The sequence below is a fragment of the Puma concolor genome, chromosome B1 (genome assembly GCF_028749965.1).
Source record: "Puma concolor isolate L17-30 chromosome B1, mPumCon1.1.hap2, whole genome shotgun sequence".
Taxonomy (NCBI): Eukaryota; Metazoa; Chordata; class Mammalia; order Carnivora; family Felidae; genus Puma; species Puma concolor.
The window spans coordinates 197,517,982-197,806,339 of NC_141670.1; the positions used below are offsets into that span (position 1 = coordinate 197,517,982).

A 288,358-nucleotide genomic window follows, 5' to 3' on the forward strand; every position below is an offset into this window, starting at 1 on the left:
GTAACAGCTGAGCTGCTTTTATGTTTCCAGAAGCTTAATAGAGTCTGGGGGAGGAAGGAAGAGGTTGGAAAAAGGGAATTGCTTTGAGCGGCTGATTGCAAATGCACAGATCAGAAAAACAGGAAGGACAGCTGGGGAGGCATGATCTCAGCCCAGACATGGCACGTGGGGGGTACCAGGAGGACAAGCCCTCAGTGGCATGAAGGGACAGTGGGAATGAAACGGTGTCTGCTCCCTTGTTTCTTATTCTGAGGTCTCGAGTTGGCTTAGAAAGACGAAGGTCAAGTGTGTAGTTTCCTTTGATCCGCCCACATCAGCTCTAAATGCGCTCATCATTTCTGCCTGCACAGTACTGAGTGGATTTGTCTAGAATAGTATTGGCTTATGATGCTGAATCCACTCGACAAACATATGTTTAAGATCCACCATGGTGGGTCCGTATGCAGAAGTCAGGGATGGGGTCAGGATGTGAGCCTCAAACAGTCATGTTCAAAAGCCAGCACCTGGAACACCAACAGTGCATATGAAGAGTGGTAATTCCCAGGGACCTGGGGCAGGTTATCTCAGGCCGTCGTTGGTAAAACGGAGGTAATAACAAAACCTACTTCATAGAGCTGTCGAGAGGATTAAGGTGAGGTAATATATGTAAAGTGCTTAGAAGAGTGCTAGGCACATAATCAGGGCTGCATTGGTGGAGAAAACAGACAATCAAATAATCACCAAGAAAATGGATAATTAGAGAAACTGATGTGTGTTATGAAAGAAAGGCATGCAGGTAAATGAGACCCGGATGAATCCAGGAGAGGGAGACTCAAAGGTTATTTAAAAGTGGTGACATTGGGGGGCGCCTGGGTAGCGCAGTCGGCTAAGCGTCCGACTTCAGCCAGGTCACGATCTCGCGGTCCGGGAGTTCGAGCCCCGCGTCAGGCTCTGGGCTGATGGCTCAGAGCCTGGAGCCTGTTTCCGATTCTGTGTCTCCCTCTCTCTCTGCCCCTCCCCCATTCATGCTCTGTTTCTCTCTGTCCCAAAAATAAATAAACGTTGGGAAAAAAAATTAAAAAAAAAAAAAAAGTGGTGACATTGGAAGGGAGAGAGCCAGTCGAGCGAGACTTTACTGGAAGGAGAGGAAGGATTTGGGAGAGCACTCCAAGCTCTTCCAAAACAATCCACCTTCCAGTAGATCCACGATTGGCAACCTTTTTCAGCAGAGGGCCAGACCACATGGCCATGAAGTCTCTGTTGCAAATACTCAACTCTGGTGACAGGAAATATGGATTGCCAACCCCTTCACTGAACTGTAAGCCTTCCCAGGCCACCGACCACATCATCCTTTGGGGCAGCAGTCTCTGAAACTTACAAGGTGCTCAGCAGATGCTTGTTGAAGGAATAAAGTAAACAAGAAATGCTACAAGTATCTACTCAAGAGAACACCCTTCACCTTAGGATTCTGTTAGGTATCTAGAGGGATCAAGATATAATATAACTCAAATCCCACTTATTAGAGGATGCTTTCCCTGGTAAATCCACCCTGAAGTGCTCATTTTTAAGTTAATCTTCTCTTTAAGGGCCCCATCTCCAAATACAGTCACATTCTAAGGTGCTAGAGGTAAAGGCTTTAACATATGAACTTGATGGGAACACATTTCAGCCCATAACAGACAGAGAAAGCACCTGGGGTTACAAAGGGTGTATCACTGCCTAGCTTTGGGTCCAAGACTCTGATGAAAGCCCATGCTCTTCGGCAGGACAGCTCACTGGTCCAGTCCGTGGGTGCTCCCAATAGGGACTCCACCCCTCCATCCTTGGCACCCTATACCCCTCTATGCAGTTCTTCCTGAGACGTCGCCCCAAGCTCTAATTGCTACTCCACCACTGCTCTCCCTAGGCCTCGTTGCAGAAGCTCCTGCTGGGCTAATCTCCCAGAGTGTTCTGTGGTAGAACTGGGTATGCCTTTTCTGTGCTTATGCTCTCCTTCTGGGGGGAAAAAAAAAATCAGGTCCTCCGGGGAACAGATAGCTCATCTAATTGTCTCAGCAACATCACGCCTAGAGAACAGCCCCTTGGAGCCTTTCAAACAACTCACACAGAAGGTCTCATATTTGCATTCCAGACCCAGGCTTTTTATGTTTTTCCTCTGTCACTTCTGAGTCATGTGTCTGCTGCTGTGCTCAGTCTCCTTTTCCCATATCTTAGAGCAGCAAACGGTTCCTCCAGGTGTCCCTTAGCTCAAGATGAGATGACACTACTCCAGAAACGTATGTCAGGATGTTCCTTTCTTTTCCAACCCTGTGGCCTCTGATTTCATTAGACCTTCCTCTTTGGGTGACTTCCAGCTGACCTCTCCCACAGTCTCCTCCCATCCAACCCACCATTCCCTCTGGTCATCAGAATAATTGGTTTACAACTCAAATCTCTCCATGTGATTCCCACATCTGATAGTGCTCACTTCCCCAGGTAGTTGAGGAAGTGAGGATTATTACCTCCCTACCTGGACCCACCCCGTCCCTCACAGCTCACTCCCACACCCGCCGTCAGGAACTTCTCACATCATTGCTCCACCCTAGGTTTGCTCAACTCCAGTCTTGCTTCCCTTGCTTCCCTAGCTCGTGATGCTTCTGCTTATCTCCTTAACAGCCTTGAACCCAGTTTGGCATCATCTCTCAAGGAGGCCTTCCCTGGCCCCTCCCATAGCAGGTTAGGTCCTGTCTGCTGCCATGACCCCTTATTCATATCTCTATCATTTAGTCACTAGAGTCAATCATATTTCCCTGTTGTGTATCCATCTTCATGATAACATCATGAGCTTCTCAAGAACAGAAGCTGGAAGAGTCACTGTTAAAGTCCCAGTGCTCAGGAGAATCACTTAACCAAAGCAGCCGACGCTGAACTGAGCTCCTGGGTTTGCAGCCCTCACCCCACGTCTCCGGCCCACAAACACAGGGGACACTGGGCTGGACGCCATCACGCCTTCTCAACAGTCTTCCCACCAAGTTTGCAAGGAACCTGGCAATAGTCCCAAATCCTTCCTCATTTGTCATATCTTTTGGCTCAGGAGCACAAATGCAAATCAGGTCTTAGGAACAACTCAAGGTAGTTCATCATTCCCCAAGGTAAGCGTGTAAATTAAGCTCAACTAATGTCTCTGGATTTTGCCAACCGTGGAATTATGTTGAAAAGACAGAGAAGGACATGCAACACTCTCTTCTTGCAATTGGCCTCCCTTGACAGTTGGTACGGATTCTGGAGAAGCCCCACACCTCAGTCTACCTTTTACCCAGACATCACCTCTATTTCCTGAGCTTCGGCTTGGACTCCCCTGAGAAATGAGGTGGAAATTTGTGACCCAAATGCACTTTGGATGGAGGCCTTGTTCTCTCCCTGTTTGTGAAACTCTGAGCTCTAAGAAGGAAAGTCGCCCTTTTAGACAGAAATGTACTATTAAAATTCGCCTCTGTTGAACATGTCTACATTATGACCATAAAAGAGTGAGGTCTCCCTTTTGCAGCCAGTGCAACGTAGTTACCCTGATATTCCAGCTTCCCCTTGCCTCCCTGGGAAGGTGATTTTCTTACACAGGTAATATGGGCTTTGAAATTAGAGAACGTATGTTGCTTCTCAAGCAGCTGTGCAGATGAGATTTGCTTCTTTGGAAGCCAGAAAAGTCCCCAAATACCTGCAGCCAAGGCATCACCAGAGAAGGTTCTTGCTATAGACTAAATGTTTGTGTCCCCCCCCAAATTCGTACGCTGAAATCCTAACCCCCGGTATTTGGAGGTGGGGCCTTTGGGAGGAGGTCAGGTCCTGAGGGTAGACCCCTCATGAATAAGATTGGTGCCTTATAAAGGGACCCCAGAGAACTCTGTCTACATCCCCCCATGTGAGGATTCGACATGAAGTTGGCAGTCTGCAACCTCGAAAAGGGCCCTCATCAGAACCTGCCCAGGCCGACGCCTTGATCTCAGGCTTGCAGCCTCCACAACGGTGAGAAATAAACCTCTGTTGTACTTTTCTTACAGCATCCTGAGCTGACTTAGACAGGTCTGGATGCCCGAGGTTCTCCGGGCTGTCTAGAGACTCAGGGAACTGCCTGATCACCTCAGGTGTCTGGGCACGCGTGGAGTGGCAAAGTCACCTCATCACCTATGGCACCAGCTCTCCAGCCTACAAGCCGTCTTGCACTCCAGTCGTGTCGGAGCCAGGAGATGGGTCTGCCTTCAGGGCACAGCTGTGACATCCATTCGGCCTGGGGCAAGTCACTTTCTTCCCCTGGGCTTTATCTTCCTCACCTCTAAATGGCAAGGTGTAGACTCAATGCCAGCCAGCACTTTCATTAGAGGGAGGTTGCGGGCGAGTACGGTATCACAGACTTGTCTGAGCATCAGAGAAAACCATACACTCAAGAAATGCCCATTCTGCGGGGCGCCCGGGTGGCTCCGTCGGTTGAGCATCCGACTTCGGCTCAGGTCATGATCTCACAGTCTGTGGGTTCAAGCCCCGTGTCAGGCTGTGTGCTGACAGCTCAGGGCCTGGAGCCTGCTTCCGATCCTGTGTCTCCCTCCCTCTCTGCCTCTCCCCACTCTCACTTTGTCTCACTCTGTCTCTCAAAAATAAATAAATGTAAAAAGAAATGCCCATCCTGCGGGCCGTACCACTGGGGAACAGATTTCCTAAACCTAGACATCAGTCCCATGGCTACCCCTGGGATCCTGGCACAGCATCCCCATCTGGCAGGAAAACTCGCTGGCCCTAAGGAGAAGGGCGAGATTGCAGAGTTAAGCAATAACAACAATTAACAAAACGCTGGGAAAGCTGCAACACAAGCCCATGTTTCAAAAGTCTCTTGATTTCTGAGCAGAACGATGGGCTTTCATTTGCGTTCAATTTCCAAATATGTTCCCCAGTATCAATTCTGAGTGACTTGATGGATAGTGATCTTCCCAGTGTCTGCCCATCCTTCTCCGTAGCTCGTTGTAACGTCCTGTCTGCTCTCCAGCAGCCCCTCCCTGCTCCAGCTTCTATAGTGCAGGGGTGGGGGGCAGCTGTGGAAGGTGCAGGACAGGCAGACCTGGCCCATTTCCTCCTAAGCTCTCCAGACCTCACCGTCACCCACCTTCCCGTCTCCCCATCTCCACTGCCATTCAATGTCTGCTAAGCAGGTATTATCTCATTCTTAAAACTTACTCATCTTACTTATTTCTTACCTCTGTCTGTCAGAAACATATTGGGAGTGACTTTAAAGATTTGAGAAAATTCTAAATATATTCTGAGCATAGAAAAGCAAACTCAAGATTAAGAAAGATGGAGAAGGGAAACATTTGAACCACGAGTGCCAAAAATGTTGCTTTAAGTATGTGTCAGATTTGGCTTTGCGATTCTTTGCAGTCAGGACACGAAAGAAAATCTAACATCGTCCTCTTTATAAGAAAGATAGAAATGAACAAATTCCTCCTGGGACAAAATTATATGTTTTTTTAGCCTGCTACTAAATTCTAAAAGAGATTTCTCATGTGAGCCCTTTGGAAAACACATAGCATAATAGGCATCGTTGTTGGAATATTAACAATTACATGCACACACATTTCCTGGACTTGTATCGAGCGCCTGACAAGCTGCTGGTTTCCAGGGATCCAAAGTGAAAAGGGGTTCCTGGCCTCCATGAGATTCATGAGTGAGAAGGATTGGAAACTGACCAATTCTAGAACAGTAAGTGCAGAGGAGGGAGGGGAAGAGTCCACAGAGGATAGTACATTTCATCCAGTCATTCAGTCATTCACAAAATACATGCTGACCTCCCAGCATGGGCCAAACTTTGCTCAAAGCCCTTAGGATGCATCAGTGAAGAAGATGGACAAAACCCTTGCCCTCTGGGAATTTACCTTATGGTGTGGGAGACAGACATAAAACAACAAACGTGCGTGTATCCATGAGATCAATGATGAAAAATCAAGATAAAGCAAAGAGAGAGAGAGGAAAAAAGACCAAAACTGCTATTTTAACAATGATGATCAGATAATTCCTCCAAGGGGAATATTTGAGCAGAGGCTTAAAATGAAGTGAGGGGCAAGGCATGTAAATATCTGAGGCATGACTGTTCCAGGCAAAAAGATCAGAAATCACAAATCCTGTGATGGGCTGAGTTGTGTCCCCCCGTCTCATATATTGAAGTCCTGGCCCCCAGTATATCAGAATGCGACTGTGCTTGGAGACAGGGTCTTTAAAGAAGTAATGAAGTTGGGGCACCTGGATAGCTCAGTTGGTTAAGCATCTGACTTTGATTCAGGTCACAATCTCATGTCTTGTGAGTTCAAGCCCCAGATCAGGCTCTGTGCTGACAGCTCAGAGCCTGGAGCCTGCTTCAGATTCTGTCTCCCTCTCTCTCTCTCTGCCCCTCCCCCCATCCGTGCTCTGTCTCTCTGTCTCTCTCTCTCTCTCTCAAAAATAAATAAACATTAAAAAAAAAAAGTAATGAAGTTAAAATGAAATCATTAAGTTGGGCCTTATCCAATATGACTGGTGTCCTTATAACAGAGATTAGGGCATGAACACAGAGGACAGATCCAGTGAGGACACAAGGGGAAGAGGCCATCTGCAAGCCAAGGAAAGAGGTGTCCGAAGAAATCAGCCCTGTGACACTTTGATCCTGGACTCCTAGCTTCCAGGACAATACATTTCTGTTGTTTTACCTGCCCATCTGTGGCACTTTGTTCTGACAGCCCCCGGGGACCAGACTGGCCTGCTGTGGGGATTTATTTGGCATTTTTCTAAGTTGATATATTTTGAGAAAGAGAGAGAGAATGAACGGGGAAGGATCAGAGAGACAGGGAGAGAGAATCCCAAGCAAACTCCACACTGTCAGCGCAGAGCCTTATGTGGCTCGATCTCGTGAACCATAAGATCGTGACCTGAGCTGAAGTCGAGAATCAGAGATTCAACTGACTGAGCCACCCAGATGCTCCTTACTTGCATTTTTAATGAAGAGCTTGGTCTGCACAAAAATCAGGCAGTTTTTGAGGGCCTAAGCCACGACTTGCCCTTGTCTTTCTTCTCTTCCACCTAGTTCAGGTCCACGCCAGCCGCTCAGAAATACTGACTGACGGGTGAATGACCGAATGAAGGAATGACACAAGGATCCCAGGCCACTCGCCATTTCTCCATACCACCTTGACGTTTGCCAAAGTTCCAAATGTTTGTTGTCTTCTCTGGCCGCCCCTCCTCTCGTGCTTTATTTGGAGCCCTCCAGCCACGGACGTATAGCGCAGAGGCGCTCCTTCCAGAAGGAGACCATGCAGTCTCACGGTGCAGATAAACAATGCGTCCTGGAGTTGTTCCCAGTACTTACTTGCCAGACCTTCCTCGGTCCTCCACAGCTGCGAGATAAAGGGGCCCCACCACCACGATGGTAAGGAACTCGCTCAAGGACACAGAACACAAACAACAGAGCTCAGAATCGTGAAGCAGCGTGTCCGCCTCCAAAGATCCATTGGGTCCACACCCGCACGTACACTCACGCTCTCCCTCACCCCCACGCTGAGAACAAAGTTTCAGCTGAACAAAGACCGTGCTGCCTGCATTCGGGCATCCGGCAGCTGGCAGGTGGAGGGCAGGTCCACAGAGGGCAGAGGGCAAGGCTAGGATCAGGCAGCCAAGACTCCAGCCCAAGTGCCTCCTGCTTCCAGAATAAGACGATGGACAAGTGACTTCAGTCCTCTGGATCTTTGCTTTCTTTCTTTTTTTTTAAGTTTATTTTTTATATATTTATTTTGAGAGAGAGAGAAAAACAAACAAACAAACAAACAAACACGTGAGTAGGGGGAGGGAATCCTAAGCAGTCGCTGCATGGTCACAGCAGAGCCTGACTCCAGACTCGAGTTCACTAACCGTGAGATCGAGACCTGAGCCAAAGTCAGATGCTTGACCGACTGAGTAACCCAGGTGCCCCTTTAGAACCTTTGTGTTCTAATCTGGAAATGGGACCTGCAATACCTGCTTTAACCTTACAGTCAGATGGTGCTGACCAGCTAACGCGGTGCACACGCGACCGCTTTGCTCCTCACGAGGCAGCCCCTAGCTAGACACGGGGGTCCCCTTGTTGCTTACCTGACACTGTGCTCGGCCACTGGTTAAAAGACCCCGCTCCCTCCTGCAAGGATCCGTCTCACCGAGGGACAAATCGGAGCCTGTTTGGAAGGTCCTTCTGCTACTGAACCGGTTTGTCTCTATCACCCATACACCTGTCCTCTTGGTTTTTCTTTTTTTGTGTTTGGACAAAATTAGCCGTGTTGCCTTCAGGGTATCCACCGCAGCCTTTCCGCGCTAGTTTTCTCACGTGTAAAAGGAGTGTTTGCTGAGGCGTCCTCCAAGTGTCCTATCAGCTCTGAAAGTCTGCAGATCTACAGACAGAGAAAGAAAGGGGAAAAGTTACCTTCGAGTGACATGGCTGTCCCAGTCTTGCGTCCAACATTAATCAGGATGGTCAGCGGTGCCAGTGGCCTCCGGGGCTGAGAGGCAGTTTCATTATCTGTCAGTGGACAGTGGGTCCTGGCACTTCCTCAGAGGGTAGCTCAGGGGTATTGATATATTGATAGAAGTTCTAGTTCGCAAAAAAGCAATTCATGAATATTCTGAACATGGTCTCGTCAAACCCAGCTTCCTTCCTGCCGCTAACCCAACATTTCCAGGCAAACGGAGCTCTTGATTGCTCTCATACGTGGAGATAGCATCAGAATGGAAGGAAGGAACACCCGAGACTTCATTAATTCACTTAAATGGTGCCTGACACATAGTGGACTCTGGATTCATCTCCCTCGGCTTCAGTTTTGTCATCTATAAAGCGGGACCATGACCCTGACTGGCCGGCCTCACCCAGCTGCCAGTTGGTTATAATTGCCCACGTTTGCAGCTGTATCTCACGGCTCCTTGTACAAATGAAACAATCTGCTAGTCTTCTGGCTGGTGTTCAATGGCCCATGACCTTCTTGTGATGAATGTACTGGAGGGCTGATGGGCAAGGGGAAGAATCAACATTTGAAGCATTCATCAGTCATTGCCACCCTAGTAAGAGTAAGAAGTTGATTCTTCCTTACATGAAGATGGGGTCACAGCAGCAAGAGGTGAGGTCTAAGGGAGGGAGGGAAAAAAGGGAAGTGCAGGCAAGATGTGGAACAGAGCCCTCTTTCTCAGAGAGGCAGCCTTGCATCATCGTAGCGTTTCAGAGTTGGACTAGACCTTGACTGAGATGCCAGTTCCACTGTTGCAGGGTGCGCGTTGTGGCTACGTACATAACTCTCCTGAGCCTCGATGTCCCCACCTGTCTAACAGGGCTGTCCAGAGGGTGGGTGGGAAGATGAAGTGAGTTGATGGGGATGGCGTGCTGCCCAGGGCTGGCAGAGAAGTGCTACGACCTGCCGCTCTCGCCCACCTGGGGCATTGCCCCGGGCTCCCTGGGCTGCTGTAAGTCACTTCGTTTCTAGATTGCCAGAGGACTAGAAGCCAGGCAGGAATTCCAACATCACACGCTCTTGTATGTAATTCTAGCCCTGGGTTTGAACTCTGCATCCTGGACCCAGTCTTGTTCATAACTTGCTCTGTGCTCTGGGCAAGTAGCATCCTCTCTCTGAACCTCGGTTTCTCTATCTCCAACAATGGAGGCTGGATAATTTCCCCCACTAAGATCCTGTTCACGTTAACAACACAGAAGACGCTGTGTGTGCTAACGCTGCCTTGTAAGAGCAAATGTTTATTTGGTGTTCATCACACTATGCTCCAAAACTTGATGCGTTTAAACGTATTTAGTCCTCACAAAACCCCATGAGACAGCCCCTCTTACCATGTCCATTTCGCGGAAGGAAAACAGAAGCACAGAGAAGTTAAATAACCAGGCTTAGGTCACAAGAACGGGGAGCCTTCCAAATTCAAAACGAGGCAATCGCTCTAGGGCCCAGACTCCCTTTTGCATAAATGCTCCCTTTGAGACAGATGTTCATCTGGCCTCATTTCACAGATCACAAAACTGAGTCTCAGACATTCTCCCAGGGTCTCAGACAAGGGTCCCAGAACCTTCACCTAAGACCTCCTGCTACTGACACCTGCCCTCCTGGGCACTGTGCGAAAAGATGTCCTCGCCAGGAATTCTGCCCCAGCTGAGATCCCTAGTGTCTCCTGGAGTCTGGCCTCTCATCTCCTGCCTTAGACCTACGGGGTTTTTTCTTGCTTGGGCAGCTTGTCCTCATCCCCAGCTCCCGAGCTGGCTGAGAGGGAGGATTGTCTGCCTGGTGAGCAAGCAAATGCCTCCATTTTAGATTTATGAGATTCTGGATCAAGTCCCTAAAGAAGCAGATTAATCACAAGAAGCTATTTTTCCTTTTAATTAAAAAATATTATCTACCGTGGCTCTGGCCCTGCTGATTCTTAGAGCAGACAATAAGGGCGAGCATAGCGAGGGAGCAATATTAATTTTCCCCAACTAATTTAAAGATAATATCCCTCGCATGTGCCAACGGCTAACAAGTTTGTTTGTGCACCAGGTCGTCTGTTACCGCTGGGCTCTGAGTTTTCTCTGCCTTTTTATTGACTTTGGAGGCATCCCCGAGGAAGGAGACATGCCGAGCACATAGCGAGGGATCAGACGAGATACGAGCATCCTTTTCAGGAACAACAGTCATCTGGGAAGCAGAAGGAATGCCATTTTCAGCTAAAAGCCAAGAGGCTACATGTTCATGGAGAAAAGCCTATAAGATTCCAGATTCAACTCCAGTAGCGCGTACCCATGGTGTCATGGGTGAATTATACCCTCTAAACTTCACGTGTTGAAACCCGAACTCCTAGTACCTCAGAATGTGTGTGTATTTGGAGATAGAGCTTTTAAAAAGGTGATTAATTTAGGGATGCCTAGATGGTTCAGTCGGTTAAAGATCCAGCTCTTGACTTCAGCTAAGGTCATGATCTCACATTTCATGGGTTCAAGCCCCATGTCGGGCTCTGTGCTGAAGTGTGGAGCCTGCTTGGTATTCTCTCTCTCTCTCTCTCTCTCTCTCTCTCTCCCCCCCCCCTCCTCTGCTCAGTGCTCTGTCTCTCCCTCAAAATATATACATGAACTTTTTTTTAAAAAAGGTGATTAATTTAAAATGAGGTGGTTAGGGTGGGCCCTAAGCCAATCTGGCTTCTATCCTTATAAGAAGAGGAGATTAGGACACGGACTCGCACAGAGGGACAACCACATGAGAACACAGGGAGAAGATGGCCATCTATAAGCTGAAGAGAGAGGTCTCGGAAGAAAGAAACCCTGCTGACATTTTGATCTTGGACTTTTAGCCTCCAGAACTGTAAGACAAGAAGTTACTGTTGTTTAAGCCTCCTAGTCTGGTATTTTAGTATGACAGCCCTACCAGACTAATGTACAAGGGCAGACCTATCTGCCCTATAAGAAGACTGTAAGCATTCATCTTCAAGTTCCATGGTTGTTGTGGTTTTTTTTCAGCTGGGACATCAGGGTGGCTCGGTAGCAAGCCTAACCAGGAATAAGAGATAAAGACCTTGAATAACTTCATACACTTCAAGGCAGCACCACTGGTTTCTTTCTGGTTTCCATGCAGGCTCAGAAGCTAACCCATTCTCAGGATCCACACTCGGGCGAAGCTTTCCCTGATCCCTTCTCATGCCACTTCCCATTTCTCATCCCTTCTGGATGCCTTGGGGTTCATAAAGTATCTTTCCTCTGCACCCCACAGCCCATCACAATTACCACCCTGCATTGACATTGGTTGGCACCTTTAATGGATGGATTGCATAGTGACCAAAAATAATAGTCGTTCTGTATCCCTGCCTTTTGCAGTGTGATTTTGTACCTTCTCCCATCAAAACTTAGAGTCTATTTATTTCCTGACCTCTTGAATCTTGGCTGGCCTCGTAACTTGATTTTCCCAACAGAAAGCAGCAGAATTGACTTTGTGCCAGTTTCAAGTCTATGCTACGAGAGGTGACATGATGGAGAGCCCAGATGCCCCAGCCAAGGTTATTCTAGACTAGTCTACAGCTCGTCAACCTCAAAACAAGTAAGGAACCCCAGATGAGATCAGCAAAGCCACCTATCTGACCAAAGCTGACCACTGACATCTGAGCGAACATGACAGAAGCTGGAAGAATAACCCAGCAGAACCCAGCCTAAATCAACAACTCACAGAATCATGAGCCAAAGAAACAGTTCTTTGTAGGCCACCAGATTTTGAAGTGTTTTGTTACACAGCGCATCCTAACTAATAAACCACTTCTCTTGCTTCTCCGGCTAGAATGCTGCACCTTAAAAGCAGGAAGCATGCCTTAGTCACTTGCGTAATGCATACAATATAGGAGGCATTTAAAGAAAATGTATTCAATGAAGGAAAGAAGAAATTTTTGTTTTCATACATTCAGTTGCTCCCTTTAGGGTTTGTGGCAGGTTATATTTTCCAAATTGGATACAACAGTATTTCCGATGCCACACATATTATGCAAGGTAATTTTTCCACACCCTCATCTAAAGGTATAGTCTATTTCTTCAACCCCTTGGGTCTGGATGAGCCATATGACTGCTTTGACCAGTAGAATACAGCAGAAGTGACACTGTGGCAGATCTGAACACCGCCTTTAACTGCCTTGATGTTACCTCTTAGGAGTCAGATGAAACAGAAGAGATAATACCATGCTTGGACGAGCCCAAGTCATGAGAGATTCCCTGCAGGATGGCAGGAGACATGGAGAGAGATAGGCACCAAAGAGCCCCAAGTCACCAGCCATGAGAGGGATATGCCATTCAGAAGTGGATGCTGTAGACTTAACTGTCACAGCCGGTGCCATGACATGAGCTGCTTAGTTCTGCCCTCCCCCAAAATTTGACTCACACAACTGTGGGCAAAATAAATGGTTCTTTTAGGCCATTAAAATTTTGATTCTTTATTTTGCAACCATGTTTTAGTTCATTCAGCCTGCTATAAACAGAATACCATAGACTGGGTGGTTGATAAGCAACCAGATTTTATTCCCCATAGTTCTAGAGGCTGGAAATCCAAGATCAAGGCACCAGAGTATTCATTCCTCAGACGGCCACTTCCTAGCTCATACGTGGCCACCTTTTTGCTGTCTACTCACAATGGCATAAGGGGCAAGAGAGCTCTCTGGGTCTCTTTTATAAAGGCACTAATACCGCTCAAAGATCTCATCTCCTAATACAATCACATTGGGAATTAGCATATGACTTTGAGGGGGACACATTCAATCCACAGTAAACAGTTAAACAAAACATGTTTAGCATGTTGCAGTAAAAAACCCAGTTCTTGTGCCATTAAATACAGATTAATACCCTGCCTTGAATTCTTACAACTATGTAATTATGGGAAGCTCACTTAAATTTTCTGGTTCTCAGTGTCCTCCTGTGTACGATACAGATGCATTCGCTCACTCAGTAAAGCTCTATTGAGAGTATAGGGGGAACACAGTGAATGATCCACAGTCTCTGCCTTGAGGGAATTAATAGTCTGTTTCAGGAAACAAGGCAAAAGGCCAGCAATTCACAGGGCAGGTCTATCAGTTCTCCTATTGCACTAAATACAGCAAACCCTGGAATACTTCGGGGTGGGGGGACGGACAGCAGATTCACTTCTAGGACTGGTAGGATCAAGGATAGATGAAGTAGACTATAAACTACGACTAATGATGCAGGGTGTTGATCAAGTGAAGGAGGCAGGATTGCTCAGTATAGGTTGTTGAAAGAAGGGAGCAGCATGTGTTTGGAGTTCAGAGAGAAGACAGGCGTGGGGTCTTCATAAGAAATAACAGCAGGATTGGGAGTAGCAGTGAGTGCGTGGGGTGTGTATTTCCATTTCAAGTCCATTATCAGAAATTGGACCAGTCTAGGAGAACCTAAAATGAACTTCTCAGAAATGAATTGTGCAGTCAATTTTAACCTTTAGGGAGGACACAACTTGATGAATGTGTCATGAAAAAGGGTTATTTTAAGCATTCCTGGGAGAAAAAAAAAAAAAAACAACAATTCTAGAAGAGCAGTTTTAACAATTCAGAGAAATGTTGGGGGAGAACGTACAAGGAGATTAAGAAACACAAACTTTTGTTTCATTTTAAACAGCAAAACTACAACCAAATAGTGCCCCAAAGGAAGGATTCTGTTTGAATTGGAAAGTGTAGCTCCTTGAAACCACTATCAAAGGGAATGAACATTATTTGATGTTGTTTCAAGCTCTGTGCAAATTATATCAGCTCCTGCATTACACACATTTAATAGAGGGACAGAGAATAAAACAGTGGAACATTAATTGAACCAGAGGTCAGGAGGTACCAATAAAAAGTTCCAAGCACAAGAAATCTGATGTCCAAACCAAGGGTGTGAGATGAATGTCTCATCTAAGTGGCCAGGGTTCTAGCTCTAGAAAAGCAGGGTCCTCTGCCCCAGGAATGTAAGGTCAGGGGGAACCTCTCCCCCTTTACTTGAAGGCCTTGTGTCAGGCAGGTGGATAAGAGTACTAGCATATCATCAGCACAGCAATGCTGGGAAGTTGCCTGGGCCCCTGCCTTGGGTCAACTATAAACCTCTCAGGAGGGGAATAAACACTGCAAGTAAATGATCTTTAAGAAATCAGTATTCCTCTTCCAGACATGTGGGTTCCCTGCCTGCATGCTCTCTTCTAGACCACCCTGTCAGTTCCAGACTCGTGGAGTTCCATTCACAACAGCCCTGAGCCTACTTTCGAGGCCTGCACAGTCCTCTTGCTTTGGTCCGTCCTAATAAAAATACTCAGCAGCTAAAAGTGCTTCACGAGGATGTTTTAATCTCACATCCTCTGGGATTATACCATCTACTCCACAATCAGCCACTGACTGCAAAAGAGAAAGTGCAGGAGGTGTCCCCTAATCTCTGATTACTCCAAATATGGACTGGTCCCAGAAAAATTCAAGGGGGTGTTAATAGTGAAGACCCGAAGTATTAAGGAAGTTGCTTGGAATTTAGAAAGAACCCATGCATAGAATAACTGAACCTCTTTGGGAAGGAGAAACACAGAACAAGTACTGTTGTTTAGGTATGCATTTTCACGAATGTGTGAGAAGTGAGCAGAGCAGTAAGTCTTTGCAAAGCGCATTCGGCACATAAAAAACTAGCAATAGTTCGCCATGCACAAAGAAGCAACAATCATATCACCCTTCCAAACGCTTGGGTCACCCTTTGAGGATGAAATTTGGGAAACTGCAATCGATGCGGCCAGCTCTAAAAGGAACTGATGATTAACAGTCAGGTTCCCCAAGAGATTTAGGGAGTCTCGGGTTGAGACTTGGAGAAATGTGACTGGAATGTGATTATTCCTGAGAGACCTTGAGCTTCACCAAGTGAAAAATTCTGGTTCTGAACTAACAAATGAAGCAACAGAGAAAGGGCTTTCAGGGCAAAGGAGACAAACGAACAGATGAGAAGGGCAATTGACACAGATAAAGCACTTATTATGTGCTGGGCACAGCCACCCAACAATTCAGGGAGGTGGGTGATAGGATTCTCATTTAATAAGTGGAAGCTTAGGAAGTTTAGGACACCAGCCTGAGATCACACAGGCTGAGTAATTAGCACAATTGAGACTTTAACATAAATGACACGAAACAAGAGTTGAGAGGTGTCACTCAGAGAAAAGGACATTTAGATGAGGGCCTTTGACATAAGGTAGCTGGAATAGGCACATGGAAAAGAATGCTCTACACTTCACAGCTTGAAGACATTGGCCATTATCGTCATCTCTCTACCATTTCTTGGATTTCATGATTACTCACCAAATAACAATCTGAAGGTCATTTGGATGTCCATAGACTAGCCAGGAGGGAAAGAACTGTCTGCTCAGTGAAAGTGACTATAGAAGACACAGCCAAAGTTGACCCCCAATGAACCATGCCCTTGTACATTGCCTGCCTTTGGGTGCAAGCTTATAATCAAGACTTGTAGCTTGCTTACCATCAATGGACTATAGTGAAAATAATGGATGTCCTTCTTACGATGAAGTTTTGGTATGTAACACTCTGCCTTGGCACTAGACTAGAATTCCCCTGCTGTCCTTGGAAAAGCCAACAGTCATATTGTGAATTGCCTCTGGAGTGGCCCAATGGCAGGGAACCATGGGCAGCCTCTAGAGGTGGAGCATGGTCCCCGGCCAACGGCTATTAAGATTTAGGGTCTTGATAACCTGTAAGAGTCTGATAACCTCAATGAAATGAATTCTGCCGTCAACTTGAGTGCACCCAAAAACAGTTTCTTCCCCAGTCAAGTCTCCAGATGAAAACACAGACTGGGCTGACATCTTGATGGCAGGCTGATGAGACCCTAGATCAGAGGACCTCTAGCTGTTCCAGACTCTTGACCCCCAGACACTGTGAAATAGTAAATATGTGTCATGTTGGTAACTTGTTATGCAGCAATACAAAACAAATACACTGAGTTTCCAGTCTACTTGTTAGAGCAAAGAGCAGAAAGTATACGCTGTCTGTGTACTCGTAACTGCAATTGGCGAGTGAAGTATGTGTATACCGACGAGCTACGCACACAGACTACATGAGGGCCTAGTACCTAGAGAAGCCGAGAGGATAGAGAAATGCATGCCAAGAAATTAAAGTAAGGTAAATGAAGGTGAGCCCTTGGCATTCATGAATCTCTGATCCTTTCCACCCTGATACTATATGCATCTTAGGGCAATGGTTAAGAGCCTCGTGTCAGAAAATCAATTATTTTTCTGCTGTGTGATTTTAGGAAAATTATTTAAACTCGATGGCTCATTTTTCTAATCCACAAAATGAAAATGATCATAGTACCTACTTCGCAGAGTTGATGAGCACATTAAATGAGATAACATAGGCTAACTGCTTAGAAGCAGGCCTGCCACAAAGTGAACCCTATGTAAACATTTGTTCTTGGGAATCCACAGCTAAAAAGTAAGGAGTCCATAATTTGGCTATTGTTGTGGTTTATATATACAATGGAATACTACTTGGCAATGAGAAAGAATGAAATCTGGCCCTTTGTAGCAACGTGGATAGAACTGGAGAGTGTTATGCTAAGTGAAATAAGTCACACAGAGAAAGACAGATACCATATGTTTCACTCTTATGTGGATCCTGAGAAACTTAACAGGAACCCATGGGGGAGGGGAAGGAAAAAAAAAAAAAAAAAAAAGAGGTTAGAGTGGGAGAGAGCCAAAGCATAAGAGACTGTTAAAAACTGAGAACAGGGGCGCCTGGGTGGCGCAGTCGGTTAAGCGTCCGACTTCAGCCAGGTCACGATCTCGCGGTCCGTGAGTTCGAGCCCCGCGTCAGGCTCTGGGCTGATGGCTCGGAGCCTGGAGCCTGTTTCCGATTCTGTGTCTCCCTCTCTCTCTGCCCCTCCCCCGTTCATGCTCTGTGTCTCTCTCTGTCCCAAAAATAAATAAACGTTGAAAAAAAAAATTTAAAAAAAAAAAAAAAAAAAAACTGAGAACAAACTGAGGGTTGATGGGGGGTGGGGGGAGAGGGGAAAGTGGGCGATGGGCATCGAGGAGGGCACCTGTTGGGATGAGCACTGGGTGTTGTATAAAAACCAATCTGACAATAAATTTCATACTAAAAAAAAAAAAGTAAGCAGTCAGTTGTGAAGCAGGAAGTAGGGCAAGCGCTCTCCATAGTCAACCTCTATATCCCAATGCCTGCAAGAAGGTCCAGGAAGAGGCCCCCACACTACAATATTATGGGTGGAGAAACTGGTCCTTGGTGCACAAACCCAGATGTACAGCCACACATCTATCACCATTGAGATCTGTTTCCTAACTTGTCCGCTGTGTACCAGCGAACAGCAGATAAAAACCAAAATAATGTAAGAATAAAACAACCTTGTCTTCCATGCATAATAGATGGTAATAAATCATTCATCAGCAGAAAACCAAGTGAGTGGTCATGCATTTCAGCAAATAAATCACCAGCAACATTTCTGGAAACTGAAACAAGAAACATCTGCAGGGAATCGAGCAAACCTACCAAGATGGATAACTCAGATGCACCATTAGTCTGAATTAGAGTCTCACTGATTCTATCTCCCAGCTGATGACTCTAATCTCAGGTGTTACTGTATAATTTGACCTTGTCTGACCGAAATTAGAGCCCTAAATAATCTGCTCTCTGGCATGTTGATGGAATTTCTAACCGATTGAAAGATGAAGTTTCTTGGTCACCAGCTAGGAAACTGGAATCTCAGAATCCATTTGGGCCAGAGATGTGCTGCTGACACATTCTGATACAAGCTGAAAATCAGGAAAGTGATTCTGACAAACCAAACACAATTTTAACAATGAAATCTCTCACCCTAAGGGAAAGATTTAAGAAATTGCCTATCAAAGAAAGTCATAAAATCTTGAAGCTGAAAGGGACTTTAGAAATTAATGAGCTCAGTATTGGTGTGGTAAGATTAAGGTGGTTTTTCTCAAGATCAAAGCTAGTGAGAGTGAAAGCTACGAATAAGGCTCAAGTCTGTAACTTCCGAGCCCAGGATAAGATGGGAGCCTAGTTCTGGGTGTATGAGAGGTAAAGCCCCATGAAAAACAAGGAAACTGAGATTCAGGGTGCTTAGGTAACTGACCCCTGTTTTCAGCCCACTCATTGAATCAGAGACCTTTAATATGGCTCTGTGTCACCAGTAGGAAGGAAACAATGTGGGAAGCAGGAGTGGCCCCATATCATCATTCCCAATGACCTCCTGGTAGAAATCATACTTCCTCGATCCACAGCTCTGGGCTCTACAGCATTTGAAGCCCTCTTCTTCAAAGAGGTGCAAGGATCACAAAGAACTCCAAGATGCTACTGGCTCTTGTATACTTTGTGTTCCTGTGTCTAGGGCTCATCAGACAAAAAGGAGTCACCATATTATCACAGGACATTGACACTGTTCAGCAAGAGGAGGTAGGACTGCCGCTAAGTGACAGAGGCAGAGAACATCTGTCCATCTTGGGTGATCCACTTGGACATCGCTTGGTACTCCCTTACGAGATGGTGACAATTATTGGGCAAGTGGAGCAATTCTGGCCCAAGAAGGCAATGGTCACCAGGATCTGAGGCTTCCTGAGGAATGAGGGTTTGAGTTGTAAATATGTAACCCACCAAAACCCACCAAAATCACAGAGGCAACTACTGAGGGGAAGAGAGACTTAGAATGGATAGTGGAAGAAGGAGACGACAGATACTAGTTCCGGTCCTACAAGGACTTGCGGCAAAAAGGTCTGCAAACCATCCCACTAAACTCCCCATCATAAGTTTCTCCTCAGACTGACATGGCCATCCCAATAAAATCAAAGAGTAACACGGTGCCTGTCAGGGACTGGGGAGAGGGGGGAATGGGGAATTCCTAGTCAGTAGGTGCAAAATTTCAGTTAAGCAAGATGAGTAACATTATACCTGTAGTTAACAATACTGTGTCCTACACTTAAAAATTTGTTTAAGAGGGTAAACCTCATGTTAAACGTTCTTACCAAAATAAAACAAAATAAATTTAAAAGACTAAAGGAGAGAGAGAGAGAGAGAGAGAGCTACCAGAGCCCTTAAGAAGTTGTTCTTCACATATGTAGCGAGAAGTGGGTTTGCCAAGTACAGGGGTGGACTGTCACAGACCCAGATATGGACTGCTCAGGTGACCCTTCAAGAATGAACTTGTTGCCCAGATGCTGCCAGCTGTTAGTCCCTCAGTGTCCACTTCAGCTAAGCTCAGGCTCTTTTCAGAGCTGTCCCCAGACAGTGACTGATCTTAGGTATGGTAGTCAAGACTACACTCTTCTAGGGAGTCATTAGCAAATGGCTGAGGAGGACAGTGATGCTAGGGTCTCCCGTGTTCATCCAATGTGGGACACCTTCTATAGGAAGTCTCTGCTCTGGTGCTCACCTTTGGGCCATTGAGGACTTTGTCAGATCCTGGTCAGACTCTGATAGCTTCTCCTGCCCAGTCCTGACTCTTCCTCTTTTCCTTTCATAGTAATAAACCTTTTTCAGCCCCACCTCCTTCTCTCCACCTGCTTCTCAGAGAACCCAACCCATGACTCCTGAAAATTTACCAGGAAAGACTTGAGACTTTGCTTTCAATAGTATTTATAAATTCATCCCCAAATGTGAACTCTGTCTCCACCCTAGATTAGTTGATTTCATTCTTAGCTAAATGTCCATTCACCTCAGTCTAACCTACTTTCCTTCACGTGTCTTACACTTTTGTGAGGCTTGCAAATAACCTAAATCACTCAGAGGATATGGAGAGAGAGTCAAAATTCCAGAATTTATATCAGTGACACTTATAAATAAATATGCGTATGAGCTACAGAATCTATGTTTATATTTGTTTCATAGTTATATTCTTCTATATATGAGAATGCTGTAGAAATAGTACATTTGGGCGCCTGAGTGGCTCAGTCGGTGAAGTGTCCAACTCTTGGTTTCAGCCCAAGTCACGATCTCACAGTTTGAGGGTTCAAGCCCCGCATCAGGCTCTGCACTGTCAGCTTGGGATTCTGTCTCTCTCTCTCTCTTTGCCTCTCCCCTGCTCCTTCCCTATCTCTCTCCCTCTCTCCCTCTCTCTCAAAAACAAATAAACATTAAAAAAAAAAAAGAAATGGAACATTTGACCAATCACTTCCATCATAAAATGATCCAAAACCAGTGAGCGATGGGCTCATTCTAAATAGACAACTGTTTCATGAGAACTTGATATATTCCATATCATACCATTGGTCACTGGGAGAACAATGATAATAAGAGAGAGTCCATAACCTTGAATAGTTCACGAGCCAGGGGAGAGAGGCGTGCTAACAGATTATTGCAGTTAACTAAACAGCTTATTTGGGTTTGGGAACTATTTGGCAGAGGGAGATTCCATTTTATTTTCATGCACACCTTCCTCTAGGTTCATCATTCGGTTATGCCTGCACCGATGGGAGAGCTAGCAAAATCTGAATGAAATGTGAAACAAACTTTGCTTTCAGGCATTATTTAGTTACCCATATTTTGTCATCATATTGATCAAACACTTGTTTTAGCCCAATCAGCTTTCAAGACAGAGCCCTCTTCCCCGAACTATGTGTGTCTAAGCAGCAAAAATTACTGATATCTGAGATGATGAAACTTCAGACAGCTCCCCGAAGTAAGGTGGACTGGAGTTGCCTAGGTTTTTGTGTTTGTTTGTTTATTTTCATTTTGGCCTAGAATAGAAGACTTGGGCCCAGAAGGGCTAAACAGTCCGTTCCTGAGTCACGTGGGTCAGTGGTCTAAGGGTATTATTTCACATCATAAACAACAGGGCCCCCGGACCAACATCATTCTCCCGCTGCAGGCACTGCATGGGTCCCGCGAAGCTCTTAGCTGGCTTCCAAGGGAGCACACAGGTTTTGCTGAAGTCTGGGCCCCTTTTGTTTTGTTTTTCCCCCTCAGGCAGGAAACTTGCCTCTGAGTGGCGAGTTATTGGAGCTCTGTTGTTTCCAATTTTTGCATTCATGTGATCTCGTGGGGTTGATGGGGTTTGTTATGAGACTTGTTCAATGAAATGCAAAACGAAGCCCCTTTAGCAACAGCCATCCTTTTTGATAGAGTCAAATAAATATTTTCCTAGTTTCTTTCTTCTCTCAACTTTGTAAATGAGGCAGAGATGCCTGGGGGAGGCATATGACATTACTCATACATTCCCCACTCACTACAATTTTTCAAAGGAGGAAATGAGGAGGAGAGTGAAGCAGGGGGAAGTTAAAGAAGAGAGAAGAAGGATGCATGATAATGTGACTCCAGCAGTTGCCCCAAGGACATACCCACCATGCTGTGGAGGCTCTAAGGCCAAAATCTAACTTAAGGGTGGGGGGGGGGTTCCATTTCATCAGGTATATGAGTTTCATTATTACCGTTAGGATGCTGCTCCATTTTTAAACAATTGCCTTTGAAAAACAATATTCGGAACAATGATATAAGGAATGTTGCAATTGTCCAACCCTCAGAAAACAAATAAGCAATCTATTACATTTCCATTCCAGTAGAATCTCCAGGAAAGTTTCACAACTAAATCAACACTTCCTTTTCTTTTCTTTTTTTTTTTTTTAATTTTTTTTTTCTTTTCAACGTTTATTTATTTTTGGGACAGAGAGAGACAGAGCATGAACGGGGGAGGGGCAGAGAGAGAGGGAGACACAGAATCGGAAACAGGCTCCAGGCTCTGAGCCATCAGCCCAGAGCCCGACGCGGGGCTCGAACTCCCGGACCGCGAGATCGTGACCTGGCTGAAGTCGGACGCTTAACCGACTGCGCCACCCAGGCGCCCCTAAATCAACACTTCCAAGAAAACTTTCCATCACTTAGAAAAAGGAATTAATGGGGCGCCTGGGTGGCGCAGTCGGTTGGCGTCCGACTTCAGCCAGGTCACGATCTCGCGGTCCGGGAGTTCGAGCCCCGCGTCGGGCTCTGGGCTGATGGCTCAGAGCCTGGAGCCTGTTTCCGATTCTGTGTCTCCCTCTCTCTCTGCCCCTCCCCCGTTCATGCTCTGTCTCTCTCTGTCCCAAAAATAAATAAACGTTGAAAAAAAAAAAAAATTTAATAAAAAAAAAAAAAAGAAAAAGGAATTAAAAAGAAAGCAATGAAATAATTTCACTCATATGTGGAATTTAAGAAACACAATAGATGAAGGTAGAGGCAGGGAAGGACAAATAAGATAAAAACAGAATGGGAGGCTAACCCTAAGAGACTCTTCAATACACAGAACAACCTGAGGGTTGCTGGAGGGGAGGTGGGGGGGACGGGCTAAATGGGCGATGGGCATCAAGGAGGGCACTTGTTGGGATGAGCACTGGCTGTTGTGTGTAAGTGATGAATCACTGGGTTCTACTCCGGAAGCCAAGACTACACTGTATGTTAACTCACTTGAATTTAAGTAAATACATTAAGAAAGAAAGAAAGAAAGAAAGAAAGAAAGAAAGAAAGAAAGAAAAGAAAGAAAGAAAGAAAGGTCATCATTGTCTTTTTTTCAGCTATACTTCCAAATTTTAAGGTAACAGCAGCTCTCTTTCCCAGTGACTGGGCTGAAATAGGACTGGAGGGGATCTGGGTGGAAAAGAATTGCAAAGAAGAGATCATGGGTGAGGGTCCAGGAAAGCTGAAATGTAACAGCAGTGGGGGGCATCCAGGTAGAGGAAAAGCATCGAGGTAGAGGAAAGCTTGTCCTGAGCTATCCTCCCTCGGAGCTCCTTACCACCTGTCGCTTGGGTAACTCACCCAAGGCTAAGCTATTTCTTGCAAACCTTGGCAGCTCCCTCCGCCAGCCTCAGTTTGCAGGCCTGACCTGGTATTTCTGCGTGATCTTGCGTCGTCTGCAACGGCTGGTGCTAGGCAGGGTCTGGAGCCCAACTTCGGAGCCCCAATCCCATCATTGTCCCTGCTTCCAGGTCTCCCCGCCACAGGAGGTGCCCTCAGGCTCATACCGGCAAACAAAATATGATTTCTCCTAGAAAGGGGCGATTATTCAATAATTACAACGTGCTGCAGGGCTCCTAGGGTCAGGGGAAACCAAAAGCCGTGGTTTCCTAGGGCTGCCTTAACAAACTACCACAGACTGAGTGGCTTAAAAACAGCAGAAATCTAATTGTTCTGGAGGCTAAAAGGTTGGGATTAAGGTGTCAGTAAGGCTGGTTTCTGCTTAGGGCCCATTCTCCTTGGCTTGCGGATGGCCATCTTCTTCCCAAGTCTGCACATGGCCCGCCCTCTCTGCATGTCTGTGTCCTATCTCCCCTTATGAGGACACTAGTCAGATTGGATTAGGACCCACCCACCCCAGTAACCTCATTTGGCCATCATCACCTCTTTAGTGGCCCTATATCATTACTCAGTCACATTCTGAGGCACTGCAGGCCATGATCTCAACACATGGATGTTGAGAGAACACAATGCAGCCCGTAAGACCAAGCTCAGGCTTGAGCATCGAAGTGGGACTCCTGGAAGTTTCCACGCATATGGTTCAATGGTTAGATCTACTTGGCCAACTCTGGGTCCACATATACGGTCTCTACCATATGGACCAGAAGCTGAAGGGAAAGAGCTAGAAGCTTGCTTCTACCAACGGGCAAGTCTTGCCCGATTGCCCGACCTAGAGGCTAGAATCTAAGATCTTGTCCCATGTGAACAGGTCCAGGTCATCAAAATGGGGAGTAAAGCAAGGCCATGTGCCTTTTGAAGTGTAACATCCTACCCACTAGTAAAGGGAAGCTGAAGTTAAATCCCAAGTTCTGAACTATCTGATGAGCAACTATGCCCCTGGGAAGGAAGAGCTGGAGGCTAAAGGTGGGCTGCGAAAACAAAAACAAAAACAAAAAACTTTATTAGAAGCTCTCTCTTCTACAGTCAGAGGCTACGTCCATGTGGGGAACAGGACAGGAATCACCTTTCTTGCTCTGCTCTTTGCTTCCTGGCCATGACCCTCATGCCCGGAGAGCGTCTGCATTCTCCTCCTGTCTCCACCTTAGCTCTGCAGCCCAGCACCTGTCAGCAGGGCCTGGCTGTTCTTGCTCATTGCCCAGCAGGATATTCTCTGCCTGTTTCACAGTGTAGGAGCAAAGGATCCTTATCAGCTCCTCGAGACCCAAGCTCTGCCAGGAACTCGCTCTACATGAAATGTATAGATCAAAACCCCAAGGAGTTTGACATTTATATTTTTAATAGATTTCTTTCCCCCTTCTTAAAACACCCACGGGCTGTGACTGAAGTGGAAATGTGTTTGCTTTTAATTGCAGCCTGTGCTCCATCGGCTCCAGGGCTGGGAGTCCTCCCTCTCCTCAGAAGCGTAGCGCTTCTATCAAGCAGAGCTGAGAATGAGGAGAAGAACAAAAGGTCTGAAATGCCATGCGATCAGAAACTTCTTTTAAAACTCTTCAATAACAGAAATCTGGACAGAGTTTGATTCATAGAGGAAGATCATTTAGAGGACAGGGCCACTAGAAATTCTTTTATAACTGTTTCCTGCAACCCCAAACCCCCATTGGGAGACGGGTTGCATTTCCCCTCATCGAAACGGTAAATATCACCAAGTCTCTGAGAGCATCTTTCTGTAATAAACACTTATTGGATGCCTTGTAGTTTCTAAGGGGCCCGCAGACACAAATGACTATGACTATGCTTCAAGTTGCTCAGAACCTGGTGTATCCAAAGTGGTTCTTCAGACAGCGTAGATGCCCCTGAGGGACAAAACGAGAAACCTTTGCTCCTCCTGAGTCCAGGTGGCCTCAGGACCAAAGTTCTCCTGAAAGTATCACTTAGAACATTTTCAAGCAACCTCAGATTCAGATTCGCACATCTGAATATCATACTCTGTTCTGTGTTGTGAATCAGGATTAGTTACAAATATTAAGAATCCTGCTTTCTCAAATAAGAGGATTATAAGCCTCCTTTAGAGGTCTCAGAGTTCAATTACTAACATCTCTGCATAATAATCAGGGGTTTTCCTTCAGCTGGGATATGTCATCATGATGAGGAAGGCTTGGTGGGAGGCTGTTCAGAAGATATATATTCCCAGTCCCAACCGTTGCAAATAATCAGACTCTGAGCAGTGCTCACAAAAGGAGCCCAAGGCAGGCAAGAGACTCCCTCACCCCTGCCTCTCCCTCCCACGAAGCTTCAGACCTCAGTGCTTCCGGTTGCTTTGCCCCTCCTCCCTGATGCCAGAGAATAAATTAGAGTCTTTTTGTATCAGAGAAGACCAAGCATATATCCACAGAGCAAGGCTGGTCCTGCCCTACATCCAGACCAACTAAGCCCTAACTTGCAATGATACGGCCATCCCAGTTGGGTAAGAGCTGACGCTTATTTCCCCCCAAGGCATGTCGATTTGGTACCAAATGCGCCTGTAGCCCATCCTCATCCCACCTGAATACAAGTAGAAATAAGTTCTCTCTCCCCTCAACCACATCCTGTAGCTCTGTCACACAGTGCACCCTGTCACACAGAGACATCTGGCTCCTTCCTTTCCAAATCCCGACATTTGCTCTCTCCCCCTCCCCATGCCCCCCACCTAACCCCCACCAGACGTTCTTTGCTAACACCGTAAGACAGATCCCCTTGCGTGTAAGAATATTGTGTGTAAGCATACTGTTGCCATTTTAGAGATGAGAACACTGAGGCACAGAGCATATAAGGGAATTATTTGTATGCATACTCACAGTGAGTAGTGGAAATAGTCAATTCATGGCCTTTCCTCTATACAAAGGACCAATGGTGTAATAGCAATACCCTACAATTTTGAGCTTTGTGGGAAATATATATATATATTTTAGGAATATTGTTTTATTTTGCTGTCACCATCACTGCTGTCTGGGAAAGGCAGTATGGCCCTCCCATAGGAGATATCCACGTACGGGCACTGGAATCCAGCATTCCAGGATCCGATCTGAACTCTATCCCTGACTAGCTGAGAACACTCGGATGATCCCTTCTTGTATCTGAGACCCCTTTTCTTGTCTAAAAGTGAGGGAGGTGGGGCATAATCCATAATCCTGATATGCTGACCTACCGAGTAAGCTAGAGTGGACAGGAGGCACATTACCTGGCATTTGATAGTGGCCCCATTGAGTTCAACTCTCTTTTCACCTGCCTTAATTCCACACTGGGTTAAGTTGAATTAGGTCATCTACAAGGGGTGTCTGTTTGTTTGTTTTTTAAGGTTTAAAATTTGATTTAAAATGTCCTTAGCCATTTCTTATTCCCTTCCTCCTTGTAGCTATGTTGACAATGTTTTATTCACAGGCGAGTTCTTTAGGGAATTTGATCGAGATTGATAGGCTGGGGTTTTAATCCAAGCATACATCCGTGGGCTACAATTGTGCTGATTCTAGATGAGTCTAAGTGACATCAGAGGGAACTTCCCTCTCCCCATCCTCCTCCGCCTCCCAGGCTAATATTATTAACATCAGCCAGAGGCAAGGAAGTGATAGGTACAAGCAACAGACAGGGTAAATGAATTATCTCAAGCTACTTATTCCTTGGCAGTGAGGCAAGCGACCTAGCAATCCATCATCAGTGAAACTCCGTTTTCCCAAATGAGTTGGCATAGTGCCCCCACTGGCTTGCATTTTCAGCCTAGTTTCTAAAGAAAAATTGAGGACATTCTGTTCACAGTTTCTTTCTCCTTGCTACTTTCTTTCCATTGAAAAATAAGTGCTTATTAATTCCGAGATCAATGAAAGAGTAGACAGGAAGCTTGATAGTTAGGAATAGAGAGAACCCGAGGTTAAAAACAAAGTCTGCACTAGATCTGCTTTTAAATATTGATGCCAAAGTCACCGGAGGTTACGCGCGGTTAACAGTTGATGATGTTGCTGCTCAGCTCTATCCAACTTGCAGATTAATTCTCTCCTTTGAAAAGAACCCCACCATTTCGTTAGGGCTTCACTCTACCAGCTTGTTTTCTCTCTTTTCATTTCATCTAATTTGATGAACCAAATCCTTTGCACGGAAACACCTGTATCGCCCACCGCCCCAACCCCACAGAAAAGGAAAAATAACAATAGTTGAAAAATGTATCCAATCGACCAGAAGCAAATGCATCTAATTAAAGATTATAAATGTTGGTCACCCTTCAGAACAAGCAAACACAAGTCAAGCATCATTCTTCTTGATTTGTTCCGGGTCATTGTTTCTCCTCTGCCTGGCTGCAGAGCACTAATGGATCCTCTTGATAAAAATTCATTTTTTCATCCATCTGTTATATTGTACTTTTAATGTCAATTTCTCCTAATGTATCTTGATGTCACCCCAGCCCCAGCTGCAAACACCCCACACTTTATTCGAATAAAGTCTCACGTCTCCAGTCCTCTAAATGAGGGAAGTAGCTCCAAGACCATTTTCTCCTCCTGCGTTTGCAGTTTCAAGTTTCAGCATATGTTAGAGTAATGCTTTCATTCGATACCACTTCCAAAGGCAGACGCCCTTCTGAATCAATTTCTTGATTCAGAACCAGGTCAAATCAAATAAACAATTTATAGACTTAAAAGGGGGGTGGGAGATCTGATAGCAACAAATGTCAAAGGCAACAGAGAAGAGAATATTGCATTTGGGACACAATTCTTACACCATAGAAAGTTCTGTTCTACCCTAATTAAACGGGGAAATGCAAGGGGAAAAGTCCTCCAATCCTTCCATGCTGTCTTGACAAGTGAGGAGAGCTTTCAAAGTAAGAAATGTGCACCCAGATCACTTCCCAAACTCGTGTGTGAATTACAAAGTTACATACTAGAAAGGTGAGGGTGGCTAGAAGCAAACCCAAACCTCCACATCCCTGCTCTGATTGTGACTCCAGAGGCTAGAAGCAAGACTAGGGGCCATCGGGGAAAGTGTCACAAGATGATGCGACTGAAAAATTAAGGACAAACAGTGATGTGAGAGGAGAAGCGGGGAAGCTGAATGGGACACAGCTTCCAGATGAAGCACTGAAGCATAGGGGATTTAAATGATTTGTTAGAGATTAATATCAGCAGTCACACCCCCCAAATCAGACTGTTGCAGTTGGGTCATAACTTGTAGACTTTGCAATATATTGAAAGCTTTTAAAGGGCACATGATGACTGTGAAAAGCAGTGTTTTAGGACAAGGAGTGAGTATATTAGTCAAGGTTCTCTGAAGCAACAGAACCAATAGGATAGATAGATGATAGATGATAATTAGATAGATGATATATAGATATATAGGTAGATAGATAGATAGATAGATAACAGATGATGATGATAGATAGGTAGATGGTGATACATAATAGATGACAGATGGATAGATAGATAATAGGTAAATGATAGATGGTTAGAGATAGATGGATGATAGATAGATGATAGATAATAGATAGATGATAGATAAATAGATAATAGACAATGGATAGATGGATAGATAAATAGATAGATAGAAGATAGATCTTTAGATCCATATAAACAGATATTTCTAGATATAAAGGTAAATAATAGATGATAAATAATGATGATGATAGATCGGTAGATAAATGATACATAATAGATAGATGACAGATGGATAGATAGATAATAGGTAAATTATAGATGGATAAATAGATGATAGATGGATGATAGATAGATGACAGATAAATAGATAATAGATGATGGATGGATGGATAGATAGAAGATAGATCTTTAGATCTATATAGACAGGTATTTATGGATAGATAGACAGCTAGATAATACATAATGATGATGATGATGATGATAGGTAGGTAGGTAGGTAGATGATACATAATAGAAAGATGACAGATGGATAGATAAATGATAGATGGATGATAGATAGATGATAGATAATAGATATATGATAGACAAATAGATAATTGATGGATGGATGGATGGATGGATGGATGGATAGATAGAAGATAGATCTTTAGATCTATATAGAGATATTTCTAGATAGATAGATAGATAGATGGATGGATTTGGATATATCCTTTATTTGTGGGAGTTGGCTCACATGGTTATGGAGGCTAAGAAGTTCCAAGAGCTACCATCTACAAGCTGGAGACCCAGGAGAGCCAATGGTGCAGCTCCAGTCCAAGTCTGAAGGCCTGAGAACCAGGAGAACCAGTGATACTAAGCTCGAGGCTAAGTGCGGGAGAAGACCAATGTCCAAGTTCAAGAATGGCCAGGCAAGAGAGAGTGAATTCTCCCTTACTTCACCTTTTGCTCTGTTCAGGCCTTCAGTGACTTGGATGAAGCCCATCCACACTGGGAAGAGCAATCTGCTTTACTTAGTCTACTGATTCCAATGTTTGTCTCATCTAGAAACGTCCTCACAGGCACACCAGAATCTTGCTTAACTAAGTATCCAAGCCCTCCGTATCCCAGTCAAGTTGACCTGCACAATTTACCATCACAGTTAGTATATAGCTCATTGGTTCTCCAAGGGCCTGAGTCATGTTGACTTAGTACTTATGTATCAAGAGACTAGCCTATCAGTTGCTGTTCATTCTGGGATCGGAAGAGCCCCTAAATTATAAACCTAAAAATAATTCCATTTTCTTTTTGTTTCCTAGAATACAGTTTCCACACCTTCCAACGGTCTACAAACCCCCTGAGACGCTGGCCCCTCCCCTTGCACTTCCCACTGCCCACCCCCTCTGCGTTGCTATGCCGCCAGTATCAGCCGTTTCTCCACCAGAGGATACTAGCTATCCCACCAGCCTTTCCTCCTGAGCTTTGCGGGGCGAGTGTCTTCTCATCATTCACATCTCTTCCAAACGTCTCCTCCTCAAATAGATCTATCCTGATCACCTGATGTATCACTTTTCACCTGGGAGTCATTCCTCGCACTGGGCTTAACGCTATCTGGTATGTTCTTGTGTATTTGCTCGCTGGTCCTTGCTCCACACAAAAACACACTCATCCCAAAGCCTCCTAGACCAAAAAGCATATGACTGATGCCTGGCACATAATAGGATTTTCATAAATGTTTGCTAAATGAATGAATGAACTCACCAGAGTCAAGGAAGGTGAGCACCGGAAAAGGTGCAGCACAAAGACCAGCTGATTGGGAAGGCAACATCCTCCTTCAAGTGCTGGTGCACATCCTGACTGCAAGAAAAGGGATGGAAACACATTCTTCCCTTCCCAGTATCTTCCTACCATCCCCATTCCCATTATATGCCCTCTCCTCCAATGTGGTCAATGTTCACCTTTTCGTTTGCATGTGTCCTTGCAAACAGTAGCTTCTTTTAAAAAAAAAGTTCATTTATTTTGAGAGAGAGAGAGAGAGAGAGAGAGAGGATTCATGCCTAAGTGGGGGAGGGACGGAGAGAGAGGGAGAGAAAGAGTCCCAAGCAGGCCCCACATTGTCAACGCAGAGTCTGACATGGGGCTCCGTCACAGGAAACTTGAGATCATGACCTAAACAGAAATCAGGAGTCCGGTGCTTAACCAACTGAGCGACCAGGTGCCTCGCGAACAGTAGCTTTATTTTACATTTAAATGTCTCTGAATGATATAGCGTTATTTATCTCATTCTATTTTTTACTTCTTCCATTCAGTGTTATTTTGTTAAGATATGTTCCTTTTTATAATCGCATATCTAGTTCCTTGATTTTGGCAGCTGCGAGGTATTTCATAGCCTGCTTGCACAATATCTTACGTCCCCATCCCTTGGGCTGGCTAAGTCCTTTTTGCTGTAGACAATACTGAGACAGATCTCCTCCGAGATGTTCTGTTTGGGGCCTGAAAGGGAAATTCTCTGGGACACTTGTCCAGGAGTGGAATTTGGAGTTCATACGGCTTATGCTTAATTTGACTAAGTTCTACATGACCGCTGGGTTTCTGAGTGCTGACTTGCCTAGTACACCTGGAATTAATAGTTTTCTAATTTTTGCCAATCCGATAACTATAAAGTAATGTATCTTGCTACCATAATTTTTAACTTCTATTTACAAATAAGTTGAACCATTTTGTTATGTCCTTTGTACATGCGACCTTTATATTTTAGTTCTAATTTTGTATCTGTTAGTATTCTTGCTTTTTCTAAGCCAGTGATTCAATCATCTAATGGAAAGCCATTCTTATCCCTTGCTTATGATTCCTATTGCTCTGATTTAGTTTCTTATGATGAGTGGCAAAACCTCTGGTCTATGCAAATAGTCATTGTAATAACTTGTTCTGAACTTAGGAGGAATACATCACACTTTGAACATCTTTAGTGGTTTTTTTTAAATTTTTAAATATTTATTTTTGAGAGAAAAAGAGAGAGAGAGAGAAAGGAGTGAGAGAGAGAAGGAGAGTGGGGAAGGGGCAGAGAGAGAAGGAGACACAGACTCTGAAGCAAGATCCAGGCTCTGAGCTGTCAGCACAGAGCCCAACGTTGGGCTCAAACCCACGAACTGTGAGATCATGGCCTGAGTTAAGCAACTGAACCACCCAGGCACCCCTCGAACCTCTTTAGTTTTAAAGGTAGCTTGTTTGTTGCTAATCTTTCCAGTTTTCTATAAATGCGTTTAATGTTTCAATACTATAAAAAAGTTTATATACGCTTTAGCTGTGTCCTCCTACTTTTGACATGCGTTGTTTTCATTGCCAGTTATTCCCAAGCATTTTATGACTTCTTATCATTTCCTTTATAATCCAAATTATTTAGTAGTGTGCTACTTATTTGGGGCCCCTATGGTATTTTAAGCTGTATTTACACTATCGATTTCTAATTTTATTGCATTATGACCATGGAACATGGTCTATTTAATATCAATATTTAGTGACCTAGTACTTGGTCTCTTTCAGTTAGGATTGGACATGCTTGCTGTGGTAACAAACTGACCCAACATCTCACTGATTTAGCAGAACAGAAATCCATTTCTTGTTCGGGTCAACAGAAGCTCTCCGGCATCTGATCACTCGTGGATCTCCTTTATCTCACACCTCTTCTATCAACAAATGACCTTAGTGCTCCCTTTGGTTGTTAAAATCTACATATACTTTGAATCACTTTTTTTTTTTAAAATCACCAAGCTTCAGATAGAACTTCTGATCAAAACCAGCTCTGTAGGGTTGAGTGTGTAATTTGGAGTCAAGCCAATCAGACCTTCAGGATGGCTCCTCCATGACAAGTTTATGTTGAAGATAATTCTGTGTGGTATATAAAACATTTTCTCTATCCCTTGTGGTCCTTTCTTCTGAATCTCTTAACTCTCCGAACACTCTAATCCTCATGAATGTCCCAACTGGCGTTTGACGTCTCCTGTCGGACTCAACCAGCCTCAGGTTTTGATCCACCATGAACCTTCTTGCTTTGGTGACCATCCGGGCTCTCGCTCCTGCTCTGTTCCCACTTAAGTCTTGACTTCCATCTACTTCCTTTTCCTCTCATGATTCTGAAGACAGGAAGTTCTGTGAGAAAAGTCTGTTAACATACTTCACATACCTTGCTTAAGGATGAGGACTTCTTGTGCTCTCCAGTTTGCTTTCAAATCACTGCAGAGTATAAACACTGTTTATTTATCACTTGCTCCTGTATCTCCCAGCCACCTTTTGACGTGATATGAAAATGGTAACATTGTATGACTTGATTTATGATGGATTTAGCAAGATTATGTGCTAACAGAGGGAAATATCTATGTGATTAAATCATTCATTCAACCAACGTTTATTGAGTCTGCTCTCTTCCTGGCCTTGATAATAGGAATTCAAGGAGGAATAAGATACAGTGTGAAAGAACTCTCAATCTACAAGAGAAAGACCTATAAACAGCCGCTGATGGAAGCCCGATAACAGATGCTTGCACACGGTGCTATGAGAACCTATCCAAGAACACCTACTTCATAAGGGAAGTGGTAACCAAAACGGACTTTAAAGATGGCTTTGTTGGGTGAGCCCATTGTAGAAAAAGGAAAGAGCATGAGCAAAGACATCAGGATGAGGATGAGAAATAGTACGGCATAAGCAGGGACTATTCAGCATTAGGTAGTATTATATGAAGGTTAAGCAAGAAGGAAGGACTGATGGCGAGTGATGCTGGAGATGTTAGATCCACATCATTTGGGACCTTGAATGCCATGCTAAGGATCTTGGACTTGAGCAGACAGGGGCTGTGGATCCCTTAAAAAGAGTTTGGCAGAAGGCTGATCCAGACAAGAAGGGACACAGATAAACACTTTGCCCTTCACTCTTCTTCCTACACGTGTGTGGAACATTTATTTTCAGGAACAGTGCTTTTCAGAAATCATTTCCTCAGTACCCCTCTGTGTTAATATTATCCACTCACATTCATCAGCCAAACCAGAGAAGAGTTCCACTCCAAGTGAACAAGCAACCAGGGCTGCCTGATGATAAAAAGACTGTCTGGAGCATCCTTCTCACACCTGCAGCACATCAGTCAGGTCAAATCACCTGAAAAGAACAAGAGAAAAGCTCCTCTCTGTCAGACTGCTCATGGCGAATCCAGCTCGGGATCTGATATACATACATCACGCCTACCCATAGTAAAGGCAGGCACTTGGGTATTTGCCAAGTTTCTACATATGAATATGTTCTGAGGTTCCAATTCATTTATTCCACGAGAATTGGAGAATTTGCTAAGCCCTTATTATGCCCTGGAAGACTAAGATGAATAAAAGAATGCAGAGCTTTGTCAAATTCTCCAGGGGCACACCCTGAGACAGGATTCCCGTGCATGTGATTCTTAAGGAAATGCTCTCGGGAGAAACGAGTAAGGGAGTAAAAGAAAGAGAAGGGAAAGGAATGAAGTCGAGCAAGGATGTGACTTCAGGCAAAGTCCCACAGGAGGCAGCTACAGCCTGCCTGGAGTCTATGTCAAGTTCCAGAGCTGATTCCCCATTCAGAGCAAGGGAGCTGGTCTTTCACACTCCTGTGCAAGTCAGTCATTGACAAAGCCCTTCCTCAGGGATCCGTACACTCCCAGGGACTTCAGGCTGTCTGTGCTACACAAACCGGCACCAGTAACCTAGCGTCTCAGACGTAAGTGCTTAGTGGCAAAAGCACGCAGAAGCTGGGGCAAAGAGAAAAACAGTGTAAGAAGGATCTGAGTGGATCTGGGCAGAACGGGGTACTCTAGCACTCATAACCTAGCGGGGGAGACAGACAGGATCAGAGAAGTGTAAACATACATCTTAGATACTCTGAATAGAAATGAGTTTACTGTACCACGTGACCAACACTGAAGTGATCAGTGTTCCCCGCATATTTGAAGAAAGCCTTCATTACAGTGGAGGTATTGGTTTGCCCTCTGTGCCGCTGTGTTTTATTTTTCCACGTTTGTGCCCCACGAGACTTGATCATTTTATTGAATACTTATTTTAATTTATAGTGAGGCATGCTACAGAGGATCTCCTGATATTTGGATGATCTGCTATCAATGCGACCAGCAGGTATTAATTATCTGTCTCTTTCTTCACTTGCTAGAGCCTTTCTGTCACCACAAACCTTCAGGTGCTGCAAATAACAACTGGTCGTCAACATTCAGGTTTCTCTGCAAAGCCACTTTGAATAGTGCTCTTATAAATGAAGATTTCAGAACCTGCAGTAGGACCAAAGCCTTTCCTTTATCCTTGTTTCATGTTTATCAATGTCAAATTCAATTTGCTGATCATAACGAAAATAAATCCTTATTGACTTTCACTGGTTTATGGGTGTGTTTTCAACCGGATCGAGAATTTCTTATCAGGTGTGTATAGCAATATGGTTAAAGATGAAATACTTGTTTACATGTGTAATATGAACATCACAATAATGCTATTTTCTTTTCCAGTTAATTAACTCTGTCCCAAATAGAACCAGACAAGATTGAGTTACTCTCCCCCAAATAGTACCTACTTTAATTGTGTACCTTTAAAAAAAAGAGTTTAGAGAGAGAAAGAGAGAGAGAGAGAGAGAGGAGGGGCAGAGAGAGAAGGAGAGAAAGAATCCCAAGCTGGCTCTGTGCTGTTAGCTGGGAGCCTGACATGGGGCTCAATCCCACAAACCGTGAGATCATGACCTGAGCTGAAATCAAGAGTCGGATGCTTAACCAACTGAGCCACCTAGGCGCCCCAATTGTGTCTTTGACTTATAAATCCGAGGAAATAAGAGGAAGGAAATAAAATAAAATTGTATTACATTTATCATCATCTATCACAGAACACAGAAATTTCAGTCCTTCAGAAATTCTAGAACATTTGAGAAATTTAGACTAATACTTGTTACAACGAAAATTTAATATATCTCTTCAGTTAATATTCCTTCACACGGTGACTTTCCATGGGCCAAATATGCTTATCAGCTTGCTTGGATGCAATTATGATTCTACGTACCCAATGGCGATACCGTATTTATTGCCAATCCATAAATTTCTCAGTTCACCAAAAACATCACATATGTATGGTACTATATCCCATCAATATTTGTAGTCACATTATCACCACCATTTTTCTTTTTACTGTATTAACAGTAGCACTTAAAATAATGTCAGCTGTGTCATTGTTGGCAGTAGGAAATTCCCAAAGCTTTACCCTGATTTACTGAATAAACAATGGAGCAATTATTGGGATGATCTTAACTGATTTTTGTTTTGATTGAAAGATCAGGTGATGTCAACTGTCCACAAAGCTCTCTGAGCCAACACATTTAACAGCTAGACTTTCATTTGTGTGGTGGTGGGGGTGGGGGGTGGTGATTCCACATGCAAGAAAACAAAATCAAAAGCAAGAGAATAAACTTGGAATAATACTCAGTTGATCTAAATAAAAAGCCATGTCACATACCGTGTGTAGTTACAAGTGTCAATTTGTCGTGTCCGGGCAGAGTGTGCAGTCAGGGGTATCACTCTGGCCTTCTTGATGGAAGGTTAAATGTTAAATATTTTGAATAAGTTCCTCCATCATCACCAGCTTCCTAAAGAAATGAAAATCTAGCACTTAATTTCTCATCAAACATGGATTTTTGCTCTCTGAGCTCATTGCTACCAAAATTAAAAAAAAAAAAAAAAAAAGTGGTTCATTGCAAAACAAAAAACAGACAGAAAACAAGAAATTACCAAACAATAAAATAAATGAGGTTAAAAATGTACACCACAAAATAAATGACAAAGCCACTGTAGCGAGAGACTCTCTACAGGTTCTATGTCCTCGGGCAGAACTATTCAGTCGCTGTAGCCCGAAGATACTGGAGGAACAGGCAGCCTAGAATTTCCCATGTTCCCCACTGACCCTGCTGACTGGTGAACCAAGCGACCGTCGGGGGAAGCAGCAACGAATAGTTCTCCCACCTCGACCAGAGAGCAGAACAAATTAACTACCACTGCCAGCACTCACATCCAAACACCATTTCACCAGCAGGGGTCCCGAATGCCGCCCTTGGAAGACAAGAGCTATTTTTGTGACTGGAAAGGACCAAGGGAAGAGGGATAGGTTATCACTGCTTGTCACTCAAATTTAACCACGTGTTAAGGGGAGAACTCTGCTGCAGGTAGTATCAGTCGTCACGGCAGAACATATAATTGTTCACATCAGCTCAGCATGACTATCCGGAGGTTCATAGAGTGACTGATATACTTACAATGTAACCTTTCTGGGGGCCAAGGGACCCCCTTGAAACGGAATGCAGCTGTAAGCAGAAGATCCTTCTGTCCCTTCCCAGAAGCTGCTAACCTAATGGAATGATGGGATAGTTTCTTAAAGATGGAGTTGACAGTCCAACTTGGAGATGATACTCTGAAAAGATGTAGCACATGCCTTAAATCACCAGTATATGGTGTTTTGTGCTCTCCAATAGATACAAACCACTGGTCCGGCTCTTAAATACAGATAACAAACTGAGGGCTGTGTGGGTGAGGGATGGGCTAAATGGGCAAGGGGCATTAAAGGAGACACTTGTTGGGATGAGCACTGGGTGTCATATGTAGGGGATGAGTCACTGGATTCTACTCCTGAATCATTATTGCACTGTATGCTAATGAACTTGGATGTCAAATGTAAAAAATAAAAAATTAAATAAATAAAGAAATAAATAAGAAATAAATAAGAAATAAGAAATAAATAAGAATCTACTGGTCCGGGAACCTGGCACGGAGGGAGATCTCTTCCTTGTCGGCATTCCCAGTGGTCCAGTTGGTAATTCATGCTTCCTCTCCTCACAAAGCTTTGGCTCTATGGGTGTAGACTCTCTTGTTCCGGGAGGGGGAAGAGTTTCACAGGGCACATCAGAAATATCACACCCAACTGAAAGCCTCTTGTCACCTTGGGGTCCTCATGCCTGTACATAGCAGGCAAGGAAAGGGATTCCCATGCTGGCAGGGTAAAGGATCCTGATCAGCCCAAGGAGATAAGACTGCTGCTACGTAGAGAAATAGGGGATAGAAATATCAGGTGATTCACTGGTACCTCCATGCCCAGTTTCATTGTAATTGGGCAAATAGAGCCCCCAAGACTGACACCTCAGAGCAAGGGCAGGAAAGGAATGAATAACTGTGAACTATTAATACCATCTATCACAGCAAGTTAAACCAAAAAATCACTTGGATTTGCTCTGGATTGGAGCAAATTTCCTCCAAGTTCGACTTTGGGCTTTTAATTACTTTCCATTATCATTAATAGTCGCCTCACCAGAAGCATTAATTTCCCACTTATCCTCTTCTAATGCTAGGACAATGCCAGATAATGCTGCCCAGGCTTCACATAACATTGTAGAAGGAGATTAGAATGCTGCACAGATTATTATTTTTTACAGAATTACTTTCAAGACAAATTGAATTTCAATGCCTGAAATGAATTTTTATGTTTTTGCAGAGAGGGGACAAATGGGTGTCAGCCATTACAAAGTACACGGCAATGACATAATTGAAAGAAATCAAACAGATTTTTATACATGAGGTTTAATGCTACCTTTGAATGAGCTTTAGGAGGTTTGTGTCAAGGTCCAAACACATGATTCATCACTGCAAAGTACAAGTGACAAAATTAAGATTATTGTGTTTCAATAGAGAGATAAAGAGGCCAATTCTCATCATCACAGCTATTTTTCAAACTCAAACGCCAAGACTGCCTTGAAGGCAAGGGAATTGAGACGTCTCCAGCAATGATTCCACCCTGGAATCCATATGTGTTCGACAATATCAGTTATTACCAATATCAAACAGGGTGTTGTGAAAATATAATAAGATTGATGAAGATATACATCATAAAAAATAGGAAGTGTCTTTCCACTGCAGAGGCTGAACATGTCAGGTTATGTGGGGTTAGTCCTCTCTGGGCCTGGATCCTTCTACAGCCTGGGGGCCACTAAGAATGGTTGAATATTTCTCACTAAGACAAATCAGACTCTCTCAGCCCTGCCAGTATTGGGATTGATTGCGGTGATGAAGGAAAAAGAAGAATCGAGAATTTCTCCCAGGTTTTTGGCTTGAGCTGGGGAGTGGATATGATGCCATGTGCTCAGATAAAAAGGGCTGGGGGAGAAGAGAAATCATAAATGCCTTCTTAAAGCATCACAGATTCACCTTCCTACTTCTTACTCTATTGAGAGCTACAGGTTATACTTTATAGTCAGGTTTTGAAGACAGACTGTTGGGAAAAACAACCACTTGTCTTTCTCTTCTGCAATTCTTTTGATGCGGCTGTCCAGCTGAAGCACTCCAGACAGCGATTCTGAGGCTCGTTTTTTCCCTTCTCTGCTGCCTTCCCCAGTGTCTCTCAGACTATTTTTGTGGGGTTCTAACTTTTTTTTCCCTTTGAAGAAACTTGCTCTGATACTGTTATTCAATTTGAACTAACTCCTCAAGCTGAAGTGGGTCCATAAACTTGAAAATGGTGTTTCAAAGGCTAGACTTACTGATGGAAGACAGAAGACAAAACAGAAGGTTTATCTTCATACAAGAGAAGTCATACATTAGAGGTGACATACCCAGTACCAAAAGTGGCTTTACGAATGGCCAGGGAAAACAGAAAATAATTAGTAGATAATTGCAACATCTGACTTTTAATTCCCCAAATCAATCCTATTTCTTGCCCTTCATTCACTTCAGTTTTGTTCCTTTTGATCTTCAAAGTTGCTCTTCGGTAAATGGGATTTTTCTCTTCCTTGATAATCTCTTCAAGCCTATGGTCCAGGAAACTGAACACACTTGCCCTGGAGCATAAAGTTAGGCCAGAAGATAGAACCTGACCTTTCCTCCTTATTGCCTTAAAACAGTGCCAGGAATAGACTAGTCAGAGTGAAGGCGACACTCAAGATCAGGCAAACAAGCACTGTGATCTGACCACGAAGGTATTATTGAAATTGGTCTTAAAAGATTTCACTCTTCCCGGGAATCGGCAGCCCCTTCACATTCTTCTGAGGATTGGTAGGACTTCAAGAATAAGAAAGGGAGGGAAGAAAGCAAATATCACAATATCCTAACAAAGCAACAGAGGCTAATATGGTTCAAAAAGTCCTTTCATATATGTCAACTCATTTAAGTTTGACAACAACACTTTGCAGAAGGCATTAGAGAAAGATCACAGAGGCTGAAAAAGTCACATGTTTAGTAGTGGGGTAGAGCTACTCAATATCTGAAGATCATTCTGCTATCACTGTCTTAAGAGGAGAGAATGAGTCACAGACCCTGATCTTAAACTATTGAACTACAACTAGTTTCGTAAGAGAAGGTAAATCAATTTCAGATTTGAGAACTAACCCCTTACCCACAAAAAACATTTAATGAGAATATATTAGGATTCTCCAAAGAAAGAGAACCAATAGGATGTGTGTGTGTGTGTGTGTGTGTGTGTGTGTGTGTGTGTGTGATTTATGATAGGGAATTGCTTGTGGTATTATGGAGACTAGCAAGTCCAAACTATGCAGCAGGTTGAAGACCCAGGAGACAGGAAAGCCAATGGTACAGTTGAAGTCTGAAGGCCATCTGTTGGAAAATTCTTTCCTGCTCAGGGAGGTCAGTCATTTTGTTCTATTCAAGCCTTCTGCTAATTGGAGGAAGCCCATGCACATACAAGGCAGTCTGCTTCACTCAAGTCCACGGATTTAAATTTCCATCTCATCCGAAAATACTCTCATAGACACACCCAGAATAATGTCTCACCAGTTATCTGGGTACCCTGTAGCCTAAGCATTTTTTTTTTTTCTCTTTTTGACTTTCTAAAACTCAAGGAGATTAACATCTTAAGAAATCTCAATAAAGCATGACTCAGATTGTTAATTAATTGTTTGGATTTCATGGGATGTAAAACAAAAGGGTTAGTGGGAAACATGGATCCAAAAACTGAGAACTTGTAAACCGCCATGCAAATGAATTTGGAATTTGTTTGCATGACAATAAGTTGTCATCGAAGGGTTTTGGCCCTCTGGTGATACTAGAAAGTATGGAAGGGAGATGAGTAAAGCTGGAGACAGAGAGACCAATCAGGAGGCTTCATCTTTGACTGGAACCAGAAGATAGCACATCACAGGCTACATTCCAGGCACGGCAAGCCTTCTCATACGTTGATTCATTTAACCTGCAATAACCTCGTGAAGTAGGTTCTGTTACTTTAATTTTCCCTATTTCACAGAAAACAAAGCACAAAAAGTTCAGTAGCTTGTTCAAATAACAAGGCTAAAATGCCGTGGATCCAGAATTTCAACGCTGGTAGCTTAACTGCAGAAACCACACTTGTAACCATTAAGCTGTGTTAAATCCCGGTAGTTCTGATGATGATGGAAAGGAGGTAGAGACAGATTAAGGTAGTGAGGGAGGGACAGAGGACCTTGGTTGAGACCCCAGGGTTCTAGGTTCAATGTCTTACAGAATTAGTGTCATTAACCTAAAGAGACTAAGGGAGAGGCAAAGACACTGTTGGGGTGGCCGAAAAGGAAATAATGAGCTCAGTTTTGAAAACTGAGTATTCAGTGAAATATCAAAGTAGAGATGTACCAAAGGCAGATTGGTATACAATTCCAACTAGTGAAAAGCATCAACAGGGGGACACTTGGGCTTAGAAAGAACATAATCTTCGCATGTAAATTGACTCTTGGTAAGGCTGTTTAGTTGGTCTTTCAACTTGATGACCATTTGTTAATTTATCAGGAGAAATAGAACCATCAGGTAGAGCAAACTTATGAATGCCGATTCGCACTTTCTTTCCCTGTAGACTTGCTCCATGGGAAGCTATACCATACTCAAAAGCTTGCTCGGTGAGCATAGGTTTACAACAAAAGGAATTATTTACAAAATATCTATTTATTAAAATACCCCAAACTAGTAAGCTACCAAGTAAAGGTATTTTATCAGGCCCTGGATTCTGACAGATCTCAGTTTGAATTTCAGTATCGACACATACTAGTTGAGTCAAAGTAGAAAAGCTACACCAGTTTCCTTCTATGTTTAGTGGCAATGATAACGATATCTATAGGGTTTTTTGTGATGATGAACGGAGCTACTATATGTAAAAACACCTAGCCAAAGTCTGATGGAAAGTATCGAATAATGTATGTTGACCATTATTATTATAATGATTAAGAAATTATTACCCATCTCTAGAAGGGGCATGTTGAAGGACCACAGCCTTTTCTCCCCAAGACCATGTTCCAGGAAGATCTGTAAAGCACTCCTATGCCTACTTACTACTGGATAGCTCTCTCCTTCAAAACGCTGAGAATTTTAGCCGAAATCAAGAGATGAGCTTGGCATGAAATACTCTGCAACCATCAAAAATGATGCAAGTGTAGAATTGTTTTTACAAAATAACATGTTGTTCCAGTAAAAAAAGAAATGAGAAACAGCTTTCATTCTTAATTACATTATTGTGTATTCTCTAATCTTTCCAAATTAACCAATATCAATTATGATTCAAAATTAAGGTGGAACCATAGAACTCCAAGCTGTACTTACTAAAATACCAGTGGTAGGGCTAAGTGTTTGTGTATTGATAAAGTTCTGTGCATGAATATCGTGCGCAAAATTATGGACTATCACTTTATTTGGAAACTATCCAGAGGAAACATTCCAGTGTACTGAATGGTTATTTGTGACGGGCGTGTTTTGCACACTTCAACTTGATTTCTCTTTGTGACAATCACGTGACTTAAACACCATTATTACCTCAATTTTATGATGAAACTAAGCATGGAGAATTAGTATAACTTTCCCATGAATACACACACCACTGGCAAAAGCTGTCCAATACCAGTACTCACCTTCAGCCTTCATGCTAGGTACCTTCTCAATAAAGCATGCGTAAAACTGGGGTGCCTGGGTGTCTCAGTTGGTGAAGTGTCCGACTTCAGCTTAGGTCACGATCTCGCAGTTGGTGAGTTTTGAGTCCTGCATTGGGCTCTGTGCCGACAGCTCAGAGCCTGGAGCTTGCTTCAGACTCTGTGACTCCCTCTCTCTCTGCCCTTCCCCCACACACGCTCTGTCTCTGTCTCTCAAAAAATAAATAAATGTTTAAAAAAAATTGAATAAAAAAAACATGCATCAAACCAAAATGGTGAAATATTAGTACACATGTAATGAGTTGACGGTCTTCATCCTTTTCCCAGCCTCCCTGAGCCTGATTCCATCCTGGAACGACAGTCATAGCTTGGAATACGGAAAAGAAAGTCAGAAGGAAGCCAAAAAACAAAACAAAACAAAAAAACAAAAAACAGGGAAGAATATGAGGAAGGATCTTCCTCAAAGCTGCCTGTGGCTTCCCCGAAGGAGAGGAGGAAAACAAAAGCCTCCTCTCCTCATTAGTAGTCAAATTACTCTGCTGATATTAACTGGAAACATTTGTTAAATTTCACAGACTCACAAAGATAAATAAATAAAGCGCTGGAGAGAGGATTCTGGGAAGATGAGGAAGCAAGAAGCAACAGAAATCTGACCCTACAATTGCACCAGCAGAATCTGTCTGATGTAACGATCTTGGAACTCTAGAGTCTACTGAAAGCGCTAACTTCCAGGGGAAGGCTTTGATGGTAAATTGCAGTTCATGTGGTCAATTTCAACTCCTAGCCCGGTGGCCCGTGCCCATCGCCCACCCTTCAGCCCTGCCACAGGCAGCTGCACATAGGTTCCTGGGGCAGCTTATACACAGCTTGCAGGAGCCGGGTGGGCGGTAAGGATTCAGTTTTCCAAATATCAGTGATCTGTGCTCTGATTTCCGATTGCCTATTCTGATCACAAAAGGGTAGTTAAAGGGGCAATGGTCATTGTTACTGTCCCTCTTCCCATTGTTGCAAGCCCCTGCACCTGTGGCTGAAGTGACAGCCAAGGCATGAAAAGGTCAGAACTTTTACTTTGCCCCCCCCCCCTTATTCTACTCTTTGTCTCCTTTTGAGAGACAGACATGAAGAACTACAACATTCAAAGCAATTTCATATGGGGGGGGGGGGGGGGGAATTATAAAGTCACCACCCATGCCCAGAAGGCATAAGATCAGAAAAGACCTCAGAAGATGTAGAAGTTCTTAGGTTTACACCTTAGGCTGATCCTTGGGACAGAGAGCCTATGACCATCAAACAAACAAAGTAAATAGCACACCCTTGGGGGGTAGGGGAGAACCGAGTTTCCGGAATTATATCATTAGGTATAAAGATCCAGGTTTAAAAAAATCACAAAGCGTGCCAAAAAAACAAACAAGCAAGGGGCGCCCAGGTAGCTTCGTGGGTTAAGCGTCTGACTGTAGCTAAGGTCATGATCTCACAGTTCATGAATTCCAGCCCCATACTGGGCTCCGTGCTGATAGCCCAGAGCCTGGAGCCTGCTTTGGATCCTATGCCCCCCTCTCTCTCTGCCTCTCCCATTTGCACTCTCTGTCTCTCTCTCTCTCATAAATAAATAAACGTTTAAAAAAAATTAAAAAAAGCAAACAAACATTTGGCCTATTCAAAGGATAAAAAAATCCAACAGAAACTGCCTCTGGAAAAGACCTAATGGAAGAAGTACTAAACAACATTTTTAAATAACTGACGTTTGTTTATTTATTTATTTATTTATTTATTTATTTAAATTCCAGTTGCTTAGCAAACAGTGTAATACTAGTTTCAGGTGTACAATACAGTGATTCAACACTTCCGTACGTCACCCTGTGCTCCTCACAAGCGCCCTCCTCCATCCCCATCACCTATTTCTCCCATTCCCCCACCCACCTCTCTTCTGGTAACTGCTAGTTTGTTCTCTATAGTTAACAGTCTGTTTCTTGATTTGCCTCCCTCTCTCCCCTTTGTTTTCTTCTGCTCATTTGCTTTAATTCTTAAATTACACCTATGAGTGGTATCATATTGCACTGTTCTGTAGCTGACTTATTTCATTTAGCATTATACTCTAGCTCCCTCCATGTTATTGCAAATGGCAAGATTCCATCCTTTTTATGGCTGCATAATATTCCATTGTATATCTTACCATATCTTCTTCCTCTATTCATCAGTTGATGGACACCTGAGCTGCCTCCATATCTTGGCTATTGTAAATAATTTTACTATAAACACAGAGGTGCATGTATCCCTTTGAATTAGGTTTTTTTTTTTTTTCTATTTTTGGGTAAATACCCAGTAGTGCAATTACTGGATCACGGGATAGTTCTATTTTTAACTTTTTGAGGCGCCTTCCTAATATTTTCCACAATGGCTGCACCAGTTTGCATTCCTACCAACAGTGCATGAGTGTTCCTTTTTCTTCACACCCTCACCAACACTTGTTTTTTGTGTTTTTTATTTTAGTCATTCTGACAGGTGTGAGGTGATATCTCATTGTGGTTTTGATTTGCATTTCCCTGAATGATGAACAATGTTGAACATCTTTTCATGTGTCTGTTGGTCATCTGGCTGTCTTCTTTGGAGAAACGTCTGTTTATGTCTTCAACAAATGGTGGTGGGGAAAAGAAAGAATGAAACTGAACCACTTTCTTACACCATACACAAAAATAAACTCCAAATGGATTAAAGATTTAAACGTCAGATCTAAAACCATAAAAATCCTAGAAGAGAGCACAGGCAGTAATGTCAACATTTTTCTAGATATATCCTATGAGGCAAGGGAAATAAAAGCAAAAATAAACTATTGGAACTATATAAACATAAAAATCTTCTGCACACAGAAGGAAACAACCAACAAAATTAAAGGCAATATACTGAATAAGAGAAGCTATTTGCAAATGACATGTCTGATAAAAAGTTAGTATATAAAAAATATAAAAAACTTATACAACAGAAGGCACAAAAACAAACAAGCCAAATGAAATAACTGTCTTTGGGCACCTGGGTGGCTCAATCAGTTAAGCGTGCGACTCCTGGTTTTGGCTCAGGTCATGATCTCACAGTTCGTGAGTTCAAGCCCCACATCAGGCTCTGTGCTGACAGCACAGAGCCTGCTTGGGATTCTCTGTCTCCCTCTTGCTCTGCTCCCAATCCTTTCGTCTCTCTCAAAAGAAATAAGTAAACTTTAAAAGTAAATAAAATAAAATAATTGTCTTAATGATGCTCAAAGAACTAAAGGAATATATGGATATAGTCAAGAAGGTGATGTATGAACAAAATAGAAGTAATGAAGCAATAGAAAACCTAAAAAGAAACCTAACACAAATGCTAGAGATGCAAAGTATAATCGCTAAAATGAATGTTCACTAGAGAGATGCAAAGGAAGATTTGAGCTGTCAAAATAAAGAATCAGTAGACTTCAAGATAGGACAATGGAATGTATCATCTAAAGAATATAAAGAAAAGAAGATTGAAGAAGGGTGAATACGGCCTAAGGTACCCATGGGTACTGGAACAACATATGCATTCTGGGAGTGCCAGAAAGAGAAGAGAGAGGGAAAAAGAGGCAGAGTGAATATTTGAAGAGATAATGGCTGTAAACTTCCCAGACTTGATGGAATGCATGAATGTAAATATCCAAGAGTCTCAATAAACTCCAATTTGGATGAATTCAGAGATCCACAGCAAGATACATTATAAGAAACTGTGAAAGCCGAAGAGAAAGGAAAATTTTTTAAATTTTTTTTAACGTTTAATATTTATTTATTTATGAGAGAGAGACACAGAGTGTGAGCAGGGAAGGGGCAGAGAGAGAGGGAGAGACAGAATCCCAAGCAGCCTCCAGGCTCCGAGCTGTCAGCACAGAGCCCGGAGAAAGGGAACTTTGAAAGCAGCAAGAGAGAAGCAACTCATCATACCCAAAGTAGCTTCAATAAGATTATTAGAAGATTTATCATTAGAAACCTCAGAGGCCAGGAGGCAGTGGGCCGATATATTCAAAGTCTAAAACAAAGACAAACTAACACACAAAACACAAAAAAACTGTCAACCAAGAATCCTTGGTAGAACTGCCCTTCACATTGAGGGCGAAGCTGAGATAACCCCAGGTAAAGACAAACTGGGGATATTCATTACCACTACGTCTGCCCCACTACTATGCTCAAAGGAGGCTTGCAGGTTGAAATGAAAAGACAGTAGACAGTAACCCAAAGCCCTGTGGAAAAATAAAAACTATAGTAGAGATGAATACACAGGCGATTTTAAAAGCTAATATTAGGATAACAATGGTGGGCAACTCTACCTTGTGTTTTCTACGTGTTAAACTTAAAAGACTAACGTATTTTTTAAATAACTTGACTTGGAACTCCATACTTTATTTTCTGTATACTATAAGAGACTAATTCATTAGGAATTATTAATCTCTGGTTTTGGACCTGTCATGTTAAAGGTGTAATTTTGCAGCATCAACCACTGAAAGTGGTGAGGACAGAGCTGTGAAAAGAGTGGATATTTTGTATGTTATTGAAGATAATCTGGTACAAATTAAAATTAGAGTGTTATAACTTTAAGATGTTAAATGAAATTCCATGGTAACCACAAAGAAAGTAACTAAAAAATATACAAGGAAGGAAATGAAAAAGAACTTTAAACATTTCACCACAAAAAAATCAATTGAACACAAAAGAAGACACTAATGCAGAAATTTGGAGACAAAAAACTATTAAGTATGTAGAAAAAAATACCAAAATGACAGAAGGAAGTCTCTTCTTATCAATAATTACTTCAAATTTAAATAGATTAAACTCTTCAATTAAAAGGCAGGGGTTTTCAGAATGGATAAAAACATTATCCAGCTATAACAGCCATCTGTGAGAGGCTCGTTTTATTTTATTTTTTTATTTTTTAAATGTCTGTTTATTTTTGAGAGAGAGAGAGAGTGGGGGTAAGGAGGGGCAGAGAGAGAAGGAGACAGAGGATCCAAGGTGGGCTATGTGCTGATAGCAGCAAGCCCATTGTGGAACTTGAACTCATGAACTGTGAGGTCATGACCTGAACTGAAGTCTGATGCTCAACCGACTGAGACACCCAGGCACCCATATAAGAGATTCATTTTAGACCCAAAGACACAAAATAGGTGCAAAGTGAAAAGGTAGTAACCAAAATTGATCAGGGGTGGCTACAATAATGTCAGATGAAAGAAGCTTTAGGTCCACAAAGATTACGAGCGCTTAAAAAAGGCATTTTATGTTAATAAAATGTTTACTTAATATAACAAGCAGATTAATCAATTATAAACATTTACACATCTAATAACAGACCATCAAAATATATAAATGAAAAATGGACAGCATTGAAGGGAGAAACAGACAGTTCTACCAATAATCATTGAGAGTTCAATACCCCACTCTCAATAATGGATATAACAACCAGGCAGAACATTTGTAACGAAGCAGAGGACTTGGAAAACTTAACCAAGTAGACACCATATACAGAACACTCTCCCCAACAACAACAGAATGCACATTCTTCTCAAGCGCATGTATAAAAAATTCCAAGGTATACTATAGGTGACTTCACAAATTAAGTCTCAATAGATTTTTCAAAAATAGATATCAACCACAGCATCTTCTCCTACCACAAATGGATGAAGTTATAAATCAGTAATCAGAAAATTCAAAAATTTGGGAAAATTATACAACACACTTGTAAACAACCAATGGATCAAAGAAGAAATAACAAGGGAAATTAGAAACTGGTTAGAGATGAATGAAAACCGAACAACGACATGCCAAAACTTACAGGACACGTGAACGCAGTGTTGAGGGGAAATTCAATTGCAAACACTTACATTAAAAAAAAAACAAGAAATATCTCAAAATAACAGCCTACTTTTTCAACATAAAGAGCTAGAAAAAAGAAAATACAAACTAAAGCCAAATCTAGAGAAATGAAAAAAAAATAATAAGGAATATAGTTAAGTGCAACAGAGAATAGAAAAATCATAGAGAAAGTCAACAAAGCCAAAAGATGGTTCTATGAAAAGATAAAAAAAAAAAATGGCAAGCCTTTAGCTAGATGGGCTAAGAAAAGAGAGGAGACTCAAATTACTAAAATCAGAAATGAAAGAGGGACCATAACTACTGATTCTACAGAAATAAAAGAATTACAAGAAGGTACTATGCGCAATTGTAAGCCAACAAATTGAATAACCCAGATGAAATGGGCAAATCCCTAGAAACACAAAACTTACAAAGACCAAACCATGAAGAAATAGAAAATCTAAATTGACCTATAACTAGTGAGGAGATTGAAGCAGTAATCAAAAATCTCCCAACAAAAAAAAAAAAGTCCTGAACCTGATGGTTTCACTGGTGAATTTTACCAAAACTTTAGAGAATAGTCATGAACACCAATTCTTCTCAAACTTTCCCAAAAATTAAAGAGGAGGTAACACTCCCTAACTCCCTTTTATGAGGCTATCTGTGCTATCTGTACCCAAAGGCACTACAAAGACCCATATCCTTTATAAACATTGATGAAAAAAATCCTTAACAAAATATTAACAAACTGAATTCAGCAGCATATTAAAAATGACTCATAACATATCAATATTCAGTATGATTATCGTCCTGGAATGTAAAGATGTATCAACATGTGAAAATCAATCGATATAATATACCAGATGAATAGAATAAAAGCAAAAAAGAACACGACCATCTGAATGCAGTAAAAGCATTTGACAAAATTTGACAAAATGATTTAAAAAACACGCAACAAACCAGGAAAAGAAGGAAACTACCCCCAACGTATTAAAATCCATGTATAAAAACACCCACAGCGCACATCATACTGAATGGTGAAATTTAGGAAGGAAATTCTCATACGTGCTACATGCTGCTACGTGGAGGAAGCTTGAGGACATTCTGCTAAGTGAGAGAGCCAGTCGCAGAAAGACAAATACTGCACGATTCCACTTTCATGAGATACCTAACGTGGTCTTCAGCATAGCACAGAAAGTAGAGAGGTCATTACCAAGGGCCAGGGAAGGGAGGAATGGGGAGCTGTTATTTAGTGGGTATAGAGTTCCCATACTACAAAGTGAAAAAGTTCTAGAGATGAATGGCGATGGTGGTACAACAGTGTGAATGTACTTGACATCGCTGAACCGTGCACTCAAAATACCGAAGAAAGCAAAAAGGCTAACATTTGCAGACCTGAGAGGGGTCATGAACAAGTGAACTAATATTCCCAGTTGAAACATCGGAAATGACTCTTATTCAGCTGTTTATAAAATACTTATTGAGACCCCGCAACAACACTAGAGTTGTGGAGATGCCTTCAAAGGGCTCGCAACCCAGGGGGTAAACCCAGAAATCATGGTGGAACAAGAACCATAATGGGAGTCTGTACAAAGTACAACGGGAGAGGTGAGATCATTCTGATTTGGAGATGAGGAAAGGGGGGTCAAGAAGGTTCTCATGGAAGAGTGTCACAGCGAGGGCTGGGCTCAAATGCATCTAGCCCGAAATGCAAGAAGACCAAGTGGAAGGGGCACTCAAAGCCAAGAGCACGGTCAGTGCTAAGGACTGCAGCATCAAAGGTCCATTCTAGCTACCTACATGTAAGAGAGGGCTCCACCGTGTGGCACAAACTGAAGGAATCCCACCTGGAGTGTGGACTGTGTATTGTCTGGTGAGCTGCTTAATCTCTCTAAAAGTTACCCTCGTCATCAGCAAAATGGAGATAATAATCCCTACCTTATAAGGGTATTATGAAAATTAGCCGTGCTTAGGGATGTTTATAGTTTGACACACATGGGGGCCCATGGGAAGTACCCACTGACTTACAGCCCCTTATGGCAACTGTTCATTCCTCACAGAATACACACCAGACGAGCCTCCTGGCTGGCCCTCACGACACACCCATTGAGCATGGGGACCACGGCTGACAGAGAGGATGCTGAAATGGGCTGTCAAAGAGCCGCTCTCCAGACCATCCAAGTGAAAAGTTGGTGAAGGCTGCTAAAGGCCAGCGAGGCATCACCCTGAGAACTTTCCCTCACCCAGCAGACTTCTCCAGAGCCATAAATCAACTCCCAGCACTCCAGCCATGGAAACTTTAGGAGGCTGGAGGCTGTTTTTCTTTCTCCAAATCAGCACCCCGCCCTCATCCCGGACATGGAAATAAGTTACTGATTCCAATTGGTGCAGGGCCAGGTCAGATGACCTCTCACACTGCAGGGGGCAGCCGCCTGGAGGGGAATGTGCATTCACGGGAGAAATTCTTAGTCATGATGCAGGAAGTGAGCTAAAAAAATAAAAAAATAAAAAAAATAACAAGACTTCCAGAGTCTCGGACTTCTCCTTCGGGATGAAAATCCCTCCAATACCAGCCGCCCCACCCTAGTCTTGGTGTGACCCCTGCAATCATCTTGACCCCATCTCCCCCTTTCACACCATCCTTTTGAAACTGATTCTAGTTCCTCCCTATTTACCTCTATTTCACACCGTCAAATGTTTGCACAAGAGAATCCCTTGGCATAGCTGAACACCTTTCCACCCCTTTCAGCTAATTAACTTCTATGTACTCTTCCAAAAAAAAAAAAAAAGGCTCAGCTCAAACTTGATTTCCTCCCCCAACTAAGTTTCCTTGGCCGCTCCCTTCCCACTCAGGTTCCAATACTCCACATCTGAGGTCCATGTTCATTCAACAAATACTTGGCCATCACCCATGGGCTGACAAGCCCTACATTTTCATGGTATTCTGTGGATGTTCACTTATCAGATAGTATCACGCTATTTTCCATCATTTATTTATCCATCTTTCCCACTTGAAGGAACGTTGCTTAATAGCAGGGACCGAGTTTCATTCTTGTCCATTTCTCAGTGCCTAGTGTAATATATTCAATATGTTTTTAGTGAAATAAGGAAGGAATGGAGAGATGAAAGGAAGGAGCTAGATGGATAGCCTGGAAGGATGGAGGGAGAGAGAGAGAGAGAGAAAAAAAGAAAGAGAGAGGGAGAGGGAGGGAGGAAGGGATGGAGGGAGGGAAGGTGGGAGAGAAGGATGAATCTCCCAAATCTTCCCTCGCTCTCACCACCTACCTCCACAGGGGATACATCTAGTTTCCTAGGCAGTTTCTCCTTTGTGCTGAAGCGATCTGTACCTTGTTTCCGGTGCCCCTCGACTGGAATCCTTCTCAAGCCCGCAATTTGCTCTAAACGAGCACCTCTTAGACACCTTTTGATATGATATTGCCGAAGAGCATGTGTTTTGGACGCCTCCCAACACCTGTTTACTCCCCTCTGTTACTTACAATCCCTCTGATGTTAGGAAAGTTATTTTACGTCCTTGCCTCATTTTGCTCATCTGTAAAAACAGTATTTATTATACCCACCTTGGAGGTAAGAGTAAAAGGACATGAGGAATGTTTGAGTTGCGGGGACTTTTATTAGAGCCTAAAGCAGTCAGCAGGGGATCTCTCAACTCTCAGAGTTATTATGAGGTTTTTCTCAGTTTCATTCACTTCTTGAAAACCCAAGGAAGTTTTCTAAGTAAACATCGTAAAAAATGTCTCCTTCTGCTTCTCACAATCGCACACCGAGTGCGCTAATAAAATCCGACTTCCTCTTGGCTCAACATATGACTCCCTCAGCTTAAATATTCCCTGCTAAATGGATGTCTTAAAAGTCCTTGGGAAAAAATATTTGCATTAAATGTGCCAAGAAAATAAATACATACCTACAGCATAACAGGAGTAAATTCAGATTAGTGAGAAAAACATCAAGTTCACAGCAAATAAATAGGCAATACTAATTCCTGCTAGAAGACAGGCAATGCAGAGAGGTCAACCACAGCGGACTTCCAAACGTGGTTACACCTTCACTCACTCTCTGACCCTTAGAAATCTAGTGAATTTCTCTAGGCCTCACTTTCCGATCCGCAGCCTAGATGCAACAACAATATCTTTGTAAGAAAGGTACAGGGTGGATTGAATGAATACTAACACTAGACTCAGGACCGACTGCCTAGAACATAGTAAATGCCCAGTAAATTGTAGCTTTCTTATTTTTCATAGAAATGATACATTTTCCTGGATCCAAAGGTAGGCAAATTTCAATATTAATGAGATGTCATTTATACCTTCTATACCAGAAAATTTATTACGGTGACAATACCCACCACAGGCAGTGCAGTTAAGAAGCTGATCTGTTTATACTCTTCTCATACATTGTTTCAAGGCTTTAAAAAAAAAAAGTACACAGGTTGAGGGTCAGGCAGAGACTTCGAGAAGTATAACAGCGTTTTCTCCCGAAACTCAACACCTGGCTATTTATCCTAAAGAAGGAATTTCCAGGGGTGCTTGGTGGTTCAGTTGGTGAAGCGTCCAACTTCAGCTCAGGTCATGATCTCACGGTTTGTGAGTTCGAGTCCCATATCAGGCTCTGTGCTGACAGCTCAGAGCCTGGAGCCTGCTTTGGATTCTGTCTCTCTCTCTCTCTCTCTCTCTCTCTCTACCCCTCCCCCACTCTCACTCTCTCTCTAAAAAACAAATAAAACATTAAAAAAAATTTAAAGAAGGAATTTCCAGCTCTCCTGAGGACCTCTGTGGTTGCATCTTGGAAGTAGAGGAACAAGTAAGCTTTGTGTTTGACCATTCTGCATCTACTAAGTATATGCAATATTTTTGGCAGAAAGGAGGGTCGGTTCTCCTTCCTAAATAAATAAATAAGCGATCATATAATTTGGAAACTGGTGTTCAAAGGCCATGGTCCAAAATAAAAAGGTTATAAACACAATGAATTTTAATTAAGCATAATGAATTTTTAATTCTAAATAAGATCGAAAGAAAAGTAGACTATCCAACAGGGTGTAAAAAAATTTTTAAATGGACTGTTCACTTGATGAATGGCTAGCAATTTTAAAAAACATAATCACTATAAAGACTAAATTCTAACAGAATAACAGAAATAAAGAAGGAGCTGTGGAAGGAAAGCCTACACCTCAGCGTTTGTTGCTAATTATTCACCAGACTCAGAACTGCACATTCACGGAGAACATGGGAAAAGACTGCAGTGTCCATTGTGTGAAAGGAACAGAATTCAATACCCTCTATACCCATCATGGTGATGACGTTAACCTAACTCTTTGTGTTCACGGTCAGGGATGTTAAGAGAACGTTAAAATGAACAACAACAAAAATTTGGTTATCGGAGATGGACAAGTGAATTGTTTTCTTTTTGTCTTCTGGATTTTTTTTCTTTCCTCTTTTCTCTTTTCTCTTCCCTTCTCTTCCCTTCCCTTCCTTCCCTTTATTTTTCCTTTTCTTTTTGTTCGTTTCTTTCATATTAGTCTTGTAATAAAAGAAAACTAAACCCTAGTCTGAGAATAAATGTGTCATAAAACGCCATCATTTCCAGTTTGAAAGAGAACAACCAAAGGGCTCTCCAGTTGAAAAAAAAAAAAAAAAGCCTCATAAGCAGATTGCTGAAAATAAACCATTTTATAGTAAAAATTCTTTTGGTGGCTGTTATTTTTTAAATTAATAGAAGCACACCAATTCTAAGGCTTCAAATAGAAACTGAGAATTCCAGCAGCCTCCCAGCCACAACTGTGCCTGGCTCCTCCTCCGACTGGTTTTACTCCGCAGCCAGAGTGATCTTTCGAAAACATATCAGGTTGTGTTACTCCCTTGATAAAAAAAAAAAAAAAGTCCAGGGGCTTCTCACCGCACTTAACAAAATACAGTAAAACCTTGGATTGCAAGTAACTTGTTCTGCGAGTGTTCCTCAAGACGAGCAAACATTTCTAATAAATTTTAACTTGATTACCAAGCAATGTCTTGCCATACAAGCAGTACGTGAGGCCAAAGTCACATGACCACAACTGAGCCAATGGTTCTTCTCTCTCTCTCTCTCTCTCTCTCTCTCTCTCTCTCTCTGCGGGATTGTGGGTGATCATCTCCCATGCTCGGATGCTCAGTCTCAGGCCACGGTGTTTGGCAGAAATCAGTGACTTTTTCAGAACGTTGGAAGGTGCCCACAACTGGCACTGGTGGATTTTTTTGTCACTTCAAAGCACCTATGAACAGTTCTTTCCTTTTCCATACAAGAGGAAGCTTAGGAATGCTTTGCTTCTCTCTAGGTCAGGCTGCCTGCAGGTATAGACCCTTCCTCTGCTGCCTTACGGCCAGTTACATTCACTACAGAATATGACAAGAGTTTATTAATACTGAACTGTAGTCAGCATCCGTGCGAGCATATACAATGGCCCCATGCAGAAAAAGATTCCATGGAGAAAAGGAGCCCATAGATAGCAGTGATTCTGTTAGTGATGATGAAAATTGTCCTACACAATAACCCTCCTCTCTATTGCTTCCTTCACACCAGTCATGAATGTTTTCAAAGGTAAGTGCAGGTGAATTTGTTTATTTTTACTTATATTTGGCATTTTCTTTATTATTTTCTATTATATTACAGTATCATAATCATTTTTATGTGAATATTTTTGGGTTGTGGAATGAATCGTCTGAGTTTCCATTATTTCTTATGGGGAAATTCTCTTTGATATACAAGTGCTTTGGAATGCACACATGTTTCCAGAACGAATTGTGCTCACAAACCAAGGTTTTACTGTACTCCAGACTCCTTACCATTCCCGTGTATCCCTGCCAGGGTCTTTGTACATGCTGTTCCATTGCTTTGATAACATTTGCTGCTCAGCTTTTTCTCCAAACGGGGTCCTTTTCAACTCGTGGTTCTCCCTACAAATTATCAGCAAACTGTTGAACCCCTGCAACGTACCAGACCCCGACCACCATGAAAGTGGTCAGCCCCCACATCCACAGAGCTGACGGTTTCCCGGAGCCCTCAGGAAGTAAAACAGACAAGCACAAGTCACTGGGACATGTGTGGTGGGCGCTGGAGAGACGGATGTAGCAGGGGCCCTGGAGTTACAGAACCAAGTCTTGCAAGAACCCCGGGGAAGGAATTTCAGAGGAAGAGGCATCTAAGCTGAAAGATGGCCAAGGGCTAGCTGCGGAAGTGCTAGGCAAATTGCTCCAGCCACAGGGACCGGGGAAGAGCGTGTCTCATCTGGGAACTGAAAGTGGTTTGCTCTAGTTGCTACAGCCTACTGGATTCATCCAGAACGCTGCATACACAGATAGTGAAGATCTTAGTTATCATCTGATTTAGATGAATCCAGGGATCTTACCAAGAGCACTGCATACACATACGGGTCACTGGCCAAAAAACAGTTATGCACTGCTTTCCTCACAGCTCTATAGACACCCAATGCCGACCTCACTTCCATCCTTCCTGGTTCCTCAGGAAAGAGGTGGTGGATCCTCAGGCCTCTGAATGCAATCCTGACAGACCCCTTCTCTTTCTAGACTACTCAAGAGTGTCTGGGTCAACCCAGTCACCCAAACTGCCTCTGGAATAAGGAAGCCCAGAAGCCTCAAGGAGATTAGATTCTATGCTTAACCTACAAGACCTCAAGGGGCAAGAGAACAAAGGCATGGTCATGAGCTTTGAAAAGTTCTGCCTTCCACCCCACCTTCCAGGTGTGGCCTCTGAGCTGTGCACAGAGAGAGATTGTGTGTAGGACTGAATGTGTTTTCTCATGTTCTCACCCCTGTTGACTAATACTAAAATGAGGGGCAGGTTGGGATGACGTAGAGGGCAGAAATCGCTCGCATTCTCAATAATAAGTCAGCCCTTGGGGCACCTGGTGGTTCAGTCAGTTGAGCGTCTGACCTTGGTTCAGGTCATGATCTCATGGTTCGTGAGTTCGAGCCACGCTTTGGGCTCTGTGCTGACAGCTCAGAGCCTGGAGCCTGTTTCAGATTCAGTGTCTCCCTCTCTTGCTGCCCCTTCCCTGCTCGTTCTCTGTCTCTTTCTCTCTCTTTCTCTCTCAAAGATAAATAAACATAAAAAATTTTAAAATATATATAAGCATATATATGCTTATATATATATATGCATATATATATATATATAAGGAGCCCCTAGGAAGAGCCTGAGATGCCAAGCAACTTGGTCCCTACCCTGCTCTTAGTTCAGCTGCTGTAACAAAATACCACAGATTGGGTGGATTAAACCACAGACATTTAAGAAAGGACGACTAGGTTTGGGAGACCCCCACTGAAAGGAGGAGGGTGTTGCTGGCAGGGAGAAAGCAGTGCCAAGGGGTGAAGCCACGGGGAGGCACTGGTGGAGAGCAAGGGTGAGCTGAGCAGCTCAGCCCTCCCCTCCTGTGATGGCACATCTCATCACAGTGCCTTGTACAGACTCAGCACTGTCCGTGCACAAGGGATCGGGTCACCAGTTGTGAGATCCAAACTCTGTCTTTGGATTTCAAAGCTCTTTGAGGAGGTCTGTGCTTCTGTGTCCCCAAAATAATTTTCTCTCATGTCACATGAAAAGTATCTGAAAAGAGAAACCCATTAAAAAAAAAAAAAAAAAAAACAACAAATCAGGAGGAAACCAGGTCAACTCGAAGCTCCCTTCCAGGGAAACTCCGTGCTTTTCCATTCAATTTTGGGGGTGAACTCACACTTGTGGAAGGAAATTGGGTAGCAGCAGAACTGGGAATTGTTGCTGTTTTCTGAAACATGGTAATTGGCAAAGGAGCATTGTGTGAACATTGTTCCAAACAGGACTGTCAGGGGAGGAGCCCCTGCCACTATGGCCACTGTAGATAAAGGGTCTATGTTCAGAGACATCATTGTGAAGATTCAGATGAAGGGGTAGAATTAGTGAAATAATAGAAGTTAATTTCTGTTTTCCTTTTTCTCAGCGAGTGAGGCATATAATTAAGTCAAATCATCTTCACCCACTCACACGTATGCAGAGCACATGTGCACATGTGCAAGTACCTACACACACACACACACACACACACACAGCCTCCTTCGGGTCTCTGTTCACAAACACTCACACTGGAAGAGCAGTGAGCAGTGACACAAAAATAACCAGTTCTGCATGAACAGAATCACCATCTCTCATTCCACACTCACCACTGTTTTGTGACATTGGCCAGTTGCTTTGTTGGGAACTCCTTTGTTGTAAAGGATTTACAACAGGTGGTGATTTAGATAGCAAATGTGAATCCCAGTCCCAGATACCTCAGAGCGCGCTGTGTGAGCTCACCCTGGCCCTCAGTCCCCCCACCATGCGCCTGCAATGACAATACGGAATGGGGCAGTGTTCTTACCTTAAGGATGTTGATTTTCCCAATGGAGAAACTAACAGCTAGTGCAAATGGACACACCCTCTCTCTGTGCTGTGGAATTGCCGAGACTAACACACTTGCCCCCTGGAGAACATTTTCTTCTTGTCTGCACTCTTGTTCAGCTGGATGATCAGCCCCAGCACACTCATGAACCAAAGTGTCTGGGAAGGCTGCTGGATCCTGAGCCCCAAGAGGCTGAGACCAAGAGCTCTGTCAGGGCCTTCCATTTTATACCCTGGGTGCCTCACTCCCCTTTCCCTGGTCTCAGCCCTGGTCTTGCTCCAAGTTTTGAAAGTCTGAGAACTTGAGTCATGTTTCCTACTGCAACAACCCCCTTCTGCTCCGGAAAGACAGGCCACTAACATATCACTTCCCTCTACAGGCGCCCCCCCCCCCTTTCCAAAACACTCGGCTAAGTTTCCAGCATATTAGCCCACATCCTGCATAGCTGCCTTTTCTTCCCTTAAACTATTAGGGCCGGCACAGTTTGTGGGATATGAGTGCCTTCCTTTCTCTGTGTTGCCAACTTCAGAGATTTCTGGGAGAACTAATGGCACATTTTGGGCTCAGGAGGATACACGTCATGGTCAAGATTAGTATTAGGGCAGTGCTTCTCAACTTATTTTTCATTTTTATTATCATCTTCTGGGCCAGCTTCCTAACACATACATTCTCAATGAGGGCCAATATAGCCTCCCCCAGGAGTTTTAGAGACACTGTTTTGTCCCACTTGACTCTCTCTCCATGGAATTTTAATACCAAAGATATGCTGTATAACTGCTTATTTTGTCAGGTGGTGTTCAGCTTTCGGGGGTTACAAGCTGTTATAATACCTAAGATATTTTCAACCTCCTCACCTCAAGAATCACCTTGAGGGGTGATATTCTCCCCCCTGAAAATTAAGGTATTAGGGATCTGGCCTAGGAAGATGGTAGCCAGACTCCCTTTTGTGCCATTGATCTCCATCAAGCAAGACAATGTGAGTCTTGGTTGATTACAGGCTTAGTGGTTGAGTCCAGTAGGTTAAGAGAATGAAAAATTCAGAGAGGTTTTAGGAGAAGCAGGTGGATTTCACTCTTTCTTACTCCCCCCCCCCCCATCTCATGGTGTCCTGTGGAAGCTTGCCTGGTTTATCCTCCCAGCAGGTCAAGGAGATCATGAGGGCTTAGCAGTCACTGGTCCACATTTATTTCTTGATGTATTTCATCGGCTAAGAATCTCCAAGCCAGGGAGGTTCATTCTCCCATTTCCTATCTATGGAGATCTGGTGTGAGGTCATGATCCCACTTGGCTGTGTCTGCCTGGCAGACCTAGACTTCCTTCCCAGACATGAGGCAGAAAATATTACAAGGTCCTCTGGCCACCGTTCTAAAGCCACACTCTCCAATCATTCCCCAGCAAGTAGTAAAAGTGACCATTTGAACTCCATCTCTTTCATACTTTATTTCTCACTTGGTTCTAAATTCAGGAAGGGAAAAAGGAGGTGTTATTTATATGTCCCCTAACACTCCAACATGTATAAGTCCTCGTGTAGGTTGTAAGCTTTCAAGAGAACACATTGTGAGTTATATTTCATCCACTATCCTGGAATCTAATAACAATATATTATAGATGGTTCCATTAAATGTTTTTGGATAATTAATAGTATGATGAGTCAAATATCTCTTTGCCCTTTGAACTGTCATTTTAAGATGTTCATTTCAATCTTGAATCTGAGATAAATTTGCTGTGTACTCTTGAATGGCACTTCTTCTTCCCTGGTCCTCAGTTTCTTCATGTGAAAGAGAGAGAGCTCTGAAGGTCCCTTCTAGGATGCTGGCCCAGATGCATAGATATGATGTGACCAAAATGTTTGAGGGGATGGGGTATCAGGCAGGGAAAGAGATCCCATGGAATGTCTATGGTCCTGAACCATAATTGTCCAGTGTGGCAATATTGCTTCTCAACTTCTCTGGACCTGGGTGCCAGCCTCTGAATCTTTTCCAGGTATCCTGACATAACTCAGAAAGAACAAGGTGGAACAGAAGGGATGAAAGAGAGAGGGAGGGAAGGAGAGAGTATGAGGCACATAACAGGGAGATGGTCAGAGAGACAGAGGCAGAGAGAGAGCGACAGAGAACTGGAGAAATAGAAACATAGAAGCAAACTGAGTCAGAGAGAGGGGCAGAGCGAGATAGGGGAAGAGAGAGAGTCACAGAGAATCTGAGAGACATAAACAGAGACAGAGACACATGTAGAAACAGGAAGGGAGGAAAAAAATTGACCAACACATAGCCTCAGAAGGAGATAAAAGTGAAGAGAGAATCACAGAATCAGAGACAGAGAGATACAGAGATCAAAACAAACAAAAGAAGAGAGGAGCTCAGGAGTGGCTGACCAGGCATAGCCACTGGGAGATTTCCAGGGAAATCTGCGGGTCAGGAAAAAGGGGGGCGGGGGAGAGGCATTTTTATGACCTTCCCAAATTATCACCCTTATGGAAATTTTTCCCCATTCAGGTATCTTGGGTGGGGGCCAGAGCCTCCCGTCTCTTTCCTCTTCTCCTCCTCCAATTCTCTGCTTGTGCATAAAAGACAAAGTTATTTGAGTCCCGGGTGCTGTTAAATGCTCTCTTGCCTTCATTTACAATGTGCTAGAACATGATGTTCCTCAGGGGACTTCGTGTGGGAGAGAAAGTCCCCGCAGCCAAGAATAGCAGGGGCTGCCAGCCATCCCCCCAGAACCACGGCACAGCCAAGAGGGGATGTGTTCACACGTCAGCTTCATAAGCTGACAACTTCAGTTTCATAGGCCCAGCAGTGCCGACACCAAACAAATCCCTCCCCGGCCCAGAAGCAACCCTACTCCCAGGCGGAGCCCCTAGGAAAACACTTGCTTAAAATATGAAGCCTGAAGCGTCACAGGAGTCCACGTGCTGTGGGTGTCTGTTGATTTGTGTGATCCTTCTAGGAGTCTACAAAGGCTTTATTCATCCCACCTCTCTGGACTGCGGGGGGCTCGCAATCGGAAAGGGACCTTCAGTCATTTGCCTCGGGTGGTGTTCAGATCGACATCAGGACTGACCCCACTTCTCCCTGCGTTTTTAGCCCCATCCTATTTCCCAATCTTTTCTCCCATTTCAGGCCCCTACTCTCCTAATCTCTTGGTGGAGATTAGGGAAAAAGAAAATTAAATTAAAATACCACCACCTTCGATGCACTGATTTTTATATATGCGCATCCATGAACACGGATAGTATTATTACACAGGTGTCACATTTTTACCCAAGTGATATCGGGCTATACGTTGCATTCTACTCATTGTGTCTCATTGTGTCCCTGTAGTAAAAAAATCCCCAGCGTGGTGATGGCCACTTTGTCGGTGCTGCACAAATACGTTGAATAAAGTAATAAGCTTTGACCTCCACTTGACCATTCTCCTTTACAACCTATGGCCAATGAGTGAGAGTCCCATACAGATTTCAGTGGGCTTCCTACAAGAATTGGGAAAATATAAACTCCCCTTTTGACTTTGGGCATACTCAAGGAGGAGGTAAATCAATCTGGGACCATCTACAGTAAAATGAAAAGACCATGGGATTTGGAATCTGGAGATCTGGGATCACCCGCTAGTGTCTACACATTTGTTACTTGAGGGACCTCGGTTTCGCCTTTTCTAAAACATGGGTGTCAAAACCTAACATGCTTACCTCTCATGACGGTCAAATAAATGAACTACAACATAGAAAGGTTTTTGGAAATGCAAGAACTTAGTTACTTACCCTTTTTTAGGTTGTCTATAGTGTCATTAGGTCAGAGGCCACTGAAAATGAGTTTAAGCTCCATGGGGAACAGTGCGTGGCTACACAGTAGGCACTTAATCAATATTTACTGAAGAATGGAAGGTTCTCGAATCTCTCTCTCAGCTCTCTATTTTACTCTTTCTTCTAATACTTACCTGACTTCTGGATGTACAGCTTTGTCTTCTGTTTCAAGCCAGACCCTGTGCCCCTGGCCTAGAGGACAGAAGAGTTTAGTTTCTTCCTTTCTCATGCCTCCATTGGACATGGGTGGTAATCATCCTCTGATCTCACCAACATCACTGTCTCTAGAACCCAAGTTCTTTTGGGGATTTTGATCACAGTATCTTTCTCACTACAAATTCTCATGTTTACATCAAATCAATAGCCAATCAAAAAAAAAACCTCTCTCTGTGGAACAGGCCATGAAAAAGGAAGGCATTTCTAATCCACATTGGTATCAGAGATTTAAAGGGTAACACTCTGCCCCTGGGATCTTGGAGGGGTGGGAGGAAGGGTTAGATGACTGGCCCCCAAAGGAAGTCACCTGGCCAATCTCTCTTTTCACCTAATAGTGCCCCTTTTTTTTTTTTTTTTTTTTTTTTTTTGAGAGAGAGAGAGAGAGGGCGGGTGGTGGGAAGGGGCAGAGAGACAGGGAGACACAGAATTCGAGGCAGTTTCCAGGCTCTGAGCTGTCAGCATAGAGCCCAACTCCAGGCTTGAACCCATGAACCGCGAGATCATGACCTGAGCCCAAGCCAGACACTTAACCGACTGAGCCACCCAGGGACCCCACTTTTCCAGTCTTTTTAAACCCACACGTAAGGCTCGGAGGTCAACACTTTACACTCTGTAAAGCCAGCGGTCATCCATCCCTGAGGATGAAGAGGCCTTCTAAATATCTGGGAGATATTCCAGTAGAGATGGAGATATCTAGTAGAGATAGTCTCCATAGAGAAGGAAAAACAGCATTGGTTTTGTGAGCACTGCCACTGGCCTAGCTTGCTAATCAAAACAGCCTCAAAATTCAGGCCACATCTAAGTCCAAATTTTCAAGCCTTCACTGTTAATCCTTTTTTAATTGACATGGGATGTATTCCCAATTATTAATGGAAAGTGTGCTTTCTGGAGTCTAATTAAATGCTCTAATCACATTCCTACCATTAAAAAATGTTTTCAGGTTGTTGTTTTGTTTGTTGTTGTTTCTGCAATGAGCTGTTTACTCTGCTACTAACTACAGTGTGGACAGAAGGGAGGATTCAAAAACAGCTCCAAATACTCAAAAAGAAATAGCTCTGCTATTGGTAAAAATAACAGCCCCATGTACAGCAGGGGGTGGTAAGAAAGCCGAGATTTATTGCTGCTGTGTTGAATGTGCAAATGTCACTTCCTTCAAGAGGGAAAATTAGTTTTTAAGCCTGGTTTAGCAGCCAGAATCTCTGGCTTGTCTGCATAATATTGGATTTTTCAAGGTTTCTATGATGCCCCGGGGTGGGGTGTTTTGCATGCAAATTGCAAATTATATAATGCTAAAGATGTTATATAAGGAAAAGATGAAGACTGGGTTCTCATTCTTTTTTTTTTTTTTTTCCACTTTCCTCCTCAACCTTTCCGATCCTTTGACTTCAGCTAACATTTATTGAGCACCTAGTATGACTTAGGTGCTTTAGGTCATAGAAAACTTGTGGCATTGATTCAGAAGACATAGAATTATTTCATTTTTGTGGATGAGGAAACTGGGACTCCAAGAGTTTAAATGATGGAGCCATCCCATAAGGAAGAGATATTGGTCACTGCTCAATACCAGAGCCTCTCAAACTCAGGCACATATCAGAATCCCCCAGAGGCCTTGTTATAAACTCTGCCGTGGGGCCCGAGAAGGTACATTTCTAACAAGTTCCCAGGTGATGCTGAGGCTGCTGCTGGTCGGGGACCCCACTCCGAGAAGTATAGCATGTGTTGAGCATGTGACCTCTTTGACTCATCAATCTAAGAGGAAGAAGGCATTCCAGAAGGTCATGCAAGGCGTGTCTCTGCTTTCGAGAGGTAAAATATTAATTACGCTTGTTTCGCAGAGGAGTCATTTGAGAATTGTTGGAGGCAGGAGAAGGAATGTCCTGTCCTGAATCAGCCAGGTAGGAAGTACCAGGCTATTACCATTTTTATCATTAGGTTGGCATTTAGCAGATAGGACAGTTTGAAAGTGCGAACTCGGCGAATGAACTAATTCCCCACTGTAGCCCCTGCCCTGTGAGCCAAGTCTCAAACAGAAGTAAGTCAGCTGATTAGTTTCTTCCAGACACCAGGATCGACACCCATCACCCATGATGGGGATGTGGGGGGGGGGGGGGGCAAGGCAGGGGTGGGAGGCAAAAAGGACCCTTTAGGCCTCAACTTGGACCGCAGTTTCACCAAAGCTCTTGTCTTCTCCAGAAGGAGCTATTCAGGTGACTCACGCGGTTCCAGCAAGAGACCATTGGGTCAAAGATCAAAGGGTTTACATTCCACCTGTAATATACTATGAGCTCCTTTTTTGGCAATCCAGTTCCTGTCTCCGTTTGTACTTTTGCACCTGAAAAAAAGCCTAATTGAAAAAAAAAAGGTTTAAATATTTCAGTATAAACATTTAAAATATGATTTTATAATCCTATTATCACATTTCTTTTTTTGTCAATTTTCAAAATATTTTTTAATGTTTATTTATTTATTTTGAGAGAGAGAGAGAGAGAGTGCACGCACGAGCCGGGGAGGGGCAGAGAGAGAGGGGGAGAGACAGAATCCCAAGCAGGCTCCACCCTGTCAGCACAGAGCTGGACGAGGGGTTTGCAGAGCCCCAGGAGGGGGTTGATCTCACGAACTGTGAGATCACGATCTGAGCCGGACAGGAGTGACCAGAGTTGGACACTCAACCCACTGAGCCACCCAGGCGCCCCCTCCTTTTTTTCAATTCAAAGGGAACTGCAGAAAAAAATGACAGGTCAGTCTTTCTCAGCCTCAGGGAGACTCCTAACTAGGGTGCCTATGGGAATGTAGAAGCCACACCTCACAAAGCAGCATTCAGCAAAGTCGAAATGAGAGCACAACTGCCGAGGATCCTAGATAAGCGCTCAAACCCACACCTCTCCAGGCAGCCCGGCTGCCCTGGTGAAGCACGAGGAACACACGGCCCGCACAAGGTCTGGCTCAGAGACCAGGGAATCTGAGCCTATCCCCCCCCCTCCCCAGTCCCCTGGAAACCTGGGTGCCACAGTGCACCAGGGTGGTGGCCCGGAAACCCAGACCTGACCATCCCGTTGCCCCCAGCACCCTCCACGGGGACTCTAGCGTAACACCCACATCGCTGACCGCTGGGGACCGTGGCCAGGTAGCTCTTCTACTTGTCACTGACCCACGATTGCAAGCCATCGCAAGGTTTTTATAAAAAGAAATAGTGTATAAAGTCACAGTCAAGGAAAAAAAGAGCTTCATTTAGAATTTCACGTCCGTTGTTTGGATATGATTGCATCAAAAAGGGGGGAAGTTCAAATCAAGTCTCTACAGAAACAGAGTACTTTTTGAAAGATAAATGGGGGCGCCTGGATGGTTCAGTCAGTTAAGCGTCCGACTTCAGCTCAGGTCATGATCTTCGGGTTTGTGAGTTCGAGTCTTGCGTTGGGCTCTGTGCTGACAGCTCAGAGCCTGGAGCCTGCTTCTGATTCTGTGTCTCCCTCTCTCTCTCTCTCTCTCTGCCCCTCCCCTTCTCGTGCTCTGTCTCTGTCTCTCTCTCAAAAGTAAACATTAAAAAATTTATAAATTAATTAATTAATTAATAAAATAAAATAAAATAAAATAAAACAAAATGAAAGTAAATGAAGCCCCAGGACTCTGCCCTACCTGTTCATTGAGTTTATACTTGCACCTTTATAAATGCCAGCACATCTGTAGATGAGAAAATGCTTAATACAGACAGAGACTTGTACCTTCTAGAAAATAGGAAGAGAGGCACCTATCAGGAAGGTCACAGCTGGGAAGCTGGGATCCACCCCGAGATCCCTCTCATTTCAGGCCTAATGCCACAGCGCAGGTGGGCAAGGAGCCAGTGATGGCAGGAGGTCTCCAGAAAGCCAAGACCAGGGTCAGTGCCCCCACCATCCACAGTAAACCCACTGTCCTGAACTCACTGAACTAACTCGGTCAGTGTTTATCCAAGTTTGGGCCTCAAACTCCTTATCCTTTTGTTTGCTCTGACTCTGAAATTCTGGTTCAATAAATCCATTGGTCTTTCTTCATCCATATAGACCTCATAGTCAGGATGCAAAAAAATATATATATATATTTTTTTAATTCTTAAAGATCTAAAACACAGATCAATTCTTCCAATTTTGTTTTGCGTTTCTCTCTCCTTCTCTTTCTCTGTCCTTTCTTATTTTTCTTCCATTTTTGCCCCTTCTGCTCTCCCTTCTCTCCCTTTGCATTCTGTGCACGGCGTCTTCTCCCGCTCCCTGCCCCTCAGATGGCTAAGTGGACAGACCTGCTCAGGCAAATGTCACAAGGATGCTGGGTGATCTAGGAAAGACCATGTGTCCTTCTGGGTCTCTTGTCTTCATCTATTAATTGTGAATTTGGGACCAAATGATCTTTTAGATTCTTTTTTCCGTATGACTATCAGCCTATTTGCCCCCTCCCAGAAGATAGAAGACAATTGATGTCCCTCCAATGCTCCTACCCACCTTCCCCAGTGCCACCTTCTCTTTTGTCTCCAATCTCTCTCTGTAGGAAATGTGACATTTCCTCGGACTGCAGAGTGTCCCCACTCTGCCTGGGACAAGAGGAGACAGAGGCCTCACACACTTCCTGGCAAGTAAGCGACCAGCTAAACGTGCCAACAGTGACTGATGATCAGGTTCCGATTCAGCAACCTGAGGAGCTTAAGGGCCCTTGGACAGTTCTCAGATGATGGACTCAAGAGCAATGAGCAAAATGAATCTACTAACGACCAACCATGTCATGGAAAATGGATGAGAGTTGGGATGAGCTTTATAAACGAGGGCATGAAAGGGACAGCGTGGCTCTGATGTTGTGAACCTGAGGGACGCGTCTGGCTGAGAACGGCAAAATCAGGGGATGGGCAGGCAGCACTTAAAGGAGAACACAGTTATGTGGTGGAGACACACTTGTGCAAAAAATACAATTAGGCACAAGCTCAGATCAGAAGTGCTGTCTGCTCATGTCTCTTTTACTGCTTGTGTGCGGAATAATTTTTGGTGACCGTGTTCCCTACCTAGAGCCTTGGCAAGTTCTTTGCTGAGCAACAGCCCCATTAGTGGTGGAAGGGCTAGGCTGTGTCTGTCCTGATTCAGAGTGGGTAGAATATGAAACGTGAAGCCTCGGATCACAGCATGAACCCTCTGGTCCTTGCTCCCTTCTCAGACCTCATCTCTCTTTATGTCGATCTGCACGTATTAAACAGCCAGGCACTGATTTAGCCATGCCAGTTGCCAGCAATTAAAATACTTCTCTATTATTTGCCAAATAGTCATGGCCTGAGTCCCAGGGTGCCCCCACCACCTCCCTTAAAATTCCCAGCATATCCCAAAGCCTTTCCTGGAGGGCTTCTCCGGCTCCTGTGCCATGCCTGCCTCTGTCCCAACTGACTGGACCTTATGGCAGACAGAAATGGACTGCTCAGATCCGTCTTCAATGAAGGACTTACCATTCCATTGGAAGCAGACACTGTCATCGCTTCTCGGCCTTTTGGCTAAGATCAAGTGTGGAAGCCGACACCATCCAGGATTGGATTTGGCTGCAGAGAGCCATGCACTTCCATATCAAAGAAATGAACAAGATGTAGTCTGAGGCCATTTCAGCTCAACGGGACTTTTCCGACAGGCAATATTTTCTCTAGAGCTCCCTTGTGGGGTTGGCCATCTCCCCCTGCCCAACCCTGCTCCTTCTCTTTTCCTGTCACAAGTCGACACTTAATAAACCTTTGGCACGTCTAACTGTCTCAGGGTCCGCTTCCAGAGAACCCAGGCTGCCACAATGTAGAGTTTAGGGGTTGTTAAATATTTTTACTGCCAGCCCTATTTACATAAACTGAGTTGTCTTTATTTTCCAAGGCACTTAGGAGTCTCTCACGCTTCTCAACCTTACCACTCACTGTCCCTTCATCTTGCTATAACGCCTAGGTCATGATTCTTTGCTTGGATTATTTGGCTCTTTTATTCAGAACTCATCCCCATAGTTAGGAATTATCAATCCTGGAAAGCTGCTCATGACTACATTAGAGTGCTATTGCTGTATAAACAACTACCACAAACTTAGTGACTGAAAACATCACAGATTGACTATCTCAGAGTTCCTTATGATTCACTGGATTGACTGGATTCTCTGCTCAAAATTTCACGGGGATAAAATCAAGGTGTGAACCAAGGCTTAGAGTCTTCTTCAAGGCTCACTTTTTTTTTTTTTTTTTTTTTTTTTGCAGAATTTAGCTCCTTGTGTTTCAATGGTCAATGCCCCAATTATCTTGTGTGCTTTCTTTCAGGCCAACAGGAAGGTGTCTCTTCGGACATCACCTTTTTAAAAATGGATCCCCTGATTAGGTCAGGCTCACCCAGGGTAACCTCCGTTTTGATTGAATTGAAGGGGATTGATTAGGGATATGATCACAGGAGGCATGTCCTATCATAGTCACAGGCTCCATTTACACTCAAGGGGAGCTGTCTCTATCTCCAGTAAAGTCAGCCACCATCGCAAAGGAAATAAAGAGTTTTGTACTAACAATGGGATGTTCTAGCCTTGAATGATACAAGCATTTTTGTTCACAACTCATTGGCCAGGACTAGCCTCATGACTCACCCAACCATATGGCATCCCGGAAGTGCCTAGAGGGGGACAATTGGAAATATTTGACAGCCATCACTGAAGACTATCACAGAGCATAATTGTCTCCTATTTCTTGATCTCTACTTGCACAGTGAGTAACTGAAACATGGCAACAAATATGGATCTCAAGAAAGAACATTTCCAGGGCACCTGGGTGGCTCAGTTAGTTGAGCGTCCGGCTTTGGCTCAGGTCATGATCTCACAGTTTGTGGATTCGAGCCCCGCATAGGGCTCTGTACTGACAGCTCAGAGCCTGGAGCCTGCTTCGAATTCTGTGTCTCCCTCTCTCTCTGCTCCTCCCCCCCCTCAGGCTCTCTCTTTCTCTCTCCTTCAAAATTAAATAAAAACATATTTAAAAAATTTAAAAAAGGGGCGCCTGGGTGGCTCAGTCAGTTAAGCGGCCGACTTCAGCTCAGGTCATGATCTCACTGGCTGGTGAGTTCGAGCCCCGCATCGGGCTCTGTGCTGACTGCTCAGAGCCTGGAGCCTGTTTCAGATTCTGTGTCTCCCTCTCTCTCTCTGACCCTCCCCCGTTCATGCTCCATCTCTCTCTGTCTCAAAAGTAAATAAACGTTAAAAAAAATTTTTTTATCTTCATAAGGTCCCAGTAATTCACTTTTGCTTTTAATTCCCTTGCCTTTGGGGATGTGTCGAGTAAGAGATTGCTATGGCTGAGGTCAGAGAGGTCTTTTCCTGCTTTCTCCTCTAAGGTTTAGATGGTTTCCTGTCTCACATTCAGGTCCTTTATCCATTTTGAGTTTATTTTTGTGAATGGTGTGAGAAAGTGGTCTAGTTTCAACCTTCTGCATGTTGCTGTCCAGTTCTCCCAGCACCATTTGTTAAAGAGACTGTCTTTTTTCTATTGGATGTTCTTTCCTGCTTTGTCAAAGATGAGTTGGCCATACGTTTGTGGGTCTAGTTCTGGGGTTTCTATTCTATTCCATTGGTCTATGTGTCTGTTTTTGTGCCAATACCATGCTGTCTTGATGATGACAGCTTTGTAGTAGAGGCTAAAGTCTGGGATTGTGATGCCTCCTGCTTTGGTCTTCTTCTTCAAAATTACTTTGGCTATTCGGGGCCTTTTGTGGTTCCATATGAATTTTAGGATTGCTTGTTCTAGTTTCGAGAAGAATGCTGGTGCAATTTTGATTGGGATTGCATTGAATGTGTAGATAGCTTTGGGTAGTATTGACATTTTGATAATATTTATTCTTCCAATCCATGAGCAGGGAATGTCTTTCCATTTCTTTAAATCTTCTTAAATTACCTTCATGAGTTTTCTATAGTTTTCAGCATACAGATCGTTTACATCTTTGGTTAGATTTATTCCTAGGTATTTTATGCTTCTTGGTGCAATTGTGAATGGGATCAGTTTCTTTATTTGTCTTTCTGTTGCTTCATTGTTAGTGTATAAGAATGCAACTGATTTCTGTACATTGATTTTGTATCCTGCAACTTTGCTGAATTCATGTATCAGTTCTAGCAGACTTTTGGTGGAGTCTATCGGATTTTCCATGTATAATATCATGTCATCTGCAAAAAGCGAAAGCTTGACTTCATCTTTGCCAATTTTGATGCCTTTGATTTCCTTTTGTTGTCTGATTGCTGATGCTAGAACTTCCAGCACTATGTTAAACAAGAGCGGTGAGAGTGGGCATCCCTGTCGTGTTCCTGATCTCAGGGAAAAAGCTCTCAGTTTTTCCCCATTGAGGATGATGTTAGCTGTGAGCTTTTCATAAATGGCTTTTATGATCTTTAAGTGTGTTCCTTCTATCCCGACTTTCTCAAGGGTTTTTATTAAGAAAGGGTGCTGGATTTTGTCAAAGGCCTTTTCTGCATCGATTGACAGGATCATATGGTTCTTCTCTTTTTTTTTGTTAATGTGATGTATCACGTTGATTGATTTGCGAATGTTGAACCAGCCCTGCATCCCAGGAATGAATCCCACTTGGTCATGGTGAATAATTCTTTTTATATGCCGTTGAATTCGATTTGCTAGTATCTTATTGAGAATTTTTACATCCATATTCATCAGGGATATTGGCCTGTAGTTCTCTTTTTTTACTGGGTCTCTGTCTGGTTTAGGAATCAAAGTAATACTGGCTTCATAGAATGAGTCTGGAAGTTTTCCTTCCCTTTCTATTTCTTGGAATAGCTTGAGAAGGATAGGTATTATCTCTGCTTTAAACGTCTGGTAGAACTCCCCTGGGAAGCCATCTGGTCCTGGACTCTTATTTGTTGGGAGATTTTTGATAACCGATTCAATTTCTTCGCTGGTTATGGGTCTGTTCAAGCTTTCTATTTCCTCCTGATTGAGTTTTGGAAGAGTGTGGGTGTTTAGGAATTTGTCCATTTCTTCCAGGTTGTCCAATTTGTTGGCATAAAATTTTTCATAGTATTCCCTGATAATTGTTTGTATCTCTGAGGGATTGGTTGTAATAATTCCATTTTCATTCATGATTTTATCTATTTGGGTCATCTCCCTTTTCTTTTTGAGAAGCCTGACTAGAGGTTTGTCAATTTTGTTTATTTTTTCAGAAAGCTTCTGAACAGCAAAGGAAACAACCAACAAAACTAAAAGGCAACCAACGGAATGGGAAAAGATATTTGCAAATGACATATCGGACAAAGGGCTAGTATCCAAAATCTATAAAGAGCTCACCAAACTCCACACCCGAAAAACAAATAACCCAGTGAAGAAATGGGCAGAAAACATGAATAGACACTTCTCCAAAGAAGACATCTGGATGGCTAACAGGCACATGAAAAGATGTTCAACATCGCTCCTTATCAGGGAAATACAAATCAAAACCACACTCAGATATCACCTCACGCCAGTCAGAGTGGCCAAAATGAACAAATCAGGAGACTATAGATGCTGGCGAGGATGTGGAGAAACAGGAACCCTCTTGCACTGTTGGTGGGAATGCAAATTGGTGCAGCCGCTCTGGAAAGCAGTGTGGAGGTTCCTCAGAAAATTAAAAATAGACCTACCCTATGACCCAGCAATAGCACTGCTAGGAATTTATCCAAGGGATACAGGAGTACTGATGCATAGGGGCACTTGTACCCCAATGTTTATAGCAGCACTCTCAACAATAGCCAAATTATGGAAAGAGCCTAAATGTCCATCAACTGATGAATGGATAAAGAAATTGTGGTTTATATACACAATGGAATACTACGTGGCAATGAGAAAAAATGAAATATGGCCTTTTGTAGCAACGTGGATGGAACTGGAGAGTGTGATGCTAAGTGAAATAAGCCATACAGAGAAAGACAGATACCATATGGTTTCACTCTTATGTGGATCCTGAGAAACTTAACAGGAACCCATGGGGGAGGGGAAGGAAAAAAAAAAAAAAAAAAGAGGTTAGAGTGGGAGAGAGCCAAAGCATAAGAGACTGTTGAGAACTGAGAACAAACTAAGGGTTGATGGGGGGTGGGAGGGAGAAGAGGGTGGGTGATGGGTATTGAGGAGGGCACCTTTTGGGATGAGCACTGGGTGTTGTATGGAAACCAATTTGACAATAAATTTCATATATTAAAAAAAATTTTTTTTTTAATTTAAAAAAAGAAAGAACATTTCCGAGGTTACCTTTATAAGCCATCTTTTCCTTTCTTCTTCTACAAGCTTGAAACTCAGAAAATGACAATTCATTCAGCTATGTTTTTGTGGCAGTTTTGTATTTATTATTGGCTTGACAAAAGAATTGTTATTGAAATTAAGGAAAACAGAATCCTTATTTTTGAAATAGAGAAGCATAAAAGTACTTCAGTGTTATTATATTTAAGGGAAATATGGATCTCTAGTATATATATGATCCTTATCAATGGCTTTTGGTTCTTGGCAGCCTTCAAGGGACTGTCACCTTGCCCTTGTGCTGAGGGTAGCTGTTCCTTCTACAATTCTGAAAAAGAGATGTTAACATCGGGTTAGAAATTAAGTGTGGTGTGAGTTAAATATTCGTAGTGAACATTTTCATTATCCTTGTAAGAAAATGCCCTTGAAGAAGCAAATTCAGAACATTCCCTACATTGTAGTATTTTTTAATCTTGTTATCGGTATGATACAGATAAACTCCAGAGCAGCAATGCACAAACCTTCATTCAAGCAGCCGGAGCATTGGAATGATGCATTTGGGAGGAACAATAAACACACTGAAGCTGCATCAGCTTTTTCCCAAACCACTGGTTTAAAATAGAACATGGTAGTTCGTCCAATATTTTGTATGCCTAAAGAATCATCATCAGGGACTTCACTTTGATTCTTCTTGTACAGTCAGAGATTTTAGACCTAATTATCAAAGTAATGAGTTTTAATACTCTGCAGAGATAGCCAGAGTGGGACAGTAGATAAGTAGACGTGGAAAAGGTGGAGCCTTCTCGTACTGGTAGCCAAGAGTCCAGTCTATCATTGGGCAGTCCAATTCCTGTCCTGCAAAAGGGATTCTAGGGATGGTGATGGGTACAGGATTAAGGGGCTGTCAAAAACAAAAAACAAAACAAACAAACAAACAAACAAACAAACAAACGACCTGTCTGTCCAGTGACCATCCCTTGGTATCGAAGCAACAGAAATAAATGTCATTACCCAAAGTTCCACATGACACAGGAGGAAGGTTGCTGCAGGCATTCAGATTCTAAAACTTGGAGATATCAGTTCCAGGCCAAGGCAGGGAGAGAGAGATGAGTCAAGTTCATCAGCACAGGGCCTCTGGGTGAGTAACCCAAACCCAGGCTTGTAGGAGGCCTGGGGTAGGTACTCACCTAGCACTCCATGCAATAAACCAAACCATGTGTGGGCAGGTTAGACTCTGGATCTGGACAGCTGTGGGCAGAGTAAGACAGACTATGGGAACAAGAATAAACTGATGTAGGGTCAGGGCTCAGCGAGTGGACCAGAGACAGAGAAGCTTATAAACAGCTAAGGAGAAAGAGAGAAGAGAAAGAAGTTTAGTATAAAGACCCTCTAATGTTATGAGGAATGATGAACAGGTATGCCACGCATGTCGTAGGACCTAAGATTCTACCTAGCCAGGTATATTTCCTGCCTAGCATATTTCCCTATGTTTTCCTTTTTGAAGATTTGGGGATTCTCTTCCCTTTTTATTTGTCGTAAGGCTGAAGATTGTGTCTAAATGTTGTGCAAGAAACAACACACGGGTATAAACACTATAGAGTCTGAGGCTAGACCACCGTTGCTACCTGGGGAACAAGGGAACATGGTACCATGATAACTGCTTGGAAGAGGGAAGACACCTGAGGAGGGCAGGCCCTCCATGCATGCCATTAGCAGTGTTTCTGGGCATCACTTACTAACCATTCCTTGTGTGAAGGGCCTAAAGAACAAGCTCAAAGGATATAGTAGGTACTCAAATAATACTTTTTGAATGAAAGCGTAGACAGTATTTGCCCTCCAAGAGCTTACACGCTAATAGAACAGAAAGCACAGCATGAGGATATGAAGCATTAGCTGTCTGTTCCACAGAACAGGTTCCTAACACAGAAATAAGGTGGAAACCATTTCAGTGGGGTTCTCTCAGCTTTGTTAATGTGAAGCAGGAGTCACTTGGCAGTTGCCAGCAAGATTGGTGACCCCGTTGCAATGACAGGGAGATTTTTGACAGAAGTATGGAAGTTTCCTAAAGTATTACAAATTCCTTCGATGTGACACTGAGGGAGCTTTCAGGGAGGAACCCAAGATCACGCATTCAAAAGAGAGCAACCGCATCTCTCCAACACTCCTGGATCTCACAAGGGAGAAGTCCCCCAGGGTAGCAGCTACTGCTTATTTGAGCAGGATGATGGAGGCACTGTAGACAACCCAGCAGAAATTTGAGGAGGCAGTGAAATGGGCTGTACAGAGCTGGTGGGCTGTACAGAGCTTGCAGGCTGTTTGCCAGGTAGTTCCTTTAAGGGAAGGATATCCATGAAATTGGAGAGGAAAGGACTTTCTTCCACTCAACTTCCCTTGAAAAGAAATTCACTTGTTGACCAATACAGGCTATACAAAGCTTCCTTTGTTCTCAGTTTCCTAACAGCCCAAGAGGCTTGAGTGAGGGCTTAGCACAAACAGAAGAGTTCACAGCCCCACCTAATACTGGTCCCTTGGCCCCAAATTCAGGTTACCTTTTCTCTACTGGTTGCTAATATGGAAGCACAAACAAACCATTATCCAAGGACCTGCTGAAGTCCAGGCTCTATTGTCAGGGCCATGGGGCATGTGACCTGACCTGCGGGGCATACCATGAGTGCTGGGCAAGAAAGGGGAAAGAGATCAAATCCAGGAGAAGAGAATCTGGGTGATAGGAAAGTCAGCAGTTTGAACCATCAAACGCCAGAGAGGTAAAGCACCCCGATGCTCCACCTGAACCAGCAGTAGCACCTTCGGGGAATCATCACATGGTAAGACTGGAGAATCACTTTTAAGTAGTAATGGCTCTCAATATCAAGGTGAGGATGTCACGCCCGTCAGAGTGGCTAAAATGAACAAATCAGGAGACTATAGATGCTGGTGGGGATGTGGAGAAACGGGAACCCTCTTGCACTGTGGGTGGGAACGCAAACTGGTGCAGCCACGCTGGAAACCAGTGTGGAGGTTCCTCAAGAAATTAAAAATAGATCTACCCTATGACCGAGCAATAGCACTGCTAGGAATTCACCCAAGGGATACAGGAGTGCTGATGCATAGGGCACTCGTACCCCAATGTTTATAGTAGCACTTTCAACAATAGCCAAATTGTGGAAAGAGCCTCAATGTCCATCAGCTGATGAATGGATAAAGAAATTGTGGTCTATATACACAATGGAATACTACATGGCAACGAGAAAGAATGAAATCTGGCCCTTTGTAGCAACGTGGATGGAACTGGAGAGTGTTATGCTAAGTGAAATAAGCCATACAGAGAAAGACAGATACCATATGTTTTCACTCTTATGTGGATCCTGAAAAACTTAAAAGAAGACTGTGCGGGAGGGGAAGGAAAAAAAAAAGTTAGAGAGGGAGGGAACCAAAGCATAAGAGACTCTTAAAAACTGAGAATAAACTGAGGATTGATGTGGGGTGGGAGGGTGGGTGATGGGCATTGAGGAGGGCACCTGTTGGGATGAGCACTGGGTGTCGTATGGAAACCAGTTTGACAATAAATTTCATATTAAAAAAAAACAAACAAACAAAAAAACAAGGTGAGGGTGGAAGACCAGACACCATGCAATGGTCAGTAAGCAACAAGACTCATGACTCCAATTTTGAGGGAGGGGCCAGTGGAAAACACAAATAGATTTCAAGAAGCTCAGAGAGTTAATGAGAACAGAGAGTAATGAGAATTGAATTCTCATCATAAACTGTTTACAATTAAAGTCTGGGGCAGTAGCAGGCCTTTCCCAGAGCTGGTACTACCAGCAAATAGAAAATCAACTCTGACTGCCATCCCTTTGTAGACTCTGATTCTTGTCTAAAGAGACCAAATCTAGGGAAGATTAGCCTGCAGATATCCCTGTATGGTGACGCCCTCGACTTATGTATCTTGCTTCCTCCCCTGGAACTCTGGTACCTGACTTGTGATCTGTCCATCAGGAACTACTCATGATGAATAAACCATCTTCTCTGACCCTGGTTCCTTTGCTTGCGCTGCTCGTGATTTTCCAATCTTTGACCTGGGTTACTCCTGTGTATCCTTCAAAAATCTGCCTGAAAGTTTTCTCTTCTGGTTACACCTCCCTGATCCTCTAGGATGCTAAGGGTCCATTCTTGGTTTTCTGGAACACCTTGGACTTGCTCCCCTGTACACATTTTTCATCCTTTGTTATTGATGTTTACTTATTGGTACCCCCAAGCTGCCAGCTCCTCCAGGCTGGACTGTGGCATCTCTCTTCAAGCCACAGTGTCGGGAGTAAAGTCTGACACGTTATTAAATTCTGAATAAATATTTGTTGGGGGTGTAAATGAAAGAATTAATGAAGAGCTCCTGAGGCTGAGATCTTTGAAACATCACAACATTTTGGATATAAAAAAGATTTTTTAAAAATCCTTCATTTTACTGTCGATAAAGAGTCTGATAATGAAATTAAGGATTTTTTAAATCACTTCATATATTTGAGCTCACAATGCAGTTCATCAGAGTTGTCATTACTGACATAAGCCCTCAGATTCTCACTTAGAAGAACCACATACATTTGGATGTTTGTGCTTTTTTTTTTTTTTTAATTTTTTTTTCAATGTTTTTATTTATTTTTGGGACAGAGAGAGACAGAGCATGAACGGGGGAGGGGCAGAGAGAGAGGGAGACACAGAATCGGAAACAGGCTCCAGGCTCCGAGCCATCAGCCCAGAGCCTGACGCGGGGCTCGAACTCACGGACCGCGAGATCGTGACCTGGCTGAAGCCGGACGCCCAACCGACTGCGCCACCCAGGCGCCCCTGTTTGTGCTTTTTAAAACCAGTTTCATTTTTTAGACACTCTCTTTTCTATGAGTTTGTTTTGTTTCAGCTCCTATATAAGTAGTAAATAGGATCTGAGATCTCCAAAATTATAGAACTACTGGCCACTGGTGTCATACTCTAATAAGCAAAGGAAGAGACTTCCACAGCCAAGGACATGCCCTAAGAGATAGATGTATCTCATCACTGTTTTTGTGCCGTTACGTACTTTGAACTTTTAAAAGTGATGTATAAGCAACATAGACGGGGAAAATGGCACGGATACCATGCTGTATATAACTTCTATAAAGCTCTCTCAACCATTTCCTCATCAAAGAGTCCATTGCCTTTTGGGTCCAGCCAATCTTGCAGACTCCCCAGGAGACCAAAGTTTCATCATGGAAACAGTCAATAATGTGTCCCAAGGTTCAGAACCTCAATTTTTACCCAAGGTCCCAGGCACAATTTCTTGTGACTTCCATGACTTCCATTTACTTGTGACTTGGGAATTAGAGAACCAAGTTCAAGTTCTTTCTAAACATACTCTCAGAATATTTTCCTGACACATCCAGGTCTAAAGCCCAAATTATTTCTCTAAATATTTCCTTCTTATGTGAAATTTTGAAACTTGAAAAAAATTATCTCCTAACTAGCCATGTTAGTAGAGGATACGATGGAGAAAATAGTATAAATGAGCAGAAAACCCACAAATAAGTTTATTTTTCTCTTCTTATTCCCTAGCAACCAGGCTTCATATTCAAGTTTGGCTGACACTTATATCAGCATGAGTTTGTATTTGTTGCCTGCATGGAACTCGGGAGCAAGAGAGTGGGGAAGAGGTTCTAAAACATATTCATAAAGATGATGATGTTCATGCAGAATACTTAAGGAGATTTTAGAATTCATAACATGTTTTCATGTTTTCATTTCCTTTAACTCTTACAACAGGCCTGTAAGAGTTGTGTAAGTGGATAAGCAAGATCGTTTCCTGGAAAGAGTAAAAATTGCAAAAAAGCAGACAACCTAACCTTTCACTAGCTATATGATCTTCATCTGGTGGCATTATGTGCCTCAGAACGAGTTTCCTTATAGCTCAGATAATGATACCAATTATGTGCCTACATCATTCATTCAAAAACCACATTCTGAGCATCTGCCGTGTTCCAGGTGTCTATGTAGGTTTGAGGATGACATGATAAAAAAATAACTTCATAAAAACCAAATAAAGAGCAAACAAACTAACCTATATGAAGTGCCTAGCATACGATTGATGCTCAATGATTGTGATGATTTTCTACAATTCTATTTTAGAGAAGAAGATATTAAGGTCAGAAAATTATATGATGCACCCTTGGTCACACACCTAGCAAGTGACAAAAAGCATCACTTGAAACAAGGCCTATCAGTCAAGGTCCTGGGCAGGAAATCAAAACCTCAACTTTTGAGAGATTTTGGAAGAGTTTTTGTAGAGATATAATTATTTACGGAAGTGTTGGTCTGGTTAAGGAAGTCCAAAAGGAATGTTGAGCACTAAGAGACTAACATTGGCTGGAGGTCTTTAACAGCCCTAGTCCTGAAAGGAAAAGAAAGGGGGTGTGTAAAAGAAAGTCTACTTACAGAGCTATAGCTAAGGAACACTGCCCCTGCCCAAAGCACTCTGAATCAGGGAGGGGGCAGAAAGGGGAAAGCCTTCGTCTCCCTCTTCTATTCTCTGGTCTCCTACTGGCACCTCCCAATGGCCAAATTTAAGGAAAGCCAGAAGACAAGGGACCCCTGCTGCTGCAATCTGCAAAGTTCAGGCTCCTGATGTTCAGAGAAGTATGGAGAAAAGCAGAATTTGCCCCTTTGCCCCAGTGACTCGTAACCCCTAACATACAAACTATACCTAGCCTCCTTCGAGACTCCCTAAATCCCATCTGTCATGTCATCTGCCTTGATGAGATCCATGATCCCATGCTCTGTCTCAAGTCTAGATGTGGACACGGTTACGTAGGGACAGACCCTCATGTGAAGGTCCTCTTGAACCAGAGATCCATACACTAAAAAGTTAAGTCACCTGTTCCCCAATCACCCAATATGCAATGGCGAGACAATGCATTAGTCCATTCAGGCTACTATAACAAAAACACCATAAGCCAGGTAGCTAATAAATAATAACAGTTTATGTCTCAGAGTTCTGGACTCTGGGAAGTCCAAGATCAAGGCCCCATCAGACTAAGTGTTTGGTGAGAATCTTCTTCCTAGACCCCTGTCTTTTTGCTGTAGCCTGATCTGGTGGAATGGACAAGAGATCTCTCTGGGATTTCTTTTAGAAGGACATGAATCCCATAGCCCCACTTCCAAATAACACTAACATTGGGAATTAGGTTACAAATTCATAAATGTGAATTTGGGGGAGGGCACACATGTTCAGTCCCTAGCAGACAGAAACAAATAATTGCAATAAGCACATTCAAAAGGGAGGGAGACCAGGTGCATGGTAGTCACTGGTCCATAGCAATTCTAAAATCCATCTGGGCAATGAGAAGTCCTCTGTTCTAGGACTGAGGAATTTTCTTTGCCTAGGAAATTAATTTTGAAACCTGAGAGTGATTTCCTAGTCCACTGATATTTTCAATTCTTGTCTCTGCCCCTTTCAATGGGTGAAAATGAGAGTGACTTCTCTCGCTGTAACTCCTAATGAGCCAAGAAAAATTGTGTCTTCCTGTATCACCACCTTGAACACAAATGGTTCAGAGGCATCAATTCTCCAGAGATGACACCTTTCTCAGGCAATACAAGTATGACGCCATTAAACAGGAAGCTGAAACTGCTACCTGGCCATTTGGGGTTCCTCATACCGCTGAAACTATCAGTGACTGATTCCAACTATCAAAGAAATATTGGCTAACAGGAACCCAGGGATCAGGGAGGTGTATGTCTGGAATGCAGTAGCCCCTCTGGGGCACTTTCTATACTCCGATGTGTTGTGATAAAAGTTAATAAAAAAAGAAAAAAAACTACAACAACCCAATATACACAGAAGAGAAAATAGTATAGACCCTCAGGAATAAGGTCTTGAAGAAAGAAGGCAAGGGATCATGATTGCTTGAGGTGCTTACTGAGAGCAAAAGGAATATGAAATGAGGTGGTGGAAGAAGTTATACATACTAGCTATGAAGTACGTGACCATTTGTGGGTCTGAGGGTGGTCCAGTTTCTTTTTCGCTTTGATTTAAATACATTTATTCAATAATCAATCATTATTTTGTTCTTTTGATTTTCCCTGCCCTATGATCCTTCTATCTGACACACAATATTAATAGTAGTTAACCTTATATCTCAGTATTTAAGTTATCAGATACCAAAGGGAGAGTGTGATTCAGCTAGGAGAACAATGAGCACCACCAAAAGGAAGATAACATAGTACGAGAGACTTTTGCTTCCTATTTAGGGGATAAAATTAACGTATTTTCAGTTGTACCAGAGATAGCTACATTACACAAAGTTGAAATATTATTTTGCACTTACTTAACTTCAAAAGTCAATATGGTTTAAAAAATTCAATATGATTGTTTAAATGTATTTATTTAAAGTCAAGCCAGTTACCATACAGTGTAGTATTGGTTTCAGGAGTAGAACCCAGTGATTCATCTCTTCCATGAGATGAAACCCAGTGCTCATCCCAACAAGTGCCCTCCTTAAGGCCCATCGCCCATTAAGCCCATCCCCCCACCCACCTCCCCTCCAGCACCCCTCAGTTTGTTCTCTGTGTGTAAGAGTCTCTTATGGGTTGATAGGGGATGTGGGGGGGTGATGGCTATTGAAGAGGGCATCTTTTGGGATGAGCACTGGGTGTTGTATGGAAACCAATTTGACAATAAATTTCATATATTAAAAAAAAAAAGAGTCTCTTATGGTTTGCCTCCCTCTCTGTTTTCATCTTATTTTTTTCTTCCTTTCCCCTATGTTCATCTCCTGTGTTTCCGAAATTTTGCATATGACTGAAATCATATGATATTTGTCTTTTTCTGCCTGAGTTATTTCCCTTAGCATGATATGCAACATCCACATTGTTACGATCAAGTTGGCAAGGGATGGACTGAGCCACATTTTGTTCCAGCAATTAAGCTAGGAACTATGTGTGTTCAAATCACCTTCTCTGTCAAGAATTGTGTTAGAATTGGCCACAACAGGAGTTCGTGTGAGATTTGAAAGACCATGGCTTTTGAAACTCTCTGTGGTCAGATGCAGAGATGGTTGGTGGGTTCCATGCTGTCCTTACTCTCTTCTCCATATCTCACCCTTCTTTCTGTCTGCTGGTCTAGCTAAAGTCCACGTCAATGGCTAGATATTTGAGGCCTTAGACCACCCAGTGTATATCAAGAGTCCAGGTGACTGCTGTCTTATGAGTGGCCTCAAGTCAGACCAGAAGAAGATCCTTCGATATCGACCCAGACAAAATTGCAGATACACCAGATTTGTAAGTAGAAAACAGGTCTCTGTTTTCATGTTTAAACCACTAAGTTTTGGTAGATAAATAATACAGTTGGTATTAATAATTGCAGGTGTTACTAAATAGATATTTAAATATATAAAGTAAATATTTATATATATTTTAAACGTGCTTCTGAGCTAGTGAAATAAGTAACTAGATTTATGACACTTTAAGCCCCAAAGGATCTTTTCCCCCAATTTACTGATGGCCTCACATTAGGCAGGCTATGTGAGTGTGTATATGTGTGAGCGCACAAATATGTGCACATGTGGGGGTGTGTTGGTGTATTTCCAACACCTATCACAAACTATGGCATACACCAGGAAGTCAAAAAATGTTTTGAATTGGATTGGATTGGATTGGATTGGATTGGATTGGATTGGATTAGATTGAATTCTTTGAAAATATTGTAAGCCCATGGAATAATTTAAGGTATGGAAGCTTTGTATTGGAATGTTCCATCATGTAGCAATTCTGTGCCTTCTGGTAAATTGGTGCCAAATATAGCACAGTGATGAAGCAAGTGTACTATAGAGACAGATTATTTGGGTTTAATCCCCATCTCATCCATTTACTAGTTATTTCATATTGCTCAGGTTTCCTGGATTCTTCTACCCAATTTTTTTTTTATAATTTATCCATCTCTAAAGCTATTGTGAAAACTGAGTGAATGCAAAAAGGATCCAACAAGTCCTTAGAACAGTAAGTGTTCAATAAGTGTGTGCATCGTACGTTATGTAACTATCCTCAGCCTCGATTTCTTCATCTGTGAAAATGGTAAGCATAAACCTCCTAAGGCTGTGAATATTGCAGAAAAATTATGTGCCAAGGTCTATCACAAGGTCCAGCTCACAGGAAACTTTAATCATGTTTTCCTCCCCCATCACAAGCTTGAGAGCCCCTTGGCCTCACAACCAAGGGACGTCCATTCACATCAAGGTTACGTGAGTTTCAAATGAGAATATATATACATTCCCCATGGAATGTTCTTCACATGACAAAGGCCCCGCAAGTGTTTGTTTTTCTTCTTACTCTTCCAAACTTAACCAAAGCAGAGACCTGGATACTCCTGAAAAAGAAGGCAAGGCACTCTCTAAAACATCCATCTTTAAGGCAAAGCATTAGTTTAACCGCCTGGTCTCTCTGTGCCTTAATTTGCTCATCACAAAGTGAGAGGTCTAGAAGACCAATTACACTGGGTGATTCTGGATGAATTTGATTGGCATGAGTATCACAGAAGCAGAGATGCGGAAGGGGAATGCAGAAGCTGAGCTCTGATCATGTCACCCCTATGCTCCAAACTCCTCGGAGTCCACTCCTTGGGTAAGGGCAGGGGACAAATCCTGAAAGCTGATCCCTCATTGCCTTTTGCAATCTAGAAGAACTGCATGGTCAACCCAGACTCTCCCCAAGTACTACATTCTTCATCAGCACCAAAACATCTGCTCTGTTCTCAATATGTGCTGGAGTTCCAGTCTTCCAGGTCTTGGCTTTTGTCTTTATTCTTTGAAGACGTTTCCCCGAGATTGTTCTCCTGTGGAAAATCTTCTGTTGAAGTCTCCCCCATACCCCAGTTAAAAGATTGCGACATCCTTCTATTTACTCCCATTGTACCTGGTTTGTGCCATCATCTTAACACAAATTGTACTCTAGCTCAGCTGAAACTGTAAGGGAGCTTCTCCCCTAGTTATCCAGATCTCCTCTGAGGGCAAGGATGATAGCTTATTCATTTCTGACATTCTCTGGTGGAGCTAGCAGCCTGGACTTGCACATATGATATGTTTCATATATTTTTTCTCTATGAATAGATGAACCAATGAGTGGGTTTGAAGAGAGAGAGCTCACATACAAAAGATAGGTGTGTTTAGGGATGAAAACTTAAATCATACACAACTTCAGAACTTGTTTTAAAAGGGCTAAGGTCTAGGGGTGCCTGGGTAGCTAAGTCGGTTAAGCATCTGACTTTGGCTCAGGTCATGATCTCACGGTTCATGAGTTCGAGCCCCGCATTGGGCTCTGGGCTGATAGCTTGGAACCTGGAGCCTGCTTTGGATTCTGTGTCTCCCTCTCTCTCTGCCCCTCCCCTGCTCACGGTCTGTCTCTCAAAAACAAATAAACATTTAAAAATTTTTTTTAATAAAAGGGCTAAGGTCAAGAACCTGCCCCTCTAATACAATTGTAGAAAAATAAATGCAACTGAAAAAAAATGATAAAACAAGGGCTTTAATTTTGTTTTCAGATTGTGTGGCTGAAACTTGACTATAATGGACAAATAAACAATTACTGTCAGCCTTGGTAAGATGTGAATGCTAACTGAGTGTAGCAATTTGAATGAGATTGCACTATGTAAATAGTATTGATTTTTTTGTTTGTATTAGAGTAAATCACTGTTAGAAAATAGGCTTGCAAGTCAACTGTTCTAATTTAAACTTAATTATTTTAATTATTCCCCAAAGCAATCACATTATATTTTTCCCATATATCCCCAGAGAGTATACTAAGCATTTGTCCATACACATGCACCCTAAAATCCCAGACACAGAGTTTGCAGCTTATCTCCCTCGCTGGCATGAACCCTCCTCAGGTCAAACCCCACTCGCTCTTGGAACCCCCTGCCCATCCCCACTCAAGTTCTTTTCCAGAACATTTCTTGTCACTACCACAGGATGGACCCAATATCTAGATTTGATTATTTGATTAATGTGATTGATGTGAATTAATTCTTGGTTCAAGCAAAGGTGAGGAAAAGTAATGGAGACAGACCTGGACAACTTGCCCTGTGTGTATTAAGGGTCCCAAGTGGGGCTCAGACTGGGTCAAGTGTATCTGAGCAGATGGGTGTGGCAGAAAGAAACAGCCCCAATAAGCAAAACAAGAAAAATAATTTTGCACATGCATTTGGGGAGAGTAGAGGCAAGAAGGAGTGTCCTTTGCTGTTATTGGTCCCCTAGCGCCATGGATGCTTGTCAGCCATGAGAAGAGGGAGATCGCCACCATTTAATATTGAGACCCAACTTCACTGCCTTGGAGCCTAGGAAATATGGCGGAGTAGGGCCTCCACAAGGGGCTCTGAGCGCTTTGATGCTCTGAGACAGAAACACGTGCCTCATAGCCCCCACAGTTCTGGAAGTTGCTGGAGAAGCAGCAGCCTTTGCCAAGAATCAGTGTTCTGTACTCAGCTGTAGCAGAAGAAGGTGCAACCCTTGCTGGTTTTCCACAGTGGGCACTTGACAAGGGACAGCCAGAGCTGATGAAGGATAAAGAAAAAGTTGAAGAGCTCGTGTGACACAAAGCTCTGGGGGGGGGGGGGGTCCAAGAATGCGGGGCTGGGAATGAGCCAGAGAAACTGTCACTGCACGCCTTTGGCTTTATGGACAGATCAAATGATGGATCCTGGAGACATTCTTCACAGAAGGAGCAGTTGAAGGAACAGTCGGCCTGGAGAAGACAGGAGGAATGACTCTCTTTTGTCATCACAAAGCCCATTTCTAGAAGGGGAGCTGGAATTGTAAGCAACTCTAGGGGAGGCCGGTGGATGCAAGCACGAGGAAAGGCCAATGAGTTTGGCTGCAGGAAGAATTTGTAACCATCAGAGGTGACCAGCGAAGGAGAGGAGGAAATTTTCCCCCGTCCAAGGTTCTTCTACTGGACTAAGAATTAAATTGACATGAGATTGATTAACAGAAGACAACAGAGTTTAATTACACGAGTACAGAGGCCTGATAATGAAATTGAGACCTTAAAGAGATGACTGAGGCAGGCAGTGTTTATACTTTGCAGACAAAGAGACAATACATCTGTGCGGAATTGACAGGACAACGAAAACTTAATTTTGGGAGCTTCAATTAGTAAGAAATGCTAAAAGGAATTTGGGCTTGGGTAGTAAATTAGTAAAAAGTAACAAGAGCTGTTTTTACACCTTCTAGGCTCTAAATTTCCCACCTCTGGTGATGAGACCACTCGTCACCTTCCAGTTCATGGAGGGCCCCTTTCACAGGGGAGATTTATTTCTTGCTTTCAAAGGGACAGAGGGTCTGAGTGTCCTTCTTGCACACACTGTCTCTTAAGTAACTTTTACTTCAAGTAATCAATAGGCCAAAGTGGCACATTTTGGGCAGCCTGCCCTTGGCCCCTAATCTTACAGCCAGGCCAGCTGCCCCAGGAGGTAGTGAGCTCATTCCCCCGGAAGCATGTAAGCCCAGAGACTGGATCCCACCCGTGATGTTGTGCTAATTCTTGGGCCAAGTGAAAGACTAGCTGTCATAGGGAAGTATAAGAGATTAATTCTGCATGATTCCAGAGAGGAGGAAAAGGGCTAGCTGGTTGGAGCTACAAGGAAATAGATTTTAGCTCATTAGCAAGAGCTTATTACCAACAAAGCAGGTGGCCAGGCAGTTGATGAACTAGCTCTTTATCACCAGGCATGTTCAAGCAGAGTTTCGCTGACTACATTGCAGGGTTTCTTAGCACTGGCTCAACTTAGAAAAATACCAGAGTGTTTGTATAAAGTATTTTTTTTTAACAGTTAAACACTCCTATCAACCGATATGTAGAAGTTCAGTGGCAATGATGATGTAGACACTATTGGTAATAAAAGAAGAGACTTGCATAGCACTTGCCATATGATTTCCACTATTGTAAGCACTTTAAATATATTAGCTCATTTAATTCCCACACAACCTTATGAAGTAAACATGACGAGGAGGACGAGGAGGAGGAGGAGGATTTTATTTCCATTTTACAGATGAGTAACTGGGGCACTGAGAGGTTAAGTAAGTCTACCTAGGTCTCACGGCTAATAACCAGAATCAAACCTCACAAACCCAGCTCTGCCATCCATGCCCATGACTGACCCACCCTGTTGGCTAAAGTGGGGCCGCAGAACTCCAAGACCCACCCGTCAGCCTCGGCAGCCTTGGGGCATCTCCAGGAACCTTGTTCCCCTTCGAGGGAATTCTGGAAAAGCACTGAGCCTAACGGACTGTAAGCACTGTTATCTTTTTTTTAATTATTTATTTATTTACACTGAGAAAGAGAGAGAGAGAGAGAGAGAATGTGAGCAGGGGAGGGTCAGAGAGAGAGAGAGGGAGAGAGAATGTGAGCAGGGGAGGGTCAGAGAGAGAGAGAGAGGGAGAGAGAGAATCCCAAGCAGTCTCTGCACAGTGAGCCCGCAGAGCCTGATGCAGAAGTTGAACTCAAGAACCTGTGAGATCACAACCTGAGCTGAAATCAAGTCAGACGCTTAACCGACTGAGCTACCCAGGTGCCCCAGACTGTACAGTCCGTCCGGGCCTTAATTTCTATACAGAGGAATTCACAAATGGAGAGCCCAGAGGACTTCGGCTCCACTGAGCGAAATGAATTTGTTCTCTTTGTTTCCTGGATGGCGTGCGCCAGGAGGGACATTCCTCAGCCGAGCGTGAGCTCTGGCCTGGCTACAGAGAGAGCAGCGTTACTTGTGGCCTCTCTTCTCTTCAAGACTTTCCAGTAAATAGGAATTTGTCTCACAGAAAACTCTTTCTTTATCTGGCTGTTACAGATCACCCCCCAAGGACCTCATTAGCAAAAAACAGAGGAAGGGAATAAAAGAAGGAGAGAGCGGCAGAGGGACCCGGAAAGGAAGGGCACTAGAAAGAAAGACGCGAAGAAAGAAAGGAGGGCACAGGGAAAGAAACTGAGACAGACAGACACAAACAAAGGAAACAATGTGATGAAGTTCCTGAATGCTAAATATCACCTCCCTCTGCAGGTGGAGAGAAAAAACTCCACTTAGGTAACGCCCCTGACTAGAATAGACCCAGTATTCTCCTCTCTCTTCTGTCATTTGCTAGAACTTGGAAGACAAATGAGCCAAGGATGTTAACAAGGATCTGAACTTTATTCCAGAGCTGCCATATGCTAGGCTTGAAACCAAAGTCTGTAGCATATGTGCCCAAACAGCAACTGAATGCGAACAATTTCACAGAAACGTCAAGTACAGAGTGGCTTTGTGCGTTTGTCTTCAGGAATTCCCAGAGCCTTTCTAAGCATGGCAAATCCTACAGCTTGCCTTGGTCCTCTCTGGGACACATCTCGGTTCATGGACTCTAGAGCCAAAACGCTTCAAACTCTCTAGGAATGCCTGATAAATTAATTCAACCCACCCACTTTACCAACACGACACCAACGCATTAGAGTGACTGGCATGATGTGAGAGATGAAGGGAGGGGTTTCAGAGACCATCAGATGTAATTGTGTCATTTTCAGATGAGTAAACTAAGCCTCATGATACAAAGTCAGGACGAGAGCTTGAATTTCTGGTCTCTAATCGAGCATTTTGCATTGAGCAGCCCCCCCCCCCCCCGCCCCGTTTCATTCCTCCACATCATATGAGTCTTGCCAAAGCATTGCACGTCTCCTGTTTTCATTAACCCCTCCTGCCTCTACAGGCTTGCAAGAGATTGAGTCAACGTTGCAGGACAGCCCTCTGTCCCACCTGTTCTGAAAGGACAAAATCTGTACAAGGTCTATTTGGCCAGAGATAAATTTATCAGAAAGGAATCCCCCAGTATTGGTCACTGTATGTTACCAAATTTTTGCTAAAGGAAAGGGTCTTTGATGCATGCCTCTACTCAGCAGTTCTGGATGGAGCCAACCCTGTTCTCTGCCCTTCTGGGTTCCATGTGACTCTTCGGTGCTCTCTCTCTTTCTCTCTCTCTCTCTCTCTCTCTCTCTGTGTGTGTGTCTCTGTATCTCAAATTCTTATGCTCTGTGCTCTATTTCAGTATCCACAAGCAGACCTGAATATGCTGGTATAAACATTTCAATGCATAATGGGGAGAGAAGTCTCAGCTTAGAACGGCCCTCCAATCACCCTTTCCTGTACTCTTTCCAATGCAACCAGGGCAACTGTGAAGAGAGTACTTCTATTTACAAGATAAAAATGGTAGTATTGAATTTTAATCCACAGAGTTGCATAAATACCCATGAGTTCTGTTGGTATAATGGAATCAACCAATCAGTCAATCAATCAGTAAGAGATAGCTCTGCCAGGGCACGTGAGTGGCTCAGTCGGTTAAGTGTTAGACTCTTGATTTCAGCTCAGGTCATGATCTCATGGTTTGTGAGTTCGAGCCCCACATCAGGCTCAGCGCTGACAGTACAAAGCCTGCTGGGGATTCTCTCTCTCTCTCCCTCTGTCTCTGCCCCTCCCTCCCTCTCTGTCTCTCAGAAAGAAATAAATAAACATTTAAAAAGAGACAGAGAGAGCACTTCCGCACAGAATTCCAATCAATAAATGGAGGAGAATAGAAGGAAATCTAGAATCACCAGTCAGCAAATGCCACAGTAAAAAGCATTACGGATAAGATCCACAGGATAGAGAGTAAGAGTTTGAGGAAAAAATATTATTTCTATAATCTCAGAACATCTCATCTGAATATTTGTCAACAACAAAGGAAAAGACAGTCACTTTACAATGGAGAAACTTGGAGAACAGATGTTACCTTAAGCAAGTGATCAAGGTGCATCACCAGCGATAAGACACTGACATCATGAACCCCTTGTTAAGATGCACAGAAGACACTACATGATTTTTGCACCATTCTTGGCAAAAGCACATCACCAATGGTAAGAAAACATGGCACAAATCCAAATTGAGGGATATTCTACAAAATAACACATCAGTGCTCTTCAGAAGGGTCAAGCTCATGAATGTGGTCAGAAAAGACTGAGGAACTGTTATGGAGGTGAGGCAATTAGGGGCATAATAGGAGAGAAATGCAGTGTGGGATCTGGAATTGGATCTTAAAGGGGAAAATCATGTTATTGGAAAACTTGGTGAATTTCGTGGTGAATTACTTCAGTTAATAATATTGCACAGTGTGAATTCCCTGGTTTTGATAATTGTACTATAGTTACAGAAGATGTTAAACATTGTTAACATTTGGGAAAGCAGGGGACAGGCATACAAGGGACCTTTTGTACTACTTTTGCAATTTTTATTTAAGCCCCACATTAGTCCAAATAAAACGTTAAAGAAAAGAGCAGGCTGCATTTTTCGTTCTGCTTGTACCTGACGTGTGTCTTCCCGAAGTGTGACTGTCTCTGGCATGATTCTAACAAAATAACAACCAAGCCCAACGTTGATTCCCTGGAGAATTCATAACAACAACAACAGGAAGGGTTCATTCAGATCGTTCACCCAATCTGCTCTTAATAGACGCCATGGAGCAAATGAAACACATAATGGACCTTACGCTCTGCCTCGCTAAACCTCTGTTTCCTCACCAATATGATTGCGATAAAGCAGTGTCTGTAGAGGGAATGGTGAGATTTTAGCCTTGACAAACCGATTGTGTTTATTGTTATTTTGGAGTTAGATGTTCTCTATAACATTTATTTGCTTTTAAAATACGCCTAATGCCATTTTTATTGTTTATCTCTTAAACTTACATTTTTTTGTTATATCTTGATTACACTAATAACATTTTTTTAATGTTTGTTTGTTTATTTATTTATTTATTTTTTTTTTTTTTTTCAATATATGAAGTTTATTGTCAGATTGGTTTCCATACAACACCCAGTGCTCATCCCAAAAGGTGCCCTCCTCAATACCCATCACCCCCACCCCCATCAACCCTCAGTTTGTTCTCAGTTTTCAAGAGTCTCTTATACTTTGGCTCTCTCCCACTCTAACCTCCTTTTGTTTTTTTTTTTTCCTTCCCCTCCCCCACAGGTTTCTGTTAAGTTTCTCAGGATCCACATAAGAGTGAAAACATATGGTATCTGTCTTTCTCTGTATGGCTTATTTCACTTAGCATCACACTCTCCAGTTCCATCCACGTTGCTACAAAAGGCCCTAGTTCATTCTTTCTCATTGCCACATAGTACTCCATTGTGTATATAAACCACAATTTCTTTATCCATTCATCGGTTGATGTACATTTAGGCTCTTTCCATAATTTGGCTATTGTTGAGAGTGCTGCTACACTAATAACAATCTTTACCAACTGTAGCATTTTCCAGAAATGTAATCCTCGTGGTTGGTAAGAGTCCTAATTTCCAGAAAGACGGATTAGCATGTGCAGATGGACCATTTCAATGATAAGCTAGACTCAGGATCATTTTGCAAAAAGAGGTGTTATGTGTGAGTGATGAGAATTAAACTGTCGTTTCTTAGAAAGGGGCCCTAGAATGTTCTATGAGGACAGACAACCTTTAATAACTACTGTTCATTGAGTGTCTTCTGGATCCCAGGGACATGCTTGATACTCGACCTGCATTATCTTAGTTAATCATATGTCAGCCCTTCAAGGCAGCTTTTGTTATATTCATTTTTAAAAAATGGTAAAATTGAGATTCAGTTTTCACACAGCTAATAAGTAGTGGGAACCCAGAGTCAAATCCTGGTTCCCCTGCCATTAATGCCACACAAGTTTTCTTTTCTTGTAACAGGCAGCCCAAGATACCAAGAGTTGAGTATCTTCAGAGAGAGGAGTAAGATGATTCGGTCAAGTGAATACCTTAAACATATCCAGAAACTTCTTGCATGAGAGCACTGATGATGTTTTTGTGCTGGCTGTTTCAGAATGATCTGAGAATGTGTTGTTCTCTGGCTAAGGTGACAGTGAGCAGTTCTGCTTCCTGTCCAAGAAATACCAAGGGGATCAAGAAGGCAAACTTAACCAGCCCTCCATACAAACAGCCCCCTTCCAGAGGAGGTGACATTTAAACTTAGTCTTTAGAAATGAGTTATACAGCCAGATAAGTGTGGGAACTGGGTTCCCAGCAGAGAAAACAACATGTACAAAGGCACAAAAGCATGAACTGGGAAGACGTGCAAAGTATAGCTGGAGGAAAGGAATACTTTACATGGTGCCCATGTACACATAAGAAGCACAAAGAGAGTTGGATCACATTTGGTACCTTAATCGAACTTGCAGTCTAGCCAGGGAGACCCAACTTCCCCACAAGAAGCAGATGAGCCTTCGAATGAGTAGTAAAATTCATCTCTTCATACCCTGTAAAATGCCTCTCAAACACCTTACCTTCTTCTCTCTCTCGCTACCTCAACAACACGTGAAAATTCTACTTAAAAAGTAGGGTGAGGGAAAGCTGCCTACTTCTTGATATTTATTACTCGGGAAACCCAGTGGTAGACTTAATGCTTTTGGGGGAAGATAGCACATAAAATTCTTATGCTTGCAAGTCAAGTCCCTTAATAAAGAAGTTTGATTCAGGTGAGTGAAGTTGCTAACTTTATAATAAAAGCTATCATGGCACCTAACCCATGCATGATGTCACCTTATGCAATGACAGAACAAATACCAACCAGCGGGAAATGAGATTGCTATTTATCATCAACTGCCGTGTCTTAGGAACTGAGCCCATTAACAGTGGATGTTTAGTGAGTGTTCACTCTGTGTCAGACAGAGAGATAATGCCTTTACAGGAATCTGTTTGTTTAATCTTCACTACAACCCAAGGAAGGTCTTAGAATATTGTCCTTAATTTGGTGCGCCTGAGTGGCTCAGTTGATTGGGCATCTGACTCTTGATCTAAGTTCAGGTCATGATCTCATGGTTCATGAGTTCAAGCCCTGCATCCGGCTCTGTGCTGATCTCAATCCCCTGCTTGGGATTCTGTCTCTCCCTCTTTCTCTGACCCTCCCCTGTTCATTCTCTCTCTCTCTCTCTCTCTCTCAAAATAAATAAATAAACTTAAAAAAATAATATTGTCCTCAGTTTGGAAGAAGAAACTGAGACTTGGGGTGGTTAAGTAAGCTGGCCAAGTACACCAATGAGTAAGTAGCAGAACGAAGAATTTACCCCAATCGTATCTGACACCATAGAGACTCATTTTGTCTATCTAAAAGGCCTACAGTCTAGTGAATGATTCTCCTGAGGCAGAGGTGGGACCCTTGACTCCCCAGACCTCACTGCTTATAGGCAACATTGAAGATCACCATTATAAACACACCATACTCCAGCTAGCCCCATCCAATTTTGTTGTGAGTACTCCAACTTTCTGCATGAAGAAATGTGGTCAGGAACAGCCATGGGTAATTTGAGCTTTTGCATAAAAAGAGAACTAGGTGCTCTCATGGCACATCTTTCCATATGCAGAGGCCATCTGGCTGGTGGCAAAAGCCATCTGGGACCCAGGCATCTTCACACTCTGGGAAGGAAAGCTGGATCTCATGCTTCCCAAAGATATCACAGGAGGCGTGCTGTGGGGGAGCAAACTGAATGTGGGGCAAAAGAGACACTTCAAGCGAAGTGCCTTCATTTTATTTATCTTTCACTGAGTGTCCAACTTTCACATTCCCACACTCCCATGGTGTTGTCTGTCTAAGAAGGAGCTTGACTATTGGCCCAGGATACACACCGTTGGTAAGTAACAGAGCCAGTGCTCCAAAAAGGTTTCTGTTTCCTAGTCTGTCATTCTATCTGAGTTGTGTCAACTTGCAAATTATTGTTTGCAACTGCCTGGGAGGGATACTTAGGAACCATCTTGTCTTGAGCAAGATCCAACATGATCCAAACTTCAGCTTCTCTCCCACTCTTTCTTCTCATAATAAGGACATCATAATCTCTCTTTCTAAAATGTTTGATGAGATTAAATGAGGTGATGTATGCGTTAGCATGATAAACATTACAGAGCAAGTTCAGGGCAAAAAGGGCTCCAACTGAGGATCAGATTTCAGTAGAGCCAAATATCCCTCAAATATCCCTTGTCTTCTGCGTGGAGAGAGGACAAGAGGCTGGTAATAGAAAGATGAGGACAAAGACAAGGATAGAAGGTGGGGGAAGATTGCAAGGAGAAAAATTAAGTCCATTGACTAAGGAACACCCAACCAGCCGAAGCTCTCCTAGACCTGTCACCCTCCTTATTCATCATTCATATTCATTATGCTCCTCTCCCCTCTGTGGAGCAAATCTAAAACTAGTTCTTGAGGGAGTTACAACAGCCATCTTTGCTAATTGCATGAAGCAGTTAAATAAAGTATTGTTGAAATCATGGTTTAGCAAATGTATGGAAGCTATGGGTTATACTCTGACAATATATGGTTTCAAAAAGGGGGAGTGGGCCAGAAGCTGGATTGCTTGAAGACAGACCATGTGGCAACACTATGAAGCTGCTTGGCATACAATATCGTTGGAATACTGGATCACTGAGCGTTCTCAGCTATAAAGAGTGACAGAAATAGACTCTGGTTGATTAAAGTGGAAAATGGATTTATTAAAAAGTTATTGGGAAGATCAGAGGATTGCCAGGAGGTTATACAACCAGAGTGTGAAAATGGATAGGAACAAAAGATGGCAGTTCTCATCACTGCCATTAGAAGTCTGGTGAGTGAAACTGAGAATAAACTGAGAGTGGCTGGGGGGTGTGAGGGCGGGGAGGGTGGGTGATGGGCAGGGAGGAGGGCACCTGTTGGGATGAGCACTTGGTGTTGTGTGGAAACCAATTTGACAATATATTTCATATTAAAAAAAATAAGTCTGGTGAGTGAGAACCTGGTTGCCAGGAAGCCATATGGACCTGACCAAAGAGTTTTAAAGATAGGGAAGTAGGATATCCAGTTCAGACCAGTTTCCAGCTTCATTTCCTTTGACTCAGGTTGGAACCAAAAATGGTAGCTGCCATTGGTGTGATACCCTCTATCTTCCTTTTTCTTCTTTTCTTTTTTTGAATTCAAGTTAGTTAACATGCAGTGTAGTATTGGTTTCAGGAGTAGAACCCAGTGATTCATCACTTACACACAAGAGCCAGTGCTCATCCCAACAAGTGCCCTCCTTGATGCCCATCGCCCATTTAGCCCGTCCCCCCCACCTCTCCCCTAGCAATCCTCAGTTTGTTCTCTGTATTGAAGAGTCTCATGGTTTGCTTCCCTCTCTGTTTGTATCTTATTTTTCCTTTCCTCCCCCCATGTTCATCTGTTGTGATACGCTCTATCTTCTAAAGCGCAAGTCACAAGGCTCCAGCTATGGAACCAAAACTCCTGAGTTCCAGGGGCATATCAGTCACTCGCCAGTTGGCTGGTGACCACGGGAATCACATAAGCTCCCTCCAGTTCAGCTCCTGCATTTGCCAGGTTGAGATAGTAAACCCCGATCTGAACCACGCACAGGACTGCTGTGAGAAGTACGTGTGTGGTCTTGGAAACTCTTAAGTCCTTGTAAAGTGTTAAGAATCCTCTTTGTCATCAGTAATTTTTAATTATTCCTGGCAGGTAAAGTAGCACATGTAAAAAAGCAGTACCTGGAGATAATTACCCCAGAGTCAAACACCTTTTACCATCTTTATGGCCTGAGAAAAGCCCGGTTGACTTTCCAAGCCTGCTTATTCACTTATGAGATGGGGATAAAGCTGTCTATCTCTGAGAATTAGTGTAAAGTTCAAAAGAGATGTCAGATGCACTGACGAGTGCCTAGAACTTAAAAAAAAATGGTAGATAGGAATAATTAAAATAAGCACCAGTAATGGTAGTAATAACAGGTCATGCCTCATTTTCCCCTGGACACTAACTCTCTCATCGCCGATAGCAATTCATCTCCTATAATTTCACAACATCTCTGGCATTACTATTATTTGGAAGTGATCGTTAAAATTTTATTTACATTTTTATTGTTGCTGTTGTCGACATGTCATCTCTTTTTTTAATTTTTTTTTTCAACGTTTATTTATTTTTGGGACAGAGAGAGACAGAGCATGAACGGGGGAGGGTCAGAGAGAGAGGGAGACACAGAATCGGAAACAGGCTCCAGGCTCTGAGCCATCAGCCCAGAGCCTGACGCAGGGCTCGAACTCCCGGACCGCGAGATCGTGACCTGGCTGAAGTCGGACGCTTAACCGACTGCACCACCCAGGCGCCCCGACATGTCATCTCTTATAAGTCCATTTGATTGAACTCACGTTAACCTCGGCCAAGAAAGCTAAAACTCTTTCAAGAACCCCTGTTTTTTTTCTATGTATCAGCCACAGTAAGGAAGAGGTTACTGAGGATTTGGAGCGCTTGCTGAAGCATAAGGCATCCGACCTTGTCAGGAGCCCTCGGGTTTTTGCCAACACTTCTGCTCTTCCCTGAACACAGCCCTCAGTGGAAAAGTACTGCCCAGATTCTGTGAATTATTCATCTCTTCATGACATCAAATACCCAGTGGATGAAAAGAACTAATGGCCTTCGCAGTGAGGATCTCAGTGAAGAAAACCAAGGGCCAGTGATATCCTTTGGACCAACGTCAGGATTTTCCCTATTCCCCTCCTGGATAGGAGACACCCTCACTCATTCTCATACACATAACTTGAACACCATCAGGCTGAATAAAACACTGCTGTTTTCTTGGGGGGCTGATATGGAGGAAAAGGCTTTAAACGATGCCTCATTCAGTCGATGATGTCGCACCAATTTTAAGTGAATTTATGTTTTGGGTTCATGAGAACTGGAGAACAAGAAAGGGTTCAAGGTCTTTTCAGTTTTGTGTTCTCCCTTCAAGGATCAGTCACCAAATCCAGCCAGATCACAATCACTGGAGGGTAGAAAATTATTGACACATGGAAAATTCCAGAAGTAAAAGGTCCATAGGAAATACATCTGGCATTTTCTACATTACTTGACAAGGCTTTGAGCCAAGTCCTTAGTAAGGCTAACCTCTGGAAGAATGGATTTATTTTGAAATCAGAGAGAGAAAATGGCAGGACAGAAAGATCATGGCTCAAGAGATTTGAGTTGTGTAGCCTTGAGCTTTCTTTCAAAAGCATTTACTGAACACATTATGTCTGGAGCGTACAGACATATCCACCAGTGGAAACCATCTACCATTTATGCAACACCTAGTATATATCAGACCGTCTGCCAGGCGATTTATTCATAATAGCTAATTTACCCTCACAACAATCAAAGGATACATTATTTTGTGCTCCTTTGGCTTTTGAGGAAATTGATGCTGAATGAAATATGCATACTAAGGTTGGCAGAGTTGAAATTCAAACCCAGTTTTATCTGGATCTAAAATCCTTAAAAAAACCATGCAATTTAGCAGGAGATCTTTATAAGTAAACAGCTAATGACAGAGCAATACACAATTAGCAAGACAGAATTAAATCTGTAATAGTTAGAGAGTATCTAAAGCCTTGGGGAGGTCGTGAATAACTGCCCTGGTTTGTTCAGGATGAGGAGTTTCTCAAGATACAGCAATTTCAGTGTTAAGACTGGGGGCGGTCTGGGACAAACCATGACAACTAACTTCCCCACAGGTAAGTAAGGATCAGATACCAAAGGACAATTTATTCCAAAGTGAGGAGTTTGACCTTTGTCCTACAAAGAACAAGATGACAAAGACACATGCCTGTTATAAATAGAAGAGGGGGACAGAGAGAGAACTCTGGCTGCTGGGCGAATAATGGATTACAGTTGGCAAGAATGGTGGCCAGGAAGCTTAGAATAAAGTGAAAGATGGAGGAAAGGGTCATAAATAGGGAAGAAGTGAAATAAACTTCATATTTCCTTTTAGCTCTAAGGCTGCTATTCCAGGATTGGACTTCTAGGACAGCGAAATCTAATCTAATCTAAACAGAAGTTTGTATGATATATTGACTAAATTGACTGGAATATTTGAGAATAAAATTTAGTACTTACTTGTTATGGGTTGCATTGTGCTCCCTACCTGCCGCCCTCCCACCCATAAAGATATATGTTGAAGCCCTAACCCCTTAGTACTTTGGAATGTGGCCTTATTTGGAAATGGGATCATTGCAGATGTAATTAGTTTAGATGAGGTTATACAGGGAGGCATAAGGTGAACCCCTGTTCCAATATGACTAGGGCTCTTGCGAGAAGACTGCCATGGGAAGACAGAGAGACACAGGGAGAATGTCCTGTGACAACAAAAGCAGACACTAGAGTTGACCCAGCTGCTGGCCAAGGAATGCCAATGATTGCTGGCAAACTACCAGAAGCTAGGAAGAGGCAAGGAAGGGTTCCCTTACAGGTTTCACAGGGAACACAGCTGTGCGGACACCTTGATTTAGGACCTCTGGCCTCTAAAACTCTGAGACAATCAATTTCTGTTGTTTCAAGATCCATCTTGTGGTACTTTTGTATGGCATCCCTGGGAAGCTAAGACACTAGCCAAAATATATCGAAACTTTCTTTTCCCAAAAAGAAATAGAATGTAGATGGGGCAGAATATAAATCCTCAGCTTAGAAACTTCTAGGAAGCAGGCACCAAGCTGAGTGCTTTCTTGGGACTCTTTCAGAGAATCATCTCAACAATCCTATTCCATTCCAGGCATAGGTGAGACACTGAGATTCAGAAGGAGGTCACAGCTCCACCCACTAGTCCACAGCTAAGAAGAGGCAGACCCAGGGTTTGAACTCATGTCTACCTAAATTCAAAATACAGATTCTTAGCTTTTCCTCCCTTAGATTTCCTGAAAGGAGTGACAGGAAAGCCAAGACAGTGGGCCAGATGAAACTGGAGAACCTGCCAGAACTCTCAGAAATTTACAAGACATGAGAAAGCACAATCTTGAAGCTACTGGGTTTGGGAAGGGAGAGAAAAGTGGAAGAATGACTTCTTGCCCCGCAGCCCTGAGACACCGTAATGTGATGGGGTCTTTCCTTATCAGCAGGACTTGCCTCTCATCTTTGCTTTGGGGTCTGGAACACAAGAGAAGGTAAAGACAAAGTGTGTTCAGAGAGTCAAGAGTGAGGAAGTCTTTTTAGAAGTCTCTGGGGCCTTAAAGGGAAGGCACTTTCCTAAAGTTAATTACTTTCTGGATGAATATCTGATTAGAAATATCATTTGCAAGCCCCACCTGCTGCGGATGTCTCCTGTTTTTAAAGTAGATGTTCAAAAAATGTTAAAATCCTAATATATATCTTCATCTCCCATGGAAAACAGAACAGTGCTTATTTTGGTCCCCAGGGAGTTGGGATCCAGTCACGGAATTCATCTTATACCCTTATGTAATCTAGGAGAACAGGGAACAGATCGGATGAGAAATCTCAAAGGAAAACATGCCGCCCACAAAATTAGCCTGAGTCATGGCTCCAAGCAAGAGGCTGGGTTTAAATCAGAAGTAAGTTTGAAAATTTCAACCGATGACCCCTTGACCCTGACGATGAGGGTCTTTGGAAATGAGCCAGTGTGTTTTCATCTGCGTTTTAAAGATGTACTTGCTGCAATATTCATGATATAGAGAAAAGGCACAGAGCCAGAAGCCATGAAACAAGATTCCAGTCTCTAGTATGTGATTTAGATACTCTGAGTCTCCATCTCTTCACCTAATAAAAGAGGTTTCGATTCTGATGTGTTTATTTCTTTCCTGGTTACTCTTCCTTGTCACTTCCTCCCTCAGCCCATCTGCCTTCCTTCTCAACTCCACACTTACCTATTGCCATGAGGAAAAGAGAAAGTAAGTTGAAGGAGGGTGAGTGTACTTGAACAAGGCACCGGAAGGGCCCATACCACGATTCCTTCATTCGTTTGTCCATTCACTCCCTCATTTCACTAAGCATCCACTCAACGTCTCAATCAAGTGCTAGGAGTTAAGGCTAAGAGGATAGGACATCACACCTGGATCTCAGAGTCCTGGCGAAGAGAGAGAAAAATAAATGGTTACTTTGAATGTTAACAAATGAATGTTACAGACCAGGAAACACTGCAGATTGAATGCAAGCAGATATTAGAGGGCCTTTTCAAGTTTTCCTCTGGAGAGAGGATATGGAAAGATTTCCAGAGGGGGAAAATCTGGTGGGGACGGGGGGGGGGGGTGCGGAACATAAGAGAATATTATAGAAAGAAGGGGTACCAAGCATAAGCAGAAGTTCAGATGGTTATGTATATCTGCAATTTTAGGGCATGTGGCCAAAGCAGAAGACGAAGAGCCAGAGCCTTATGGGCCTTGTGGAGGGAAACAATTGACTTACTGATCATGGCCGCACGGGGAGCTGGAAGGGCCATAATCGCTTTTCTGGTAGTAGCATATCTAGCAGTGAGTCCACAAGTGTTCTATCCCCATGCACGAAGGACATCACTTAGAAGAAGGATGCAAACCATGGTATGGAGCTCCAGAGGACGTGAACCGAAGGGCAGAAACTACAGAAAATCACAAACTCTTAGAGTCAGTGCTATTAAACTGGAAGAAGATCTGAGGCAGCAGTAAATTCCCCATCAATTGTTGGCCTACCACTTGCTAGAGATGTATCGTAGTTGGAAACCATAGGCTTTAAAATATCTTCTAAACCAGCAAGGCTTAATTGGTGTTCCCTGTTCCTCCCAATCCACACCCATTGGGTCATCTGTAAAAGAGAGCACAACACCCAATTGTTGATATTTCTGAGATTTTTTTTACCACTAATCATCATCTTGTGAAGCTTTCTATTAGACAAATTGTACCTATCAAGTAATAATCGTCCAACTTTATATTTCAGTAGTACAAACCAAACAACTGTACTGTGATTTAACCAGAGATTTTTGAATATTGAAACTACCTGAAGTCAGCCACCTGGCGACTCAAGGTTAGAAACCTGCAGAGGAAATATTCTCTAAGGTTCCCTCCAGCAATGACAGCCTATGACCCTAAAGATCAGAATGACAAAAAGGAGGGAGAGGTTGCATCCTCTCAAGATTCTGAAGACAAGCTCTGAGAGGAGAAAGCAAAGGTGATCAGTGAGGAGGGAAAGCCATTGAGAAGGAAAATGCCAAGAGGAGCCTAGAGTAGCAGAGAAGCATGTACCACGCATGGGTTTGAAGATCTGGTGTCCAAGTCCATGGGTCTATGAGTTGGCTACTCATCGACTTTAATTAGGGGCAAATACCCTAGGGCAAATCACCACTCTGAGTCTTTAGTTTTGTATAGCGGGCCAGTGATTCTTAGCTTGGAAGTGTCATTTGCAAAGATTAAATGAAACAGTATGTAAAGCAACTAACCTTAGCACACAGTAGGTTTTCAAAAGGCAGTTGTAATCATAAGGCAATGATGTTTTAATCAAGAGGTTTAGACACCAAAGAGCAGTTTTGTTTGTTTACTGTGAAGAAAGATGCAAGTCTTTATTGCTCTAATGACAGTTAGATGACTTTAGATGCTGCCTAGGGATAGTGCACAGTTGTCATTGTAGATAATAAAAGCAGAAATGAGAGGAGAATTAATGAGGAAACCAGACAAATCCAAAACGCTGGGCCATCATCCGTCTGGACCGCATCAATGCAGGGGAGGAAAGGGATGACGTAAGTGTTTATTTCTAACTCTCTCTCTCTGAGAATGCTGAGTGTTTTCAGTCTGACTTCCGCTTTTAGAACTCCTAACACACCTGGACTCCAAACAGCATTCATTTTAAATCGTGTGTTGCTATTGTTGCTGTTGTCGTTGGCCTGGATCTGTAAAGCACCTGTATGCATAATTATGTTCTTGGCACATGGCTAGGGAGGTAACAGTGATATGCTCCCCAAGAACTAGAAAATGTGGCAGAAAGATTGTCCTCCCGATAGTTAAACCAGGAAGTTAATCCAGTTAACATGAGATATGCAAAGTCGCCTCCCAAAGACGGTAGGCCCCAGGCCAGCAGGTCTGGAGCTAGCCTCAGTGCAGATATTAAGGTATCTACAGAAAAGCTTTTTGGGAAAGGGGGTGGGGGGGCACCTGGGTGGGTCAGTCAGATAAGCATCTGACTCTTGATCTCAGTGCAGGTCTTGATCTCAGGGTCGTTTAGGAGTTCAAACCCCATGTTGGGCCCCCTACTGGGCATGAAGCCTACTTAAAGAAAAAGAAAAACGTTTTTTGGAAATTGGAAACTGACCAGCATAGAAACATAGAAACATAGAAAAAGAGAACCAAGTCCTGTCCAAGGTCATGCCACTTGTCCAGTGCATTGGAGTCTGTCAGGGACACGGATCGACTACAGGATAAACCCCCAAATCCGTCGCATGGCTGGTAGGACCCTACATGATTTACCCCTGCACCTCTCTCCCTCATTCAGTCCATCCTCCCCTGGCCTTCTTGTTGCTTATACAATGTCTGTTCTCCTGGCCTGAGATTCCTTTGCCCCGAATTTTCCGTGGCACTCTCCCTCACTTCATTGTTCCAACGTGACTCCACACGGAAGTCTTTCCGGATTACTTTGTCTAAAATCCCTCCAGCAGAGAGCCAGGGTCCCACAATATGTAACTTGTGAAATGGCCAGACTTTGTCCTAAGACCTATGAAAGCCTTGCAAAAAACACAGTTCAAGTGGAAAAGTCCATAAATATCATGGTAGGAAAAGCCGATTTAAAAAGTTGAGAGAGCTACACTCCACACAACATAAAGCTGGTGAAATATTCAGTCCTGTGGATCGCAATGCTGCAACAATATTTTCTGAACAAGGAGGAAAGCCCTCCTGAAGAAGTTATTGGCGCAAGGTTTCATTGTCATGAATCTGGCTTGCTAAAGCAAGTGAATGTCTTCTAGAATACTTACTCACTCTGCCATTTAAATGTATTTGGTGAAATTTTTAAATTGTTTCCCCAACCCCTCGTTTTCTGAGACCTTAGGCTTACCAGCTGCGGTTTATGAAATCATGCATCTTTAAGAAAGGGAAAAAGATCACTCTTTGTCATTCCAAATTGGCAAAAGCATTCCAAATGAAAGATGGAGATGTCAGACTATCTTATGATATCACTACACTCTCAAATCCAATTCATGTCCTTTGCTCTGATTGCATTCACATTGAGCAACGTTCTGATTATGACTTGTCTTTTCATGCAGGTCCACTAGGAAAAGAACTAGAAATGTGAACCAGAACTTTCTGTCTTCCTGTGTCCATTGTATTTCTCACTGTCAATCAATATAGAGCACAAATGGCCCACTGAGGACTTAACTGTGCTTTGTATTTGCTATGTGTGTCTTTCGTACTGTAGCAAGATGCTGACTTGAGTGCTGTGATGAGGCTGGGAGGGACAGGTCTGCAGGTGTTTGCATCAGGGAAGAATGGAAGGAGAGGAAAGGATGAAGGGGTCTTGGTTACCAGCTTCTGGGCCCTTCCTAATTACTATCTGGTCCTGTATGGACCATCTGGTGAAACATGGAGTGTGTGTGTGTGTGTGTGTGTGTGTGTGTGTGTAACTGTTTAAGAACTTTTGCAGAGGAGCCAGGGGTGGGAGGAAAATGTGGTAGAAACCTGATGGTTCCCTTTGAACTTGGAGAAGAAAAAAGGTAGTCCATGTTCCAACATGGTGCCCAGGAGGAAGTGGGGTTTGGAGAAGAATGGCCTGAAGAACCAGAGTCTTGGGACCCAAAGCCCAGGATACCCATGGGCAAGCATGTTGTGTGGGGAACAACATCTTCTAAAGGACTCCCAGAATCCGAACAAGTTGCTGGGCAAGTGCAACACTCACTCCAGTGGGTAAAGCTTGAGTCAGTTCTAATGATTTGAAGACCAAAAGTGGATGTTGATGCAACCATCCTGAGATTCTAAAGACCTTTACTCCTGTTACAAATGAAGGGTACAAATGTCCCCTTCTCTGCCCTCACTCAGCATGCAGACAAATCAGGATTCTGATTTTGCACAGTGCAAGACCGGTGCTATGGTGATGAACACCAAACTGGGAGATCATTTTGCCAAGTGCTGTCCAGCCTCTGGGAATAACATGCACCACTCTGTAGTTTCTTTATTTTTTTATTTTAGAGAGAGAGAAAGAGAACATGAGCTGGGAAGAGGGGCAGAAGGAAAGAGAGAGAGAGAGAAAGAGAGAGAGAGAGAAAATATCTTAATCAGGTTTCACACTCAGGGTGGAGCCCAGTGTGGGCCCCCAGCTCACGACCCTGGGATCATGACCTGAGCCAAAACCAAGAGTCAGATGCTTAACCGACTGAGCCACCCAGGTGCCCCACTCTGTAGTTTCTTTGAAACTTCAGCTGCAAATTGGGGCTGATCTTAGAACTTACACAAGTGGATATAGTTTATAGGAGTCACGCCTCAAATTTACTCCCTATTTACTCTGGATATGCTTTTATTGGGCAAAAAGGATCTTGTCTGCAAACAAATACAATAAATCATGAAGTAGATGTTACGTTCTCTACTTCACAAGTGAGAAAACTAAGGCTCAGAAAATTTAAGAAACGGACACCTGGGTGGCTCAGTCAGTTGAAAGTCCAACATTGACTCAGGTCATGATCTCCCAGTTCGTGAGTTCAAACCCTGTATCCATCTCGCTGCTGTCAGTGCAGAGCCTGCTTCGGATCCTCTGTCCCCCTCTCTCTACCCCTCCTCCACTCATTCTCTCTCTCCCTCTCTGTCTCTCTCTCTCTCTCTCTCTCTCTCTCTCTCAGAAAGAAAGAAAGAAAGAAAAAAAGAAAGAAAGAAAGAAAGAAAATCATCACTGCCACTCAGATAATAGAGGACAGATCTGACACAAACCTGAGTGCCCAAGTCCAGAGCCGTTCTTACAAAACTAAGTCATTTTGCAGTCATGAGAAAACTTGAATGTTACACAAAGAACAATCCATTTACTCTTTAAAAGTAGGCACTTAACAGTGTACCAGAAATCACGTTAGGTCTTCTTAATTCCAGTCCCAGTCCTGAATAAGGTAATTGTTCTCAAGTAGAGGCAAGCACATGCCTTGGGCTTACTCAGAACAGGTGTTTACGGATTCCTCCATGGGGATGGGAAAATGGGAGGAAAGAATGGGAAGCTTCTTCAAGAAAAGAAGCTTCGTTTCAAACAAAGACATTCAAAGCAAATAGAGGCATAGAGATTTGGAATAGGACTGCAAGCTGCTTATTTTACTTAAAGAATAAGGGGCAAGTTTCAGGAGTGAAGAGGTAGGGGAAGATTATGTACAACTTGGGGAATAAAAATAGTGCCAAGTCCTTGGGAATTCCAGGAACATACCAGATTGAAGGCAGAGTCTAAATATCAAAAACTAAACTCTTAAGTCTAAAATTCTAGAACCTTAATTACTTCCTTACTGTTGGGACCCTCATTATTTCCATAACTTTCCTTGTAGGGAGTGAAGTTAAAATCTTTCATTCAAAAAAAAAAAAAAAAGTCCTGTGGACTCATCCTTAGCAACACACACACACACACACACACACACACACACACACACACGAAACCAGGGAGCTGAATAGACGTTCGTTGATTTGAAAAGCAAAATGATGCATGGTGGTGACCATTTTGAAGGTCAGAAAGAAACGGAGTCTCTGGGGCCTGGGATCAAAAACCCAACATGAGCACAAGAAATATATCTGGCTTGAGAGGGAGCCTGGGGATGAAGAGGGAACAGCGGATAACCCCTATCCAGGGGCTCCTGTGTAATAAAAAGAACTCCCACCAAGTCCCACTTCTAGAGCCACTATAGAGCTCTGAAGAGATAGGAGTGAAATCACAACCCATGTGCGTTGACGATGTTCCCTCCTGGGCTCTGCGTAGGGACGCGGGAATCCTGCCATCAAACTCCCACTTCTGGATGCTCTTGCTTTGTTTTCTAATCCAACATTCCTAAAGCCTTTCATCTGTGCTTCTGGACTCAGCCTATTGCTGTAGCCGAACCTCGTTGGCTGTTTAATGATAGTCTAATGTGGTCTCAGAGTGTCCTAAAGGAACGGTTCTGGCCCGCAGCTTTCCCTTTAAGGACAGTCCTTTGAATCTAGGTCCGCATTAAGTATAAATCAACTCTCTGTGCGTGTCTGGTTCGCACATGGGTGAAATCCACCTCCATATCAGTCGTTCCTGGAGGGGATTTTCTCTCTGCATTACACCTGCAGAATGCCATCCTCTTTTCTCTGGCAAGCCTGGATACATGATTAATATTTTAAGCCTCCCTCGTTCCGCTTTCCCTAGTTTCGAAAGTGCCTGCATGTTGGACTTTTGAAAACTGTATTTATCTCCCCATCCAGACCACTGAGGAGGAATTGCAAATAGAAGGTGCAGCCACGGGGGCCAAAACAAATCCGGGCAAATCTTTAAATTGCTTCTGCAGTCATCTGGGTTTTCTTTCATTAGCATCTCAGATGCTACTTCTCTCCCCTGCTGACCTTCATTTTGGAAAGGAAGAGAGAACAATTTTAAGAGGGTATTATATCTTTTCCTTCCAAAATGTCGATTTAAAATGTGGGGTGAGTGTTCTCAGCTCGGTTCAGAGAGAAATCTGTCTGGCTTCTCCTCCTGTCCTGGGCACCCACCATCTACCCCTCTCCCCCACCATCCCCCAAGCTCAACTCCCAGATTTCTCTGATTTCCCCTCTGTTTCTCTCCCAGCAGTTCTGCCGAAGTTTCCCCCACCAGGCTTCTTGCATTCTCCTCACGACTGGCTGCAGGCACCTGGTTCCCTCCCCATCCTCAGTCGCCTTACAGCTCGGGCTCGATGGTTCCAGAAGCAGAAAGAGCCTTAGATACGGAGGCAGGGAGTGCTGACCACACATCCCAGAACCGGGACCTGAGGGTTTATGTCCAATTTCAGCTCTGACACTAATTCCTAAGCCAGGGCACATATGCTGATCACATTAAGCTTCAATTTCTTTACCTGTGAAATCAGGGATGGTAATAATAGTGAGTAATAAAGAGTAAATAAATGATGAATGAGATTACAGGCAAGATTAAAATGTCACAAAACACGTGCAACCTCTTCCACAGATCTATCGTGTGCATCTTTTGCACAGATGGCTGGCATTTGGGCGACGTGAGTCCGGAAAGATGCTCACTCGGTACCCTTGCATCTCTAAATTCCTAAGCATTGATCCATATAATAGATAAGTATTTATTGGGCGACCGTGTCTGTGTTGGGGAGTAGAGGCACAAAGAAAAATGAGGAGCAGTGTTTAGTTCTGTGGTGATGAGTCTAGTGAGACTAAGTCACAAACTGCTACGGGAGAAGCTCTGGTCTCCCACTTAGCTACTTAGCCGAGTAGCCAGGACAATAGAAGCTCATTTCTCATTGGGAACCATAGGCTGACTCATTTCCAGAACACGCTGAATGTTTCCTCTCTAGATTCCTCTCTATACACTGTGTGCCTCTGCCCCCACCAGCTTTTGATGGAATGCCGTTGTCCTGACCTCATAGAAGTAAAGATCTCTATGCACTGACATGTATTATGAGGACTTAGAAATGGTGCAAACAGGTGCAAAGTAGCAAAGACACCTGCCTTCAAAGATCAGTGCTACAGAGCAGACAGCACTTGAAAGGACCCGAGGCACCTGCGTGGCTCAGTCGGTTGAGTGTCAGACTTCGGCTCAGCTCATGATTTGTGAGTTTGAGCCCCACATTGGGCTCACTGCTGTCAGTGCAGAACTTGCTTCTGTCTCCCTTTCTCTCTACCCCTTCCCCCCTTGTGCATGAGTGCCCTCACTCTCTCTCTCTCTCTTTCTCAAAAAAAAAAAAAACAAAACTGAAAGAAAAAAAAAGCCAAGGACCAAGTATGAGTCACAGCACTCCCTGGTTCTGTTGATTTGGGCAATGCACTTGACCTATTCGGTCCATATCTCCATTTGTAAGACGGATAAAATTCTACCCGCCTGTCAACAGTGTTGTGAGAAATAAATGAGATAGCATATGTGCAAATGTTGTTTAGATTATAAACCGTATAGTGTTAGTTTCAGAAGCTGGCATAAAGAAGAAGCTAAAGCAAATTCATGGAAAAAATAAGGAAAGATGAGGAGGAGGGAAGAGACAAGATACACAGGTAGATTTTTCAAAACTCTGAAACAGAAAAATATCTGCCGAGGGCTGATAGGCTCTAGGAATTCTGGGTAAGAATTGATGACAGAAGCATATAAATTACCCTCGTAAATGTAAGTAAGGTAGATCCATGAGGGGCAATACCAGAAATAAAAAGACCAGCTAAACACAGCTGCAATAGTTAATAACAAACTAAGGTAGTTTGGAATGGACGTGGAATGGACTCAATATATTGCAACGGACTCAATAGATTGAAGGAGACTGAGGCAAAAGACATTTCAAGACGTGAGGAAGAATGGACATGTGAGAAATTAATTTTCAGATTTCCCACTGGGCAGTTGGCGGGATGAGCATGTCATTTAACCAGGACAGGAAATATTTGAGAGGAAGAAGGCTTGGGGAGGTAACGGGGAATGAAGCCATAGACATGTTGAGTGACAGCTTCTACAGGACCGTCAGGTGAAGACATCAGCAAGTAGCCGGATACAGAGGTCAGAAGCTCGGACTCACACATGGGGGGTTGATTCCGAGGAAATGACTGAGGTTATCCCTTGGCAGCTGTGTAGAGTGAAAATAATAAAAATGGGCTCAAGACAGAACCACGAAGGGATCCAATAGTTTCATATGGTTCCAGACAGCCGTCATCCACCAAAGCTAGACAATTGATACGCAATTGTCAAAGGTAGTTTAGAAGCACCAAATCTGGAGTCAGGCGCACTGGTCTCCAATCCCAGCTCCACCACATACGAGACTGGGCGAGTCCATTCAGCTCTCTGAACCTCAGTTTTGCCATTTGTAAAATGGGAACACGAGAGGAGGCAGCTATCAGCAGCATGAACCAAGATAATGTGGGTGAGATGTTTTAGCTCTGTGACTAATCCATAAACACATAAACACGTTCAAAATGCTTTAAGAGACGTCAGGAGCTAGGCTTTCATTTGTGTTTCAGGTTGGTTCTATTCTCTGCATCAGAGTTGTTTCCAAGGCCACCCGTCTAGGAAAAGAACACTGAAAGGGTCGTTTGTCCTTTCCTCCCAGATTGGTCTTTGAACAGCCTCCAGCCTCCCTCCCTCCCTTTCCCCTCTCTCTGCAACCCTCCACCCTACTCAGGCCTCAACACTTGTACTTGCTATGACTCTCAGTGCTCTTGGCTTCTATGTAGACTGATTCTGAGGCCCAAGGTGGTGCCACTGGGAGCCCCAGGTAGGAGTGTCTACTGCCTGCTGCATAGAGGCCTGTTGTCAAGCCCCGCCCCCCGCCCCCACTGCCCACCGCAACCACCACAGATGCCTGGTCCCAGCAAAGCAGATGGTCCACCCCTCCTGTGCAGGGTACTTTGCCACTTCCTGCTGCTAGCACTCCATCTCTGCCCCAGCTGCCACTTCTTGCACGCAGTAGCCCTATTAGCATTGCCTCCGACTGCCAACCCTTCTAGAATTGAGAATTCATCCACTCAAGAAATGTTTATTGAGTTACCATTATGAGCCACTGCAATAGGCATCGGAGATACCAAGGAGAGAAAAGCTTTCTCTTACGGAGCTTATCACCTGAGAAAAAATATAGGGTAGAGTAGGCTAGAGTAAGATAACGTAGGGTAGGGTAGGGTAGGGTAGGGTAGAACAAGACAAGCTAGGATAGGGTAGCATAGGGTAAGGTGGGTAGGGTGGGTAGTGCCACCTGGGTGGCTCAGTCAGTTGAGTGTCTAACTCTTGATTTGGGCTCACATTGAGCATGGAACCTGCTTAAGTTTCTCTCTTTCTCCCTCTGCCCCTCTCCCCCACTCATGCTATGTCTCTCTCTCAAAAAAAAAAAAAAAAAAAGATAGGGTTGGGTAAGATGGGGTAGGATAGAATAAGTTTGAGATGGATTTTTAACATTTTTTAAAACAGAGATATTTTTTAAAGTTTTTATTTATTTTGAAAGAGAGAGAGAGAGAGAGTGAGCAGGCGAGGGGCAGAGATATAGGGAGAGACAGGATCCCAAGCAGTCTCTGAGCTATCAGCAGGGAGCCTGATGTGGGGATCAAACCCATGAACCATGAGATCATGACCTCGGCCAAAGTCAGACACTTAACCGACTGAGCCACTCAGGTGCCCCTGACACAGTGACATTTAACTGAAACCTGGACCCTAATTATAGTGTGTGTGTGTGTGTGTGTGTGTGTGTGTGTGTGTGTGTGTGAATGGATGGAGAGGAGAGGAATAGAGATTTTCTTATCTGAGCAATTATTAAAGCCGAGCACATTGCTGGATATCTTTAGATTTGCATTTCTCATTTGCAACTCTCTTTCTCCCTCTTGAATTAAGCAAGCTCAACAAAAGAAATGTTCTCCAGCCCCTTTCCAATAAAAGGAGGGTGCTTTGAATTAGATGATAGATTTTTCTGTTTCTGCCACTTTAGGCGCTTCCATATTTTAAGGTGTTTGATGAGTGAGAACATGAAGTTCAAAGATGCTACCACGTAGAACATGAACTAGAAGAATTTCTTCTCACCCCCTAAAATCCACAGTAGCACCAACTAGCTGGAAATAATATAACAGCCTCTCAAACCTGTGCAGGACTTGACAGTTTGCAAAGTGCTTTTGTAGACTTGATTTATTTGAGATCCACGGCTACCATGTGAAATAGTATTTTCTCTACTTTACCGTTGAAGAAACTGAGGCTCAGAGAAATCATGTGACTCCAAATATGCCACTTGTAAGTGATGAAGCTGAGGTTTGAAGCTGTTGCCCATCCGTCTTTGGGCACCTCTCCTACCACTGTTACTGCAGGGCTTCTGAAATAATTTTGGGTCAATTTCCAACATTGGAAATGTCCTAAATTGCTATGGTTAGTTTTTACTCGGCCATAATTTATGTTTGTGTCCTGTAGTTTTGTCTCCCTGGGGGTAAAGACAGACACCACTGCTTTTCTGGTTCACTGACATGTTGAAAGACAGGACATAACTAAAAGTGTCTTCCCTGCTCTCCAGGCAGTCCCAAGAGGATGTCTGAGCCTCTCCCAAAGCAATATGTCTGCTGTCCTCGAGACTTCCGTGGGCAATTTATTCTTGCCCCCCACATGTGAAAGTTGGCTCCATCGATCCCTTCCCCTGCTGGCCTGAAGAATGCAGTGGCTTCCAGAAGCACTACCATCGCTCTCGGCTCTGTTACTGTCCACTGAAACTTCCCCTCCATGCCCACCTCAGGTCCCACGAGGTCAAGACACCTTACCCTGGTGTGGAGAGAACATCATTTCATGTAGGTCCCCCGTCTACTCTCTGGTATGTTCTCCCTCCGAGCATCTTCGTGTTAGAGGTGAGGAAGCCAAGACACAGAGAGGTTAAGCCACTTGTTCAAATCCATACAGGTAGGAAGGTCTACGGTAGAAGTGGGATTTGAACCCAGGCATACCTGGCTGCAGAAGTCACATGATGAATTCCTGTCCCCCTAAAGGAAAGCACTGAGCCTTAGAGAACAGAGCTAGCTCACAGGTTTTGTCTAGCAAGCCTCTGCCATCTCATAAGGCACTTGGCTCAGACCTGTCCCTTGCCCCTCCTCAAGGACTCAGGCCAAAATGCCTGGAATAAAGAGGTTGCAGAAACATAGTCAAATGCAATAAATGGCCCTGAGTCATCAAACACGAGGGATCTGTCTTCACCTACACACACGCACACATGCACGCGTGCATGAACACATACACATCAATGGGATATTTGGAGCACAGAAAACAGCATTTCAGCACTCAGGCACACACTGCCCCACTCCGAAATCTGACAGTATTTCAGAGAGCCAGACTCTCTCCAGTCCTAGTACACTGGAAGATAGTGAGTCTGCCCCAAAATTCTTTTGAGTGGAGGAATAGAATCTGGAGTGTCTAGATATTGTTGCCTTATTATTGAAACTTATGAACTAATTATTTTGTAATCACACGTATTCCAATAGGAAAGCAGTGAGGTTTAGAGGCAAGAACCAGATTTAGCATACACCTAGGTTTCAGTGAGACCTTGTCCAAGCTATTTAATTTTCTGAAGTGCAACATACCGAGCTGCAGTACACGCTGGTAATGGATGATTACAAATGCGGCTAAGCCTCCCAGCCCAGGGCCCACAATGCATAGCGGGCACTGGACAAATGCTTATTCCCATCTTTCAACTTTGTCATTGGTATAGGTCTCTTCAACCCTCAGTGACTGCTTCTTATCTGACCCTTCAAGGTGTGAACAAAGGGAAATGGTCCTAGAAGTCAAGACACTTGATCTTTGTATGAAACCTCTGGGAAGTCAGCTAAGCTATTCAGAGTTGCCTCAACCCACATTCTAATCCATCACAGAAGACAAGACTAGGTTTCTTAGCATGTATTTGTGAGGAGGAAATTAGACTGTCTATGGAGAAGGAGATACAACAAATCCCATTTCTCAACCTCAGCACTATTGACATTTGGGGGGCTGGAAACTTTCTTGATGGGAGGCTGACCTGTGCATTAGCAGCACCCCCGGTCTCTACCCCGTTGATGACAGTAGCATCTCTCCTTCCAGTTGTGACAACCAGAAATGCCCCCGGTTGAGAACTACTGAGCTAAATAAATAGGAGGTATTGTAATTGGCCTTTTTACAACATAGAATTAGAATAGGGGTGTGTGACCAGCCCTGTGGAAATAAGTGACGTTCCTGCTTGGACCACAGCTGCTTTTTAGGTCACTTTCACCCTGTTACAGGTGGGGTTTAGGACAGGAATTCCTAATTTAAAAAAAAATAGGCTTCACACCCAGTGTAGAGCCTAATCTGGATCTTGAATTTAGGACCCTGAGATCAAGACCTGAGTCGAGATTAAAGTTCGATGCTTAACCAACTGAGTCACCCAGGCACCCCAGGAATTCCTTACTTCTTATACGTGTGTGATAGACCCTGGTTTTCAGAGTGAACAATATATGACTTGACCCCTCCTCTCCTTATGTTAAACAAAAGGTCTTGTAAATCTTTATCCTTACCTCTCGCCAATAAGCAAGTATACTCCATTTAGACAAAGAATTAACACCAAAACATACTCCTGGCTACAGATTGATTCCTCCTCCTATTTGTGTCCCTTTCCATCTGAGGACAGACAGGAATCCTCCCTCCTGCTCCCCCACCCACCCAAAGCCCCAGTCTCTGTCTGTAGTCTCTAGAGGCTATAGGATTACAAGAACCACACTGACTCCCCTATAACTCTTCCCTGTGGCCCTTAAAACCTGACCACTGTCTTTAACCCCTTGGGAAGGCAGCCTTTCAATCCTGCCAGACCCAGAAAGCATCTTTCCTCTACACACCTGTAGATTTCTGGTCTCCCCCCCTCTGTTTTATCTTCTTCAAAGCATCGAGCTTTCCTTTCTCGAAGTTGAGAGACCCTGACCCAGCATTTTCCTTCTGGGTAGATGTCCAAAACAACTGGAAGCAATGTGTCAAAGAATGATTTGTACACCTATGTTCACAGTGGCATTATTCACAATAACCGAAAGATAAAAGTAACATAAGTGGACATCTATGGATGAATGAATAAGCAAAATGTGGCATATACAAAAAATAAAATAGAACTCAGCCTTCAAAAAAAAAAAAGAGAGAGAGAATTCTGACACAGGCTACAACATGGACAGTTTTGTAGGACATTATGTGAAGTTAAGTAAGCTAGTCACACACACACACAAAAATTGTAGGATTCCACTTATATGAAGTCCCTAGAAGAGTCAAATTCATAGAGACAGAGAACAGAATTGTGGTTGTCAGGAGCTGGGGAAAGGGGACAATGGGGAGTTAGTGCTTTTATAATTTGAGTTTTGCAAAGTGAAAAAGTTCTGGACGCTGGCTGCACAACAATAGGAATCCACTTTACATTAGTGAACGGGACACTGAAAAAGTGGTTAACAAGGTAAATTGCATGCTATGTATATTTTGCCACAATGTAAAATAAAATGTAATCATTTCTCAGCCTTTTGGCTACGATCAAGTGTAAAATAAAATTTAAAACACACACACACAAACACACACACGAAGAAAAACCCCAAGGCCTATTCCTCTCCCCTTTTCTGCATCGTGGATCCCACCGCCTCCCAGAGGCTTCACACATCTGTGCTTTCCTCGTCTCGTCTCGTCTGGAAGGTAGAGGGGAATCTTCTCTTCCTCTGCATGATCCTGCCTTATCCTTTAAAATAACAAAGCTCAGGAGCGCCTGGGTGGCTCAGTTGGTGAAGCATCCAACTCTTGATTTCTGCTCAGATCTTGATCTCACATTTCATGGGTTCAAGCCCTTGAGTCAGGCTCTGTGCTGACAGCATGAAGCCTGCTTGGGAGTCTCTCTCTCCCTCTCTCTCTCTCTCTCTCTCTCTCTCTCTCTCTCTGCCCCACTCCCCACTAGCATGCTCTCTCTCTCTCTCTCTCTCTCAAAATCAATAAATAAACTTTTAAATAAGAAGATTCATCCCCTCCATTCCACCTCTCATGAGGAGGTGAGCCTTCTCTCACTAGCCGGCTACACAGTGCACCTCTTCTCCCTCCCTCTCTTCCGATCCTTAACTCTCTTGTCTATTTCCATCTTCATCTGGGTCGCACTTGCTCTATTTCCTACATCTTGCCCCACGAGATGTGAATTTTCCAGGCCTTCCAGGAGAGCTTAGTTCATCTGAGACACTTGAGTCAAGTTCCAGTGTCCAACTCAAGGACTGACTGCAATAAAGCTGTCTTTGTGATCACTACCTGGCTCCTGGGTTGTTTTTCAGTTGGTTCAGAAGCCACGGAGGAGGGCCTGTGATTCAGTGGTGTCCTCCAACTCAATCCGAAGGTTCAGGGAACATTTTTTTTCTTTTGTTTTGTGTCAACCTTGAATGGCATGCAGATCCAAGACCCAAACTTGATCCCCAAATTGTATGATATGCTCCACCATATATGGCTATATATAAGGCCCTTATTCCACAGTTCTGCAGGCGGGTACTCACTGTGTTAGCATCATTACAAGGAGTCACCTCACTGAGAACATTGTGGGTCCCTTTCACAGCTCCAAACTCCGTGTCAGGTGCAGAGTGGAGCTGCTCCTGCTTGTTTACTGATTGACTGATTGTTATGACAACACAAAAGGGAGATGACTCTCCAAACACTGTTCATGTGGATCATTCTTGACTTGGACAGATGTCACTCTCGATAGCTAGTAACACAAGAGGGCAAAAACAATGGATGACTGGGGATAAGGAATATCTCATTTTACTAATTTAGATGAGACATAAACCTAAATTCGAGGAATTTGGGCATCAAACTTCTTGGCAAATTGCTTGACTTTTTGAGTCTCTCTTCCCTTGTCTATAAAATCAGGGTCTTCGCACTGATGGCTAAGCTCCCTTCTATTTCAAACACACACTCAGCTCTATGGTTCAGTTGTATTTTTAGCCCAGTATTAAGAGGTTAAGGCAGAAACACCACACCCTTCCCTCCCTACTGACTCTGGCCTGCCAAAGTGTCCAGCAAGCATTTTCCTTTTTGCAGACTTGGGAGGATCCAGAAGGCTGCTGAACCACAATATCAAACTCCGGTCAGATAATCCCCCACTGGGTTTTTAAATCAACATGGAATGGTTCTGACCCAGTGTGAGGGCGGCTGAAATGGACAATCCAAGGGTGGCTATGGCAGGTAGCCCAAGGAGCACTCTAGATAATCAAAATGAACCAAGTTATTCCTTTCATCAAGGTATCAAAAATAAATCTAAGCCATGGGTTGTTTCTGGGAGAACACCATCCAACCCTAATCTTATTCATCCCCACAGTCCAATGTTCTTCCCTCCCTGGCTTGGCAGCTTGCCACAGGGGGAGGTGAGCTGCCTTGGGTTATAAGCTGTCAGACTCTGCATTTAAATATTACTCGCCCAGCTCAGTTCAAGGTACAGGTCAGCTCATAGTGTTAAGTTAAGTACACTGGGAAATACATTATCTTTCGGGTCACAAGGGTACAATTCAGTGAACAGCAACAGGCTTTCCTGGTTGATAGATGATTCCACAAGAGGTTATAGCTCACCTGCCCTAGAAATAATAGCAATAATCCTCTGCATTCATATTCTGCTCTGGAGTCTGTGAAGGATTTTCACATCTATTATCAAACAAGATATTCTCAGTAGAGTCAACGTGGCCTGGGAGGGGGCAGGGGTGTAAACGGAGGCCAGAGCACTTGTTTTCCGCTGTCCATGCTGTGTGGCCTTGGGTAGTCACTTCACCTCTCAGAGCCGAGATTCACTAGCTATAATCAGGAAATGCCAATAACGTCTGCCTTCCAGGGAAATCAGAGATCAAATGAGGTGCTGTTCATGCATACATTTTTTATTCAAATGTCACAGAAAAGAACCTATCAGACATGCCCTATAGAAGCAAAATGTACAATTATGAAAATAAGCCCCGATTTACCTCTAAAGCCTTAAAAAACACAAACACAGTAGAGCTAACATAGTTTTTTTTTAATTTTTTTTATGATGGATCCTTTATTTTTTTTATTTTTTTTTTCATTTTTTTTAATTTTTCAATATATGAAATTTATTGTCAAATTGGTTTCCATACAACACCCAGTGCTCATCCCAAAAGGTGCCCTCCTCAACACCCATCACCCACCCTCCCCTCCCTCCCCCCCCATCAACCCTCAGTTTGTTCTCAACATAGTTTTAAAATGGTCCTTTTTATTTTTCCTTTCGGTTGGCATTCACTCATTGGGTACCTTTGTACAATAGCTATAAAGCTTAATCACTGCCTTCCAGGAACTTGGAAAATTAAGATATACATAGATATAGATATAGCTATAGTTGTGGCTTTAGGTAAAGACTAGAAATGGAGAAGAAAGGTCACTCTCACAAAGCTAGTTATCAATGACCGCAACTGATACGATGCCATTAAAAGACTCCCAAGGAACAAGATTGCACTGGACCATAGTAATGACATAAAGGAGATATCAATTGTCAATGTTGTACAACGTGGCAGCTGCTAGACATATCTTCTCTTTAATTCTGACCACCACCTGACAAGGTATCGTCATCATCATCATCAACATCAAGGACATCCCCAGCTGAGGGAAGGAATAACTAGCTCGGGAAGGTCAAGTAATGTGTCTGAATCTAGTAAAGCATCAGAGCGTGGGTGTCTTGACCCAAATCCTATGTCTCTTGCCCTGTACTGCAGATTTTCTTCTCAGAAATCAGAGAATGTGGGACCCCTGAAATCAATTGTTTTGCTGGACCCTAAAAGACCAAGAGAGGGAGAGCGTATGAGGAAAGCCATTACAGAAGGAGGTCACAGCATGAACCAACTATGAATGTGTACTTTTGGAGATAGTGAGGAGTCCAGTCTGGCCAGTCCATTTGGCAGGGGCCGGATCATTACCAGAATTGCTTGTACAACTTGAATTCCAGCTTCTAAAGACCAACTGTCTTTAGGATCCTTCTGCAGATGACTTCTTAAGATCCACTCCTCAAAGAACACCCAGCTCCCTGCCTCTACAGCCCTATCTGCCATCACTTCAAGCACTCTGTTGCTTCATATCGCCCCTTCCTTCTGCAGAATAAGCCCCAACACATATTCCAGATTTAGAAAAAGCACTTGATTATTCATTAGATGGTGAAGGAAACCATGTTATGGCATACCAGCACTCTGACTTGGCTTGGTTTGGTCGGATTTCCAACTCTACCTCTAGGGTAGAAGTGGCAAGTTCAAATGCCAATGTTGGCAGACCCTTGTGATCTCCCACCAAAAAAAAAAAATGTTAAGGAGACCATCATGCTTCCAGGCTAGCACTGACTGAGAACCAGCAGATTTTTCATTTTAAGTTTTTGATGTTGACTTTGATGCCATGGGGATTATTACGTTTGCAACATCCATATGTGATTGCAAAATACAATTCTGGAAAATTCAACTGAAATGGACAAATAAGGATAAAGCATGATAGGAGGATACAAAGGCTCTAACAAATAGCAAATACAGGCACACTTACACCTCCTTTTTTTCTTAAAAAGAAATGCACTATCAATAAGCAGGGTCAATGACATCTGCTTGTATCACTTAGGTACCCCCACTGGAAACAGGTGACATTTATTTCTCCCAATTTAATGGAAGTATTCTAGGAGCTCAGAGAATCAAATGAAGATTTGACTACTCAAGCTTCAGGCAATACACGAACCAGGGACCTCGGAGCATTCTTCATTCGTTCATTCCACAAATATTGTTGAGCACCTGCTTTCCATGGAATTGCTCTCAGTGCTAAAAGTGTTGTGGAGATGGAATCTAAATGTGATTGTAAAAGCTAATGAACACGTGTTCCAGACACAGATGCTAAATGTTCAAATTCCAGTGCCTGCTTTCCATGTAAGGTTTTGCTCAGGTTTCAGTTCCTGGGAAAGAGCCCAAATAACCTAGCTTGCATCAGGAATCCACCTCCTTGGTCAGTGTTGAAGGGGTGGGGGAGGGGTTTTTGAAGAGCCTTGATGAACAGCTTCTCCATGAGCATGTCCACAAACCATGAAAAAAAAAAATCTCACCCAAAAGAAAATACTGGTGCTTTCATAAGAAGGGGATGCTAAGAAGGAAAATGAAAAATTGTCTAATCTTCTGCCTCACAGGACAGAATGAGATCATGAATACGAAGACATTGTCACAGACCCTGGCGAAAATAAATATATGCTGGGTAAACAAATGACAACAGGAAAGGTAATTTCAAAAGTCCATCTTCGATATGACTAGACATCAGAACATGGGAAGTAATTATGCAGGTTTTTAAAATACAAACAAACACAGTCAATGTGTCGGAAGTAAGATATCAGATTTAAATAACTTATGAAATTTGGTAGAGCATTACTAAAAGTGTTTTAAATGAGGAAGTGTTAGTCCGACTTTCCCTGTGCTTGTCAGACTTCACCTCAATTTCATTGAACACTTAATTAAACACATGCTATTTTCCAAATCCTTGGAGAAATATACAGATTTTAAGAGAGATCTCAGCACACAATATCCTACAGAAGAAACAATAAATTACAAACAGATCTGATAACTATGACATAAGTGAAGTGTTTAAATGGATGAGGCATCTGACCTAACTCATAGCATCATGCCCATCAAATTGTATACAACTCTAGGTGGGGCAGAGCCCTCCTCCAGCAAAGGAGAGAGAGTTTCTGGTGACTATCTTGTGATGTCTGGAAGAGGAGTCTTTGAAACCAGGGTAGGACAGTAACTCAGGCATGGCTACTTTTGCCATTAGCTAAAACATCAACTGTGCTGCATCTTTCACAGAAGAGCCCCAGTGTATGTTGTCTTTGAAAAGGCAAGAAGAGGGGCGCCTGGGTGGTTCGGTCAGTTAGGTGTCTAACTTCAGCTCAGGTCATGATCTCGTGGTTCATGAGTTTGGGCCCCGCATTGGGCTCTGTGCTGACAGCTCAGAGCCTGGAGCCTGCCTCGGATTCTGTGTCTCCCTCACTCTCGGCCCCTTCCCTACTCACGCTCTGTCTCTCTCTGTCTCTCAAAAAAAATTTTTTTTAAAAAGGAAAGGCAAAAAGAAAAACTCTTTCCTAGAATCTCCATTGCTCTCCAAGAACACAGGAGTGAGTTTCCTTCAAAGCTGGAAACAGAGAAGAGAAAATTCCAAGGACAAATGTGGGCAAAACACTTTTCCGTGTCTCTCCATGTGACTGGGGCTTTCTCACAACATAGCGGCCGGGTTCAAGGGCAAGAATACCAAAAGACAGCGATTGCAATTTGTGATCTAGTATTGTAGGGCATGGAGTGCCACTGCTTTCACACTCTGTTTGTTAGAATGCCATCACACAGACCAGCCCATGTTCAAGGAAAGAGTAATCAGACCCCACATTCCAATGAGAGAACTACCAAAAACTTTTCAGATTTGTTTTTAAAACCACCACAGTCCATACTCTAGTGGCACATGTTTAGATTCCTTTCTATGAAAATTACCTTCATCCTCTCCTGAGACATCTCCTTCCTCCAAGTTTTGTTATTAAATCAGGCTCAAGCTGATCTAATCACCAAATTCCATAAAGTAGGAATGACCCTTCCTCCAACTACATCAAGAAGAATCATGTTAAGTATATGTGTATACACACAAACATACAATACACACACACACACACACACACACACACACACACACACAATTATGATGCCTTTTTCAAAACACAGAGTGTTAAATATACATAAAACATCTCCATTTGTGCAGTTTTAATGTCCTGTCCCAGGTAATTAATTTCATGGAAATTTACAATCCATGTTCTCCCGGTAACACCCCTCCCCACACACACTACACTCCTCACACTCTTGGGAATACTGGACAAACACTCTCACCAAGAAATTACATCAAGAAGTTAAATTAACATTAAACATTGTATGACACATGCATCAAACAAGAAGTGTTGTTTTTAGACACTGAGATTTTCTGGACAACCTCCAAGTGCTAATATGTTTAACCTCAACCATCGATTCCTTGTTCTGAGATGGCATTTAAGACATTCAGATATGTCTCCTTCTGAATTCACCCTCCTGGCAGTTCTGGGAGGCTGTATTTTGCTGAATTTGGCCATTAGCCAGGAAAATGTCTCTTATGAGACAAAGATGGCTGTTATTTCCCCAGTATCTATTCTCCCCTTTACCTTAATAATAAAGATTTTATCTGGGCACATGGCCACATAGCTAAAGAGTTTACTTCCCAATTTCCCTTGAAGCTAGGGGTATCTATGTAATTATATTCTGGTCAATAGTATGTGAGTGGACGTGGCAAGTTGTTACTTCTGGGTCAGACCCTTAACATACAGTAAGCATATACTTCCTTTCTCCTCTCTACCTCCTGGTTTTTAGAATGTGGATGTGACAGTGAGAGCCACAGCAGCCTTTTTTTTTTTTTTTAATTTTTTTTTTCAACGTTTATTTATTTTTGGGACAGAGAGAGACAGAGCATGAACGGGGGAGGGGCAGAGAGAGAGGGAGACACAGAATCGGAAACAGGCTCCAGGCTCTGAGCCATCAGCCCAGAGCCCGACGCGGGGCTCGAACTCACGGACCGCGAGATCGTGACCTGGCTGAAGTCGGACGCCTAACCGACTGCGCCACCCAGGCGCCCCCACGGCAGCCATTTTAAACCACGAGGTAGAAGCAACATGTTGAGGATGGCAAAGGAATAAGAAAGTCCGTATCAGCTTGACTTGATATGGTTGACTGCTTATACTCAGAGTTACTTTGGAGAGGAAGAGCTTTTATCTGGCCTGATTGTGTTATAGGGGGAAAAGGGAATGTTAACTAGTAGACTCTCAGATCCAGGCTAGCAGTCATCTCTCAGATATGCCCAGCATTGGCCCTACCTCCATTCCTTCACTATCTTCTTCTCTAAGAAGTCGTGGGCCATCCAGTGTCTGCTTCCTATAGCCAGTAGCTTCTGTCTACTCGACTTGACCCACATTTGCCACCAGACCTCTTTCCGATTCCCCCACAGGCAAGAAGTTTAATAACCTTTGTCTGTTAACCCTTTGCTTCCAGTCTTCCCGCGTCTAATGGATCCTCCAAAGTGTTGTTGACAGGAATAAGAGTGCAAATACTTCCAACTGGAAGGTTGCAGGCAATGAACAATCAGAATCAATACTACCCATAAGCGACCACGTGAGCCGCTGTCCTAAGCAGCAGCACAGACATCTGGCTTCTTCCTGATGATTCCTGTCTCCTGGCCTGCTCAGTCCTGCAATACCCATCCCACTCCACAGCATAACACTAGAGTGGAGACTGGCTGCGCACACACACACACACACACACACACACACACACACACATTACAATTAGAAGATGGATGTCATCCTTCATCAAAAATCAAAAAGTGCGTGACCTTAAAATGGATGACAAGCCGGAATATCCCTTCTTGGCTTTCACCTATACCTATGGGGTCCCAGGTGCATTTTAGCATGTGTGTATATACTCAGACTTGCTACAGACCGCTAACTACATCTCTTGCACTCCTGGTTTTAAATTGTGACTGGCACAGCCAGAAACCAGACATGGTGGACACAAGCAATCCTTCAATTAGCCAAATATTTCAACATTGAAATGGGAACTGCTGTGTTTGCACAAATGAGGCACATTGGTATTCTGGACGGTTACTGTCACAACAAAACAAAGAGACCAGTATCATAAGGAACGGATATTTCAGCCTCAATGACATGTGAGCTGTTTCGAGTGCCTCGGTTTAATGCAACTAAATATTCACTGAGTGTTTATCCTGCACCAGGTGCTGACTGCACCAGGGGTTGAGGAGACAAAGGCGATGAAGACAAGGTCCCAACTCAAATGAACAAATTGATAAACAAAAAGCCTGCAAGTGTCTGTAAGTACCATAATAGGAAATGTCTAGAAGAGTGTTACGAGAACATAAATGAGGCAGGAACCACCTCTGTCTGGCATCAGGCTGCCTAGAAGTGTTCAGAAAGGTCACACGAGTCAGGTCATAAAGAATGAATTGATGCTCACCAGGCAGACAAAAAAGGGAGGGGACGCCAGGCAGAGCCAAGGGCTTTGCAGGCAGGAAGAGGCACAGCCTCTGGGGCAGGTGATGAGGCTGCAAGATGTCATTCTCAAATACTGGTGCAGGTTAGAACCCCCGAGAAGCTTATGGGAACCATTCCAGGATCCACCAAGAATATTAAATCAGCATGTCCAGAGATGGATCTGGGCACCAGGACTTTGTCAAAACTCCCCAGGGGATGCTACTGTGCAACCAAGGTTAACAACCACTGCCCTGGTCAAGACCAAGAAGGCCTCCAACGTCACCCTGAAGAACTATACTTCCGTCCAGGTCATGGGAATCCTAGGCAGTCCTGTCTTCAGCTCCTGAAGACTTTCAGTGGCAAACACCTGTGTGAGGTCCTGTACCATAGGGCTGGGGGCAGCAGGTGAATAGCTATTCATTTCTTAGAAGAAAAAAAATACAGGCATCTCAGTTACAGGCAGAACCAAATTCCACTAGTGGGGATAGATGCTCCAGCCCAGTCCTGTGAGCCTGCCCTACTTCTATCAGAGTAGAGCACATGCACCTTAGATTTACCTGCAATGTACACATCTTTCCTGTAGCTTAGTCAGTTTCTCCTCTTCTCCTAAGTCTACACTTCTGAGCAAGTTCCTATGATTTGAGAAGTCACAGATGGAAGGGTGTTAGTTAGCCTGCAGACGAGCTCAGGTCCAAGGAGACAAGAAGCAACATGCCTCCCCGAAGGTCCCAAATTCCCATAGTCGGCAGCTCTCGCTAGCATACCTCACTGCTGGGCTCAGTGTGCTGGAACAATCTAGAAGACACTGCTTTCTCTCTGCTGATCTACAGCTTTTTCAAAAATACCCTAAATAATGTAACAGCAGCTCACAACACACACACACACACACACACACACACACACACACACACATGCACGCACTTTTTTAGATATGCTTAGGACACTGCTGTCACTAGGCATATTCAACACATGGCATCAACAGCTTGGAGGAGGTGTTTCAAATACACCAGACTCCCTTGCAGATGTTTTGAAAACTGCTGGGTTCCAAAATTTAAAAGCAGCAGAATTTTCTTTTTTGTTGTATGTTTCATGGAACTCCAAAATCTCTAGTCCTCGAGGCTGAAGGCCTGTATAGCTCAGTGGTAGGACTTCGCTGATCTGACCAATTTCTACTGAGCACCTACCATGTGCCAGCAGAATTATAGGCACTTAGGAAGAAAATCAATGAGCAAACATGTTTTCAAAATTCCTACCTCTGTTCAACTTACTTTCTTGCAGACCCTGAGAGAATGTCAACTTTGGGAAGTTATGAACTGAGCACAAATCACGTATCTGCTGTGACACCCTGGGTACCTGACCAAACCTATGCGAGCCTGTTTCATCATTTTGAAATGGAGCTAATAGTACCCACCTCCTGGGATTATTGTGAAAATAAATTCCACAACCACAGCAAAGCAGCGAGAACAATCCGGGCTTATAGAGGCTGCTGGATGCATTTGGGTCCTCTTGTCCTTCTATCATTTACATCTAAGACCTCATGCTATCTCAGATATAAAACCAAGGATGAGAAGGCACGATTCGATAGATACCAGATTAATTAGAGACACTAAGTGCTCATCACTACAAACTCAGAAATAAAGTCTCACTCTAGCGTTTCCACCAGGATACGTGCTGCTTCACCTTCCCTTTTACAAACTTAAAGAAGGCAGTGCAGGGTAAGAGAAATACTACGGGCCACGGTCAGGAGACTAGATTTTGATTCAAGCTCCTCCAACAACGGCTATGTGTCTTTGGGCAACTCACTTTCCCTCTCGGAGTCTCCACTCCTGGAGCTGCACAGTGAGGGGCTCTACCGTATCAGTGCTCTCAATCCGGCCTCCATAGCAGAATCCCCTGAGGAGCTCTTACCACATATTAATGTCCAGAAAATTAAACCAGAATCCCTGGAGTGATGTTTTTTGTTTTTTGTTTTTTCCATTTTAATTCTCGTGGTGTGAAGCCAGGATTAAGAATGTCTCGGCTCCTCTTTCAACTCTAACATCCTAGGACAGGGTTTGCGATAAATGAAGCCAGGCATCAGGTGACCCTGCCAGACCACCATTTCCCTATGGAGCTGGATGTGGCTGGATGGAGCTGGACTGGGGGTCCAGGGCTGCATATTTCATTATTCAAGAGGAAATGGATATTGGGTGTGTGTGCATATGTGCATATGTGCTCCCAGAAAATCTCTAAAACTTAAAATGGTAAACCAACTGGGATTTTCCTTTCAGTTTCATGTTAATGTGGCATAAGCAATAATAATAATAATAGTAATAATAATCAATCAAAGCCAAAAAGCATTGTATACCAATGCTAGACTCCTGTTCTCTAAGGCTTTTGACCAATTCAATTCTTGGAACACAGAAGCCATGATAAAAACATGGAGTTTAGAGATTCCTTTTCTTCCTTTCTTTGTATCCTTTTAAACATTTTTTTCATTATTTCTTCCCTTCCAGGAGCCATTTTTAGACATTTGTCCTCCATTCTCCTGTCACTAAATTTTAACAACACAGATATGCCGTGTATCTGCTTATGTGCTTTATATATGAAGAGAATATAATTTCTTCACCCCTCCCTCTGCCCTGCCCCAGAGACTCACTTTTACAAATTGCCCCCATTGAGAACACATGACTTTTCTAAAAGAGTTGAGGCGTCTTGACCTGCCTATTGATCAAGCTCAAGTCTGGTTTTGATCCTGTGTTCTCTACCATGCACACCCATGCACACCTTCTAGGAGAAGCTGAGCGAGGCAGGATTGCTAAGCGTCCAAGTGATCGGTAAGCAGGTGTGCAGCCTTCCATAAACCTCCTACCCTCCCTGATCCAGTTCTCACCCCTGAACTGACTTCAGAATTGTTTTAAGCACGCAGTGAACCCAGGACTTGACTGAAACGGGGAGCTGGTGAACACTGTGCTATACTATCCAGATCGTTCATCTGTGAAGACCTTGTCACTGGTGGCGGACAGCTTTGAGGTGTTGGTCCCTCTGGGGACAGCCTCTGGGTACCCACACTCAATGATCACTGAGGGAGTATAAAGGTCTGGTCATCTCAGTCCAACAGGGAACAATCTGGACCTGCTACTCTAGCTAGCTCCAGGTGGTCCCTTGGGTCCGGCCAACGTTGTCACGGGGCCATCACCCTAACTCACCTGCCCCATCTGCCTGCTCCCGCTTCATTCTTCTGTGTATCGGGAGCCCAAAGACATACCCGCACAAATATCAGACCGCACACAAAGCTCCATGTCAGAATCTGCTTCCCAGGAAGGCCAACAACCACAACGGACAGTACACAGCCAGTGCAATAATGGTTGTCATTGTTTAAGAATAACTTTCTGAAACTTTCAGCATTTTCCCCATGAAATTGTCAACTGCGTTTGCAGCTAGAATTTATGCCAGGCTTCCTGGCATCAGGGATGCTGTGAAACAAAAGGGACCACAATGAGGAGCTCACAGTCCTGATATCCCAAAAACCTGAACTCAGAGCAGGACCTTATTTAATACGCTCTCCCCATTTCTTGTGATCGATCCAGCCCGTTTCCTTTCTGCTCTGGGAGATCTGCACAATTCTCACCTAAGGGATGTGACTCTCCTTTGTCGGACAAGTAAATAAATGCAGCTTTGTGCTCGATCAGTTTGGTGATCTTTGTTCCTTACTGTCGACATCACGAATCACTCTTTACAAGACCATTGCCTCGTGGCACCCTTGGGTTCTCCAGGGTTTCTTGCTGGGGAGCCCATAGGACCCTTCCCAATACCTCACCCCAGGTGTCCTATCCCACCTCCACAGTAATCATAACCAGAATGATAGTTATTGTCTTAAACTAATTATAAAGCTTTCTAGATTCTTTATGCGTGTGACCTCATTTAATCCTCAAAGTCAACTCATGATGTAGCTATTACTATCCCTAGGATACAGGTTAGGAAAAGCGAGATCGATGGCCATGCTTTATGACACATCTGGTGGGTGGTACAGCTGGAATTTGAACACTTTAGGACTAATGCCCAAGCTTAGGAACTACTACGCTACAAATCATCTCTCTCCTAGTTCCTGTTCCTGAGCTGCTGCTGTCAAGATCGTTCTGTAAATAATGGCAAATAAAGTCTCAAACTTGATACAAAAACAAAACAAAACAAAACTTAAACCTTTTTACCAATGAGTAGGCAGCAGTGGCCGAGAGCTGGGTACGGCTGGTCAACAGCAGCAGCCCCAGCTTGCAGGGCATGGGAGAGCTCTGTTTGAGGATGAACTACCCTCTGTGCCTTCTTCCACCGGGCATCCTTCCTGCCCCTCCCCTTGGTGATTCCGAACCCAATTTGACTTTCTGACTTAGTTCCTGGTACTCCCTAGACCAGGCTTGCTTTTTTCCTAATGTTTATTTATTTATTTTTAGGAGGAAGGGGCAGAGAGAGAGAGAGAGAGAGAGAAAGAGAGAATCCCAAGCAGGCTCCATGCTGTCAGGGCAGAGCCCAATGCAGGGCTTGATCCCACCAACCGTGAGACCATGACCTGAGCCTAAACCAAGAGTCAAATGCTGAACTGACTGAGCCACCCAGGCGCCCCTAGACCAGGGTTTCCTAACCTCAGCACTGTTGACATACTTGGAACCGGGTTATTCTTCATTGTAGGGGCTGTCCTGTGCGTGGTAGAATGTTAGTAGCATCTCTGGCCTCTACCAGATAGATGCCAACAGCACATTACTTCTTCCATCTGTCATAACAACCCCAAACATCTCCAAAAATTTCCAGAAGTTCCCTAGGAGAAGTAAAACCATCCCAGGTTCAGTGCTTCCCCTGACTGGCTTCTGGAACAGGTTTGACTTCGGGCTGATGACTCAGCAACCCCATCTGAGCAGGCACCCCCTGATTAATTGGATTAATTGTTCATCTTGGCATCTTCCTCGGGAGGTTGGCCTCTTGACATTCCAGAAACAAACTGCAGTATTCTTAGCGAAGAATTTGCTCCTGGTGAAAGAGTGTGTCGTCTGCCCCAGACCAGCCCTACATCTTAACAGGTGCCTCCTATCCAGTGCTGGTGGGTAGGAGCTCCACCCGATTCTCAGAGAAACCCCAGTCAGAGGATGGAATTGAACATAAAACTGCAATACTCAGTGTATCCCTGTGCCAAACCCACTACTTTCTGTCTGACTTCAGCTTTTCATTTTTAAGAATGCTTCGGACATGTGGATGGATATTCATTGTTTTATTCCTACGGTGTCTGTTAAGGACTTTTTAAAAAGCCAGCACCAAGGGCCAAATAACAGACTTAACTTTGTAAAGGGTCATGTAAATGGCTCATTGACACATCTCCCAGGCCTGGCAAAGCCGGTAGCCAAGCTCCAACAGAGCCTGAAAATGAATGTCCCAGTACGTAGGTTCCAGGGCCGTAAGCCACTATTTTCCCCCTTGGCAATCAAGCTACTCCCTAAGCCCAGCCCCTGTCTTTCTGCACCAATTCCCTCATCTAAAGGATAAGGAAGGACAAGCAACACTTCAGCCTTTGGCTTTCTCAAGGTGTGACTGTTGATAAGACTCTTGGCCATCCATTCTTCACTTGTTAACCCTCGTTATACATCAGCTCCCATGGTGTGCAGAGTGGAAAGGGAAAATGCACTTTGCAATCACGTAGACCTCGGTTTCACTTCTGCTGTGTGTCCTCAGCAAATTTCTTAACTTCTCAAGACATGCTTTTCTCTTCTATATGTGGAAATATTATAAAAACTGTCTTTTCTGTGTGTCATTGAAAAAGATTAAGTTAACACGTACAAGGTGTCTGGAAGGTTCTCATTGACTGATGGTTACTGGAGGGGCAGGTGATATTGTTGGTATTAAAATGATGATGGAAATACTGATGCACATGAGTTCCTTTCTCCCTTGGACAGAGAAGCTACCGTAAATTTCTTAATCCTTTCTGACTTATGGGAACTCAGTCGTCCTTTGAAAAAAAGAAAAAACAACTGTACACTTTAATTAGCTCTCCTTCTTGAGATTAGAGTTCTTCTTTTGAACCTGTTTTGAGCATCTGGTTGCTGGAAGCTCCCAAGAAGAAAGTACTCCCAAGAGCACTTAGAGATTTAATGTGGAAGGCTGCAACAATGGCCTTGAAACTGACTTCCAAAATGTGTGTGTCTCTCTCTCACGCACACAAACACACATTCAACAAACATAAAAAAATAAATAGCTCCATTTCTTTCTTGCTCCTAGAAAGGGTTCTGCCTTTGCTTTGGGATGGGAGGGGTTGCATAGTTTCACTATCTCCTCTGAATACCTTCAACATTATTAAGAACTTATCTGAAAATGAGAAGTAAAACATTAACTGAGAAACTATTACTGTCATTTTACCTTTTACTATACATTTTACAGTACACTATTTAATCCACACAAAACCCATGTGAGTTAAAGATTATTATTATTCTCATTCAAGGTCCATATTGAAAAAATTAAGGCTCAGAGCAACAAGGGGGTGTCAAAATGCTTATTCCAATATTAGCCCCTAATTGAAAATCCAATATTCGTTCCATAATGCCATACTGCTTCTCAACTTTGTTTCTCTAAAATCTCTTTCACATCAATTTAACAGAGGTTAAGAATGGAGAGCCCTGCAAGGTGCAATGGGCAGGGGGTGGGGGTGGTTGTCACATAGTGGGTGGGAGATAAGATGTCAAGCATTGTGATGCCTGCCCCAAAATAATTAGGGTTTTTTTAAAGACATTGTAGGAACAAAGTTCACAAAAGAAAAACTAGAAAACATAATTAAAAGACTAGTAAATTCTATTCCCTGGTCAAAATACAGCCAAACCTCTTCCCAACCCATTGGCCTTGCATCCTTTGCCAGCACCTGATTTTTTACTTCATTCCTTTGGTTGTACATCTCTTTCCCCCTTTCTTTTGGAGACTTACTTCGCTTTGATTTGCAAGTGTCCAATACCCAACCAGAGTAGTTGAAGTGAAAATGGACTTCTCTTGTTTCACATGGCTAGGAAGCCTAGGCATGATAGGTCCTGGGTTTTGCCTTTCTCTCCATGTCTCAACCTTACTTGGGGCTATCTGAAGAAAGGTCCTTAAATGTCTACCCCCATCTCTAAATCCACATCCTCCTAGTTTGACAATAACATTGAATAGGGGGAAATAAAAACTCTACTCCAAAATTCTCCATATTAATTCCAGGAAAGGCACTGGCTTATCCTGCTTGGGTCATGCATACACACATGTAGACAGTAACTCTACCCAGAGGGATGAGGTGTTCTGCCCAGCCAGGGTCATATGCCCCTTCTTTAGCTAGGGGTATGAACAGAATGGTTGCCATACCTTAACAAGCCCACATAGACTGAGGGAGGGTTCTCTAAAGGAATCAGAATAAAGGGGATTGGAAAGCATGCCGGATACACATAAAAATGTGTGACTACCATGGTCTACTATAACAGTAAATTAGAACAATTTCAGGATCTTTACAGCTTACCTAAGCACTCTAAAACTCTCAAAGATGTTGCCATTTGTGGGACACAGAGAAGTTTTCTCTAGAGTACAGTGTTGTCCTGGTGACATTCTGCTGATATTCTGTCCCCTGGCAGTCCTTTCTGTCCCTAACAACCTCCCTGTTGTCTGTGAACATTTGGAAGCCTGGGAACATTCCCATTCCTTATTCCCACTGTCCATGAGCAAATTACTGCCAGATACTATTTCCTATTGTGTCTGCCCCACCCTTGACCCAATGTGAATGTATCAGATACGAATTTTGTGGGATGCTACCGCTTACTCATGAAGCTTCTACAGCAGGCTTTCTGGATGATACGACACAACAAAGCCTCTTCCCCAGGTCTCTATTTCATTTTGTGGTTTAAAATAATCACAAAAAATAGATCCAAAATCCTTTGTCCAAAACAAGTTGACTTGACACTGAATAGTAAACTGGAAAATCAAAGAAGCATTGCTGTATAAAGGCTTGTTCATTCCCTTAGAGTGAGATATACTAGACAAAGTTCAGTATTTGTCATGGTGAGCAGGATATGGGGGCTGGAGTGATGTGATATAGAAGAATCCAATTATTGTAGAAAGAAAATGAGGGGAAAGTCAGTCTTACTGCTCTGAGAAAGAAATGTTGGTTAACGGGACCGTGTAAAAGAACCTATCCATCCCATCGCTAGGTGTTCCATTCGAGCATTTCAGCTCAAGCTTCTCAAGTACTCGCAAAATATGACACCCAAGTAACAGGAAAGATACCACCAAATGGAGTTTCAGTTACATGGTTGCACTTAATTCCAGGAAAAATTCTGTTCAAATGGCTACGTCCATTATCTCAATCTTCTCTACAAACCTAAGGTATGAGTCCTTAGCTGAATGTACAGATGCAGAACTGGGGATTCGGAGTGATGAAGACCCAGTGATGGCAGAGTCACCGCTAGATTCTGGTCTGGTAGACTCCAGTTCTGGTGCTCTCTCCTTGAAATCTCTATGCTGAGCCTTATATGAGTTGGCCTCTGCCCTAACCTCCTGGATCAGCAGACATGCCAGATTGGACTACCACGTGGAGGAATATCAACGGGCTACCACACTGAACCAACAATTTTGGACGGTTTTTTTTTTTATTTTTTTTTTTTTAGCATCAGTGATGTACTGTGTTGTTCAAGTACTAAGCAACCCTCCACTTGTTAAAAAGCTCCATGTTTCAATTCAATTCAGCCTTCCGAACATTTGTTCCATTGGATAAATAGGCCTAACTCATGTTTTTCTGGAATATGGGTTTTATGTCACTAGTATTGGAGGCTCAAAAGCAGCTCCAAAATTAGTTCTGGGGGGAGGTCAAAGAAATGACTCTTTGGACACTGTGCCAATTCCACGCTCATTACCATACTAATGTTGCCCAGGCAAGGCCTTCAGTGGCATCCTCCAACATATGCAAATATGCATTGGGAAAAATGGAAATGTATGTAAATGACACAGAAGTTATACTGGCCCATTAACATCACAAATCCCCATTTACAGCCCACTCTTAATTTAGGTGATCTTTCTATTAGGAGGACCACTTATGAAGTTAATCTGGAACGAAATCGCAGCATGTCAATTAAAATGGTGTGACAGTGAGACCACCATCAGTTGGTAACTCTTAGCAGATGTCTTAATTAGGCTTCTCAGTGGCAGGTTGACCGACGACACTCTGTGAAAGTCATTTTCAAGTTTGCATCTGGGGCTTTCTTCTCCAAACTTCTCTTTTTCTTCTTTCCATTTAAATCTTAGCTATTATGAGGTCTCCCTTTGTGCACGTTTTTCCCAAAGACTTCATTCTTTTTCTCTTTTCTTTTGACTGTGAGTAAGAGTATTCCAGAGAGAACATTCTACTCTTAGGGGTTGGGGCACTGCAAGCCTTAATTTATTTGAAGTCTTTTGTTTTATCTTACATATTCATTTGAACTTTGCATTCTCCTTCTTAAAATATCCAGGCTTGTTTTAATATAAAAAATTGTCTAAAATCATACACCATCTATTAAAATTGAAGCCATGTTACTCTGCATCTTTGTACTTTCTTGGCTCATGCCGCTGCACATCCCTTAAGTGTGGAAAACACAAATATCATGTAAAGAGAGCCTTGGAACTATCCAGACCTGAGTTTAAAACCTCGCACTATTTATTTAAGTGTATGACTTGAAGCAACTTTTGCAATTCAGACGGAGCTCTCTGAGGCTAGGGACACTTTCTCCCTGCCGCCCCCACCCCCTTCATGGAGATATAATTGACAATATCATTGCAAATGATAAATGATAAATCATTGCAAAATGATTAACACCACGGCATTAGCTAACACCTGTGTCACATCATATAATTACTATTTCCTTTCTGTGGTAAGAACATTTAAGATCTACTCCTTAACAGCCTTAAGAATTTACTACAGGGGCACCTGGGTGGCTCAGTCAGTTAGGCGTCTGACTTTAGCTCAGGTCATGATCTGCAAGTTCAAGCCCCACATCGGGCTCTGTGCTGACAGCTCAGAGCCTGGAGCCTGCTTCGGATTCTGTGTCTCCCTCTCTCTCTGCCCCTCCCCCACCCATGCTCTGTCTCCATCTCAATAAACATAAATAAACATTAAAAAATTTTTTTTAAAGAATTTCCTACATTACTATTAACTATAATCACTATGCTGTACATTAGATGTCTCAGGACTTATTCAACATACAACCCAAATCTCCCCATTTTCCCTACGTCCAGCTCCAGGTAACAACCATTCTACTCTCGGTTTCTGAGTTTGGCTTTTTTTAGATTCCACATGTAAGTGATATCCTACAGTATTTATTTTTGTCTGTCAGATTTCTTTTACTCAGCAGAATGCCCTCAACTTCCATCCATGTTGTCATAAATGTCAGGATATCTTTCCTTCTTGTGGCTGAGTAATATTGCATTGTGTATATATACCGTATCTTCTTTATCCATTCGTGTGTTGATGGACATTGAGGTTGTTACCATATCGTGGCTATTGTGAATAATGCTGCAGTGGACATGGGAGTGTAGATATCTCTTCAAATTATTGATTTCATTTCTTTTAACATATACCCGTAAGTGGGAATGCTGGATCATATAGCAGTTCTATTTTCAATCTCCATACTGTTTTCCATAGTGGCTACATCAATGTACATTCCCACCAACAGTGCAAAAGGGTATTCTTTTTTCTACATCTTTGCGAACACTTGTTATCTCTTGTCTTTCTGACAAAAGCCATTCTAACGGTATGAAGTAATATCTTATTATCATTTTGATTGGCATTTCCCTCATCAGTAGTGACGTTGAGCATCTTTTCATGTACTTGTTGACCAATTGTATGCCTTCTCTTAAGATATGTTTATCCAGGGGTGCCTGGGTGGCTCAGTTGGTTAAGCATCCAACTCTTGTAGTCAGTTCAGGTTGTGATCTCATCATGGGATCAAGTCCTGCATCCAACCAAGAAATGCTTATCCAGATCTTCTGCTCATTTCAAAACCTAAATCAATTTTTTTTTTGCTGTTGAGTTGCAGGAGATTTTTATATATTTTGGGGATTAACAGGTTATCAGATATATGATTTGCAAACATTTTTCCCATTCCAAAGGTTACCTTTTCATTTTATTGATTGTTTCTTTTGCTGTACAGAAAGAAATGGTGCTGGGACTCTCCTTTTCCCAGTAAATATGTTGACTCTCTTGTCAAATACTAGTTGACCGTGTATCCTAGGGTTTATCTCTAGGTTCTCAATTCTGTTTTGTTTGTCTGTGTATGTATTTTTCTGCGAGTACCCTACTGTTTTGGTTACTTCAGGAATCCTGTCTACCCAGAGTCCTTCTCATTTCTATCATCTAACTCAGCCCTTGACATTAAAATAGGTACTCAGGCTTTTTGTTTTTTTAATGAATATTGTCTCTATGCTTAAATATGTTTCCTTTCCAAAGCAGAGAGAACAAGTACATCAAAGTATTTTGGTGAGAATTTTAAAGAAATATTTCCACTTCTTCGGACAAAATATGTTCCCTATGGAAGTCAATACGTATTTTGTGGTGGAGGAGTGTCTACGCAAATGCAGATGCTATAAACAGGAGTTTTACAGTTTCTCTTGAAACAGACAGGATGAAGTGCCATGTATAGAACCCTAATTAGGAATGTAAGATTGAAGTATTTCCTGCTATCACAGAGCAGGAGTTGGCAAATATTTACCGAATAGGATCATATAGTAAATATTTTCAGTTTTGTGGGCTATACTATCTTTGTTCCAACTCTCAGCTCTGCCACATATCACAAAAATAGCCACAGACTATACTAAATGAATAGATGTAGGCAGCTGTGTTTCAATAAAACTTTATTTACAATAATAGATGGTGAGTTTGATTTGGCCCAAGTCCAAATATACTGTATAGACCCTTGTATAGACTATGCAAATGTTATGAAATTGTATTAGACCTATATGTTTTTTAACTTTTAAAATTAAGATAGCAGACAAAACTGTGTTTAAAAAGTAAATGTAGAGCATAAAGCAAAATCCAGAACACATAGTAGGTTATCTCTAATACTGATGACAATATTTTGTGCCTGTAATATACGGTATTCAGCCTTCTCTCCAAATAAATTTGATACCAGAATAGTTTGCATCGACTAAATTACGTCTAGTGTGAGGCTTAAGGACAGTTCCTGTGGATTTGAAGCGCTAACCCAAAGTGAGTTTGGAGCTCTTGCCTGATGGTGAGGAGAGACATCCCGACTTGGGAAAGGCTTGGCACACGGGTGATCTTGGTTAAGTCACCAACCCATCATCCCTAACAGAAGACAGTAGCAATGATAGAATAAAAAATATTTCTCTTGGACCTTCAGAGAGCCAGGGTAGAAAATGCTTTGTCAAGAGAAAAAACAACGATCTTAATTTTCCTGTAGTGATGTAATGTCCCAGTAGAAATCACAGTCAGCAGTTTGGTGGAATAGAAAAAGCATGGACTTTGGAGACAAATCCAAATGCAAGTCTCATTTTTTTTCCACTTAACTTGTGAGAAGGACAAAGTCCCCTATCCCTGTAAACCTCAGTTTCTTCACCTGTATAGATGATACAACCTGTCTTAGAAGGATGTGGTCGATTAAGAGGTTTCAATGAGTTGCATGTATGAGTTAATAATATAGGTTGTTAACATAGTTGAAAATGCACAATATGAGCTCCATAAATGTTCATTTCTTTGCTTTACCGTCTCCTTTCCCCCAACAACACAAAAAATAAGACCTTTCCACTGCTCTCAACTAGACCATCTACTTCCCCTGCTAATAAATGACCATTTTATCACACCATTTTACCTTGAATTGTTACACAGTGTTCTGCCCCCGCCTCCTACTCTCCTAGCTTACTGCAAAGTCATGAGTCAATTATTTTCAAATATTATTGTTCTAATAATAGCACCTGTTCTCAAAACATCACAATGGCCCTCACCTCATCATAATGTACTGTTTTTAAATCATTTAGCTGTTTACAATTGTTCCTTTTCTTTACATAGTTGTAGTGATTCACTTGGAAGCTTCAGTGCTGTATGTGCACACACACACACACACACAAACACAGTGCATATTTTTCTACTTTTCTGAGATTTTGTTTTTGCAATTAAATTATTAGCAAACAAGATCTGAGAGAAACGCATTAATATATTTAAGACACTGAAAACTCTAAGGCACGGTGAAAAGCGTTTTTTAGCAACACCCATCTGCATTCCCTTGATGTTTTAAATTCCAATTGCTTCTCATCTATTCATGAAAGCAGATCAAATAAGACTTGTTTTCAGCAAGTTTTGACTTTCTTACTTCATTCACAGCACACAATAAAAGCTCCAATTCTGAGGATTTCACCTTCAAGGCTGATATCTTATACAAGCATAAATTTGAATCCAGCAGGCTAAAGACCTGAAACGTCAAAGAGGATCTCTCAGCTGAGGTATGAGATTAGTTGACTGAACATTCAATTTTGAACATGTAGGGACTCACACAGGTGCTCAGAAATATCTGGAATATGTGTCAAGAGTCCACTGAATTCTTAGAAATGGTGAATACCCCATGCAGGACTAGAAGAGACTGGAGAGCACCACACCTCAATAAAATAGTTATCTCTGCAAAGAACAATTTCAGTCTAGCTTCTCCTTCTTTCCAAGCCACAATTCCATGAGAGAGGGACATTAGAATGAGTGACCTCTTGTTTAAGAGCAAGGTCCAAGGTGGACAGCCTGGGGAAGATTCCTCATCTCGAATTATTTACATGCAATAAAATGGATGCAAAACTGTAAGTTTTGAAGCGTCTCATGCTCCTGAAAACATCAGCTTGGAGCGGAGCAGAATCATTGACCTGGTTTTTCAAGGCGGAAACATGGACACCATTCTGAAGTCCCTCTGTTCTCTCTTCTCTCACATTCAATCTCTTACGAATTTTTGCCAAGTGGTTATGTTAATGCCATCTCTCCAATCTACTTCTGCTGCTAAGTCAGGTGCCCCTCTGGTCCAGCTGCCTCCAGTTCTACCCCTGTCTTGTACATTTTTCCTACTGTGGCCAGAATTATCCTTACAAATGTCTAATGTGGTCTTGTTGTTTCTTTGAATAACGTAGTTCAATTATCCCTTATTATAGGCAGCAAGACATTCAAACCCCTTAGGGTGACTTATAAAATGTCATTAACCCTGCCTGTGTTTCTAACTTCCTCTCCTAATATCCTTTACATGTAGAGTTCCCAGAATTGGGAAAGAAAAGAAAGAAAGAAAGAAAGAAAGAAAGAAAGAAAGAAAGAAAGAAAGAAAGAAAGAAAGAAAGAAAGAAAGAAGAAAGAGTGAGAAAGAAAGAAAGAAAGAAAGAAGAAAGAAAGAAAGAGAAAGAAAGAAAGAAAATGAAAGGAAAAAAAGACACTCGGTAATAAGTTTTGTGTATATATGTCCCGTGCATTATTTGAATGTACTTATACTAAAAATATTTCTTTATCTGAAATTCAAGTTTAACTAGATGTTCTGCATTTTATCCGGCAAGGTCACTTAAACAGATACCATAATCCAGCCAAACCAGATACTCTTGCACTGTGTTGAATGTACTTTTCCCCCTTTCTCAGCTATAACCTTTGTGAGGTCAGGGCCATGTACTCGGTCCCAAATGCTTAGCATGTTATTGATATAGACACTCAAGAAGTATTTGTTGAAGGGAGAAAGACAAGGAATGAAGGAAACAAAGGAAGGAAGACAGAGAGAGAGGTAAGTAAAGTACCTTTAAATATCACAGACCAATATTTTCCCTAAAGTGAAAATCTTCTACTTCTGAATTCTTCTGGAAATCCTTACCTGTCCCCTCCTGATGGAGTTTCTTTTTCCAAACATCTATAGCATCATGTAAAAGCAGCTGTGAAAGTCTGCTTTGTAATCCTGCTATTATTATTTACTCATCTGAGCTTCCTACTAAACCCTGAGTTCATCAATAGCAGAGAGTACATTTTCTTTATCAGTTACCCTCTCAGGGTACCTGGAACATGGGAGGCATTCATTCAACACATGTTTGGTTGTCTGGTTAAATAAAGAATAAGCTAAAATAAATAGTAAGACCTATGATTTTTTTGTAATATGTCTAGAAAAATCTTGAGCTACTTTTGAAAAAAATCCAGGAACAATTGAGAGACTTTGCCTACAAAGACCCTTCAAGGTCAAAATGGAGCACTGATAAACCTTCCTGGTCCTACTCCATGGGAAAGCAGGTACTTTGGGAAATTCATACCACAGATTCCAGCAAGGATGGCCCTACTTTGAATGATTCTTCATAAGAGTATCTAATAAGGCCACCAGGTGCCCTCTGTATCAGGTGTTCTCATGTCAACAGCATTTAGATGTGTTTCACAGAATCCAGCCAGTATCACATGGAGACTACCATCTGGAAATATAAGTACATCTCATAGAGTTTCCCATGAGAGACTTTTTCTACGGGGGGCAAATAGCTCCTCTTGAGGTGTTGTGAGTGACCTGATTCCTGAGGCCTTTTCTCTCCTGAACAGCTCTTCGCATGTAATTTATGGCCATCTGGAGCCCCAAGCCCTGTCATTGGACTCAGCCCGAAGCTGAGGGATAGGGTACTTCCTATATCTACATGTGCAGTAGAGATAGCACCACATGGTCCTAAATGAGCAGTTGCCAGATGGATCCTGTTAACGTGTGAGTCTGACTTTATCAATCCTTTACTCAACACCCTCTTGTGGATCTCCATCCTCCCCAAAATAAAACCAACGTCTTTTTTTATGAATATAATTTATTGTCCAATTGGCTTAAATAAAACACCCAGTGCTCATCCCATCAAGTGCCCTCCTCAATGCCCATCACCCATTTTCCCTCTACCCCACCCCCCATCCTCCCTCAGTTTGCTCTCAGTATTTAAGAGTCTCTTGTAGTTTGCTTCCTTCCCTCTCTGTTTGTAACTATTTTTTCCCCTTCCCTTCCCCCATGGTCTTCTGTTAAGTTTCTTAAGATCCACATATGAGTAAAAACATGATATCTGTCCTCTGACTGACTTATTTCACTCAGCATTATACCTTCCAGTTCCATCCACATTGCTGCAAATGGCATGATTTCATTCTTTCTGATTGCCAAGTAGTATTCCATTGTATATATAAACCACATCTTCTCTATCCATTCATCAGTTGATAGACATTTAGGCTCTTTCCATAATTTGGCTATTGTTGATAGTGCTGCTCTAAACATTGGGATACATGTGCCCCTATGCATCAGCACTCCTGTATCTCGTGGGTAAATTCATAGTAGTGCTATTGCTGGGTCATAGGGTAGTTCTATTTTTAATTTTTTGAGGCACCTCCACACTGTTTTCCAGAGTGGCTGCATCAGTTTGCATTCCCACCAACAGTACAAGAGGATTCCCGTTTCTCCACATCCTTGCCAGCATCTGTAGTTTCCTCATCTGTTCATTTTAGCCACTCTGACCAGTGTGAGGTGGTATTTCAGTGTGGCCTTGATGTGTATTTCCCTGATGATGAGTGACCTTGAGCATCTTTTCATGTGTCTGGTGAATGAAACTTAAGGACATACATGATCTGGCACCCCGCTATCTCTCCATGTCCCATCGTCACACTGTTCCAACCACAGTGGTCTCCTCCTGTTTCTGAAATTCTCCAGCATCTCCAGCATGTTCCCATTTCAGGGCCTTTAAACTGGCTGCTCTCTGGGTCTGAGACACTTCTCCCCAGGAAGTCCACAGGTTTTCTTCAAATGTCATCTTCTCAATGAGGCCCCTTTTTTTCTCCCCTCCCTCTTTATTTTTCTCCCCCCCTCTTTATTTTTCTACATAGCCATTTTCACTTCCTATCATACTATGTCATACAATACATTTTATTTTTGTCTTCTTCCTTTGGAATGCAAGCTCTGCAGGGGTGGGATTTTTGTCAGCTTTATTTACTGCTGAAGTCCCAGAGTCTAGAATACCTGGCCAAAAAAGAAAGACAGAAAGAAAGAAAGAAAGAAAGAAAGAAAGAAAGAAAGAAAGAAAGAAGAGAGAAAGAAAGAAAGAATCAGGAAAAGAAAAGAAAAGAAAAGAAAAGAAAAGAAAAGAAAAGAAAAGAAAAGAAAAAAGAGAAGATGATAGTTATCAAAATGCAGAGAGAAATCAGATCTTCTTGCCTTTGCCTCTCAAGTTAAGTCTCCAAAGCCTTTGTAAGTCTCAATTTCCTCCTGAGTAAAACAAGAACTCTTCTCGCTTTACCTACTTTAATTACAGCTCTGCCTGTCCCAGCGTTTCCAAGTTGTAGGTATTGACAATTCTCACGCTAGGTTCTGAAGCAGGTCTCAGTCTTGGAGTGGGATCTTCCCAGCAGGTGGCATCTGTGCGTGATCTGGCAGCCACTAGCAGAGTGACTAACACGGCTGAGGCTAGTTACTGGGATCCACGAGGTTGAAAACTTCCTCAGCCTCCTCTTTGTAAGAGTTGGCATCAGTCACAGTAAATAGACCTCAGGCCCATGGGGCACAGAGCCTGATATCCCACCCAGCTGCGTCAAATTTCTCTATCCAGAAACTACAGCTGATCCTACGAATCCAGTTACTTGACAATTTCCATCCGAAAGGCACCAAGATGCCTCTGTACTCGTAGGGAGGAGTGGAATACGAGGTGGTGTCAGAGGCCCTTCAGTGCAAGGGTTGGCCTCTTCATTTCCCATCAAGATCACCCTGACCTTGTCACCCCTCTAGCTTTTTGTTTCCTCAGTTATTAATGGAAGTACTCCCCAGATCTCAGGGTGATCTGCTTCCTCCTGAGCTGCCATGTTATCCCATCAAACCTTCCGACAGGTTCTGCTACCTGAGGAATTTTGTGAGAAATCAAGAGAGGATGTGTGAGATTGGGTTGCAAACTTGAAAGCACTGACTGCATCAAATATGAAAGATGATTATTGTTAACGTACATTTTTAATCCTGCAGATAAAGGCAAAGAGAGAAGAAATTCCCATGTATCAGAGTGCCCTAATAGTCACTGTGAGAAGCTCCTTACCATACTTTACTTCATTCACAATGACACTCAGTTCAACATTAGCCTCCACATTTTAAAAACGGGGAGATTGAGGCCCAGACAATTTAATGCCTGCGATTACATGGCAAATCTGGAGTGAAAACAGGTCTGACTCTCTAGATCATGCTTTTTGAAACTCACCAGGCTTATTTTAAAAAATTAATGCTTTTATTATTTATTTTTGAGAGGGAGAGAGACAGAATGTGAGAGAGGGAGACACAGAATCTGAAGCATCCTCCAGGCTCTGAGCTGTCAGCACAGAGCCTGATGTGAGGTTCGAACTCAGGAACCGCGAGATCATGGCCTTGGCTGAAGTTGGATGCTTAACCCACTGAGCCACCCAGGCACCACTAATCTCACCAGGCTTCTTGAAAGGATATGTTTAATATGCCAGATATTATTTCAAGCCAATTCCAACTGACCAAAGAGCTCATCATACAGAGATTCTCTATCAGGGAGAAGCGATGCCTCTCATTCCTTATGTTTTATTTGGCAATTAAGAAAATAATAGTTCGAGGTGCCTGGGTGTCTCAGTCGCTTGAGTGACCAACTTCAGCTCAGATCATGATCTCACAGTTCGTGAGTTCGAGCCCCGAGTCGGGCTCTGTGCTGACAGCTCAGAGCCTGGAACCTGCTTCAGATTCTTGTCTCCCTCTCTCTCTGCCCCTCCCCCACTCATGCTCTGCCTCTCTCTGTCTCAGAAATAAATAAACATTAAAAATTTTTTTTAAAAAGAAAACAATAGTTCATGAGAATGGAAACTCCTGGAATAAAGTGTCAGGCCTCATTCATGTATATCATCACCGTGATCCCATCACACAATAGGCCATAACAAAATTTTTGTTGAATGCACTCGTTATATTCAAAATCTTGATTGTTTTTTTATAAATAAAAATCATAAGGCTCTTTATAACACATAGAAAAAAAAACAAAACCACTCCTATTTTTCCTGCACAGATATAACTAGTGTTAATATTTGGGGGTATTTTCTTCTAGTTTGAAATGGAAATGTTTTTAATTATTATGTTATGACATATTAAAATGAAATGTAGCTATTTTTACTACTCTCTACTTCTTTTCATTTGAAGAGAGCAAATTTCATTCTGTAGAAAATTTGAAAATTTAAAAAGCGCAAAGAAGGAATAAGATAAACAATGTGACTGTTCAAAAATAATGATAATCAAGCATATAACCAATGACAACCAGAAATAGTTTCTTTTGTTTATGTCTTCCACTTTTTCCGTGTATTTTAATGTGCTTGAAATAATGGCATATATACTGCTTTTAAGCATAAAGAACTCAGACATGTTCATAGTTCCTGAATGGGAGACAAAATGAAAAGTGGCTTAATGACAGATAATATCTGCCAGTGGGTGGTATATTCCTTTCCAAAAACTCAGGCTCTTCATATAAATTTTAAAGATGCAGAAAATCACTACTCAGGTTCTGAGGTATTGAAAACGGTCATATGTCACTCTCTGCAGCTCTACGCTTATAAAGACAAAATGGATTTTTTGTTGTTGTTTATTTATCTTCTCAGAGGTATATTAAACATTTCAGTATTTTGGCAATAATTACCCAGTCTTTGAACAGAATGGCAGGAATTATTATTCAAAGTGGGCATCAATCATGGACAGATTCTACGTGAATGATGCTAGTTTTGAATGGGGCTGAGAACAAGAAAAAGCTCTGGAATAGGTCCAGACTTCTGTGCAAGCCACTCTGCCATTTGGACCATATGATCCAGCATATCCAATGGTGCTTGAAGTGTCAGTGGCAGGTAGGGATGCAGTCTGGAACCTTCGGTAGGTCTCTGTAGGTGGATCATGGCACAGGCCTTAGGATTTTGGAGCAAAGCCTTGCTATCCTCTGCAGATAACTACGCTTTTTTTGAGAAACAGCTCTTGACTTGCTCTGGACCATTAATAGAGACTAAATGCTTAACCATGGGCCACCAAGTTATTATGCCACCTGAGCTGCTCATCACAAATCGGGTATCATCATCTGACCCACCATGTCATAACGTTGGGATTACACAGCAGCACTCCATCAACAAAAGAGAGTGAATTATATATAATTCAGGCCACAGGAGTTCCTGAAGGGCACAAGTAAATCATATGAAATGGGACCCAAATGCCCAAGGTCTCTATTCCTTACACTGCCTTCTTTCTCCTAGTCTGAATATAAAGCCTCCTGGGGAGTTGCCTACAATCAGTTAACAAAGGGAGAGAAGACCCAGACCTAGTTTACAGATGGTTCTCCACAAAGTGCAGGCCCCACTCAAAACTGGACAGCTATAGAACTACAGTCAATTTCTGTGATGTCCCTGAGGACAGTCGTAACAGAAAATCTTCCCAGTGGGAAGAACTCTAAGCAATGCACCTGGCTGTTCACTTTGCTTGGAAAGAGAAACAGACAGATATGTAATCACATACCAACTAATGGACTGTGGACAATTGTTTGGCTGGATGGTTAGGGACTTGGAAGAAACATGATTAGAGGAAATTTGTGGAAGAAGGATATGGGTAGACCCCCATGAATGGGCAAAAATGTGAAGATATTTGTGTCTCATGTGACTGCTCACCAAAGGATGACCTCAGCAGACAAGAATTTTAATAATCAAGTGGATAAGATAACCCAGTTCTGTGACTATCAGTCAACCTCTTTCCTCAGCCACCATCGTCATCGCCCCATGGGTTCATGAACAAAGTGGCCCTGGTCTTGCAGGTGAAAGACTATGCATTGGCTCACACCATGGTCTTCTACTTACCACAGTCAACCTGTATATGACCCCTTCTGAGAGCCCAATCTTCCACTGGTGCAGCACCATTCCCCTGGAGTGATCAGCCAGCTATCTGGTGGCAGGTTGATTACTTGGACGGTTTCGGTCATGCAAGGGGCAACATTTTGTTCTTACTAGGATACATGCTTGTTATGGATGCAGATTTGCCTTCCCTGCATTCAATACTTCTTCCAAAACTACCGTCTGCGGACTCACAGAATCCCTTATGCATTGTCATGGTATTCCACACTGCATTGTTTCTGACCAAGAAATTTACTTCATAGCAAGCCCATGGTCATAGAATTCACTGGTCTAACAATGTCCACCACCATCCTGAAGTAGCTGGCTTGATAGGATGGTTCAATAGCCTTTTGAAGACTCAGTGGCAATGCAAGGTGATAGTGCCTTTCAGGGCTGAAGCAAGATTTCTCTAGAAGTCCATCTATGGTCTGAATTACGGTTCCATATAGAGTACTGTTTCTCCCATAGCCAAGATTCATGGATCCAGGAATCAAAGGTTAGAGATGTGAGTGATATCAGTCACTGTTATCCTTAGTAACCCACTAGAAAAAGTTTTGCTTCCTGTTCCTATGGCCTTATGTTCTGCTGGCCTAGACATCTTAGTTGCAAAGGGAGAGATGCTGCCACCAGGAGAAACAATAGTGATTTCACTGAAATGGAAGTGCAGATGGCCACCCAGACACTTTGGTCTCTCCCTCAGTCTGAATCAACAAAGAGTAAAAGGGAGTTCCTATGCTGGCTGGGGTGATTGATCCTCACTACCAACAGGAAATTGGACTACTTCTCCACAGTGGAGGAAGGAAGAATATGTCTGGATTATAAAACATCCCCTATAATGTCTCTTAGTATTACCATGCTCTATGATTAAGTTCAAAAGAAGATGACAACAATCCAAATCAGGCAGGACTAATCATGGCCCAAACCCTAATGGAATGAAAATTTGGGTCGCCCCACCAGGTAAAGACCACAACTGGCTGAGGTGTTTGCAGAAAGCAAAGGGCAGGCAGAATGGATAGTAAGAGACAGTAGTTATAAATACCAGCTACAACTATGTGACCAGTTACAGAAACTAGGACTGGAATTGTCATGAGTATTTCCTCCTTATTTTGCTATGAATGTGTGTGTGTGTGTGTGTGTGTGTGTGTATAAGACCATTTGCTCAATATATATATTATATGTATAAATATATATCAATTGCTATGTTTTCTTTCCTTTTTTACTCCCTTATCATGTAATGTAAGATATATTGACTTTAGTCATAGTATTTAAGCTTTGCTAATTTTATGTTACAGTATTTAAGTTATGGGATATCAAGGAGAAGAGTTAATATCATGCAAGGACTTTACTCCTCTTCTGGAGAAGAAGTTAGTGAATTTTTGGTTGCGCTCAGGGTGGTTATTTCATGTTAGGCAGAATTATGATCTCACTACTGCCTTTATTTGGAAATTAAGTATGGTTGAAGGACATGTACATGAATGCCAATCTGACAAAGAGTGGGCTTGTGTTAGTTAATTGTATGCATCAATTTGACAGGGATGTGGAGTCCCCAGATTAAACACTATTCCTGGTTGTGTCTGTGAAGGCATTTCTGGATGAGATTAGTATTTGGATGAATTACCTGAGTAAAGCAGATGACCCTCCCCAGTGTGGATGAGCATCATCCAATCTGTCAAGGGCCTGAATAGAACAAAAAGGCAGAGGACACGGGAACTGGCTTCTGCCTGACTCCTTGAGCTGGTATATGGATCTCCTCTTGCCCTTGCCTGGGACATGCATCACTGAGCATCCAGTTCTCAGAACCATACCGAGATATTCCTGGGTCCCCAGCTTGCAGATGGCAGATGTTGCCACTTCTCAGCTTCTGTAATCACGTGGGCCAGTTTCTTAAAATATATTTCATATGTATACGTATATACATCCTATTAGTTCTGTTTCTGTGGAGAACCCTGACAAATATAGTGCATTTTATTTTTTCCACTTAAAATATGCAAATGCAATTCTGGTCAAAGACACTTTGACATTCAATGCATCAGAAGTTCCAAAATGTATCTCATATCACACTGATTTTCTGTAATCTCAATTATGTTCTTAACTGCTTCTTAAAGCTAACTGTTAGTGCTAATTCTACCGTTGAACCTTTAGTGTTGTAGAAACTCTTCCTTATCTCATCCAGCCCCTTTTACATAACACTCTCTATTTCTTTATGACATCTGTCCTATTTTTAAGAGGCTATTGTTCCTTGCATCTCATCTAAGGATGCAAAATAATCTCCTAAAAAAAGCAAAAGCCATTTCCTGCAGCAGATCTTTGGCAAAGGTTTGTTCTTCCTCTGAACTTCCATAATAATCTTTCATAACCATTGTTCCAAGTTCCTGCACTGTGATTGTTGTCACTGCTGGGGTATATCCTTCATGTGTTATGGCTTTCTCATCTTTAAATAAAAGATGTATCAAAACCCTGTATTTGCCAGAAAACTTGCAGTATGAATGTTCCTTGACCTCACTTCCTTCTGGCCAATTCCTCTTTTCTAAGGTATAACTACATACCAGTTGAATGTTCACAGCTCCTAAATAAGTTCCACATTCTAACAGGCTTTATTAACCGTGGATCTAATAGACTGAAGTGAAATTCTTCCCAAGTTATTTCTGGATTTCCGCTGACATGAACAGTTGTTGAGCATGAAAATAGCCATCAGTCCCCCACATGTCCTGCTACCAGGGTCATCCTGTATTTCTTTCCCCCAGCAAAGGTGCAGAAATTCTATTTTTCTACCTCAAGATGCTTTGCATTCCTGCCATTAAAGCCGTCCTCCTGTCCCAGGCCCTGCCCAGGAGGTGGCAAGCTGGCTGCCCACAGGAGGAATCTGACTCAGAGGCATTTGAAACAGCACCATTTTTAAAATAAAATCGATGCAATTCTAAAATAAATAAATAAATAAATAAATGCACAGAAATAAAATCCAGATTTCCAGCTCCTCTTGAATTACAGAAAGATTTGGCAAATCTCTATCTGTGTTCTTGCAAGACAATTTGTTGTCTTTTTTTTTTTAAGTTTATTTTTACCTATTTTGAGAAAGATACCGAGAGCAAGTGAGAGAGGCGCAAAGAGAGAAGGAGACAGAATCCCAAGCAGGCTCCACGTTGTCAGTGCAGAGCCCGATGCAAGGGTTAAGCTGATGAGCTGTGAGGTCATGACCTAAGCTGGAAATTAAGAGTCAGGTGCTTAGCCTACTGAGCCACCCAGGCGCCCCAACAATTTGTTGTCTTTACGTAAAGCATATCTTCTCTGCTTTGCTTCAGTCTCCTCCCTGGACAACCCACTCATTTTGTTACCTTAAGTGTTTGCATTTTTTTAAATTGAAGTTGACATATTAAATTAGTTTTGTGTACAACATAGTTATTTAGCAACTATATACATACAAAATGCTCACCATGATAAGTGTATTATTGACTATATTCTCTATGTTGTACTTTTCATCCCCATGACTTATTTATTTCACCTACACCAAAAAAAAAAAACAGATTGATAAATACAGATAACACACTGGGGGTTGGGGAGGTGTTGGGGGACGGACAAAATTTGTGTTTGAATTCAACCCTAGTATAAACTTGTTTCCCACTGTATTTGTTTCCCAGGGCTTTCACAACAAATTACCAAAAATGTGGCAGCCTAAAACAACAGACATTTATTCTCTCACAGTTGTGGAGATGAGAAGTCCAAAATCAAGAGGAAGCCTTCCATGCCTCTTCCAGCTTCTGGGGGCTCCTTGCATTCTTAGCTTGTGGCCACATCACTTCATTCTCTGCCTCAGTAGTCACATGACCATATTTTCTTTATGTGTCCTTTTCTCTACCTTATAAGAATACTCTCATTGGACTTAGAACCTACCTGAATCTAGTATGATCTCGTCCTGACCCTCACCTTAATTATGTCTGCAGAGATCCTATTTCCAAATAAGGTCACATTCTGAGGTTCTGGGTAGACAAGAATTTCCACCAGGGGATCCTTCCCAGGGATACACACACAATCCCAGAATGTGGACAACGAAAGAAAGACAATGATCCTTCCCATCTCTTTCCTATAGAACAATTCCCAAAGAGCACGCCCAAGCCAATGGACCGTGTTTTTCACTTCAGTTTCATTGACCTTAAAGTTGGCCAAAAAGCAAAAAACAAAAAATACCCACCTCCCTGATCCAGCCTTTAGTTGATTGTCAGTCCAAGTTTATGGCTGTATTTTGAGTTTATATCTTCTTCTAAGCCTTCTTAGGTATTTTACTGCACATTACGGAGAAAGCTGTACCAGAGGCTGTTCACAGACACCATTTTAAACCAGCAGTCAGTGAATCAACTTTATAAGCTGCAATTTAGAAAATAAGGAAAGGATGAGCTTTTTCCCCCCCCTCCAAGTATACTCTTCATTTCCTCCACATTCCCTCTGCTCCCAGCTCCTCTCCCCAAATGCATCAATCACATTGCTGACTCTAGAGGAACAGAGGAAGAAGGATAGCATTGTTGTGAAAGTGTAGAACGAAAGATGCCATGGGGCCAAGTGAGATACCATAATACTGCTGCTGAGACCTTTACAGTCTGAGCTCTGAAACTTCCATTTGTTAATGCTGATTAAATAATGAAAACAATTCTAGGTTAGGAAAATGTTACTAATCAGCTCCACACAGTAGCTATTGTCATTGATTTGTATATTTAATGAAAAAACTAATTAGTACATATTTGTTATTGTATTATGATTAACATACCATATCAAATGTGTCAGAATAAAATCCTTTAAGAACAAGAAGAGTGTCTTATCCTGGGAAAATTGAAGCAAAAGAAAAAAAGAAGAAGAAGAAGAAGAAGAGGAGGAAGAAAGTGCAAGTGCCTTAAAATTTTCAAAGCCCAGCTCTGGAAGCCAAGGTCTGGAGTGGCGAAAGAAAGTGGCCCTGAGTTACACCGCTAATTGGCAAGGAACCTGGAACTGTATTCCAGGCCTCCTGCCTTCTAGGTCACTGTTCTCTGCAGGTACAACCAGTTAAGTCATTTAAGCAAGTTGAGAACATACCATTTTCTGACTGCTCCATTCATTCATATACATCGCTTTGCAGTTTCCAGCTACTTTTACAAAGGACATTATGCCATTGGGTTCCCACAATAATCCTCTGATATGGAAGCAGGAGGTGTCCTTTCATAGGGAAGAAAATAGAAGATCAAACTTTTCCACTCAACACCTTTATTCACTGAACACCACTCCCTATCCCACACTAGGCCTCCAAAGACGAAGATGATTCAGAATCCCGAAGGGTGTGCAGTCTGGAGAAGGAGAGAGAATTCACCAGACACTAGTGGCAAAGGGTCCTAACAGAGGCGAGCTCGAGATGCTGAGGAAGTGGAGAAGCAGGTGACGAGAAAGCAGAAGTTAGAAGAGGATTTATATTTGGACAGAGGCTAAAGAATGAATGTACACCAGCTGCAGAAGAAAAGAAATGGCATCCCACCTGAAAGGAAGAAATCACCGTAGACAGAAGAAGACACAGACATACAACACGTGCAGCCATTCAGCATGACTTCTGAGAAGGGCATGAGTCACAAAGGACATCCACAGAGAGCATGAGACCAGGTGAAGAAGTCCCTTCTGTGCTACGGTGAAGAGTTTGAACTTCATCTGCCAGACCAACAGGTGCAGGTTTTTTAAATAAGAGTGTCACATGATCAGATTTCTGTTTGGAATTCAAATGCACCCCAGATTCAGGCAGGTAAAAAAAGGAGATATAGAACCACAGCGAGGAAGAGAGGTGACGACAAACTGGAGAGACGTCTGACGCCTGAGCGAGAAGAGAGGACCCCTACTGGGTTTCGTCCACCCGTTGCTCTGGCTGAACTAGTGTGGTCCAGATCAACTGAGTTTTCAAGAGAAACCAGGAATGGGCATTTTTAGGTAAACACATCTAATTTTTCTATCCAGACATCTTATTCTAAAAAGTGTTTTGGACAGAAAAGAGAAAGGAAAGGCACCGTGGGCTGCTTTTATCCAAGAAGCCCCGTTTTGACATTTGACCTGTGTGCAATGTAAGAATCTGGAGGCAGGGAGAACATTTAAGGATCTATTGCAAAAGTATAAACCTAAGGCAGGGCCCATGAGGAAAGAAAAGAAGGGCGGGAGATGGCTGACATCAGAATATAGATTCTAGAAGAAATCCACCGAGTGGTAGAGGGAGCAAGGTGACTGGGCATTCGGACTCTGGTCTCTGATTTAGTCCTTTGTGAGACTGTTGTGATTGCGGGTATAGGCTTTACCAAAAACCAGAAACAAAAACAAAACAAAGTATAGAAAGAAGCAGCAAAGAATGAGTTCTACAAACAAGCCTCCAACCATCAAACCAACTTCCCATGAGTCCTCCAAGTTCAAAACGGTGTTTGCATTCAGAGCCAGGTTGACAAAGAAGACTAGTGTTCTCTTTGTTTCTTTGCTTCAGCCTCTGAGGTATTCGGTTAATGTTCTCTGCCATAAAGAAAGAAATGGTTGGTCTCCTTTCCCTAACTACGCTGTCTCTCTGATTTAAGTACTTTTCACCTGTGAATGTCCTTGGTTACTCCTAAACTGTATTCTGTCCTATAAAAGGCACTAAATTAAAGACTGCTTTGACTCTGGGTTTTAGTGAAGTGATTTTGAAAAGTGCTATAAGGTTGCTCCTCCCTTCGGAGAGCCAGTCGAGTTCCCCTTAAATGTCACCTCCTTTCTGCAATTGCTTTAAAAAGCCACCCCTTTAAGACACAGCTCAGATGACCTCTCCCCCATGAAGCCTTTTTGTTCCACACCCGCAGCCCCTGGCAACCCCAGATTAGGTCAATGCGCCTTGACTGTGTAAATCATCATCTGTCACCATCTAATTAATTTCCACTCTTGAAAACCTATAAGCCGTGCCCAGTGCAGCAGCTAGAGCAGTCTTCTTAAAATACGTCAAATCGTATCACTGTCCAACTTAAATTCGCCACTGTCTTTCCTCTGCAGTTAGAATAAAGTATAAACTCCTTGAAATGATGTACAAAATCCTGGATTATCATCTTGTCTATAACTTCTGCCACTCTTCTTTGTTCTGGTTACATTCACTGGCCTTCTGAGGGACCCTTAGATACCGCCACAGGGCCTTTGCACTTGCTCTTCCCTCTCTACTTACAATACTTTTTCCAGGCTTTACATATAGCTGGATTTTTCTCATCCTTCTAGTCTTAGGTTAAATGCCATTTCCCCGAGAGGCCATCCATCCATTGCTAATTCATCTGAATGCTCACTTTCCTAGGTTATTGTCTCTCAGCATCTGGATTACTTGCCTCATAGTTGTGGTAGCCATAAGAATCACCTTGCAGGCCACCTAATGCTGAAGCACAATTGTGTAAGGGCCTAGATTGTTACTCTCTGAGGTCCACCCATGTGCACACTCTCAAGCCACACTTACTGTGGGCTACTCCTAGCCATCGGCTGAACAGGAAAGGGATGCTAAGGCAGTCTGATCCTGGGGACATGGGAATCCTCTGGCCAGCAATTTTGACTTGAGGACCCACCATCAACTGACACTCTCTTATGCTGTGTGGCAGTATATTTTCCTACCTGCCTGCCTACCTTCCCTCTCCCCTCCATTCCATGAGGATGGGCTCCCCCAGTCCCATCCAGTGCCTTTCCCCATATTCCTTCAAAGTCCTATGTCTTACTTTTGCTTCTCCTAGAACCTAAGCTAACACAACAGTACTTAACTAAATCTTTGTGTGTGTGTTTTTATTTTTTTTTAATGTTTATTTTATTTTTGAGAGTGAGAGACAGAGAGTGAGCAGGAAAGGGGCAGAGGGAGAGGGAGACACAGAATCCAAAGCAGGCTCCAGGCTCCAAGCTGCCAGCACAGAGCCCGACCCAGGGCTTGAACTCAGGAGCTGTGAGATCACGACCTGAGCTGAAGTGGGACGCTTAACCAACTGAGCCACCCAGGTGCCCCAATCTTTGTGTGTTTTTATGTATGTATGTATGTATGTATTGAGTTTCCCCAATGAAATGTCATCTCCTTGAAGGTAAGGCTCCTGGTAGGTTCACTCACTGCCACGTGCATAGCACTAGCAAGATCCTGGCATTCACCAGGTCCTTGTCAATACTTGTCCAGTCTCATATATAGGTCTATCAACACATTGACACATTATATTGACATCATCCATGTGCCCGCTTTAATCTCTCACTGGGCTGCAGAACTTCTTAAAAATAATCTATTGACGGCGTTTGGTCCCAGACTGTTGGCCAGATCCTGAGGCAGACTAGCAGTGCAATTTGTGTTTGAGTTGAGATAACAATTCCTCCTTCCTCGCTCACTCTGCCTATGCAGTATTCCCCATATACCCCAGGCAGCACAGGGTAAATCCCTAACTGTCTTCCATAGTGCTATCTAGTTTACCCCCAAGCAGGCCCTCGCCCCGTGTCCTACATCTCTGTGATGCGTGAATGTCCCCACCACTCGCCCAGGTTCTGTGAATTCTTCTCCTTCTCTGGCCTTCTACATCCCTGTCAGCATTCGAGGCTGCTCAAACAGTCACCAACTTCAATCCTTTTCACTTCATAGGTATTTGCTCATTGAATGAGCTTTTCTCCATTTTTACTGCAAGCACCTAGGTCTAGGCCAACATCACCTCTCTCCTTAACCAAACAAATCACCTCTTAATAGGTTCTTCTTCCTCCACATTTACATCCCTCCTATACATTTCCTCTCCAGGAGCAACACATCCTTCCTAAAAAGCATATCTGATCAGGCCACACCCTGCTTACAGCCCTTCCAGTTTCGAAGTCTTTTGAAGACTTTCAGGGAAGATCCACTCAATCATGCCTGGCCTATCCACAGTCTGTAATAGTTCTTATTACACAGACTTGTTTAATGGTACCTTCAAGAAGGTGTGTGACTCATGTTTTGAAAACAAAGATCTGCCCAAGTTACCCCATTTTGTTCAAATCCTTTAAAGATTCCCCATTGCCTCCAGATGCTGTGAGTGTGCCCTCCTACATCTCTAGCCTCCTCTCTCTACGCCATCCAATGCCCTTAGCCTTCCCAGCTATAGACAGAGCCTCACCCATGCAGCACTAGCTCACAAATCTTTGCCGATGTTGCTTCTTTTTCCTGAACCACCTTGCCTCATCTACATGCTGGTCGGCGTGTCCCCATCCTTCAATACCTATCTTGATTACCTCTCTCCCGTGAAGTCTTCGGATACCTCTCTCCTCTCGGTAGACTTCACCACCTCTTCTGCTGTGGCCCCACATTATTTGTACAAATTTCTATCACTTCACAGCATTTCTTGGTTTATAATTCTGATTTTGTGTCTGCCACTGGACTACAAACTTTTCAAGGGTGGTGTCAAGGTCTTACTCAGCTTTCGTTTCCAAGTACCTGCCGCATACAAAGAAGGTGTTCAATACAAATACACCGAGCGAACAAATGAATGAACAACTTCATCCAATCTACAGAGAGCTACAATTTTTTCCTCTCCGGTTATTCTACCTCCTGCGAACTACGATAGATGAGATTGCCTTATTTTCTGAGCTCTATACATATATAGCTATACAATCTTTCTTAGTAGGTTCTAAACATCTAAAGAGCAGGGGAAAAGCCTCACAGTTTCTTTGTTTCCTTGCCTTGCACATGGAGGAGCTCAATCTCCTTTTGCTGATTGATTGTTATTGCTAGATCTACTATTCCTTTTTGATTCGGCAAGTTACTGAAAAAGAATTTAAAAAGAAAGCCTGCTCAGAAATCAAACAACAAAATCACAAAATGTTCTTTTCTAAAAATAACACATCCCCAAAACACTCAAGGCAAAAGCTGTGTGTTTTCTCCTCTCCCATTAATGAGAGAAAGATACGACTTCCTCAGTTTTCATTTTGTCTGCGTCATGTCTGTGTTGCCTGGAGATTTGCGGCTGTTGTTGCAAAAAAGATCAAATGACAACGGGAGACGGATGGTCTCCTTGATTAAAAAGTGGCACTCAGATACATCAGCTTCCTCAAATTCAAGGAGGAGAGGGTTATTTCACAGCTAGTGCCCACTTCAGAGGCACGAATCCCTGGGAGCAGCTGAGGCTCCCCTCCCCACCCCCCCCCACCCCGCCCTGTCCAGATCTGCCCACACAGGAACTTTAACGCAATGACACGTAGAGCAGAATCACAAAGGCTTAGAGTTTCCTGTTCATTGATTCAAGATCATCTTTCCAGAGACAATTCAATAAGCGGCATGGCAGAGTCAAACCAACCTGTATTCCAATCCCAGCTCTGACAGTCAGTAGCTGTGTGACCCTGGTCAAGTTACATGGCCTCTCTAAGCTTCAGTTTCATCAGTTGGAGAATGGGGGTGATAATAACATACCTAACACCATGCTGCTGATGTGGTTGAATGAGATAACACAAAGATATCCCTGCCTGTTCCTCAGTGCTCGTCAATGGTGGCCGTTATCATTTATTCGCCAGAACCTCATGTGTCAGAATAGCCACCAAATGTTGAAGACTTCCATAGTGCTCTAGACACTATGCTAGTTGTTTTTATACTGATTAGTTTACTTATAAATCTCAAAACAGTCTTTAATCAGGTATTATCCTCATTTTATAGTTGGGGAAACTACCTGTGCATGAGGATAAGTCACTTACCCAATATCACACACCTCTTACAGTCACCTTTATGGCAGAATGAGTCGTCGCCTTTTCCACAGCCCTATGTTTCTGTTTCCTATCTTAAATGGGAGGGCAGTACTCAGAACCCCAAGTGCCATCCAACTCCCACAACTTCCGGAAGAATTTGCGACATGCAGTCAGGGGGACCCAGTGGATTTTCAATAGTACTACTACTAATCTCGTAGTAATTTAGCCAGATGTTTCTCCTACACTGGAGCCACATTTGAGCTTCAGTGGCCCTTTTAATCAATTTTTTTAACTTTTTTTTTTAATTTTTGATAGAGAGAGAATGGAAGGGGGAGAGGGGCAGAAAGAAAGGGAGACACAGGATTGGAGGCAGGCTCCAGCTCTGAGCTGTCAGCACAGAGCCTGATGCGGGGCTTGAACCCATGAACTGTGAGATCATGACCTGAGCCGAAGTCGGACGCCTAACCAACTGAGCACCCAGGCACCCCCCCCCCACCTTTAATCACTTTTGTTGAAGAGTATGGGCCTTCATATCTTTCAGATCTTTCCACTCTAAGGGAGGAAAAAAAAAAAACCAGAAGAGAAAATTTTTACCCATCACCAAGGACCTAGAAAGAAACAGGCCTCAGCTGTCCTCCCTTTATTTCTCTGCCTGTGGACAACGTATTGCCCATAGAGACAAAACCGCTCACCAAGCAAGAAAGATCCCTCAACCTTGTTTTGTCCCTACTGGACTCATAAATAAAGAATAAACCACTGGCCCTCCCTCTCTCTCCCCTGTCCCCCCAAAATATCTAACCATTCCTTTTTCCTTCCTACTAAATATTCCCATCCACCGAGCACTGTAGCTTTTATATATTTGTCAATCAGTGCTTAATCTATCAGAGCATCCTCTTTGGGCAGTAGTTGCCTTTGGACAGGAAAAGGCCTTGAGCTCCCTCTAGAGGTTGCTATAATTTGACCAACCCACAGGACCCTCGCCTTGACTTTACACAGCTGCAGGTGGTAGCCAGGGGCAATGTCACATTTGTCTGGGTTTGCCAAGAGCGCTACAGGAATGAATTCAAACCAGAATATTCTCCACTGGAAAAGTGAACCAGGGCCAAAGTGACAATGTCAACAACTCCCTCCAAGTGAGCAATACAGAGACAACGGCTTTCTCCAACATGAATACAGGTCGTTTTGGTCCCCGGAGCCTGTTGAGTCTCAGCAGAAAAATCTGAGCAGAGAGCAACAGAGGGGCCAGCCGTCTCCCCCCCAGGTTGCGAGCTCTGAGGCTCTACCAGGCCTCCAGAGATAGGAACAGAGAGACAAAGCTGTTTCCTTCTGGCACCGAACGCTGACCAGTGAGAGGCACCCAAGATGATGGCCTGCCTAGTGCCAAGCCCTGGAAGGTGCAGAAAGGCCGCCTGCCCCAGACAGACAAAAAGCCAGCCACTGCATAAAGCAGGCATGTGTCTGGAGCATCACTGGCTACATTTCCTGCTCTGGTGTCCAGCGCATGCGTGGGAAATGTCTGGTACTGGCTAAACACATTTTTGGAATAATGTTGAATAAGCACACACCTAACAGCTGTCCTATGGCTGCTTCCCCTAACTGGTGTAGGGTGCACTTGTTGTGGGTAGAATCATGTCCCCCCCCCCCACAAAAATATATTTCATTTTTAACTCACAATGCCTATGAACGTGACCTCATTTGGAAACAGGGTCTTTGTAGATCAAATAAAAGTTAAGAGGAAGTCATGCTAGATTCAGGTTACCCTTAATCCAGTGACAGGTGTCCTTGGAAGAAGAGGAATATTTAAAGGCAAACACACAGTGACAGAAGCACATCGTGTGATGACAGAGGCAAAGATGGGGGTCACGTGTCCGAAAGCCAAAGGACACCACAGATTTCTGGCAACCGTGAGAAGCTAGGAGAGAGGCATCACATGAGCCTTCCCTGGAGTCTTCTGAGGGAACCTGGCCCTGCTGACACCTTGACTTCAGACTTCTAGCTTCCATTTCTGCGAGAGAATACATTTCTGTTTTTTTTTTTTTTTTTTTAATTTTTTTTTTTCAACGTTTATTTATTTTTGCGAGAGAGAGAGACAGAGCATGAACAGGGGAGGGGCAGAGAGAGAGGGAGACACAGAATCGGAAACAGGCTCCAGGCTCCGAGCCATCAGCCCAGAGCCCGACGCGGGGCTCGAACTCCCAGACCGCGAGATCGTGACCTGGCTGAAGTCGGACGCTTAACCGACTGCGCCACCCAGGCGCCCCTCTGTTGTTTTAAGTTATCCAGTTTACAGTAATTAGATATGGCCCTAGCAAACAGCACTTTACTCTTCCCAGCACAGTGAAATGAAAATCTCAGGGCCCCCGCAGAGGAAGTGTTATACCTCTTATTCCTTCAAAAAGCCAGACGACACCCAGTCACTCTTTTCACTGCTTCCAGGTCTCTGCCTGAAGATGAGGCTTCCCCATGATGGAAACAGCGTGGGCCTCAAAATTCAATGCCACACCATGGAGGGGTTGCTGGTAGCTTCAGCTAAAGCTCTATAGGTCTCACAGGGCTTCTGTTCTAAACAATAGGAGAAAAGAAAAAGCAGAAATTATGGACACGCTTCAATTCCTTCATGTGGAACACTGGGCAGCAGCTTTCCCCCTAATCTCTTTGTACAAATATATTTTGGAAAAGAGGATGTATTTTCTCACAATACAGGGCATTTCAGACAGTATAGGCTCCCTGACCTATTTGCAGAAATAGCTTATCCTCTGCTTACAGACAATAAACAATCATTATGATGTGTTAATCTCATATGCTTCTCAGGAGAAGGGAAAATCATCACATGGAAGTAACAGAGGGTTTCAACACCTTCCTTCCTCCAAAAAAGGGATTGTCTCAGAGTGCTCCCTTCCAAGGACGCTGTCCCACTAGATTGCGAGCTTTCTCAGGAGAGGAACAGTCCCATTTAATCTTCCAATCCATGATCCCTGGCACCAGGTGGGGTATCTTGCAGGCTTTCTGAAAAAAAAAACTGGAGTGGAAGGGCTGGAGATGGACAGAGCCCTCTCCACTGGAGGGATCTGAAGCCTCAAAGGTTCCCTGCTCCGTCCTCTTCCTACCAAAGTCTGTAAAGACACGAAGAGAACCTTTCATCTGAATTTTCTTTGCCAGTTAACATTAATTCGGGGTTAAATCTTCCATAAAGACCCATTCGTTCAATGACTGGGTTTCAATCACGCCAGCTGTACTGCCCAAGACGACATGTTTAAAATCCCTTCCGTTTAAGTGGGCAAGGCAAGGTGAACACAGCATTGTTCAAGCCTACCTCGTTCCAGGATGGTTGCTGCTAATCAGCCTGACTCCTTGCAATCTCTTCTGTCAGCACTGACCTTGGGTCTCCGTATCTGCTGACTCTCTAGACAGCTTGCTATGTTTTCTTCCCAACAGGGCTCCTGGAAAGCCCCCATTTGGCCCAAGTCCCAAAATTCCTTCTGATCAGCTCTCTTGGAACGCATCCTGCTTAAGCGGGATGTCTGCCCCTACCCATCCTGATTCTGGGAGTTGGAGTGTCTGCTTTGACTACAGCGTGAAGGAGTCCTGAGAGGGCAGCTCTCCCTGAGCTATGAGTTCTCCGACAGGCTGCCCGTCATGGGCTTGTCTACCAGCCATGCAAGCAGTGAAGCTTGGATCGCTATTCAGAAACAGGGTCTCCTCTCGTTGCATCACTTAGGTGTTTTAGGCAATATGAGCCTTTAAGAGAACAGACGGGGCCAGACTCTAAATGTTTTATATTATCTTGACTAAACTTGGTGATGATTAGAAGAAGAGGGAATAAGAATAAAAAAAAAAGGAGGAAAAATGGGTAGGAATATAGGAAGAGCTGATCTTGCAAATCTGCTTTAGGAAAGATCCAAAAGCTGCGTTTCTATCAATTAGGGAGAGAAAAGTTCAGATACTAGTAGGGAGGGGGGCAGGTGGTGGAAGGTCCAAATATCCTGAGGTACTATCATGGAAACTTCAAGATACACACACACACACACACACACACACACACACACACACACACACATATTTCCCTAGCATAAGCATCTAAGTATTTGGATCTCTAGGTTCTAGAAGAGGGGAGGCAACCCAGCGATTTGGAAAGGAGACTGAGCTAAGGTTAGCAGTGGGAACCCCGCTGGGAGAAATGCAGATAGACATGATGAAGACATTTTTTGAGGGTGAGAGGTTCATTAGAGCTCACCAACAGCATACACATCCTGTTACCATGATGGCAACATCAAGGTCCCAGAAGAATCTTGGGTTAGGTCACTCCTGAATCTAACTCAATTTACCTACAAAGTGAGAGTAATGACAACATCTCTATATACCGCAAGGAGACTTAGAAGGATTACATGAGACAATAATTATTAAGAACCTCTGCAATTTCTTACAATATGCCCATGACAAATCCCTCCTCATCTACCAAAGGCACAGAGCCTGCTTATGGGAGAAATTGGGGCGTTAAAACTTTGGGATTTGGGGTGGGTTGACCAAGGGGCCTGTAGGGTGAATCACCTCACAATCAGGTGACCTTGCTATATAACTTCAGGTGACAATGTATTCGGTGATATTGGGCGGAATTTCCCTTGAATCTGGGGACTGGAAGCAAGAACATGCAGTGAAATCTGAGTCACAGCAGGGTCAAGTGAAGAGCCCTCAGTGGGAAATCAGGACAATTGGATTCTCATACCAGGTATAGCTAAGCATGGACCAGTGTCATCAATTGTCACTGTGCCACTTTGCTCACTTGTAAAATAAAGGCATCATCTCCTAGTTGTTTCCATGCTGTAATATTGTGTGTGTGTGTGTGTGTGTGTGTGTGTGTGTGTGTGTTTGTATACACATGTCGTAATGCTAATGAAAGAAGCATTAAACTAACTAGTGCTAAGCCCTGGATTTTTCTCTACACTTTCCCCAAAACAAGACTTTTTTTTGAAAGGGGTGGGGTGAGGGACAGCAGGGAGAAGGAGAGAACCCCAAGCAGGCTCCATGCTTAGTGAGGAGCCCATCTCGGGGCTTGACCTTACAATCGTGAGATCGTGACCAGAGCCAAAATTAAGAGTCAGACACTCAACCAACTGAGCCACCTAGGCACCCACCCAAAACAAGATATTTTATGCAATTCTTAGAACATATCTGGGTGTAAAAGAGCATATCTGGGTTTACAAAAGCAGGTGCCAGCCAAATGAAGAGCAACTCTGCATGAATGCCTTCATTCGCAAATACTCCTGTGCTCATTAAATTCACACTGATTGATTATCCCAATTACCTTATCCAGACCTACTGGCATCTCACTGTACATTCTCTGCCCAACAGGAAGGAGTGTGCACTAGAGGCCCAGAGTCCTGTGCTGGAGGAAAAGTGTGAACCTCCATTTGGTTTCCAGTGACCCCTAACTGGCTCATGACAGACCAGTCCTGGGGCTCAGGGCTCGTCCTGTTATCTCCCTGAAAGGCATGTGTTGGGGTGAGGGTGGGGCTCCCCCACCTGTAGGGAAGGCTATGAAGACACAGAAGTAAGAGGACATTTAGGGTCTTCAGCATTTCAAGAAGAAGCCCATAGTGGCTTGGGAGGGAAATGGGTTCAAGTAGACCTGATGGGACTCCTTGAATCTCCTTTAGACTCAAAATTGCTTCTTGCTCTACCCAGAAAAATTTTATAATCAGATTTCATAGCAAAACCAGCTGGAAACAAGATACACCAGAAAGGGCACATGTGTGTGTTTATGTGTGTGTTACAAGGTCCTGCCTTATGCCAAAAAAATACCCGGGAAAGATTTCCTTTCACAACATACACATTGAGACTCACTCAGCTCCCTAATCTCTGCAGCTCCGAGGTACGCTCAAAGGGATAGGAAGCATAGAGGCATCATCCTGATTCTCCGGGGCTGGGTAGGGCAGCCCTTCCCCTCCCGTATGTTCCACCAGTATGGGCCATGTAACCTCGGGCAAGTTACTAACTCTTTTGGGGTCTCAGTATCTTCATTTGTGAGACAGAGATGCTAACTGTGCCTGTCTATGGGGTTAGGAAGAGAATTCAACAGGATACTTCATGTAAATCATTTACTGTAGTGCCTGAGTTTTAAAAAGGGCTAAAACATTATCCTGGCCATAAATAATAGCACTATTTCACTGTGCTTCTCACTGCTACTACTCTTGTAGAATTACACAGTGCCAAATTGCAGTTGTGGATTTACCTATGGGACCCTCCCTCTGAACAGAGAACCCCCTGAAGGCCAGACCTGGTCCTGTGTCATCATCGCTCTCTGGCCAGCACTCCACTGAGTGCCTGATTTACGACAGGTGCTTGGGGGGCACCTGGGTGGCTCAGTCGGTTGCACTCTCGACTCTTGATTTCGACTCAGGTCATGATCTCAAGGTTCGTGGGATCGAGGCCGGCGTCTGGCTCTCCAGTGACAGCGTGGAGCCTGCTTGGGATTCTCTCTCCCTCTCTCTCTGCCCTTCTCCTTCTCTCTCTCTTTCTGTCTTTCTCTCTCTCTCCCTCAAAATTAATAAGTAAACATTAAAAAAGATACAAACAGGTGCTTGGTATGTGTCCTGCTGAATGAACAAAGGGTTAAAGCAGTGAATCTCAGCCCCGGCTGCCGCTGGCATCACCCAGCCAGGTAGCTTTAAAAATCTTGCCGTCCAGCCCCAACTCCAGAAATTCTGAGTAAACTGATCACAACTGAGGCTCCGACGTGAACAGTCTGTGAAATCTCCCCAGGGTTGGAGGTGCTCTGGGAGACAGCAGGAGTTGGGGACTACTTCAGGGTCTCAAAGATCAGCCAGGCCAAGCCAGCCCTGAGGCTCTCCCTCCAATCGCCCATCTCCGAGGCAGTTGGCAAGGCCCAGGAGCCCCTGGAGACACAACTTGCTGGGATTCGAAGTGTCCTGTCCTGACTGCTGAGCAGTGTCTTCTCGTGACACAGCACCGCTGGCCCCACTGCCTCCCCACAGAACAAAACACAATCCTCATCCTGAAACTTGGCCCAAGACAAACTACAACTGCTTTTCTTTTATAGCCAAATTCAGGCACTCTCGGCTCTCAGTGAAAATCATTTGCAGGCCTTGTGGGATAGAGGAGAGAAAATAACGTCTAAAATATATAAATAATTCAGGGCTGAGTTTATTCATGACGCCGTGTTTTCTCCGAGCTGCGGTTTGTATAATCTTTCTTACACTGCCAGTTGGGCCTGCCTCCATAGCATTTATTACTGCAGACAACCCGTTAGAAGCTGTTTTGATTTATGCATCTACATTCTATTACGGAGGTAAGTTTATAGCACGCTGCGGTTTCTGCTGCTGACACTGTAGGAAGAGAAAACACACACACACACACACACACACACACACACACACACACACACACGACTGGAGGAAAGAATGGGGAATAGTCATGCTGCCAGTCTAAAAAGGTCAAGAGAGGGGCGCCTGGGTGGCGCAGTCGGTTAAGCGTCCGACTTCAGCCAGGTCACGATCTCGCGGTCCGGGAGTTCGAGCCCCGCGTCAGGCTCTGGGCTGATGGCTCAGAGCCTGGAGCCTGTTTCCGATTCTGTGTCTCCCTCTCTCTCTGCCCCTCCCCCGTTCCTGCTCTGTCTCTCTCTGTCCCAAAAATAAATAAACATTGAAAACAAAATTTTTTTTAAAAATAAAATAAAAAAATAAAAAGGTCAAGAGAAATGGGCCTATGTGCTCTTATGTACCATTTAAAGTTATCTGGTACACACACTCACACTCACCTACCTGCATAAGACAAAAAAAAATGTCAATCCAACATCTTCTAAGGGCCAGCTCACTCTTCTAGGTGATCCGGATACATTAGTGAATGAAGTAGAGAGAATCCGTCCTCTAAGGACACACTCTTGTTCCACAAACAGCCTCCTGGGGAAAATGATGCTGCTCTCATCTCTGTCTCCCCAACAATGCTTAGCACAAGGTTGACACACAGTGGGCACTCCATATCTGTGGGATGAATGAGGGAATCCCAGATGAGGAATAAAATGAAGTTACACTGTCAAGATCACTTTTCAGTTCTCTCTCCTCCTGGCAAGGTTCCATAAGAAAAACCACACAAAACTTCACCCAATAAGCATTTATTGCTCGGGTCTCAAGGATGTTAGGCTGGACAGCTCTGTTACCTTTGCTTGGCTGACTCTCGGAGCTCAGATGTGGCTGGCTGCCCACTGACCAGGTCAGCCTCTGCTGGGACAGTTGGGGTGACTTGGCTTTGCTCCATGTGTCTCTCATTCTCCAGTAAGTTACAAACCATGTCCTTGTGGCCATGGCAGAAGAACAGAGAATAGCTAGAGACATGCAGGTCTCTTGAGACTTCAGTTAGGAACCAGGAAACCATTACTTTTTAAGGATTCTATTGGCTGAAGCAAGTCACAAGGCCAGACCAGATTCAAGGCATGAAAGATTCCATATTTAGTGGGGGGATCTCGAAAGTCACAGAACAAAAGTCAAGGCTCAAGAGGCTAAAAAATCAAAGCCACCATTGCAATCTGCCACAGGTACCCAGCAAATTAGCGAAAAGCTATCCCTGGGACCAGCCTGTAAGTGAAGTCTACTTTCCTTCTCAGTAACATCCAGGCACATTCCCCGCCACCCGATGCTGAACATGGCTCCTTGATGAGTTTACAGAGAAAGTATGTTGTGTGTCTGAAAATAGTTCCATGTTTCCAGAGTATCCCCCACCCTGATCTTTTTACCAGGGCCCCACGGGGTGTCACCTGCCTCTGATACCCTGCCCTTGTTCCCACAAGTTCTTCCTGCACCCTTCTTAACCTACCACTGTAGGAGACATGATGTGTTTATACTAAGATCACGAGACAGAATTTTAGCTACAATGTACTGAGCGCTTACCACATTCCAAGTCCTGCGCTGAAGGACTTTGTACATGCTACCTCATTTAATCCTCACACTGACTCTGTGAGCATGTTAAAATGATCTCTCATTTACCATTGGCAGTGGGGGTGGGTATAAATACCAGGGGAGATGACATCACTTGTCTAAGGTTCTAGAATTAGTAAGTAATCAAGTCAGGTTTCAAATCTAGTGTGTCTCAATAGGAGCCCATGTTTCTAACCACTATACCATGTCTGTCTTCCTTGAACCCATAGGGTCTCCTTCACTAAACCATGACACCCACCTTGGTAAAGAATTTCCACTTTCTTGAAGCAAAAGACCATGATCTTCTGCTATCAGATACTGCAAAGGAAGAATCCAAGTTCACACAACAACAGCTTGGATTATTTTCCTTTGGGGACAAGGTTGGAGACAGGTTGTGAAACTTCCTGTCTGGTATAATTTCCCCCAGCTCCCACAAGAATATCCCAGGCTTTGTTAGTCAGAGTGACTGCAAATGAGGCCATAGATTTAGTTTCTCCTTGGGCCAGTTGGAGTCAACATAATGCATGATGTAATTTGCTTGCCCACATGAGCACCAATAATTCTTTGTGTAATTTCCTATTGTTGGTTGGAAAGAAGTCTGGTTCTGAACTGGAGAGAAAGTATGAGAATCCTACGCACATTATTGCAAAAGCATTGGATCCCTACAGCAGTGCCTTGATGTGGACAGTGGGAGAGTGTGAGCCCGGGAAATGTGGCAGCTCATTCCAAAGTCGAGCTATGAAAAGAAACGGAGTCCTCCACAAGTGGACTGTCCAATCCTCATTTACCTTCTCTTTCAACGTCCGTTTAATACTGACACCCAAAGAGCAATAGACAAATGGAAACCTACCACCTGATCCATAGGTTTCCGGGCTCATGAAAGTTCCAATGCAGAATTCTGATGAAAGCTGAATTCAAGATGATTGGTTAGGTTTAAGACTCTGAGAGGAAGAGGAACACGCCCAGGGTTGCTGGAATGGGGGAAAAAAAAAAATATATATACACACACACACACACACACACACACACACATATACACATATATACACACACACACACACACACACACACACACACACACACACACCTATATATATATATATATATAGGTGTGTGTGTGTGTGTGTGTGTGTGTGTGTGTGTGTGTGTGTGGCTGTTCAACAAGGCTTTTGGTGCATTTAACCAGCCAACTACATAGGTAAGGATGACAGGTTTGCTTCACTCCACTGGTCAAGGGGAGTTTGGTGAGCACCAACCTGCATTCGGGAGGAAGGACACAGTCTTCAATAGGGGGGCTTATCATATTAAAGAAAAAGGTGGAAGAGGGCCTACTATGCCCAAACACAAGAAATACTGGAAATCAGAACACTGTCTTTAAGGCACAGTGACCCCATCCACTAGTAAGCATATAAGTGAGGGTTAAGCTGGGATCAACCACAGTGGTCATTTCTCTCCCCTTGGAACATAGTAAATGAGGGATTGGGGAGAGGGATATGCTCTGCCTCCCTAGCATTTCCCACATGGGAAGAATGGACAGAAGTCACTTAATCTTTGAAAAGGTTTAATATAAAAAATGGACATCAACATGCCTTCTCTCAGCCAAGCCAGTGGAGAGTGGCTAATTTTTAAGACTAGTCAAAAAAGCAGCAGGGAGTGTGAGAATGTGGATAGAGAGAAGCTAAAAGGATGGAGAGGCAGCCTGCTCATTGCGGCCTTTGCTCCTGGGAAGCAGGCCCGTCCCTCGGGCACAGCTGTGATGTGTGGGGTAGAGTTGGGTCCACGAGAGAATGCAGAGGCATCATCCAAGGAGCAGATGCTAAATGGTTCTTAGAATGAGGCAGGAGCTGAGGTTTGAGCCAAATGGGAGGCAGGGAACCAGAAAAAGAAGGAAGGAGACCACCAGAGAGGACAAAAGGGAGATGGCAGGAACCCACTCTGGACAGAGCCATCTTCCCTTGCAGGTGGACAGCTACCTCCCCCAGAGGGCTCAGGCTAGGGCTGGATGGATGCTGTCCAAGGGGGGCTTAATGACCTCTTCATGTTGCTTTCTTTGTTCTATAAAGGCATGTACAACTGCATTAGTATGCTCAGCAAAGGGCCTCTTTTTGTTGTGGCAGGTGCTGTAAGAATTCAGAACAGCTGATGTTTCATAAAATCATGAGCCTGCAGAGAGCCCTGGGAGGTCAGAAAGCCCAAGCCCCTGCCCCTCACATCTGGTCCCTCTGTTGAATGGTGCCGCAGCTCAGAAATATTTTTAAAATCATGTTTATTGTACTTCATCTTATTTCAAGAGTGATACACTTTCATTGGGGAAAAAAAAAGCGGAGCATGCAGCAAAGCAGAGAAGAAAACAAAAATAATTTCTAATCTTACCACCACCCAACGAGAGCCACTGTTGACATTTCAGTGGAGAACCCATTGCTGTCTCTCAATCTTTTACCTGTAGGGCACAGGTGTGTGTGTGTGTGTGTGTGTGTGTGTGTGTGTGTGTGTGTCTGCATGTGTCTTTGTGTGTATCTGTCTGTATTGTAAATGTACAAAAAGTAAGTGGCACTTTTCCTATTACTCCAGAATTATCGAATAAAGATGTGAAGAAAGAGGCATTAAGTGCCACGCATTTCAAATAGAGCCAAACGCCTCTCTCAAGCCATGCCAAAAAGTGGGCAAACTGGCACTGATACCTTCAACCATCACCCAGCACCACCAGCACCTATCTATGAAAGAAGACCAAGGAGAAGAGAAAGGGGAATCCTATGAGTGCCGAGTGGAAATGCTGGGCCATAGCATGTCAAGGTCTAAACAGGGATTCTATGAGGTGTGGAAGGGGCTTTCCAAGACAATAAATCCTAAATATACGCAACACTGGCAAGAAGCTAACACTGACACCTCATTCTCTGCCACCTGAGTAGACAGCAGTCTTGTTGATCTACATGGTTCCTGCTTAAGTAGGAAAATAAAACATTGAGAGAGAGGGGGGAGGGGATGCAGGGGGTGCATCCACATAGCAGCCTGTCCCATCAGGTGTTCTGGCAAAGACACACCAACTTGCAGCAGGTCCAGTGGACACTGTACAAGATAGTCTTGACCCACCTGGTCATCCCGTAAGATAGTGGGTTGCCAAGGAAGAGGAGCTGAGAAGCAGGAGACTGTGGGTGAACCCCCCAGGGAGCATCTGGGGAAGAGTCAAACTTGTCAACCGGAGTTAGATCTCTGCACCTGAGAGTCCCCTGAAGAGGAACCGGAGAAAATGGACAATGGGCCCACCAGGAAAGAGCCACGGAGAGGGGAGTCTGCCACGGGGAGTGCCCTGAGGTCCCACCAGTGGGAACCAAAGAAACCATGACTGCTGACCAAGTGAACCTCAACAGCAGGCAGTTCAGTAAGCAGCGCTGTCCTTGACCTCTTTCTCCCCACTCCCAAATACACCAGAGGCCATTGCCTCGCCTCCTAGAGGGAGTGAAGAGACTGCTCCCAGAGAACGGAAGGGGGAGGAAGAGTAAAGAGCAGGCTGGGCCTCTCCCACTCATGTGCCCCAGGTCTCAAGCCCTGATAGCACTGGAGGCAGAAGAGGGGATGAGGTTGGTCTCTTATACTGGAAAGGCTTGTTACAACCAGAGGAAATAGGAAGTTAGGAAATCTGCTACCTGTCAGGTAAAGAGATTTACCACATCATTGGGAACATGCCCAAGGGCACAGTGACTGAGGGAAAATCCTGATATTTGTAACCCAGCATGTTAGCATATCTCCAAAACTTAAAACACACATATACATGAATATACAATACATATATGCATATATACACATTTGCATACGCATACATGCATGTGTGCATATACATGCATATGCACAGACATATGTGACACATAATACATATGCATGCACATACACATGTGCGTAGATACACATGGACACATTCACACATATGAACACATACATATGTGCGTGCATATATACACATACAATGCATATGTACATATATACACATGCATACACACATACATGAGCACATGTATACACACCTGATACACGCACATACACATGCACTCATACATACACACATACACATACACTCGTACAGGCATATACACATACATGCACACACACATCTATGCATATACACATATACACACGTGTGTGCACACACATACATAAATATACATGCACACATATGTACCTATATTTTTTAACCCAGACAGAATAAAACACAGCCAAAAGCAACTTTATTTTTTCACACCCCTGCCTTTTGTCCCTGATTCTGTGACCCTCCCTTCTCAGCACCTGCATGAAATCTCATGCAGTTTCCATCATTTCTCTGTCTACTGTCACACAGAACGAAGTCTGGTCTCGCCTCATACAATCTCACGTCCTATTTAAAGCTCCTTCCACCCCCCCCCCCCCCCCCGCAGCTTGCACCTGCTTCAAGCTGGGGGACCTGGGTGAGGAAAGACATAGTGGTGTCAAGGCCAGCAGCTCTGTATGTTGTGGAACCACTATGTTGTACTCCTAAAGCTAATGTAACATTGTGTCAGCCGTACTCAGATAAAAAAACAAACATAAAAAATTTAATATAACACCCAATACTTGTGAAGCTGTAAAAAAAATCAATATAATCTACTTAGTGCTACTGGCCATAAGCATACTCTTTTATGATGACCAAATAACAAAATGTACAAAAAGTCAAAAAAAAAAAAAGAAATATACAAAGAGATTAGAGGGGATGGTGGCTTTGGTATGTGGGAAGTTAATGCCCAGAATTGCATATCTGTGAGGTTCCCAGGGTGGGGAGAATATAAGAAGTTTCCGTGAAATATAAGAGCCTGTAGTGAAGCAGCGGCCAGGTTTTACACCTTCAGGTTTGGCCCAGGACACCTGGGACTCTGATGGCTTGTGTGTGTGATCACTGATCCTCCACACCCTGGTTGTGTGGAGTAGAACCAGGGCCCACAGCTCCTCTAGCCCCTGCTGGATTTCTGCTTTCAGCTTCTCCAAGTCCGGAGTCAGGAACATGTCCAACTCCACTGGCGAAGGGCACCCACTGACCCTGCATATCTCCAGGTCATCAAGGTGGGAAGTGGTGAGAGATACACAAAGGTTCCAGTATATTCTTGTAGGATCCGGTGCACACTCATGTTTTCCAGTTTACCCTTGTTCTCCCCACATCCTGCTCATTTCTCCTCCCAACGGCTAGCCACGCTGACCTGTAGTGACTTCAGGCTCCACACCAGACGCAGCGTAGCAGCATTTAATGACTTCTACCCCAGCTCCCACAATGGAGTAGAGTCTTACCCCTTATTCTTGATCACCCATAGTGGTTTTGCTTCTCTGAGTAAACTTCAACTAATAGAGAAAAAAAGAATCAATTCCTAGTGCCTCGATGCCCTCACTAGCTGGCCATGTATTCCTGTCCTTCGATGCATGGCTTCTCTCTACTTACACTTCATCTCTTTTGCTCACCTCATCTGTCCACATAGTCCTCTTCTCTGATACCTCTTTCAAGGCAGCCCATGGCTTCCTCCCTTCTATGGAGTTCATATCCAGCCCACAGGAAACACACATAAAACTTAGACCTACCAAACTCCAGAACTACAGTCTCTTTTCAATGAGACCCTCTATAAACAGTTTCAAGCATGGATCAGATACTGGTCCTTATGTTCCCAAAACACTGAGGGAAACATATCAAGTTCTCCCGTTGATTTTCCCCAACAAATTGCTTTTATTTAGTCAATACACCTTCCCCACAAGATGGAGTATATTTCTCCACTCCTGCTGGTTTGGAGTTTGGCCATATGACTGGTTTTGGCCAATCGCAAAAGTAATATTGTGTTCATTCTAAGCCAAGATCTTAAAAGGCGTTAACGCTTCTTCAGCTAATTCTTGTACTTCTGCCATCACTATTAAAACTTGTCCTGGGCAACTGCTGGTTCAAGAATGACGAGATATATGGAAGGAACCTGAATCCATCTACAGCTGAAAAGAAACCTACTCAAACCACAGTCTGAAGTAGCACTTCCCACAAGAGTCCAGCTTCGATCATCCAAATTGTCGTCAATCTGCAAATCCATGAAAATAAATATTTGTGGTTATAACCTAATGAGATTATGAGAGTTATTTCTTATGCAGTTTTATTATGGCAATAGCTGACTGGTACACTTGGCTTATAGTGAAAAGGAAATATCTGCCTTCAGTAATTCCCTCCAAAACACTTCCCCATGCATCCAGCCTCCTAATAATTCTTAGCATCCTTTACATAGAGGTGGGTGATGGGCTAATGCTGACAGACCAGCTTTGAGATGTTTCCTTTGCAAGTGCTCAATTGATAGCTGAACATATCATTTTAGAAACTGGGGGTACCCAGCAATTGCACTACTAGGTATTTATCCAAAGTATACAAAAATGTTGATTCGAAGGGGCACAGGCATCCCAATGTTTATAGCAGTGCTATCAACAACAGTCAAATTATGGAAAGAACCCAAATGTCCGTTGATTGATGAATGGATAAAGACAATGTCACACACACACACACACACACACACACACGCACACACACGCACAAATGGAAAATTACTTGGTGATCAAAAAGAATGACACCTGGACACTTACTGTTTATTCTAGGAATTGGGGTACACATGTTTACTATTCCACTTTATCCCTGTATATACAAAATTTGGATCATACCCTACATGTAGATTTGGGATCTGCTTTCTTTTGCTTAAAAATAGATTTTAACATCTGTCCATGTCAGTTATTTTCCCTCCATGTCCGTACAATCACTTTGAAACAATATCAGAGCGTGAAGAAGAGTATCCAAAGGAGCAGGGGGCCCGGCAGATGCCATGCTGAGGCCTCTTCCACTTGCATCTGTGTGGTTTGCCCCATCGCTGTGAAGGCTCCTGCCAAACAGTGGAGCCTATGTGCTCCCCAGGGAGGCCCTCAGTCTACCAAGCATTGAGACTGGGTTACATCCTTCATTGTGGCTAAGATTGTCTGGGTGCATATACATCCTTGATGAATAAGAAATAAAATACAGTTATGTTAAATTAAACTGAAAGAAGACATATTGAATTGAATCCATGGACCACAGAGAAAACAAACAAACAGAAAGAGTCCACACTGATTCCGGCATAAGTCTCCCCCAACACCAAATGTGGCAGGAGATGTTTTTAAATGACATTTTCAAATTTTTCAACAAAAGCAGTTAAAAAAAAAAGTCCTTCCTCCAACTGTTTAGAAGTTTCTCTCCTAAGGTTTTAGAGCTTTTACTCCCAAGCCAGGTCTTCAGATCTCCAAAGAAAAAGAACGAACAAAACAAGTTACATGACAAATGAATTACTTCGCTAAACAGTAAAATCAATTTTGATCTCTAAAGGGCATTACAAATACAGTTGCTAAATTTCTATTTTCCCACAACGTGCATTCCCCTTCTCATTCTACCGTTATCACCAAAGGAAAACACTTGTCTTAAAATTTTGTCAAAATGCCTTATTTCCCTATCTTTGTCCTTTGTTTTCTCCAAATCCACAAGGCTCTTCAGGCTCCAGAGTGTCTACATGAAAATGCATGGCTATTAACTCATATGCAGTGTTTAAGAACCAAAACAACTGAACAAAGCAAAAGAAAAAAAAAAAAAAAAAAAGAGAGAGAGAGAGAGAGAGAGAGAAATAAAAACACCCTTAAATACAGAGAACAAACTGGTGGTTGCCAGCGGGGAGGTAGGTGCTGGGATGGGTGAAATAGATAAAAAGAATTACGAGTACAATTATCATGATGAGCACTGAGAAATGTATATAATTGTTGAATCATATCATACAACTAAAATTAATATAGTATTATATATTACACTCCAATTAAAAAAGAAAAAGAAAATGCATGGCTTTTCTCAAAGGATTTTTTTTGTCTAAGCTGCATATAGCTGGCCAGAGAGTATCCCAGAACCCTCTGGAATTACCATGTAAATAGAATTGATGGTCTTCAATGTTTGCCTTTCTATATTGAGTTTTAGTAATGACGGTAGGAGAAGCTTCCTTCAACAACTACCACACAATTATGATTAATATTAATAATAAAAGCCATCGATGATTGATCAATTAGGCAAGCTAGATATGGTTCTATCATTTCACCCTTATGGCTAAAAGCACTCTATGAGAGACGCTCTCAATATCTGCACCTTGTAGATGAAGAGACAGGATCAAGAGGGTTTAGTGACTTGCCCTAGAGGCCCCAGATGGTAAGTGATGAGGCCTGTTTTTGCCCTGATCCCAGGACACACACTCTTAACTGAGTTGTATGTCGCATACCCTATCTGGCTCTCAGAAAGAATAAAAACAGCATTGGCTGCCTTTCACTGAGTTCTGCTGATTATGCCCTGCCTTGCTTGGTGCTGATAAATATGTACAGTGTGAATTTATTCCACACTAGTGCACAAAAAAATGTCCCCTAGTTTTATTCGTCTAAATCAAGTTCAGTCTACCTGTGAGCCCCCAGTGGACAGATGGGCAGGGCTCAATAGCAGCCATTAATGGGGTGACCCTCCTTTTCTCTAGTATTGTACAAGTGTTCCATCCTACTTCCTGGACTAGAACATTCAGACGGCCCCTCTAATCTTCATTCTGTCTATGTGATCCCTAAACTGGGCCACCCAGCGTCTAGCCTCCCTCGGTTTGTAACTGACCACACTCCATCCAGGATAATACATCAAACAGCAACCAAGCCTCTGCCATTTCCAGAAGCCCCCAACTCTTTTTCTTCACCATGTTTTAGAAATATGCAATGCTGCTGGATGAGCCAGTGTTTGGGAATCATTCTTCCAGGGTTGATGCTAAAAAACTAATACCCTCCACTCTGAGGATCTCAAAGAGCCGTTTCAGGAGGCTGGACACACCAGGGGGATCGTCAATCAACTATGGATCGAGAAAGAAAACAAACATGCCAGGCAGCTACACTGTGTCAGACAATATTCTGGTGTCTAATGTCTATTCTACACTGTGCCATATAATATTCTATTTCCCTAAAAAACTACAAGGCAGAAACTGTTATTATAATTGGTTTTTAAGATGAATAAGCAAAAGATCAGGGATGTTTTTTAAAGTGTCCAAATCATACAGCTATTTTACTCTTCAGAGATGGAAACTAGTAGCAAATCTTAATGATAGTTACCAGTTCTTAAGTTTTCACCCTATCTAGGCATTGCATAGACACTTCACATCCACGTGTGCCCGTAACAACTCATAACTTATTTATTTCATCCTCCCTGCCTGAGGGAACCACTGGGGCTCAGAGAAGCCAAGTCCTTTGCCCAGGGTCACACATCTGCAGAATGATGGAGCCTGAGTGTGTCGCTGCCATATTAAAACCCAAAGCCTGATGATTCTCAACCCGTGAAGCACACAGCTCTCCTCCACTCTCTAAAATGGAGGTGCAGCCCCCCGGGGGGTGCTGGGAACGTGGAAGAGGTGAGTGGATGAGGCAGGCAGGGAGAGGAGAGCAAAGAGCACTGGCTGGTATTCCTGGGGCTCTTCTGCCTTCCTGCTGAGTGGTTTGCAGGATTGAATCACAGAACAAAAGGGCAGAGGTCTTGCTTTGTTTTACAAACCACACGCTGCAGAAATGAGAATAATTATTAGTCATCTGTGAGGCTTGTGATGCTGCAGGCTTAGTCATTCGAGAAGTATTACAGATCACGCATCCGTAAGCCTCTAGGTAGAGCTGCAAGCCACCTACAGAATCCTTAAACAGGCACCAGCCTCTCAGACTCCTTGGGGCAGGGGGTAGTTACAGACACACTCTGCAAGAAGCTATGCTATCTTCCTATTAAGAGATCTTTTGGTCAACAGTGTTGTGAGTTCAGCAGAATGCACAGGAGTCCCTCTCCTGCTTCCAACAAATTTCCTTCTGGGCCAGACAAGATACTCCAAGCAGTTTTATGTCTCCCTATGGACGCCGGAGTTTCAATCTCAATTATGTTTGCTTGGCATTTATGAGAGATGCTATACGTGTGAAAGGGGCAGGAGAGGAAAATACAACAGGCAGAGAAGTGGGTAAAGGAGCCCAAAAAAGCCCTGAAGTTGCCTTTATGATGGAAGAGCTGAAAGGTACATGTGACCTTTAACTTGGTAGCACAGCTCCAGGAAATCCATCCTCTGGAAAGCATTTAAACTGTCAGAAAATCTTTAAGCACAAGGACGCTCATCAAAATGTTAACTTATCAACAGCAAAAGCACAATACATAGCGGGCTCTAAGGCCTTGTTTATGAAGAAGGTGCTAGATCCAAATAGTGGACTTAATGATTATGAAAGTGTGTGTTTTTAAAAGCCTTCTAACTTCTGGGGTGCCTGGGTGGCTCCGTCGGTTAGGCGGCTGACTTTGGCTCAGGTCATGATCTTGTGGTCTGTGGGTTCGAGCCCCGCATCGGGCTCTGTGCTGGCAGCTCAGAGCCTGGAGCCTGCTTCCAATTCTGTGTCTCCCTCTCCCTCTGCCCCTCCCCTGCTTGCTCTCTGTCTCTTTCTCAAATAATAAACATTAAAAAAAAAACCTTCTAACTTGTACTAAGTGAAAAACAGTACTGAATTTTACACACAATATAGTCATAATCATATAAACCGAACAACCCAGTTTTTTGAAGGGAAGGGAAAAAGACAGAAAACAAACAGGCCAACTGTGCACAGTGGTTCCTTTGGGAACTGGCTCAGAGGTTAATTCTTTTTCTTTCTGTTTTTTCTTCGCATCTTCCCAAATGTTTATAATGAGCGTGCATTGCTCTTATAATGGAGAAAGGCAATAAAAATCGCTGATGGATTATTTGATTGATTATCCTTATCAAATCAGATCTACCTATAATTAATCCATATTATGGTTGGTGACAGCAATAATCCAAATGCTTAAAATGAACCCCTTTGGCATAGCTTGGTATTCCAAGCCTTGTTTCTTATCAAGCCCACCTCCCAATCCAAAGTTCTCTCCTGTTATGGCCCCCAAACAATGACACACATATCTTCGCAGAACCCACCCTGGTTTCGCTGCCTCTCTGCCTTTGTCATCCGGATTCCTCTTCCCAATATGCCTCTACCCCTTCACACCATCCCTCCATGGCAGCCAATATCAAAAAACTCAACCCAAACACTTCATCCCTTCCAGAGTGATCTCAGGCTCTTAGGCAAGTTATTTCACTTCTTAGAGTTTCAATTTCCACGTCTGTACAGAATGGAAATCATTTCTACCTTAATTCGTCTTGTTAATCTTACATAAAAGTATCTATGTCAATAAGAGACTCTTAAATATGGAGAACAAACAGAGGGTTACTGGAGGGGTTGTGGGAGGGGGGAGGGGCTAACTGGGTAAGGGGCATTAAGGGATCCACTCCTGAAATCATTGTTGCACTGTATGCTAACTAATTTGGATGTAAATTAAAAAAAATTAAATTAAAAAATTAAAAAAAAAATCTGTGTCAAGCGCCTGGCTCATAATAAGCACACAAAATATATTTACATGGTAGCTATTATTTGTGTTCGCTTTTCCTCTGAATCCTGTCCCTAACCTGCAGCTAGCTCAGTGTCAGGCATGGGGAAATCACTTGATTCACGGTTACTGGACTGATAGGTACCACTGGAAATGAAGCAGACCCTGGCAGATAAGCATCTGTGGCTGGATGACTTGGGAGGCTTTATCTTCATAAGAAAGCACAAATTAAAAAACTAGTCCAAAAGAGAACATTCTTCCTACACAGAGGATGAGTTTTATCAACTTTGATCAGAAAGAGGCTTTGGAAAATCGCCTGCAGGCATCACGGGAAGTTTTCACTCCCAAAGCAAAGAATATCAGAAAATAAGATGGAAAATTTCCTCATCCTTTTCCTCTCTACCCCCACGCGAGGCCCCGATCTCAAAAGGAGGGTTTGGTTGTTTTTAAATGAACTTTTGCATTTTTTTTTTCAAAAATCAGCTAGATACCAATGCATCCCCACAGCTGAATAAGCACAATTAAGATGAAAGATGTATCCTGGGGACAACATAAACTGTGATCCAGCCGCCCCTCGGGCTTATGTAACTTCTCCTGTTTGATGAGAACAGAAGATGAGTGGAGTGTCTGTATCCTACGTCATGCAGGGTTAGGAGCCTCAAAGTTCATTTTGAAAGGAGAGCTTCAATGCCTGGGGACTGAATTTCATCTGGATCTTGTCTACTCAGAAAATCCATGGCTGTAACGGTGGCGAAGCTCCTTCAGCTCAGCCCTTATAGAGAAACTAGCCTGATCCACAGGCAAGCAAAAGAATCTTCGCCAATCTGCGAAAGCTCCTTAGCATAAGGTAGTGACTCTTAAAAGATATAAAAACAGGGGTGCCTGGGTGGCTCAGGCGGTTAAGCTCAGGTCACAATCTCACGGTTTCGTGGGTTCAAGCCCCATGTCAGGCTCTGCGCTGACAGCTCAGAGCCTGGAGCCTGTTTCAGATTCTGTTTCCCTCTCTCTCTGTCCCTCCCCTGCTCATGCTCTGGCTCTCTCTGGCTCTCAAAAATAAATAATAAAAAAAAAAGTTAAAAAAAAATTTTTTAATTAAAAAAAAGAAAAAAAATATTGTACAAGCTATAACATCTTGTTGGTAGAAGACTCTAAGGGAGGGGTGCTTAAGGGGTTGGTGAGTTGAGGAGAACACAGACGTTCCAGCAGAACATTTGTAAAACACTTTCTGGTTCAGTGAAAAGCAGTGCACTGAACCAGTTTTCTTCCAAATCCATTAAATTATTAATCCATTCAACAAACACTCAACAACAGACTACTTCCCATTTGCTTTTTCATTTATTCATTAAATAAACATTTACTGAGCACAGAATGGATACCATGTACTGTCCTGCGTGTTATGGAGAATATAAGTAGTAAATGCTGACATTTGTTGAATGATTACAATATGCCAGCAATTGTCTAAGATAATGCAGCTGGTTAGTCGTAGACCCAGTTTGTATCTAGGAGCCTGACCTGGAAGCCATGTGGGCTTGACCTCATGCTCTATTGCCTCTCAAAGATATAAAATATCCATATGTTAAGATGCAAATCCTGACCTCAAGAAGTTTAGATTTTAGGAGAGCTGAGACACATAAGTGCTTTAAGAGAAGTTCAGGAAAAAGTGTCAGGGACATTTGGAGAAAAAAAATGATTTCTTCTTTGCTAGAAAAAGAGAGATGGCTCCTTAAAAGTGGTAAGACTCTTGATGGACAAGCAGGATTTGAACAAACATCACTGGGCAGAAAAGCTATTCCAAACTAATGAAACAGCATCAGCAAATTACAAGGAAGGAAACCACGAGGTGTAGGAGAATGCAAGTATCTCGGTTTGATCAGAGCACCAGTGCACGTGAACAGCCACAGTGGAGAAAAGGCTGCTGCTGGGGATTGAGGCAGGTGCGTGAGCCATATTGGCTTTTTCTTGGTACCTGCCCAGATAACATTCTTCTACTAAAATGTATCCTGCAAGCAGCTACTAACCTCTGATGAGGGTATCTGCTCCAAGAGAGTGAGTATTAAGGCACTCCTCTAAAAAGCGAGGAAGAGTTCCATCTTCAAAACTAACTACCACACTCAAGCAAGACAGTCATTCTGTAGTTTCTAAGGCATCCTGTCCGTCTTGGGAAACTGCTGATATGGTAACAGCTTGGCAAGTTTGGACAAGGAATATGAGGAAAGGCTCCTCTTTCACTCATATATTTGTCTGTAGGGTCTGACCCAGGGGAAGTATCTGTTGGGTTCATTCGCAGAGCAGAGAAGGGAAATAGTGCTGTTTGCAATGGGAACCCAGTCCATTTCGTTTTTACTTTGTGCTCATTGAGCAACATTCTGAGACCTATCTGATCCCTCCTAGAGCTGTTATGTGGGGCAACAGAGACATGCTCAGAGTATCTGGATTTTATTTATCAACATACATGAGAGAATTGGCCTTTGAGTTTGCTCAGAATGGGTCAGTCCCCACCTGGTGCCATGCTGTCCAATCTCTGCTCTTAATCTAAAAGGGGGGGGGAGGGGACTTTAGATGAGGAGGGAATGCACATCCAGTTATATGAGTATGAGAGAAGACTAGAGAGGGCCAAGAGGTATCTTCACATGTTTAAAAACATGATTATGGGGGTGCCTGGGTGGCTCAGTCCGTTGAGCATCTGACTTCAGCTCAGGTCATGATCTCACAGCTCGTGAGTTCGAGCCCCGCATCAGGCTCTGTGCTGACAGCTCGGAGCCTGGAGCCTGCTTCAGATTCTGTGCCTCCCTCTCTCTATGCCCCAACCCACTCACATTCTGTCTCAAAAATCAATAAGCATTAAGAAAAAACATGATTATGTATAAAGAAGGACAGAACTGAAACTAATAGGTGGGCTGAAAATCATATGTATTAGGTATTGGCATTGTGGTAAATACTTATGTACACAATGCTATCTAGCTCTCACAAAACCTCTATACTTTATGGGTATTGACGTTTTCATTTTTCAGCTAAAAGTTCACATTATTTAAGAGTCTCAGAAAGATTGGGGAACTCATTTGAGGTCCCACAAATAACAAGTGGTAGTGTTGGAGCTCAAACCCATATCAGCCTAATTCTGTCTTCTAGCTCGCCAGGTTGTGTCCTCACTATAATATGCTTTACGGATCTTTTCTGTTAATTACCACAGGGGACAAACAGGCAGGAACTACAGGGAGGCAAATTTCAGGTCATTGTAAGTACCTCTGTCACAGTCAACAGAATCACTTTGGGCCAGAATATGTCCACTCTCTAGACCTCAGATTTCCCTCCTAAAAAATAAAGTGGTACCAATGGGTTCATTGCATTTTTTCTTGTAGTAGCTATCCATAATCTGAGATGCTATTGAACAGACAGACATCTACCTCCCTAGTAGTGCTCGTATCTATAGGACTCTATTGGGATCAAGAGAAACTTCACAAGGCATTAAGGCACCTTCCTGACCCAGCCCCTTCCCGTCTCTCCTCCCTCACCTTCCACTCATCCTAAACTCACATCTTTCTCCCAACTACTGAATCACCTGTTAGTCTCCAAATGGAGGGCCACACCTCTTGGACTTCACACGTCTTATTCACTCCACTGGGATGAAACTAGGCAGTTGGCCATCCTACAAGTTAATATTCTTAACCATTTTTTCAATATTTACTTGGCATCAATGGGGAGAAAATACTTTTCTATTAATTAAAATAGCAAGTCCATTCTTCCTTAGGTCAGTAAATAATGTATTACTTAACCACTTCATCTTCTTCTTTAAGTTCCTTTAAAATAAGATGCCACGTGTATAAGCACATTAATGACTAAGGAGAATCTCCTCAACATTTCCTAAAGAAGATGAAAAGGGCATTTATATGACATAGAACCCAGCATGTCATGGGAAAGAACACTATCTCACAAGTCTTTCCTTTCAGGCATCTATCTTCCTCTGCCATAGCAATTCTGGGTCTTATCCCAACTTTTCCCCTTAGTCCCCATTCCTGTGTCAACAGCAGGCTCTCTCTCTCTTACCAATGCAAAGCAATGAACACTGTCCACCTGCTACCCTCCAAATGCCCTCACCCCCTATTTCTTAATACTCTTTTCAAGAGTCAAAGCTACTATATTAAGGATGAAAATTGTGTATTTGACTGGCAAAGAGGAATTTTAATTTTTGTTATGTATAAAATCCAAAATAAGGGTTTTCTTATATGCATCAAATACAAGAGAGACCAAGTTACGTTCCCTTAAACCCCAGAGGAACTACATGTAGAAATCTAATCAACAGTCACCTTATTCCATGTTTTTCTAAAGCGATTTTGTGTCCCTCACAGAGTAGGGTCCCAGTTTGCTGCCCACCTGCCCTGTATCTTTGCGCCAGGCTGTGCCTGGTGAGTTCCTGTTCATCTTGCAAGATTTAGCTGAAGGCAGCACTGCCTCTCTGTAAAGTCTGTCCTCACTCCACTCACCTTCTTTCAATGTTCTTCAAATTTCTTAGACCTTAGGACTCCAGTTATTATACAGGATCTACCAATATTTAGCATTTATCAATTATCTGTCTCCCCCCCCCCCACTAGACTGTGAGGTCCTCGGCATGAAGACTTTGCTTAATCACCTTCCAATTCTGCGTAGTCCCAGATTAGAGAGTACAATAGATCCTGTTTTTCAAAAAACGTTGCTCTTTTAAATTGGACAATCAAGTTTCTTCCAACTGCTTTTTTACATAGATGCATGCGTGCCTACCTTCACAAATAAATACACATACATAGGCATGTATATACGAGTACACACACATACAGTCTTGATTCCAGGTCAAGTCAACAGCCAATGGAAGGAAAAGCCTACCCAGTACTCCTCACTTTTAACCCAGGAAAAAAGAAGTTGGTCTTGACCTAGTCCCAAGCACAGAATTCTCTGTGTGTGGGAGGAATATGAAGGCAAAGAAACAGGAGGCGACTTGCAAAAGAAAATGAAACACACGGCAAGCTAGATTCCCCAAGGTTCTTAAACTGGTAGTTAATTGAATCCAGTGTTCCAAGACCTTAATTTCAAACCAGATCTTTGGGAGAACAGTCAGTCACTCTCCCTCAGGCAAAATGAAAATCTTTTCCTTAACTCTGAGGCCTAACAAAGCTCCCAGCTCCTGCCTTAATCCTCGTGCTCATGGGGTAAGGCTGTACTTTCCAAGGCAGGCTCTGAGCCTCCCTTCTTCCTGTCTCTCCCGCACACCAGGTTCTCAGCAAAACCCTCTAGGCATTATTTAATCCACAGACCTCCACACAAAAGCACCACACTTCCCAACATGAGTCCTTGCCAACCTGACCCAGGCTACACGCGGTCCCCAGGTCTTGATTCAGAGCCAGCATCCAGAATGAAATCTCTCCAACTCTTACAGCAGTTCGGTGTGCCCTTCCCATCATGTCCATGTTCCCTCTTGCATGACATCTACTCATTCACTCAAAGTTGACTTGTTGAATATTCAATATGTGTTAGGGCTGAAGATACACAGAATAATTAATAACGACAATCACAACAACAGTAGCTGTCATGTATTGAATTTAGTGTTCACTGTAACAAAAATTAGAAAGAGAAGACAAAATCTGGGTCACTCTCTCTCACTTAATTCTCACAAAGATCCTTGGAGTAGGTACCGTTAGCAATGCCACTTCACAAAGAGAAACGAGCTTTGCAAGAGCAAAACTGATGTGCTCCATCTGTTTAGAATAATTTTATCTGTAAGCAACAGAAAATCAACTCAGTGTGGCTTAAACAATGAGAGAAATGTGTTATCTAGCACAACAGACAAAACAGAGGAGGCAGCCCGGGACTGGTGAACTCAGTGACTTCATACCTGCCAGCCCCCTTGTCCTCAGGTGGGGTCTCCTCAGAACTACAAAAAGGCTGGAATAGTTGCAAGAGAAACATCCAAACACAATAATCCAAAGGAAGAGAGCAAGGACACATATTTTCTTAGGGTGTATGTTAGTTTCTTAGGGCTACTGTACCTAAGTACACAAATTGGGTGACTTAAAACAATAGAAATGTAATTTCCTCATCGTTCTAAAGGCCAAAAGTCTGAACTAAGGGTGTTCACAGGGCCATGCGCTTTCTGAACGTTCTAGAAAAGGATACTCCCTGCATCTTCCCAGCTTCTGGGAATTCCAGCCATCCTTGGCATTCCTTGCCTTGTAGATGCCTCACTCCAATCTCTGCCTCTGAGACACTATTTTCCCTATGTATTCCCCCTGTGTCTTCTTACTTTTCTTATGAGGGCATTAGTCATCAGATTTAGGGACCACCCTAATCAGTGAGACCTCATCTTTAATTTTTTTTCTTTATGTCTACTTATTTTTGAGAGAGAGAGTCAGAGCATGAGAGATATAAGGGCAGAGAAAGAGGGAGACACAGAATCCAAAGCAGGCTCCAGGCTCTGAGCTGTCAGCACAGAGCCCAACACGGGGCTCGAACTCACGAGCCGTGAGATCATGACCTGAGCTGAAGTTGGATGTTTAACCGACTGAGCCATCCAGGCATCCCTGTATGACCTCACCTTAACTTGATTACATCTGCAAAGATCCTATTTCCAAAATAAGGTCATATTCATAGGTAGTGGAGGTTAGGATTAAACATATCTTTTGGGGGCACAAATTCAGCTCATAACAATGTCTTATTGTAAGAGCTAGAAAACCTTCCCTGAAAGCCCCCTAGTCAGCTTCCTATATCTCATGGGCCAGAAGTACATCAAGTGTCCAAGCCTCATATTATTACTGCCTAGGAGAATTAAAGTCAACAGTGATCAACTTAGACCAATAGCAACCCACCCTAGGGCCTGGGACACAATCTCTCCCAAAGAAGTATGTGGCTGAAAGAGACTAGATACTTGAACATCATACTAAGGAAGAAGGAAGAGAAAATTGGTGAAACTAACGTCTCCAGGAAAAGCAACCAACAGTGTCTTCTGTACTTGTCTATGGTCCCACATGGGTGTCTGATTCTAGTGCCTGAGTTATGTGAGTTCTCAAACCTCCATTTCAAAATCTGCTATGGTACCATTCCTTATATTCTCCAAGGCTCTGTTGCTACGGGATTTGTAGATGTCTTCTCCTTTAACTCATACCGCAATCCAATAAGATACATTCCATAATTACCCTTATTTTAGAGATGATAAACTGAGGCATTAGCACAAGGTTGCACAGCTCTTGGAGGTGGATGTTTATGAAATGCAACAGCCTACCCCCAGACTGTGAGCAACTCATGGCCAAAAACTCTATCAAACTCATTTTTATGAACTCAGGACCCAGTACCATGCCTGGTATAGAAAAAAGCATTTGGTAATGGCACCTGAGTAGCTCAGTTGGTTAAGCGTCCACCCTTTGATTTCAGCTCAGGACATGATATCATGGTTCCTGGGATCAAGTCCAGTGTGGGCTCTGTGTTGATGGCACAGAGCCTGCTTGGAATTCTCTCTCTCCTCTCTCTGCCCCTACCCCACTTGCATGCATTTTCTTTCTCTCTTTCTTTCTCTCTCAAAATAAATTTTACAAAAAAGAAAAAAATGGTAAATATGAAAATCCTATGTCTTCCTTCTCAGAAAGTCTTTTGTGAATTTTCAAGAGGGCATTTGAATCCAATTTCTGCAAACTATTCATTTCTCTTTTATCAGGTCCACAATCATGACTAAGAAATACTTCTTTGCACACCTAAATGGAACTTGGTAATTTTGACCAGTGGGAGGTAACATAGAAGGCAAGGTCTCTTGTTCATCTTGGCTTAATTGAACCTAAAGAACAGATACCTGACCAAAAAGACATACAGGAGTCAAATAAGTATAGAGAATTGCAAATTAAAATGCTAGAAGCCACTGTATAAAATACCTACATTCTAATTAGAAGGGCTACAATCTAAAATACTGACATTTGTGGCATGGGATGGACCTAGAGGGTGTTATACTAAATGACCTAAGTCAGATAGAGAAAGACAAATCCATATGATTTCCTTTATATATAAAATCTAAAAGGCAAAACAAATGAACAAACACCCAAAACACACAAACTCTTAGATACAGAGAACAAGCTGCTGGTTGCCAGAGAGGAGGTGGGCAGGGATATGGGCAAAATAGATAAAGGGGATTGAGAGGTACAAACGTCCAAATATAAAATAAATTGTGGAGATGAAAAGTACAATGGTCCATAGCCAATAATATTGTAATAATGTTGCACAGCGACAGATGGTGACTACACATGTGGTGAGCACTGAGTGATGCACAGAATTGTCAAATCACTATGCTGCACACCTGCAACTAATGTAACATTGTATGTCAACTGTGCATCAATAACAAATTATAAAATAAATAAATGAATGAATAAGATACTAACAATACCAAATGTTGATGAGAATGCAGAGCAATGGGAATTCTCATTCATTGCTGGTGGGAATGCAGAGGGAACCTGCCGCTTTGGAAGACATTTGTGGCAGTTTTTAAATCTAATCATAGACTTATGATATAAGCCAGCCATTATGCTTCTAGGTATTTCCCCAGATGCATGAAAACTTACGTCTTCACATCCCTGCCCATGGATGTTTATAGCACTTAATTCATAATTGCCCCAAACCGGAAGCAACCAAGGTGTCTTGAATAGGTGAATGGATAAATAAACTGTGGTCTGTCCAGACTCCGGAATATTATTCAGCACTTAAAAGAAATGAGCTATCAAGTCAGGAAAAGATATGGAAGAAAGTCAAAGACATATTGCTATTTAAGAAGCCAATCGGAAAAGGCAACCTAGGGACGCCTGGGTGGCTCAGTCGATTGAGCGTCTGACTTTTGATTTTGGCTCAGGTTATGATCTCAGGGTTGTGAGATGGAGCCCCATGTTGGGCTCTGCACTGGGCGTGGAACCTACCTAAGATTCTCTCTCTTGGGGTGCCTGGGTGGCTCAGTCGGTTAAGTGTCCTCCTTCGGCTCAGCCCATGATCTCATGGCCCTGTGAGTTCGAGCCCCATGTTGGGCTCTGTGCTGACAGCCCAGAGCCTGTAGCCTGCTTTGGATTCCATGTCTCCCTCTCTCTCTCTGCCCTTTCCCCACTTGCGTTCTGTCTCTTTCTCTCAAAAATAAATAAACATTAAAATATTAAAAATATCCTCTCTCTCTCCCTCTACCCCTCTCCCCTTATTACATGCTTGTTCTCTCAGGAAGGAAGGAAGGAAGGAAGGAAGGAGGAAGGAAGGAAGGAAGGAAGGAAGGAAGGAAGGAAGGAAGGAAGGAAGGGCAACCTACTGTATGATTCCAACTCTAAGGTATTCTGGAGAATGCAAAACTGTAGAGACAGTAAAAAGATCTATAATTGCCAGGAGTTCAGAGAGAGAGGGAAAGGGATGAATATGTGGACCGCAGGGAATTTTTAGAGCAGTGTGAATCTATTCTATATGAGACTGTAATGGCAGATACATGATAATATGCATTTGTCAAAGTCCATACACTATACAACGCCAAGAGTAAATCCTAACATAAAGAAAGGATGGACTTCAGTTAATAACAATGTACCAATACCGGTTCATCAATTTTAACAAAGGCACCACACGAATGCAAGATGTTAATTACAGGGGAAACTATATTGAGGCAGGAGGGGGAGAAGGTAGTTAATGTGCTCTGGGGTGTTCTAGCTGAAACTGCATGCATCCATGTTTTGAAATCTTGACAGCTACAAGTGTGCCCCTGACATTTGAAAGCTACCAGCAATTCTGCCTCCCCGGAGGTAGAGGCTTGAGTTTCTCCATGAGGGAAGACAGCACCTTTGTTAAGGAAAAAACACTTACAGGACATTTTAATTAGACCAAGGTAAAGGAAGACCTCTTCCGAAATAGACCCAAAGCAATGAGAAGCCAGTCTCCTCTGTGAGACATGTTCTCACACCAAGGGTTTACAGGGAGCATTGGTGATTCTCCCTCAGTGTGTCCCGAGGGTTGGGGGCTGGATCTGGGTGCAGAGAAATTTCCCTCTCAGGACGGTAAACCGGGTCTTACATGTGGACACACAAAGGGCAAAGGAGGCGGCACAATGCAGGTCCCCACCAGGGAGGGGCTTGGATCAAGGAAGCTGGGGGGGGCTGTCGGACCTGGGAACATTCACCTGCACTGCCATTCTTTTCTCATTTCACAGGGCTTCAGGGACATTTGAGAAAGAGCATTATGAGTAATTAAAGAACAAACCTAGTTTGTGCTTAAGGAAAGGCAGCATGGAGGGAGTCACAGCCCTGAGGAAAGGCAGACTTGAGGAAGCCAGAGGCAACCTGAAAATTCACAAGACCCCATAAAGGCAGCATCCTGTGTGTTTTAAATGGCACAGATGATGGGGCTATGGAGGTTCTGAAAAGGGGAACAATGGTCTGTGAGCTGGAGGGATGGGGAAGAGCTCCTAGCCACATGCTGAAATGTGGGGGGCAGAGAGGGCTTTCCTGGCAGAGCTCATGTGAGCAAATGTCACAGAAGCACCCACTTCATAAAAAGTAAGTTCCAACCAGAAACATCATTAGATACATTTTTCTGGTTATTTGGGTAGCAAAGAAATTGACTCCTCGTGTGAAGTTTGGAACCAGTTTGTCAGCCAGAAGATGACACCCTACACACACACACACACACACACACACACACACACACACACACACACGCTCACTCAACATATGCTGTGTAGCTGTTGAAGGAGTCACAAAGTATGTCTGGCTCAGTCTGAAGTTATTTTTCCTTCCCGAGCTTGAATGCAAAATTGTGTTTTCCTATTTCTTTCAACCCAAGTCCTGTGGATCCACTTAATAAGATTCAGACTTTCAGTCTTTCGATCTCAGGACCTGAGGAAAGAGAAGTCTCCAGGGGTCAGCCCTGCTTGAATTCTCAGCAGACTCGACAATGCAAAAGTTCAAACATTATGGTCTCCCGTCATTTTCTAAAACAAACAAAACCAAAGCAAGCCTCGTAGGCTCTTTCATGGTTTACATGACTAAAACGCTCTCTCTCTCATTTTTTCCTCGGTTTAATTTTTTTTCCTCCCTCCTCCACATAGTCTTCAAAAACATGTGAGTCATGCATACACTTGGACCTTAACTGACAATTCCCCACGTATCAATGTGAAATGCCAGTAAGCAAATTAAGCAAAAGTTCTGGCTGGGGAGATAACTCGAGGTGGAGGGCTGCTGGAACCACTGTTTCAGTTCTAATTTCTCCAGAGGAGGGAGGGCGGGTGGGAGGCTGGGACCAGAGGAACGAGGCAGCTGTCAAGGACAAAGCTCATGGCCAAATCCAGAAGATGATCCAAAAATTCAGGAAGCTGGGGCAAAGCCAAAGCCATTGGCCCTCCCCAGCATGTTAAGACCGTGGTGGTGAAGGGAGGAGAGCACCAGAGATGAGGCAGGCAGCCATTATGGGGACTAATCTAGCTAAGGTCATGGTCTGGGCAATCTTTGCAGTGTGGTTAACCAACTCCCACACATCCACGACCTCTTCCCTGAGTAGCCCTCCACTTCCCTGCGTTAATTGAGGACTGGCTTTCCTCTGGTAATACCCATTCCTTTGCAGCCACCTCACGTGGAATCTGCCCCTTCTCAACACATCCTTCCACATTGCTCAGAGTTGTTATCATCATGCTGGTGCCCAGTGCCACTCCCAGCTGCCTGTGCTCTTGTGTTAAAAATCCCTTTCCTCCTGAGCCTCAGTTCCCCCAGCCATCACCCAGTCTCTACCTCCATTACCATGGTTTCCAGCCACCACTTGGCCTTTATTCATTCTGTCAATGGCCTAAATGATGGTTTGATGTTGATGGCTGTTGCATCTGGCCCACAGCTTCCCCTTCATCCCATATCACCCCACGGGACTGCAGCATTCACAATGGCCAGACTATACAATCGCCAGACTTCTCAGGTCCATGATCCTGCATGCCCAAGTCTCTCTTCTCTTCTGCATATAGCACTCACTTCTACGCAACATTCAACAAACAGTAACCAGCATCTACCAGAGCCTACCATTCACTGTGCACTGGGAATGGTGCTGGGGATACTCAAGTGAACAAATTCCCTGCCCTTGAGTTTATAACCTAATGTGAGAGAGAGTCACAGAGAAGAAGAACACGGAGAAACCCAATCTTGTGAGAAGAGTGGGGCAACAGAGCCCCTTCTCAGTGAAAAGCGTGGCCTGCAGTGTTGAGATGGTAGGTAACCCATCCGGGCTAGAGAAGGACCCCATCAGTGGAGCCCATCAGAGGGATCCAACTCCAGTAGAAGACTAGGGGAAATTAGCATTAGCTACATAGTGTCTCACAAACCCTGTTAAGGGTTCTGATTAAGTCTTCAGATGAAGAAAACAGATTACCAACCAGTAATCAAGCTAGAAGCCCAGTCCTAAGCATAGGATCTTATTCATCTCTGTAACCTGGCATCTAATATTATACGAGCTCACAGGAGGTGCTGGATAAATGTTTTCCACAAAGAATTCATCCATGATGAACATAATGAGCAGGATAAGAGATAGAAGGGAAAGCTACAGCACATTCATTCTACAGGGCAGCAAGCAGGGAGGCTAGATTCCTAAGTAAGACCAATTCTAGGTCCCACTTACCCTTGTTCATGGTGCTCCTAAAATACTCTACCTCTTGGTTTTCCAGGGACCAGGCCTGGCTGAGACTACAGGGGGGGAAGTGATAAGCATCAGGAGCTAGATGGGCATGAGACAATCATGGCTCACTCCAGCTCAGCCTAGCTCAGAAGTAGTATGTGGCAGTAAGAGGAACCTGAAGCCAATCCACCTTCCAAATGAAGCCTCTTCTACATGTTTTGTTGTGATGAGAACTGACCTTATTGGAATATGGACCACCAGACTCTAAAGCAGCACCTGCCCAACCTGGATCCCTGGCAGAATCCCCAGACCCACATGAGTCTTCAGAGGTGACCAGGGAACTCATGGGGGTGTTTTTATCATCCTTAAGTTTCAACATAATTTAAGGCTGTGCAGGCTAACCAAGTGTCCTTGTTTTCAACTCAAATTAGAACCAACTCAGTGTGCTAACACCAGTCATGTAGATCAGAAACTTTGATTACGGGTTATATGTGCATTTGATTAAATTTAAATGGAAAAATGAATCAAATATTTATCATTAGGTACAGTTTGCTTGACAAAATCTTTCAAAACATGTTGTACTTTGCAGGGAGTTAATAAAAGAGGTCCTTTCGGTGCAGAAAAGTTGAAATCATTTGACAAGAAGCAAGAAAATGCTTAGATATTTCATCAGCTTTTTACATGAGGCCAGAAGCATCTCATTCCTTGCCTGAAGAGGTGCTGAAAATGTGTGTTAATCCCAGCCTCTTCTTCAGAGAACAGCGCAGCTTAGAGGAAGAGGCTGGTTTACAAATCAAGCATGTACCCTGCCTTTCCTATACAAAGCATGTCTGAAGGTAATCAAAGAGTTAATGAAGTGTCTTCTTCATAGAAATATTCAGCTGTAGCCCTTGCCCACCATTCTCCGTATCATTTAATAAGAGAACACAAGCTTCAGATGTTAACAAACCTGGAGTTGAGACCCAGACCCAGGTCTCCTGTACGATGAGTACCTAACTTTGGACAAACGTAGCATGGAAAACATGCAGCTGCAAATATCAAAAATGGAACTTGAGAAACTCAACGGAAGACCATGGGAGGAAGGCCAGGGGGGGGGAAATAGATACAGACAGAGAGGGAGGAAGGCAAACCATAAGAGACTCTTAAATACAGAGAACAAACTGAGGGTTGATGAGGGGGTGGGGGAGAGGGGAAAATTGATGATGGGCATTGAGGAGAACACTTGTTGGGATGAGCACTGGGTGTTGTATGGAAGCGATGAATCACGGGAATCTGCCCCCAAAACCAAGAGCACATTGTACACACTTGTACGTTAGCCAATTTGACAATAAATTATATTTTTAAAAAATGCCAATCAATGGTGGCTTAAAAAACTGTTTTTTTTCTCAAATAACAGGAAGTCAGCTACAGTAATCTCAAAATGGAACAATTCCATAAGAGCATCATCAAAAAACTAGGCGCCAATGCAATTTCTGCTCCTATCTGAGTATGCATAGAAGTGTTCATCTTCTTTTTGGTATGATCACTGTTACTCCTCTAGCCTTTGCCTCCACATCCCAGGCAGGGAAAACAGGGAAGGGAAAGGGGCAGAAAGGATGCACCAGCTGGATCTATTTTTATCAGGAAAACATTAGCTTATCTGGAAGCCTCGTTCAGCAGATTTCTGCTTATGTGTATGTATTGGCACATTGCAGGGAGAGTCTGGATAATAGCCAACTGGAAAAGAATTGACATTTACTGAAGGCATATAATCAAGTACATATACCTAAGGATTTTCTTCAGATAGAAATAAAGACCTAAAATTATAAATTAATGACTCCTATCGAAACCCATCACATGTGTTAAAAACTAGTTCGGATGTTTTAGTTCTAAATATAGTTGACAATACATTTAAATGGGTTAATAATGGGGGGGGAGGAAGGCTTGAATGAAGGAAGGGAAAAGGAGTTGGAGAAGAAATAAGGAGATGAAAGGAGAAAGGTAAGGAGAAAATCTCCTTGATCTCTTGTGTTGCTTTGAAAATTGGTAAATAAAAGTAAAAGGAATCAAGCATTTTATCTGCCTTTTCTGTACAAAGCATATCTGAGCGTATTCAAAACCATAATGAGGGGATTCTCTCTATAGCAGTCTCCCAACTTCCAAGAGAAGTGAAGAGTGATAAAATTACGACCTCACATTTTGTGAACTTGAAAGATAATGGATCCAGGCAATGATGATGAAGTACTGCTCACATCACAGAAAGCCCATTAGATGTGAGGGAAAAATACACCACCATCTACAGACTGCGTTATTCTTGCCCAAAACTCCAACCTGAATCTATCAAGCTTCTAGATCTAACTACCAATTTACCAGAGATAGAGAGGCAGTGGAACATGTTAAATGATGCCACAGGGATTCAACCAGCAAAGTCCAGAACATGGGAAAGGCTACAGGCCAAACAGGTAGTTTTGCCACAAGTAAATTACAAGGGGAATAAAAGACTAGAGAAAGACATGGAAGAGGTTTCTTTTTAAAATTGAGGCATATCCAATAATTTAATGTATGACATTTATTTGACTGCCAATAGAAAGAACTATAAAAAGAATATAAACTGGGACGCCTGGGTGGTTCAGTGAGTTGTGCGGCTGACTTCAGCTCAGGTCATTATCTCATGGTTAGTGAGTTCAAGCCCTGCATCCGTCTCGCTGCTGTCAGCATGGAGCCCACTTCAGATCCTCTGTCCCCTTCTCTCTCTGCCCCTCCCCCAGTCATACTCCCTCTCTCTCTCTCTCTCTTAAAAATGCATAAACATTTTTTTAAAGAACATATACTAATTGGAAGAATTTGAGCACTGACTCAGTATTTCATGGTTATAAGCAATTATTTTTCATTATGTAGATGTAAAAATAGTATTGTCGTTATGTTTCCTTAAAGAGTACTTCCTTCTTAAAAACTTGCTGAAAATCTATATGGATTAAATTATGTAATGTCCAGGATTTGCTCTAAAATAATTCGGGGGACAGGGGGAGGATGGAGGAGGTGGTTGGAGGCACACGCGATATAACATTGGCCATGAGTTGATAACTTGAAATTGCCTCATGGGTACATGGAAGTCATTTATTATATTATGCTCTCTACTTTTTATATGTCTGAAATTTTCCGTAATAGGTTTTAAAATGCTAACCAACCTCAGAATGAAGAGCATTAGGCAAAAAACACCACTGAACTTAGCCCAAAGTGAAGAAGCCATTCCGAGCCAGTCATTTCCCTCAGAACTGGTGACAATTTCTCCCCAATGCCCTATTTGAGGATCCTACAGTTAACATCAGAACCAGAGAGCCCTTAAGCAGAAAGAAAAAGTCTAACAAAACCCATGATTTCCATGCAACTCTCCTTATATCTTTTCTGTGTATCATCTTCACAAAACCCTGAATTTCAAAAATCTCTTTAGATGTTATTATAAATACATAAACTGTATGATCCTACCTTACCACAAAAATAAATGTATAATGTCCCTAAATGATCAAAGACAGGTAAATAGCTCCTGAGGGATGTTGACTTTACAGAGCTTCTTTTTTTCTCTCCAGGGAAGCTCCAGGTTTACACATTGACATACATTTTCACATAATTATGAGCAGTTAAAGAAAAGAAAATGTGACCACAGAGAAGTAAGAGCATTTTCAATATATTCCAAATTAAATTTGTCCATTCGCTTAGTCAACAAATATTCGAGTTGCCTACACTCCACGGAGCATTGTCCCAGGGTCTAAGAAATGGTGCTGAGGAAAAACAAAAGGTACATCTTTTGCCAGGTAGAATTCCCAGCATGGAGAGACCTCAGGAGACAGAGCATAACCAAAAACACCTATGAGTTAGTGTAAATGGCAAACGAAGTTCACAGTAGTATTGTTCTCAATGTCAAAGAGACGGAATGAGCCCAACTGTCTATCAACAGGTGAATGTAAAAAATAATGTGGTAAATACATATCATGGAATATTATTTGACCTTAAGAAGAAAGGACAAGGACACCCTGGCACCTGGTACAGATAGATGGATGAACCTTAAGAACATTATACTAAGTGAAATAAGCCAATCACAAAAGGACAAATACTGTATGAGTCCACATATATGAGGTATTTCAAATAGTCAAGTACATGGCGATGGAAACTAGAACAATGGTTGCCAGCGCTCTTGGGACACTCATTCTAGGGGAAGCCAGACCTTATAAGTGGTCCAACAAGTCTGAGCCCACCAAACTGGGGAGGTCACTTATAGGTACTCTGGTTGTCAGATTTCATTGAGCTCCTGGTCAACAGTCAGTGCTAACGTGGCAGCCAGGTGCGGGAGCCATCTTGGAAATGCATCTTCTGGCTCCATTCTGGTCACCAGCACTGTCACCATGAGGAGCAGAAATAAGTCATCCCCATTGAGTCCTGCCCCAAAGAAAATAATAGCTAATTGAGCAAAATAACTGATTACCGTTGCTCTCTTATGGCACTAAGTTTTGGTGGGGTTTATACGACTCTGCCCACCATCACATCAGTGGAGAAATGAAGACTGACAGAGATTAATGCAACTTGCCTAGGGTCACAGAGCTAGTGAGCACAGCAGCTGGAATTAAAACCAAATCTCTCTGGCCCAGAACCTGGGCTGATTCTTAAATCTCATTGCTGCCACACTTCTGGTCACATCCCAAAATTAAACTGCTGTTTCTATTTCAAATCTTGCACCTTATCCCAAAACATGTCTGCAAACCCAACCTCAAACACATGCAATTTGAAAGTAATCTATTTTGCTTAAAAGCAGCAATTTGCCAGTAAAACATGGAGATTTGCAAGCGCTTGCAAAGTTGTGTGTGTGTGTGTGTGTGTGTGTGTGTGTGTGTGTGTGTGTCCCATCCCTCTTCCCAAGTGGTAGGGAATTGATAGGAAATTAAAAGAGACAACTTCCATTTTCTTTCAAGAGAGATTTATGACCACTGTCTACAGAATCTCAAGCTGTGAAGTGAACTGTAAAACAAAATGTTTTAAAATAATATGTTTAAAGCAAAGCAGTGTTATGTGCAATTAATGTAAAAAATATCAGAAGTGATAGTTGCTGAGAAAAAGTAAAAGTAGAGAAATATGACTTACAAGGGTACTGGCATTTCGTGAAGCACTAATCCATCAGCAAGGAGCATGAATCAAGGAGATAATCAGGTATATTAAGGACTTCAGAGTAACTTCTTACTAATCAGACATCTCAAAGTGGAACTCAATCCCTTTGTCACTGCCTTCAGCCAGCCCTTAGGATTTTGCCCTTATCCCCCCGAACCCCTCCTTAGCTGGTCACTCTGTCCCCATCCTCACCACCAATTTTACACCAACATCCCACACTCCAACCCACACCCCATTCCCTCTGCTAGGAATGCCCATAATCTGCCCCTGGCCAGGATAAATCTTGCTCAAGCTATGGATTTCCACTTACATGCTAGCTCCTCACTGCATCCCCTGGGGTGTTTTCCAATCAGAAACAGGGTACTTTTCTATGAACTCCCACAAAACAGCAAACTTAATTCAGGCAGCTCTCCGGCCAGCTTGTCAACCCGCATTTACCCAGCATACACTACATAAACACATCATTCTAGACACTGGAGATATGATAGAGAACGAGGCAGGATATTTCTGCTTTGAGAGATAGACCTGAAATCAGTGCTTCTCACCTGGGGATGATTTTCCCCTGGGGGACACTTGGCATGTCTGGAGACATACTTTATTGTCATCCCTGGGAGGGGTGCTCCTGGCTTCTAGTGGGTACAGCCCAGGGATATTGCTAAACATCCTAGAGCCCACAACAGAATACGATTTGGCCCGAAATGTCAGTAGTGCTGAGGTTGAGAAGACCTATCCTAAACAACCAATCAATAAATATGATCATTTCTGTGCTGAGACACAGAAAAAATAAATAGGAAAATGTGGTAGAGAACTGGGGCAAGAGAGGAGGAAGCTGTCCTAGAGAGGGGGTGAGTGGAGATTGGAGAAGCTGAGATTCCAACTCAACCAGTCTGGCTTGAGCCCATGGTCTATCTACTGCCTCTCTTGATGTTACAATAACACCTGCTGGTACTGAGTGCCTGCTGAGTGCCAGGACTGGCTCAGAAACACACATTCTACTCACCATCTCATCTCATTTGATCAGCCTCCTGATGTGAATTCCTCATTTCCCTAAACTGAAAGTAACTTGGGAACATGCGTTTCTTATAAAATGGTCAGCACAGCCATGCACATGAAGGAAGGAAGGAAGGAAGGAAGGAAGGAAGGAAGGAAGGAAGGATAGAAGGAAGGAAGGAAAGAAGGAAGGATAGAAGGAAGGAAGGATAGAAGGAAGGAAGGAAGGAAGGAAGGAAGGAAGGAAGGAAGGAAGGATAGAAGGAAGGAAGGAAGGAAGGATAGAAGGAAGGAAGGAAAGAAGGAAGGATAGAAGGAAGGAAGGAAAGAAGGAAGGATAGAAGGAAGGAAGGAAAGAAGGAAGGATAGAAGGAAGGAAGGAAGGAAGGAAGGAAGGAAGGAAGGAAGGAAGGAAGGAAGGAAGGATAGAAGGAAGGAAGGAAGGAAGGAAGGAAGGAAGGAAGGAAGGAAGGAAGGAAAGAAGGAAGGAAGGAAGGAAAGAAGGAAGGAAGGAAGGAAAGAAGGAAGGAAGGAAGGAAGGATAGAAGGAAGGAAGGAAGGAAGGAAGGAAGGAAGGAAGGAAGGAAGGAAGGAAGGAAGGAAGGGGTGATCTTTGCAGAGCATGGATGAGACACTCAGGAGCTGACCTCTGCCAGCCTGAAGGTGATGGAGGGTAACGTATGCAGTTCTTGTGGCTGCTGTAACAAAGTGCCACAAGCTGGGTGGCTTTACGCAGCAGAAATGTATTCTTTCACAGTTCGAGACAGCAGAACTCCAAAATCAAGGTATCAGCAAGGCTATGCTCTCTCTCTAGGAAGCGCTGGGTAGAATTTTTCTTTGCCTCTTTTCTGGTTTCTGGCAGTGGCTGGTGACCCTTGCTGTCTCTGGCTTGCCGGTGCATCACCCCCATCTCTGCCTGTGTTGTCACATGGCGTTCTCCCTGAATGTCTCTGTCTCTTCTTATAAGGACACCCATCATGTGGGAAAGAGCCTACACCAACTACCTCGTTTTTTTTGTTTTTTTTTTTAATTTTTTTTTTAACGTTTATTTATTTTTGAGACAGAGAGAGGCAGAGCATGAACAGGGGAGGGTCAGAGAGAGAGGGAGACAGAGAATCAGAAGCAGGCTCCAGGCTCTGGGCCATCATCAGCCCAGAGCCCGACGCGGGGCTCGAACTCACGGACCGTGAGATCGTGACCTGAGCTGAAGTCGGACACTTAACCGACTGAGCCACCCAGGCGCCCCCCAACTACCTCGTTTTAACCTCATCACATCTGCTAAGACCCTACATATCCAACTAGGGTCACATGCACGGAGACTGGGGGTTAGGGCTTCAATATATCGCTTGCGGGGATACCGATCAGTCCGTAACAAGTAGAAGGGGCACGAGGGAGGGAACACCAACTTTCATAGGCCTGAAGTGGTCCGGCTGCAAGTGAGAACCACAGCAGCCAAGGCCAATCTCATAAAAGTGGCCATAAGGCACTTCATGAAATCAGAGCCAGCTGCAGTGGGGAAGAAGCACCAGCATTATGACATCGGTGACCCTGACACTGCAACTGGCCAGCCCAGGCAGACAGCGCACATCCCTCACCTCCTCTCTGCTTTGGTCCCTCATCCAGAAAGTAAAAACTGGCAATAAACCCTTGCATTTTCCCAGGGCTCGCATGACCAAGCACCCTCCACAGACATGAGCTGCCCGCTAACCTGTGAAGAGGCAGGACCAGGGTTGTTGCCCCAACTCTGAAAGCCTCAGCTTCCTCATCTGTCAGGCATTAACTACAATACCAATCCTTACCTGCTGGGCTAGGATCCTGTGAAACAATATACGGAAAAATCTGAATCATAGTGGGGACTCAATGAATCTTTTGTGACCAAATCAGTAAACGACCTGGCACAAATATAATTTAAGTCTCTCCTTCTGGACTCACAGGTTTCCTTAATTTTTTAAGGTTTTTTTTTTAATGTTTATTTATTTTTGAAAGAGAGAGAGAGGGACAGAGCACAAGTAGGGGAGGGGCAGAGAGAGAGAGACAGAGACAGAGAGACAGAGAGAGACAGAATCTGAAGCAGGTTCCAGGCTCTGAACTGTCAGCACAGAGCCCGATGCAGGGCTCGAACTCACAAGCCGTGAGATCATGACCTGAGCGGAAGTCGGACGCTTAACTGACTGAGCCACCCAGGTGTCCCCTGAGTTTTAAATACAGTGACGCAAGTCCACATCCTACATGTTTCTGCATGAAAGGCAGGCCCCCTGTATACGTCTGTGGATTGGATTGGGGGAGAAGGAATTTCTGGTGCATGTAGGCTCCCATGTGTGGCCTCTCTCCTCCTGTTCCAAATGCCTCCTCCCAGGTTCCTCCAGCCTGTGTTGGCATCTTGCATATGCTCCTGTTGGCTGGCTTCTGTTCTCTCTACATCTCCTCACCCCATGGAAGATGGAGACAAAGCATCCAAACACAATGCTGTTCTGTGAGGCAAGTGGTCCTGAGAGCTTCACAAACATGCAAAGTCCTTGCAGTATGAGGTAGAAGAGAAATTCGCTCTAGGGCATCCATCACTGCTTCTAAAGCTCATCGGTCAAGCCTTCCCAGGCCCTCTCTCTCCCGGGTGTACGCCTCCTGCCATGTTGTCGGGACCTGGATTCTCCCAACAGATCACCTCGCCCATCACCTGTACCCCACCCACCCCAGTGGGTGGGTGCCAACTCTCATCCTCAGCCGGTTCGCTGACTCCCACCCCCGAGTCTCTAAGATCCCTATTAAGAACCTGAAAAATCCTATTGCTGTGTGATATGAAAAGGTTTTAGATCCCTCTGGTCAATCTCCCCACTCCAAAGTATCCTCAGGGTCCTTATCTTTTGTAGCTAAAGAGTTCACTGAATAACAATAAAGCAGAAATTCTGCTAGGAAATGTAACTGGAGAGGTGGGGCTGGGGCCGAGTGGCAGAGGGACAGGGCTGAGGGCAGTGTGGAACACACTCGGGTGGAGAAAATTGTGGCACTATCAGTGAGCATGTCCATCATGTAGATGGGCTACAGCTAAGGGGAGACATTGGAAACAGTACACAGGATCGGTAAGAGTGTACTGGTGTTCAAAGCCATTACATGAGTCTACCCAAAGAGCACTCATGGAGAATAAAAGCAGATCAATGCCAGAACTGGGGTGGCATGACATTTTCCAGGTTTTAATTTTTTGTTTGTTTGTTTATTTATTTTTGAGACAGAGAGAGACAGAGCATGAACGGGGGAGGGTCAGAGAGAGAGGGAGACACAGAATCGGAAGCAGGCTCCAGGCTCTGAGCCATCAGCCCAGAGCCCGACGCGGGGCTCGAACTCACGGACCGCGAGATCGTGACCTGAGCTGAAGTCGGACGCTTAACCGACTGAGCCACCCAGGCGCCCCCCAGGTTTTAGAACTAAACATCCCATGTTACAGAAAACACCTCGATCCCAGGCAGTTCAGAACCCACCGTGCAGGCAGCAGGAAATAAGAGGGAGATGATTTGCCCAAGGTCATCTAGCCAGTTGGCTGTGAAACCGTGCCCAGAACCCAGACTTCCTACCTCCCAGGTACTTCCTTCACCATCTGCAGGACAAAAACTAAATTGAAGGAAACAAGTAGGAAAGTGAAGGCCTAGGGTCCAAATCCTAGACGTCTGCCTTACTAGGTATATGACTTCGGCAAACAGTGACTCTCTCTGAGCGTTACTTCCCCACCTAAGAACACAAAGGTAATCCATGTCTATTCCCTAATCCCAGGAAGAAACATAAGATCAAATAAAAACACAGAGGTGATGAAACGTGAACTCTGTAGGCAAGCTGATGAAAGAGGGAAAGAACCGTGGACGAATGTACCTTCCCCTGACTTGGGAATCTAAGCCCAGGGGAGCTGGACTCTCTTGGCCCAGACTTCACACTGGTTTGAAAAGTTGAACCCTCACTAGAGTGTCCTCGCCACTCCTTGGAAAAATATGGTCCCACTACTAAAACTGTCTGGAGTAAAATATGTTTCTCCCAGAAAATGCTAGTGGATTTATCACGACCGGGCCATTCATCTGTGAAAAAGCAGAATGGCATTTATTGCCAATCGCTCCCTTTATGGGAGAAAAGAAACAGGGAGCCTAATAAGCTTGGTTAATTTTTTTCTTTTATGGCTCCAGCAACTGCACTAAATATTCCATCTGCTTTCCTTATGCAGTTTGGAGGTGGCTCTGAACTTCGGAAGTGTTTCAAGGAAGATTCCAGCAGAGCCACATGCTGCAGCCTCAGGAGGAGACGTTGGGTAGAAAGGGGCTCTGAGAAGCAACCCCAGTAAACACGTATGCTGGCAGTTACAGGATCACTGATCAGTTTACAGCAAGATGCCACTTTCAAAGATCCATCGGTCAATGGGCAAGCTATCTGTAGTGATTTGGCGGAAATAATTCTGAAATACCTTGGGCTTTTTAGTGAAATAGAAAAGCAGTGTAGGTTTCTTTTTTTTTTTTTTTAATTTTTTTTTTTCAACATTTATTTATTTTTCGGACAGAGAGAGACAGAGCATGAACGGGTGAGGGGCAGAGAGAGAGGGAGACACAGAATCGGAAACAGGCTCCAGGCTCTGAGCCATCAGCCCAGAGCCCGACGCGGGGCTCGAACTCACGGACCGCGAGATCGTGACCTGGCTGAAGTCGGACGCTCAACCGACTGCGCCACCCAGGCGCCCCAAGCAGTGTAGGTTTCTGAAGGAAAGGGCTCTGAAGGTACATGGAGGTCTGAGCCCCAACACTAGTTAATTGTGTTCACTTGGTTGACATCAGGGGACCTCACAAGGCCTATTGCAAGCGTCCTGCCTTCAACATCCCACCGCACCCAAATATCCACCCTGATGCTTCTGCTAATTTCATTCACCGCCCCCCCCCCCCCACTTAAGGAGTTAGAGAGCACTGCTATAGATGACTTTCTCTGGAGCACAGCACTGCACAAACAAACAAACAAAAAATCAAAGGTGTTGTTTTTAGATCCCAGCTCTACCATTTAAATGAACTTCCTGAGATGATGGGAATATTCTCATATGCACCATCCAATATGGTAGCCGCGAGCCACGTGTAGCGAATGAGCACTTGAAATGTGGCTGGGGTGACTGGTGAATTGAATTTTTAAGTTTATTCCATTTTAATTAGCACAAATGTAAATCTAAATAGCCATACGTGGCTAGTGGCTATCACATTGGGCAGTTCACATCTAGCTTGTTTGAGCCTCAGCAACTTCCTCTGTAAAGTATATCCTGTGCCAGGTCGCCTTGAGGATCATATGTTATCATGTATGGAAAGCCCCTAGACTTGTGCCCAGCATGGAGTGAAGGCTGGTAAGACAATAAAGTGGGACCCTTCATGGATCTGTCTTTATTTGGCCGTGGAATCGTACTTTGAGGTGTGATATTAACTGGGGGTGTCAGGCAGCATACAGATTCCGACCAGCAGTTGTCCTGAGGCCACAAGAAAGCAATCCATCTTTTAGAGACCTTTTCCATCGGTGGCCAAGAATGTTCTGCATGAGGAAACCTACTAGCTGCTCCATGTGAGCGAATATTTACAGGAAGTTAGAAAATGCTGACTTTAGCTAAGGAAAATGCCCCTCTGTGGAGTTTCATGGCCAATTAATGCTCTGGGATTTCCTTGAGGGGATTTATAGGTAAAGGCTACTAACTAACTATACAAGTGCATTCTTAATCACGTTCTCACAAACTGGAGGTTCTATTCGAGATATGGCACTGGAGAGCTTCCAATGGGCAAAGGTGAGCTCTTTTACGTGTGATATTGTTAGAAAGAACTTCCCCATGGTGCGCCAAAATCCAGAGGAGAAACATGGTATCTCAGAAGAGTTTTGAGCTCTGATGTTTTCAACTCCGAGCTTCAGACTCTTCAGACATAAAAGGGGGATGGTGAAAATGTAGTGTAGGGTTGTTGGAAAGACTAAGCTAGACAGAGATGCGGTGTCCGTTCCTCCCACTGGCTCTGCTTCTTCAGCTCTGGAAGCAAGCTAAAGGTGGCTAATTTCTCACAGTGTCTGTCCCCACAGTGGTAATAGCAGTGGTAGCAGAAGTAGTCACACAACTATCGTCGTAACTTGTGTTTTTACTAATATTATCACTCCTAATAATTCTTCCACAGATTTGTGAATACATAGACACGTGCCATCTTCCTTTGCCAGCCTCGGCGACCTTACCTCCATTGATACCTCTTGTGTGTTAGAGTTTCAGATGCCCCATGTTCTTAAAAATTCAATGAGCATGAATTGCTGTGCTGGAGACCAGATGACACTTGGAACTGCAATGTAGCTCACATCTGGAACCTGTCCTTCCCTCCAGCTTCACTTTCTATGCGGTTAGTGGTGGCGGCGGTCGTATTACAAGCAACATATAACATTGAGTTTTTAAGATGACCATGAATCAGGCACTATGATAAGTGCTGAGCATAGAAGTTTGATCTCCACCAATAGGTGTTTAGTCTCCAAAACCACGTTGGGAGGTAGGTATCACTATTGCCTACAGATAGGAAAACAGAACAAGACAAGTAACCTGTCCAAAAAGATATAAATGAAGTTGGGAATAAATCTCTTTCCTACTGCATAATAGAGGGCATTCAAAGTGTAAACTCTGAAGTCAGCCGTGAAGGGTTTCTATCTCAAAGGCAGAGACACTAGCAAGAGATTATTATATAGTAACAGTCCCAGCAAGAGACAAGGGGACCTCAACCCAAGAATGGAAAAAGAGAGGATCAGGTGAGTGGATTCACAGGACTCGGGTCTTGATGGGATGGGAGATGACAAGATCTTTTACTAACAGGAATGTGTTAAAGAAGGATAGGAAGAGATAAAGGAAGGATAGCAAAGTCAGTGCCCATCATGGGGAATAGGTCCCTGAAAATTTGCAAAATGCTGAAACGTCAAGACCCTGGAGGAGAGAACTCAAATGCTTTTAAAAAGAAAGGATACGAGGGGTGCCTGGGTGGCTCAGTCAGTTGAGTGTCCGACTTCGGCTCAGGTCATGATCTTGTGGTCCATGAGTTTGAGCCCTGTGTTGGGCTCTGTGCTGACAGCTCGGAACCTGGAGCCTGTTTCAGATTCTGTGTCTCCCTCTCTCTCTGCCCCTCTCCTGCTCGTATTCTGTCTCTCTCTCTCTCAAAAATAAATAAACATTAAATTTTTTTTTCAAAAAAAAAGGACATGAAACTAAACATACTCTTACCATGCTATCCGGCAATCTTGCTCCCTAGCATTTACTCAAAGGAATTGAAAACTTATGTCCGTACAAAAACTTACACATGGAAGTTTACAGCAGTTTAATGCCTATTTGCCAAAAACTCTGAAGCAACCAAGATGTCCTCTAGTAGGTGAATGGGGTAAATTGTGGAACACTTAGACAATGGCTTAGTACTCAGTACTAAAAAGAAATGAGCTATCAAGCCACAAAAAAGACACAGAGGAACCTTAAATGCATATTACTGAAAGGATGCATACTTTATAATTCCAACTATATGATATTCTAGAAAAGGCAGAACTATGGAGACACTAAAAAGATCAGAGGTAGGGGTTTGGGGGAGGGATGGGTAGGGGAAGAAGAGATGAATAGAGCAAAGAGAATTTTAGGGAAGTGAATATACTCTGTATGATATCACAATGATAAATATATGCCATTATACATGAGCCAAACTCATAAAATGTATAACATCAAGAGTAAACCCTGGACTTTGAGTGATTATGATGTGTCAGCGGAGGCTTATACTTGGTTTAAAAAATAAAAAGTACATTTCTGGTGAGTGATGTTGATAAGGTGGAAGGAGATGTATGTGTGGGGTCAGGAGATACACAGGAAATCTTCTCTCGACTGTGTTATAAACCTAATACTGCTCTTAAAAATTAAGACTCTAAAACTTAAGAAAACAAAAACAAAGAAAGGACAATCACCTACAGAAAAATAACTTTGACGCTTGGGTCATCAGAATGAGCATTATTCCCAGAGACCTGGCTCTCTGGTCCCTACCTCATTAGCCATTTTTCATTTTGTAGCCTTCCCTCTGCCCTTTAAACATGCTTATCTCCAAGACAAAGTTGCAACCTCTTCTAGTGGTCCAGAGAACTCCATTTTGACCCCCACATCTGGTCCTGTCCTCTGCTCAGTTCCACTTTGGACCTCAGTACCTGAAGTGGATTTTATAAAAACCATGGGTAAACATCAGGGTTCTGCATTCGGCGTGAAAGTGTTTTCCATATTTCTTAACCAGTCAAGAGCCACTGGTATTCACTGAGCACCTACTATGAGCCAGGCACTGCTCTAGCACTTATATTTATTAGCTGCTTTACTCCTTGCTTGACCTGGTGAGATAGGTATTATTAACCACCCCAGTTTTATACATGGGGATACAGAGATCAAGTAACTTGTTAAATACTAACTAGTTAAGCCAGAATTTGAACCCAAGCAGCCTGATGTCAGAACCTATGATTTAAAGCATTTGGTAAATTATTTATTCAGTTCATCAAGATTGTTGAGCACTTAGCATGTGTCTTTCAACGTGTGGGGGACTATAGCTTCCACTTTAAATAAGACAAAGTATCAAAGCATCATAGAAAAGCAGAGTTCAGATCCCACATCAGACAGGTAAAGTGACACCCAAGGAAAGACAGTGACTTATCTAAGGTCATTTTGCTATGATAAAACCTGATTCAAGCTTCAGTCTCTCATTTCACTGCACTTTCAATGATACAAAGCAGTACATGAAAATCCTTTGAAAAAAATCTACTCTACAAGTTCACGATATATTTATTACTGTTAACATTCCTCTCCCACAAGGCAAAATGTTTTTCACACAATAGGTGGCCGACAGATATGTTTAGACTATAAAAAAGTGGACCTAGGAACATAATTTAAAATTCAAGGTCTTAGGTAAGAAAGGCCTTTTTGGAAATATATAGAAAGGCATTTTTGCAGGGCCAACATTCCATTAGTACTCCAAATCATTAATCATATTTTGTGCTTCAAGTCAACCCAATGCCTTTGCCTGTAAACTTTTAACAGATTGGAAACAGGTGACCTGCTTCCTGGACTCTCCTTCAGCAGTGAAACACTTGGGAAAAACTCCAGGGGGTAGAAACTCAGGTCCAGGCTAATGAGGCCTGGACTGCCTATAAAATGACATTGTGGAATCAGCTGATGTGTCATAGGAGCTCACAGCTCAGACCAAAGAAGCCAATCAGGGAAACAAGATGATAGCTTAACAGAGTAGAAAACTAAAGTTCCCCCAGGGGCTTTGGGCACAGTGGCTGAACAAAGACTAATGGAAGTGGAAACCAAACTCATAATTTACAACCCCAAAATTCTATGGCCTTAACCAAGTATCTTCATTCTAAAGAGATGATTCCATTATGAAGGGAAAATAATCCAGAGCTAATCAAAACACATCTATTGATCAACTGCCTCTTCTCCAGAACTAGACTGAGTATCTTGAGATTTCATAGTAAGTGTTGGACATGATTTCACCCACTCAGAGTGTCTATCTATGTCGACAATTAGCATTAGAAATATTTCGGAGAAATCTCTAAGGGCACTTTCAATTCTTGCATGATTCTGCATTGATCCTAAAGCCACATAAAAGAATGGCTAAGAACATGGACTGGGGAACCAGATTCTGGCGCTTCGAATCCTATCTCTGACACTTACTAGCTTGATCTCAGGCAAATTACTATCTTTCTAAGCCTCGATTGCCCCTTCTGTAAAATGGAGCAATATTAGTACCTCAAGGGTTGTTGCAAAGATTAAATGAGTTAGAATCTGTAAAGCCCTATGTGATGGTTGAGCATGCGCTAAGCATTTTGTCCATACTCATTATGTCTCTGTAGACTGGAAAACCAAGGCTGACAAGTGTCTTACAGTGTCAGTGTAAGAGTGAGAAGCTCAAGGCCTGTTGCTGTGATCACATGCCAGAAGGGATGGTTCTTCCTTTGACCCCTTCAGGATTGCAGAAGGAATCCTCAAGCTACCCCACCAGCACTGGAAATGGGCAACTCTACTCAACCTGCTTGGGGTAGGTACTTGTTTGGATGTAATAATCTGTTTTTAATCTTGTGTGTAAATGAATACAGAGGTTAGTCACTGGGTGCATATTAATCTAAAATAAATGAATACATTTGAATTAATCAGATCTTCAGTCTATGTAAATTGATGATTTATAATGATATTAGCACAAATTGCAACGATAAATCATTTTAAAATTAGATCCACTGTTCCTTAAGGCAGCAAGGACTCTGGAAATTTGAGCATAACTTGTGACAACTTTAAAATGTAGATTGGTCTGGCTGTAGCTTGAGGGCAGAAGTAAGGGGCCAGAAGACCAGAGGGCAATGTTGAAGCACATCCTATGAAGGGGCAATGATAATGGGATCTACAAGGTCACAAAAATAAGAAAAGAGCAAGAGAAAGTCAAGGAAACAGACACATTCTGCATTTCACAGTTTATTTTCTGGCTTGGGACAGAAGACCTTGAGACTTTGATTCAATTCACTGCAACAAGGAGAAAGTAAATTGAGGCAGCCTAATGAAAAAGAAAGATTTCAGGGGGTTCCTCCACTTACTGATGAGTTAAGGGCAAACTAACTTTGCCGAGGCTGGAAATTTCATCTGAAAAGTGGGCTTCATCATCTCAACTTTACAGTACTGCTACAAGAATTAAATAGCACTGGATGCTAAGTGAAAATCCCAGTTTATAAAGAATTGAGTAGTAATTCAAAAAACGGAGTCAGACTGCCTAGGTACAAATCCTGGCATTGCCACTTGCTGGCTGTAAGACTTTCAGGTAACTCTATAGTCTTTCTGAGCCTTTATTTTCTCCATTATGGAATGGGAATAACATTAGAACCAGTCTCTTAGAATTGGTAAGGGAATTAAATTGTTTTTCACACGTATTTATTTTTGAGAGAGAAAGAGAGACAGAGCACAAGTAGGGGAGGGGCAGAGAGAGAATGAGACACAGAATCCAAAGCGGGCTCCAGGCTCTGAGCTGTCAGCACAGAGCCCGACGCGGGGCTCGAGCCCACAAATCATGAGATCATGACCTGAACCAAAGTCAGATGCTTAACTGACTAAGCCACCCAGGTGCCCCAGGATTAGTAAGAGAATTAAGTGTAAACATGCAGGTCCTGTAACTAAGGAGATACTTGGTGAATGTTAGCTGTTAGTATAAATGATTGTCATTGACATTACCATGAATTCTGCATGGTGATATCGTGGAAAACTGACCTAAGAAGAAAGGAACGACTATGATGAGCATTCCAATGGAAGAGAGAATAAGTGGCCAGAGAATCGAGAGGAGGAGGAAGCAAGTATCTGTACAGCAGGGAGGCAAATGTACAGCATCCAGACTCAATCCTCTCCTCATGCAAGAAAGACACTGCTGACCACATAGGATATCTCCCCTGTCACCCCCTAGACTGTCACTCTTTTCACATGTACAAGGCTAGAGAACTGCCTAAAGACAGCATTACCTAAAGGTAAAAAACTGAGCAATATTTTGCACAACAAGGGGGTCAGAATCACTCCGGGCTTCCTCTCGTGGGAATGAGCCCTGAATAAAAGATAATTAAGGTCTGTGATGAACTGAAATTTGCCCTAGTGTCCAAAGCTGTGATTCTCATCTGTAACTGTTTCTAAATAAAGTACCAATGCCCTGGGATCCCTTCAGAATTTTTGAACCATCTGGCTGATGGAATCACTTCGGAGCCTTAAAAAGAAGATCCCAAGATGAGAGTAGAACACTGCTCCATAACCATCATAGGTGGGAAAGGAGAGTGAATAAGAAAGAAATTGTGGCAATAAAGCATCATTAATTACAAGTTTGTGAACCACAAGAAAATCTTTGTACACATGTCACAGAAGGACTTACTGAGGCCATTCTTCTAAGGGCTTGGGATGAGGACGTAACCACTTTTTTATGAGCTGAGTATTTGTGTCCCCTCAAAATTCATATTTTGAACTCTTACCCTTCAGCAAAATGGTTTTTGCAGATAGGGTCTCTGGGAGATAATTAGGTTTAGATGATGTTATAAGTTTAGGGCCCTCATGATGCAATCAGTGCCCTCATAAGAAGACAAAGTTGTAAGGGGCGCATGGGTGGCTCAGTCGGTTGAGCTTCCGACTCTCGGTTTCGGCTCAGGTCATGGTCTCATGATCTCACAGTTCGTGGGTCTGAGCCCCACATCGGGCCTCACACTGACAGGGCGGAGCCTGCTTGGGATTCTCTCTCTCCCTCTCTCTCTGCTCCTACCTCTCTTGCTCTGTCTCTAAATAAATAAATAAATAAATAAATAAATAAATAAATAACTTTAAAAAATAAGAGGAAGTTGTAAGTGCCCTTATAAGGGAATCTTACCTTGTTCTTGGACTTCCCAGGCTCCAGAGGTAAGTAATAAATGCCTGTTGTTGAAGTCACCCAATCTAGCAGCCTGGGCAGACTCAACTGTTATTCTATAAACAGCACTTGCCAGAGTTAGGGTAGCAATTTAGGAACATCACACCCCATCTTTAAATTACAATCCTCTTGTGTGTATAATTGTGCCTGTATGCACGCAGACACACACACACATGCACGCACACACACACACACACACACACACACATTCATGACATATGCAAACATATTTGACTGTAAGTTGCAAAATCATAACATTAACCATTTATCCTTTTTCCCCTTCAAAATCACACTTTCTCAATTATCTTACAATTTACAATACACAAAAATATAACGCTTTCCTCTAGCCAAAAATTTTCTCCCCCTGACAATCAATTTATAGCCAGCCTATCCACCACCAAATTGTTCCTCATAATGCATAACTACTATAACTTTGAGGCACTGATTCTAAATCATCAAATCATCACTAAATAAACTGTTTCTAAAAGGGTCAAAGCAGATCATGGAAAGGACACCAGAATTTTCTTTTTTTTTTTTTTTTTTCAACGTTTATTTATTTTTGGGACAAAGAGAGACAGAGCATGAACGGGGGAGGGGCAGAGAGAGAGGGAGACACAGAATCGGAAACAGGCTCCAGGCTCTGAGCCATCAGCCCAGAGCCTGACGCGGGGCTCGAACTCACGGACCGCGAGATCGTGACCTGGCTGAAGTCGGACGCTTAACCGACTGCGCCACCCAGGCGCCCCAAGGACACCAGAATTTTCAAAGGCACACAGCACATTTGTTCAAAGATAACCTCTTAGGAAAACACTCAACATGGGTCCAAGGAATCATGCACAAGATGTTCATTACATCACCATTTGAAATGATATCTAAAGTTAGGAAACAACCTATATATCCCTCAACAGGGGAATGGGTGGGCAAAGGTGTTTTGCCTTGTTTTGCTTTTAATGTGGCAGCTTTATAAATATTAGGTGTCCGAAAAGTATTCTTGACTGAAAAGAAAACCTTCGTGGGTATACAAACATGACATTTTTTATGTCAAATAAAACACAAATATGGGGCACTTGGGTGGCTCAGTCAGGGAAACATCTGACTTTGGCTCATCTCCTGGTTCATGGGTTCGAGCCCTGTGTTGGGTTCTGTGCTGACAGCTCAGAGCCTGGAGCACGCTTCACATTCTGTGTCTCCCTCTCTCTGCCCCTCTACCACTCGTGCTTTGTCTTTCTCTCTCAAAAGTAAATACACGTTTAAAACTAAATACATAAATAAACAAACCACAAACACAAAATAACACTCTGTGTCGTCTATGGAGACACGTCAGAAAATGCCTCAAAAGAACGGGAAAACTGGATAACAAAGTAACCAAAGTTGTTTACTTTGAGAAGAAGGGAAATTAGGCTAGAGAGGAGATGGAAAAAGGGCATTTCGACCTGTATAAAACTCCAGTTTTAATAAGGATGCATATATATACATATACATATATATGTGTGTATATGTGTATATATACACACATTATTATTACATAGTAAAAATACCAACTTTTTAAAGAAAGTACATAAAGTCACCCAGGCCACTTGCAATATTGCAGTGCAGTTCTCATGCTAACCGTGCAGAGGAAATGTAGTTTCCGCAGGTTAGAGGCACAGTCCCCAACTAGACTGCCCACACTTCAGACACCTGCCACAAATTTGGGAGTTCCCAGGCCACCTGCACTTCTGACCAATTCACTACACATCCAGAGCTTCCCATGACACCCCTCAGTTTTGATAATTTGCTGAAACAACTCACAAACTCTACCCTTATGACTACAGTTTTATTATAGAGGATATAAATCAGGACCAAGCAAATGAAAAAACACAGGGCAAATTCTAGGAGGGTCCTGAAGGCAGAGCTTCTTGCTTTCAACCTGTGGAATCAGGATATGTCACCCCTCTGGCACACTGATGTTTTCACCAACCAGAAAGCTGTCAAGTTCAAAAGTTTTACTGGGGACTCGTTACAAGGGCATGCTTGCTGGACTCATTGGCCACATGATTGAAGGCACTCTCCAGCCCCTCACTTCCCTCCCCCCCCACCGGTTACTGAGAGATCTGGCTCAAAGCCCCAACCCTCTAATTACCCGGTTTGCCTTTCCAATAGGACCAGCCCATGATCTGAGTCACCTCACTAGCATAAACTCAGGTATGTCTGAGCGGCTCATAAATAACAGGCTCTTATTACTGAAGAAATTCCAAGGATTTAGAGTCTCCTTCCCAGAACTAGAACAAAGGCTCGTCACATTCTTTATTATATAGTACCCTTCTTCTGGTGCCAAGCACAACTGCTCCTAACACATTTCGGGCTGCTGGATCTGTAAAGCGTCGAGGAGGCATAACCTATTAAATGTGAGCTCACATGTTACAGAAGAAGGAACATGTTAGATGTGACTAGAGAAACCGCTCTGCGTTATCTATGTACATGTTATAAAACTGATTTTGTTTTCATATGTATAAATTTTCTTCTCTATTCTCTTTATTACTCTATTTTATTATTATATTATTATCATATTATTATATATTATTATTATATTATTATTATACTCTACTATTATATTCTCTGTATTACTCATCATTGTAGTCACATTTTGGTTAAACGTAAGTTTATTCTGTAATACGTCGTGGTATTCCAATCTAATGCAAAAAAAAAAAAAAAAAACAACAACAACAACCACAGAAATTTGTCTTCTATCTGCCCCTAAGTTTTCCGTGTAGCAGTGCTAATGCCACGAGCACCAGCCAAGTGGAGAAGAGCTTTAGTTATCAAGCCAGATCAACCTGGATTCAAATCCCAGGTCCGCCTCACACTCTGACTCAGTCCAGCTCCGCACCTCTCTTACTGGCACAGCATCTACATGTTCTCATTGTGATGATCAGGATACAAGAGATTCGGAACTGGCACACCATTATTCCCACCCCATGCTATTGGTCAAAGAGCACCATATGGCTAAATCTGGACACCTAGTGGAAGACACCAAAAAGTTACATGGAAAAAGGTATCAATACAGAAAGGGAAAAGAATTGGGGCCAGTGTGGAATCTACCACAATCGCTAACTCTTTCTGCGTCTTTATGGGATCCTAGGATATTTCGCTAAGTATTTTGCATGCATTAATACACAACGGCGTTTTTAGGATTTTGCAGGTTGAGACCTTTGGGCTTACAAAGCTTAAGTAAATTAAAGGTCACACAACTGCTGAGAGGCAGAATTGGAGTTTCAGCCCACATTGTCTGACTCCAGACTCTTAAGTTCTCAACCCAAAATTATGTAGCCTTTATCAATGGCCCATACCTTGATGAAGCCAAGAAAAGTCAGCACAAACCACAGTCAAGTGGCATCAGAATGACCAGCTTCTATGTTGGGATATAACTCCCCTTGGGATCAAGTGTCACATTTCCCTCATTATTAGGTCCTCTTTATCCAGACTGCCTGGTTTTGAATTCCAGTTCTGTAACATCGAACATGGTTGGCTAGGATAAGTTACTTGACCATTCTGTCTTAATTTCCTCATATGTAAAAGGAGAATAAAAGTGAAATATCTCTCTTAGAGGAGTGTTACATAAATGAAATGATCGAATAATTAGTCATTATTTAAAACAAGGCTATCTAACATTTACATAGGGCCTCCTATATGCCACGCATTATTCAAACTCTTTTTTATAAATCGCCTCATTTAATTCTCACAGGGACCTATGGGGATGGCACCATTATTTTTCTCAGTTTATATTTAGGCAACTTTTCTCAGGTCACAGAACTAATAAATAGCAGAAGTGGGATCCTAACTGGGCAATTTGCCTATCTATTTCAAACCAAGAATACTCTATTGCAAACAATATCAATGACTCTTTTCTTATGGTCAATGCTGTGTTATTTCAGAGAAAGTACTCAGGGATTACACCTACGCAAGGGTTCTACACTGGGCTCTTTAACCCCTGTCTGTGAAAAGACAACCTAATGGTCCAAAGGAACCAGATAATGAACTTGGAGGACTCCCATTTCTTAAAGAGGACAGCTGAAATACTAGGGCTGCAGGACTCCCACCAGGCTGTTCCTCTCACAGCAGATTAAAAACAAATAACCCTCAAGAGATCCACTTGTGAGGCCTTAAACTGGATCTTCTGACAGAGAGCTGAGGAGGCACTTCACAAAGTCAGGACCCTGAAGTGTGACTGCTTCTATGAAGATTGATCTGAATGACTCCAAATAAATAAAAATGCGCTGAAGATGGTGTCTTCAGCTTTGAGGGCTGAGACATTTAGTGTGAGCACCAGATACGTGCACGTGGGCGCGTGCACACACACACACACACACACACACACACACACCACCTACAGTTGCTTTATGGCTCAGATTCCTGTCTTTCCCAAAGCCAAGCCCCGTCTTTTCTGGTGATTTTTTTTAAACTGGAGATTGGAGGGTCACAATAATATGGTTTCCATTTCATCCCATAATCAGAACTGGGTAATACAGCTGGGAACACAGACACACAGAAAGACTGACTAGCCAGCCCAAGGTCTAATTGCCGGATGAGGCAGAACCAATGTGAATCCCATATGTCTCTGCCTTTCTCACCTTTGCCTTCGTCCTCGCAGCTACACTGGTGTTTGGGAAGAGACAGCCTCGGTAAGTGTGATCATCTCTACCCAACTGTGCACCAGAGCCCCTCTGAACCCTTCATGTCATCTCACTTCTATCGATAAAACAAAACAAAGTAAGTCAGGGCAGGATGATAAGAGAACTGGGTTCACAAACACAAAACAAACGGTCATTCTTTCAGTCTGTGTCACTTAATACATTTGTAAGAAGTCATGAGTTCATTCTCTAAGCTAAAAAAAGAAAAAGACTCGGGGTTCCTGGGTGGTTCCCACGGTTAAGCATCCAACTTTGGCTCAGGTCATGATTTGACGGTTCGTGAGTTCGAGCCCCACATCGGGCTCTGGGCTGACCACTCGGAGCCTGGAGCCTGCTTCGGATTCTGTGTCTTCCTAGCTCTCTTTGCCCCTTCCCCATTCGTGCTCTCTCTCTCTCTCTCTCTCTCTCTCTCTCTCTCTCTCTCTCTCTCGTTTCAAAAATAAGCACTAAAAATCTTTTTGTAAAAAAAGACTCCAAAAGATTTTGGTCTATTGGTGGTTCTCATGAAGTGATATTTACAGATATTAAGTAAAGTGATATTATAGTGCATGGATTATAGAGGAAGAGTCTCAAGTTACAGAGACTGGTTAGGCAGTAGCTAGTTGCAAAGGCAATTCCGCATTCGCCATGCCATTTACTCTTCCTGTACATACAAGAAGTCTACATTTCCCAGTCCACCCAGCGATTAGGTTGAAACTACAACTGAGTTCTAGCCAATAGAAGATGGGCAAAAGTGATATAAGACATTTCCAGCCATTCTCTGTGAGCAATTCATTCTAAAGAAATACTTGTAGGGGCGCCTGGGTGGCGCAGTCGGTTAAGCGTCGACTTCAGCCAGGTCACGATCTCGCGGTCCGTGAGTTCGAGCCCCGCGTCGGGCTCTGGGCTGACCGCTCAGAGCCTGGAGCCTGTTTCAGATTCTGTGTCTCCCTCTCTCTCTGCCCCTCACCCGTTCATGCTCTGTCTCTCTCTGTCCCAAAAATAAATAAACGTTGAAAAAAAAAATTAAAAAAAAAATAAATAAAAAAAAAAAAGAAATACTTGTAAAAGTTGCCTGAAATTATATCACAAGAATATCAGTGTAGCACTGTTCTTACTAGTGAAAACTCAGAAAGAGACCAGAAGTCCAAGAGGGGACTAAATAATTGGTGTATCCGCAACTTGAAATTGCGTGCAGCCTTCAAAATGAATAAAATAGTCCCCATAATTATGACCATTTTATGTCATACTAACCCTTCTAGTGAAAACAACCTAAAAACTGGTTAAAATACATTTTAAAAAGATACTTTTTGAAACTATCAGAGAGCAACCAAGGCAGGTAAGAATTAAGGGGTCAGAATCCCAAAAGGAAAGAAAATGTACTAAGATGAGCCATACGCCATGGCCATTTCTGCCCGTTAGGGCTTTGCCAATCTGCAGCAAGGGGCACCGAGGATAAATAGAAAGTAAATAGAATTGCAGCAGTCTCGCTGAAACAGAAAGACAAAAATTAGAATTAAAGGTGATGAAGGCAGCCAGGAGTGGAGGGGTCCAGAGAAAAGGGCACCAGAGCAAAGTAAGCCCAAAATTACTCATGCAATTTTGCCCAATTACTCCCTGATTCTTAACTGTGGATTCATGGAGCTAGCTAATGGGGGAAAAAAAGTCAAACAAAAAGCAGCTGCTAAGAAGTTTAAAATCTAAGCAAAGATTTAGGCATTCTTATGGTAGTAGGGCAAGATAAACTGGAGCCCAGAATCCATCATGGAAGAAGACCTCAGTAGAAAACCCAGGTTTTAGATTGAGAATGTTACATGGCTATGCCCCCAAAGTAAGGAAACAGCTAAAAAATAAGCCCTGATAAAGCCAGAAACGTAGCTTACTTGGATCAATTCTTATACATTATATAACTGCAAGAAGAAAAGTAAATCCTCTCTCCAGGAAAGTAGTGTCATTCAGAGCCTCTGAAATTTTCCATACACGATATTGGGCATTTAATGAAAAAAATTATAATTCATGCCAGAACAAAATAACAAATGATCAAAACCCAAAAGAAAAAAATAGATGATAGAAACGTCTCCAAAGGTGATCACACAATTGGATTTTCATACAGACATTAAAGAAATTATAGTTAGTGAACTCAATAAGATACAGGATAAGATATAGAGTTTTACTATCTATAAACTGATATCTACAAAAAATACCCCAGTAGAAATTCTAAAAATAAAAAATATAATAACTAAAATTAGAATACAAAGCAGATTAAAGAAAACAAAGGAGAAAATTCGTGAACTGAAACAAATCATTAAAAAATGTTCATATTGATGCATAGAGTGGAGACATGAATATAGAGAACAAAATGGAAAAAGATGCATGAAATGTGGAGGAAGAAGACAGAAGAGAGATAATTGATCAGAAAATATTTAAAGACTGATTGAGAACTTTCTAAAACATGAAAAACAACAAACCACAAATTCAAGAATATCTCAGAACCCAAACAAGATGAATACAAACACAAAAAATCACAAAAGGAACATCATAGAAAAAAAACTGTTGAAAAACATAGACAAAGTGAAAATCTTAAAAACAGAAAGAAGAACAAAAAAGTCTCTTCTGACTTCTCAGCAGGAATTATGGAAGCCAGACAATATAATGAATTTTAAGGTGCTGAACAAGGGGTGCCTGGGTGGCTCAGTCAGTTAAGCATCCAACTGTTGATTTCCGCTCAGGACGTGATCTCACAGCTTGTGGGGTTGAGCCTCATGTCCAGCTCTGTGCTGTCAGGGGACCATGCTTGGGATTCTCTCTCTCCCTGGCTCTCTCTGCACCACCCCATTTCCCTCTCTCCCTCTCTCTCAAAATAGATACAAAAACTTTAAAAATAATAATAATAAAATAAAAAATAAAGTGCTGAAAAAAGAAAATTTACCAATCTAGAATACTTTGCTCAGTAAAATTTTAAAAAATTAAAATGAAAGCCAAATACATTTTTAGAAAAGCAGAAATGGCAAGAATATGTAATTAGTAGGAAGGAAATACTAAGGGGAATCCTTCAGGCAAAAAGAAGGTAATCCCAACTCACTGCTAACATCATCCTCCATGGTGAATAACTGAGAGCTTTTCCCCTTAAGGTCAGGAACAAGACAGGGATGTCCAGTCTCACACTGTTATTCAACATAGTACTGGTAGTCCTAGCCACAGCAATCATATAACAAAAAGAAATAAAAGACATCCAAATCAGTAAGGAAGAAGTAAAACTTTCACTATTTGCACTTGACACGATACTCCATATAGAAAACCTGAAAGATTCCACCAATAACTGCTAGAACTGATAAACGAACTCGGTAAACTCCCAGGATACAAAATCAATGCACAGAAATTTGTTGCATTTCTATACGCCAATAATGAAGCAGCAGGAAGAGAAATCAAGGAATCGATCCCGTTTATAATTATACCAAAAATATTAAGATACCTCAGAATAAACCTAATCAAAGAGGTGAAAGACCTATACTCTGAAAACTATAAAACACTGATGAAAGAAATTGAAGAAGACGCAAAGAAATGGAAAGATGTCCATGCTCATAGATTGGAAGAACAAATACTATTAAAATGTCTATCCTACCCAAAACAACCGACACATTTAATGTAATCCCTATCAAAATACCAACAGGATTTTCCACAAAACTATAACAAACAATTCTAACATTTGTATGGGTCGCACAAGATCCCAAATAGCCAAAGAAATCTTGAAAAAGAAAAGCAAAGCCGGAGACATCACAGTTCCAAACTTCAAGTTATATTACAAAACTGTGGTAATCAAAACAGTTTGATACTGGTACAAAAATGGATGCATAGATCAATGGAACAGAATAGAAAACCCAGAAATAAACCCACAACTATATGGTCAATTAATCTTTGACAAAATAGGAAAGAATATCCGATTGGAAAAGGACAGTCTCTTCAACAAATGGTGTTGGGAAAACTGGACAGCAACATGCTAAAGAAAGAAACTGGACCACTTTATTACAACATATACAAAAATAAATTCAAACTGGATTAAAGACCTAAATGTGAGACCTGAAGCCATTAAAAATCCTAGAAGACAGGCAGTGACCTTTTTGAATAAAAATTTGGTTACTTTTAAAGATTAATAAAATCTATAAACTTCTTATAACGTTGAGAAAAAGTAATGACGAAAGGACACAGATTACTAATATCAAAGAGAAAAAGAGCATCCTTACAATTTCTGAAGTCATTACAAAGATAGTAAGAAGACAACATCAACAACTTGTGTGAATAAGCTTGAAAGCTTGGAATAAATAGACAAATTCCTTAAAAGCATAGTTTACCAAAACTGGCACAGAATAAATAAAAGACCTGAGTATTTCTGCATCCATTAAAGAAATTTAATCCATAAGTGAAAGTCTTCCCACAAAGAAAATTTCAGTCCATAATAGCTTAACCAGCGAATCCTTTCAAATATTTCAACAAGAAATGACAAACATACATGAACTCTTCCCGGGAATAGGAAGAATGATATCTCTTCTTAGGATATTAGCATAACCCAATCCCAATATCTGCCAATGAAATTACAAAACAAAACAGTACAGACCAATCTCGGTAATGAACACACACACGAGACTCCAAAGCAAAGTAATAGCAAACCAGATGCAGTGACGCATACAAAGAATTTATTCTGCTGACGAAGATTCTTTCATTGGCCAGACATTAGGCAAGCCTCTGGGAGCCCCGTTCAAGAAGCCCTTGGGCTTCTGCCTCCATCCTGCTGAATCCAGTTTCAGCAAGAATCCTGCTAAGTCAGTTTAGCCAGAATCCGCCACCGGCTCTCATTACCTAAACAAATTTCTCATCTTCCACCATCTCCCACATAATATCTGATCACCCTGGCCTGCCTTCACAGCAAGAATTCTATTAGGTCAGGTTGGCAAAGAACTGCGCTACGCTCTTAGTAATTTTTCATCCACTGGCTCCCTCCCCCAAACCTTGCCCCATGGCTGGCTATAAATCCACACCTTTTGTTGTTGTATTCTGAGTTGAGCCTTACCTCTCTTCCTTAAGGCAAAATCCCATGGCAGTGGTCCCTGAACCTATCACAATAGTCCTGAATAAAGCCTGCCTTACTATTTTCACGAGTCATGAATAACTCTTTCATTAGCACTGCTTTCACCTCTTCTATTTATCATTACTCTAGAGGTTTTAACCTGGGCAATAAGACACAAAAAAGAAAAGAAAAGAAAAATTACAATTGAAATTAAATAGAGTGTGCCTGGGTGGCTCAGTTGGTTGAGCGTCCAACTCTTGGTTTCAGCTCAGGTCATAATCTCACAGTTCGTGAGATCGAGCCCCATGTTGGGCTGTGTCCTGACAGCAGAGCGTCTGCTTGGGATTTTCTCTCTCCTTCTCTCTCTGCCCCTCCCCAACTCATGCTCGCTCGCTCTCTATCTCTTTCTCACTCAAAATAAATAAGCAAACATTTAAAAAATTAAATAAAAATGTTATTGGTCCCAAAAATACAACATGAATAGAAAATGCAAAAAAAAACTACAAATAAATTATGAAAGTAAATAAGTTACTTTTTTAAGATTTCTGGTTACAAAGTCAACATACAGATATTAGTCATATTTCTACATCCCAGCAACAAATAATTAGAAATAAAATTTACAGGGGCATCTGGGTGGCTCAGTCGGTTAAGTGCCCATCTTCAGCATAGGTTATGATCTCGTGGTTTGTGAGTTCGAGCCCCACATGAGGCTCTGTGCTGACAGCTCAAAGCCTGGAACCTGCTTCGGATTCTGTGTCTCCCTCTCTCTCTGCCCCTCCCCACACCAAAAAAAAATAAATAGATATTAATTTTTTTAAAAAAGAAATGAAATTTACAGAAATAAAAGTAACAATACCTATCATTCAAATATATCAATACTTAGGAATCAATCTAATTATTTAAATAGCTAGACCTCTGCACCAAAAAATACAAACGTTAATAAAAAAGGTTAAAGAAGAACTAAAAAATGAAGAGTTATACAACATTCATGGATTAGAGGACTCAATATCCTAAAGATATCAGTTCCCCCCAAGTTGATTTATAGATTCAATTCCAACAAAAATTTCATGGAAATTGATGAGATGATTCTAAATGAGATGAATATGGAAATGAAAAGGGTTCTGAATAATGAATATAATCCCGAAGAAGAACAAAGCTGAATGACTTACATTACCAGATACCAACTCTCATAAAACCATAATTCTAAGTGTGATGGTGGAGATAGTATAGACAACAGACAATAAAGGAATGGAATAAAGGCTCCAGAAACTGAAGTATCCACATCACATACATAATTCTGATATAGCACAAAATTTGCCTATGAAATACAGTGGAAGAAGCTGTTATTTTCAGTAAGTGATGCTAAATCAATTAACTTTACCTCTTTCCTCACACCATACACAAAAACTGCTTTCAGATGCATCATAGATCTCATTGTGATAAGTGAAACAATAATACTTAAAGGAGATAATATAAGATAATAGATTCTTTGGGATAGGCAAAATTTTCCCAAACAGAATGCAGAAAACACTACTCATAAAATAAAATACAGATCAATTGGACTTCATTAAAAGATGCCTCAGAATGAAAAGGCAAAACAGAGAGTAAGAGAAGAAATCTGCAATAAATGCATCCAAGAACATACTTACATTGAGAATATACAAAGAACTCCAATAAATATGTAAGAAGGAGAAAAACAACCCAATAAAATAAAGGCAAATACCTGTTCAGACACTTATCAAAAGAAGTTCACCAAGTGTGGATTTAAACATAGGAAATGGTGTCCAGCATCCTAAGTCATAAGGAAAATGCAAGTAGAGCCACAGTGAATTACTATTTGACAGTCACAAAATTGGCTTAAATTTAAATTAAAAAAAATTCTACCAAGTGTTGGCAAAGACATAGAACAACTGGAACCTCAATTGGAACAGCCTGTGGAAATACAAATTCTTACAATTGCTTTCAAAAGCACCTATGTATAAAGGCATTATACGTAGTAGCCCAAACTACAGACAGTCTGAAAGTCCATCAAAAGCGGAATGAATAAATAAATTATAGCATGGTCATACAATAGAATACTTTGCAGCAACAAAAATGAACTAACTACTACTCCACACAACAGTGGAAGAATTTCACAGTCATAACAAGCAGAAGAACCCAGACACCAAAAAAGTTAATGTTAAATGATTCAATTTATATTAATCTCAAGAAAAGGCAAAACTTATCTATGGTAACAGAATTCAGGATAGTGGTTACACTCAGGGAGAATGGGTAAAATGATTTGGAGGGGTATAAGCGAGAATTCAGAGGTAGTGTTATCTATCTTAATTTAAATGGTGATTATATGGCTATATTCACTTGGTAAAAATCATAAAGATCTACACTAAAGTTCTGCACAATTTACGGCATACTTTAAACAAAACAAAAAAAAGTTAAGTTTAGATCTGCATACATAGACATAGGAAGATGCCCAAGCTATAATGATAAGTGAAAACAGCAAGTTGTAAAATAGTCCCTATAGTATAGGCCCCTGTTGGAAAAATAAACTTGACAAGCATAATGTGTGTGGATCCAGAATTATATGCTACCTAGAGTGAACTGAGTATGGTAGTAAAAGACTTCCCCTCCAAGTTTATAGTTTTTACTATTTTTTTTTTTTCACAACAAGCATAATTACTTACTGATGGGGATTTTTTTTTTTAAAGAAAGTTCTGAAAAGCAATTGGGAAAATGAAGTCTTGAAGTGAACTATAATTGAAATAAAGACATGGCATCGAGAGACATTTGGTATAAAACATAATTTGAATTTGATCTTTTTTTGCCCTGAAACATGCCTGCGCACAAGAAGCGGGAGAGGAGTCTAGATGTCTGTAATGTTTCAAGCAGAGCATAACCCCTGTATCAAAATCACGTATGTTAACACAATGCCAAAAATCAAAAGGTTTTCAGGTCTTCTGTCACCCTTCCACACTGCTCTCAAGCCTTTCATATATGCTGTATTTTAACCAACTTTATTTCCCTCCAAAGTCTTCTATATTTTCCCCCTCAGGAGTAGAATGTATTCTGCCATATTACTTTCAATTACCATTTAATAATTTATGAAATTACTCAGCATCATACCTGCAGTATTTCAGTCAGGCCCCATTTCATTGTAATGAGGTTTGATTTAACATGGTCATTATAAATGCTGCTAAAGGTTAACAGGGAAAAAAAGTTTCATTCCAATGCATTTGATTTCAATCATTTAAGAATAAAACAAGCATCTGTCACTGAGATAGAACTTCCTTTTCCTATAATCATCAGGGTATGATTATTTCTATCACAAAAGTTTAGCAGAATATAAAGGACTATGGTCTGGCAGAAAGCCAACCTGTGTGAAGCGTGGTGCAGAGCAGAAATGTCCAAGGATTGTGCCATAGATTTGGGAGTAGAGCCATTCTTTGTTGTGCAGCACTGTCTTTCACTTGGCAGAATATTCAGCATTCCTGACCTTTGCCCACTAAATGCCTATAGCATCACAGTTATCGCTACAGTCAAAACTAGCCCCACAAATCTCCAAATGCCCTCTGGGGGCAGCACTTCTCCCATTTCAGTACCACTGGTTTAAAGGGTTAAGCACTAGTTTGTAAATTTAGGGAGTCTTGTTTTGAAAGTCTAATTTGTGCTAGACATAATTTTTGATGTCATCGGAGGGAAAAAAGTAACTGTGATCTCAATCATCCTCTAAGGAGGGTGGATCCTTTGTTTGGTGAGCCCCTAGAGTGACCTGAAGGGCCAGTTTCTATCAGCTCTCAAGAGCTGATCCTGTGCATCTCTGCCCAACCCTATGTTGAGTGACCTCACGTCGGTACTTTGACATCAGCCATGGTGGGAATTTGGGGAGAGTCAGTTGTTAAACACTCCCCAGCATACCTTGTTCTTGATGCATATGACTAAGTTTTGGAAAGGAGGTAGGGACGGAGGAAAAACTTCAGAACATGGATTGAGAAAAGGAACAAAGAGCAGAAAATTGCAGCCTTACTTTGTTGTGACCATTAATTTCCAATAAATTCTTCCCAACTTAAGAAATGCTTGAAGCAAAGGAGCAACCAGTGAGGACACTGGATTTTGCCTGGATGTTGGTCTATTCATTCATTCAACAAATATTTATTGGGCACAAATCAAGTGCTACATACACACTGTTCTCAGCATTAATTGGCATGGCCATTCAAAGACAACATGCACAATTACAGAAACATGAGACAGAGGAGATCATAGTAAAGTAAATTCCAGAGACATTATATACAAATTTTAGGGGGAATTCTGAATATTTCCTTGCAATCAGTGAAACCCCAACAAAACATACCTGATTGTGAAAGGAATTAAGGAACTGAATTTCATATGGAAAAGCCTAATTTAACAGAGGTTTAGTTGGGGCAAAGTAACTGATTTCTTGGCATCCAAGACTGAATTGCTTTCCCTGCCTCAACCCTGAGAGCAATATCCTTCTCCAATCTCTGAACCATGGCACTTGGGAGATGCTAAACTGAAGGGAAACCAGATGGTGACAAGTCTAGAGGCCATGTAACATGAAGAGATTGCTCTTGGAGAAGCTCGGAGGGACATGAGATCTGTCTTCAAATGTCTGAGGGTCATCAGTTTAAAGAGAAGTTAAATGTCGTCTCACTAGCTCTAAGGGCAGCAATAAAAACAATGGACAGAAATAACAGGGTGGCAGATTTCATCTCAAAAAGGGAAAAAACTTTCTTGTAGTTCACAACTTCCTGGCATTGGAGCAACTAATGACCCTACTCCACCATGTCAACAGGATAAAATCCAAGTTCTTTTACAGCTCCTAGGGTTTTCTCTGGCTGGCCACACCAGCTCCAGCATCTTCCACTCCTGCTTTGCCCCCAATGTCCAATGAAGACCAAACTACTTGCAATTTTGGCACATGCAGAGTTGTTTATTCTCTAAGTTCTTGTTTTCTGCTGAAGTGTCTTGTCACCTCTTCTTGATTTGGCTATATGCTGTTTATGGGCGTGCCCCTCTTCTCTACTCCCATAGCATTCTATATACATCTCCACCATTGGCCTTCTGCATGCATATGAATAAAATAAACCTCCGTGAGTGTATATGTTACTATAGCAGTTGAAAATAGCTAAATGGATTTTCATATAATTTGGGCACTTAATGGAATGGTCTGTATTAAAATACAGACTATTCAGCAAATATAAAATTCACTTAAGTGGGCCTTGGTGTCACTCCCAAACAGAAAGACAGCCATCATCCAGAGCAGTTAAAGCTGAGGTACAGGGAAGGAGAATAGGACTGACAACTGGGACAGCATGCCATATGGGTGGCAGGTCTACTGATGGCTAGAGAAAAAGAGTGATAGCTTTAAACAGGAATCCCAAATCAAAACTCAAAAAGATAGGCCCCTGAACTGCAAATATGATTTGAAACTGGGCTGCTTTTCACAAGGATAACTTTTACCCAGTGTTGAGAAATTGTTTTGATCATCACTCCATAGACTAGCTAGTCCTATTTAACGTGTCTGATGACTTCCTTTGTTCTCCTAAGTCAGTGACTTGGTCAAAGTCAGAGATGTTGTATGTTCTGTTCACCATTATGTTTCCCATACTCAGCTGGAGGGAAAGGAATTAAAGTACCTGGGCTATGATTCATTTGTCTTTCAATTACCAGAGAACTTTCTAGGGAAAGAAAAAAAGGAAGATAGCCCAATCTAATCTTCTTTAAACATGCTGATAACTGGACCTTCTGGAAAAGAGAGACATGATATTTCCTAGAAGGGGGTCATGATTTACAGAATAATCTTAGCAAGATGTCCCTGGTTTAGAATCTCTTGGGGTAAACAAACCTAGAATCCATGGATTTATGTGGCATAATTTCCCAGAGAATGTCACATAAGTAGTACAAATATCTGAGGGTATAAAATGGAACTGTTTCCTAACCCAAACCCTCTCCTCCGGGTGTAGCAAACCACAAACCTCACTTAGCAACTTCACCTATTAGATTGGGCCAGAAATTCCATGCGTGGTTCAGGAAGGAAGGACCTGGGAAGTCCTATAGAAGATCCCAGACTTCTCTCTACTTCACTTGTGCAACTAGATTGCTTTCACCTCTGAAATTATTAGTAAATCTTGGTACTGTGTAAGATCTTTGATCCTTATAAGTCTGATTCGAGAATCCAATCCTCTATGTTAGCTAGGGTAGGCATTTATTGAGGTAGCTCAATAAACTGACTAAACCAAATACCTAGATAGAATGTGCCTTCTTATAAGTAAGTTAGTTCCCATTGTTGGAATTATTACAACTGGATATGAAAGACAATCTTTTCAAAGATACCATCTAATGGAATTCTGTGTTTGATGACTGCTTTTACTAGATTAAAGTTTAAAGGCCTCCAATGTTGATATTAGTATTCTATATGTTAATATTCTATAACATAACGATCAGTCTTTGAAAGCTTCAGGGTCTGTGCTCAAATCTCACCCCAGACCTCAGTGAAATGAGAAGCAATCTGCGAAAAGAGAATGCTCAACTTATATGGCTCCTGCTACCACAGGCTGACTTGAGAGACAGAGCCTAGAATTTTTCATTCTTAACAAAGCCATTAAAAAAAAAAACTTAAGATAATTTTGATATATTGATTCTATGATCTTCATAATAACCCTGTGAGATGATAAAGGGACCAAAGCTATTTTTCTACCTAATTAGGAGACTCAGAGAGGAAAAGTGATTTTTCTAAACTCACACAGCTAATATTTACCAGAGATGGGCCTCAAATATAAGTCCTTGGCCTCCAGAGACAATTTCTGTCCTTCATGTTCTCATACTACCTACCTCGTCCCTTCCACCTGTGGACAAAGAAGGAGCCACAAACCTGTCCAAAGCTCAATTTTCTCTTTGGCAAACATGGCAATTATAATAAGCCCTACCTCCCAGAGAACATTGTGACTATTACGAGAGCAAATGTGTGGTTAGTACTTTGATAAAATTCAGAGCACCAAATAGTAGTATAATAATGATTCTATGTGTCTTCATCACATTTTATAATATCCTATCCCTCACACATTCATTGTTTCATATTTACTCCAATCATCATTCAAGGTGGACAGGGTGGCACAAAAAACAAGAAGATACCTAGGAATAAACCTCACCAATGAAGTAACAGATCTGTACTCTGAAAACTATACAACACGTATGAAATAAACTGAAGAGGACGCAAGGAAATGGAAAAGCATTCCATGCTCATGGATTGGAAAAACCAACATTGTTGAAATGTCTATACTATCCAAAGCAATCTACATATTTAATGCATTCCCTATCAAAACACCACCAGCATTTTTCGTAGCGCTAAAACAAAGAATCCTAAAATTTGTATGGAAGCAGAAAAGACCTTAAATAGCCAAAGAAATCCTGAAAAAGAAAAAGAAAACCAGAGGCATCCCCATTCTGGATTTCAAGCTATATTACCAAGCTGCAATCATCAAGACAGTATGGGACTGGCACAAAAACAGACACACAGATCAATGGAACAGAATAGACAACTCAGAAATGGACCCACTATATGGTCGACTCATCTTTGACAAAGCAGGAAAGAATATCCAATGAAAAAAAGACAGTCTCTTCAGCAATGGATGATTCCAGGATCGTGCTAGTGCTATGGACGTGGCAGTGAGTGAACCTAACAGGAGCCTTACTTTCAAGGAGATAGCATTTCATTGGGGAAACTCAATACATACACACATACATACATAAAAACACACAAAGATCGGGGCACCTGAGTAGCTCAGGCAGTTAAGCATCCAACTTCAGCTCAGGTCATGATCTCATGGTTCATGGGTTCAAGCCCCACATCAGGCTCTGTGCTGACAGGTCACAGCTTGGAGCCTGCTTCCAATTCTGTGTCTCCGTCTCTCTCTGTCCCTCCCTGCTCATGCTCTGTCTCTCTCTGTCTCTCAAAAGTGAATAAATGTTAAATAATTTTTTTTAAAGAATGTAACCACAACTTAAAAGGTTAAATGAAATGATTAAAGGTGAGAAACTGAAAGTAGAATTCCTTGAATCACCTAGATGGTTCGGATGGTTCAGTGGGTTGAACGTCTGACTCTTGATTTCCACTCAGGTCATGATCCCAATTCTTTCTCTACCTCTGTCTCTTTCCCCTATTCATATGCTCCCTCTCTCTAAAATAAAAAAAAAAAAAAAAAAAAAAGAACTCCTTATTGTCTGATTCTGAAACCCCATCCTAAATGCTACAAAGATTTTATAAAACATCCAGAAATGTCACTCCCTCTCCTCTTGACAAATTTACAGCTTTGTGAATATGTAGGGCTTTTTAAAATGTCATGTGTATTATACAAAAAATTTAACCCATCTAGGAAATAAGGTATGCGACTATGGGTTTCACAGTGTTTAAAGATCACAGGCAAAGAAGCTTCATTCTCCAGTCCGTATGTGCAGAAATCACTCTTCAGTGGGAAAGCCAAGAGAGGCTTTCACCACCAATGAATTCCAAGCACATAATGCAGATGCAGAGGTAGGCGCACTGTAGATGTTCTCTGAATCTTTGGTTTTATAAATAATTACATTTCTGGCAGAAGTTTAAACAGAAAGATGATAAAGTAATCTTGACTTTTTCCTGATCCACGTAGCTAATGTTTCCCCCAAAATTCACTTAGCCAGAATTTCACCGTCTTCATCAGTAAAATAGAGATCAGAGTACCTACCTGTTAGATCTACTGTGTGAAGAATTCCAGCTGTCTGCTAAGATCTATTCTTCCTTTCTGCCTAGGTGCGGAGCTAGATTGCATTTCCCAGCCTCCTGTGCAATTTGGCATGGTTGCACGACTGGGTCTGAACCAATGGGATGCACGTGGACGTGATGTGTACCATGTCAAGCTGGGCCATAAAAACCTCCAGATTCCTCCATGTGCTCTTTCCTGTGGCTACAGACCAATAATGATGACTGGGACAGCCTTGGAAGCCATGTATTGAAGACGGCAGAGCCACTGTCAACCTAAGTCCCTGGAAGACTTCATGGGGCAGAAGCTGTCTCCCCACCACCAGTCACCTCTGCTGACCTGGGCAACCATTCCTGCTAGACTCAGGTAAGAAGCAAACAAGTTTCCCTGTGTTTGAGCTACTACCTTTCTTAATTTCTTTCTGGCTGCAGTTTAGTCCACATAAACTAATACAAATGTTAATGTACTCCACACTTTTTAAGGATTATTTTTCCTCAGTATCATTATTCTAAGCTTGGCTCTTCCCCAGTTTAATTTTTATGACATATGTCAGCTTTAAAGTCAACCTGTTCATTTTAATTATATGTTGTTCACAATGAAAATATCTCTTTGCTGCCACTCTACAATCTCTCCCAACCATAACTTTTATCGTGGCAATTCTAAGGGAATTCAATGGTTCCTAACACCAATTATTCCAAATTTGGAATGATCTGCTGCAGTAAACAAACTAGTCACACCTTGTGGAAAGAGGTAGTTTATGGAATTGGTTAATTCCCAGTCACAACTAAGTACACTGAAACCCAGAGAAGTGTGTAATACGGTGTGATTTGGGAGTTCCACGGAGGCTCTTCCCTTCTGGCATGACTGCGATTTACAGAGCATTGCTGGAGAAAGCAATTTAAACTTTAAGCTGAATTTTTTATTTTTTATTAATTTATATTTTTAAAGAGAGAGGGAGGGAGGAAGGGAGCAGAGGAGAGGGGCAGAAAGAAAGACAGAGACAGAGACAGAGACAGAGACAGAGACAGAGACAGAGAGAATCTTAAGCAGCCTCCATGCTCCACACAGAGCCTGAAATGGGCTCAGTCTCACGACCCTGGGATCATGACCTGAGCCAAAATTGAGTTGGACACTCAACCTACTGAGCCACCCAGGCATCCCTACACTGAATTTTTTTTTTCTATTTTTAACTTTTTTTTTAATATGAAATTTATTGTCAAATTGGTTTCCATACAACACCCAGGGCTCATCCCAACAGGTGCCCTCCTCGATACCCATCACCCACCCTCCCTCCCTCCCTCCAGCCCCCCATCGACCCTCAGATTGTTCTCAGTTTTTAAGAGTCTTTTATGATTTGGCTCACTCCCTCTCTAACTTTCTTTTTCTTCCCCTCCCCCATGGTCTTCTGTTAAGTTTCTCAGGATCCACATAAGAGTGAAAACATATGGTATCTGTCTTTCTCTGTATGACTTATTTCACTTAGCATAACTCTCTCCAGTTCCATCCACGTTGCTACAAAAGGCCATAGTTCATTCTTTCTCATTGCCACGTAGTATTCAAACAGCAACAACAACAACAAATATGGTGATTTGGACTGCTAATGGGTATAATAAGGGTTTCTAGTCTCTCCTACTTGAATCCATCTCAAACATCACTTTCAAATTATTGTTTGTAAAGCACCACTTTATCTCAGTGTTCAAGAACCTGCAATGGCTCCCTATTGTCATTTTTCCTTTCTTTCAAGACTCCCCTCCAGGCTCTGGCCCCACTACCTATAAATTCCCTCCCATGTTCTGCACTCACCAATCTTCTGTGGTCCTCGTACCTCTTCTAGTGACAGCCACCTGTCTCTGCCCCTTTGCCATCTAAGTCCTGCTCACCCTTTCGGGCTCAGTTCATTCTGCCTACACCACGATGAACGTGTTTATGCCAAACACTCCAGCTCACATCAATCTTGATTTCTGAAATCCATGGCCCTCCAGGCCAGTACTACATACAATGAGCACTTCATTCTTCACTACTTAGGTTCATACGTTTTCCTCCTCTTGTCCATGGTGGATTCTAAATTCTATAGGAAGAAAAAGTTCACAGTAAGAAACATCATAGTGGAGGTATCAAGGGAGTGGGATTCTACTCAACGAACTTGGCAAAGTTACTTGAAATCCTCAGTTGTACATCATGAAAAATGAGTTTAATGAACTATTCAACTCCAGCAATGAGTAAATGCACTTTGCATCCCCGTATCACTAACTGAACAAAGACTCATTGAGCCTCTGCTAAATGCCACACATGATTCTAGGAGCTGACGATTCAGGGATGATTTCTCTTCTCGAAAAGGTCTCACAGTTGTGGTGAATAAGCTTGCTTTGGAACGTAGTGAGTTCCCTGTTATTAATGGTGTGCAAGCAGAAGCTAATGAGGTGTTTGTTGGAAGTGTCTGAAGGACGCCTATAGCCAGCAGAAGCCTAAATAGACTGTCCTGTTGGGGGCTGGGGGCCACAGCAACTTCCCACCCTCTGGAATCCAACCAGGAAGATATGGTCTCAAGGGACAGTTTGCAAAAGTCAAACAGGAAGCAAACTATTGATTCATGTAGTGATTTGGTCAGCTTGTCACCAGCTAGACCCCAAGACCTGACATTTACTGCCCACCTGCTTGTACTCACTAACCTTTGTCTTACATTTTTCTTTAAGGTCTTCTTTCCAGGTTACCTGTTAACTCGGGCAAATGAAACCCCAAAACCACCCCTCAGGTGATGGAGACTTCCCTGACAAGACCTCCCACCATCCCAGACCACCCAGAACTTTTGATCTAAACCCCTGACTTGTGGCTGCACAGATGGACCACGGAGTGACCTCTGGAATGATCTATCATTGCCTTTATTCCATTATAATACTAAAATCACCCAAGTAGGGGCCTCAGCCTCATTTACATGTATGTTAATACAATGTATGCATAGGCACTTTTCCTTATGGCACATGTGCGACCTTACGCCCGCCTCTACAAACCATGACAAGGTTTCCCCATCTAAATATTCACCCTAACCCTAAGCAAAAGGAACCCATTCATCCTCTCTAGGGGAGTCATGGCTTTGGAAGCCATTCCCTGTGGTCTCCTTATTTGCTGCAGATACTTTTTCTTTGTTCGGCACCTCTTCCTGGTGCGGTTTCTGACACACCAAGGAGTGAACTCACGTTGGCTGAGTTACAAGCTCACACTGCTATAACAAAATATCACAGACTGAGCAGCTTAAGCCATGACATTTCTCACAGCTCTGGAGCCTGGAATTCCAAGATCAAGGTGCTGGTTGGTTCAGTTCCTGGTGAGGACCCTGGGGAACAGCTTCTGGGCAGCCTTTCCTAAGCAGCTGCATGAATAAGCCAGGGATCCAACTCAGCCACTGAGTCGCACTTTCTCTCCGAGGAAAGAGGGACCCTGCAAATGTTCCTCGGGTTCCTTCTCCCCTGTGGTTGCCGGACACAGGAAGGGGGCTCACCTGCAACACTGTCAATATTTTTTCAAACATGCAATATTAAGATTCAATCTGTTGTAGCATCTAGCAGCACAGAGCCCTCGTGAGCCATCAGACCATCCCCATGCCAGAATGCCAGCCCCACAAATCACTGGACCTCTTTACTATCCACAGCTCACAGACCTGGCCCCGAATGACCTACAGAAACCTCCCCTTGCACACCACACCCCCACCTTCCAGATCCCGTCATTGTCACTCATCCTACATTCAGTCTTGCCCTGCGCGTTCTATGTTCCTCACTCCGGGTCAGGTGCCTCTTCCTGAACACAGCTCGGTCTCCCTCTAGCTCTGCCCCCACTGGCCACTCCAGAAAACGCTTCTCCCCCAGTTCCAGCCCTCTCACCCTTTACAGATCTCACCCAGCATCCAGTCCCATGCCTGCAAGAGGTTGGTACATGTCTGCAAGAGGAGCTTGGTACATGTCTGCTGACCTTATCCTTTTGAACAGTTAAGGGTTGAGATGTGTCCCTCTTTACCCCCCTGTTAACTCCTAATGGTAATAATATAATCACTTATTAACTGCTGGCTATGAGTGACATATATGCCAATGAATCTACAAGCATTACGTTCTTTGACTCCCAAAACAGCCTCTGCGGGAAATGCTTCTATTATCAGCCTCGTTTTATAAGGTTTTTTTAGAAGCTTATTTATTTATTGTTGAGAGAGAGAGAGAGAGAGAGAGAGAGAGAGCAAGCAGGGGAGAGGCAGAGAAAGAGGGCGACAGAATCCCAGGCAGGCTTCGCACTGTCAGCACAGAGCCCGATGTGGGGCTTGAACTCACAGAACTGTGAGATCATGACCTGAGCCGAAATCAAGATCCAGACGCTTAGCCAACTGAGCCACCTAGGTGCCCCGTGTCAACCCCCTTTTATAATCCAGAAGCCAAGGCTCTGAGACGTTGGGACCTTGAGCAAGCTCCCGTGGCTGGTAAGGGGTGGTAGTCTCAGTGTTGCTGTTAGCCAAAGGGCTGTGGCTCTCGAATGCGCTTTGAACAATACCTGGAGGGTTATGGAAAACCTCTCTTTTCGTGTTCTGCTGTTGACTCTGGAGTTCTGCTCCGCCTCTAAGAGTCATCTTTGTCTTTGCACGCTGAGTTCGAATGGCCTGGACCTGGACATGGGAGGACAGTTTCCGGCTCCAGCAGGTTGGGAAGCCCTCAGCCAGTCGTGTAACCTCTATAATCTTTACTTCTCCATCTGCAGAGAGGGGATAACGCCACCAGATTGACCTTTCTTGCCAGCTTTCCAAAATGGTGGTGAAAACCCGGTGAGGTGCCGCATGTGAGAGCATCATGAAAAAATAAAACAGCCAAATCAAAATACGGTTGAGCAGCAGAATGACCCAGAGGCCTTGTGAAACGCAGATCGCTGGAGCCCATCTGTAGATTTTCAGACTCAGCAGTCAGGGGTGGGGCCTGAGAATCAGTGTTTCTACCAAGGTCCCAGGTGATGCTGCTGCCTTGAGGTCCCCATTTTGAGCACCACCGTCCTCTGCTAACTCCTGCCCTAAATCAAGTGGCCCAAGTGTACTCCCAAAGTCATCTTCCTTCTGTGTCAAGAAGGGTGACGGTGCAGGCTGGATTTCAGCCTCTATCAGCCATCCTAGGGACATCACAAACACAGACACAAAGGCAACGACACAGGAAACTGTCCTTACTTCCTCAGAGAAGTTATTTGCCAGGTCAGGCTCTTGATGGGTTCCTATGAGGGCAGGGGTGCCCAGCCAAGGATCCGTGGTGACCAGCACAAGACTTACAGGTAAAATTACAGCCGCCACCTAACAGGCGGGGCCCGAGTCACGGCAGCCATATCTGAGTCACGATATTAGGACAGCACGGATTGCAAGGCCACAGATAGCTGGCTTCCGGACGGCCGTCCTGCGCCCAGGAACAAAAGTTCACGTGCGCCCCAGCAAACCTCCCGGGAATGCTTCAGCCCAGATCTCCTGACAGCCTCGTAGGAGTTTTCCCTTTTCCTGTCACGTGAGCTATTCTCTTCCGATGCCTTTCTGAGTGTGTCTGTGGCTGATAACAGCATAATTTCCCTCGGAAAATGTCCTTTCCTTCTGTCCCTCTCATTCCCCATTCAGTGCCCGCTGCAGGGGAGGGGCAGCGGGGAGAGAATGCATAGCAGGCTTTCTCTGTGTTCCTCCGGCCGGCTGTGGCCCAAGGGTCCAGCACAGGCAGGTCCGGGCCAGGGTACGGACACCTGCCCCTGCCCTGTAGGCACGTACCGAGCTCCCCGGTGAAACGGGCAGCCGGGCAGCCCCAAACATCCCACCGTGGGCGCTGAGCTGCCACCATCACGGGGATCAAGCCTTCTCTCCTCTCCGTTTGGCCACGGGGAGCCAGTGGGGCTCCTGCTGGATGCCCCTAGGTCACCTGATAGCTGTCTCCTGGCGGGAGTCTCCCTGGGAACCAGGAAGGGGAGGGGCCGTCCTCGATTCCTGCCTTCAGAGTCCTCCAGGGTATCCCATCACCCCCTCGCCTGCAATAGTCTGGGCTCCACAGATATGCGAGTGACTCATTTTCCATCCATCAGATGAGACTTAAATAAATAAAAAGGTACTTCGTGGGGCGGCTGGGCCTAATGATAAGCAATTATAGGAAGCCAAATGAAGGCAGTGCTTTGTGCGGGGCCTGTGAAATTGGTTAAGCAAAAAGAATAATGGCCCGTTTCAGTGATTCATCCCTTTGCTCATTTCAGAGGGAGCATTATCTCAGTTAAGTGATGCAATTAATATGAAAATGAGGGAATCATTGTTTAAGGAGATGAGAGGAAATCGGGGAGGGGGCCGGATGCCACCGTGGGGAAGAATAAGGGCCACTGAGAGGGAAATTTGCATAGGTCAGGAGCAATGTGAAGCCTTTAGCATGTATTCAAAGCTTAGCTTGCATGGTAATACGTGGCCATTAAATTCCCATTATGGTGACCTGTGTCCAACACAACTCAATTTTTCAGAATCTTAATGATAAAAAGTTAATTACGTTAAGGTGAAAACCTTTTGTGCTGGGCCCTAAAATAAAACACCGAAAGGGGACTGTCAGTACCTGAGGATGCTGCAGGTAGAGCCAGGGGGGCTTAAATTACTGTTTTATTAACCGTAACATGATTTGCAGGTTGACTTTTTTGTGTGAGCTTTGCAGATCTTTTGTAACGAAGTCAAGAGTGATAAATAAGGTGTTTGCCTCTTCTCTTTGCTTTTTTTTTTTTTTTTTTTTTTAATCCCCTTCTCGGTTCTCTGGTGGTGTTTTTCCACTCAGCTGCTAGCAGACTGTTCCAAGGACTGGTCTGCATCCTTGGACATGGATAAGCAAGAGAACAGGGATCTAGGACCGGGCAGGTGGCAGACAGCACAGAGGATCAAGAGTCCCTGGACCAAGATCTGCTGCTGGGCTGTCACCAGCTCCCTTGGTGACTTGGGCTTGGCGTTTTATAGCCAAGGGCCTCCAAGCAGAGGGGAGGAAAGGAGCGTGATCTGGTGTTTACAGCGTGGAGCTTCTGCCGTTTATCTATCCGCTCTCTGTGCTTAAGCCAAGTGCCTAACCTCTCGGAGTTTCAGCATCCTCTCGGGCGAGAAATCCTTCCTTGCAGGAATGTGAGGATTTGGAATCGAGCATCTAGCACATTTCCTGCCCGGGAGGGTGGGGGAGGGAGGTGCACTGCTATTGATGCGGTTTGGGAACTGTGGGGCTGACAGCCAAGAAAGAATTCTTGAGACATATTTGGTGCAAAAGGTGATTTTATCACAGCAGGGGGACAGGACCCAGAGGGCAGAAAGAGCTGCACTGGGGCTGTGATGATGAGTGACCATTGCTCACTACGGAGTTGGGGGAGGTAGAGGCAAAAGGGAGGCCTCCAGAAGGATTTTCATATGCTAAAGAGGACTCCTAAGATCCTGGAGGCCTTGCTAAGCTAAAGTTGTTTTCCCTCTGGTAAGGTGTTAACATTAAGGCATGACAGTTGGGAGTTTATTGGAGGAGTGTTTTACCCCGCCTATCTCAAATATTTGTCAACGGGCTGCAGATTATAAAGAAATGTAATTGTATTTATGTTTTCGTCTTGCCTTTGTTCCCCACATCACCCTGGAGGGGAGGGTGGTGTTAGGGCTCCAGGAAATTGAGTCTATGGGTTTCCGGAGGTTAAGCTGTTGATACGATTGCCTTTTTCTTGTAATTTACTAAGACATTTGTACACTGATGATGTAAAACTGCGGTGTTAGAACCTACGCTTCACCAGCAGAGGGAATGCAGTAAACATGAGTTCCCCTCCCAAGGTGAGCCTCCATTTCTTCCATTGTGAAGCCAGAGAGTGAATCATGATTTTAATAGCCTGACAAGATAGAAAAGTACCAAAGACTGCCTCTTCCCCCCCCCCAACCTCCCCACCCCCGACACAATGCAACACTGGCAACTCCCAAAATAGGGAAAAGAGGGTTGACACATCTCTAGAATTAGGGGAACATCTAGAAGAATCCAAGGAGCCAGAGGAGGTGAGTGGGCCCCCTGGAGATGGAGTGGAGGTGGACATCCCAGAGGAAAAGATGTCCAGGGCAGACCGCTGCAAGCCAACAGTAAAAGCCACCAGAAGTGGGAGCACTGAACTACACCTGCAGGGCTGACCAAAGCCTTCCTCCTCCCACACCTCCAAACCCAAAAGCCAGGTATTTGCAACTGAGAGAGAAGAAAAGCTCAGAGAATCAATGCCAGGGCAGAGGTAGGGGCTATAACTGAGATGTGACACTCTCTCTTCCACAGGAAACTCAGCGAAAGAAACAATGGCCAAAAACTTTAATGCTGACAAAAACAAAACAAAAACAAAACAAAAAATATCATCTCAGAGGTGAAAATAACACAATATCCAAGGAGTAAAACGACCCTGGTAATAGTAAAAACTTACCCATCACTGAGCATATGTAAGGCATGGTTCTACATGCTGCAAATATCAGCCTCTTAGAGCCTCACAACTACTCATTATCCCAATTTTAAATGTGAAAGAAGGAAAGCACAGAGAGGTCAAGTGATCTGTCCAAGATCACACAGAACCTGTGTCTGCTGACCTTGGGCAGAACTGGGCTTTGAAGGTAAGCAGTCTGGCTCCAAAGCCTGTGTTTTACCACCACACTTTACTGCAATTCAGACAGAAATGCAACAAGCTGAATTATCTGTGCCAGATGAAGAAATTTAATATACCAGATAAAACTAAAATTAAAGAACAGTTTATTGAATATCCCCAAAGAGACGAGGAGGATATCCAAGACATAAGCCAGGAACACAAAATTCATTTTCAAAAAATAACACAATAAAGACACTATGCATGAAAAACATGATACTTGTAGCTGAAATAAAGAATTCAATAGATGAGTGGAATAACGGAATGAATATAGCTGCAAAATAAATCAATAAATTGAAAAGTTAAGTCAAAGATGCTACCAATAGCCTCAGGAAGAGATAAAGGGATAAAAGGTATGAAAAAAAGTCTGTCAGTCCTATCAGCATACACACAATAGGGCCCCTAGAAAGAAAGGAAACATATGAGGGAGAAAGTACACAAATAAATGACTGATAATTTTTTTCAAATTAGAGAAACCTATGCGATTGGAACATTTATAGAATCCAAACTTACAACAGACCACCCATAGTTTAACTCAACAGAGAAAAAGAACATCAATAAACACTTGAAAAATGACTTAAAAGCTTCCAAAGAAAAAGGTCACCTGCAATGGAACGAAGATCCAGTTGACATCTGATTTCTTAGAAGCAAGACAAATGCATGGAAAAACTCTGAAGCTAACATCTTACATCTATCTGAACTTCTGTTTGAATGCCAGAGTAGTTTCAGGTGCATGGGATGTCACTTGAATTACCACACAAAGACTCTCTTTGTTATTTGGGGTTTTTTTTTTTTAATTTATTTATGCACCTACTTTATTTTTTTTTAATTTTTTAAAATTTTATTTAAATCCAGGTTAGTTAACATATAGTATAATAGTTTCAGAAAGAGAAGTTAGTGATTCATCACTTGCATATACTACCCAGGGCTTATCCCAATAAGTGTCCTCCTTAATGCCCATCACCCCCTTAGCCCATCCCTCCCACCCAGCACCCCTCCAGCCTCCCTCAGTTTGTTCTCTGTATTTAAGAGTCTCTTATGGTTTGCCTCCCTCTGTTTTTATCTTATTTTGCCTTCCCTTCCCCATGTTCATCTGTTGTATTTCTTAAATTCCACATAAGGATGAAATCATATATTTGTCTTTCTCTGACTGACTTAGTTTGCTTAGCATAATACACTCTAGTTCCATCCACATTGTTGCAAATGGCAAGATTTCATTCTTTTTGATTGCTGAGTAGTATTCCATTGTATATGTATACCACATCTTCTTTATCCATTCATCCATCAATGGACATTTGGGCTCTTTCCATAATTGGGCTATTGTTGATAGTGCTGCTCTAAATGTAGGGGTGCATGTGCCCCCTTTGATTCAGCATTTTTGTATCCTTTAGGTAAATACCTAGTAGTGCAATTGCTGGGCTGTAGCGTAGCTCTATTTTTAATTTTTTGAGGAAACTCCATACCACTCTTCCAGAGTAGCTACACCAGTTTTGCATTCCCACCGACAGTGTGAGAAGGTTCCCTTTTCTCCACATCCTTGCCAACATCTGTTTCCTGAATTGTTAATGTTTGCCATTCTGACAGGTGTGAGGTGGTATCTCATCGTGGTTTTGATTTGTATTTCCCTGATGATGAGTGATATTGAGCATCTTTTCATGTGTCTGTTAGCCATCTGGATGTTTTCTTTGGAGAAGTACAAAGACTGTCTTTGAAACATACTTGGAGAAGTTCTTCTATATGAAAGTTTTATTTCAAACTTTACAAGACATGAGATGTATAGTAAGCTAAAAAAAAAAAAAAAAAAACAACCAGAAAATATGGCTGAAAGATGTTTGAAAAAGTGTAATAACTACATTAAATATTAAGAGACTAAACTCACTTCTGGAAAGACAGAGACACATGGATTGGATTTAAAAACAAGATCTAGTCAGGGCGTCTGGGTGGCTTAGTCAGTTAAGCCTCCAACTCTTGACTTCAGCTCAGGTCACAATCTCATGGTTTGTGGGATCGATCCCCCGTGTGGAATCAAATGCTGGAAGCACAGAGCCTGCTTGGTATTCTCTTGCTCTCTTTCAAAATAAATGAATAAATTTAAACAAGATACAGGAATTTGTTGTGTACAACAGACCCACTTCAAGGACTGTTTCAAAAAGCTGAAAATAAATAAATGAATGAGCTGTAGCAGGCAAACATGAAATGGAATGATGATTTTGATACCAAAAACTAAATTCACTAATTAAGTAGGAGGTAAAAAGAAATCAGAAGGGGACAAAGCATAACACTATATGCTACTAAAAGAAACAGTAAGTCAAGAAGCTAGATAAGTCATGAATATCTGTACCCCAAAATATGGCATTTAAAACTGTTGACGTTCATGTTATACGTTTAGGTTCTTGCAGTCCTGGAGACAGTAATAAGGTCCCCAAGTGCCACCCCAACACCGCATGCTGTTTTGTTAATCCTGCCCACACCTCTGTTAAAGTCTCTTTAGTTGAACCATCTGAGTTGAATTCCGTTTCTTATCAGACCTTAACCGATTTCACTTTACAGTTTACAACCCTCTGGAAACAAAAGTCTATATTTGTATCCAGAACAGGGCAGAAAAAAAGGGGTAATATACAGGTTCTGGAGTCTGACAGACCAGGGGTGAGGAATTCTACTGCTGCCACTTGTGTGACCCTAGGCAAAATGTGCCCAAATTCTCTGAGCCACAGTTTCCACAAATATAAATATTATGCAGTAATACCTGCTTCATAATGTTTTCTGAGAATTCCCAACATAGCAATCACTCAATAAATGTTGGGGATGATAGAAATACTAGAAATGGTAATATTAATACTACCACGGACGCAATGCTAACAATAACAAAAGTTGTGGTTCTTGATATTATTACTGGGCTTTTTTATAGTGCAAGTAGTCCTCCATGATCAATTATACTAAGTGCGCAAAAGCAAGGGATATATTCTTTCTTCAATAGTAAGAAAACCCAATTTATAATTATGATATTTTGATAAGTGTTTAAAATACCCATAGTTACCTACCCTGAAGTATTGCTTAATCTGCCTTTGAGGTGAACTATTTAATATATGAAACAACACACCGGGTAGATCTTACTCGGAATACACTCAGATGAGGTTTCACAGAATTGGCCACACTTGATGACACCTGGATATTGAGGAAAATGCCAAGACTGGGGTAACAATGGATCAAAGAGAGAAAGCAGGAGGAAGGAGATGTGTTCATCAAACAAGTGGGTTGACGGCATTTGGAGGATAAATAAGGGATATGCAAACATGACAGGCAGTAAAAAATCAACAAGACTCAGGAAATCAAAAGGATGAGGTGAGGAATCAGGAACTCGGGAGAAGTCGAAATAGTGAGGAGATTGAAATTGAAGCATCCTCCTGTCCCCATCCGGAAGCCACTTAGATTCTTCCTGGTGGGACACAACACTCCAGAATCTGTTTGTAAACCTCAGGGATTCATGACTAAGAAAAGTATCCAAAAATAGTAGTCCCAGTCTCATGAATGAATATAGCCTATCTTTAGCCAACTTGACTCATTTTGCAGATGAAGGCATTCTTAAAGACTCACACATTCAATACCAGTGGCTCCCAAGCATGGCTTAGCATATAGTCACCTGGGCAACCTGTCAGAGCATACATTTCCAGACAAGAGAGCTCTGGAATAAGAGCCCAGATCAGTATCCTCAACAAGTGGTCCCGATCATTATTCTGCAGCTAGACAGGAAGATGAGCGCAGGGCACAAGCAATGTGTGGAAACACTGTTCTGTAGGGCCCCAAGTAGTGCCCCTTCCTCACAAGGGCAATGCTCAATATGTTTGCTTGCTCGTTGACTTTCTTGGGATATTGGCGTGTCCTATTAATGAATTTCTTCATTAAATGTTTACTACATATCGACTATGGGCATGAATGAAGAATAAGGCGATTCCTGACCCCCCTGAAAGAATTCAAAACGTAGAAAGAAGATCAGGCCTGGGCACTATGAACCATAGCACAAAGTTGAGTTAAACAAGCACTGTAAGCAAGGAATTACAGCAACAGAAAAGAAAGGAGCTATTGATTTCGACTTGGGGTAATCAGGAAAGACTCCATAAAAGAGGTTCATTTGAACTGAACCTTAAAAAATGAGCAGAATGTAAATTATAGATGAAAGAAGGAAAAGTGCTCCGTGCTGAAGGAATAGCACAAGCAAATGCTTGGACAGGTAAGAAGACAGGAGGCATGTTTGGCTAATGATGACTAGCCTAGTATTGCTACAATATCCAGGGCACATCTTCTGGGACCAGATGATCAAAGGCTCTGAGAATCTCTCACGGACATTGCACCTTTGGTAACAGGCTGTGGGGGAGAGGGTAGATTTTTAAGGAAGACAGTAGACACGATATAAGCCTTGTTATAGGGCGATGACTCTACCAAAGTGTACATCAAATATTAAAGTGGTAAAGGACTAGAAGTGGGGTTGTAATGAGCCGAACGAGAAAGCGGGAGGCTCGAACCAGGGCACTAGCACTGGATGTGGGGAGAGAGGGGGTGTAACGGCCCTAATCTCAGCAACATCACTTACTGAATGCTTGTCCTTGGGCCAAGCAGTTATTCTCTCTGAGTCTCAGTTTCCCCCTCTGTAAAAGGAGATTAATAATTACCTACTAGGGCTCCTTCCCTGGATTTTTATGGGATGTGTGATCACCAAACTCTTGTCAAGTGCGTTCCCAGGATAGGAGTTGTTAACGTTAATGGTCATGATGAGGTTTCCATCGGTGGAAAAGCAGGCAGGCAGAGGGAAATAAGAGATGGCAGCCCTGAGGACAGCAGGCTGGCCTTGCCCTTTTCTCCAGCACTTCCCGCTTTAAGCCGTTTGAAGCTCTTATGAACCCCCTAACCCACAATTCCAACAAATTGTAAATCAACCACCACAGCTTTATCTTGCTCATTCAGGACTCTAACGTAGCCCTTCGTGGTGCATCTGAGCTCACATGTCTTCCCAGGAGTCACATTCTGACAGCTGGCCATATTTAGAAAGGAACAGAAAAGCCCACCTCTCACCTGAAGCTTAATGTCTGTAGGCAAGTGAGACAATGGTACGAACTTCCTTATTGACCAGATGGGCCATCTTCCCCGACAGGAGGAAGGGAGGTAACACAAAATGTAGATCCTTGGGGACAGGACTGGGGCTACTATGCTGAATGTGTATTTCATTCTTTTCTGGCAGACAGAGGTGGCAATAGAAGGTGACACTATTCAGCCTTTTAAGTGATCTATGCGACTTCAACGTGAGACCATCAGGAGCCTTAAGCAGGAATCCCTGTGGCATTCTCCACTTGCCCTCCATTCATTTTTTTCTCCCTCATCTGTTCCCCAAAACCCCTTCCAGACCCCTCTCCCGAGGCCCAGTCCTGACCGACATTTGTACATAAATATCAGGAAGAAATATCAGGTTCCAAATGCTCCATACTATGATTTTTTACCCCGAACCTGCTTCTCCTTTGTCACCTCTCCAAAAAGCCCATAGAAACCCACTCTCCCCAAGTCCACCTGGCCATCAGGTGCTGTCAGTCCCCAAGCTGACCCCCAAGCCCACGTGGATGTCCCAAGCAGGGACTTGGCCAAGACAAAAGTCATGACTCACACCCATTTGCTCTTTTTTAAAATGTTTCTATTGGAGTATAGTTACCATACAATGCTACATTAGTTTCAGGTGTACAATATAGTGATTTGACAAGTTTATATATTATTCTGTGCTCACCTCAAGTGTTGTGTACCTACCTTCAGTGTACCTACCTTTGCTCTTTGCCACACCATACAATCCCTTGGGTGATATCAAGGTCAAAAAGGAGCCAAATGGCTCCAAGTAGCCCTGAAACAGGGCTATATAAAACTATGAAGGCAAAAAGCTAGGTAATGGCCAACTGATTTATGGAGAGACCAGAAAGCCGGGATATTAATTAGGATCATTATATCCCTTAATAATGAGATTCAGTTGACTTATAACGAGTTATAGGCACACTGTCTTTCACTCTGCATTGTTAATTGTACTTACTCATTTTTACAGTTGCTAAATTACAAGACATGCTATGGTTGTGAAGGAGAAGGAGGGATTTATGTGTGTTCTGTGCTAGGCTGTGGGATAGAAAGTAAAATTGAAAGTGTTAAAGAGTCCATGAGAAGGCCAATGTTATTTTCCCCGACGCACAGTCCCCAGATCCTGAGATAAGAAATCCTCCACAAAGGAGAAGGCCAGGACAGCCATCTTCCTCTGCAACCATTGCAACCAGGCTTCAGCCTGAGGCTCAGGTCTCCTAAAGCAGTTTGCGATTCCAGGAATGGCTCCAAATCTGTCTCACAAACACTTCCCAGGAGACCCACACCTTCTTCGCTGTCCAGACTCTGCTGGGAGAGAGCCATCTTCGAAGACCAAAATTATCACCATCATCATCATTAATTTTCTCCAACATTCTGTGTGACCTTGAGCAAGTCCCTACCAAACTTGAGACACCATTTCTGGTCTGTGGCATGTGAGTTGGAATAGCTTGAACCTCCATCACACAAGACCTCACATACAGGAAGTGCTCAGTTCATATCAGCTGGCTGGTGGAACCAATCACAGCAGCGTATGGGGAGCCCAAAATGTCCCAAACTCAAATCTTCTACCCGAGCAAACTATCTCCCACCTTAGTGCAATTTCTGCCTCCCAGGCAAGCTTCACCTACTTGATTTAGCAGGGAAGACGGAAACAAGCAATGATTTCACCCCTCAGACAGAAACCTCTCCCCTTCATACAGGAAAGGCACCTGCCTCACCAGCCCTTTGTATGTTGTAGACTGTGTCTCGTTAATCAGCCATACAAACATATACCCACAGCATTATATACGGAGACAATGACATTGGAGAAAGGGTATCTTAACGGCTTAACAAGACTCTGCCTTGTGAAAGATGTTGTGTTTTTGTTTTAGAAGAAACAGTGGACAAGGTATTTCAGCAAGGGGGTGAGGCCCCAGGGAGCATGCACGACTGAAAATAGATTCTTACTCTCCTGCCTTCTAAAAAAGATAGATTTTTCTGGTTGCAGGAACTTTGTTTTGTTGAACTCCTAGGTGTCTTGGCTCTATAAATCTAGGGACACAACCCGGGAGGAAGAATTTGCTCTGCTTAATAAAGACATGGAGAATCTGGAGCTCCCCCAAAGAAAACCTAGGAAGGAAAATCCCTACGTGGTATGGAGGCTTCACCGTGGATGCAGAAAGGAGAGGAGAGAGTCCCAGAAGTGATGGGGATTTGGGGAGTGATATTGCCCCTGGTGTTGAGACAGACGGTGGGAGAGTCAATGCCTCTGTCTGCTGACAGTATGAGGCAGGGTGAGAAAAACCTTTAGCGACCAACAGGAAATCTACAAAATGTGTAGCAGGGTCAAATTAAAATAGGTTTAGTGAGGTCTTTGCGCAGCCAAACTAATCAATAATAATTTATAAATTAATGCTATGACAGTTTATCCATTCTAAGACGCACATATTGTTTTTGCACACTTTAATATCTTTGCAGGTCAGGATTCACCTTACAACTGATGGGCGTATATAGTAATTGACAATCTCGGGGCTTTTCTTTCTTTTGGATAAGAATGGTGTGTCTTACAATCAACATGTCACATTTTTTTGAAATATGGTGGTTTTTTCAATAGATTCACAGGGGCACCGGGGTGGCTCAGTCGGTTAAGCATCGACTCTTGATTTCAGCTCAGGTCATGATCTCACGGCTTTGTGGGTTCAAGCCCCACATCAGGCTCTGCGCTCACGGTGTGGAACCTGCTTGGAATTCTTGGTCTCCCCCTCTTTCTCTGCCTCTCCCGCACACATGCTGTCTCTCTCAAAATAAATAAATAAACTTAAAAAAAAAAAAAAAGAAGAAGATGTACCAATGACTTCAACTCTCCAGACCACGATTCACAAATACTGGCATTATCACAGTCCTCAGGGTTACCAGGTTAGATCCTGGCCAGCTAAGACAAGCTCTGTTAATTTTTCATTTAAACTGACATCTCCCAGAGTTCAGAGAGTTCTTATCTGATCTCTAGCATGTGATAGAGCACCGAGCAGAGGCAAATTTAATTTTACCTGACACCTTTGCCACAAGCTGATTAGCCAGCTGACAATGTGCTTTGATTAACTCAATGGGTCATAAATATTTTGAATCTTTCCATTTTTGGATCACCACAAGGAGAGGCAACTCAGAGCATTGCTCCTCCATAAACGAGTCCTTTTAAATCCACGTATGAGGTTCTCCCTCTGCAAAAGCTCTTCCCATTCAGTTAAGGAAACATACATTTTTATTTCACTCTTTTCTTCTCAACGAAGAGACGTGAGCTTCTGATTTCATCTTTGCTTCATGGAGACTCTGGAGACAAAACCTCCAACACAAGGTCTTTTATAAGACCAAGGAGCACTGCAAGGGCCCTTTCCTCAACCATGCTACAGACCTTTAGTAAAACCCCCAGACACACAGCACACACACATCCACTCACGCACTCACTTATACACATGCTCACACACACACACACACATTTCTTGTTAAGGATCACAATTTTTGTATCTAGATAGACATAGGGGCAAAACACCCAATGTGTGTGGTTGAGGGAGCTGCTGGCATCTATAATGCACTAATAGTAAGTAGAATCACTCATGTACAAAGATTAAAAATATGTGCCAAGCAGAGAAAGGGGGTCCAAGAATTTTTGCTGAGGGGCACCTGGGTGGCTCAGTCTATTGAGTGTTCGACTTCAGCTCCCGTCATGATCTCATGGTTCATGGGTTCAAGCTTTGCACTGCTTCGAATTCTGTGTTTCCCTCTCTCTCTGACCCTCTCTTGCTCTCTCCTTCTCTCTCTCAAAACTAAATAAATATTAAAAAAAAATTTTTTTTTAAGGAATTTTTGCTGAACCTTGTTGTTCGGGTGACTGAGACCAGATCAGCAATAGTTAGACTCTACGATCACTCACTGTGTTCCAGACACTCACATACAGTATCACTAACACCCAAGACGATCCTGCAAGGGAGGTGCCATGGTCCCAGAGGCTATGCAATAAGCCTGAGGTCACAAGATCAGCAAAGACCCGGGCTGGGAGTCAGACCCAGGACCATCTAGTACCAAAGTGCTAGCTCTTTCCCATTGCCAAGTGGCTTGTCATATCATCCATCGCCTCCTTTTTCCAGCCCTTGAAAGAGTTTCCCTGCTCTCTCTGTTAGCCTGGCTTCTCAGAAGGAGACTCCAGCAGCATTGCCAACCTCCAGGTGGTGAGTAACCTTCTCACTAACCTTGTGTTCCTCATTCAGTCCTGACAGATAGGAACAGTCCTTCCTTTCTGAAAATGTCACTGAGCCATCTTCAAGGGAAAAAAAGGCGACGCTGACATTCTACTTTTCCTGTGACTCCCTGGAGAACGTTTAATCCCCGTGACCTTGTGGCTATTTAAAAAGAGCCAATCCCAAGACCCTGTCAGTTGGTGACAGCGAGCATTTTGTCTAATGGGCCCGAGGGTGGGCACAGTTTGCAATGGGGAAGGGTAACATCTGGCCGGTGTTTAAAAGGCAAATGGGGTGTCTCAATGATTATTATTCATCAACAGTGTTCTGCATTGTTGTTTATGGAGAAAAACAAATCCCAAGCACAGATATTCAAAATCTTCACTGTTTTTACATTGAGCCAGCAAGATACTGCTTTCTGCTGAAGAATCAGAGGAACTCCAATTTGATTTTTATGACACCAAAAACAGAATATTATGATATTATTAAGAAGCATTAAAGCATAACAGCCATGGACATTAATAACTACCACTTATTAAGCCAGACCAAATGGCCTTGGTGATTTGCATTATCCAATCATATCCTCATAATAACTCTCTATATGTAAAACTATTCCCATTTTACAGATGAAAAACTAAGTCAGAGACCTAGGGCTGGACCCACCCTGTGAAACGTTTGCCCCTGCCTATGACACGCTTAGTATAGACACTATACTAACTTTAGTAACTTTTAGCAGCATTTAACACTGCCATGACAACCAAGCCTCCTTTCAGGTTTTATAGCATTTTCTTTTTACTTCTTTGTACTGTACAGAAGTATCCGTCAGCAATGGGTTGGAAATTACATAACAATTTGTCCTGCACGACAGATGGCTTTAGAAGCACTCTTCCAAAAAAAAAACAAAAACAAAAACAAAAACAAAAATAAAAACAAAACAAAACAAAAAAACAAAAAAACAAACAAAAAAACCCACACAAACTCTTGCTCTGGAAGAAGGGTCAAACTGATAGGAGAAAACAAATAGATTCAAATATTACCTTGCCATTTAATGATTAGCCATCCTTCGTCAACATGACTAGGCCTCCAGGGCATCCGATGGGGCCCCAGCATCCCTTTCATTTAAAGCCCTCCTAAAGATGTTAGCGCTGGGGAAGGAGCATCTGTAGTCTGTCTTGTTCACTGGTCTGCTACTAAGGAGATGCTTAACAAACATGGTTGAGTGTGTGAACAAGTGAATAGCTTCTGATGGGCTGACAGGCTTGAGAACCATTATCTTCCACATTCCCATCCACCCTCCAGATTTTACCCATGTCAACAGGCTAGAAGATTCCCATGGGCTTTCATCCTAGTAGGTAAGAAAAGCAGATAAAGCCAGAGGGTAATAGGGACTGTAAAACTCTCGTGAAGAATGGAAGGTGGGTGTGGAAAGCAAAGATGTCCACACCCTCAGCCCCAGAGCTGGGAATGTGTTGGGTTACCTGTAAAGGAGGAATAAGGTTGAAGATGGAATTAAGGTTGCTAGTCAGCCGACCTTTAGATGGAGAGAATATCCTGGATTGTCTGGCTGGGCCCTGTGTAATCATGGCGTCTTTCAAAATAGAGGAAGGAAGAATGTTGAAGGAAAAAGAGTCCAGGCAGAAGAACTGAGTGTTGGGTCCCCTAGGGAGGACATGGCTTGGCACGTTCCAGGAGCAGAAAGGAGACTTGAGTGGCTGAGCTGAGGGAGTGAGAGGAAGAAGGAGCTGGAGGGAGAGGTGGGCAGAGGTCCATGAGGGCCTGGGAGGCCACCGCAGGGGACTAGGGTTTATCCTAGGAGCAGTAGACTGCCATAAATGGTTAAGCAGGGGGAGAATACAATATAATAATGAGCTGGTGGCTTATAATCTCCTGGGTACTTCACAAGGAGCCCAAACTCAACCAAGTTCAAAACTGAAGTCATCATGTCATATATCCCGAGTCAGCAGTACTGAGATTCACCAAGTCACCTACCCAGAGGCTAAGAGTTAGCCCAGACTTCTCTTTCCGAACCATGCTCATCAGTCCCTTCTCCTGACCTGTCATCCATGCACATTTCCTCTGCCACATCCACATATTAGGGATGAAGGTCTCATAACTACCCCCAGCTGGAGGCCCTGGCTGTGACATTGCCTGCCCTTAACCATCCCCCACAAAGCAGCAAAGCCACGTGCCCAGAAGGCACACCTGGCCATCCCCTGCTTGAAACCCTCCAATGGTCTCCTACAGTATACCCGATGAAGTCTTAACTCCCAGGGCCTGCTCTGGGGTGAGGCAAGGGAGGCCCTTTCCGAAGGCACAAATTTAAGAGGGTGCCAAAATAGTAATCAAGATGAATAATAAATATATCAATGACTTTATTGCAGTATCATTTACAAACCAAAAAAAGTTTACCTGTTTGGAGTATATAATTCAAGGGTTACAATATTATGCAGCCATTACCACATTCTAATTTTAGAACAGCTTTACCATTTCAAAAAGTGGCCTTGTGCCTGTTAGCAGTAACACTCCAGCACCCTTGCCACTCACTCTAGGCCTAAACAATCAGTGATCTACATTATATCTCTGTATAATTGCATTTTCTAGATATTTCACAGAAATGAAATCATATCATAAGTGATCTTTTGCGGCTGGCCTCTTTCACGTAGCATTTTCTCAAGGGTCATCTGTTTTGCAGCATGAATCAGAAAGAAATTCATTCCTTTATTGGTGGCCAAATATTTTTCCATTGCATGGATGTGGCGCATTTCATTGATCCATTCATCAGCTGATTGATAGCTGGGGGTCGGGGGTACGGGTTCTATCCTGCTGTTTACACTCATGTACATGTTTTGTGTGGACATACGTTTTCATATCTCTTGGGAGGGTAGCTAGGAGTGTAATTTCTGGATTGGATAACATCTCTATGCCTGAGTTTCTGAGGACATGCCAAGATGTTTTCCAAAGTCCTACCATTTCACATTAGCGCCAGTGACACAAAAGGGTTGCCATTTTCCCACATCCCCACCAATATTTGTAATGCTCTCTTTTTGTTACAGTCGTTCTAGTGAGTGTGAAGTATGGCCTCTTTGTGGTTTTGATTTCCATTTCCCAAATGACTAAGGATGCTGAGCATTATTCACATGATTATTAGCCATTTGGGTATCCTCTTTGGAGAAATGTCTACTGAAATCATTTGCCTGGGTTTTTTATTATTACTATTTATTTTTCAGTTTATTTATTTATTCTGAGAGAGAGAGAAAGCATGAGCAGGGGAGGGGTGGAGAGAGAGAGGGAGAGAATGAGAATCCCAAGCAGGCTCCATGCTGTCAGTGCAGAGCCCGACGCGGGGCTCGAATCTACGAAACTGAAACCATAAGATCATGACCTGAGCCGAAATCAAAAGTCAGACACTTATGTGACTGAGACACCCAGGTGCCCTTTTCTGGTTTTTAATTAGGTTATTAATTGAATTTAATTTATTTAATTAGGCATTATTATTTAATTAGGTATTTATCATTAAATTGTAAGTGTTCATTATGTATTCTAGATATAAGTTCCTTATCAAATATATGATTTGCACATATTTTCTCCTGTATGTTATCCTTTTACTTTCTCGATGGCATCCTTAAAAGTACAAAAGTTTGAAGTCCCACGTATTAATCTTTTCTTGATTGCTTGTGGTTTTAGTGTCACATCTAAGAAATCGTTGCTTAGCCAAAGATCATGAGGACTTTTTCTAGTGTTTCCTTCTAGGAGTTTTAATTTAAATCCTTACATTTAGGACTATGATTTACTTGCACTTAATGTTTGTGTATGGTGTGAGGTAGGGGTCCAACTTCATTATTTTGCACGTGGATATACAGTTGTCCCACCACCATATGTTGAAGAGATAAGTTATAGTTTAATGCCATGAAGACAAGATCAGTAATGGTACCATGCTGAGCCATATGGGGACCTGAGGCAAAGAAAAAAAAAATCAGTAATACTTATTCATTATTATTTAAAATTTTGATATTTTTTCTTGATTACTGAGCTTTTGGAGCCTCTTTAAATTTGGCATCTGAAGTAATTGCTTCACTACTCACCCTCATCACAGTCCTGATGACTCCTAAGCTTAGCATACCAAGCCTTCCCCATTTTCTCTTCTACCTGCTCTTTGAAACACCTGCATCTCAGCCCATCCTACCTTGACTTTTATTAGTAAAATAGAGTTTTGTTCATGTAGATTTGATCAAATACAGATTTGACCATGCTATGTCAGGCATCTGTCATTTTTATCATACTTTTCACTTAGTTTGGAACATATTTCTCATTTTCCATTGCTTAGCTCTTTCCCATCCTATAAGATCAGGTACGAACCCCTCCAGAACATCCTTGAACCTCTGGTTTGGGTTAAATGCTCCTCATCTGTGCTTCCATACTGTCTGGTTTTCTTGCAACATGGCACATATCACCCTAGTAATGACTACCTATTACCTGTCTTCTCTCCCTCGGGATTGCTGTTCTTTGTCCTTTGTGTCCAACTATGTATGTCGTATCCACCTGAACATTCCCAGGTCCTAACACAGTGCCTGGAACATGACAAATACAAAAACATAGATGTGTAATAGTTCATCTAATGGGAGTATAGCAGGGAGAAAGCAATTCCATCTGCCTAAACTGAACAGAGTTGGTTTCCTCCAGGAACCCTGAAGAAGGACAAGAACTAAGCATCTGTCATAGAAGTCCTGTCTGGTGGAAAGTGAGGTATCCCAAAGAGCAGAGGCTGTACCCCACACAAGAGCTCCCTGATGACACTCCTATGATAGAAGCAAAGACTCCCAAGACCTCATCAGAAGCTCCATCTAGGTACAGGAGGGTAATACAGACATTCAGTAACAGGAACTGGTCCTAGGGCCCCAGAAGTGAGGCGGGGAAGTGGTGGCTTCCAAATAGGACAGCAGTGAGCAAAACGTAAGGACAAATTCCCGCTGAGCTCACTTCATTCTTTCATTCATCCATTCACTCACCAGGCATCCCATAAGCATGTATGAAACATCTTTTAGGTACTGGGCTGGGCCCTGAAATACAGGAGTCAAAGATGAGGCTTTGACTGAGAGAAACTTATAGTCAAGTAAACTGCTACAAACCTACTACATGCAGGTGGGACCCCAAGAAGAGAAGGATTTTTACCACAAATTCCATCCTTCAGTGGGTTTATTGGATCCTTCTAGTCGCCCCCCCCCCATCCACCCTCTACCTTTATCCACTCTACCAAACCCTGGGAGACTGAACTCCTTGGACCACACCATTGGGCTCCCTTGCCTACTGATTTACAAGTGGCCAACGTTTCACACCAACAAGAGTTAAGGAGAGAAGCAACCAGGAGGGTAGCATTTATTACCAATGCTGTGGGACTGTCATGGTCTGGTTTCATCCAAGGTCAAGGGTTCTGCTTTGAGCTTCATTCCACACAGCATCCCCATATCCTGATTCTCTTTCCCTTCTCTTCACACCTTCAGACCTACAATGGCAACTAGATCTCATAGCATTGGACTATTCATTATGCTTTCCCTAAGCCCTGTTCCCAGCCTTGTAAATAGCCCTTTATTAAATTCTTCTCAAATTACCCTAATGTGAGCGTGCCATCTGTTTCTCACTGAGATCTCGACTGATACAATGAGCTCCTAGGGGATATATGACAAGAACATCAATAAATAGAGGAATCCCTTTGGACACGTGAATGAATACATATGGCCACCCACTGGGGAAGGAGGCCATGGGGAAGAGGCAAAGCCAATGCCTTGGGATTGTTTGCCTTTGTACCCAGGAGGCTGGAAAAGGGCAGGGCACTGATTAAGTGTAGCTGGTAGTCTACCCTTAAAGGATAGCATATTTGGAGAGCTGGGAAAGTTCCTTTCCTCCAGAGAAATGCCTGGGGGATAGTAACTTTGACTTGTCTGGGAGTAGACAGCAATGAAGCATTAATGAGCTTAACCCTTAGGGGTCACTCCCTCTTCCCATGCCACCCCGGAGCCTCAGAACAAAGGAAGGGGCAAGCTGATACACTCCAGCTCTAGAGGAAGAACGAAATAAGGTTGTTTCCTAAGAGCTGTAGAAAATATCAGTAAATAAAAGAAAAAAGCACAACTCTGCCAAATCATCTCAAAGAGACAAAATGATTTCCAAGGCCTATAAAAGTTGCTTGCAACCTGACATATCTAGAGGTTAGCTGGATGTGTCCAGTGTGGGAATGTCCACATCAGAGAAAGAAGCATCATCAGGCTCTTCCAACGCAACACCACTGAGTATTCAAATCACACCTCTCACAGCCCTCTTCCTGTTCCATCCCCCTCAAAACACCACAGGGGAATTATTTGGTTCCCCATGTTGTTTTCTTGAAAGAAAAAGGATACTTGATGTTGAAAATCAATACATTTGGCATCAGTTTTTATTATTCCTTAGTCTTCTAGAAGCACTGTTAGCACGAGTTGTTTTCCTCAAGTCAGGTAGGCTTTGGAACAGTTAGAGCATAAGACCGTACCCCTCCCTCCAAAAAAAGCAAAGGTCAAGCCCTGGAGTTGGGGAGAAGTCATGAAGGTCAGTCCTGGGCAGAGGCCCCTGGACACACGCACGCGCGCGCACACACACACACACACACACACCCTGGTACATTGGCGAGCCCTGTCTCTCTCATCCCCTTCTTGACCAATTGATTGATTGACTAAAATTCAAGACTTTACCTTAATCCATTTTCAATTTCATAGGTTGACTTTGCTCCATTGTTCTTCTTGACTGATTCTATCAGTCACTATATTTGCTGCCTCTGTCAGACTAGAGTAATCCAGAAATTTGATAAGCAGGCATGACCTGGGTGATTGATAAAAATGTTAAGCAGACAGGCTTCAGTCTTCAATCCCATCCTGGTCACTCTTCTTTTAAAACTCTGGTCTACCTTTTTTCTTTGAAGTGTAGAGCCCAGAACAGAAAGCAACATTATACGTGTGGTCTAATCCATGCACCACAGAGTGTGGCTGTCCCCTCCCTCTCTTCAGTTCTGTGCTCCTACTGATACGGGCTACAAACAAAGTATCTCCCTACTTGAGCCTGGCTCATATGGCTACCAAAGAAAGTACCTCAATCATTCTTTGCCCTGTTGATATTAAGTCACACCAGTCTATCTTATTGGTTTTCATTTGGACTCAAGTGTAGTCCATTTGATTCCTGTTCAATTCGGCCTCATTATGCACCAACTGTTGCTTGAGCATGTTGAGATCTATTGGGATCCTGGAACAATGGATCAGACACATTCCTTGACCTCTTGAGCACCGTCTCATCCCTAGTTCTATCTCTGTATTTTAATTCCAGCAGTATAAACCACTTCTGGGTCTCCACAGTATCCTTTAGACTGTGAATACACTGTGGCCTCGGTGACACCCATGGTTGTAAATTAACACAAAGGTCCACAGGCCAGGCTCTGACCCACGCCCTGAAGCACTGGTCCACACTACAGAAGGCCCAGTAGCCAAGGGATCTGGGAAGTCTCTGGGTCAGGTGGGCAGGAGGCAGTGGGGGGCAGGGGGACAGCCTGGTCTCCACACTTAGGAGGCTCTGTGAATAGCACACGGTACAGAAGACTGAGGGCACACTGGAAATCTGTCTGTCTCTCTCTAGCTAAGGCAGAAGCTGTTCATTGCTCCCCTACATCATTCTCTTCTCTTGAGAACAGACCCCCATTTTAGTAAAGCACATATGACCATGTGCAATCAAGACAGTATTTCTCACTCCTTTACTGGAAATGGTCCTGAGACAAAGTTCTGACCGATGAGATACAAGAGGTCGTGTTATAAGGGGCTTTCGGGAAGGTTTCCTAGAGGGAGGGGGTGAGCGATCTCTTGTCGTCACCTGCTCTGCCTGCTGCCTGTCTGGAATCTGGACACGATGACCTGGACCTTCCATTCACTGGCTCTTCCAACAGCCATCTTACCACCATGCAGTGCACTTGAAGTTAGAAGGGACTCTGGAGGCTTGTGGAGGAGACAGATTGAAGCCTGGCCTCAAAGCCGCAATCCCAGTAGGTAGACCAGTAGTCCTGTAGACTGCCTCTACCAGGCTTCTTTGATGCAGGGGCAAGCGGGTTTCATTAACATAAGCCCCCTTCCAGAAGCCGCTTTCTGCTTTGACTCTGCAAAAGACTCCTGCTCTTTGATATTGTTTTCCCAACTGCAAGATGAAACTGCCAACATGACGTGGACGGAAAAGCACACTGGACACCCCACTCCTCCCCCCATTTACTCAGCACGTTCTTACTTTGAGCCTGTCAGAGGTCAAGTGCTGACAAGATGCTGGGAATACAAAGGCAAAAGATTCAAGGAATCTTGATCCGTCTGCAGGATTCGTTTTATGACTACTTTTCTTACTCTTTCTTTCTTCTTTTTTTCTTCTAACAAAAACTTAGTAAGCAGCAATGAAGGTGCCCTTCCTGGGACAGGCCTTGGGAACGAGGCTAGCATATTGAGCAAGTAATAACACAAAGGCGACAAATTTTTTTTTCAGTATAAGTATGTCGCATGCAGTCATTGTTTTATTTTTTTAAGGTTATTTATTTATTTTGAGAGAGAGAGAGAGCAGTGCAGGGGATGAGGTGGGGAGGGGCAGAGAGAAAGATGGAGAGAGAGAATCCCAAGGAGGTATGGGGCTCTGTGCTGTCAGCACAGAGCCTGCTTGGGATTCTCTCTCTTCCTCTTTCTCTGCCCCTTCCCATCTCTCTCTCTCTCTCTCTCTCTCTCTCTCTCAAAATAAATAAATAAAAAAGAATAATGGGACACCATCAGAGGGTTATTAGCAGGGGAGTGATAAGATCTAATTTATTTATTTTTAATTAGCTTTTTTTTTTAATTTTTTTTTTCAACGTTTTTTATTTATTTTTGGGACAGAGAGAGACAGAGCATGAACGGGGGAGGGGCAGAGAGAGAGGGAGACACAGAATCGGAAACAGGCTCCAGGCTCTGAGCCATCAGCCCAGAGCCCGACGCGGGGCTTGAACTCCCGGACCGCGAGATCGTGACCTGGCCGAAGTCGGACGCTCAACCGACTGCGCCACCCAGGCGCCCCTAATTAGCTTTTTTAGGGGTGCCTGGGTGGCGCAGTCGGTTTAGGGGCGCCTGGGTGGTGCAGTCGGTTTAGGGGCGCCTGGGTGGCGCAGTCGGTTTAGGGGCGCCTGGGTGGCGCAGTCGGTTGAGCGTCCGACTTCGGCCAGGTCACGATCTCGCGGTCCGGGAGTTCGAGCCCTGCGTCGGGCTCTGGGCTGATGGCTCAGAGCCTGGAGCCTGTTTCCGATTCTGTGTCTCCCTCTCTCTCTGCCCCTCCCCCGTTCATGCTCTGTCTCTCTCTGTCCCAAAAATAAATAAAAAACGTTGAAAAAAAATTTTTTTTTAAATTAGCTTTTTTAATTTTCAGAAGAACACTTAACATGAGATCTACTCCCTTAATACACTCTTAAGTGCACACTGCAATATTGCTGTCAACACACACAATGTTGTACAGCAGACTCCTCTTTCACAAGTCAAACTTTCTATCTGTTCCGGAGCAATTCCCAATTCCCCCTTTCCAGCCCCAGGCAGCCACCTCTCTACTCTTCTCTTGTGTGACTTTGTTGCAGGCACCTGGGAGGAATCACGGAGTGCTTGTCCTTCTGTGGCTGGCTGGCGTTACTTCACTAATGATCTTGAGGTTCATGCATGTCGTCACAAACGGTGGGATGTCCTCCTTTCAGTTCTGGAAGACCTTCCTGCCTGCTAGGCGGAGGTGACACGGGGCCCGGAGGAGTGGCCGAAGCAGCAGGGAGAAGAGCGAGGAGGCTTTTCAGTACCTACCCGAACTGATGGAGGCTTCAACGGGAGATGGCAGCAAGGCCAGTGACAATGACCTGACCGTTCGCATTCTGGATGCAGAACAGACGGGACTAGTAAATGGATGAACGACAGGGCTGCAGGAGAAAGGTGAATCAAATATGACCGCAAGGACTTACTTCCGAGTAACTGACAAGGGAGGGTCTCATGTCCCAAGTTGGGAGCCCTTCTCCAGTGAGTGCGGTGGATAGAACGGTAAGGAAGTCTGGCTTGGCTGGGTGACTTCCACTAAATATTCGAATGGGGGGATTGCCCACTCACACTTGCGTTTATTATCTCCAATTGACAGGATGGAAAACTGCAGGGCACACACTCAAGTCTGTCCGGACACAGCTTATTTCACTCCACCACATTATTTTAAACCGCTGCACCTGCAGAGGTGAGGCATGCACCGAGTGAGATCACAGATTTTGAACTGTAATGGTTATGAATGTGGGGCACTGTCTGAAGATGGGCCAGGGTGAGGAACCCACACGTGTCAGGGAATGGATAAAACGAGCCCAGCTGTGCCTGGGAGCCGTGTCCCCTGCCTGCCGGGGTCTGCCACATTTCCCAAGACAGGCTGCTCCAAAGCCAGCCTTCACACCATTGCCTCTGAATCATTCACACCACCATTGCTAAATAATTCACCTCCGTGTAGACAAAATGGGTCCACAGGCTCCCCAAACATCGTGGGGCTGGTGCATAATTTACAGAGCAATGCGCAGCCTCCCTGTGTGGGGAGAACAACGAGGCTTGGACACCTGCCAAAGTTGAGAAGGGCATCAGCTGGAATAGATAGAAAAAGCAGCTCATGGAAGAGTGTGTCAGAGAAGCAAAGGTGCCTACTGAATCCTGGATTCCCAAGGCAAAAGCAAGGCAGCAAAATATGGGGGTCAGGCTGCCTCCATGCAGGGGTTGGAGTCCGGGCGGGAGAGCCCGCAGTTAGCATGTGTTTTGGAATATTACCGATGCCACACTTTTCCTGGCCGCTGAGAACCTGAGACCCAATCAATCAGTGTTGTCCTTTGCAAATCAGCATTACCTCTGGCGAGAAGCATATTTAGCAAATATCCAAGCATTTTGAGGTGGATGGGAGATAACAGCGTGTGTTTGGGAAAAGAGTAATAGGACGTGCAATTTTCTTTCCCTGGAATTCTCTCCTGTCCACCCCTTAGGCACTTGAAAAATTCCTCCTCCTTTTTCAAGAACCATCTCCATGGTCACCTCCTCCAGGAAGTCTGCTTTTCCTCAGGCAGACCCAGTCTCCATTCTCATAAAGAACCACATTTTGTAAATGTTGGTCTCCTACGCTGGACTGTGAGCTCCTCAGTGACACAGACTCTGTTTAAAACTGTAATCCTAGTGCACAGCTGGGTCCCAGCCACATAGGTGAAATGTTTGTAGAATGAATGAAAGAAATAAACAAGACAAATGCCGTGACTTACAAAATCTTTTCCCCAGACGTTGCATGGAGTATTGCTGCTTTGAAGATCAGCATTAGATCAGAAGAGGATGTCAAAGTGTGTATGAACGAACACAGACGATTCACAGAGGTTACGCTGCATCTTCAAGAACCATTCTGCACCTTGCTCTCTGTGAATCGATACTTCCGTTTCTGACCACCTTTCAGCTTCAGCTCCTTGAGTTTGGCGTCTGGTTCGTGCTGTAATGACCTGACCCTGTTTTGTGTGGGTTGGTTCCTAAATCAGGCAGGCATATTTTCAATGTGAGTTTCTAGCCCTGTCACTTAGAAGCTGTGTGACCTTGGTTTTGTAAGTTTACCTCTCTGGGCTTTAGCTTCCGTATTTCTAAAACAGGCAGATTAGTGGTGTAGGAATATTAATAGTACCTACCTCATTACGTTGTGAATATTAAATGAGATAACGCAAGTAAAGATCTTAGCACAGAAGCTGGCACATAGTAAGCATTGAATAAACGTTGGCTATTACTATTGTTTTCACTCTGTTCCAAGACATGTGATTTATACTGTCTCTAACAAGCCTTCTATCACGTCTATCCACCCTACCGTCATCATCTTGGCTCTGAGATTTGCTGTCTGAATACCTAAATCCCAGAATGTGTTTGCCAACCACAGGCTCCACCCTTCTGGGTCATGACCTCTCGCCTGTCTCTGGAAACTTCTAAAGATCAGGATTAAAGATCTGAATTACCTTGAATTATTTTTAGGTTTTCAATCTTTGTGATTTTGAATACAACTCCTCACAAAGACTGGACTATAGAAAGCCCCAGCTTCTGTTTGGGTTGTTTCTACTTGATCCCAAAGACACAATGACACTTAGAATTTAAATAGCATTTACTATATGCTTGGCATTTTCCAAAGTGTTTTACATTTTGTCCTCAAAACAACCTACACGGTACCAGTTATGGTCCCACTTTGCGAATGAGATATTGAATGAGATATTGAGGCACAGAAATGTATTCTTTGTAGGCAGGTTGGGCTCATCATACTGTATTCAAGAGAGCTTGCAAATGGGAGCTAGGTGACAAGTTCACATCCATGGGAAAAGAAAAACATGATCACCCCCAAAAGGTTTAATCTTTCCCAATTTTAGACATCAAAGAGGGGGCAGGTTCTGGTATACAAAACCAAGCAAAGCTTAGATGGGCAGGAAAAAAAAGGGAATCTCCTTTTCTTCTCAGCTCACTTTTTAGCTAAGATTTTGACGTAGCTAAATACACTTGAAAGAAGGTACGAGAAATTGGCTCTGGCCTCAAAGAAAGGTGTGGATGAGGGCAAAGCAGGTAGATTGCCTGAGGGGGACCCAAGGCTGCATCAGGGAGCAGGTATCTTCTTTTTTTTTTTTTTTTTTTTAAACATTTTATTTATTTTTGAGACAGGGAGAGACAGAGCATGAACAGGGGAGGGTCAGAGAGAGGGAGACACAGAATCTGAAACAGGTTCCAGGCTCTGAGCTGTCAGCACAGAGCCCGATGCGGGACTCGAACTCATGGACAGCGAGATCATGACCTGAGCCGAAGTTGGATGCTTAACCGACTGAGCCACCCAGGCGCCCAGGGAGCAGGTATCTTCTAAAGCAAAGTGCCAAGTAGTACACTGGCTGGGGTTAATTCCATTCTGTGTCCTGGGAGCCCTGCTACCCATTTGTGCCTGCCTCGGTTGTACCGCGGGGAATGAGGAGTGGATTTAGGTACACCTTGGGCACATATGAAAGTAATATGGACTGTGTCTGAAGACAGCCTTGTTGGCAGCAGCAGTCATGAGAGTCCAAGGGGGTGGGTGTGTCTCAGGGATGAGGAAGAACCCTCCCCCACCCAAGGGAGCTCCCCCATCCACTGCCATCTGACACAGATGAGGATTCGATTGCATCCAAGGCTCCCGCATATTTCTTTACCTGCCCAAAGGTGAGAGAGGCCCACAGGACAATGAAAATGGAGGCCCCACTCAGCTAAACCTGGAGGCTGCTCTAGGTCAGCCAGCTGGGGTCCCAAGGGAAGAAAGAAAATAAATTAAACTCCTTCATCTGGAAAATAAATACCAAATGGCAAGTGATTGTGTGCACTGCATGACTGAGAAAGGGAGGTTTAATTCTCTAATTATTGCCTCTAGTGTCCCCATGGAGATAAATAGCAAGTTGGTGGGGAGAGATAATCAGGGCATAAATACTGTGTCTCCTTGTCTTCTCTTACTTAATGATATAATAAAAATATTTCCCCTTAGGTATTCAGTTCCAGTGAAAAAAAAATTGTTGAGATAATATTTTCATCTTAAACTCGGTTCAAAACAAATCCACGGAGATTAACTGAGCAACTACTATGATAAGGTGTTCAATGCTGGGGCTGCAGAGCTCAATATGGCAGGTTCTGCTGGGGAAGCAGTAAGTCTAACCTCCCTGCACACTCCCCACAGCACACATTCACATATTTCTAAGAAACTTTAGGTCTCAAATGGGTTTTCTAAAAAAGGCACCTTTGTTTATAACATTTGCCACGAAGAGTCTATGATTTCACCAATATTCACCTACGTCCTGTTTGAAAGATTGTATCTATTAAGCAAACTGGCAAACTATTATTAAGTAATAATTAATTTCCACATTTTATATTTAAAACTTCCAATAAGAGTTTCTTTCCAGAAATAAAGTCATCATGAGTCAATAGAATCCAAGCCAAAATTTATATATTCATTTAACAATCATATATAGAGTGAGTGCCTGCTTTGTGACAGGCATTGTTTGGGGTACGTGGAACAAGACAAAGAACAAAATGTTAAGAAAAAAAAATTCCAGGTAGCATCAATTCTACTGGCAAAGGGAAGTCAAAACTAATTTACAAGAAAATAATAAGTGAATCCTGTTATGAAATGTGTATTATATGGTGCATTATAAAATGATATTATAAAATACATTATATTGTGTATTATATTATATTGTGCATTATATATTGTGTATTATAAAATGGTAAGAGTTATTAGAAAAAGAAAAGCAACGTAAGAGCCGTGTCCATGGAGATATGTGGAGGGGAGTGGTGAACGTGAGGAGTGTTAGCTGTAACTTCAGCACAGGATTTGTGGAGAAAGTGCCAGTCAGAGGAGCTAAGAGTGAGCCACGTGGGTATGTGGGGAGTGAGCAGTCTAAGCAAAGGTGGGAACAGCAAAGTACGCCTGGAGTGTCAGGGGGACAACAGGCTCAGTGCAGCCGGACAGAATCGAAGGATCGTGCTGTAGATGACCAGAGACGGCGCTGAGAAAGAGGTGGCGGAGGGCTGTGTTGGACGTTGTGAAGACGCTGCTCTACTCCAAGGGAAACGCAGAGCCTTGGAAGATTTTTTAAACCAAGGAATGACAGCATAAGACATGCGTCCCACTTCCTAGCTTGTGTACTTTTCTTTAGCCTACCCGGAAAATAGCCAGCGGGCTTCCTGAAATATTGGAAATTCCTGAAGCAGCTTCTGGGATCACGTCTGAGCTACAAGAAAGGTACAGAAACCCAGGTGTGGTGCCCCTATTGGTTTTATAAAGAAGAACACGGAAACCCTGAACGGGCAGTGGACTAGCCTATGGCCCACGTCTGACCCACGGCCGGACCCAGGACTCTGGAAGCCAGAAAAGTGCTCTCCCCTCCCCATCATGCAGTAACCAAACTGAATAGGCAAGAAGCAGCCAGTCTTGGTGCATTTATTTAACTTTTTTCAGCTCACCTTTGCTGGCCAGGTGCCATGCTAAGTGCTTTACAAGCGTTCTCCCTCTGAAGACGTGCAGACTCCATAATGGAGGAGTTGTTCTTCCCAACTCATGGCAAGAACTGAGACCCAGAGGGTTTCCTGCACTTACGCATGGCACAAACTACACTTAGGGGAGTCAGGATTCGAACCTAGGCTCTGCACCTGACTTCAGAGTACCTCTGTGCCACTGCAGAGGAAGATTTATAAAAGTACTGAACCCAGTTTCATATTTATTTGCATTTCTGCACCCGATTATGTAGCTTCTTTTCCACTTCGTGACTCTCACTGGGACTTTCTGTATATGTCGATTTAAACTCACAAGCTTGGGGATAAATTCTAATGAGGAAGTGAGGTCATTACATAAAACACTTAGGCTACAACCAAGCACCTTCTAACATATGGGAAAGATAGTTTCTCAAGAATAGGAATGAGTCTCACTGCCCAGATCAAGTCAACACTCACTCCCAGGAGCTCCTCTGCTCCCTTCCTCAAGGGGAAAGAGACCCCTCCCAGTTCCAGACACGCACAGTCCCGACAGCTGTCCTGTGTGCAGCCCAGACTATGGGCCAGGCATTTAATCTCCATAATCTCCAAACTTCTCAGCAACCTCTGAAGCAGGTGCAATCATCGAGACTCAAGTAAGTTCAGGAATTTTCCCAGAATCTCACAGCCGGTGAGGGGCAAACTCCACCCCACACTGCCTTGGAAATCCACCTGTCGCACTGAGCAGAAGACCTGAGTTCAAGCCCATTTTCAGGTGTGAATAAATGCCAGGAAGGCAGGAAGCTCATCTCTTTTGGTCACACTGGATCCCCAGCACCCACATCTTAGTACTGGGACGCTTGATGGCTATTTGCTGAATGAATGAATGAACGAATCTCCTCTGAGGCTCAGATTCCTAATGTGTAAAACTCTGATTTCACAAAGAGATGGAACTAGGAAGAGGAGAAAGGGCTTTGTGAGGCACAAAGGCCTAAATAATAGTTATTCTGAATCATGATGCTATGATTTGACCTTGTGTTGCTGTTATGTCTGTGACTTCTTTTCTCCTAATGGCCTGTAAGCAAGCTGTGGTATCTGATGGGACATTATGCCACCATGAGTTTGGATGAATAACTAACCAGGAAAAGGGTTTCATTTTGGAGGGGGGTGCGGGGGTGACAGAAAAGAATAAAAGGCTTAAATCAGAATATCTGTGCACCCCTTCAAAGAGCACCTATGTACTGTAGGCTGTGGGACCTGGCCCTTTAAAAACAGAAACAACAAAAATTTGTCTCTCTCAGGAGTGACAGGGCTCTCTCAAGGTCGACTTCAGACTTGTGGGTCATTCTCCTTTAGCACCTGTATCAACTAGCAAAAATAACTACAAAAATCAATGGATGCTACATGCTGGATGGGGAGAGACTACAAAACAGAGGATTATCCTTCCTCAGGAAGACATGAGATAAAGGGGAATTGATTGAGGCTGTCAGGTCCCTCCTTTCATCGGGGCCTTGGGAGGGAGGGCTCAGAGCCCACAGAAGGGCGGGTTGCCTTTCTAACAGCACAGGGTCCCCTGGGAATGCTTTCTTTTTATGCCAAGCTGCTTCTAAGGCCCAAACTGGCTTCCTGTTCTTCTCCAGGGACCTGGCCTGTTTTCTCACCAAAGTCACCCTGTCAGCCTCCACATCCTCTCTGAGTTATCTCCCTGAAGCCTGCTCATGGAGGGAGACCCTGGCTCCTCGGCCCCAACCCACACACCCTTTATTCCTGCCACCAGAGATGTGCATGAGGGCCCTTTCTGCCCACCCACCCCCCTGCCCCTGGGGAGAGGCAGGGGCTCACAGCAGGCATCCAAACCAGCCTGTGGTTCCACACTCCAGGTTGTGCCTGAGGAATGCCCGGTGCCCTGATGGCCTCTGGCTGTCTTCTCTCATCCCTGCCCTGTCCTCTAGAGCCTGATCCCTGTCATTCCCATCCACCCTCCACTCACTACACCCCCTCCCCTCTGGCCCCACTCTCTCTGGATTCCTAGCAGTTTCCCAAACCATTCGTTTTAATGGGTACCTGGGAGTTTTCTCATCAGACATGGTAAAGCATGCAGAGAAATGACTGTCATGAAGGAGGACGTTTCCTCATTCTCACACCATGCCCTGTGGAGCCACGGGAAGAATCACCATTCAGTCAGGAGGAAAGGTGGGGGGTGCCGGGGACAAGAGCCTTTACTCTTTACTGTGGTGTCTACAGGACAGACCAGGGAGGGAGTACAGAGTGTGGGATTGGCTGGTGTGAATCATTTAAGTGGGATCTGGGGCCTAGGGTCTGTCCCCACAGTCTGGCACATGCCCCAGAGATGACCAGGGCAGGGAAGGGCAGCCTGGAGTGTAGAGCTGAGAAGGGAGATGGTTGAGGACTGAGCAGTGGGTAGATTGGTTTACACATGAAAGATGGCACCCAGAGGCCAACTGCCTCTAGGAATCAGCTGGCCCCAGGTAGGGCAGTCCCACCAGGGTTAGCAAAGCCCCCAAGATGTCAAAGCATCAAAAAGACAGAATAAATGTATACAATTACATTTGTCGATTATTCCTCCATAAAGCTGGAAAAAATACAGAATAAGAAGACATGATGAACACACTCCACATTCCTTCAGACATCCCAAAGGGACTGGTCTCGGATGTGTGGGTGCCCCAAGACAGGAGGCTAATCATTTCACACCTCTTGACTCTCAGTTCCCAGCTCCCCTCAACCAGCAATCAATAGAAACTTCGCACGACTGAACCAGTTCTCCGAGCCGAGTACTCCCCTGGGCTCTGCGAGTGGGATTTGAGAGCTAGAAAGAGAAATCCTTGCCCCTAAAGAATGGTCCCCAAATTTCACTTTCCAGTCCATGTCTCCAGAGGCCCATGAGCTGGGTATCGTGCAGGTTTCCCAAGGTTTGCCTTAACCACACACCGCAAACGAGAGGGGCTTAAAATAAGAGAAATGTATTCTCACAGTTCTGGAAGCTAGAAGCCTGAAGTCAAGGCATCAGCAAGGCCGTGCTCCCTCTGAAGGCTCTGGAGAAGAGTCCTCCCTGCCTCTTGCAGCTTCAGGGGTCTCTAGTGATCCTTGATGCTCCTTGGCTTGTAACTGCGTAACTTCAGTCTCTGCCTCCGTCTTCACGTGGCCATTTCTTTGCGACCGAGTCTCTGTCTTCACGTGGTGTTCTCCTCTCTGTGTGTCTGTGTTCACATCTCCCTCTTCCTATAAGGACACCAGTCATTGGAGTAGGGCCAATGCTACTCTAGCATGACTTGACTGTAACTCAGTTGCATCCACAGAGACCCTGTTTCCAAGTAAATTCGTAGGCACAGGTATTAGGGGTTAGCGGGGACACAATTCAACCCGCAACCTATCTAGCCAGAAGAGAAAGACACATCCAGAAATAGCCTGTGATAATTGGGGGGGGGGGGGGGGGGCGTGGATATATTTTGTAGAGATTCCAGCACCCTTAGCTTGATAAACTGTAAGACTCTTCATTCATTCCATCCATCTTCTTTCTTCCCTCCCATCACCCCCTCTCTCGTTTTAGGGTGCTTTCCACCATGACTAGGCCGCAGCTCCCATGTCCTCAGAGAATGCCAACCAAGGTCTCTATGGACCAAAGCAAAGCACAGCTGATCACGTCTCATTTCTTAACCACGCTGCCCTGGAAAGAAAGCACCAGTGAATTCCATCTCAAGAAAGCATCTGTCTTCGTCTGTTCAGACTGGACTACTACAAAATACCGGACGGGGAGATTACATACAGCAGACATTTATTTTTCACAGTTCTTGAGGCTGGAAGTCCGGGATCATGGTGTCAGCAGATTCAGTGTCTAGAGAAAGACCTCTGGCAGGTTGCAGACTTTGTCTTGTGTCCTCACGTGGTGGAAGGGGCTAGGAGGCTCTGAGGGGGTTATGTTAAAAGGGCACCAATCCCATTCACAAGGCCCCACCCTCATGACCTGATGACCTCCCAAAGATGCCAACTTCTCAACACCATCGTACTGGGCATTAGGATTTCAACATACGAGTTTGTGGCAGCAAAACACATTCAGACCATAGCTGCATCCCAAATAACTACGGGCTAAGGGAACAAAGGTCCATTTGCAAAGTAACTGGAAATGTCAACTGTCACGCCATGCTGTAGTGACTGAGCAGAGATAATGCTGCATGTTTGTGTATCAGTTTCCTGTGCTACCTGCGCGCAAAGGCAGACTACACGCTCCTGCCTCCGTCACAATTAGATCGGCCCCTCCCACGGAGTTTAAATAAACGTCGGTGAGCTTGGTGTGTGTGTCATTTACGCCCAGCCCCTAAGCGATCTTCTGTGTGTCCTTTCCCCTCTGATCAGTACGGAGGATCCAGGGGAGGACACAGAGGCCCTGGGAAGTGGACACAGGGGCCCTAAGGAAGAAGCTGGGCCCTCAGGTAAGAAGCTGGGGCACAGGGACCCGGCACTCAAGGATGGAGACCCACACCGGGTTGCGGCAGCTGTGAGAAAAGAACCATCGAGGGCTAAACCACTGAGGTCGGGGGCTTGCTTTGTTCACAGATTAGCATACCCTAAGCAAAATGTGGGGCTCCCAGAAGAGTCAGCAGTGCAGGCTGAAGTCAAAGCACGAAGTTAACGGGAAGGTACAAGGCCATCATGGCAGAGTTCAGATTTACGTGACCACAGAGGAGACAACAAAGGTCCTGGGCTCATGGGGTCGCTCCAGCAAAGGTGGTGAGGGGAAAAGTCTAAGGCACGTGGCAGGGATGACAAAGGGGAAATGGCTGAATCAGACGGAAGGGTGGTGCAGGTGGAAGGATGCGAGTGAACAGTGACACGTGTCGTTACCCAGCTCTGTCTGGGCGGCTCTCGGTCTTAGGAGACTGGAAAGGAGGGCAGAGGAATCAGGGCTAGCAAGAGCCTCTGGAGATGATTGGACAGGGGAAAAACTTGATCAAAATAATGCATCCAGAAGGCAGCAGGGTAGGCCCCGTGCCAGATGGATTTGAAGTGGGTGGGGGCAAGGAAGGGGCCATTGGAGCAGGACAGGTGAGGGAAGAGGTGGCCTCACCTAAGCGGGGGGTTGGGGGGTGATGAGGAAGGCACAGGGAGAGGGCAGTAGTAACAGCTTTGCGTTGGGGCACCTACTTTAATCCTCAAGATCCTATGTGGCAGGGCTATGGCCCTATGTGGCAGCTCAGGTAACACCCCAGAAGGGGCTCCCTTCCCCCTGTGCCTATGCTGTCTTACCTCCCCCAGTTCGCATACATGCACCCCTGTCCCACCAAGCTGTCTCCCTCCACCTGTGGAGATTTTTCTATCACGTCGCAGATTGAGCTCCCGGGTGTTCCAAGTGTTCTGACCTCAATACAGCTGTGTTGGAGGGATGAGGGAAATCCGGATCCCCCGCTCCTCCGCCATCTTAATTCCTCCCCCTCTTGACAGTTGAGGAAACTGAGGCACAAAAAGTTTCAGGACTACAGACTACTAAATGCCTGAGCTGGGGCTTAAATTCAGGCATTTGACTCCAGAGTCTTCTCTATCTCTCTGTCCCTCTCTCTCTCTCTCTTTTTTTAAGTTTATTTATTTATTTTGAAAGAGAGAGAGAACACGAGCAGGGGAGGGGCAGAGAGAGAGGGAGACACAGAATCCGAAGCAGAATCCAGGCACAGATTCCGATACGGGGCTCGAACCCAAGAACCGTGAGATCATGACCTGAGGTGAAACTAAGAGTCGGAAGCTTAACCGACTGAGCCACCCAGGTGCCCCTGGAGTCTTCCCTCTTAACCACCATGTGGAGATAAAGTGGTTGGACAGAAAAAAATTCAGACACCCTGACAGGGTACCGTCTCACTCAGAGCCTTCACAACACCCCACCCACCTACACCCTCCTTCCCGCTCCCAAAGAACAAATGTGAGCTAGAATGATGAATTCTGGATCATTCTAGTAGCTTTGAAGCATCTGTCCATGAACATATACTACATCCTTTTCAATGAAAGGTTGAAATGCAGTAAAAATACCAATTCCTCCCTGGCCAGGCTTCCCAAGGCCAGAAACACAGGTTAACTTTGAGTAGCACCTGGGACAGGAGCAAGGATTTGGGGCACAAAACTGCTCTTGATTTAGAGAGAAAAAGGCAGCCCTGCTCCTCTCACCAGATATAGAGCAACTAACTAGAAACTTTGAGAAAAGTTACACATAGGGCTGTGTTTCTCCCCTCTGGCTACACAGCAAAATTACCTAAAGAGCTTCTAAGAAAAATACCAACACCCAAGCTTCACAGTGGATGAGCTTAATCAGAAAGCCTGGGTTGAAGCCCAGGCATTGTCTATTTTTTATGTTTTTTTTTTACTTATTCATTTTGAGAGAGAAAGAGAGAAGCAGGGGGAGGGGGGGGAGAGAGAGAGAGAGAAGGAGAGAGAGAGAGGGAATCCCAAGCAGGCTCTGTGCTGTCAGTGTAGAACCTGACATGGGGCTCGATCTCACGAACCATGAGATCATGACCTGAGCCAAGATCAAGAGTCTGCTGCTTAACCCAGTGAACCACCCAGGCTCTCTCAGGCATTGTATTTTTGAAACTCTCTTGGGGAGACTGTCAGGCAGGAAGAAGGTTGAGAGGCAATGCTCTTGAATGATGCTGAGCAAAGCAGCTGCTCAGGCACCGTTTGGGAAACTCCATTCAACAGAATTCATCTGGCCCCAGTTTATTTATCGGGCATCTCTGCATGCCAGAAGCCACGCTGTGTTCTGGTGGGGCTCAGATGAACCACATGACCTCGTCCTCAAGGGTCTGATGGTGGAGTGAGTGAGGAGACCATCGGTGTGGAGCAGTGAGGTTGGCTGAGCATTACAACAGAGCTGACTTTGGAACACAGAGGAAGGAAAAAAAAAAAAAGAAGGACCAGGAAGGACCTTGAACAGAAGTCAACGCCTGAACTGAGTGCTGAGGATGAATAAATAAGCCGGGTGAGGACAAAGTTGGGGGAAGTATTCACAGCGGAGTGAGCATCTCATGCAAAGGAAGAGAGTACAGGGGTGCAGCCCAGAGCACCGAGGGATGGGTATGAAGAGATCTCAGCGAGGGCGGGGCACGGATGCTTTCGAGAGATGCTCAGGTAGGCTGGAGAGGGCGGCAGGAGGGGTCCGGCATGCCGAGAAAGGAGAACTGACTAGATTTCTGCTGGAGGGCAGACGGCACCTTTGAAAAGCTGTCTGGGATCGAAAGAGGAAAATGTGAAAAAAATGCTGAGGCCCATATATGCAAAGTATTTACACTGGTATTGTGTGCACATTTATGATACCAGTAGCTTGCACTGATCCCACACTTCCCATGTGCCAGGCCCTGCTCTAAGCACTTCTTCGTTCATTCAGTTGTTCAACAAGTATTGATTGGCCAAGCACCACTGCGGGTGCAGAGAACGCAACGGTGAAATCAAAAACCTCTCTCCTCGTGGGTCTACCTTTCAGCGGGTGAGACACACAACTGACAAGATAAGTAAAATAGTGAATTAGAGGGGCGCCTGGGTGGTGCAGTCAGTTGAGCGTCCGACTTCAGCCAGGTCACGATCTCGCGGTCCGTGAGTTCGAGCCCCACGTCAGGCTCTGGGCTGATGGCTCAGAGCCTGGAGCCTGTTTCCGATTCTGTGTCTCCCTCTCTCTCTGCCCCTCCCCCGTTCATGCTCTGTCTCTCTCTGTCCCAAAAATAAATAAACGTTGAAAAAAAAAATTAAAAAAAAAAAATAGTGAATTAGATGCTGAGATGTGCCATAGCAAAAAACAAAACAGGGCAAGAGAATAGGGAGCATTGGAGATGAGACTGTTCAAATCTGACATGTCAACATGTGTGGGCCATGGTCCCCGTGATTCCAGTAAACACACATCTAGGTGCTCCTGGGAAGGTCTCCTGTGATGTGATTAGAGTCCATAACCAGTTGTCTTGAAGTAAGGGAGATGATCCTTGGTAGTCTGGGTGGGCCTGACTTAATCAGTTGAAATGTCTTGAGAGTAAAGCTGAGGCTTCCCAGAGGAAGAGGCAATTCTGCCTGTGGACTTCAGTGTCAGCTCCTGCCTGAGAGCTCCAGCCTGGCCCACGTGCTGGCCTGCCATGTCACACATGCCCAGCCAGCTCTCACAATTCCATAAAAGACACAATTCCTTAAAAGAAATTTTTGCTACAAATCTCCTGCTACTTCCATTTCTCTGGTTGAACCCTGACTGATGTAGTAGGAAGCTGATGCGTTAAATAGGGGAGTCCAGATAGACCTCACTGAGAAGGTACTAACTGAGGAAAAACATAAAGGAGGTGAGTGAATGAGTGAACAAAGTTCTGGGTGGGGGAAAGAACATTCCGGACAAAATAACAGCAAATACAAGGGCACTCTTCCTTTTAATCCTCATCACAACATCAGAAATTAGAAATTAACATTATTGTCAACAACTAGATAGAATCTGAGATTTTTCCCGGCTGTCAACATGCCACACGTAGATGCTGTCAGAAGCTTTGAGATCCCTGGATCGGAGGCAAAAGATGCTGTCACTCACAGCACTGCAGGCATCATGAGCTTTATATGGGCATTGGTCACCCCTGCTGTCCCCAAGTCCCATTGCACGACATAGGTGGGACCATGTGGATGCTGTGTGCACTGTGGACCCCAATCACTTTGGAGGAACTTGAGCATATGAAGCCTCCAATCTTACAATGAGGCCACTGTCAAACCTGCCCAAATTTTGCCTCATAGGAAACATGATGTTTGCTAAACTGTCAGGGAGCAATTCCGCCCTGACACCAGAGAGAGACCTTCCTAGACTATTCGAAACACAAAATATACTTGAAAAGTTGGTCTAAAACACAGCTGTTAGCAAGAGGTAGAAAATAGGAGAGACCCATGGAGAATTATCTCTCATTTTGCAGATGAGGAAATTAAGGCACAAACAGGTTAAATAACTTGCCTGAAATCACACAGCTAGTAAATGGAGAAGCAGGGATATATGATCATCTGTCTTCCCTCCCTGGAATGAAGCACCATAAGCCAGAGCCCTTTTTTTTTTTTTTTTTTTTTTTTTTTTTTGAGACGAAAGAGGGATGGAGAGAGAGTTTGAGTGAGTGAGGAGCAGAGAGGGAAGGAGAGAGAATCCCACAAGGCACAAAGAAAGGGAGAGAGAGAAAATCACGTGCAGGCTCCACACTGTCAGCTCAGAGCGGATGTGGGGCTCAAACTCACAGAAAGCTGGGCTCTAGCTCACCTGATGTGGGGCTTGAATTCACAAACTGTGAGATCATGACCTGAGCTAACATGGGATGCTTAACCGACTGAGCAACCAAGGCGCCCCAAGATTTTTTTTTAAATGGCCGGACATCCAGAGTCTAGAAAAGTGTTTGGCACTTAACTCAACACCAAAAATTAAATGTAAATTTAATAGACAAATATTTGTAGGTGAACTATTGGGACCTCATCAAGATAAAAAGCTTCTGCAAAGCAAAGGAAGCAATCAACAAAAAACTAAAAGGCAACCGACAGATGGGAGAAGGTATTTGCAAACAACATATAGGGTTAGTATCCAAAATCTATAAAGAACTTACCAAAGTCAACACCTTAAAAACAAATAATCCAGTGAAGAAATGGGCACAAGACATGAATAGACACTTTTCCAAAGAAGACATCCACATGGCTAACAGACACATGAAAAAATGCTCAATATCACTCATCATCAGGGAAATACAAATCAAAAACACATTGAGATACCACCTCACACCAGTCAGAGGGGGCTAAAATCAACAACTCAATAAGCTTCTGACTTTGGCTCAGGTCATGATCTCACGGTCCGTGATTTCGAGCCCCGCATCGGGCTCTGTGTTGACAGCTCAGAGCCTGGACCCTGCTTCTGATTCTGTGTCTCCCTCTCTCTCTGCCCCTGCCCCGCTTGCACTCTGTGTGTGTCTCTCTCTCAAAAATAAATAAACTTTAAAAAAGTTGTAATAATAAAAAAATAAAATAAACAACTCAGGAAACAACAGATGTTTGTGAGGATGTAGAGAAAGGGGAACCCTCTTGCACTGTTGGTGGGAATGCAAACTGGTGCAGCCACTTTAGAAAACAGCGTGAAGGTTCCTCAAAAAATTAAAAATAGAATTACCCTATTGCCCAGCAATAGCACTACTAGGAATTTATCCAAAGGATACCGGAGTGCTGATTCATAGGGGCACGTGTACCCCAATGTTTATAGCAGTGCTTTCAACAATAGCCAAATTATGGAAAGAGCCCAAACATCCATCAACTCAGGAATGGATAAAGAAGATGTGGTTTATACATACAATGGAATACTACTCAGCAATGAAAAAATGAAATCTTGCCATTTGCAACACATGGACGGAACTGGAGGGTATTATGCCAAGTGAAATAAGTCAGTCAGAGAAAGACAGATATCATATGTTCTCACTCATATGTGGAATTTGAGAAACTTAACAGAAGACCATGGGGGAAGGGAAGGAAAAAAAACAGTTACAGACTGTGAGGGAGCCAAACCATAAGAGACTTAAATACAGAGAACAAACTCGGGGTTGATGCAGGGCGGGGGGGGGGGGGGGGGGGGGGGGAGGGGGGGGCAGGAGGGGAGGAGAAAATGGGTGATGGGCATTGAGGAGGGCACTTGTTGGGATGAGTACTGGGTGCTGTATGTAAGTGATGAATCATGGGAATCTACTCCCGAAGCCAAGAGCACACTGTATACTCTGTATGTTAGCTAACTTGACAATAAATTATATGTAAAAAAATTTAAAAGTACCTATTTGTAGGTGCTCACATTCAACAGAGAATGGAACAAGAATGACTCTTGCTTACCTAACGCTTAGAATCCAGATAGAGATGGGGCGCCTGGGTGGCGCAGTTGGTTAAACGTCCGACTTCAGCCAGGTCACGATCTCGCGGTCCATGAGTTCGAGCCCCGCGTCAGGCTCTGGGCTGATGGCTCAGAGCCTGGAGCCTGTTTCCGATTCTGTGTCTCCCTCTCTCTCTGCCCCTCACCCGTTCATGCTCTGTCTCTCTCTGTCTGAAAAATAAATAAACGTTGAAAAAAAAATTTTTAAAAAGAATCCAGATAGAGTCCCACATGAGACATGTATTTAAATGAATCGCTACATAATTACAACTGTGGTAAGTACTACAAAGGAGAACATCTAAGTGCATGTATGATATAGACTGAATGTTTACCTCCCTCCAAAATTCATATGTTGAAATCTAACCAAGGTGCTGGTATTAGGAGGTGGGGTTTTAGGGAGGGGATTGGGTCATGATGGTGGAACCCCAATGAATGGTATTAGTGCTCTAATAAAAGGGACCCTAGAGACCTCCCTTGCACCTTCCACCACGTGGGGACACAGTGAGAAGACAGCCATCTATGAGCAAACAGGCCCTCATCAGACACTGAATCCTCCAGTGCCTTGACCTTGGACTTCCAGTCCCCAGAATCGTGAGCAATAAATGTCTGTTGTTTATAAGCCACCCAATCACTGGCATTTTGTGATAGCAGCTAAATAGACTAAGATAACATATATGTTTACATGCCTATGTGTATACACAATACATATATACATACATATCCCCCAACCCCTTTAGTTACAGGGAAGAAATACAATTGACTATATAATTTGACTAAAGAAGCAAACAAAACAGGAAAAGTGTATTTTCTTATTTATCACCACAATTTTGTGACATAAACACACTGATAGATGGACATTATTTCTGTTCCACATATGGGGAAACTGAGGCATTGACAAAGCTGCCCTGGTTCTTTGCAGTCACAACCAGTTTGACGCTTGGGTGTCCTCTGAATGGTAGGATTTTAGGTACAAGAGTGAAAGGCTTCTGGACGCCTTCAACTTGAAAAGTTCTGCCTTCACTGTGCCTGAAGTATCTAAAGGGAAAGGAAGAGTCCTTTATTGCCACTAAAGAATGAGATTTACGCTATGAGTGGCATTTTTACAACACCTTTCCTTAAATGTATTCATAGGAACACACAGATGACAAGGTTTTTTATCCCTGATAACAGTGGTGAACCATCTGAAGACCAAAAGATGGCTTTCGTCTAAGAAAGGTGAACATGGTCTGCTCATAGCTGTACCTGGCCAAGAGTGTTTTTCATCACATAAGAACTAGCAAGGTCTATGAACTCAAGAGTCGTTTCACCTCTCTGAACCTCTGTCTCCTCTTCTTCAAAGGAAGAGTAGAAATAGATGACCTCCAAGCTCCTTCTGATGTTATTATTTTATCATAAATGAAAGGAAGCCCTTGTAAAACATATTTGCCAATATGTGCTAAATGTTCTCCTTTCTCCCAACATTCCTTCAGGATGCACATAAGATAATAAATTCTACGATAAGCATAAGCAAAAGGACTTCTGTCTTTGTGGCATCTCGACTCTCAGTTTTTTGTGATGGCTTGTCCTTTAAAACACACACAAAAAATGTTAAACTGCAAGCTGCCTTGCCAAAAATGATCAGCAGTGGGTAAGAGGGTCGGTGATGAGTGAGAGGATATTGTAAAGAGGCAAAGGTGAGACCACGAAGGGTCTTGCAGATTGCGATAAAAATGTTGGATATTATAGTAAGTACCACTGAAACCCAAATGAAGGTTTTTAAGCTGGGGAACAGCATAACCACGTTGCATTTCTTGAAGATCACACACTGCTGTGTGGAGAGCAGGATCGAGGACCGCAGAAGGAGATGTAGGAAAAGCAGCCTGGAAGTCAGTCCCACAGTCTGGGTGAGTGACATCAGTGGATCTCAACGAAAGAGAGCTAACACAGAATTATTGGGGGACATGAGTTAACAGGACTGGGTGTTACATTTAATGTGACCTGTGAGGAAGAGTAGGTTTCCAGAATAGCTCCCAGGTTTCAGACACGAGCAACAGGTCGCTCACTGAGCTGGCGAAGCCTGGGAGAGAGGCATAGCTAGGAGAGAAACACGGCTTCAGTCTTGAACATGTTCAGCCTAGGATGCCTGGGAGATACTCAAATAGAACTGCTGAGATGGCACTGAAATGTGAGACTGGACAAGAGAGAGGCTGGGAGAGGGGTAAACTGGAGAGTCTTGGGTACATAGGAGATTTCAGGTGCCTAGCCGGGAGAGTGGACATGGAAGAGAAAGGGCCCGGGGATGTTCCAACGTGCAGAGATTGGGAGGAAGAGAATAGGCCATTAGAAAGGACTCAGAAGGAGCTTCTAGAGAGGTGGCAAGAACATCCAGAAGGTTTGTAGTCACAGGAGCCCCAACAAAACTGTCTATTGGATTCTGCACTATGGAGACCATTTGGTGAACTTGGAAAAGGCAGTTTCCAGGGAGTAGTAGAAGGGCAGGTGGTGGAAGCCATATGGGAATGGATTGAGAAGCTCTCCAGAGGGGAAGAAGGGAAGGCGGCTTCTGCATATACGCCTTCTAAGAATCCTGAATATGGAAAGGGAGAAGAGAGTTCGGTGGCAACACAAGGGCAACTTGAAGGTCAAGAGATGTGTGAAGGCTCCCTACAAGGATCCAAAAACAAATGACGAATGGAAGGAATCATGAGAAGCAGAAAAAAACAGTAGCGTGAAAACGAACGGAAGGAGATGAACTTAGGCACAAGGTCTAGAGCAGGTTGGGAAGACTTGCCCGTGACCAGAGAGAAGCAACACAACTCGGTTAAGGGAGAAGATGGGGACAGATGGAGAGGAGGACTGCCAGGAGAGAGTGGGGGAATAACAGTCTCCCCACTTCTATCACCCCCCCCAATCAGTCCCACACTGTCAAGTCTGGACCCTTGTTCCCATTATGCATATTAAAAAAAAAAAAAAAAAACCTGAGGCTCAGATTGGTTCAAGACATCTGCTTGAAATCCTGTATGTCAATGGCAGAACCAGAGTTCAAACCCAAGTTGTTGGTCTCTCAACACTCCCTCCTTCCCCTCCTTCACTCTCTTTCTCTCTGTCTCTCTCTAAACCTCCTTTCTTTCTTCCTGCTCCCTTTCTTGCTACTTCTTTTTTGAATGCCGGTCAGGTCCCTGAGCAAAATCAATCTTGGAGTTAGTGTACTGAAACCCTTAGGCACACTCTCTTCAGCCTGGATTTTACATGCTATCAAAGGATAGATTCGCCAGCAGATTAAAGCTATTTGAAGCCTTCTCGAGTTTTATGCCTCAGTTGTTTGGAGTTAGGGACCTCTCAAGTTCCGGGATTTTAAAATATGCTTTCTTTTTTTCTTTTCAATTTTGTTGACAATTTCCATTAGAGCCCTGTTATCCCTCTGGATTGCTCCAATATAACTGCTTCGGAGGTTAAAGAATGCATTTGCCAAGGTTGGAAGCAGACTGGGGCCTCTGGAGTTCAATGCGTCACCTTAAATTCCAAACTTGTTCATGGTTCAAATTCATTTACACTTGGCATCAAAATCAACACATTCTGTTTCTTTAAAAAAGGCTCTTCAAATGGCCTTTAAGAAAAGAACATAAACAGGGGACATTAAATAATTCATCCAAATAGCTTTCACGAAGTAAACGTGTAAATGGATAAGAATCATATAGGTTACGTTTTGCTTGTAATCCACCAGAAAATAAATAAAAGGCTTAAAAGCTAGTCTGAAATTTCATAAACCCTAAACACACCAGGTTCCAACTACCTCATTAATATAAAATAATACATTAGTCCAATTCACTTTGGGTGCTCAAGTGGAAACCTTTGGTGCAAATAAATTATTTGTATGAAAAGATGTCTGCTTCATTGCACTAAACGGTACTCTTGTGGCCCCAAGTGTTAATGATGCTCCCAGCCGCTTCTAATGACATGTGGTAAAATCACACTGTTGTTTAAATAAAGATAGAGGGCTAATCGCAGACCTGGGACTGACTGCACAGCCGAGGGGAGGGAGCGTGTGGGATTCTGAAGTCAGATGTGAGTTCCAGTTCTGGATCTGCCCTAGTCCAGCTATGTGACTTTGTGCACATTATTTGACCTCAATACATTCCCGTTTGCTCGTATTCTAAATAAGTAGATAAAAACAATAAAAGGCTGTCTCTCTGGGACTTGTTGTAAGGGTAGCTTACAGCAAGTCCTAGATGTTACTGCACTTGAACCCTTAGCTTCTCTGCACCCGTCCCTATGTTGCTGCTCAATCAGCAGGGGACTCCTGGGTGGTTTGCAGGGTGAAGCAGCTGGCTCAATAAGGCAACACATCCCATTGTCTACCCTTAGCCTCTGCCCTATGCCCTCCTCCAACTGCCTCGATTTGAAGGAGGAGATTTACACAACATGGAGACAACTCAGATCACGCTGTCCTCCCTCTTGTTTTTATAGATGAGCAAACTTGGTTTCAAACAAAGGAAGTAACTAGCTGAAGGTCCTTTAGCATCATTCCTTAACTCTGTATTTCTGTCACCAGGTGTGAGGTGCAGCGAGCGCATTGTGAAATGTGTGGTATCCTCTATCATTTAGGCAAGTTCACAGGGACAGACTAGGGAATTGTTAGGAGCTCATCTGGTAACAAATAAACAAACAAAAAACAAAACAAAGCAAACAACAACAAAAACATCCAATATCCTATCATCATTCAGTGCTTATTGAATTTCTCTCCAGTACAAACAAGTCCTGGAGTTGTTGAGCAGAGGGTCTTAAAATAAACATGGCCGTAAGTCTAAGAGATATGACAAATATCTAATCATTAAAATACATATGATATATGATGCAGCAAAGTTGGCAGGACCCACCTGAAGGACCAAATTAGAAGGCTACTGTAAATTGCATGTACTTAAGAAAAAAATTGCATGTACTTATTTTTTCAAAAGAAGAGAAATCACGCTTATCTTCAATTAAACAAATATTTATGTATACCTAGTTGTGTAGAGGGTATTATAGAAAAATCAAAGAAAAATTAAGTTCTATACCATTGTCGGTGCCTACAAGGACTTTATGATTCATTGAAAGGATAAAACAGCCTTGCAAGCAAGTTAACAGTGTAGTAGAAACTAAACAGATGGTCATTGAAGTGAATGGAAGGGGAAGTTGCACGGGTTATTCTATCAATAATCTACTTTTTTTAGCAGCTACAGTATGCAAAGTACTATATGAAGCCCTGGAAATATAATTAATTAAAAATTATTACCTTGGGGGGTATCTGGGTGGCTCAGTCAGTGAAGCATCTGACTCTGTTTCAGCTCATGTCATGATCTCATGGTCCATGAGTTCAAGCCACATTGGGCTCGGTGCTGTCATTGCGGAGCCTGCTTAGGATTCTCTCTCTCTCTCTCTCTCTCTCTCTCTCTCTCTCTCTCTCTCACTCTCTCTCTCTCTCTCTCTCTCTGGCTTTCCCTCTATTGTACTGTCTCTCTCTCTCAAAACAAAAATAAGTTTAAAAATATCATTACCTTTTGTCTTCAAGATAATAATATGTCCTTGCTAGATGGCAAGTAAATGAACTATTAGGATAAAATAGGGCCATACGATGATAGGAGTAGGCATAAAGTATCGTGGGAGCACAGAAGGGTGCCTTTCACTGACTAGAGACATAAGGGAAAGCTTCATGGAAGTGGTGGCAGATTGAATACAGAGCATTAATATTTTGAGAGATCTCAGCCAGGAGCAAGAGCCTTGTATATGCACGAGCATCACGGGGAGGAGACAGAGTTGCAAACAGAGTCAAATTCTTAGATTTGAAAAGCGCCCTCCCAGAGAGAAAACTTTGAGGATTTGGTTAGCTGGTTGTGTCTGAGGGATTTCAAGAACTTGTCTTTTCACCTGTAGAGAAAAACTGAGTCATGCAGAGCACCGACTTTACACCATAAGCTAGAGAGTAGGAAAGAACGAGTGACAACGGAAGCACTTTCCGGCCCTACTGAAAACAGAAGTCCATTCAGCTGGTGAGAGGAGAAAGATGTGTTACATAGAGACCTCGGACCCAGAATCCAGAGCAAGGTCACAGATATCAGCAGCAGATGCAGCCTCCCAGAGAAGGAGGTAGCCACCAGAGACAAATAAGACATGGGGACCAACACATGTGCCTCACACAACGGCAAAGAGACACGTCATCTCCTGGCAACATCCATCACCCCGAAGGACAGGATGAGAGAGTCTTAGGTTAGCCACACTGACATTCTGAATGGACCATGTTTAAATCCAGAAGTGACTGAGTTGCCATGAAATTACAGGAGAAACTTTTTCACCATGAGCAGAAATAGGGGTCCTGAGAAAATAAAAAAATAAGGAAATGGGCTCACAAGAAGTGTAGAAAAAGAAGGAGAGTTGCATCCTTGTACATCTGAGGGGTGCGAGCTGAAATCACGCCCCACTCAGAGTTATCCAGGTGAAGAAGGACCCATGGCACAAATATGGTGTGTACTAAAAGCACTTAATCATCACCAGAGCATCAGGTCCAAAAGTTGAGGAGCACTGGGGAGGTAGTGTGAGCTTACAGGGCTTTCTCGGTTGGGTAAGGAGGTCAGACTTTACCCCACAGGTAATGGGAAGCTGCTGTAGGTTCAGAACTCTACATTTTGGACCTGCCCCTTAGTTGTTATGTGATCTTGGAAAAGTGTCCTAACCAACTCTCTAAGCCCAAGATTCCTAAGCTGTAAAAGCCACAGTGTTATCGTGGGGACTTGATGATGATGGGGTCTTTCTTGGTGATTCAAGGCATGCTATGTATGCATGCCAGCTGGCTGCCTGGGCTTTCCCGGGTCTAAGTGCAGGCAGGTCAGATGCAAAGGCTAAGACCTTTCCTTCTAAAGGTCCTCCCTCCAGGGTACAAGGAGACACTGGACTAGGGAACACTGTTCTCTCAGCAGCGCCACACCCACCCCAGCAGGCCCCATGCCCCTTGAGTTGTCTGAACTGATAAACAGGGCAGACCCCCTCTCAAGGGTGCAAGCTGGGGAGAAAATCCACCTCTCTGTGCTAGAGACACCTGGCTGCATGGCAAAACACTGTGGTGCTGTGATTCCCACATTCACCCTGGGTCCTGCACATGAACTTGGTCCGGCACCTCACACCTGATTCCTGGTGTCTTGCGCTCAGAGAGAGTGTGGTATGCTCTCCCAGCCCTGGAAGGAAGGGTGTGCAGGGGGAGAGGCTTGGACTCTAAAGCCAAATTCCCCCACGAGTCTAGGTGACAGAAGTCCATTGTGCCTCCGTCCCTCACATTTCTGGAGGCTAGAAGCCCATGACCAAGGTGTGGCCAGGGCTGTCTTCCCAAAAGCTCTAAGGAGTGACCCCTACCCCACCTCTTCTAGTTTCTAGAATATTCTGGAATTCCTTGGCTTGTGGCAGCCTAAGTGTAATTTTTTCCTGTATATTTTCACTTTTTCCGGTGTGCCTCACTGTGTCCTCTCTTCTTCTTATAAAAATATCAGTCTTTGTATTTAATATCCACCTGACACTCAGAATGATTTCATCTCCAAATCCTTAACTAAATGCATTTGCAGAGACCTTATTTCCTTTTTTTTAATCGAAGTTAGTTAACACGTAGGGTAATAGCAGTTTCAGGAGTATAATTTAGTGATTCGTCACTAAATATAACACCCAGTGCTCATGCCAACAAGTGCCCTCCTTAATGCCCATCACCCATTTAGCCCATCCCCCACCCAACACCCTTCCAGCAACCCTCATTTTGTTCTCTGTATTTAAGATTCTCTCATGGTTTGCCTCCCTCTCTGTTTCTACCTCATTTTTCCTTCCCTTCCCCTACGTCCACATGTTTTGTGTGAATGAAATCATATATTTGTCTTTCTCTGAGTGACTTATTTTGCTTAGCATAATACATTCTAGTTCCATCCACGTTGTTGCAAATGGCCAGATTTCATTCTTTTTGATCACCAAGTTATATTTCATCGTGTATATATACCACATCTTCTTTATCCATTCATCAGTTGATGGACCTTATTTCCAAATAAGGTCACATTCTAAGATTCTGGATGGACATGAGTTTTGAGGGGACACTGTTCAGCCCACCACAGCTCCCTCATCTGAATGAGAATAACTCTAGGCACCTACTTCACTAGATGTTGTGAGTAGTAAATGAGACAGTGCACATAGCAGAGTGCTTAGCGTAACGTCCAACATACAGAAAACACTCAGTCAATGTTAACTGTTAATAACAGTGGGCCTAGACCTACCAGCCTCTCATCCTCTGCCCTTAGGGAAGTCATGTAACCTCTTGTTTCTCCATTCTCCCATTTGGTAGAAGGAATACTAATGTTCAACACTCCTGGGGCCCAGGGTTTAGTCCAGGGGTCAGAAGACCTTTTCTGTTGAGAGCCAGGTCCTAAACATCTTTGGCTTCAAAGGCTACTCAGTCTCTGTTGGAACTACATAACTCTGCTATTGTAGTGAGAAAGAGGCTATAGATGATTCATAATCAAAAGGGTATGGCTCTTCTCCAAAGCATTTTATTTACAGAAACAGACAGTGGGCTGGATTTGGCCCATGGACTGAGGTTGCCTGCCCCTCTTCTGGTCTCTCCCCTCTAACGTGGCCTTCAGCCAGTCCTCCCAGACCTTACTTTTTGCCCTTCAGAAAAGAAAAGAAAAGAAAAGAAAAGAAAAGAAAAGAAAAGAAAAGAAAAGAAAAGAAAAGAAAAGAAAAGAAAAGAAAAGAAAAACTCATTTATGTTGGAATCCTAATGGGTCAATACCCAGAAAGTTAAACTTATCCTAAAGAAATTCAGAGTTTCTTTGGTTACCAAGTGACCGTATCTCCAGTAATAAATGTTTCTTAAAAGTCACTGTTTTATCTCCCACAAAGATCAAAACGTCTTTGAGAGGCAGTAAGTCAAGTGGTTTGGGCTCTGGTTTGAGTCTTTCCTCTATATAGCACTCACCAGCTATTCGACTATGTCAAAATTATTTGATGTCCCTGAGACTAAGTTTTCTTACCTACAAAACAAGTATAATAAAAACACCTCCCTCACAGGCTCCTGTGGGAATTGAAATGCAGCACACAAAGCCCTTGATACCAAGACTGACCAAGAGAAAACACTCGGTCCACATCAGGTAGTAGCATAATTAGCATTACCACTTCTGTAACTATTAATAGCACCAAGAACCAGGCTTTCTACAGAGTCTTTACAGTTTAATTGGCATCTTTACCTTTTTTCCCCAATTTCCTGCCTGCAAGACTCTCCCAGGAATCACCGTGGGTGCATCATCACCTCTGCTAATTATATTGAATTTACACATCCTTCCCAGTCTCCTACTACACTGAGGTCAGCTGTGGAATTTAGTAGTGTCTCAGACAGACGTTTTCCCCTTAGCCCTTAGCAACTTTTTAAATGCAAATATGAATAAGCCTGAGATCTTCTGGAGCAAAGTCGATGGCCACTGCCCCCTTTTTAGAACCCATTTTCTTCGGGTCATTTCTGCATAGTTACTGCTTTTTGATCAAATTACTAGCACAGGGATAATAACACTTACCCAGCACTTTTTATCTCCAAAGCGATGTAAAGGCCTTCAAGTCCATCTGTCTCTTCAGTGAATTTTCCATCCTTAATAAAAACAAGTTTCAGGCACTGACTTCAAATGCTGATGCAGGTGAACCCACCTCCTGCAGAGCAGGTGCACCACATGTATATTAATGTACAAAACCCGGAACCGGGAGGCAGTCAGGAGGCTTCAAAGGCTCAGGATGTAGAACCAGAAGATAAAGGCTCTCTTTAGAGATTTCTGACTTTGGGCAAGTCATTTAACCTCAGCATCTCAGTTGCCTGGTACGTAAAAATGGGGATCATAAATACGCCTCCCCTGTGTACAGTCTGTTGCAAGAAATAAGGGAGAAACTGGCTGCAGAAATGACTTATAATATGATGTGGGTGGTATAAGTTCACCATTACTTCCCAAAGTGGTCATTTTATCCAAGTTTGGGTCCCCTAGGAATAAACCTAGTGTTTTGCCTTCTTCCACTTCTTGAACAAAATGTCTCAAAGGTCCCTTCTGTCCCAAAGAAAAAGAAGAGAAACTGTTTGTTGTGCATTTCATGAAGAGTCATGCTAACTGATGGAGCATTTACTCAACTTCACACACTATCCCAAGAGAACTTACGTAAGCCTCAGAGCATCTTGTGAAATAGGTAGTATTAGGAGTTCCATTTTACAGAGTTGAAAACTAAGGCACAGATGTGTTTCAGGTCTTGCCCATGTTTACTAAGAAGAAGAGGTTATTTTCTTAACCAACAGGTTTCGATATCACTTCAGGAACCCCCAGAGACACTGGAGAGGAGTCTGTGAGATCAAAAATGTTTTCAAAACAATACCAAAGCACTGTGGGACCTTTCCACTCACCTTCTGCCACAAGTATATGCTGGAATTTTCTGGACCCTATGTGTCATATGATTTCACAAAAGACTGAATGCAGAAACACCTAGGAAAATCCTGCTGTCTTCTACTAAACCGGGAGAGATTTGCAAAGATGTAAAATAATGTAACTCTTCTCATTATTTTTTGTTTTGGAAGATATAGTTATTTTTCATTTAAAATGTGATTTGTTTCTGACACATCAGATAAAGTGTTAATAATCAAAATCTATAAAGAACTTATCAAAATCAACACCTAAAAAACAAAGAATCCAGTGACGAAATGGGCATAAGACATGAACAGACACTTTTCCAAAGAAGACAAATAGATGGCTGACAGACACATGAAAAGATGCTCTGGGGTGCCTGGGTGTCTCAGTCGGTTAAGCGGCCGACTTCGGCTCAGGTCATGATCTCACGGTCTGTGAGTTCGAGCCCCGCGTCGGGCTCTGTGCTGACAGCTCAGAGCCTGGAGCCCGTTTCAGATTCTGTGTCTCCCTCTCTCTCTGACCCTCCCCTGCTCATGCTCTGTCTCTCTCTGTCTCAAAAATAAATAAACCTTAAAAAAAAAAAATAAAAAAAAAAAGATGCTCAACATCATTCATCATCAGAGAAATACAAATCAAAATCACAATGAGATACCACCTCACACCTGTAAGAATGGCTAAAATTAACAACTCGGGAAAAAACAGATGTTGGTGAGGATGTGGAGAAAGGGGAGCCCTTTTGCACTGTTGGTGGGAATACAAAGTGGTGCAGCCACTCTGGAAAACAGTGTGGAGTTTCCTCAAAAAATTAAAAATAGATCTACCCTATGACCCAGCAATAGCATTGCTAGGAATTTACCCAAGGGATACAGGAGTGCTGATACATAAGGGCACTTGTACCCCAATGTTTATAGCAGCACTTTCAGCAATAGCCACATTATGGAAAAAGCCCAAATGTCCAGCAAATAATGAATGGATAAAGACGATGTGCTACACACACACACACACACACACACACACACACACACACGCATGCGTGCGCATGCGTGTGCACAGGAGTATTATTCAGTGGTCAAAAAGAATGAAATCATGCCATTTGCAACAACATGGATGGAACGAGAGGGTATTATGCTAAGTGAAATAAGTCAGTCAGAGAAAGACGAGTATCATACAATTTCACCCATGTGTGGAATTTAAGAAATAAAACAGATGAGCATAGGAGAAGAGAAGGAAAAATAAGATAAAAACAGAGAGGGAGGCAAACCATAAAAGACTCTTAAACACAGAGAACAAACTGAGGGTTGCTGGAGGGGAGGTGGGTAGGGGGATAGGCTAAATGGGTGATGGGCATTAAGGAGGGCACTTGTTAGGAAGTGATGAGTCACTGGGTTCTACTCCTGAAATCAATACTACACGGTATGTTAACTAACTTGAATTTAAATAAATAAATCCAAAAAGATAAAGAATAAATATATTTTTGTGTAAAAGTGTGAAAATAAATATTCAGAACAATGAAAAAATGTGTGATTTGTTTCAACAGGCAACGCATTTTTATTTCATTTTTAGTGAATTAATAAATGCATATCACTATGCATATTAATACACAGTGCATATTTTTTAATTCTCAGTTTTAATATGGTAAATATCAGCAGCTATAACAAATGTGAACAAAAGCCCTTGGGAGCCCTCAGTACTTTTTGAAGGGTGTAAAGTGGCCCTGACGTCTAAACCTTTGAGAGCTGGTGCTCTCAGCTAGACACGGTGTCTCTCTTAATCCCTCACACAAGCTATATTGCTATTTCTAGTTTTTGATCAGTAAATTGAAGTTTGGAGAAGTTAGGTAAGTTTTTCAAGGTCACATGACTCACAATAAAATTTTTCTTTTTTTTTTTTTTTTTTCAACGTTTATTTTTATTTTTGGGACAGAGAGAGACAGAGCATGAACGGGGGAGGGGCAGAGAGAGAGGGAGACACAGAATCGGAAACAGGCTCCAGGCTCCGAGCCATCAGCCCAGAGCCTGACGCGGGGCTCGAACTCACGGACCGCGAGATCGTGACCTGGCTGAAGTCGGACGCTTAACCGACTGCGCCACCCAGGCGCCCCACAATAAAATTTTTCAAGAAACTAGAGCTCAACAGCTTTACAGTGACTCAAATTCATACCTTTTCCAATTTACTGTGACTCTCCCTTCCTTCTATGCTACCAGATACTCCAGCTGGCATAAAACTCTGCAGCTCACCTACCTCTATGTGCATAAAAGATCACAAAACTTAAACGGTTCAAAAAAGCCTTGTAATTGGCTCCCCATTCTTAACTTGTTTAGGGTCTAGATAACGTTAGAGATGGCAAGCGCTGCTCTTGACTCTACTTCCTCCCTCCCACCAAGTTTCCTATAACAGGATCAAATGCCATTCTGATAGTGAACCTGACATTTTGTCATGGCAGAGCACTGACAACACTGTCTGTCTCTTCCCCGGCTATCAGCCCCCTGCTAGCAGAGTCCCAAATAGTTTAGCAGTCCAAAGAGATTTGTCATTGGCCTAATCTAGTCATGGTAATTTTGTTCAAGTTGACAAGCGGTTAGTCTAGAAGAGGTAATGTGACCCCATGCTGGCCAATAACATGGGAAACTACTGGGTTTTCCAGGAAACCACCACTTTCAGGAAAAAAATTGATTTGAGGTATGGTGTTTTTCCTACTTAGAATACACCTGTAATCCCTAGAGGTTTTTAGCTTTCTTGAAACAATAAGGTTACCAACCATGAGAAAAACAACTAAAAGAATCACAATAATCTTCACATCATTGAGCTGTTGAATGAGAACCAGCAATGACTTACCTTCATATATTTTATGAGATAAATAAGCCTTTATTTACTTTTTTATGTAGTTAATTTACCCTTAGTTGATTATCCTATTATTTGAAGACAAACACACAACCAACTGATAGATACAGAGAGGTTTTCGTCAAATTTCAGAAATAATTCCCTACACAATACTCTGTTTGCTAATAAAAGTAGATCCAGAAATGACATAGATAATGTGATATATAGGGAAGCACTTTAAAATAGTACATCTGTATGTATATTTTTTAAAAGTTTACCAAAAAATATGAAAAAAAGATAGGAGAAGCAAAAGAGAACCAAGGGGGCTTTTTAGCCCTGAAAAATACAATATCTGAAATGAAAACTTCACTGCATGGGATTAATAGATTAGATAGCAACAGTTTAAAAAATATCAGGATGATCTGGAAACAGCAATAAAAACTCCCAAACTTAAACACAAAGAGAGAAAAGACAGTAAATAATTAATAGAGCCATAGTGAATGAGAGACAATATCAAGTAGTCTAATATAAATGCATCTGAGTAAATGCCTGAGTAAAGGAGGAAGGCAGAAAAGAATGTTTATCAAAACAATGACTGAAAATTTATTCAAATATGATGAACACTATATACACACACAGTCAAAAAGTTCAACAACCACCAAGCAAAATAAAAACAAAGAAATCCATACCAAAGCCCATCACAATCAAATTGCAACAACCCACTGATAAAAAGAAAAATCATAAAAGAAACCATAGGTAAAAATGACACATTATATTCAGACAGACAAAGATAAGAGTGACGGCAGATTTCATATCACAAACAATGCAAGACAGAGGACAATAAAACATCTTTAAAGTGCTGAAAGGGAAATAAAATGCCATTCTATATCCAGTGAAAACATCCTTCAAAAGTGAAGAGTAATTTAAAATGTTTTCAGATAAGCAAAAACTAAAAGAATTTATTGTGAGGATATCTCTGCTACAAAAAATGTTAAAGGAAGTTATTTAGACAAAAAGAAAATGCTACCATATGGAAACTTGGATCTACTGAAAATAATTCAGAAAAGTCTAAACGATAACTATCTGTGTAAAGGAAGAAAGTTTTTCCTCATGTGTTAACTCTTTAAAAGGAAATCATTTCAAGAAAAAGTAAGCACAATGCAACAGAGAGTTGGTAACATGCAGAAGTAAATTGTATTATAACCAAATTATAAGGCTTGAGGGAGAACAGAAGTGGACTGTTTTTAAGAGTAGTACATCATAAAAGTAAAAGGTACAAAATGATACACAGTGCAAACACTAATAATAAAACTGGCTCAGTCAGTAGAGCATGTGAGTCTTGACTTTGATGTCATGAGTTTGAGCCCCATGTTGGGTGTGGAGCCTACTTTATTCTTTTTCTTTAATGTTCATTCATTTTTGAGAGAGAGAAAGAGAGCAGGGGTGGGGGGAGGGACAAAAAGAGAAGGAGACAGAGAATCAGAAGCAGGCTCCAGGCTCCAAGCTGTCAGCACAGAGTCCAACACGAGACTTGAACCCACAAACTATGAGGTCATGACTTGAGCCAAAGGTGGACACTTAACCGACTGAGCCATCCAGGCACCCCAGAGCCAACTTTAAAAAAAATAAATAAAGTATTTTTTAAAAAGAAAATTGAGCGACTCTATTAACAGACAAAGTAGACTTTAAGATGAGGAATATTGCTAGTGAGTGATAAAGAGGAACATCTCATAATAACAAAAGGTTCAATATATCAGGAAGGCCTAACAATCCTAAATGTGTAGACAGATAGAACTAAAAGGCAAGTGGACAGATTCTCAGTTATAGGGGAGATTTCAACACTTTTCTAGTAGTTAATATATAAATTAGACAGAATAGGGTCTACTAGAAGATGTAAGCAACATTTACCTCCAACTTAATCTGACATTTATAGACAAGTTACCAAACAACAAAGAATGTAGATACTTTTCAAGTGTATATGGAAAATTCACTAAGATCTGCCATATGTTGGGCCATAAAACAAGTCTTAATAAATTGCAAAGGATGAGAATCATACATGCTATTTTCTCTGACTACAACAGAATTAAAATTCAAACACAGAAATATATTAGGAAAATCCCAAAGATCTGGAAAAACAATCCCTTCAAAAGAATCCATTTTTCAAAGAAAATTTGAAAAAGGAAATCAGGAAAATACTTCAAAATGAGTGAAACTTTGTGAGATGCAAATAAAGCAGTACTTAGAAGAAATTTTGTAGCATTAAATGCGTATGTTGAAAATGTTTAACACATCTAAGATCAGTTATCTTAGATTTCACTTTAACAAGCTAGGGAAAAAAACTGAAATCCAAAGTACAAGGAAACAAGTAATAAAAAGTTTAAATCAATGGAATGAAAAAGCAAACAATAAAGAAAAATAAATGAAACCACCAACTGCTAGTTTAAAAAGATCCATACAAATAATAAACCTCTAGCTAGACTTACCAAAAAATACAAAAATTTCTAATATCAAAAATAAAATAGAATGTCACTGAACATTCTCTGGACATTAAACAGACAATAATAGAATGTCATGAACACCTCTATGACAACAAATTTGATGACCTAGGTGAAATGTTCAAATTTATCAAAAGACACAAACTTGGTAACCTGATACAAGAAGAAAGAGAAAATTAAAATAGCTGTGTATTTCTTAAAGACATTGAATTTTGCATTAAAATACTCAAAAAACCAGTCCCTCCCCAAAAAAAGCATTCCAAACTCAGGTGACTATTTTACTGGTGAATTTATCAAATCTTTAGAAAAAAAAAATAATGCCAATCTTACATAAACACTTTCAGAAAATAGAGAAGTAAGGAATACTTCTGAATTCATTTTATAAGGCGGATATTACTCTGACACCGGAAAACTACCGTTTTGTGAATACAGATGCAACAAGCTCCTATAAAATATAACCATATTGAATGTAACAATAATCTGAAAGCATAATTCATCATGAACAAGTAGGATTTACCTTATGAATGCAAGGTTGGTATAACACTCAAAAATCTATAAATGTAATTCACCATATAGACGGAATAAAGAAGGAGAAACCATATGATCAACTCCACAGTTGTAGAAAAGATATGAGTAGGTTGAATGTTTAAAAATTGTGGAGGGGTGGAGGGGAAGATATACCACGCGAGGAGTAACCAAAAGAGAGTAACAGTCGCTGTATGGAGATCAGACAAAATAGACCATAACAAAAAAATTGTTATTAGAGGTAAGAAGAACATTTTATAATAATAAATATGGTCAACTCATAAAGAAGTCATAACAATTGCTATCATACATGCACCTACCAAGAGAACTCCAAAATGTATGAAGAAAAAAAACTGATAAAACTAAAGAGAGAAATAGATCATTCAACAATACCCCATTTTCAATAATGGATAGAGAAAATAGGCAGAAGATCAGTAAGGACATAGAGGACTTAAACAACTCTAACCATATCTAACAGACATTTACAGAATGCTACCCAACAAAAGCAGAATACACATTCTTCTCAACTGTACAATAAAACATTCTTCTGACTAGACCATATTCAACCCAGAAAACAAACCTCAATAAATCTAAAAGAACTGAAATTATAAAGTATTACTCCCCCAGCACGATGGAATGAAACTGAAAATCAATCACCAAAAAAACTTGAGAAATTGAAAAATTTGTGAATTTAATGTTTATTTATTTTGGAGGAGAGAGAGCATGAGTGGGGGAGGGGCAGAGAGAGAGAGATTGAGAGAGAGAGAGAGAGAGAGAGAGAGAGAGAGAGAGAGAGAGACACAGAATCTGAAGGGGGCTCCAGGTTCTATTTAAGCTGTCAGCACAGAGCCCGATGCAAGGCTCGAACTCAGGAGCTGTGAGATCATAACCTGAGCCAAAGTCGGATGCTTAACTGACTGAGCCATCCAGGTGCCCCTAAAAATTTGTGACATTAATCAACACACTCCTAAATAACCAATGGATCAAAGAAGAAATTGGAAGGAATATTAGAAAATACTTTGAGATGAATGTAAACAAAAACACAACATGTAAAAATCTTTGGGATTCAGCTGAAGTAGTGCTTTGAGAAAAATTATAGCTATAAATGACTGTTTTTTTTTAAAAAAAAAGAAATATTTCAACTAAATAAACCAACTTCCCATTTTAAGAAACTAAAAAAGAAGAACAAACTGAAACCAAAGCAAAAAGGGAAAGAAAATAGAGAGAGGGGAAATTCAAATTCCAAAAATCAGGAATGAAAGATGGGGCATCACTACCTACTTTACAGAAATGAAAAAGATCATAAGGGAATAATATAAACAACTTTACCAATGAAGTATATAACCAAGATGAAATGGACAAAATCCTACTGACAAACTACTGAGACTGATTCAAGAAGAACTAAAAAATATTAATAGATTGATAACCAAGTGAGAGATTAAATTACTTGTTTAAAAACTTATTACTGGGGCGCCTGGGTGGCGCAGTCGGTTAAGCGTCCGACTTCAGCCAGGTCACGATCTCGCGGTCAGTGAGTTCGAGCCCCGCGTCAGGCTCTGGGCTGATGGCTCAGAGCCTGGAGCCTGTTTCCGATTCTGTGTCTCCCTCTCTCTCTGCCCCTCCCCCGTTCATGCTCTGTCTCTCTCTGTCCCAAAAATAAATAAACGTTGAAAAAAAAAAATTTAAAAAAAAAAAATAAAAAATAAAAAAATAAAAACTTATTACAAAAAAAATCAAAAAACAAAAACCAAAACACAAAAATCAAGGAGGTAAGATGGCGGGCTCGAAGTGAGAGGCTGTCAAGGATGAACATAAGTATGCCTGGAAGCAGATTTTAAACTCAGTTTCTATTCAGATCATCTTCTTTCACACCCCTGATAAACATCTTGATTTACCATGGCATTAACAGCAGTAAAGTGGCCATATCAAACAGAACTATCTGAAAACATTCATTTCCAATTCAAAATGGAGCTTTATATTGTGTTTGTCATAAATTTATGTACTTTCTCTTCCAGATGACTATCATTGCAAAGTAGAGCTTGCTATGACATCTGATGGCAGGATGAAAGTGTGCCACCACCCTCTGTGGACATTCTGTACAAACATACAAAACCTATCCCTCAGCCAGATCTTGTGTGTAATAATGAAGAAAACATGATCGAGTGCTGAACACCAGATGAGAAGAAAAAAAATGAACATTTTGAGTAAGGACCTATGACAGAACTACTTAGCAAAATGTTCTTTACTACTAAGCACTGTTGGTATCCTCATGGACAGTATCACAGATGTCGTAGGAACCTGGATCCTCCAAAAGACAGATGATACTGAGGTTTTCAGGAATCAAAAAGATGTTATCTTTTGTCTCATTTGCCATTTGAGAAAAGGCAATTGAGTATATTCACTACTATGTTATGTAGCAAAATGATAACAAAATGTCTTTTCATATAAAAACAACCCATGGCCCAGCTGACTTTATTAATGAATTTTACAAATGTTTAAAGATGAGTTAACATCAATCCTTAATCTTTCAGAAACCTTCCAAAAAGTAGAAGGAAAAAAACATTTCCCAGCTTATTCTATGAGGCCATTTTTATCTTACTACCAAAACTAGACAACAATATCACAAGAATATAAAACAATGGACCAATGTTCCTCATGAATATGGATGAAAAATACTAAAAAAAAAAAATACTAGCAAACTGAATCTGGCAACCTATAAAAATGATTATACATCATGAATTATCCTAGAAATACAAAGCTGGTTCAGTATATGAAAATAAGTCAACGTAACCCACTATATTAATCAAACAAAGACATAAGCCACATGACCATCTCAACAGATAGAGGGGAAAAAAAAACATTTGACAGAATCCAAAATTCTTTCCTGATTTAAAAAATAAATAAATAAAAATCTCAACAAAGTAGAAATTGAAGGAAAGGTCCTCAACCTGATAAGGGTGTATTTCAAAATCCTGCAATGAACATGATACTTATTGGTGAAAGACAAAGCTTTTCTCCTAAAAGTAAGAACCACACAAAGATGTCCACCCCTGCCACTTCCATTTCAGTATTGTACTTGAGGTTGTAGGCAGAGCAATTAGATACAAAGAAAAAAATAAAGGCATCCAGATTAGAAAAGGAGAAGTAAAATTATGTTTATTCACAGATGATTTGATTGTATATACATAAAATCCTAAGGAATCACCTAAAAAACTATGTGAACTAACAAGTGGGTTCAGCAAGTTTGCCTGACACAAAGGGCATGGTGTCTTATGGTGCCTTTTCATCCTTCATCAGTAAAATGAAAATAATCTTACCTGCTTCCCTAGCTTAGTTGGGTTCAACAAGACTATATAGGGAGGAGTCCAAATTCAGTGCCGGACACAAAATACGTGCTCAATAATGTGAGTTCCTTCTTTTCTTCATCATTCATCTCACTAATTTGCTATTTAAAGATGGTGGTTAGTAACAATAATTTGATGAAATACAAACATCCTAGCACAGCTAGATCACCTGACATTCGTACATCAGCATAAAATAAGTGAATCTAAAACAGTTTGTCTCCTACTATCTGAGCAAAGCTCAGTCAGAATGGGAGTGGATATTTGATTAGCAGTCCTGGCTTCTTTCCCCTGCTCCTTCTTCCATGTTCCTGTTCCATTTCTAGAATCAATCCTACCTAAGGATTAAATACCCTCAGTCCCTCTGGTTGAGGAAAATGGGGTCAAGGCAAAGGGATAAACATTAAACTATGGAGAAAGGTTTAGACTTCTTGCCCACTCCTCATCAAATTACTCGCTACACTCGATTCCCCAAGACAGGAATATGGCTTCTTCCTTCTACTCTACCTTCTCTTCCCCCATCAAAGGAGGAGGGGGAGGAAGTGATGGGGGGGAGGAGGAGGAGAAGCAGGAGGAGGAGGAAAAGGAGAAAGAGAGAAAACCTAACTTTTGAAGATGAAGTTCTAGGGCATGGATGAAAAAGAATATGGAGTTTCAAGCTCACACAAAAGGGGTCAGAAAACTGGAAGATGGCATTGATGAGGAAAGACAGAATTACGCATAAAACTATCACTGACCTCTTTCCTCTGTTTCCTCCCAGTGCTGCCAGACCCTAGGTGCTCTCATGCTTTCTTCACTCATTAATGCCCAAAGCGTCATGCAGGACAGGAGGTGGGGTAGGGACAGGAAGAATCAAAGGAAACTGTTTGTGCTGGTCTCCAGTCAAAGACTTACACTCAAGGGATACACAACCCCAATGTATCCATATGGTCCAGCCCAGCTTATAGAGGGGTTTGGGACAAAAGCCTCAGCTAATAACGATTATGTCTTTTACTGGACCACTCCCTGTTATGGGTTCAAATGTGTCCTTTTGAAAATACTAATGCCCTAACTCCCAGTATTTATGAATGTAACCTTATTTGGAAATAGGGTTTTACAGATGATAAAGTTAAGATGAGGTCATTAAGTTGCGTCTTAATCCAATATGACTGGTGTCCTTACAAGAAGGAGAAATGTGAACACGGAGACACACACACGTTGAGAATTCCTTTGTGATGATGAAGCCGGAGATCATGGTATATGTCTACAAACCAAAGAACACCAAAGATTGCTGGCAAAGAGCCAGTAGCTTGGAACAGAGAGGTGTGGAACAGATTCTCACAGCCCTCAGAAAGTACCAACTCTGATCCACCTTGATCTTGGCCTTGTAGCCTCTAAAGCTGTGAGATAGTCAATTTCTCTTGTCTAAGCCATCGGTATGTGGCACTTTGTTGCAGCCATAGCAAACTAATACAACGCTTCCAGCAAGCAATGGGACAAGGATTCAGGGGTTCAGGACCTTCACTATGTCTTCCTTGGGAGGTATATAAACCAGCAAATCCCTTGCTTAGCCTGAGCAGCTGTGGCCAGGGATCTCTTCCTCTCCTTCTTGGCTCTACCCCAGGAGAATATAACCCCAGGATAAAATAATTTTCTAATCTACCTTATCCTGACCCTTTAAATGAGTCCAGCCTTCTCAGGTCCTAAGAGGCATACACTGCTCCTAGAGCAGAACAGACC

At 43.0% G+C, this 288,358-nt stretch overlaps 1 pseudogene; it reads left to right on the plus strand.

Moving 5' to 3' along the window:
* Positions 1-285,194: 285,194 nt before the first annotated feature.
* Positions 285,195-285,620, plus strand: LOC112859089 (large ribosomal subunit protein mL42 pseudogene; annotated as a pseudogene).
* Positions 285,621-288,358: the final 2,738 nt, after the last annotated feature.